The sequence below is a fragment of the Pteronotus mesoamericanus genome, unplaced genomic scaffold (assembly GCF_021234165.1).
Source record: "Pteronotus mesoamericanus isolate MK-2021 breed Mesoamerican mustached bat unplaced genomic scaffold, CSHL_Meso_final contig_73, whole genome shotgun sequence".
NCBI classification, from domain to species: Eukaryota; Metazoa; Chordata; class Mammalia; order Chiroptera; family Mormoopidae; genus Pteronotus; species Pteronotus mesoamericanus.
Window position 1 is genome coordinate 9,714,727 of NW_026555245.1, and position 288,358 is coordinate 10,003,084.

The 288,358-nt window shown below is 34.4% G+C and overlaps 1 protein-coding gene and 1 pseudogene across 3 annotated transcripts; both read right to left on the minus strand.

The window, feature by feature from the left end:
• Positions 1 to 229: 229 nt before the first annotated feature.
• Positions 230 to 218,050, minus strand: VPS13A (vacuolar protein sorting 13 homolog A). 3 transcript variants are annotated; one of them, XM_054583003.1, is made up of 72 exons: positions 217,796 to 218,050; positions 205,954 to 205,997; positions 203,882 to 203,924; positions 199,348 to 199,443; positions 198,784 to 198,885; positions 191,123 to 191,232; positions 190,411 to 190,470; positions 188,388 to 188,447; positions 188,099 to 188,179; positions 182,815 to 182,872; positions 180,013 to 180,140; positions 179,712 to 179,818; positions 177,417 to 177,588; positions 175,767 to 175,829; positions 175,141 to 175,273; positions 174,232 to 174,326; positions 173,740 to 173,882; positions 156,813 to 157,002; positions 156,611 to 156,725; positions 155,024 to 155,160; positions 152,453 to 152,585; positions 145,670 to 145,787; positions 141,157 to 141,295; positions 131,655 to 131,736; positions 130,047 to 130,201; positions 129,574 to 129,730; positions 126,603 to 126,682; positions 125,583 to 125,639; positions 125,210 to 125,363; positions 123,863 to 123,979; positions 123,457 to 123,560; positions 116,848 to 117,015; positions 115,235 to 115,536; positions 109,923 to 110,070; positions 103,591 to 103,738; positions 100,870 to 100,997; positions 100,344 to 100,513; positions 99,564 to 99,781; positions 98,359 to 98,591; positions 83,468 to 83,560; positions 82,771 to 83,127; positions 81,357 to 81,458; positions 79,928 to 80,086; positions 79,463 to 79,718; positions 77,937 to 78,097; positions 71,546 to 71,649; positions 70,929 to 71,211; positions 68,675 to 69,070; positions 68,306 to 68,410; positions 68,031 to 68,177; positions 64,359 to 64,487; positions 63,767 to 63,900; positions 58,207 to 58,336; positions 56,429 to 56,661; positions 53,268 to 53,421; positions 52,620 to 52,766; positions 52,103 to 52,184; positions 51,209 to 51,278; positions 50,065 to 50,170; positions 41,963 to 42,076; positions 40,760 to 40,905; positions 39,430 to 39,511; positions 38,453 to 38,566; positions 37,511 to 37,586; positions 37,256 to 37,419; positions 36,902 to 36,947; positions 36,671 to 36,794; positions 27,504 to 27,618; positions 10,328 to 10,413; positions 6,724 to 6,847; positions 4,346 to 4,420; positions 230 to 2,263 (listed from the first exon to the last, which is right to left on the minus strand). In XM_054583003.1, the coding sequence occupies exons 1-72, from the start codon at positions 217,893 to 217,895 to the stop codon at positions 2,213 to 2,215; spliced, it is 9,513 nt and encodes a 3,170-aa protein (XP_054438978.1). In that variant the 5' UTR covers positions 217,896 to 218,050; the 3' UTR covers positions 230 to 2,212. The 3 variants fall into 3 exon arrangements, with proteins under 3 accessions (XP_054438978.1, XP_054438980.1, XP_054438981.1); XM_054583005.1 differs by lacking the exon at positions 68,306 to 68,410; XM_054583006.1 differs by lacking the exons at positions 230 to 2,263; positions 4,346 to 4,420; positions 6,724 to 6,847; positions 10,328 to 10,413 and adding an exon at positions 24,698 to 24,960.
• A 55,585-nt stretch (positions 218,051 to 273,635) lies between these two features.
• LOC129078417 (60S ribosomal protein L6-like) lies at positions 273,636 to 274,496 on the minus strand (annotated as a pseudogene).
• Positions 274,497 to 288,358: the final 13,862 nt, after the last annotated feature.

A 288,358-nucleotide genomic window follows, 5' to 3' on the forward strand; every position in this document is an offset into this window, starting at 1 on the left:
ATAGAAAGCCATTAAATGCAGTTAAATATAATTCAGGGCAGATTGTGTTCATTATGATTATGGACTCTGGAATATTCAAGAAAAAAGAATATAGGATCAAATACATAATTGTAAAATATTAAAAAAAACCTAAAAACATGGACATGTCTGGTCTATTGATACTCTGTTTAGAAGATAAACACAATCTTCTAAAATAATTGAAAAACTACTGCTCTTGGCATTGTGGGTCTTTCTACTTTAGAAAGAGAAGAAGTGATGGGAGGTGTTGATAGGTAGATGACTGGTAGGGAAAGAATAAGAAAAGGCATTTTTAGGTTCTTATTGGTAAGGAAACAGGAAGGATAGGTATACTGGCTCTGCGTGTGAGAGTTACAAGACCCATCCCTGCTAGGCTCCAGAGATACTAGAAGAATATCCCTGCTACTTTTTAAGGCTTTTCCCCTTTACCATGGGACACCCAAGGACTTATGGGTCCTTTTTCTCTTTTTCCTGAGAACAAAACCATGAAACTGGAGTAGGTAATGAAATACTTGGCTAATGGCATTGAATGGAACTCCAGTAAAGCAACATTTTGGACGAGGGCAATCCTGTGTGATTTCTGACTATGTCTGCTCTTAGGTTTAATTCCAACGTATGCAAAACTGGGAGAGCTCAGCAACAAAGAAAATGTGAATGTGACTTTGAACAAAGTTCATCAAGGGAACGCAGAGTATCGTGTAATTTGAAATTTGTCATCTTTTGATTTAAGTTCAGCAAAGAAAAAACATTCTGGGAGAAACTACTGACAACAAACAATGTATCTTTATAATCAAAGGAAAATCAACAGTATTGAATGGCAGGATTTGGTCAGAAAGAAATATAATTACACTCTGGCATGCTGTTTATTTTAGCTTTTACAACAAAGCAAGGTTTGACGAACCTGAGGAGCATTTCACAACCATTTACTAAACAGTCTCCAATTCCAAAAACAGTTTATAATAATTTTATGGCACATACAACATGCATCAAATACTCTGTATTGTTTAATAACTAAATAAGACACTGCATCATTTTCTTCATGGTTCACAATCATATGTTCATCTCCTTTTCACTTGAGAAAGTCCATTAACATTAAGGTTTTTGAACAAAAACCAAGGAAAAGAACCCATGACCTTATTTTTATTAATGTGCCACCATGACTTTTCTTCTGATGAACTATATATTTAAAAGAATTATTCTCATTTGACTAACTATAGAGAAAGCAAACCGGAAACTTTCAATCTGTTACCAACAGGACAGGTTACTACTGGGTTAGACTTTAGGATACATATATTTATTGGGGGAGGGGCTATCTGTTCTGAAGCATAACTCCTATTTAACGTAGTGGGAATTTTGTTTATTTCATATCACCAGTGAGTGGAAAGTTGGTATTGTTAAGGCTTTGAGAATATTCCTTTAACGTTCAGCAATCTATTAAAAATATGACCTGGGTAACACGAGTAGATCCTGTGGAGATGGCTTGAGGGTGTATTTATAAGGCTTCGGAGTTCTGAAAAGGGCTTCCTCTTGTGTGGTATGACACTCATTCTTTAAGCCTTTCTTTAGAGGAGGCTTGAGAGGGTATTATTTAATTTGTATTATATTATATATAAAAAATTGTTTTTTTATCTTCATGCTATGTATTTGTAGTTCAAACCTATTCTTTATAAAAATAAGGAAAAATATCAAAATATTTATCTGTAAAAAGAACTTCATGTTTCTAAAGAAACCACCACGAAAGTTCTCTTGATACTACTGAGGCAGTGTTTGATTTGATCATTGATGTAATCACTTCCTATCACTGACTCAGGGAGTTTGAAGTAAGCATGAGAAGAGTTTAAAGTGTAAACTAGGAACATTGAACTTAGCTCCATGTGAAGGCTAAATACGAGCAATTTCTCCACCATTGCGGAGAATCATCTGGAGCAAATATTTAAGATTTATAAAATAAATATTTCTTTTATAAAGTAATTAGAATTTTACCTGATGCATGATTCAAGTTAGAAAACCAGATGGAGCCCCAAAGAGTTGAAATCTTTTAATCACATAGCTGTTTTACTTAATTCTAACTGACACATTTTTTTTTTATGTAATTGAAATTACTTCTGTACTATTCTTCCCCAACAGGTTTTGAAAGGTACAAAGTGGCCACTGTAATGATTAATCACTGTGTGTCTTCAGGCAGTGTTCTCCGTCACGGGCTTGGGGAAGGCTCTCTTGCTTCTTCTAGTTTTGATAGGATCCACTGTTGTGAGGAAATAAAGCAATACTTGCTTACTTCAATGAACTTGCAATGAAACTCAATATGTAATGAACAGAAATCTAAAAGTTGACTTCCCAGTTTAGTTAGGTGTAACTCATAGCCAATAATTAAACTCATCCTGTCTAAGAGACCATTTACTCACTTAAATGGCCCACATGGCTCAGGGTCAATGGTACTGAGTTTTATTTAACAGTAAGAATAATGTCTTTCTAAGGTCATTATTCTTAGATGTTCATCTTCAGAATAAGAAAAGTAAAATGAACTATCCTGAGAGACAGGGTAATTTGGCAACTAGACTGAATAACTCTAGCATGTGTGAAAATTACCTACATAAAATTCTTTCCAATCTGTACCAATTATGTATCACAAACTTTCATGACTCCATACATAGTATTCCCATGACTCAGTGGGAATAATTACATATTCTACCAAGGGTAGTGGTAGCACAGCAACATTCTTGAACATTTTAGTTCTCATAATAATAGTATTTTCTATTTTGAAGAGATTTGAAATTACAAACATAAAATGCAAATGTAATACAAAACTTTCTATCAGTAATGTTTATTATCATTGGGCCTATATGACAGATAAAAGCCTTGGAGGTCATACTTAGATTAGCCCATTATGATAAAACTTTGGCAGAGATACCTGTGCTTCTTTAACTTAAGGAGAACCTAGTGGGAATAGTTCTTGGTAGGATAAGGACAGAAAGAGAACTGAGCTTAGCAGCCTTCTCTGGATGTTTCTGGCAGAGCAGGAGATTAGAAACAGTCCTTCTGGGATAAAACAACACAGTGACAGAGACTAAATGGAAAACTTATTACACCGAAAGTGAAACAGGTGGTAACGTCCTTCAGTGATATGAAAGAAGACAGCCTGAAGGTCATGCCGTTATCATGCTCTAGTCTGTCTCCCTGTTCCAGGCAACACGCATGTCGAGGCCCCAGTCACTTTATTCCTCCTTTCAGTTCACTGCTGTTAGTGCGCCAGTGTTGTCTTATATCACAATGTCTGGGTAGAAACTTGCATGATACATACTAAGTGGTCCAGTGTTCCTGGTTTGGGGTCCAGATGTGACAAGGAAACTGGTAAATAGTCATGCCCAACTAGGACAACACAGTATGAGGGATTCAGTAAATATTATATGTTTCATGACACAGTGAGTAAAACTCAGTATCAGAAATAGTATCTCAGCTGTGATTAATGAGGTAGATAATCAGTTTGCAGTCTTCCTTCCCTGACAACTCACATCCTTGTAATTGCCATAACCCCAGTCCTTGTCAATTCCTATCATTCCTGTTTTAAAGAGACTAAGGTTAAATGACTTTCCCAAGCTCCTACAGTCAATAAGAAACAAAACCAATATTAAAACCCAGATTTTCTGACTATAGGCTTGGCTTATTTTGTTATGTGCCAAGCTACAGCAATTTACACACACACACACACACACACACACACACACACACACACACACACACTACCATAGCCTTGCCTAGCATGGCTCAGGTGGCTGGGCACTGTCCCACAAGGTGAAAGGTCACCAGTTCAATTCGCGACAGGACATGTGCCTGGGTTGCCGGCCTGGCCTCCCCGTTTGGGGCACATGTGAAAGGCAACCGATCGATGTTTCTCTTACACATCAATGTTTCTCTTCCTCTCTTCTTTCCTTCTCCTTTCCCCTCTCTCCAAAAATAAATACTTTAAAAAATTTAAAAATCACCATAGCTATACAGTAGAGAAATGTGGGGCCAGCCTTTCCCTGCTAGAGCTAGTAGATTAGCATTAGAATAAAATAATTTCTTTTGTTTGACTTTTACACAAAGTACTACACTTAGGGTTTGAAATAAGATGGAGCCATCTGATTTGAAAAACAAGTAGGTATGTTATATTCAATCTAATGAAAAGTAGTTTGGGGGAAATATTATCTAGTTACTATATTAAAACTGTCAAAACACAAAAACAATTAAAAACAAACAAAACTTATCTGTCTTAAAACAAACAGTCCAACTTTCATGACTTTGAAAAGCAAAGCTCCTATCTGTTTATGTAAAAAATTATATTTACCTTAGCATCCTCTGGAGTCTTAAAGTTAATTATTTTTCCAAACTCTTTGGCATGGAATACAGACTTCACTCGTTCCTATAAACAGAATAAGTGACTTCATTAATATGAAAGTCCAGCTGTAGAAACATGATAAAGAAATGGCACACAGTTTCAGAAATCAGTGCTTAAACCATCCATTTTACACTAATCATACACTTTTTAAAAAGCCAAGAATGGGAAACCAAGAAGTTTCAAACACAAATTGAAAAAAAAAAAAGACTAAATGCTAAGACATTCATTATCACTAAACCTAGGTTACAAAGCTTTAGGTGAGATTTTATTGCTAAAGCCATAAAGGGTTCATACAGAAGATGGAAAGCAGACAAATTTGGGAGAAGGGCCACTGTTCTTCCCTTTAAAAAACATCTCAGGTAGTTCTTGATATCTGGCCATAGAATTATATGATTTAAGCTAAAAAATAACATATATACGTGGGTACAAACATAAACACATGGTCAATGGGTGTGTGTACGTGTTTGTATGTATATATGTAACTTCTGACATTTTAAACTAATTATTCAATAAGAATGTAGCTTAAGGATCAAAGAAATCAGGATCAAAGAAAATATAGATTCTGTATGATTGTCTTCCGCTTTTTACACTCCCTCAGGTATTCTGTTCAGTGTTTGTGGGGAGAACTGCCTAATGTTGGATATTAAACATTAGAGGGACAAATAGAAAGAATGGGTTATTGAGGAGCAGGGTGGCATTTATTGCTATTAACTATGGGTAGGGTCACAGAAGAAGCAATATGGAGTTTATTAGTCTAACAATTCCTGTAAGTTACTCCAATCTCCATACAAATACAGATTCCAGAATCAGATTCTTTTATTAAAAAAAAAAGAATACAATGTCTTATGAATATGTAGAAGGGGAAGAAATCAAGGTGATAAGTTTATCCTTGGAGAGAGAAAAACATGAAAAAAGCCAAGGAACCAACATAGGCTAGACCAGAAGCTACTAGCCACTACCCATTATTTCCTCTGTTGGCCGCAGGGCCTTTCATTTTCTGAGTGAAATTAGAGAAATTCTCAATGGGAAAAGTTAGTCTAGCATCCCCAGGAGCTAATATCCAGTCTACTCCCCTATGTCTTTGGAATGAGGGGTAAGATTGGAAAAATGGTATTCACTGGTTAAACATAAGGCCCAGGGCAGATTTGTTCTAGAGGTTATCCCAGAAGGTATCTGTTGATTCTGCCTGCCTGTGTTCAATATCCCTTTACTTCTCACCTTTTCTCACTCTAATACCTGATGGTCCCCCAGGAACCCCCCTGACCAAAGTGACTGATTCAGAAATAAGCAAGTGACCAAAGGTGACCCAGTGAGAAGCTTTCATTCGGCTGAGCCGCCCGGCTGTGAGCCTGGAGCTTCTGCTGGCCACCGTGTCTCCAGAGGGTAGCCTGCTGGAGAAGGAAGCCAAGGCTGAGGAAAGAAGAACCCAGAGACGGGGGTGGCAAGGAGCGGGAGAAGGGCGCGGAAGGGAGAATAACCGCTGATGACATCGTCTGAGGACATCTAAGTATAAGATGTAGACCTAAGATTTTTCAGGTACATGAGTTCATTAAATCCCCCCAAATCAAAACATAACAAAAATAACAAAAAACTTACTTGGGTTGAGTCACAATATTTGCTAATACAGCCAGTGCCAAAGGGGCCCTCTATATAGGTAACTCGGCAAATATCTTGAGGCCAAATAACTTTATCCTGTATCACATATGCCTACTATATTACTATACCATATACTACTGTATCCTACAATACCTAGTGTGATCATTACAACTTAGAATGGATATTGAGTCATTTGATTTACCAAATGACTAGAAATTCACTGTATTTTATATCAACATTCAAGTACCAGGCACTGTGCTGGCTGCTGGTAATCAAAACAGAAAAATGGTCTCTGCCTTCAGAATTACAACTGAATTGGGATATCTTTAAAAAGAGAGAGAACTATCAACTATCAGCGGTCATTTTCAAGTGTTCTTTTGTGAGATTTTCAAAGAAAACCATTCTGTAGGGCACTGCTGGGAATTTTGAGATATACAAATGATTTGCTCATTTTAGTGCTTGGACAGCAAGCAGTGAAAAGGTTAGGTTCTATTACTGAATATAAAATAAGAGCCCAGGAATGTGGTAGTCAATGTAATAGCACATTAAAGTAGCATATTTTTTTTCATCCTAGCTTTTTCTTTAAACCTGAGTGAGACAGCAGGTGTAAAGAAAACCATATGAAGATAAAACAACATCTATAAAAGAGGAAACTTGGAAAAGTAAAGAAGACTATTTCAATGTGTTATTTTCAGTTTCCAATTTAAAAAAAAAAAATCTATTCAACATACCTTTGCCTCAATGCGCAATCTTCTCCCATGAACAATAAATGGCTCTTTGGTAAACTCATCAAAACTGTACTGCCACTCACAGGTAAGCTGTCCAAATGTTCCTTTTGTTACAAATAATACACCACTGCAGAAAAAAATCCACTTTAAAAACCAAGGCACTTATATCTGTAATATAATACTATCTGGATACACATTCTTCACACATGTACACAGAATGTTCACCAAGGCTATTCTGGGTCATAAAAATAAACTTAATGAATTTAAAAGAACTGAATCTTACAAAGTCTGTTCTCAGACCACAATGAAATTAAACGAGAAACTGATAACAAAAATATAAGAATATTTCTAAGTGCTTGAAAATGAGCATACTTCTAAATAATCCACGGATCAAAGAATCTTGAAATTAGAAACTATTTTGAACTGAATGAGAGTGAAAATACATCATAACCAAATCTGTAGGATGCAGCTTAAGTAATGTTAGTGGGGAATTTATAGCACAACATTTATTAGAAAAAATAAAGTAGTTATGATGTCAAATATATAAGGTACTTTATAAGAAATAGGAACAATTTGCAGTACCAATTATCAACCAATATTTTGGGGAAGTTTCATGTAATTCATACTGTAGAATAAATGCTTTTATTACTAAGACTCCATGTAATATGTTTATCAACCTACATCAGAAAGAGGTTTTTAAAATTAATTATGCCCCCCCCCCTATTTTGAGGGAAAAAATAAAGCAATGAAAATGTATTCTGTCTATAGTTATTCTATTTAATCCTCTCTTCAAAGGCCTTTTTCCTCCAAGAAAGATGTCAATTGTAAGTGCAACCAGAGGTTTCTTTAAGTAACATATACAGGGTCTGGCACAAATAATGCCCATTTTTTTGTTACAAAATATTTTATTACAAAATCATAAGGATGTAATTCTGTAACATGACAATATCACACTCAAGCACATCACATGACATTTTAGGTGAAATGTTCAAATTAAAAATATAAATTATTACACCCATATTATCACGCTATCAACCATACTCAAATAGGTGTTGCTTATGCCAGACCCTGTACATTAAGTTAAGCAATTGAGTTAAAGAAAAAGCAGGCTCCTGGCTAGAATGGAAGAGAAAACTAATCAGGATTTATATTTCTTGCCTTAGTCTTCTGTCTCTGATACCCTTTTCCGCCAATCCTGGGTCATGGGGCCATGACACAAACCCTACTGGTCCTCTGGTACATCTTGAAGCATAGGAATAATCAAAGGCAGGCTAATCCTGCAGCAGGTACCTAGGACTCCCTCTCCTTATTCAAAGGCCTTTTACTCTCAAGTCTGAAACTTGGAAAGAAGGAAATCCTAAGAATAAATATCACCTTTCAATTAATCACAACTAAGTCACTTCCCTTACTCTGTCAAGGTTTATGTAACCTCATTTAAAGAGTTCCATGTCAAAATAAGGTCATGCATTTAAAAAAGAAGAATCATATATTTAAAATATGTTGCAAGATTTATAAACTAATAAACTGACTCTTGTTTAACTCGAATGTATCATGTTTCCTTTAGCCAGTGAGAAAGAGGGTTAATAAAAACATGATTGAAAATTGCTATGAACAAAGTAACTGCTGAAGCATTGTCTGCAACTACAAAAGTCTAGAAACAATTTTTGATGTAAATTACATTACATACTAGTAAAAGAATAATACTAGGCAGTCTTTTACAAATTAAGAGATCTCCAGTTGTTGACAAAGAATAATCTCTAAGACATAGATCTAAAGTAAAAAACTAAAACAAAGTACAGAGCTGTATATATAATAGAGTCCATTTACATTAAAATATGTGGGCTTGCATAGGCATAGAGTATTTCAGGAAGGATTAAAAGGAAACTAGTAAAACTAGTTGTTTCTCACATGGGGAAAAGAGGAACTGGTATCTGGGATGGAACAAAGACTGACTTTTACATACATACTTTTAATGCTGTGTCGGTTTTTTGTATAAATAATTAAGGTAGAGATGTAAATTTTAAACTCATAAATTAAAATTAAAAATATCAAAAATAAGTTTGATAGTCAACTTGAACTAACAAGATTCTTATGTAACTTCACCTTTTCGATAATGAACAAAATCACACAGGTTTATTGACCACTCCTTTCTATATAGCCATAAGCTCTCGTCTTCTGCTACATTTTCGCTCTCTGCCACCCAGAAATCTCCATATTAAAACTGCACTTGCTCATTCTTTTTCTCAGTAGAAAATAGTGACTCCTGCAAACACCTGCCCTTCTGAGGCTCTGCCTCTGTATTTTTGCATGTGTCCTTCAGCTGTCTACGGGTCTGTTTGGAATTTGGCTGTAGCTGGGAGCATGCTCATGAACAATTGATGCATTTCCAATGTTGTATCTGAGGCAGGACTGTAAGAAGCCAGGGAAATTCCTTGGCAAGTGGAATGGGGAAACTGAGACAGAGAGCTGACTCAAACTGGCCTCATCCAGCATCCTGACTCGCCTGCCTCCTTCTCCCTTGCACAACCACTTTTTTAAGGATCAAACCCTTAGGACAATGAGGTTCCGATCAGTATGAAATAATCTTAGGAAGAAAGCTTCAGATCTGTTGACCACAGAGACAGAGTTTTGATCAAACTAGAGATAATATCAAGGCCTCAGCTGTGTTTCAGATCCAGGCTCAGCAAAGCAGCAAAACCAGACAAAGCAACGCCAGGGCTGACATGAAGACCAGAAGCAATGACCAATAACCCCCTACCCTAGCACTGACCATGAACCTGACCCTGTATGTTCATTTGATGAATTTGACCTCCCCTAAAATTCCTGCCTTTAGAAAAAGCAGACAAAAACCCTTAAGACAAAGGACCCAGTGTGCGCCCTCTCTCTAGACCATGCCTGTGCCTTCCTCCTTCAGGCATGTATCTTGGCTTTCTTTCTCCTAATCTTTAAGGAGATTTTCTTTCTTTGCCTCTGTAACTTGTTTCCTGAGTCTATGCAGCTCAGCGGGCTCACTACTTCTGCCTCTGTGACTTTCTCTCTAAAAGACCAAGGCAGCTCTCTGAGTGTTCTGCTCGAAACTTCTCTTTGAGTATATTTTCATTTTGCATGCTAAATAAACTTTCTCTTGAATAGGAGTTCTTGACTCTAAATTCTTTCTTTGCCAAACTCCAGAACTGAGAGCAGCTTCGCTGCTAACACATCTACTATGTGAGTGCATCATATGTATTCTAATGAAGAGAAACCACTAGAAGACTACTGACTCCTGGGGTAACTTGAAATTGTGTACTTTTCAGAGGGGGAGATGGAACAGTACTGCCTACTCTTGAGAGAACAGTTTTATTGAAATTTCTGTATCAGTCTGAATTGGGTGAAATGAATTCAAAATTATTTAACTTATAATTACATCTGTGCATTGCTATGTATTTACCTGGATTTGAGCACAAAGCTAAACACAAATTTATGTAAAGTCTTAGGTATGAGGGTAAGAGGACCAGAGTTAGCAGGAGACAGTGGGAGTATCTGGAACAAAAGGTGAGTAACGAGTGCTTACTTAATGAGTGGCTGTTAGTTAATCCCTTACCAAATAACATTATAGAGAGAAGGTTACCTTTTGGTTATCATTAACATATCTGTTTTATTGATCATGACATGGGTAAAATATTTGTATTTTGCAAATCTTCCATTTTCTATGACCTAAAAAAAGGTGAGAGAGAAAAAATCAGTAATTATTCCAATTGTAATGTAAGTAATCCCTTATGATCTTCTAAAACCATTTCTCAATTGGGCAAGTCATTAACATATTTATATAGCAAATATATCATCAGAAAATTGAATATTCATAAAATAATTGCTGCTTCCTTTTGAAAAGCACCTATCTGCATCGCTTTACTCAAGATTACTCAAGTGCAGCTATACCAATCTTCAATGCTGGAATTTTAGAAAATATTGTTAATACCTTAGAAAGTTTAGATTGAAACAGTAAGTTTACTATTAAACTATCACATTCACTTTATCTTGGTAAATATATTAGTATATGATCACATCTGTATACCACATGTAAACATATGTACATAAACATACATATCACATAAATTACTTAGTTTCCACTCTGCCTCTTCCCTAGAATTTCCCTATCTGCCTTACAAATATGCTTTTCTTTGTCAACCTCACAACTCATTCAAAAAAAAAGGAGCAGGGGCTTCTTAGACAAAGAAGGAACTCCAGGTCCCAGGTCCTAATTAACCTAGGCAGTAGCCTTTCAGTTCATTCTCAAGACTGATGACACATTTTCTACCTGTGACACTCTCAACAATTCTTTGTCCCAGAATATATAAAGATAACTATATAAACAGAAGAAATTTGTACATTTTAAATTCTGTCCTGAACACTACTGTTTGTTCTGAGGATGAAATTACTTTGGCTATTTAAAATACATAAAAGGCTAGACTACTATTTTGAAGAAATCCCGAAAGAGAATATAAAGATTTTATAAAATTATGTTCCTTGAGGCTATATTTAAAAAAACTAAAATTATTTAGCCTGGAAGAAAGGTAACAAGTCAACTACTTAATAATCTTGGTAAAGAAACCTGATAGGAAAAAATAGTCTTCATTTCTATTGGAGACGTAAGTTAAAAAAACAACAAAAACCCAACTATGAGGCATATAAATTAATTGCATGCAACAATTTTCTAACCTCAAAGATTATAATATTGAGCAAAGACCATCTTTACTATTTCCTGTAGTAGGTAGGGCAAGTTAACACAAATTTCTTGAATTATGAATGAAAAATGGACACAACCATGGACTCAGAAGAAATTAATAAGACTTATTAGGCTATAAATTATGTAAATAGATTTGAAAAACTAGGCAAAATAGGTCCTGTTTTGAGAAAATATACATTATTAAGAGAAAGAAGCATCAAATATTGGAGAAAAAGAGTAGAAATTATTTGCAGATGAGATCTATCTGGGAAACCCAAGTACACAATATCCAGTAACTTTATTTAATAAACACAATAATTAACTTGAAAAATGAAAGAAAAAATCCTGTTTTACAAGTGTAATAAAAAAGAAATTTATATGTAAGTTTAACAACATGGAGAATTTATGTGATAAAAGCTATAACACTCTATTGAGAATAATAAGAAAATTTGAAAATGGAAATCCATGTCTTATTCTTGGATACATAATAATAAAGACATTATCCCCTCATTTTTATTTACACACAAACTCTCCCCCGACCTGCCCAATGTGATTCCAAGATGGTGTGTGTTAGTTTGTTTTGGGGAGGGAGAGAAGTGATTTGACAAAATTATGCTACAGTTTATCTAGGAAAAAAGCAATAATATCCAGTAAGTTATTAAAGGAGAGTAAGAATTACTCTACCAGACATGAATACAATTTATAACTTGCAGAAGTGAAACAATTTGGTGCTGGTAGATGTTACATACGGACATATCATAGAAAGAATACAGATTCCAGAAATTGCCCAAAATGCACACAGGACTTTATACAACTCTATATTTACAAACACAGGGATTTATGAAATCAAAACAGCATTTCAAGTTCCTAGACAAAAGCATGTATTATCAGATAAATGGTGTTTCATGCAACTAGCTGGCTAAAGTTGGATCCCTACTTCTCTCCATATACCAAATTAATTTCACATGAATCACTTATTTAAGTATATAGAACAATACTATAGAAGCACTAAAATATTTCAATAATCTTAAAAGTGGAAAAGGCTTAAATATAAAATACAAAGTCCATAGAATTTAATGTAAAAAAATCCTAAGCACATGAAAATCAAACACTATTAAGTGGCAAAATAATAAGCAAATAGAAATAAAATAACACAAAAAATGAATAATTTTGGAAAACATTTGTCAATACAGAGATGTAGAGCTAATTTCATATACAGAGAATTCAGGGATATTGGTTTATTTATATGTGTGAAATTTATGAACAGTTCAGCAAAACACAAATAAATTTGACCAATAAACATATGAGAAAATGCTCAATTTAATTCAAAAATCAAGAAAATAAAAATCAATTAAACGTAACCTCGTAACCTTTGAGTCTGCAATTCCACTGCTAGGATTTATCTTATGCAAAAGTATCCTAAGATATACATGTAGAAATCTTCATGGTAATATTGTGTTAAAAGCAAAAAATCTAAATGTTCAGTAATAGGGGACTATTTAAATAAATTATAGTATAGCCATATGATAGGACATTATATGGTCAGGAAAAAGAAAAAGGCAGATGTGTGTAGAGATATAGAAAAATGTGCAACATATATTAAGTAAAATTACTGAGAATGAATTGAGGAGAAAAGCAGAAACAGATATATGTATACTTATTTATATATGCACAGAAAATTTTTGGAAGGGTTGGTACTAAACAATCTTCACTGCACTTATCTCTGGGCTTGGGAAGGGTAATAGAGGCAATGGAGGTGAAGCTTTATGTTTAACTTAACATCCTTTCGTTTCAGTTTTGTGGCTATCTGAAAATAAATTGGCTTAAAAGTATTTACTTTGTTTTACATGGCCAAGTTTTAAAATCAAGAATACAAATGTTGATCTCAAGAATATCATTGCTAATAAGAGTCAGGAGTCCATATGCCCCAATAGATCAAAACCTTGAAATAACTTAAAAGCTATGGTTCACCTCTAACCTTATACCTAGCTTCTATTTTAAAGATTGTTTTAAGTTTGAGCATTGCGGCTCAGCCTGCCTCTCTTCACTTTCCACTTTTCAGACCAAACTTAAGTCAAATCTAACCTGTGCACATGTGCAATTAAACCAATTTCAACAGTCACAATAGCATCTTATATAAATAAAAGCTAAAAAATCCCAAAAAGTCACTCATACAATGTTTTCTGGAGTTCATCAAAAACCTTAGCTACAACACCTGAAGAATGAACAATCCAAAATAGTCTACTATGAATAATGAACTACATTCTTTGTTATTAAAAGGATACATTTAAATTAATGTCAAAGATACCTCCATATACAGCAACATTTTTCTGGTCAGTCTCCATTATAAACATGTGAATATGGAATAAGAACAGCACGATAAGCTGAAGCTAAAACTTTGGAAATAAAACCCACAGACACATGGGAGAGAATGTGGTATATCAGCCATCGCCTTCCATCATGCAGTAAACAGAGTCTACAAATATCATGCTTTGGTAACAATTTCCTGCCTAATTACTTGACTTTATAAATTCCTTGCATATAGAGCTTTATACTTTTCAGAATGTCATTATCTTAGGGGGATAAAAACAACAGAATTTTGGACCAGAAGGAATGTTATTGTACACCCAGACCAAACTCATAGTTTTAAACATGAAGAAACTGAGGATCAGGAAAATGTCTTATCCAGCTAATCTTCAAGACAACCTTGTGTAGTTCAGTCAGACTGCAGTTAAGTAACTTGCTTGGAGTTATACTGTCAGTTGCAAAAGTGGGCTCAGCAGAGTGGTTCCTTTACTTCTAATTCCAGTGCTTTCACTATACCATGATGTTTCCTCTTACGGAGTCAGTCATCCTTTCCCACACTACTTCAAAAATAACCTCACTACTGCTGGATGCTGGGTGGTGCTGAGGCCGGCTGCTGAAACAGCTCAGGCTGGCTGTTCTTGTTTGTTTGTTAGGTTAACAGGGTCCAAATAGTTTAGTGTTAACATGCTACCTTTCTCCCTCCTAAACAGATGTTACATATGAATGTTTCTGCTAAAATAATTTGGGATACCCTTTAAAAATAAATGATCTAGCAAAACCAGGGGTTAGATAGCACTGTGTAGAGCCTTTGCATAAGGACCAAGATTTTGCTGAACTATCTAATGATTTGGTTGAAGTATCAAGTACTCCCCGGTACTTTAGAGAAGTTAGCTTGATTTAACATGCTATAATGTTAAAGGAAAAACAATTGTTTCCTTATTCATAAAAAGTATATATGAATTACCTATCATTTTTAAGAACCTCCTTCAAGAAATAAACAGAAACACAAAGGTAACCGCAGTCATTACACTGCAGTCAGAATCTGTAGATAACAAAATGTACAGTTACTGGTAAAAGGATCCCTTTTGCTTTAGGAAAGATGACTATGCAAACCTTAATTATTAGGTATAAATAAACCTAAACCAAATTTATCACAAACTTAGAAACACACAGAGAGCAGGAAGTTGAAAGACACTGGTGTCAGGATTTCCTTCTACTAGTATCCGTATTTCCTGTGAGACATGCCCCAGTGCTTTAGAAAGAGAACACTACCAAGAAACTACTGTGCAGAAAACACTGCTGACTCTCAAATCATACAAATGCAATGAAGTATCAAAGTTCTATCACAAAAAAATATTTCTGAAAAGAAACAAAGTAAAATATGAATAGATATTAGGAACAAATCACTATCAGAGAAGGCTTAAAATCTCAAACAACATCCAGTTGTTCCTCAGTCCACAGGGAATTAGTTCCAGGACATCCCTGGCCCTCAGTCCCAAATACCAAAATCTGGCAATGCTCAGGTCCCTTAGCTGGCCCTCCATAGCTCTAGGCTCGACATCCTCGGATTCAACGCAGTATGTGGTTGGTGGAGCCAGCAGATATAAGGGCTCATTTTAAAGTGCTAATATTAGTAGGAAATAAATTTAAGATAATTGGATAAAGGATAAGAACACATAGTTCGGCTAAAAACAAAAAAAATGGTGATTAATACTAATATTTTTTAAGATTATGGGGGATAAAAGGAAAATAAAATTCATCTGATGAAAGATAAAGTAAGAATGCCATCAAGCAAGAAAAGCCAACAAAATTCAGGCAGGTAATTGTAAATTAAAATGGTAAATTACCATTTCTTAATTATTTAAGACATAGACTTGTTCAAAACAATTTTATCTTTAGAAAAAAATGTAATCAATAACTTACAAAAAAATGTAATTGTTTGTAACAATAACAAAAATGTAATAAATAACCAGGAAAATTCAACCGACTCTTGATCAGCTATAGTAGAAATTCAATACCTTACCTCAAAGCTCAAAGATTTCATATATATAATAGGATAAATGTAAACAAGAGCAAAAAAGTGATGTTTAGCTTATTCTGTGAGGCAAGTTGGTTGAAAAACAAACAAATCGTATTGACTGTCATCATGAGGAGGAATTAGCCCTTAATTAACCCCTCATACCTTTGTCTCTTTCCATGCTAATGAGCTATTTCATTTGTTAGCCAAACTATAAACTATGCTTGCTGTTTACACAGGGCAGGAAAGCTCAGCATAACCCTGTGATGTAAAATCAAATATACTATCTTAAAAAAGATGAACTGTCATAAACTGTTTCAACTAAAACAGTCTAGAGAAAGGAATTATATTCATGACATAATGTGTGCATTGACAACAGACCAGTAATTAACCTAACACATTCTAGAAAAAGAGCCAGAGGGGTTGGTTAGAAATAATAATGTAATTGAATAGTTTACAAGACTCTCTCTAATGCATTCCAGCAGCACCTCTATGAGTAACGTTTATGATCCATAATAATATACATACTTGAAAACAACATTTTTTATGAAATACTATATAATTCAGAGGAGCCCAAATAACAGGTTTTATTGTTTCTACTGCTCATCAATTAGAGTATAAAAATTGCCTTGGTATTTTAACCAAAGTATTATATTATCTTCAAAGAAAAAAGATGGATAAGATTTAATGATGCTTTTATCTTGGTGAAGAGGAGACAAATGAGGAATAAAGAGTTATATAATGATGACCAAGAGCTAGCATCAACTGGTATTCGTCTGGAATAACAAAAACATAACAACAACGAGTTCTTAATAGACATTTTATTAATAATCATATACATTACTTCACTTGTTTTAATCTCTGCAACACCACCCAAGTACTCTTGGTATTATGTATCTCAACACCAAGGTACTGTTAAGTACTGTAATTATCTCTATTTTACAGTCTGAAAGCTGAGGTCAGACAAGCATGTTAAAAGACTATAAAGCTAATAAAAGGAAAGGTTGGAATTGAACTTGTTTATTTGGTTCCAGAATCCAGGCCCTGAGCAACACGGTATTACTCCATCTCAGACAATGTTATTGTCAAGATGAGCACAGAAGAACTGTATATATTCCAGTAGATGCATTGAGATTCCATTTTTACAACTCATTGGAATATGAGTTCAGATATCCCACAAGCTGTCTTATGTCTCTTGCAATGCTTCTATTTCAGGTACTACCTGGGGATCACTATCTCTTTGGAAAATTGGGCATATCTTATGTGTCTTTTGATTCTTAGAGTTCTTCAGAGCCTCACACGTAGCAACGAATCATCAACTGAGAATGAAGCTGTTCCAACATTATATGATTGGACTCGAACACAACATGTGTTTTATTCCCAATCACCAGAATAATAAAGTTCATTATTATTATTATCTTCCCATTATTATTATGGGAAGAGCAGAAACCTTGACTATTCTCTCAAGGGCTATAACCTTAAGATCTAGAAGAGTGTCTAATATATATATATATAATTAATAGGAGTTTAACAAATACTTGCAAAAAATAAATATATGACATTACATTTTTTCTTTGTATTCATATAAACTATGCTACCAAATCATCCAGCAAAAATTCAATTATAGATATATAATCATACATTTACTGTTTTGGAAATTTTAAAATTCAAAATAGCCTGGCAATTTTTTCCAGAAAGGTTAACTTTACATGAAATATCCAGTCACCTATACTTATAGCCCAAGACTGTAGCCTCATGAAATTTCTAACTAAAACAACTCTCTAGATCTGAAGTACCAAGAAATATCTAAATGTACACTTCTCCATATTGCTTCTTGTAGAGTTTTTTAGGGTTAATTTTCACTGAAAAATTGGTGCTAAGTTCATTTGTGTCATCATCAACAGTAAACTATGATAGCAATTCATCTGAATTTATAACTAAAGACTCTTAACTGACAAAAGTATACAAGGTGTTTCCTTTTGTTGATTACATTAAAATTTGCTTTTAGATGAATGAAAGAGGTCTGCAATCTAATTTTGTATGAAAATGAATTTTCATAGGACATTTGGCCAATAAACATAATAGACTTTTCACATGTAAACTAAAGTCTTCTAACAACACTATGGTAGTACTGTCATAAAAAAATCTGATTTAGCTTAATTAAACTCAATTTACACTGAAGATTTTAGTGCTTTCCAAAGTAACCAGAGAAAGTTATAAGGCAAAGCTTTAACACATCAATAGGGAAGTCATGGGTTGAGTCCCAGGCTACATTTTAGCACCATTATCTAAATAAAGGCCAAAGATCCTCAAACTAATACCTACTGCAGAGTTTCAGCTCTACTTGCATAGCTTCAGTATGAAGAAAGGAAGATTCAAGTTGAATCTACTTGAACTTCACATTTCAGGATTTCTTTTAAAACTAAATGTACTAAGTTTTCTATTTTAATAGTGTTTATCCTTCCTTAATATATTTAAGGAATGCAATGATGACAAGCTTTTGAGGGAATCAAATTAATCTCATTCAAGTTATTAAATTAAAAAAAAGAATTAAAAATTTCGTTTTACACTTAAGAGAAAATTGGAACCTCCCTTAAGTGGAACTATTGCCTCTAGAAAAAGAAGTAATTTCAAAGTCTTACTCAAAAATGTATTTTAATGTAATACTGGAGGGTTCTAAGTAGGGTGAATCACTCTATTGGGCCGAAATAAAGTTAGTGTGACCCACTACTAAATATTCAGAAGTATGGGCCTTCAAAAATGATGGTCAAAGACTCTCCAAGAGATTTCTGCTAACCTAATAAATGAGGTATAATAATTGTATCCAGGTGGCATAAGTAATCTCTATGTCCATTTGATCTCCTTTGTCTGAGACACTAAGAACTCTAATTTGCCTGGACAACAGAATTTGGCTCTCCATGTTTCTCATCCCATTCAGAAGTACGCTTCTGGAGAGGAGGAGCTCCAAAATGAAGAGTGAAATCCAATAAGTCTTTGTATCCTAGTTCTTGTGCACTTACTCAAAATTTCAGATGAAGCCACGAAGAGTTGCATCACTACTCTGGTGATCTGACTGCCTACAGTAAGCCCTTTCTCCAGATCAGCTGTTAATTCTCCTCCAGAAGTTAAGGAAAGGCCGCATCAGCTGAAGGCAGTTATTGTCCGATTGTAATTAAGGCAACATTTGAAGCTAATGATAAACATCTGTAATTTCTGAAAGAAAAGAAATATACAACAAACGAAAACAGCCTCCCTTCTACAAAAACTTACATCATGGCAACTATGATATCTTTGTAGGAGAAGTAAGAGATTCAAAAACAATATAGATAAAATTTAAAAATATCTGAAATGGATAAGAATATACCACCCTCCAACTGGACAACCCAGCTGTCAATACTCATATACAACAAAGGAAGGAGACAAGGTCGTGTCTCTCTCTCTCTCTCTCTCTCTCTCTCTCTCTCTCTCTCTCTCTCTCTCTCACACACACACACACTTTAAGGGGTAGAAGTTTTTCAAAGGTTTTATTTATTTATTTATTTGTTTGTTTGTTTATTTATTTATTTAACAGAATGGGAGGGGGAAAGGGAGAGAAACATCAATGTGTGGTTGCCTCTCGGGCACCCCAAACTAGGGACTTGGCCCACAACCCAGGCAATTGGGAATCGAACCTGCAACCCTTTGGCCTTTGGTTCACAGGCTAGCGCTCAATCCACTGAGCCACAGCGGCCAGAGTGGGTAGAAGTTTTTTTTTAAAGGTGAAAATATGTTCAATCCCAAAAGAAAAAGCTTCCGTATCAGCTATATAAATAAAGGAAAAGTTTTGCTGGCTATTTGTGCATTCCAGAAGTAAAAACCAAGCTTTCCATATTGGAGATGGGTCACTTTAAAAATCTTTACAAGTTAATAATTTTGTTTATAAAAATTCACAATAAAAATATATAACAGACATTTGTATATTTGGACCAAAATCACATAAATAAACAATTTAAAAAGGAAATGCACCCTCAATGGTGGAGAGTAAAAAATAACTTTTCTGAGCAACATTTCTTTAACAACATAGAAAATAATCTTTAATTTTTCAAAATGTGCATGTCTCCTGCAAAAGACTAAAATTGTAGATTAAGTGTATTAGCTAACTTATTCATAAGAGGAATTTAGCTTTATCCATGCAGTATGAGTCACTAAATTTTTAATTTAATAGAAACTAAATTTTTAATTTAATGTTTTACTGATATTCAGAAAATCTTTGTAGACATATGTAGTTAACAGGTTATTGATATATTACTATGGTAACAAATGCATGTCTAATTATAAAGAATACACTTAGCTTAATCTCTGATTTAAACACTACCACTGATTGTAATATTTTGAATGTGAAAATATGTATCTCTAAGATACAGAAGAATGACATAATGCAATTTAGTAAATGTCTGTTATCATTTCACTGCTTTGAATATGTATATGCAATGAAAAAGGTTACATTAAAAACAAATTTTATACAATTATTTTTTATTTTAAAACTTATCTGGAGGTATATTGTTGCAATATATATTTGGGTCAATATAAAATAACTGCTAGATAAATTTATCACACTGATAAATAATTATGGACATGAAAATGGTCTACCACATTCAAATACACCAAACCATAAATCTCTATAAATGATAATCATAAATTATTCTAATTTCCTCCCTGATACAGACCTATTTAAAATCATGCATTTTATTTTTCTTTGATTTCATACTATGTTTTGTATAGTAATACTTGTACTCACTGTACTTCATGAAAGAATCCATTCACTGAAATTAGAAATTCATGATCTAAATATTTTTAATTCGTTTCCATGTATCCCAAAGGTGCAGGGATAGAATAATGAATAATATTTATATTCTTTTATATATGCACCCCTATGTTGATTGCAGGTTATTTACAATAGCCAAGATATGGAAGTAAACCAAGTGCCCATCAAAAAACGAGTGGAAAAAAAAAGTTGTGGTACATATATGCAATGAAATTACTCAGCTATAAAAAAAAAAAAAAGAATGAAATCTTACCATTTGTGACACTATGGATGAGCCTACAGGGAGTCATGCTAAATGAAGTCAGTCAGTCAGAGAAAGGCACATACCATACTATTTCTCTTATATATGGAATCGAAAGAACAAAATAAGTGAACAAACAAAATAGAAACAGACTCATCAAGAGAACAGAATGATGGTTGCCAGAGGGAATGGGGGTTGGGGAACTGGGTAAAAAGATGAAGAGATTAAGAAGTACATATTGGCAGTTACAAAACAATTGCAGAAGCATGTAAAGTACAGCATAGGAAACATAGTAATTAATATTATAATAACTATGCATGGTGCTAGGTGGGTACTAGAAATACTGAGGGGAACACTTTGTAAAGTATATGATTGTTTAACTACTATACTGCACACCTAAAACTGATAGAAATGAATATTGAATGTAAGCTATAATTGAAAAATGGAGTAAAACAAACTGACATTCTTTTTATATACCCATCATAAGTATTACTTGATCTCAATGAATTATCTGTGTATCTTATTTAGACCCCATAGGACCTTTATTGTTTTTGGACTAAAATAAATTATACATTTGCAAGTAAATATATAAAACAAACAACAGAGGACTGAAGGGGCAGCAGAAAAAAGGTACTCAAATAAAATTTGGAATGGCTCTCTCTAGTCCTCCCATCAATACAGAAAAGTATAATGCAAAATTTCACCACAGGACTTAAAGCAGACAAAGTAGTATAGTGGCTACTACAGCAGTCATCATTCTTTAGTGTATATTACCTTTGGATGTAAATACAATAGCATGTATATCATGCTGAACATTGATGTCCTAGCCACAAATCAACAATGGCTCCATCTGCAGATTTTAATTACACGGCATAAAATCAACACTCAACATTGTATTGTAATAGGTGTTTTAACTATTTCAAAAAGTAAAATTTATAAAATCCTGGTTATTTTAAATATAGAAACAAATTGAAATTTATTCTGACTTCCTTTTCTTTAAGGAATATTAAAGTTGGCAATATTGTTCTGGATTTACATTTGTTATCTATATGCAATGTAAGCACTAATTAATTTTATTTACAGGCTCTTACAAACTTTCTATGGTGATGGCTAGCCACAATTTCAGGTAAAATTTTCTTACTGTCAGTTTTCAGTATGTTACTGAAGTGTCACACAAACACAACCAAATAGAGAGTGAGCGATTAGTTTTCCTTTGGGAAAACTCTTCTCTTTTTCTACATGTATGACATGATCACATAGAAGTTTGGAACGTAAATAAAGTTAAAAGACATGGAAAGGAATGGTATTACATACTTTCAAATACAGCTTTCTCACTTGACTTTCTTGTTAAGCAGATACTTCCATTTTAAAGTTTTAATTATTTATAGAGCCACTAATAAAAGATCTGTTTATTAAAGTCCCGAAGTTGAACTCTTTTTTTGTACATTTGCTGAGGAATAAGAAGATACAGTGGAATCTTAGCTGTCAAACTTAATTCATTCCAGAGATTGTTTGAGAAGTGATTTGTTTAGAGAACTGATTTCCTTCATTTGTCACCTTAGAGATGTGTAGCTGACCATACAGGTACCAGCATGAATGGGTTGCTGGGCAGAGAATCAAGACCTGAAATTTTGTTAGACTACCGAAACATGTTTTCTGTAAACAACCTGGTCAAGAACTGAACTGTTCGAGAGCCAAGACATTTGGGAACTGAGGTTTGATTGTATTTTTGTCCAGGCCCGATTTCTCCATCAAGAAAACTGTGGTGTAAAACAAAAAAACCCCTCATTTTCTATATATTTGATAAGAAGTAACAAAGGTATTTTGTCCAGGTCCTAAATCTCCATCAAGAACACACTCATGTAAAATGATAAAGTTATCCTTAGTCTCAAACATTTTTCTAATAAGAGGAACATAATATATTTTTTAAAAAACTGAGAAAGTAATACCTCTGGTCAAAGCAGCTTAAAAAGATATTTCTCTGTGGCAGGGAAACAGAAAGAAAAAGGGCAATTAAACTATCAAAGGACATATTTCATTTCTAAGGACTAAAAACAAGAATGGTGAATCCTTAAGACCACAAGAACAATACTAGAATATTGTTTTAAATCCTTTTATTGTTCAACGCATTTTAAATAAATGTAATCCTACTTCCAACTTTCTTTTCATTAAAATGGTAAGTCACTGATGAAATATCCAGGACTTTTCCAGGTAAATTTTTAAGGATCTTTATGAAACCTGTACCATAAAGTATCACAGGCCAACCACAGGAAAGTCATTTAACAAGTAGGTTAGCATTTTTTTCTTTTTAGAAAGGTCTTCTACCTAGCAAAGTGGGAATATAAGAAGCCAAGGAAGATATTCCTCAGGCATACACAATACATAACACGAAGCTGTATTCTTTATAGCTTCTAATGGAACCAGCAGGCTTTGATTTTGGCCAAAGGTGATAGAACAATGGGTGCCTGATAAATTGTCTCTGATACTAGTAGTGACTATTTTAATGTACAATGTTTTCATTTATTTATTTATTCCAAAAAGATAAGAAAATTATTCTGATGAAAATAATAATTAAACTATTTGTTACTCATTTATCCCTTAATCTTAATACACACAACCTTGGTTTCTATTTAATTTGAATGAAAGCTAGGCAGGTAGTAATTTCAAAAGAACTGATAATTTTTTAGTTCCCCTTTCTTAAGTTCAATTTTAAACAGTCACTTTCTAAGAAATAGAATATAGTGATTTACAAAAATAAAATCTTGATAAACTTAAGAACCTACACACATGACCCACGGACGTGAACAACGGTTGGGGGGACTGCATGAGGGAATGGAGGGTGCTGGGTGGAGAAGGGCAAAGGGGAAAAAATCAGGACACGTGTAATAGCATAATCAATAAAATATAGTAAGAAAATTAGAAGAAATTTAGAAATCATGGGCTGTATCAATTAAGTCAAAAGTTGAACAATTAAGGTAAATATTTAGTACAATCTAGCATAAGTCCATTATTAACGGAGTGATTAACGTAAGTCAAGTCAAACGTTCCTTTTTTTGATCCAAAAGCACTGCAGTCAAAAAGAATTAAATAACATACTAATAACAGTCATTGTCTTTTTAGAGGGTTTTTTTAAAAAATAGTAAATCTGATATACTAGGGAAATACGATGTACTAGTCCAGGTTCAGTAAAAAATAAAAATCCGTCAGTATACAAAATATAAAAATTTGCTCCCAGAGACATAGATAGCATTTTTCTACTATTACCAAGAAAAACTATGTCTATTATAAAAATTCTTTTGTGTTGAGTTACTTTGTATCATTTTATAGTAGGGATGTAGCATATGGATATGTAAATTAGTAAGTAAATATAATGACTGTAAAACCAACTTGGTTCATTGTTTTACATATATCATATGATATATATTACATACAAAAAAATAAAATAAAAAGTAAACAAAAGAACACTTTTTTCATTCTCAGACTATAAATTATCACTTCTGTGAAAAATTGTAAATGTTCCTTATAATAGTAGTCCAAACTATCTTTTTGGAATAGAACAACAAATTTGCATTGCTTCAAGTTATACACGTTTATTATCATTAAAAGAAATTTGACAAAAATACTTTTAAAATGCTAAAGAAAGATAAAATATTGGCTATTAGTATTCTCTCTTTTTTCACAATGGCATTACATTACAGCCCAAAACATGTACAAAGAACATTAAAAATGATGTTTTGCTAACGAACAGGTAATTTAAGATAAGGTAAAGCTAGTGAACATCAACAAAAAATTTAAGGCTAACTTTAAATCTTAAAGACAAACTATTACAAAACTACAAAATATATACAAACAAATTCTATAATATATAGTATACCATACTTTGGATGTAAAATACATTTTTCTGTGCTTAAATAATGCAATTATTTTGCTTTTTGAAAGTGTGTAGAAAAACATTTTGAAAAGGAAAAGTATTTTAACACACTGAAAATGACATAAGATTGTTATGGTAGCAGTCATACAAAACATGTTAATGAAACATTTTAAATGAAATGACAAAGAACACATAAATTTTAACATTTGAGTTCTGACTAATCATCATCATCATCATCATCATCATCATCTCTACTGCTACTGTGAGTCATAATCCATTCCCTGTAGACCTGAATTTTCTGTAAGCATGGCAAAGGGAAAAAGAAGCACAATGTTAGTTAAGAATGACACACTCCTTGGAAAACATATAAACTTATAAAATGTTCAAGGAATCAGAATAATTTTGAAGCAGACTTTTTAGCTCTGATAGGACAGTAATTATGGATATAACATTCCGTAACTTAACAGACCCAGACTAAACTCTACTGGTTGCTATATTTAATGTATAAAATAGTTTGGTGATACCAATAAGGTATTCTAGGGATAAGTTAGAATTATTCTATTTCTCTATTATGCAACTTCAGTTTACCACTAGGAAGCACTATAATAATGTGCTATTTTCTAGATAGAAAGATACACAACAAAAGTGTATTTTACATTTAATTATTATATAGGGGCATATATAATTTAGTAAACACAGAGCACTATTTTTGGGAAATTAGAAAATAAAAGGAGAAATATTTGTAAGTATTCAATGTATCTAAATTCAATTCAATTTAGATACAATATTCTAAATGTATCACTGTTAAATCACTAAGATTACCTCCTAAGCTGATGAGATTTTAAATGCTGTTTCTATGTCATCTAATACTTTACCACAGCATTCATATATTTTAGAGCATTTGTTAATAGTACAATAGAGTTTTGATTCAAAGAGGCACTGTTACCACCAAAGCAACAACCCAGTTACAGCTGTAAGAGAACGTTAACCACGAACATCCTAAGGCATCTGGTAAATTCCTATAGGTATTCCATCTAATACTGTTTAATTTTGTTGAAAAACAGTAATGGCTGAGAAGGACTATGAGTTTTTAGTCAATTAAAGAGCTCTTTTAGCAGTAAGTGCTGAGACTGGCCTACTAAAAAGAATACACACATTTTTAGATATACAATAAAAAGTCATGACCTTTAAATCCCAAAGTTTAAAGCTTCAAAAAGCAATTAATGAAGATGTAGAATAAACTGTCAGTGAAATCCAGTTATCAACCATGAGAAACGTTTGTTATCTCATGGCTTTTTTATGTATTATAACACATAATCTGTTTTCTAACAATGATGATGTATTTCTAAATTCTTATTTACTTATACTTATTTCCTATTAAGTTTATTAAAAGTTTCTTAAATATTTTTAGTTGTTTAAAAGATGACTTGCTAACTATTCAGTCTAGTAAAATGTAAGTAACCTGTTCTGTTCTAAAAAGGGAAGGCAAGGACTGAGTAGAAATATGTGTTTCAAATGTATGAACCATAGGTTAGTTCTGCAACATTTCCCTCTTCCACAGAATGACACACTGCCTCTGTAAGTGCAAAATGCCCTTGAGAGCTCAGCCTCCCACTTGATTGCCAGTTCCATCTCAACATGGAGTTATTTTGATGCTTTAAAAAGTATTTTAAAAACAATGTAAAATCACTTTACTAAGTACCACACATTAATTCAATGGTTATGCTTTACTATATTAGATGAAAGTACATTTTATGCAAAATTATATACTCTGCATGCAGTGAGCAAAATATTAAAGTTTTAAATCTTTAATCACTTCAAATATGACAATATTTAAAATTTTAAAGCTATAAAGGAAGGGTTATAGCCCCACAGTATATTATTACCCTGAATATTTTCAAGTCTATACAACGTAATGACTCCTTGTTTTCAAAAATAATTTAATTTAGCGTTCTAAATCTAAACCACACAAACTACTTTAAAATGGCATAACCTATTATGATGTATATTACCTATACCATAATCCAGATTTTTAAGAAGTCCAATTCACTAGTAATAAAGTAATCTAAACAGATATAATATTCTACCACCCAACTGTCTATTGTTCCAAAAGATAATTTTCCTTGCTAGAAGATGTTGGCTTGTGAACTACTTATCAAATTCCACAAGGTTTTAAATGGACTATATAAGCATAAAGCAGAAAGAGCGTTTTGGCCACTTGAGCATCTTCAAAAGAAAAACACACAAACTTCAAGAATTCGAATTGCAATGGTCCTGATTTTTCTCCTTATCCATGCCGAATTGGACATGAGAATTATATTTGGTAAAAAGCTCCTACTGGTTTGATAAAGAGAAGGAAGTACCCTAAAACGAAATGGTATAATTGGCTAAAATGTACCACCAACTACGAGGGTATACAGGCACAAATGGCTTTCAACAAATCTACCAAATCCAGCACAGAACTAAGAATACCCTGTGAAAGGTCAGATTCACTAAAAATCCTATACAAAAGTTACCAATACAAAAGCTTTTCTTTGTATTTAAAACACTGAAACAGCTGTACGTAGTTTGTAAATTTTAAGACTACAATCTACTGTTGGCTTTCACTTGCAAAGTCATGCATTAACTCTTTTCATATCAAACTTTTTGATGCCTGTAAAAAAGAAAAAAAATCTTATAGTAAATAAATGTATATTAAAACCTAAGCAAATATAAGTAACTTATAAATGGAATTAAGCAAATCATATAGAAATTTTAAAAATCTAATATATATTGAAGCATTATAGCGACTTTTAATAAAGCTAACTTGACCAAAGTAATTTTAACTTACAAGTTACCCACCTGTAACATTTGATTTCCAGTACCATCCCTCAGCCTATAAGGTCTGATAACTCCATCTTCATTAAAGAACCTAGGGGGTCGCAGACTCTGCACTTCATCAGAAGTATCTGTAGCCCTGGAGGGAAAAAAATGCAATTTGATTTTTAAAAATATTTGAATGTTCATAAGCAGTATTTAAAATGCAGTTACTAAAAACAATTTTCTTTTTGATAAAATAAGACTGTTATATCACTTTTCTTTCAAAATTTGTCTTTATGCCACAAATAATGTAAATTCTCTAGAAAAATGTAGAACAGTAATGAAGTTTGTTTATAGTCCCTCTTGGACTTTGTACATCAGAGAATCAGCAAATGAGTATTGCGTTATCTTTTCTGATTTAAGAACTTTAAATCCTTTTTCTTTTCCTCTGATACTACCTAGTTCCTCCAGTACAATGATAAATATAAGAGAGGTTTTCAGGCATCCCTTGTCATTCATAACATAAAAGAGAAACTCTCTAAGAGTTCTCCACGAAGTACAGATATTAGCAACATTTCTGTTTTGCTTTTTAAACACACCTTTTGTCAAGCCAAGAGAGTTCATTTCTACTTTTAGTCTGCTTATAATAATTATTTGGTTGTTACTGTTTCTGAAAATCTTGAATGGGCAATAAATTTTAAATGAGAATTTTTTTCCTGATCATTGCTGTGACCATATGGTTTATTTTCTTTAATCGAAATGCTATAAATCACATTACATGGTTTTCTAATGTTCAAATACCATCAGATCCCTCATAATTCTCCTTGGGCTTGATATGTATTGTTTGAAACACATATATGCATCACTGAATTTGGTACTTGAATATTTTATTAAATGTTCTTAACTTATGAACCTACATGAGAATGGTTCATTCATTCAACAAATATTCATGATACCTTACCACATAATGTATCTATCTATCTATCTATCTATCTATCTATCTATCTATCTATCTATCTGGACACATACGCATGGACAGTATTTATATTTCAATTAAAAGCTGAGATTGGCAAAATGGGTAAAAAATAGGGTCTGGCAGAAATAACACCTGCTTGAGTGCGGTCGGTAGGGTAATAATATGGGTGTAATAATTTACAGTTTTAATTTGAACATTCCACCCAAAATGTCATATGGTATGCTTGAGTGTGATATTGTTATGTTACAGAATTACATGCTTATGATTTTGTAATAAAAGAGTTTGTAATAAAAAAGGGGTGTTATTTGTGCTGGACCCTTGTTGGGGACCATTTTGTGTGGTATCAGAAATTGTAGCCCCGTGTGAGCCAGGCCTTTTAAAAGGGCCTGTAAGTCTCAGCGGGAAAACCGGAAATGCTGGGTGGCAGACACGACCCAATACTAGCACTGAGCGTGCCCTGGGAAATCTGGCCTAAAGAATGCATTATATTTACTGAAGCTTGCTCTCCTTTCACTGCCCTGATAAGAAAAAATCAAGTGTTTGGTCTCAAAGCAGGAGAAAAGATTCCTGAGCCCCTGAACCTTTGGCTTAATGACCATCTGATGTCAATATGTCTGACAGACCCTAACCCAAGGCTGATCTATATACCCTTGTTATTGTTATCTACAGCTCTTTGACGTGGATTGGTAAGCTTTGCACATATGCTGTATACCCCTGCACATATCATTCTCAATAAAAGGCATTTCAGAGAAGGGCTCAGGGCATTCCCCATTAGAGGGAATAGCCACTCCCTTTTCTTGACAGGCAATTAGTGTCTAGAACGACTCGTTATTTCATCCACGGCAAACTGGGGGTCCCCCACAGACTCTATTTATGCTGTTCATTAGAGACTCACTTTAGAGTCAAAGAAACAATTAAGTTGAATGTAAAAAGATAGAAAAAAGATATGCCACATGAACAATAGCCAAAGAAGAGCTGGAATAGTTATAGTAAGATAAAAAAAATTAGAGAAAAAAAATTCTTATTAGACACAAAGAAGGACAATTTTCCCATGAGAAAAGGGTCAATAATAAGTCAGAAAGATAGAAATACTGTAAACGTGTAGGTACTTAACAGTAGAGCCTCTAAATACATGAAGCAAAAACTGACAATTGAAAAGAAAAAAAGACAATTCAATAATAATACTTATTTTAATATCCAACTTTCAATAATGGATACCAAATAGACAGAAGATCAGCAAGGAAATAGAAGACTTGAAGAACATTATAACCTACTAGCCCTAACAGACATATCTAGAACACTCAATCCAGTAACAGCAAACTACATATTCTTTTTTTTGTTGTTGTTGTTATCATTGACACTATTAGAGGTGTCTTCCACTTCCCCCACTTTGCTCACCTCCGCCCAGCACTTGCACTTCTATTCAACACTGTACTCAGGGTTTTAGCAAAGGCAATTAGGCAAGAAAAAGACACAAAAGGCATGCAGATCAGAAAGAAAGAAGTAAAACCACCTGTGTATACAAATGATATAATCTTATCTATAGGAAACCCTAATGAATCCACAAAACAACTATTAGAGATAATATACAAGTTTGGTAAGGTAGCATAATACAAGCCCAATACACAAAAACCAGTTGTATTTTTATATACTAGCAATACACAATCCAAAAATGAAATTAAAACATTTATAACAGCACCTAAATAATAAAATACTTAGGAATAGAATCAAGAAGAGAAGACACACACTGAAAACTACAAAAAACTATTGAAATAAGTTAAAGATCTAAATAAATGGAAAGACATCTATTTTCATAGATTAGGTTTAATATTGTTAACATGACAATAATCTCCAAGTTGATCTACAGATTCAATTCAACACCTATCAAAGTTCCAGCTGTCCTTTTTTGCAGAAATTGACAAACTGATCCTATATAATTCATATGGAAATTCAAATGTCTCAGAAAATACCTAAACAATCTTGAAAAAGGAGAACAGAGAGGACTCACAATTTCTGATTTGAAACCTTACTACAAAGCAGCAGTAATGAAAACAGCATGTTATTGGCATAAGGATGGACATATAGAACAATGGAATAAAACTGTGCATCCAGAAATAAGCTCAAATTTATGGTTAGTTGATGTGGAAAATGGTACTAAGATCCCTCGATGGGGGAAAATACAGTCTCTTCCACAAATGGTGCTGGGACTAGATGTGCACATACAAAAGAGTAAATTTGGACCCAACCTCTCTTCATATACAAAAAATAATCAAAGTGGATCAAAGACCTGAATTTAGAAGATAAAACTGTAACTCAGCCAGAAGAAAATATAGGTGTTAATCTTCATGGCAGCTCAAGCAACCAAAGATACAGATAAACTAGATTTAATCAAAAAACACTATCAAGAAAGCTAAGACCAAACACAAATAAGAGGAAATGCCGTCTAGTTTCCAGAATATAAAGAACTCCTACTATTTAAAAAAAAAGAGACAACCACCGAATCAAAATGTGAAAGAAGCTGAGGAGACATTTTTGCAGGGAAGATATACACCTGGCCAATAAGCATGCACAAAAAAAATGCTCAATATCATTAGTCACTTGGAAATGCAAATCAAACCACAATGAGATACTTTACACTCAACAGATTAGCTACAAAAAGAAAAATGGAAAATAGCTAGTGTTAGAATGCAAAGAAATTAAAAACATTCCTTACTGGTGGGGATGTAAAACAGTGCAGCTGTGCTATTGGACACTGGTAGTTCTTCAAAGAGTTAAACACAGAGTTACCACACCATCCCAGTAATTCCCCTTCTAAACACTATAAACCCGAGGGCACTGAAAACATATGTTCAGACAAAAACTTAAACATGAATGTTCTTAGCAGCATTGTTTATAAAAGTCTGAAACTGTAAATTACCTAAATATTCATCAGCCATTGACTGGTATATCCATACAATGCAATATTACTTAGCCATAAAAATGTTCTCATTAATGCTACAATATGGATGACTTTGAAAACATCATAATGCTGGGTGAAATAATCCAGCCACAAGAGTCCACACACTGTATGATTTCTTTTATATGAAATGTCCAGAATAGGCAAATCCATAGAGACAGAAGAGCAGTAGTTGTTATTGATTGAGTGGAGTGGGAAATGGCAAGTGACTGATGACAAGCACAGGGCTTCTTTCTGGGGTGATGAAAATGTTCTGGAATTATATAGTGGTGTTGGTTGCAAAATCTTGTAAATAAATGAAAAATACCTGAAATGTACATTTAATATGGTGTGTTTGTACAATATGTAAATTATATCTCAATTTTAGATAGACTAGATATTAGGGTGTTTAAAGCAGCATTATACATTATGGGGTTATATAAGAGGGAGGTAGATGTAGCTATAAGTTATAAAAGGGCAACACAAGGTTTTTGTGGTGCTGGAGTTGTTTAGTATCTTGAGTGTGGTGGTGGGTACACAAAAATACATCTGATAAAACTGTATGGAATTAGTGTATATACAAGCAAATATGTACAAGTCAAACGGGGAAAATCTGAATAAAATCAGTGGGTTGTATCAATGTCAATATCCTGCTTGTGATTCTGTGTTATAGTTTTACAAAATATTAATCACCATTGGAGAAACTGGGCAAAGTATAGTGGTGTGAATAGTGGTTCCCAAAGACACCAGTCTTGAATCCTTGGAATCTCTGAATGTTATTTTAAATGGTCAAGTCCATGCCTATGTGATTAATTTAAGTATTTTGAGATGAGGTGATAATCTTGGGTTATCTGGGTGGGCTCTAAATGTCACCACAGGAGTCCTCCTACGAGAGGCAGGAGGAGGTCAGACATACAGAGAAGGTGATGTGAAGATGAAGGGGGATACTGAAGTGATGCAACCACATGCCAAGAAATGCCTGCAGCCACCAGCACAAGGTGTGAGGGGCAAGACGCAGATTCCTCCCTCCAGGAGCGCAGTCCTGCTGACCCCTTGATCCCTGACTTCTGGACTTCAAAGCAGTGAGAATAAATCTCTGTTGTTTAAGCCATCAAGTTGGTGATATCTGTTACAGCAGCCACAGGAAACATAATATAGTGTATGAAGAATCTCTCTGCATGTGACTCTACAATTATCTTAATTTAAAAAAAAACTACTACACCGCAAGCAATAGTATAAGTGCTGTGGAAGCACAAGAGCCACTGCATTCATAGAACTTATACAGTAGCAGGAGAGACAAATAAACAAGGGAAAATACATACTGTATTAAACAGTGGTAAGAGCAAAGAGAAAAAAATAAGAGAGGGACGAAAGATGTTAAGCATTTGAGGTGGGGGTAAGGGATACTTTGAAATTTTATGGTGGCCATGGAAGGTCTCGCTGGGAAGACAACTTTTGAATAAAGAAAGTGACCATGCTAACAAGCAGAGGGAAGAGTGTTCTGAAGAGAAAGGAATAAGTTCTGTTTTAAGTTCCATGTCAGATTTTCAAATCAATATTCTTTCATAAGATCAATAATATGGCGGGGGGTGGTTGAGATTTTGAGATTTCTCTTAATAGTATAAGAGATGGTCTGTTTCTTGGCTTTTGAACACCACTTTTTCAATTATTCCTCTTACTTTAATAACCATTCTTTTTCAGTCTCCTTTGCTGGATCCTCTTTATTTCCTCAACTACTACATGTCGATGTGACTGAGAGCCAAGTCCTTGGATCCTTTTTTTTTTGGTCTCTTTACCACTCTCTTTCCTTAGATGATCTCATCCAACATTATGGCTTTAACCACCTTAATATAGGCTCATGAAACTCAAATTTTTAACTCTAGCCAGGACCATCTCTTGAACTCCAAACTCCTCTCTCATTAACTATTTGATGTCTCCATTCAGATGTCCATTAGTTAAACTTAATACACTCAAAACAAAGGTTCTAATTCCCTAAAAGGAATAACAACCCCATCCTTCCAATAGTTCAGAAAAAATTTAGAATTATCGCTGATGATTCTCTTTCTTTCATATCCCACATCCCATTTATAAATTAATCCTGTTACCTTCAAAACACATGCAGAACATGACCCCTTGTAACAATCGCATCTGGGTTACTTCTTATCATTTCTCATCTGGGTTATTGTAAAAGCCTCTTTATTATCCCCTTGTGGTTTATTTTTAGTATAGCAACCAGTTTGCATCATTCTGCGACAGGACAGTAAGAAGCTAGGAAAAGTCCTGGGCAAGTGGAATACAGAAACTAAGACAAGAAAATCAAACAAGGCCAAACAATTTGAACAACTTATAGCCAGCTAGTGAATTGCAAGACCTATTCTTCCCTAACCAAGGACACTTGAGAGCAAATGGTTTATACCTCTCCACCCTAAAAAGAGAATACATAGCTTATATCACCCTGGTCGAGAAAATAAAGAACACAAATCCAATTAATGCCATCTGTGCCAGCTAAAACCGTGAACAGATGAAGTCAAGGGAACAAATAACAAAAACCTGCTTAGAGCCAGACAGACCCAAGATAAAAATGAAACAGTAAAGCAGACCAAAATATAATCCCAAATGCCCTACACACTCATTTTAATGCAGCAGCATATTAAAAATACACCTGGAAAGCTGGTGAATATTCTGAAACCTTCCCCTAACATTCTTGTCACAAAAAGAAAATTAAAAGCCCTCAAGGCAAAGACCCAGTGTGGCTCACTCTAGAGCACGCCCATGCCCCTTCTCAGGCATGAACTTTTTACTTTCTCCTAAACTCAAAGGGTCCCCATTAGACTTGCAAACAGGGGAGCAGTGGGCAGCAGCAGCTTATCTGAAGCTTACCCACTGATCCTGTCTCCAAAGGCTGCTTTTTTTCTTACTTTCCAGTGGTCTAACAGCACACCCATCTGAGCTCACTTCTTTCCTACCACATTTCTAGGGAGCCAAAGCAGAGCACCACCCTGGCTCTCTCCTGTTGCTTCTTCTACCTTAAGTCCTTCCTTAATTCATTGTCCCTGCATGTAATAAACATTCTCAAAATCACCTGGACTCGTGAAATGTTTCCTACATGAAGTCAAGAACCCACATACTACAGGCTAGTCTGAGGCAGACCTGCTCCAGACTGGCCATATCTGGTAACAGTTTTTCTGTTTTCCAAAATCTTTCAAAGTTTCTTCTTACTTAAACACACACACACACACACACACACACACACACACACACACTAACGCCAATGTCCTTACAGTGACTTACCATGCCCTATATAATCTAATTCCCTGCTCATCCTCTGTAGCACCTTCCCAAATTTCTTTGCTCGCTCTATTCCAGGTGTACTGGTCTAGCTGTTCCTTCAACAGGCCAAGCATACTCCTGTATCAGAATTTTCTACCTGTTGTTCCCAATACCTCCAACGTTCTTCCCACCACGGCCCACTATGGCCCACCACCTTACTTCCTTGATGTTTCTCCTCAAATTTAATCTTACTAATGAAACTTCCCTGAACGTCTCATATATAAAATAGCCACCTTCCTCCCTATCACTTTGGACCTCTTTATGCAGTTTACTTTGCTTTATTTTTCTTAATAGAATTTTTCACCATTTAGTATATCATATATTAATCGGTTTGCTTATTTTCGTCTATACTTTTCCATTAGAATATGAACTGTATGAGGACAGGGACTTGGCCAATTGTAATCATATCTAGTTCCCTGGCTGATTAAAACAGTATATAGACATATAAGATGCTCTCTTAAATGTGTTAAATCAATAAATATTTTATTTATATATGTGTTTCAGATCAAGCTTGTTAACTGTGCAAATAATTTTACTTTAATTTTGTTTTCCTGATATATCAATTATTGAGGGAAATGTTAAATCTTCCACCATTATGAAAGATTTGGAAACTTCTTGTAATTTTCTCAGTTTTTGCTGTATAAAGATTGAATATATAGTGAGTTGAGTGCAAGTTCAAAATTGTTAGTATCTTCTTGATTAGCTATTCTTTTTATCATTAGCTAATTATTTTATTTACCTAAAATGATGCTGCTTTTTTATCTTAATGTCTATTTTATCTAATATAGCAATCATCTTCAGAAATGGTATTACACTGCTTAATGCCAATCATTTCCTTTCCAATTTGTATCTTATTATTTTTAATATTTTGGTTCTAATATTGTTTCTATATAGTTCAGATTTATTCATTAAATTATACTCATACATTTGACTCTTGTAACATCTTTTTTCTTTCAATGTCCTTCACAAGTACATTTTGTGTTAGTTTTTAGTCTTATTTTTCTGAAAATGTTTTATTTTGCTTAAAGGAAATGTAGCTGGATATAGATTGTATGGTTTTAGATAAATGTAAGGTTTTCTAGCAGTCTGGGTAGACACCTGCATAGATCTGTATATATTTTGAATTCCTTATGTTTCATGGACTTTTGATCTTCTCTGAGCACTATGACTCAACACATTTGTGAAACTAAAGTTACAGGTAGAATAGACTGTGAACCCTTTTTTTTCCAATCCTACTTCTAAATTAGGAAACTTGAAACATCCACAATTATGGTAAAAGAGTATGAAATAGTGACTTAAGAGAAGCATCCAATGACAATATTTATCTCTTTAGAGCAGGAAGAAAAAGAAAAAACAAAAGGAAACAGATTAGGAGGATAGCCACCCACCTAATTTTCTAAATTAGGTCTCATAAGCATGAATTTAATCAATTGCAGTCCATGCTGCAAACTTCTAGAACAGAGGTAACAACAATGCAAACACTAAATTTCAGCCTTAAGCTAAATTTAATTTGGAGGAAAGAGGTCATATTTTAAAATTTGCACAAATGAAGAGGAATAGAGGAAGTGGATGTGATAATCTTTAACAAAATATTATGAAGGAAGGGTGAACGCAAATGGGTCTGAACTCAAAACAGAAAATGTCATTCTTTGTTCTGCCACCAAAAGAATCAATATTATATTTGCTGATTTTATAAATAACATGTAGCATTACATTACTGTAATGTATTCTGATCAAGATAACAAAGCTTGCTTGCCAAACCTTTCAGGCTGTTGGGGATGAATGATGAATAAAAGAAAACTCTATCAAGGCAACAACTTAAAAAAAAACCAGAAGGAATCAGGAAGATCATATGCAACTTGCTATATTATAGGTTTCATAAATAGATGCCTTGAGCCAAATGGCACGTTTATTTCATTTCTCAGGGTTTAAGCATTTTACTCATACCCTATATCAAAGAAAATTTACCTTTTTATTCCCTGAAATGTACTGCTAGCCATGTCTATGATGCCTCCAGTTGGCCTTGCCACTGCTCCAACTAAACCTTTGCCAACACCTTTAAGGAAACCAGCTGCTCCTCCTTTTTGAGCTCCTAGGAAGAAAAAAGACAAAGTTAGACAATTATATCAAGAATAAAAATTGAATCAATTTGTGAAAGACTTGGTAATATATATAACTCAAAGGAATTACTATACTTGCCTTTGATTGGTTTTGTAACAATTCCTGTTATGCCACTTACAAAACCCTAGAAGAAAAGCACAACTGAAAATTAGTAATACATTCACATGATGCCTTGGCAAACCAAGTCTGATTTAAAAAAATACAGAGTTCTGCTCTCTAGATACCATAAGAATTAACATATTTCCTAAGCATTTTATTTAAACAGAATGCTTTTGGAGGCTACTGACATACTTTATGTAGGCTAAACCCACTGTTCCTCCAATATCCACAAAATACTCGAAGGAGTGAAAGTTCCTCGTCTGTTTCCTTAGTCACAGAATGTGGCTTTAAAAGCTATTTACCGTGATGTTCATACATTGAGACATGTCTTACAGAAACTAAACCTTTTCCTCCACGAGTGATGCCTTCTCTAAGACCAGCTGGTTGCTTATTCATGGCTTCTCTTCTCTTCTGTTGGTAGTCTTCATCCATGGTCATAGCGGCTACCCCTTTCGCCATAGCACTGGTGATTCTGGAGGCAGCACCGGCTAATCCACCTAGCAGAAATTATCATGTATATTTTTAGTAAAGGCAAATATATCATTACTTTTTAGCATAATCATACTTGGGAAGCATTCTGTTTCTTACCAACAGCTCCACCAACTAATGCCTTCAATCCTAGTGCCACTCCCTCCATAAACTCTTCAGGACCCTGGATGGCTCCCTAAAGGGTTAAAATTTAGTAACAACAAATAAGGTTATGTTTATTTTTAAAGGTGACATAATTGATATAAATGAGGAAAATAGTAGTGACAAAAATAAAAGAGATCCCTGAGAAAGTGATACCAGCAGAAAACTTCACGTTAACAAAAGTTTCAGAGATATTTCATGACATTGCAAGTAAAAAAGATTAACTGTTGGCAGTTAATCCAAACTTAGAAAGGAGTATGACTATTCACAAAAGTGCACAAAAAAGTGTTTGTTCTGTATTGTAAGGTATGCAGTAAGAAGGTGAGCACACACTAGTCTTGATAGTTTTTTTTACAAAAAAAAAAGAACACTTTAATTGTTAATATGTCTAATGTTTTAAATTACAGTATATGAAATAAATACTAGTTTATTTTTTATTATCATCTACTCATAAGTAAAAGTAGGAGAGTTTTGAACATTCTGAAAATTTAAAGGGGCATAGGAAAGTCATTCTCTTTGCCTTTGGTTAAGACTGCCTTGCACAGTGCCAGCTTGCAGGGTTGCTTTTACTGTCCCACATGACTGCACAGCAAGACTGCCTGGCTATGATACTGTTCTTTCTTCTATAGTGTGAATTTTATCCACTTTTAGTACTCCAAGAGGACACTTAAAATTCAGTATATTTTTGTAAAGTCTTAAGTTTAAATTTTGAGGGAAAAGGTAAAAATTTCTCCCCAAATTTCTTAAAAGCTCTTACCATTATTTGTTGCAAAATAATGGCCCTTTGTAGTGTCTCCCAAAATCCATTTACATCTACCACTTAAGTTAACAACTGGAATGCATTATTTATTTAAAAGTATTAGTGTAATATGGTGTACAATGCAAGAATAACTTTTTTACCTGGTAAGGTTCATAGAAAAATGCTTCTACACCTTCAGAAAATTCTCTAATTAAGCCAAAAGGATTCCCCAAAACTTCAAGTCCAAGAACGAGTACATACATCTGCTTAATGGCCTAAAAATGAAATGTGAATATTAATCAATTTGGATAATCTCACTTAATATTTTTTCTTATAGTCAATATACACATCCAATTTTTTTAAGCTAACCCTTATCAATTTCAACACCTAAACCATGTATCTCACCTTATTCATCACTAGTCATAGTTTTTAAAAAGCAAGTTAGTGTTAGAATATTAGAAACAATATGATATTTACATAATGCTTTAGAATATTCAAAATACTTTCATTTTACAATTCTGTGTGTTTCTAATACTACCATCATTTTATAGATGGAGAAATACAGAGGTCAAATGATGCCAAGGGCCACACAGAGGTTAAATGGTAAAACTGGGATCCAAACCCAGACCTCTTGAGTCATGTTCAGTGATCTGTCCACTATACAACATCTGTCTCAGAAGTTCTATGTTACATCAAAATACCAGAGTCTTTCCAAAGGTGGGGAAAATATCCACTAAAATAAGATACATAGCAGACTCAACAACTCAGTTACATTAAAAATACCCTCTGTTCATCATTTAGTTACTAATAAATAGATTCCCTTGAACCTATGTTTTAAAGTAAGTGTGGTGAATTCCTTAATGTTTTATTTAAAGGTTTATGTCTAGTCCACACTGATCCAAAAAAGATTTCAGTATGTGACTAAAAATTAGAAGGACAGAAAAGTGAAATGGTCATTAGTCTCAATTTCTTTCTACAATTCTGAAAAACAAAACAAAACACAAAACACCAAACATGTTTTAAAATTTTCAAACTGGCTATTAACTTCCTTGCCAAATTTACATTTTATGTGTAGAGACACATTCAGTTTCACTATTTTACATCACCTTGCCCCTTTGTAAAATAATTACAGACAAACCTGTTTTGAATAGTGTCTTACTACTTCAGATTGTAGTTCAGATGTTGTATGAAATCGATAGTTGAGTTCAAAAAATGCAAGCCTGAAAAAAATATAAATATATAAATATGTATATATGTGTATATGTGCATGTGTGTGCATATGGAGAGAGGGAAGGAGGGAGAGAGGGAGGGAGGAAAAGAGGGAGGAAGAGTTTTTAATATTAAGGCTTTATTTTCATTAGAACTTTTCTACAAATCTTTCCTTTTAGTACATTTTTCCATGCCAATAAGAAAATCTACTCTTTTACACACATCTCACACATTCTGGTCAAAGAAAGCTCTAAAAATCTGAAAAAATTATGGCTCTTATCCTCAGAAAATCCACCTACATATACATATTTTCCATGTAATTAAGAGGATTCAGAGATCCTTTGGATCCCACTCAAGGACCAGAACTTATATTTGTCAATTCTGTCCTATCATGGCCCATATAGAAAATATTTGACACACTGAGATAAATGAAGGGGTTGCTCATGAATGGCCAGAATGCAGTTGCTGCAGGGTAGGGCCTGCCTGGTCAGTCAATTGTTGAGGAATCTATTAGTTTACTTATAACCTATTCCCAACAGTTACCCAATCAACTAATTGGGAAGCTCTAGGATAGCAGATAAGACAGCAGCAATATAAGAAATCTCACCTTACTCCTGTTATGATGTCTTCAAACCTGTGTTCGTTAGTTTAATTGTTACCTTTTATCCAGACTTAGAGTTACATCTTATTGGACTCTTTGATTCTTACCACTGGTCTCAGTAACAGTTCTAGGTGCTACCCGAAAAGGGCATTCTCATCTGAAGTCTCCACTCTGACTCTGAGTCTCTTTGGTCAGATATATTAATAGCTCCCATTATGACTCACATTAAAATGTCAATTCCTGACTGTAACATTTAAATTGATCCATTAATTTCTCCTATTATGACACTCATTTTTTCTATTCACATAAGCTTGAAGAGTTTTTATTCCCTAGGCCTTGAAGCCATGTCTTTTAAGCACTGCACCTTTGGGCACACACAGCTTCTTAGGAATTCTTCCCCAGGCCAGAAAGGCCGTATATAATGCACAAATATACATGACCCCATCCCTATTTCTTAAGGAAATTATTTAACAGTTCACTTGTTAATTAATAGTTAGGAGTTAGGAGGTGTACATTATCTACATTATATTCTATTTAACAGCAAACACCATATTGTGCCTAGATCTGTAAGGTACATTGCACATTTTTCACTCATAAATTTTTAGGTAAATATAAAAAGGACTTTTCCTAAATTCATAGATTTGAATATTAAACATACTTAAAAACTACATCTTGTACATTTGTGAGAGTGGCACCGATACTCTTCAGCAAAAGATTTAAAGAACGAATTGCAATAAATCCTCCACGTTGTTCTGATTCTTCAGCTGCTTCTTTACCCGAACTCAGTGAAACACTTAAATGCAACTAATGAGAAAAAGAGATAAATATCAGCATCTTCATAATGACAATATTAACTTTTAATATTTATTTTAAAGTCACTGTATAGCATTAATAAAATTTCGAAGTTATCAGTAGGAATCCACACTTAATAAGTGAACAGTTAAAAAAATTTAAATCTAATAAAGCTCTTTTTAAACTTTAAATCTAGTGATATAAGATGATATATTTTGTTAAATGCAATTCTTTTACCTGGGAAAATATATTATACATTTTTAATGACAATAATCTAGACGTTAAAGTTGCTAGGAAAAACTCAAATATCTCCATTAAGTGACTGTGTCAACTATTAGAATTAAGTTAGCAGGATGAAGTCAGCTAAAAAGCACTTATATATTGTATGCATATATAGACTATATACATAGTTTTACAATAATTTTCTTGAAGTATTCTGTAACTCATAGAAACTTTGTGTTAAGAACTTACATTTAGTTCTATTCAATCTTCAAATCTGAAATCAAGATTGCTTTATAAATTAAAACTTATATACTGTAATCATACTGTATTGCAAGTTTGAAAGCTGCAAAGAGAGTAAATCTTAGAAAGTTCTCATCACATGAAAAAAAATTTATAATATGTATAGTGACAGATGGTAACATATTGGGATGATCGTTTCACAGTGTATACAATATCAAATCCTCACATTGTACACCTGAAATGACTATAATGAATATAATCATAACTCTATTAAAACAAAAACTTACACATACATCACACAAAATTTTGAACATTGTCATTAAACACCTTATCATTAAGGTAATATAATATCAGGTCAAGACATAAACATATAAACACATACTGTGGGTGTATCCACTATTACTTCCATATGGTGAAAATGACTATAACGTAAGAATAAACATTTAAAGGGAGTATTGCTTTGTTTTTATATTTGTAATTGTGAAGTTACAAAATTTATAAAGTATTTAAGAACATAATTTAAATACTATGTCCACCCAGCAGAATCAGTAAATTTGCTATTACCTAGATTATCATGAATAATAAAAATAACTTATTTTTCCCCTACCTTGATAGGAGATATATGAAAGTACTCATAGAGACTGACTTGTGATGAATCTACTAATGACACTGTTTTATATTCTTCTTGGAAAACTTCTATATCTTTATGAAAAAGTTCAATCTATAAAGGAACATAAAAAAATAAAAAGTTAAGGGATCTATTTTCATTAAGCATTTAAGCCAATAGCTCACACACTGCAGACCACTCCTCTATAATATCCAGATTCAACAGTATTCATAATTAGAAGGATACTGCCTCAGGAGAGAAATATTTCTATTGTTAGAAAAATTCTATCACTCACAGACTGATAAGCATATCTTCTATATTTCCATCTAATCCAATGGAAGATGTTAAGCTTTTCCTCATGTGACTACAGATTTTATTCTAAAAGGTCACTAACCCAGTCCTTCAACACTTTTTTAGGAATATTTACTCTTTAAATATAATGTCCTCTTGTAGCTTTTTACTTAATGCCTTACTTACATGTACAAAGGCCATCAAAAATAGGGGAGCGCATCGAAAATAATTTTTCACAAAGTGATTAATTAGTGCTTTCATTCTTGATAATCAACAATAGTTCACTTCCAAACACTAAGTTAATTCTATGTGTTGAGAAATGGCCCAATATTCACATTTTAACCTATTAACAAAACATCAAAGTGATAGCCTTAATAATATACATATGAAAACTGACTTCTGGATGACACTGTGAGGAGCTCTTTACCAGCTCCCCAGTGAAACTGGTGAAATTTATTAAAAAAAAAAAAAAATTAAGGCTTCTGTGAATGGTCCTAAGGGTATAAGGAAATAAAACATCTATTTGAGAGCGTCTACAAAAACTTGGTTAAAAAAGTGAGCCAGCAGTATTTGTACAAGAATCATTCTCTTAGTTTCCCCTTCCAGTTCAATAAGCTAGAATTCTACTTTTAGACTGGTATACTCAAAAACACAGAGCTACCTCTCTGGCCAGACTCCCAACTGGAGGAGCTTCTTTCTGGGAAACACAGGATGTCTCACTCTGTCCCCAGCTATGAGCTGCTAAATAATGGGAGAGGGGGGAACTCCTTTCTTTTGTCCAGCTTCCATTCATGGAGTAAAGGCTCTACTTTGGTTTGACCACCATTAAGAATACTGAGGTTCTGATCACCCTTGCCCCACACCAAACTCCAAAGCTCTGGTTCAGAGATTTCACCTGGCAGAGAAATAGTGTTTAAAATATATACTTTCTAATCTTTTTGAAAAGAAGCTGACTTAATTTACAACAGTGTAAAGAGGTTCAAGCCTAAGAGTGCTGTAGCACAGCGATTTTCAAAACTTTCATCTCATGATACACATAAACTAATCACTAAAATTCTGTGGCATACCAAAAAAATATATTTCTGCCAGTCTGAAAAAAAATAGGTATAATTTTGATTCATTCACACTGAACAGGTTTTATTGCGTTAGCTGTTGTCATTTTTTAAAATTTGACAATCTAAGGGAAAAGAGGACAGTGCTCTTGACCAAATAGTCAGGTATTGTGTTTTAAAAATTCTTGTGGCACAACAGTATGCTGCAGTATACTGGTTGAAAATGCTCTAAAAAATGGTGGATGTTCCTCAACATAATAAAGGCCACACATGACAAATCCACAGTCAACCTCATATTCAATGGGCAAAAGCTAAAAGTGTTTCCTTCAAGATCAAGAACAAGACACAGGGATGTCTGCTTTGACCACTCTTATTCAACATAGTACTGGAAGTACCAGCCACAGTAATCAGACAAGGAAAAGAAATAAAAGGCATCCAAACTGGAAAGGAAGAAGGAAAACTCCCAGATAGCATGATATTGTACATAGAAAACCCTAAAGATTCCACTAAAAAAAAAACCCAAAAACAAACACAAAAAACAAAAACTACTAGATTTAATAAGTGAGTTTGGCAAAGTAGAATACAAAATTAATATTCAGAATTTGGTGGTATTTTATACACTTATAAGGAACTATGAGAAAGAGAAGTTAAGAAAACAATCCCATTTACTACAACAACAACAAAATAAGGAACCTAGGAATAAATTTAACCAAGGAGATAAAGATTTTGAAAAATTATAAGATACTAAAGGAAAACTGAGGAAGATACAAATCAGTGGAAGCACATATTGTGTTCACAGAAAGGAAAACTTAACATCATTAAAATGTCCATACTACCCAAAGCAATCTACAGATTCAATGCATTTCCTATTAAAATACCAATGGCATATTTCATAGATATAGAACAAATATTCCAAAAATTTATATGGACCTATAAAAGACCCAAACAGCCTCAGCAATCTTGAAACAAAGAAACAAAGTTGGAGGTTTCATACTACCTGATATCAAACAATTCTACAAGGCTATAGGAATCAAATCAGCATGGTATTTGGACAAGAAAAGGCATATAGATCAATGGAGCAAAAAGAAAAGCACAGAAATAAACTCACATCTTTATGGCAAACTAATATTTGACACAGGAGGCAAGTACATACAGTGGAATAAAGATAGTCTCTCTAATATATAAATGGTGCTGGGAAAATTGGATACATGCAAAAAAAATGAAACTAAACCACCAATTTACACAAGAATAAACTAAAAATGGATTAAAGACTTAAATGTATGTCATGAAACCATAAAACTCCTAGAAGAAAACATAGGCAACAAAACCTCAGACCTTTCTCATAGCAGTATTTTTTTTTTCTGATATATCACCTTGAGCAAGGGAAACAAAGGAAAAAACAAACAAACAAATGGGACTACAAACTAAAAAGCTTTTGTACAGCAAAAGAAACCAGCAACAAAATGAAAAGGGAATCCAATGAATGGGATATATTAAATATTTAATATATGTTATGTGGGTCAGAACAAATAACAAACACTAATCTTTTCAATTCATTAAAAAAAAAAAGCCCAAATTTTATTGAATTAGTATATAGAGTAATTTATGTCCTAAGGCATTTTTGAAGAAAAGCAATCAGCCAGCAATTAGTGAAGCTCAACAACAGGAAGCACAGAGAATCCTGAGTAAGTTGGACCCAGAGAGGCTCACATCAAGACACATCATAATTAAAATGCCAAAGGTTAAAGAAAGAATCTTAAAAGCAGCACAAGCAGTTACCTACAAAGGAATTCCCATAGTTTGTCAACTGACTTCTCAAAAGAAACTTTGCAGGCAAGAAGGGACTGGCAGGAAGTATTCAAAGTGATGAAAATCAAGGACCTACAACCTACATTACTGTAGTTAGCAAAGTATCATTTAGAGTGGAAGGGCAGATAAAGTGCTTTCCAGACAAGGTAAACCTATAGGAGCTCATCAGCACCAAGCCATTAGTATATGAAATGTTTAAGAAAAAGATAAAAATTATGAATACTAAAATAGCAACAAATTCACAACTATCAACAACTAAATCTTAAAGAAACAAACTAAGCAAACAACCAGAACAAAAGAATTATAAATGTGGAGATCATTTGGAGGGTTATCAGCTGAGAAGGGGAAGGAGGAGAATAGGGGAAAAGGTACAGGGGTTAAGAAGCATGATTGGTAGGTACAAAATAGACAGGGGGATATTACAAATAGTATAGGAAATGGAGAAGCCAAAGAACTTATATGCATGACCCATGGACATGAACTAATGGGGGGTACTGAGGGAGGGAATGGGAGTACCAGGCAGGGAGGTCTAAGGGGAGAAAATGGGGTAGCTGTAATAGCGTAATCAATAAAATACATTTCAAAATGAAATAAATTCATAGGTATTAAACTTATGAGAGGATATTGAATCTCACAAACAATAAAAATTATTTTGAAACTAAAATACAACTGAGTGTGGTCATGGAAATAGATGAATAAAGCCATGCTAAAACCATCATTACTCCAGGATAACTGTGGGTATCCCAAATATTTGCCTCCCTGAGGAATAACATCTAAGACTAAACACTGAAGGGAAAGGTAGGGGTGCTGGAAGGAAGTCTTCCAATAAAACAATTCAGCCAGTCACTGAATAAATAAATAAATAAACTTAATAACAATATGAGCTTTGGGGAACAGAGGTCCATACCCATAGTTTTACTGTATTTTACCTAAAATGTCCAGTTTCCTACCAAAAATTATGAGATCTGCAAAGACATAGGAATGTATCTATGACACACTCTGGAAAAAATGTAGGCAACAGAAACTGCCTGTGAGAGTGACCAGGTTGGATATAAAAGAAAGAGACATCAAAGTAACCACTATAAATATGTTCAAAGAATTAAAGAAAACCATACTTATGGAAATAAAGGAACATATGATGATAATTTCACATCAAATAGAGAATATCAGTATGGAGAGAGAAATCATATAAGGGAACCAAACAGAAACTCTGGAGTTGAAAAGTGTGACAAAAATAGAAAATTTCCTAGAAGGACTTAACAGTGTATTTGAATTGGTAAAATATCATTTAAATGCTTCATTATATGCTAAATGAAATGCTTCATTTCATTAGTGAACTCGGAGATAAATTGTTGCAGATTAAACAATCTGAGAAATAGAAAAAAGAATGAAGAAGAATGAACAGACTCAGAGAAATGTGGGACATCATTAAGCATACTAACACATGTGATATGGAAGTTATCAAAGAAGAGAGAAAAAAAGAGTATAAAGCATTTGAATAAAAGCTAAAGACTTCCCAAATTTATGAAAAAACACTAAACTAGGAAGCTCAGTGAGCTCCAAGTGCAATAAATACAAAGATGTTCACAAACAAATGCAGAAAGTCAAAGACAAGGAAAAAAATGTTACAAATAAGAAAGGAAAATGATTTCTTACATACAAGGGGACCCCAATAAGATCAACATTTGGCCTCTTGGAAAAAAAAAGGGAGCCAAGAAGATAGTGGAATAACATATTCAAAGTGCTCAAAGGAAAAAACTGTCAACAAAGAATCCTATACCCAGTGTTGCTAATTTTTCAAAATGAAGGGACATAAAGACATTCCCAAATTTAAAAAAACTAAGATAATTTGTTGCTAGTAGGTCTACCTTACAAGAAATACTAATAAGAAGTTCATTAGGCTGGAAGCAAGTGACCCCAGATGATATTCAGAATCCAAATTAAAAAACAAAAAGCACTGGTAAAGGTAATTATATAATTATAAAAGGCAGTATCAATACATAATCTTTTCCCTTTCTTCTCTTATTTAAAAAACAACTGATTAAATAATACATCAGTTGCGCCAAGTTCTTATGAATATGAACACAAAAATCCTCAACAAAATGCTAACAAACCAAACCTAGAAAAATATGCTTAAAAAATTATACACATGACTAAGTAGGACTTATCCCATGTATACAATATTGTTTTAACATGCAGTGTAATAAAATATATCACTAGGACAAAAACCAAAACCATATAATAATTCCAATAGTCACAGAAAAAGCATGGGACAAATTTGATCAAACTTGGTAAAACTGTTACACAAACTATAAATAGAAGAAAACTCAACCTGTAGAAACAGAGCATCTACAAAAAAATCCACCATCAGCATTCTAATTAATGGAGAAAGACTGAAAGCTTTCCCTCTAAGATCAGACACAGGGCAAAAATGTCTGCTCCTGGCACTTCTATTCAATGTTGTACTACAGGTTCTAACAGGACAATTAGGCAAGAAAAAGGAACAAAAGGTGTCCAAATCAGAAAGGAAGAGGTAAAACTACCTCTATTTTCTCTGATATGATCTTATATATAGAAAACCCTAAAGATTTCACAAAATAAAAATTAAGAGCTGATAAATAAGTTCAGTAAAGTTGTAGAGTACAAGATCAATGGAAAAAAAATTGTATTTCTTTACATTTCAATGAACCAAAAATGAGTAAGAAAATTTATTTCATAACACCTTAAAAACAAAAAAATACTCATAAGTAAATTTAACAGAAGAAATACAAAACTTACACTCTGCAAACTATTAAACACCACTGAAAGAAATCAAAGATCTACATAAATGGAAAACATCCATGTTTGAGGACTGAAAGGCTTGATACTGTGAAGATGGCAATATCCCTTAAATTGATCTGTAGAGTCAATGTAATCCTGGTCATACCTCCAACTTCTTTAGAAGTTGGTAAGTTGGCTCTAAAATTTACATGGAATTGCAAACTGATCCATTACAGCCAAAAGAAAGTCTCGAAAAAGAACAAAGTAGGAGAAGTCACACTTCTCAATTTTAAACTTTATCATAAAATACTAATAAAATAAAGACAGTGTAGTACCGGCACAAGGATGGACATATAGATCAGTGGAATAAAATCATATATCTATAATCAACTGATTTTTGACAAAGGTATCAAAATCATTAATGGAGAATGAATAGTGTTTTTAACAAATGGTACTGAGACAACTGGTTAGCCCAATCCTAAAGACTGATGTTATACCTGTACCTCACACCATATACAAAAATTAAAGACCTAATTCTAAGAGCTAAAATTTTAAAACTCTTAGAAGATAGAACTGAATCTTCGTAACCTTGGCTTTGACAAAGGATTCTTAGAAATGGCAGCAAAACATGAGCCACAGCAAAGAATAATTTGGATTTTACTAACATTAAAAATTTTGTGCTTTGAAAGACATTGAGAAAGTAAAACACAATACAAAGAATGATAAAAATTTAAAAACCATGTATCTGACACAAGATTTGTATTCAGAAAATATAAAGAACTTTTACAATTCAATAAAATAAGACAACACATTAAACAATAAATAAAGTAGCAAAGTATCTGAATAGATATCTCTCCAAAGAAGATATGCAAACAGTTAAATGAGACATCAAAAGATGCTCAACATCATGACTCATCAGGTAAGTGCAAATCAAAACCACAATGATATACTACTTCACACCTACAAGGATGGCTAGAGTCAAAAGGGCAGGTAATAACAAGTGTTGGTAAGGATGTTGTTTGTTGAAATCAGGATCCTCATACATTCTGGTAAGAATGTAAAGTGGTTGCTACGGAAAACTGTCGGGCAGTCCTAATATGGTTAAATAGAGTTATCATGTTCCTAGAAGTTCCACTCCTAGGTATATATCCAAAAGAAATAAAAATATATGTCCAATTAAAAATGTGTACACAAATATTCATAACAGCATTATTCATAATAGCCAAAATGTGAAAACACCTCAAATGTCCATTAACTGATGAATAGAAAAACAAAATGTGGCATTCATACAATAAAATATTACTTGGCTATAAAAAAAATGAAGTACAGATACATGCTTCAACATGGATGAACCTTATACATTATGGTAAGTAAAATAATCCCATCAAAAGGGACAATAAAGTGTATTATTACATTAGTATGAAATATCTAGAGTAGGAAAACCTATAAACAGAAAGTGCAGTAGTGGTTCTATGGACCTAGAATGGTTTCTTTCTGGGGTGATGAAAATGTTCTAGAATTGGATAGTGGGGATGATTGTTTAAGTCTGTTAATATACTAAGAACCATGGAATTCAACACTTTAAATGGGTAAAATGTATGGTATGTAAACTATATCTCAATAAACTTATTAAAAGAAAAGTTTATTTGCCCTTATTCTTTATCTTTGTAGCTTGTCATCAGAACTGTTTCTATAAAGGCAGCTGAAAAAGACAACATATCTGACCCATCCTATTACTATGAATTTTATAGCCTTCCTGTCACTCACAAATAAGATGCTATCTTTAATTTGCCTTATTCCTTCTTTCATCAAATACCCTGGTCATTTCCAAATTTCTAAATGATTAATTTAAACAAAAGTAATCTTGGACAGTAAAATAGGAAAAACTAGTAATGTGAACATGACTGATTATCCTCTTCCACCTACTATTGGCTTAAAACTTTCCTTCTGTTTGCTAACTCTAAAAAGAACTATCTTAACCTGTCTTGCTTCTATACAGTTTTGTTTAAAACTATTCTTAACTTGTCTTTCTATAATCAGAAAATGTGGTTTATACCAATGTACTCATCACAGCAGCATAATAAAAATATTTTAAAAAGTCATTTTAATACTTTTAAGAATTTATAAGGATATTTTTCTTATTCCTCTTTTCCTAATCCTTCCCATCAATGCTGTTATTGTAAGTCTTACCTCTGTTTTTTCGGTTACTTCAGCTTCTGTCATAAGATCTGATAAAGCATAGACAAACCCAAGATCTAACCTTAGATCCATTTCCTGGATCAACACTTTGAAGTACCTATATTACAAAATAGAAAACATTAAAGATCATTAATTAACTGTATTAAAATTAGATAAGAAAAATAAGAATGCATAGTTCTAGAAAGATAACTGTCATAGCAAGATTGCTCATAAATAGTAGCAAACTGAAGCATGAAAATGACTGTAGGGAGGCCATCTATAAGTAAACTGTGGTAGACAGTCACATATCATTGAGTGATTATGACTAAACTTTAGCTACGTACAACAAAATATATTTTAGTAATAAGTTTAATGAAAAAAAGCAAGTCCCAGCAGTATGTGCACAGTTAGAAATTTTTTTAATTAAGAGGAAAAAGGGAAAATTAAGGATAATGTTTAGGTACACATATGCAGTACAACTATAATTTTTAAAGCAAGGAAATAAAGACAGTGTTTGTCTTGGTGATAGGGCAGAGAAAATAAGAAAAGGGAGTAGGGCATAGATGGGTCTAAACATTTTATTTCTTGGACTGGGTGGTGACTGAATTTGAAAATATGATTTCTTTCTTGTTTCTAAAACAATAAACAGCAATTATAGAAAACTTATTAGAAAAACAAAAATAAAATGCCCATAATATCTAAAACTTTATTTGTGTTTGTTTATTTATTTATTTATGGGGAGGGGAGGGAGAAATAGAGGGAGAGAAACATCAATGTGAGAGAGAAACATCGATCAATTGATTGCCTCTCGTACACTCCCAGAGCGGGGACTGAACCTGCAACCTAGGCATGTGCCCTGGCCAAGAATCGAACCCACAACCTTTTGCTTTGCCTAACTAACTCAGCCACACAGGTCACAGCAAAATGTCCATAATTTACAAATGGCTATTGTTAATATCTAGGCATACGTCATTTGGAGACTTCTGATTCTCCACAATTATAAAATAATTGACTTTTTCTATGATTTTTATAATTTAGTATTTTACACTTAAATCTTTTACTCATCTAAAATTTATTTTTTAAAGAGTACAATTTAACTCACATATTTAAATCAAAATATTAAATAAACACACAAAAAATGTATTAAGATACTTACTTAATACGTGTTATCTGGGAGTGCCCTGCAGATCTCATGACAATACAGACATCTGTGAAAGGCTTTGGTTCTGTAAGGGTTAATAACATGATTAATCCCCTAATGCTTTAAACAAAAGCTAACGAGCATTTTCTTGCAATGCAGTGCACATCACAATGACCAAGTAAATTATTCACTAAATTATGAGTATCAATTAAAATGACTAGTATTTGCACAATCCATTACAATCTTAATTTCAGACTCCAGGACTATTTTTGTAAATTATCTACATTCACTATAAAAATTACCAATCCTTTAAATTCATAACTTTAAATTAGAAGCAAGCATTAGAAGCATCAGGGAAACTTTGTGAAAACACAGATTTCAGGATCTTGTCCCAGACTTCTAGAGGGAAGAGCTTGGGCACATATACTGGTCAAAAAGCTTCCAAACAGATTACGAGTATTCCTTTAGATGGTTTAGAGTCAGTGGTATGGAGGTGGGGGTGAATGCAAAAGGAGTGGGGAGGGAAGGAGAGTAGGGCGTTGGGAAGAGAAAGTGAGATGGACAGCAAAGAAAAAAGAAAGTGAAGGGTAAGAAGAGGATGGAAGAAAGGACCTGTCAGTCATTCTAATCTGGAGACTATAAACACTTTCCGTGCTCAGTAAACAGTCTGAATTTGAACTTCCTCATCACAGTTATTTTTAAATCAGAGATTTAAAATTTGTAATTTTAAAAAATTAACATTTCTAAATTAACATTTAAATACATATTTCTAGTTAATCTTTTCTTCAGTATTTATTCAGTTTTTTTGAAGTTAGCTGACTAAAATGGCTTCATTTCATATTTTTACAGTAAAATAAGCCAAAGAGCTAATAGAACCATCTTTATGGCACTCTAGAAATATAAACAAACCTGAATCCATGGTGACAGACTTGGGGGGCTTAACAGGGTAAAATACAAATGGAAATACAGCACCATGTATTTGGTTTTGGATCTAAGAAAATTAAAGGAAAAAAAGTCAGTATATTCATATGTTAATGATATAAAACCCTGACTAAAATAACATGATTTTTTAAAAAGATTTTTTATTGATTTATTTTTACAGAGATGGGAAGGGAGGGAGAAAGGGAAAGAAACATTAATGTGTGGTCGCCTCTTGCGCACCCCCCAACTGGGAACCTGGCCTGCAATCCAGGCATGTGCCCTGGCTGGGAATTGAATCAGTGACCCTTTGGTTCGCAGGCTGGTGCTCAATCCACTGAGCCACACCAGCCAGGGCTAGAATAATAAGATTTAAGAAGCAAAAGGAATCAAAGAGTCCAGTCCCACATTGAAATGGAAGTGCTAATAACTAAAACAGACCATGGGAATACATTAGCTTATTGCTACTTTCCTTTAGAACACAACCTGACAATCTTTTCGGACTCACCTGTATTCTATAAATTTGAATTCTAAATGATGATTGATGTGCAGATGTGTTATATTCCACTTTCAATGCTGGCAGATAATTTCTTCGTATAGCTATTTCATGTGGTTGCAGAATTTTCATGTTAATACCACTAGGTGTAAAGACAACCTGAAAAATATGCCATGCCCCCAAAACACAGAATTTTTCTTTACTCATAATTGATTAAAATTAGAAATTTGTACCAAAATAATTTAAATATTAATTAAAATAACAGGCTAAATATTTGATTAGGTTTAGATTGAGATTTATGTAACCCATATTCACACAATTCACAAAAATAGATATTCCTTACAGAGTAGTTGTATGACTTTTTGTGTAAATTTACTAAAATTTACTACAAACAAGTGATAAAAGATAAAATAATCTTAGAAATAAATAAAAAATAAAAGGTTATTGGATTGTTAACCAAGGAACAGATCATTTGCATCTCAAGATAAAGTCTGAGTTTTTAATACAAAGACAACTATTTAAAATATTTTGTAGTAAGTATGTGTTACAGCAGTCATTATTTTACAAGGAAATAAGACTTTCCTAAAAAGTATACTAGTGATTAATCTAATTACAACAGATAAAAATTGAAACTTCATATTCAATATTTAAAAATATTACCGGAGTATTAGTGTCCAACTCAATAACCTTATCTTCTGAAGGTGAAGATTCAATATATTCCTTAAATTCTTTCTCTAACTTCTCAGTGTGCTTTACACTCATTGGCTTCCATCTTGCCTTCTTCTTGGGCTTTGTCTCCCAAACCACATCAGAGCTTACATATGAAAGCAAAAGTCATGGTACTAATTTATACACATTTTCATTTTAACTGGTTTATTACATGAATTACAAAACCTTGAGTAAAAATTTTGCAATAACCTCAATAATAAGTAAGCACATCACAAATTTAAAAACAGGAATGCATTCAAACAATCTTATTAAATACCTATTTATGCACCATTATCAGTGGTAAGAATACTATCAATGAACATCTCTCCAATTCTGGAGCTTTATTTTAGCTGAGGACCTAAATATAGTAACTCAGCATAGTTTAACATATTACAAATGAAATTCTTTGGAAAGGAGAAAAAGCAGGGTAAGGTGGATATGGAATAATGAGATATGCAAAGTTGTGGGGTTGCAGTATTTAAAAAGAGTGGTCAACAGGGGTGTCACAGAAGGTTTCAAGAACCTTAAAGGAAATTTAACCAGAAGACAACAGATGAGCATTTCAAGTAGAGGGACCAGTTAGAGCCAAGGCTCCCAAGCAGAGCACACGTGTAGTGTATGAAGGGGAGGAAGGAGGCTGGCATACCTAGAACACATTAAGAGTAGAAAGAAGACAAAGTAAGACAGATTATGAGAGGCCAAATAATGGAAAGCCTTGTAGGATATTGTAAAGACTTTTGAGTTTTACTCTGAGAAGAAGATCCATTGATAGATTGTAAGAAGATCAGTAACATGATCTGACTTAACTTTAGTTAGGAATACACTGCTGGGATGGGAGAACAGATAAGAGGATAACTGCTAGAAGCAGAAAAACTTGTTAGGAGTTTAATTGTATAAGCTGGGGAGAAATGGTGATGGCTCTGCCTAGGATGATAACAGTGAGCTATTGAAAAATGTCAGATTCTACGTGTGTTTTCAAGGTAGAGCCAGCACAGAACTTCTAGATGGATTTGATGAGGAGCATGCGATAAAGAGATGAATCAAGATGATTCCAAAGTTTTTGCCCTGAGCTACTAGAAAGATGTAGTGTCATTAACTTCAATGGGGAGGCAGGTTTTGGTAAATCAGGAACTGGGTTTTAAACATATAAAGTTTAAGAAGTCTCTTAGGTATCTGAGCAGGAATTTTGTGTAGGCAGTTGGATATACAAGCCTGGAGTTAAGGGAAAACACATCTGGCTGAAGATGTACTTCTAGAAAATTCTGGCACATATGTAGTACTTGAAATCCTAAAACTGAAACAGACAACTAAGGTCTGAGAGCCTCTGGACACCCAATATTGTCTTCTCAGTGGAGAAGACAAGGAACCAACAAATGAGACTGAGAATGTTGGGATAGAAAGAAAATTCAAGATGGTGAGGAATCTCGAAATCAAGTCAAAGAAGGGATCTGTGTTAAGTGTCATGACCTTAAGCAACAGGGGAAGTGGTATAGTGCGCTGAACCCAGCAATGCACAGGTCTCTAGGGAGATCTTTACAACTCAGTTTCATGGTATGAGAGCAAAAGCTTATTTGGAGTGGTTAAAGGATAAATGGGTAAAAAAAAAGAATTGAACATAGTGAATATATTTAACTCTTCTGTAGTGGACAATACTTTTGGGCAGTTTGGCTATGAAAGGAAGCAAATAAAAAGGTAGTAGGTAGCAGGGAAATCAGGCTCAAATAATTTTTTTTAAGTTGAAATAAATAACACTGATGAGAACAATCCAATAGCGAGCCAAAAATTGTTGACATAGAAGAATAACCGGATCAGTGTCTCAAGAGGTATGAAGGAACAGAATACAGTGTAAAAGTAGAAAAATTTGTTTACATAGAAGCACATATGATGTATCTACGATAACTGTGGGGATACGTCAGCATAGTATGTAGGTAATAAATGCTGGTGAGTACGAGGTTGATATTGGGGGGCATGTCTCTGAAAGTTCCTTTTTGAATGCTACAATTTTCTCAGTGAAATGGATGCAAGGCTGTGAGATAAGCGAGGGAATTGGGGTTTAGAAAGAGACAAAGTATGAAACAATAATCTAGAAGACAGAGAGTGAAAGGAACAAATCTAATTCACTGAAAAATCCTGAAAATATTAAATATAGAATAAAAAAAATCTATCCACATTCTAAAATTACTTCATTCTTTGTTTTAGTATGTAAGTTATTTAATTTTATGTAGTATTCTATTTGTTTATTCCTTCTAAAATTTATATTAACTTAATAAAAAGAAAGGTAGGAACCATGTATTATTTATTTCCACTTGCATTCACACCACAACATAGGACATAACAGGCTTAAAGTCTGTTGCCTATTTGACATTCTTGTTTAAATAAACACATTTTTTGAGAACAATACATATTTTTAACAAAATAGTGTTTAATATTCTGTTTAAAATGGATTCCACTCAATGAGGAGCCAGGGGCATTTCTAGATGTACTTACAGTGAAAAACAAATTTAAATATGTATTATATATCTTTAATATATATATTTATTTAATAGTTTAAGTCAAAGGACTGAAACTATATTATCCTGGTTATACAGACTAGAACCCAGAAGCGCTCTCAAATTAGAAATATACATAAATTATTAATTCTACTTTGAATTTTTATGACTAGGAATAGTAAGAGTATAGGGAAAGAAAAGAGTTTTACTAGTGACTTATAGGGAAATGATAAATACAGTATTACTTTATTATGTTACAAGTACCAAGGTCAAAATAGAACATAATTGTCTTTATTCCTTGAACAACTACTTAAGAAACATCTACAATGTACCCTACATTGTGGTAGTATAACCTTATGACGTTAAATAAAGTACACTTTTGCTAAGCTGAATAAATCTAACTTTCAGAGAGCTGAGAGAATGAAAAACATAAAGAGGGATTTATAAACTTGATTTTTGATATATCTTTATCTCAAAAGGCAAAAAGACCTCAAGTATTTTTAAATTAGCATTATCAATGGCCAACCAAAACAAAGAAGTTAAATTATTTTATATTTCACAGTCACCATTCTTGATAATTAACAACAGATCATTTAAATGTATACAAATTTTAATGCATCTAACCTTGTAATGCCAATATAGGCTACTTCTTGCTTTGTGTAATTGTTGACGAGAGAAATTCCAACATCTTGTAATGCCAAAACAATTTCTTGCTCTGCTAATTCTGCTTTTTCATTTTCATATGTCACTTTAAATACCTTTGGATCTTCAGTGAATAAAATAATGCGCTGTAAGCCTTCAAAGAATGAAACTAAATAAATAGTTTTTTCCCCTGAATTTATAGCTGTCATCATATCCTAAAATAAAACCACCAAAAAATAAAAAATTAGGAATTTGACCCTAACCAACATGAAATCCAGAATTCACATTTAAAAAAATAAGCATAGTTATGGAACCTACTTCATAGAATCAAACAAACTAAATGAACTAATATTTGTATAACATTAGGAATTTACATAATTAGAATCATTTGATATGAGCTTCTGCCACTATTATAATAAAGATATTATTCAGGAAGATACATCAATTGTTCTTTTATTTAACATCTTGATAAAATTTAATTAAATAAGTCTTCCTGTGTAGACTTATCAATAACACAAAGAATTATTTTTTCTCCTTTATTCTAAGACTAACCAATGTGTTACACGTTTTCAGTCAGAAATTCTTATTTTCTTACAAAGCTGGATTAAACAGAATAAAACACGTGACATTTCAAGTGCATGCTCTACAAAATATGGATATTCGCAACAGGTGAATAATTCTGCAGGAAGTTCTTATATATAAGCATTGTGCTGATATCAATGTCTTGAGGTTCAATGACAAGATAAATATAGCAAATTCTAATAATTAACATAGCTGTCCATGAATTTCTAGTTAACTAATATTCCGATTAAGATGACATATACAGTACACATTCATGTTATCATCTGCTGAATTTAAGAACTGGAGTTGCCACCATAAAACCATTGTCTAGGAAGAGTTATATTACTTATAATTCTTTCTAAAATTAAGTACATAGCAGTAAAATTACATTGAGAAATAAAACTAACTTATTTTCAAATATTTCTAAAGGCTGGTGATTGTCAGAGGGAAGGGAGTTGCGGGGAGACAGAAGAGGGAAAGGGGAGATACATGGTGATGACAGGAGACTTGGGTGGTAAATACACAACACAACATACAGATGATACACTGTAGAAGTGTACATGTGAAGCCTATATAATTTTATTAGCCAATGTCACCTCAATAACTTCAATAAAAAAATAAAGTCTAATACTTTGTAGTCTAATACAGATTTTGCTTTTTAAAATTTAACTATCATTATGACATAAATATGCAAATTTACTAATCAAAAGATCAAGTAAATAAGACATTGGAATTGAGTCAAATGAAGACATTTTGAAAGACTAATAAAATTTTAATAAAACAATTTCTGAAAACCATTGAAAATGTTACTGGAAAATGTAACTTTCTTATTATGAAAAAACAAATCTATAATCGCTTGCTACCAGAAAAAAAATTCTTTAGTTAGTAGACCCATAGGTGTTCCTCCCAGAAGTGAAAATAACCTAGGATGACTGTCATGGAAGAGTATTATCTGTTTATGATGTGAATGCTCAAAGCACCTCTCTAAGCACAATTCACTGCAATAACGTAATGGAAGAAAATAATAATGTAGACAAAATAAGACTAGTTCCAGTTTTAAACATTTTTGGTTAAGTTAACTACTTTTACAATCTTTGGCAGTTTCTTTTACAAGTGTAGGCATAAAAGTAGCAAGGCTAAAAGAGAATACATTACAAAATAGCTACTGAGAACACCATGATAATCAGCCCAATACATACTTCCTTTTGGGTCACTTCACCATAGCATTTCCCACATTTCCACTTAAGGTTTCTAGCGCCAACTGGATCGGCCCACGTATAAAATACTGCTTTTCCAGGAGGGAGAGAATCTTCTATTTCAGTGAGAGAACTGACATAAACAATAAATATATGCATTAAAACTAGGTGTAAATATATGAATATATAAAGAACCCAAAATAGTATTTCATTAATTCCAAGTGCAATAATTAAGATTTATAATAGTTCTGATTAAGAGTAGACTGTAAGTTTTTTCTTATGCAACAGAAAGAAGTTTTCTAAGAAAATAATGAGGATGCTTCAAGGGAAATATCTGTCCTACATAGGAAATAAAGGTCTTCAAATTATTTTTTCAACCTTTGTGTTAATACAAATTAATTATGAAAGCAAATTATTCCAATTATTTTATCTTATACTAAATCCGAGAGAACTTAATTTAGTTGGTAACTCTTTCCTGGGTATTGGTCTTGGTCTGGCAAAAAACAATACAACTCCATTATTTTTAAAAACCATAAGACGCAAAATATATATCTCAGAAATTCAATCAACTCACAAAATGATTACCAGAATAAAAAAATACTGGAGAAGTTACAAACTAAAGGAATAATAAAATACAACTTTTGTGAGCTGTATAAGTTATATTCTCTAGATTAAAAGACTTCATTGGTTATGACACAAAATTAGTAACAGAATATCATCCTAGAGATATCTTTGTAAAATATTTAAATTTTAAGGAAATAAAGAGAAAACAGCCTATAAATATCTAGGAAAATTGAGGTTACACACAAAGTAATAAAAATAAAGACTGGTCTTACAATTTTCTAAAATATTGAATGACAGAAAACAGTGGAGCAATGACTACACAATTTTAATGAAAAAGCTTATGACTTAAAGTTTTTTGTCAAATTGCCATTAATTTGCTAGAATGAGATAGTTTCAAACAAGCAGTAGCATATCATATTATCCACAAAAATCTTACTGAAAAACTAACTCATAAACTTTTTTCCAACCAAGCCAGACATGACTCAAATTAAAATTTTAAGAACTGAGATGCAGAAATATTAACAACTATGCCAGTCAAAAAAATCAACTTGTCAATGTTACAAATGAACATAAATGCTAAAAATGCCTCGAATGAACATATTTTTTAGAAACTATCCATTTTCTATTAACTTGGATCAAAATCCCAAATTATACTCATAAGACACTAGGAATTTGGAAAGAAGAATTGAAGAAAATGTAAAAGTATTCCAAATCTTTCATGGGTAGTTAGCACTCTCAATATTTAAAATGCATCAAAATCTTTAAGAACAAAAAAGTAATTATCTAGACCAGAAACAGAACGCATATTTTCCAAATCGTCACTAGCAGAAAATAACCCATATTCCAAAAAAAAAAAAAAAAATGTAGCAATGGATCATAAATTAGTTATTATAGGGATTAAAAATAGGTTAAAGATCTTTAGAGGAGTATTTAATTGATAGTGATTCTATAAGATGGGATATCATGCATTCACTAAAAACTGTTTTTTGAGCCCTTGTTAGCATGGCTCAGTGGATTGAAAGGGTTGCAAGTTCCACTCCCAGTCAAGAGCATATGTCTGTGTTGTGGGCCAGGTGTCAGGTAGGGGGTGTTCAAGAGGCACCCACATATTGATGTTTCTCTCCCTCTCTCTCTTCCATTCCCCCTCTAAAAATAAATAAAATCTTTAAAATATTGTTATGTAAGCAAATTTACATGCTCACAATAGTTGTTAAAAACCATATTCAGAAAGACAGATAAAAAGAAATATTAAAATAGTGTAAAAAAATGCATCAAAATGTTGACACTGTTGGGATCCCAGGAATTATAGTTTCCTCACAGTTTTTCTATAGAATTAAAAAAAATTGGGAGCTAATATTTTTATATTCAGGAAACTATTAACAACCACAGTAACAACAAAAATGCCAAGGGAAAGAAAAGCAGAGATAAAAGCCCTATTTTTTATGAAAAAAAAAAAATCAAATGTAAATATGTTGAGCAGTTAAAATAAAAATTAACCACAGTCCTCAGAATGTTAACTATGGATATGTCTTAAACTCACAAGAAAATGACAATACAATGACAAATGCTTTAATCTACACATGCTAAGGTGCAATAAAAAACTAGGTGTACAGATTAAGGTGGTGAAGGAAGGAATCACATGGAAGTTTTTTCCTAGAAGAAATGAAAACCTATAGAGGTAAAAATACATTTTTCTAGAAGAAATGAAAACCTATAAAGGTAAAAATACATGGAAGGACCCAGAGCATTTAGGGAACAAAGACTTTGGTTGGTCTTAAGTATAGGTTAAGAGTTATGCAACAAAAAGAGAAATGTTTAGAAAGGTAGCCTAGAAACATGTTTTAAAAGAAATGAAAAGCCACTGAAGAACTTTAAACAGGAGAGAGAAATGATTATACTTAGTATTTTTGGAAACCTACCTCTAGTGGCAAATAGAGGATTTGCTAGAGAAAAGACTAGAGATAGAGATCAAAAATCTACTCCAATGGGTAAGAATATTAGGAGCTGAAATGACAGGAGAGATTAGACAACAGGAGAAGGCGTGAAAAAATAAAGTTTAACTGGTTGGTGTGCTGAGGCAGGGGAAATCTAGGAGGACAGGAGTAGATGACACTGCCATTCACAGAGAAGGATATGAAGGAGGGGAAGATTTTGCAGCACAAATGAGAAGGTCAATTTTAAATGACTTCACGTTCTTGTGTGATATTCAGCAGGTGGCAGCCTGAAACTCCAAGAGAGGTCTGCACTGGAGTAAAGATTTGGGGAGCACTGGCATCTAGGACTCTGGTTTCAATCAGGTTCTTGATTTAATAACTACTTCAAAAATTTCTAAATCCAAATCCAGTGTTTACTCTTGCAGATTGTAAAATTGCAAATTTTACAAATTTCCATTAATATTGCAATTTTGTTGTTTTAGAATGTCAACACAGGATCAGATTCTAGTTACTCCCTTATCCCTCACTTTTACAATTACAGCAATCCACTAGGTAAGATTTCTAAAAACTTGTATCTGAATTGTATTATAAAAAAATTGCAAGGTCAAGGCCAGGAAAAGACTGAGAAGTCTCTACTTCACCCTCAGTTAGGCTCATCTAGATGTCAGAGAATTCAGCTATGACGTGTTACATCATAAGTAGTATATAAAGAATTAACTCAGCTCCTATGTATCTAAAATGTCATCAGCTTTGCACCCACCTTTGAGAGCACTGACAAAACAGTCACTGAAGTCCTTTTCTATATGTCTTGATTCTGTGAACGCTATTTGGGAAAGATTACTCAAGGTACACAGATTGAAGAAAATTACTTCTACTTGCTTTTGTTAGTTTTTAAAACTTGTCACTGGAGGGTGTTTATTGACTTTATAGAGAGAGGAAGAAAGGGGGTGGTGGAGAGAGAAAGAGAGAGAAATACTGATAGGCTGGCTCTCACACAAGCTCCAACTGAGGATGGAATCTGCAACCTAGGTTTGGTCTCTGACTGGGAATCAAACCTGCAACTGTGTGTGCGTGTGTGTGTACACACACATGTATGAGGACACTCCAACCAACTGAGCCACCAGGTCAGAGCTGTTTCTGTCACTTTTAATCAATGAATTTATTATTTTTGTAATATAATCATAGAAAGTAAGCTTTCCTCTCTCTCAACATCTTCCACAGATGAGAGAGTTGATGGGCAAAGAGAGGTTCTAGGTATGTGACAGCCCAGCCTTGGGGTCCTCACTCAGTATCTATTTAATCTGAATCAATGATCAGAACTGTACATTTAGCAGTGAAAGGAAAGCATCAGTACACTGATAAATATGGGCCCACTTGTAACTGACAGATGAAAACTAACTAAAATAACCAGACAAAATAATTTCAAGACAGCCTGGGATCAATAAGTATGGGAACATAAAGTTACATAAACTATAGCACTACTACAAGGACATGATATCACAGCCAACTGAAAAAAATGATGTTAGTAGGAGTCCTGAAATAATGAAGATGTAAATACAGTCTTTAGGGAAGTTTAAAAATGTAGCAGTCCTTTCACACACAACTCAGCAAGAAGATTCCTACTGTTTGAAAAAAAACAAAACAAAACACCGAAGTCTGAATATTTATATTGTATTCATTAAAAATATAAAAAAATTTGAAAAGTCAAAATTCTTAAGATTAACCCTTACATTTTCCTCACAGCATTCCACAATAATCAAGCTTCTGCCATGCTTGCTTCAGTTTTCCTTTTTGTTTTTCTCAGGCATTTGAAAGTACATTAAAAAAGAGCATACAGATGTCCAACAGACATATGAAAAGATGCTCATCATCACTAATCATCAGGAAAATGAAAATAAAAATCATGATGAGATATCACCTCACACCTATTAGAATGGTTATTATTAAAAGAAAAAGAAAAAGATATAGTAAGTATGGGTGAGGATGTGGAGAATAGGATACCCTGTATACTGTTGGTGGGTCTATAACTTGGTATACCCACTATAAAAAACAGTCCGGCATTTCCTCAAAAAATCAAAAATAAAACTACCATATGACCCCGCAATTCTACTTCTGGATATTTAGCCAAAAACTAAAAGGAGAGAAAACACTAACTCAAAAAGAGTGACCCCAAAGTTCATTGCTGCTTTATCTACAATTGCCAAGACATGGAAACAATCTAAGTGCCCAATGATAGAAGAACAGATAAACTAAATGTGGTGATCGTATACAATGAAATACTATTCAGCCATATAAATGGAAAACTTGCCATTTGTGACAACATGGATGGTACTTAAGGGCATTATGTTAAGTAAAATAAGTCAGAGGAGACAAATACCACATGATCTCATTTATATGTGAAATAAGGGTGGGAGGCGGGGCTAGGTAGGGCAGGGGAAAGTGGTGGTGGGTAAACGGAGACAAGTGTATTCGAACAATTAAAAAAAAGAAAAAAACAATATAAAGAAGCCCAAATACATAAATACAGAAAACAGATGGGTGGCTCGCTGCCAGAGGAGGAGTTGGGGCAAAAACAAAACAGGTGAAGGTGGTCAAAAGGCACAAACTTCCAGTTACAAAATAAATGTCATGTAATGTACAATATGTAATGTACACCATTACTACTACAGTAATAATACTGTATTTTTTTTAAATAATTGAGAGTAAATCTTGAAAGATCTCATCACAAGAAAAAAATTATAACTATGTATGGTGATGGACATTAACTAGTTTTGTAGTGATCATTTTGAGACCTGTACAAGCATCAAATCATTATGTTGTATACCTGAAACTGATACAATGTTATACATCAATTATATCACAATTTAATAAAAGTATAGATATGAAATCAGTTTTACCCCTACATATTTCAGTATACAGTTTTCAAAAAATGAGAACATACATCAATATAGCTAAAATGCCATTATCAGTGTGTTTATATTTTTAAGAAATCTATTAAAGTCAGTATCTCATCACCTAGACTTTGCTCAAATCAGGGGATACTGTATTTGTGATAATCTTCTTACCTTTGCTTATATTCAATAATGTTATTCATAGTGTGATTTATTAACAGGAAAGTAGCTGCTCCATCATGATAATCTGAAAATGTAATAACTGTAGAATGCTCAGCCAAATTAACTTCAGCTATAATACCTCCTAGCTAGAAAAAAAAGGAAAAAAATATTCTCTAATGTGATCATTTTCCAAAAAATATTAACAACATTGAATAATAAAGCTGTTCAAAACTTTCTGTATTTTATAGTGCATGTTTGGAAAACCACATTCTCAATTATTATATATAGACATGTCAAATTCCAGATGTATATTCTAGGCACATCAACTAACTTTCTGTATAACAAACTGTTTTATGACTGTTTCCTTTTAGTACTTTTCTCCCTACACACACACACACACACACACACACACACACACACACACACACACACACACACACACACACACACACACACACACACACACACACCCCCCCCCCCCCCCCCCCCCGTTCATTTTTGGTGAAAGGAAAAAAATAATGAGAAAATTATTTGATACAAAAAAATTAAATGCAGGTAACATTAGCTTATTTAATCACACACACCTCCTGCAAAAAAAAATTACCTCATTATCCAGACGCAATAAAATACAATTTTCTTGCTTGTTAAAATGTATCTTTTTTGGAGGGCCTTTACTTCTTTCAACTTGAATAAGAAGTTTATTTGAAGCATCCTCAGGCCAAAAGGGGATACACTAAAACATATATATTACATACGTTTATTTTTAAAAGCAACAGATTGCATCATAAAGACCTTTATCATTTTAATAAATCCATCAGAGTAGACTTAAGATAAAATTAAAAGTAAATCTCTTCCAACACTGCTCTAGTTATTGGGCTATTTACCTAAACAGCTATAAACTGTGCACTTAGAGATGGGTTGTCACTTGTGGGCTGTGTAAATGTAAGCAGCAATTGGTAATAAGTTGAAAAGCTATGATAAGCAGAGGTTTTAATGTGGTACAGATCTAGAGAAGGGTTGAAAAATTAGCAAGGAAGCTGAGGAGAGAGCTGGGAAGCAAGCAAACAGTTTAAAACAACAGTATGTTCAGTTACAAAAAGTCATAATCAGGTTGTGTGCATCACTTGGTTGTTTAAGCAGTAGTCAAAGTACACACAAATGTTGACTCAGCATATGTATTAACTCCTGAGTCAGGAAAGTCAAATAAGGGTAAAAAAGAAAAAGAATATTCAAAGTTCAAAGGAGAAAATAGACTCAAAATCTTAAAAATAACCTGGGTATCAGTGTTCTGGAAACCAGAGTAAAAGAATAGGAGATGGTCAGTATACCCAGAAAGAAAACTGGACAACAGGAACTGGCAACAAAGAAAAGAGTTCAACCACAAGGAAAGAAGCAAACTTGTCTGAAAGCTACTTACCAGACAAGCCAAAATTAAAATGCAAAACTTTTAAACTAGCCAAGAAAAACTATCTTAAGAAAGACTGAAATTAAAAATAATAAGAAATAAAAGTTGTTATGTAGAATTGCAAGTAATGTAAATATAAATTAACTGTTGAAAGACAGGCTATAGAATAGGTTTTTAAAGAGACCCAGTAATGTTATTGACAATAGACATAAATCAAGACATAGAAAATCTATAAAGCAAAACAAAGCTGGAGTTGTAATGTTAGCAACTAGATATAGAGCTCTACATTCAACAAACCAAGAACCCATAGACTTAATGAGCACACATGGAACATCTGCAAAAATAAATCATGTATTTATTCAACAAGTATGTACTGAGAGCATATTATGTTTAATCACTATTCAAAACCCTCCAACAGTTCTCCATTTCACTCAGAGCAAAAGCTAAAATCCTTGACATGGCTCAGAAAGTTCTACATGATTACCCTTCATCACCACGATATCCTGTTCTCTGCTACTTTTCCTTCTACCAGTAATATCGGCCACTTTTGCTACCCCTCAGATACGCCATGTATTCTCTCTCCCACCTTAGGGCACCTGCCCTGGCTGATCCTTCTGTCTCTAATGCTCTTCTCCAGACATTGCTGAGGAGTCCAGTTCCTGACCAAAAAGTGGTGTAATTTTTCAGGTCAGAACATAGTCGATCACAAAGGGGATTTCATCTGGCAGGACTCACAGGGAAAAGCTGCCCTCCTCGTATCAGACTAGGTACACAGCCAGAGCACTGCATTGTCAAGGACTCGGCCCTACCTCTAGCCAAGCTCAAACATATAGCTGCATTCCTACCCCCAGGTACCTTCATACAGAGGCCTCTTTATTGGGGCCCTTGGCCTTCCTCAGGAGAGGTCTTCCTCAGGAATCTCTGCAAAGCTTCTCCATCGAGGCAAGAGGAGGAACCTTGAAGATGCTTATTCTCTACTCTGGCTCAGTGCTCAGGGCTTTTCTACTCCTAGCCTTTCCCCTTGCTCTGCCCCTTCCCCCAGGTACATAAAAAAAGCCTTTTGTGGGGGATCAGCACAAAACCTCCGTATCTATGCTGATCCACTTGACCACTGACCAATGCTGCTCCTAAGGGGAGTTGGTGCTTTCTCCAGTTTAGCTTCTTGCTTATACTATCACAGTAAATAATTTAAGTCTTGATTGTTATATTCATTTAGGTTTGTTGTCTTAATCAGCTACTCCATTACCTGGCAGCTCAGCTCCAGCTCGGCTAAACTCCTGACAACTGCCACCTCTCATATTTCCTCCAAGTCTGTTCAAATGTGACCTCAATAAGTCTTGACCACCGTATGTAAAATTATAGCTCAACCCTTGCTTGTGATAACTCTTAATAATTCTCTACCTGTCTTATTTTCTTTTCTTCCATTATATTTGTTACCTTTAAACATATACTTTATTAATTCATCATGGTATTATTTATTGTTTTCCTATACCTCCATTGAAATATAAAGTACATGAGGACAGGAACTTGTGGTTTCATTAACAGATGTATCTATCACAAGGCACATAGGAGTACACAATAAGTATTTGTTGAAAGAATGAATTAACAGGCAGACTTGAAAAAAGTAGAGCTTCTGGAAATGGGAAATAGAATTATTCAAATAAAAACTCAACTGAAGGCTTAAATAGCAGTTTAGACACAATAAAAATAAAAAAAATGGGAGATATACAAGTAGAATTTATTCAGATTGCAGCATAGAGGGTTACACAGAGGAAAAATATAAAAAATAATTAAGAGATATGGAAGATGGACTATAAAAATCTGGAATATGTTTGATTAAAGGCTCAGAAGGGGAAATGGAACACAGGAGAGACAATATTTAAAGAAACAATAGTTGCAAAAATGTTACAGAAAGTATGAAGAATCATTAATCCACAGATCGAGCAGTAAGGCATCTCAAGCAGGATATATAAAAGGAACCCACAGGTGGATAAATAGTAGTATGATTATAGAACATCGAACACAAAGAGAAGACTGAAGGCAGCTCTGGAGAAAACAAAGATAACCTTCAAAGAAGTGACAGAACCACAGCCAAATTTTCAACAGAAATGGAAGCAAAAAAACAGTGGAGTAAAATATACAACATGCTGAGAAAAAACAGAATTCATTATCAAGAAAAAATACCATAAAATAAAGATGATGATAAAAACTTTTATGGATAAACACAAATATTCTGTTTCCTTCCAACACCAGCACAAAGGAAATTCTAAAGGATGCACATCAAGAAGAATGATTCCAGAATGATGGCTTAAAAGCAAGAAGAAATAGTGAATAAAAACAGTAAATATTTCTCTTAGAATCCTAACATATTAGAATAAAATTTCTTCAAAAGTAAAATACTCTGTCAACCTACAGCAGTCCTTCAGAAAACTCTTATCTAGGGATTTATTAGCTAAAGATGGAGTAAAATAAGTATTTTCCTTTTAAGTCACTACCACCTTTCTAAAATAACTGGCTTACCATATTCTTTAAAGGCAGTCCTAACAGTTCCCTGAAGAAAATAAATCATTTCCTTCTCTTTCCTGCATTTATAACTTATTTAGTCTCCAACTGCTATATTTGACCCCATTTGATTGGTAACTGTTAAATGTCTACTTCCCTTATTAAGCAATGTATTCCTAGATGGCAAGGTTTGGATTTTCATAATTAAATATCTAGGTCTTGGTACAAATACTCAATGAATGTTTATGGAACTGAAACACACTTAGGGGAGTAGGGGATGCAGGTGGAAAGTTAAAATACTAAATAGTAATTTCAGTTATTTAACTTTAAGGAAAAATAAAAATCCAAAGATGAAATTCATCTACTCACCTGCCCCAAATCAAGAGAAAGCCATGTACCATTTCCCTCATCAGCCACTGATATACGATACTTGCTTTTGTTTTCAATCATATAAAAAGGGGTAAATGTCACAATTCTGGTGATATTAAAACTGCTAAGGTCAATAGTGACACCAACCTAAGGAAAAAAAATTAACATTTCAAAACCTGTTACCTTAAAATAGCATCCTTAAAAATCCAGTACTCAATAAAGTCTGTAGACACGGTTTAGATAAAGGTTTCTTAATGAGCACAGAATGAACTCACTTGATATTCCATTTTCAGGGCTTTACATTTAACAGCTCCATGACTACCAACAGTATCAATCGAAAACTGATCTGACAATTCACTGTCAGTTACCATAAGCTGAACCTAGGAAAAAATATTTCAAACATATTACAAGTTTGGTACCTTTAAAAATTCCTACCTAAATTAACTTTTTTTGCTTTTTAGTATAAATATTATATTGTTAGTGCACTAAACCTTTCCCAATATGAAATTCCAATCTTTATATAATCTCAAATATTTAACATATATTATTTCTACCTGTTTCATAATATTTTATTTTTCAAAATTCTAAACTAGGAAGGAGTGATAAATAGCTAAGAAAAATGAAAGATAAAAAACTTCACATACCTTATTGTTATTAAAAAAGTGCTTGGGCTGAAAAGAAAAGAGAACTGGCATTTTATAATTAGGTGGATGCTTTCGATGAATTCCATCTGCTTTATATTGTAACATTCGACCAGTTTTATTGACCATCCAATAAGGACTATGAAATGCCACAACTGTCTGGCCAGGATTATAAGTCACATGGATAGCAATATCTAAATCAGTCTTTTCTATTTCTGTAACACAGGTAAAATTGATGAAACTGATATCTTGTTGATTAGGTTTTATATGATATTCACTTTTCCAATCATGATTAAGATAGTCAAGTAATTTTAAATGTATCTTGGCTTTATCCAACTGCACAGTACAAATATGGGCAGAACATCCTTCATTTAGAGTAAAAACTCTATGTTCATTCCCCTGTAATAAAAAACATAAAATTTTTAATATTTCAGAATAATATGCTGAAAATTATATTTAATTATTCCAAATGCTATACAAAATACTTTTGAAATATACTTCTGTCAGAACAAGACAGAAGACTTATATTCAAATTCTAACCCTGCCAACTATGTGACCTTTGTAAATTATTTGAGATATGAGTTATTGTATTTGTAAAATGGTCTACGTGGATAGCATAGAACACTATAATTAGTAAAACTTTTTAAAAATCTTATCTATTAATGATTTTCGTTTTGAAAACTAAAAAATAATGAAAAATGCCTGAGAAAACTGATGGCAATCCAAAAACAATCCCTACTAACTCCCATTCTTGATCTTTAACAATCCCTCATCACCCATTTCCAATTATTGTTTTGTGTTTTACATATCTATCAAAACTGTTCATTTCTCTCCACTCATACTTCCATTACCTTAGTTCATGTCACTGTGACCCTCTCTATTTTTGTCTCCTTTAATCCCTTCTCCATACCACAGCTAATTGTCTTTTAAAAATTGATCATATGCTTTTTGGAAGCTAGCAAACAACCTATTCCCTAAAAGCATCAAATTAAAAGTTCTATGAGAACTGAACAGAGATGGTACAGCTGGATAATTCACCAATTTTTCCAGCATTTCTAACTGGGTTGCTTCCTATTGTTACAAATAAGAAAGATTTTAAAGTAGTTGAAGCAAAAATAATTTAAGTTACTGACACATGACATGTTAACGTCCACAGAAGAGAAGAGTAGTGGTGGTGGTGTTAGAGGGGCGCATAAATGGCAACCACATGCCTGCCAGACACTGTGCTAAACCCTTTACATGCGGTATTTAATTTGATTTTCCCTATATCCCAATTATGCAAGTTTGATTACTATTCCCATTTTATAAACTAGGATAAATAATTCAAAGATAATACAACCTGCCTAAAGACATACAGTTTGTAAGTAATACAGCTAGAATTAAATCTCAAATCTACCTGACAGCAAAAGTGCAAATTCTTAACCACTATACCTGCCAACCATAGGAAAAAACAGATATTCTTAAATCATAGATATGTTATCTTCACCCTCCGAAAAATTTTTATAAGTGTATACATATAGTAAACCCCAATAATTAATAGGCAACAAAAAAAATAATTAATAGATTACAATGAAGAACTCCCTTATATTTGATAAGCAAGGAAAATGTAATATGAATATCCTACAATAGAATCAGATATAATTTGTTAAAACAGAGTACTTAAAAGAAAAAGCATCTTTATAGGGGATAAAATCCTTTCAGAGAATATGAGAATAATATAATACAATGTAGCAGCATTTTTCCCATTTAAGTTTAAGTCTAGTACTTGAATATAATTTTAATAATAATTCTCATACTTGTTTCAAAAGTTAGAATCAATCTTTTTAATGTATGATTATGAAAGGTACATGCCTAGAAAAGATTGAAAAATATATATTCTAAAACTAAATTGGTATTTTCATCTGAAGTACTACCTTCAGAAAATGTAATTATAGGCATTTTTTTTAGTATTCTCTATTTTCTAAATTTTCTAATAGGAATTTATATTATTTTCATACATATTTTTAAAATGACATATCGCATTTGTGTATATAATTTATATTCAACTTAGTGACCAAATTTCAGAGGTAAATTGATGGCAAATGTTTTTTAATCCTCTTTTTATACATGATTGAAACATATCCTTTCCATTTGAAGTACTACCTATCACCAGTACTAATATTTTTATTAGAGCTGTAAAACAATTATTGTTCATACTTTTAGATAACAGAAGCTACAAAATCAAAAGCGCAAAAGCATTTAAAAAATTCCAAAATACCTCAATATAATAAGCAATTTTGTAAGGAAGAAGATTCCGGAGTAGGATAGGTGGCCACAAATGTATTAGGTATGGTAAGTCCCAACCATCTTCTGAATACACTGACAGAGATGTCAAATTATCTTTTTCTGGGACAACATTAATAATAAATGGTTTCTTAGAAGGGTTTATAGGTGTACATTTCTTCTTTATAAAAGTGCCATCATTTTTTATAATTTCTTCAAAGTCAATTCCTTCACACATTTGATAGTCCTCGTCTTCTGGCTTCAGATAAAGCAGTGATCTGCATAAAAGATTAAACAATATGCGTTGAAATGCTTTTAAAGAAGACACATTAAATTATATGATTACAGCTTTAGTACCTCCCTCCATACTGTTATAATACATTTTTATATTTTCACAGTCTTAGAGATAGGTTAAGATTGATGATAGATATCTTCATCTTTCAGGAAACTAATGAAGTTATATAGTTTTTAAGAGAAGAATAATTTTCTTATAAACTTAATGTCTTAAATGTATGTTTACAATATATGTAGATATCCCTACCAAATTGGAAACTAAAAATTCTATATGAGACCACAGAGCAAACAAAAAGAAGAAAGATAAAGAAGAATCACCGGTAAGATGCTAATGGTATGTTAAATTCATTTCCAGGTGTAGCCATTCCCAATAAAGTATCTCCTTCATAAACTGAAAGTGGGATTGAAAAATGATTTCTAATCTGGGAAAGAAAAACAAATAATATTTAGTATTATTAATCTAATAAAATAAAGACATTTAAAATATATTCAATCTAAATATCCCAACAAAAGTATTATGCAGTAATATTTACCTTGCTTACATGTTAGAAAAGAAACAAACATGCAGTTATTTATCCTAGAAATTCAAGAAAAATTGATAGTTTTATAGAAAAAGAATCTCAGAAAACAAAACTTTAAAAATTCTAGAAAGAAATAAGTAGTATCTTCTTGACTTTGAGGTAAGTAATAACTTCTTTATACAGAAATAGTAGAAAAAGTTCACAGGAAAAATTATTACATCAAAATTTTAAATATTTATATGACAAAGTAAATAACAGCCTCAAGCTGGGAAATGCTCGCCTTTTTACATCGCTCTTCTCTGTTATGCATTGGATGAGATACAGTGTATGGAGGGTATCTCATCCAATGAGCAGTGATACAACAGTGATCTAAGGTAACACAATTTTGATTACATACATATTATCTAATAAACCTACAAACAGTACAGTTACCTTTGGAAGGAAAAAACAAATTGGTTAGAAAGCTATTTTTTTATCTTTCTATATCTTACTAAAATCTTATTAATTAAAAATTCATACCAAAATATATAACACACTGAGTGAGAAATAAGATTAAATGAATAGTCTTAACTTCACTATATTTTATCTCTAGATATATTGTTTGCACCACCAATTTAAAGCCATAAAACTACATTTTGATTTCCATAAGTATCTATAAGAAACTTAAAATTAATGTTTAACTATTTAATGAAATTTTTAAAATCAACCAGAATGAAAACAGCCCAACAGTCATCTTTTAAAAGTTATAAATCATACATGAAACAAAAGGAACTTCTGTTTTTAGCCATAACGGAAAAATAGGAACCAGATACACCTCCCAAACCTAAACAACTAGACTCTGGGGGAGGGGGAATTGTATATTAAACAATAATTTTCAGATACTGGGTAATAAGCAGAACAGAAAAGAAAAAATATAAACAAAAGTGACCAATAAAAGCCCTAAAATTCTCCTAGCTTACTGCCTAGAGAGTTTATAGGCTACTGTATAGGGAAGAAGTGAAACAGAGCCAAGGCTGTCTAAATTAGAGAGATGAACATTTTGGAAAGTCAGTGTGGTTTAACCCACTGCGTGACAGAGGAGAGCACTGAAAGGAGAGGTGAAAGCTGCAGAGAGGAAATTTGTGAGATTTAAGAGTATGCCCTACTCTCAAGACTTCAGTTCAGTACTGATCAGCACGTGCACAGGAGGAACTGTCTAAAGGCTTGGTAAGATCTACCTAAAAGGGGCAGGAAGAACAATCTCTGGCGCTGAAAACAGTTCCTTTTCTCACCACCCAAAGTGGTAAAACCTTGTTTAGGATACAAAGTATTAGTTGCAGTAACTAGTGGGGCAAAATTAGCCCTGGACTGAAAGGTACTCAAGCCCCACACAAAAAGTTTAAAAATAAAGACTAAAAGGAACACCTTCTAACAAAGGTGCACTGGAGAATAAAGTTCAAGAATACATGAAGAAATACAAATATATAAAACATCCAGCAAGGTAAAATTCACAAGTTTAGGCATCCAATAAAAAAAATTACTGCACAAAATTTTTAATTACCCATAATATAATAAAAATAGAAGGAAACAAATCATACATAATACACATGACAGAATTAGTAGCAAGGACATTAAAACAACTATATTTGATATGTTCAAAGCTGGGGGAATGACTGAGGGTATTAATAAAAGACAAAGAAAATATAGATAAAATTGCAAATTGAAATTCTAGAGATAAAAATATATTGGATGGAAATAAGGAAAGACTGGACTTTGAAAAAGAAAACTGAACTTAAAGACATAACAATAGAAACTAAACAGAAACATAAGGAAGAAAAAACTGAAAGAAAAAATGAACAGAGCATTAGTAAGCTGTGGGGCAGGTTTAAAACTCTAATATATACCTAACTGTGGTTAGTAGAGAGAAGAGGGGGAAAACATTTAAAAAATTTGAAGAACAGGCAAAAACTTTCTGAAGTTAATAAAAACTGTAAATTCACAGATTAAAGAAATGTAATAAACCCAAGTACAAGAAACATGAAGTAAGCTGCATTAAGAGTCATCACAACCAAATTACTTAAAACCAGTGAAAAAGGAAAAAAAATCTTAAATGTATATAAAGAAAATATCAAACCTTTTCATGAAATAGCAAATGTAAAAATAAAATGTAAAAAAAAAATGGGAGTAAATGGGGCATTCTTCAATGTAATAAAAGCCAGATATATGAAAAACCTACAGTCAACATCATACTCAATGGACAAAAACTAAAAGCTTTCCCACTAAGATTGGGAACATCACAAGGATGTCCGCTTTCACCGCTTCTTTTCAACATCGTATTGGAAGTCCTAGCCATAGCAGTAAGACAAGAAAAATAAATGAAAGGCATCCAAATAGGAAAGGAGGAAGTAAAATTATCATTGTTTGCAGATGACATGATAGTGTACATAGAAAACCCTGTAGACTCTACCAAAAAACTCCTCAACCTAATAAGTGAATTTGGCAAAACAGCAGGATACAAAGTCAATATTCAGAAATCAAAGGCATTTTTGTACACCAGCAATGAAATAGAAGAAGAAGAAATCAGAAAAAAAAAATACCATTTGATATAGCAACAAGAAAAATAAAGTACCTAGGAATAAATTTAACCAAACGTAAAAGACCTCTATGCAGAAAACTATACAACATTGAAGAAAGAAATTAAGGAAGACACAAATAAATGGAAGCATATACCGTGCTCGTAGTTTGGAAGAATTAATATCCTCAAAATGTCGATACTACCCAAAGCAATTTATAGACTCAACGCAATCCCTATTAAGATACCAATGACGTATTTCACAGAAATAGAACAGACATTTCAAAAATTTATATGGAACCATAAACGACCCCGAATAGCCTCAGCAATTTTGAGAAAGAAACACAAAGTAGGAGGGATCACAATACTGGACATCAAACTCTACTACAAAGCCACTATACTCAAAACAATCTGGTACTGGCACAAGAACAGACCCATAGACCAGTGGAACAGAATAGAAAGCCCAGAAATAAGCCCAGGTCTCTATGGGCATCTAATATTTGACAAAGGGGGCAGGAGCATAAAATGGAGCAATAATAGCCTCTTCAACAAATGGTGTTGGGAGAGCTGGACGGCTACATGCAAAAAATTGAAATTGGATCATCAGCTGACACCACACACAAAAATAAACTCAAGATGGATAAAAGACCTAAATATAAGTCGCAGCACCATCAAAGTCCTAGAGGAGAACATTGGCAGGAAACTCTCAGATATCCCACACAGCAATTTTTTCACCGATATGTCTCCTAAAGCAAGGGACATAAAGGAAAGAATAAACAAGTGGGACCTCACCAAAATAAGAAGCTTCTGCACGGCTAAAGAAAACATCAGCAAAATGAAAAGGGAGCCAACCATATGGGAAAATATATTTGCTAATGATACATCAGATAGAGGTTTGATCTCCAAAATATATAAAGATCTCACTCGACTCCACTCCAAGAAGACAAATGATCCAGTCAAAAAATGGGCAAAGGACCTGGGCAGACGCTTTTCCAAGGAGGAGATACAGAGGGCCCAGAGGCATTTGAAAGGATGCTCAGCATCACTAGCCATCAGAGAAATGAAGATCAAAACCACCATGAGGTACCACCTCACACTGGTCAGAATGGCCATCATAAACAGATCAAGAAACAACAGGTGCTGGCGAGGCTGTGGAGAAAAGGGAACCCTAGTACACTGTTGGTGGGAATGCAGACTGGTGCAGCCACTGTGGAAAGCAGTGTGGAATTTCCTCAAAAAGCTGAAAATGGAACTGCTTTTTGATCCAGTGATTCCCCTGCTGGGACTATACCCTAAGAATCCCAAAACGCCAGTTCACAAGAACCTATGCACCCCAATGTTCATAGCAGCCCAATTTACAATAGTGTAGCGTTGGAAGCAACCAAAATGCCCATCAGTAGGTGATTGGATCAAAAAATTATGGTACATTTATACAATGGACTACTATGCAGCAGAAATAAAAAAAGTACTACACTGCAACATCATGGATGGAACTAGAGAGCATTATGCTAAGCGAAATAAGCCAGGGTGCAAAAGACAAATACCATATGATCTCACCTATAAGCGGCACCTAACCAACAAAGCAAAGATGCAAGGAAAATAAGACCAGCAACACTGAAAGGAAAAGAAACCAACAGAGACAAGAGGGAAGGAGGGAGGGGTGGGCAGGGGAAAAGGGAAAAAAAAAAAATTAAAGCAGACTCTGGTCAAAAACAATGTAATCCAGTCAACAGTGGAAAAAATTCTTCAAAAGTATGAAAAAATAGCCTATCAATTTAGATTTCTATACCCAGGGAAAATGACTTAAAACATAAAGTTGAAATAAAAATGAAAATAATTCATGGAGAAATTTCATGAAAGACTTTAAATTTCTAGAAGAGCTCACTTGAGAACAGATAGCCTGAACGGCATTTACACATAAAATGAAGTGAAACTATATTTAAAAACCCTCACAAAAAGAAAATGTTGTAAGAAAACTCTAGGTCAGTATCTCTTATGAACATAAACACTAATTCTCTGACCATAATTTTAGCAAATCAATCCAACAATGCATTGAAATGTTAATAATACTTCATGACCAACTGATATTTACACTGTCAATGCAAGGTTGACTTAACATTTAAAAATCAATCAAATCTTATTTAATAGAACAATTAAAAATCAACAGTATTAACATTTTCAAAAAAGATCCTCTCAATAAACACAAAATCATTTGACAAAATCCTGATAAAAACTATCACCAAACTAGGAACAGAAGGGAGTATTTTCAACTTGAGAAAGGGCATCTAAAAAAAAAAAACAAAACAAAACCCCCAAAACATATTTAATGGTAAAAGAGTGAAAACTTTTACACTAAAATTTAGAAGAAGGCAAAAATATCTGCTTTTATGATTCCCATTCAAATTGTACTGAAGGTTCTGGCTAGCAAAAAATAGAATAAAATAATGCGCATCCAGATTAGGAAAAAGATGTAAAAATGCCTTTATAGACAGCGTAGCTATACATAAAAAAGCACTAGAACTAAACAGTACAAATAGTAAGTTTGCAATAGTTAATATAAAAATCAACTGTACTTCCCCTAATAATGAAAAATTAGAAGTTATTATGTAAAAATGCCATTTTTGTCCAAATTTTTGAATAAAAATTGAAAACCTGAGTCAAAAATGTAAATGGAAATGACTGAGTAGTCCAAACAACCTCCAAAAAGAACAAAATTGAACAACTTGTACTATCCAATTTCAAAATTCAGGGTAAAGTATAATCAAGAGAGTGTGGTATTGGCATGAAGATAAACAGCAATAAAACATAATAGAAAGTTCAGAAAGAAATTACACAGATATGGTCATTTATGTTTGATAAAAGCATCAAGGCAATTTAACCAAACAAAAATAATCTTGTTTAGAACAACTTATTAGCCAGCCATACAGAAAAAAATGAACTTCAACCCTTTACCTCATATCATAGACAAAATGGTATGTGGTATGTATGTCCACATTACAGATTACTGTTCAACAGCCAACTGCATGTAACAACACTAATAACAAAAGCTGGTACATACAAAATTATGCCTAGTAAAAGAAGCAAGACTCCATTTTGTACTCCCATTTCCTTTATATAAAATTCTATATTGGGTAACTAATGCACAATGAGAACATGTCAGTGGATGCCTGGGAATGGGAAGCAGGGAGAAAGGAAATGTTTTGGGAAGATAAATATGTTGAGTACCTTGGCTGTGACAAAGGTTTCATAGATGTCAAACTCCTCAACTTTAAATGTATGCAACTTATTGTACACCGATTTTACCTCATTAAAGCTATAAAAATTTTCTCACCACATTCTTTAATTAAAACAAAAGGATATATACATACTACAAAACCCCAAACAAAACATTAGAATTTTTTTTAAATGCTCCAAAAAGATTTTACAAAATAGTCCTATAAAAAATTATAAGTACACTGAACAAAATCCTATGCCTGCTCATATTAAAGTATTACAATTACTAGTAATGACTCTTCTTTTTGATATTTGCTGTTTTCCTACTATAATTTGTATTCTTTTGGTAGTAATTTGCTTCAGTTTTGTTCTATTAGCACATAAATATGCATATAACCCTACAAAAAGCAGCATCATCTCGTACCTGCACAGGGGAGCGAACTGTTACCTTCTTACTTCCTTCCACTGTATCGATTTGACAAACAATAGATCTTTCCACTCCAGACTCTCTGTGTCTTACAGTGTACAGTCTGCGTCCCACTTTTGTTAAAGGAATTTTATCAGCAGTAGAGTGATTGGCAGGTGCTAAATTGAATATACATGTTTGAAAATTTTTATTATAAATCATACATTAATTTTAGATAGATGTTAAGTATCAGAAACATCAGATGATTTCTTAAAGTTACTTAAGCCTTTGGATTTAAAACTATACAAAGGGTATTTCTTTGTATAGACATAATGTATACCAAGGAATATTCTAAGAAACCACAATGCATTTCCACCACATTCATCTAAAAGTTTCAAAGCTTTTTACCAAAAACATTTTTAATTGAAAAAAGAAACTCATTCAGTAGTTGGACCTAAGACAGCAACTATGAACAAAAGTTTCTCAAAGCTTTTCAAAATAACTAATGAGAATTATTATAAAATAAAAGAAAAGTGATCTCTGGTCTGCTGTTATAATAACCAGAGCCTAATACCTTCAAGCAATTACTGGAAATTATCGGGGTGGTTGCAATTTTTTCCGTCTTTAATTTTTTCAACACATGACACTGTGATATCCAGGATTTGATGAAACAATATTTTATATACATTTATATAATATACATACATACACTGTATTGGGGTGAAGTATTATTTACATTAATCCCATCACTCCATTCCATAAGAATGTTAAGTTAAAATCAAACAGAGGTAAAACTGATGAGGACAACTCACTGACAATGCTTGGACAACACCTGAAACTTAGCCACAGTTGTGCATCATTTCTTGACTAGGAGAAAACACTAATTACCAGTTTTGGTACTCCTATCCAATGTCCAATTACCTTTCAAATACCCTTCACCTTAACTATTTAAATATCAAAACATCAGAAAGTGGTGCGGGCAAGGCTTTGGGGCTGTTTAATTTCATAATGAGTAGATATTTTATGATAACTTAAAGTTTATTTACTTTCCCTTCTCATGAAAATGAAAAACTTCTGGGAAGCAGAAAGGACAAAAAATTTTTTGCCTCAGTAGGCATAACATAAAAACCATTTACAAACTCCAAAACTATTACAATGTGCCATTTCCATAAATTCAAACCTTATTTTGAATTCATTCAGCTGCACTGGTGGAATACTACTGAGTTATACCAAAGGTGGTTAAAACAACCACCATCAGTATCTATAATCTGTAAAAGCTGAGTAACAATGATCTAATATTTTTCCTCCAAAAAATATAAAGTAATAAATTACCATGCTATAAATAAAGCAGTGAATAAAGAAAGTTAGAATTTGACATATGAAAATATAATGACAACAGAAACCAAAGACCTGCAAAGGAAGAAACAAAACTCCCTACATATTAGGAGGAGTTTAAAAAACTTGTAAGATAGTATAAATGAGTAAAATGGAATGTAAAATATAACTGAAAAGAAATTAAAGCTATAGGAAGATAATTCACTTACTAAGAAGAATGAAGAAAAGTTTGCTGCTTAGGCTGGTCATTGCATTGAAATGATCACTGTCTTTTGTTCGGACATAGTCCATACTTAAACTCTCCTCATTTTTCAATACATATGATTTTGCCATTGGAACGTTGAGTACACTAAAAGAATCACTTGGTGCAACAGAGATGGTAAGTCCAAGAGAATTTAAAATCATAAAGGGCGCTAGATCCCTTATGAAGACATCTGAAGATCCAGTGGCAGCTTCTGTAAATGCCTAATAAGGAAGAATTATTGTAAGTAAATTAAAATGAAATGTGGAAAACTAAATGACAAGCAGAACCCTAATGGGTATATGAAAAATAACTGATTTTTTTAAAAACCTAGTTGACTCAAGAAAAGAAAGGAAAAGAAAGGAAAAAAAAAAGAAAAGGGTTAACTCAGACTAGTACAGATACATTTAACGTTTCAAATGTCTTTTCTTACCTTGGCTAAATTATTTAACATTACAATACCACATTTGGATAATGTAATATTTAGTTGGTCTTTTGAATAGAAACTGATAACAGTTTTATATTCTGGCACTTTGTAATTTTCTTCTTCAGCGTCTGATTCAACAATGGCCTGTTTTGCTTTCTTTTTCATCTAAAATGACATAAGTTATAGAAATATAAGGAAAATTTGTTCTTAAGAGCACAATATAACTCATTTTGCAAAGGGCAAACTTTAGACAAATCCCAATAACATTAAAAACATCAAAATATTTTATCAGTTCCACTGCCTTACTAGAATTACTTGGCTATTGGCCAACTAAAGTCACATAGCACAGGAGCAGTATTAGAAGAAAAATTCTCATCTTCAGTGACACTAAAATGACAGTAACATTTTAGAAGAAAAAAGTGAAAATTACTAAATGCATGTGGGGTCAGAATGAAAATGAAAAGCACATACTTCACTGCACATGAAAATTCAGAGTGAGAAAAGTCTTTTGGGACTTGGTCGTGTTATAAACAAAGAACAGAAAATCAGGGACTTACAAAGTACAACAACAGCTGCAGAACAGTGCCACTAGAACCCAGAAAGAAGCAAACTAGCTCCTTCTTTTTAGGATTCACAGATCTAGTGCCCACAAATATATTCCAACCTAAAAACCACCAAATAAGTTCCTTTACCAATCCTTTATCTAAAATGTGTTAAATCAAATGTAGTGATCTGCTGCAAAAAGCTGAACGTGCCAAGCTAGTCACTTTTGTTGTTAACTTAAATGGCTTTAAACCCCTGAAAACCTGTCTGCAGGTTGCCTGAATCTTCATTACTAAAGAAACATACTAGTAATTCTGCAATCACTTACTTCAGAAGCACAATTTCTTCCACCTGAAGGTCCTGATTCTTATGCTTACATAAATGCATAACATATTTCAAACAAATAATATATTTTTTCCATATACCCATCCTTCAGAAGACAAAGGAAACATAGGATAAACAACAACCTACAAGATGCCAGTGGCATTTTAGTATGCGTGGGGACTCTAGAGCCAGAATTGCACCCCACTTCCTCCACTTTGAAAGTATGCATATCATTACTTTAGCAAAGTCCCTCTCTAGTCTCAGTCTTCTCACATTGTCATAAAGTTAAAAACTGCATATTCTTCAGATGGTTGTTCTAAGAGTGAAGACAAAAGTACTTCATTTAGACAGTGTCTAGTACATAATAAATGTTATATAATTCTTTGTATTAGAAAAGCATAGATGGGCATTGACCTCAGGTTTGAAAATTACATTCTGAGGTCAAGCAGGGAAGCACACCGCAAGGCTCATAATGAGAAAAGCTAAACTTTCTTGTGATTAAAATTAATGTGTTTTGTGTGGTATAGACATCCTCATTTTCCGAAAAATTTTTAGAATTCAAATATACCTTGATTCCAAGATTCCACGGTCTAAATTCCTCAGTCTGATCAATTTCTAAGGGTTCAAGCAAAGGTTCCCATACACCAAACATTTCATTGTAATAATGCACCTATAGAGAGAATTTTTAATTTTTTAAATTAGGCATTCTGGTATTTGTTACAATGACATTCCATGTTGTTTCTCACTACCATTCCTTTTGGCTGTGCTATTTCTCCTATATGAAAACCATCCTATGTATCGTTCATTAGTTTCCTACACACACTCACTCCCTCAGCGCTTTCCTCACCTGGTTAACTTCATAGTTGTCTTTATAATTTAATCCAGATAAAAGTCTCTTTTAGTAATCTTTCTTTGACTTGCTGGCCAGGCTAAAAATAAAAAACTGTGTTCGTTTATCATATATGATAGACTTTTTAACATGGCTGTCTACCTCCACTGACTTTTCAAAAAGCCTTCAAAGGCAAGTAACATAGATTCAATGAGTGTTTATTTATTTGAATTCTCTGAACTTCCTGGACACCTTAGATTAAATTCTCTGGAAAATATACAGAATTCTAGCTATAATTTGAACATTTGTAATCTAGCCAGTCATTTCTATCTCTATTAATATAAAACTGTATCAACAAAAATAACAGAGCAGATCTACTACTAATCTCTCCTTTTTTTGATAAAAGGTAGATTATCAGATTAGGTTCCATTAAACATAAATTTGATTAATAATTTAAACCAAAGTACCTCTGGATGATTCTATAAAGTCTAAAGCAAAATATATGTTCATTCAAGGAAATACTTCTTACATAAAGTACTCTCACAAAAATCTGTAAGATCTTAATAGATTCTCACTAGAATATAAAAATTCTGCATTATATAAGTATAAGACATATCCTTAATTCTTTATAATACTCTTTCAGAAGAGATTCAGAAATAGTTTATTTTTCTTTTAAAAAACTTTAATTCATAAATTCATTTTAAATTCAATTTACTTAAAAAAAAGAATTTTGAGTCTAATCAACAATGGTCTATAAAATCAACTGAAACATAAGCTTAATGCTTAATGTGGATAAGTAGTCTAAAAGTAATGTATAGCAGACCCTCAAATGTTTTTTGTTCAACATTGTTTTATTATAACACCAATGAGATGTTATAGAAATTTCACTCTTGTTCATACCAATTGCTTTAGTAAAACTGGTTCTGTTATTTGTCCTTCTACTTAAAGTCAAAGAACCTATCAATGACATTTAGTGATGACTTACTATATACATAAAACTATATCAAAGGCACAAATTTATAAACTTTCTTCCAAAAGTTTTGGGAGCCAACATTATATTTATAATGCTTAAGTATTTAAATAAGATTCTCAAAATACTCCATGCATAGCATTATTTGTTATAAAACATAGAAAAAATACTACATATGCTTACTTCTAGCTCTAGCTGACAGTGGAGATTTATGAGGGTACTCCAGTTTTTGCCTTCCCCTGAAAAACATGATTTTGCCAAAAGCATAGGCACTGTTCTATGACCAATTCCAGCCTCAAGAACTATAAAAATAGAATCAATGTTCATTTTTATTCTCTCTCCTTTGGGAACTAATTCAGTTGTGGGAGCTATATTTTGAACTTCATTTGGTTCTTCAAGAAACCACATTTTTAAATTCTTTATATCCTTCTTTTCCCATAAATGTGCTGTAGAAGAAGAAGTTTCTTGTGGGATAGTTTCCTTAGTTGTATAGAGTGCTGAAGTTATGGTAATCACGGTATTTATGATAACTGGTGAAACCTAAGGAGAAAAAAATTAAATCAATAAAAAATCTACTCATACCACTTATAAATATACATACTTCAAAAAAACTAAATATATTTGCTGAAAGATCATGAGTAATTAATGTTGAAATAATTCTATACTACCATTAAAACAAATACAATTCATTGCCTACAAAATTTTTTATCATAATTTCAATTAAGATATTTATGTGAATCTTATAGATATTAACATATTTTTAAAATATAGTTTTTATTTAACAGTTAAAAGACTTGCTATAATAATTGCTTGTTTCTAGCATTTATTATTTTTTTAAAGTTCACTAAAGATCTACATAACTGACTACATTTTAACTTACCTTTAGTGTCAGAGATTTTACTGATATATCAATGACTTGTGGATCTCTCCCTATCTGAGTAGCTTGGTAGAACAAGTCACAGGGCTGCAACACCTGTGAGGAAAAAAATCAATACCACTAAATTATCACTGCTCTTACAATATTTTTATTTAAATACGTTCCTAGTAATAGCTAACTATATTAAATAAACAAGTTAGTCAAAACTGTTGAAAAACAAGTGACTTAATAATATACTTAATTATCCTCTTTATTCAATCATTATTTACATTAGGAAGTATTAACAGCAGTATTAATAAAACAATAAATAGGATTTCTTAAATATCCTCAAATATATAAACATATAAATATATAAAACTTGTATTAAACATTTTATTTTACTTACTAAAATAAAAACTTTATCATGGTATTTCTTCCATTATAAAATTACAATGAAATAAATTAATCTATATAGAAAAAGCTACAAAAGATGAGATGGAAGGATTGCAAATACATTAGACTTGCTAAATAATCCTTAATGTAGTAATAAATTATGAGTTTTCCCTAACTCTGGTAAGCAGGATTCTGCTCTCTAGCACCCAGAAACTCATACTCCTCCCAAACACAAAATATATTCACCTCCTTCTAGAGTTCTTAACAGCCTCATCCCGTTATACCCCAAAGTCCAAAATCACATTATATAAGTCTGTATCTCATTATACATCTATTTCATCTGTATCTCTCATTGATTTAAAAACCCAAAATCTGGGAGTGGAAGATGGCGGAGGAGTGAATGGGAGTCACGCTGACCTCCTCCAGAGACCAAACTGGAATTGCGACTAAATAGTGGAGTAATCACCTGGAAAACAATGGAACGATAGTGGGAGAGGAGCCTTGGAGCTGCGGACAGTGGATTCGAATCTCACACATCCCAACGGGTGAGAAGTGCGGTGGAGGCTCGAGAGGGTGGGCTGGGTGCCCACGGGCACTGGCACCAGAGGGACAATTGAAACGGCGAGCTAGCTTCCCCCTGAGAAGAACGGGGTCTGAATCATAAACAGGGACCCCTAAACGACAGCAGCTAAAACCAAGAAAATACAGACAAAACGCAACCCCGAAAAGCCTAGGGGCGCTCTCTGCCAGAGACAGGTGGCTGGGGATGCAAAGAGACATTTAAAGGGCCAACGCAAAAATTGCAGAGGCAGCCACCCTCCTTGATCTCTGGGTAGAGGTGGCAGCAGGGTGGGCTGGTGCCTGGGAAAAGACTGGTGAGGAAAACTTTGTGAAGAGAACTGACACGGCAGCCAGTGGAGCCCCAGTGATGGCGCGCCTCCCACTCTGCAGCTACCATCTCGCTCAGGCATGAGGGAATCAGTTAACCTGCCTTTTGTGCGCTCTGCACACAGCTTGTGCACGTGTGAGCTGTGGGGCTAAGTGCAGACTGGCTGGGAGAGCCTTGAGGAGAGACTGGAGACGGAGGCATTGGGGAAAGAACAGGAGGAGGAACCGAGGAGTCCCGACTCCCTCCCCGTTCTGTAGTCTCCACTGTGGGCTGGAAAGGCAAACCCCCAAAGAGGCAGAAGCGGGGCGCGCATGAACCAGACTGCCTGCGATTGAAACGCAGTCCGCACAGGGGGTGGATCCTTGGCCGAAGGGGTCACGGAACTGCCCAGAGACCCCTGAGGAGAGACTAGAAACGGAGGCGTTGGGAAAAGAATGGGAGGAGGAATCGGGGAGTCCCGACTCCTTCTCCTTGCCATAGTCTCCACTATACGGGAAGAGGCCACACCCCCAAAGAGCCAAAAGCCGAAAAGCACACACAGACACCCCAAAACCAACCAGTGCAGGCGCGCACACTTGCGCCGAGTGATCGGCGACGGTTGGCGAATGGCTGCACCGGCCTGCAAGGCCCCCCACAGATTGGCACTGATATGGCCTGTAAAGGAGTGCACAGAGCGGCAAGGGCAGGCGTAAATTGACCCGCCCAGCCCGTGATTGTGGAACGGCTCACAAAATTAGTAGATCCCGGGCCGAAGGGGTCACAGAGGTGCCCAGAGTCCCTGGAGGAGAGACCGGACACAGGGTTAACTGGAGAGTCCTGGAGCTGACTTCTCCCATTTCCATAGTCCCCATTTGGCAAGGGCAAGCAACGCACCCAAAGAGCCAAATGCGTGGAAAACACACAATAGAAGACCCTAAACTGACCAGTGCCAGGGAGCTTGCCGGCCAGGGGGGCCAGACGAGTACCTGAGGTTGTGAATACGCCCCCTGGGCTGGGGAAAGCACGCGAGACCCCAGGCGGGCAGGGTATCCTGCCGGGCCGGGAGCGCGATCAAGGAGCCTGCATGAGAGTGCAAAGAGATCCCAAAAAATAGTCCATCCCTGACCGAAGGGGTCACAGAGCTGCCCCAAGCATGAGTCAGACACAGACAGTAGACCCCTGGAAGGCTCAAACAAACAACCCAAGGTCATATAGGGTCAACAACTGACATCATCAGAGGCAGGCCCAGAAAGAAAAGTAAAGTGAAAAATAAATAAATAAATAAATAAGTAAATAAAAAGACCCACCTACTACCATAGAAGTTTAATCCACAAAGTCAGGAAATCTAGACAGCCCAATTGAAGCAGAGGCAAAAATAAATAAAAAAATAAGTAAATTACTTAACAGACTCTCACAAAAATGGGAAGAAAAACAAGTTCCCCCCAAATAAGTGGAAAAGGGGACTCCCCACAGAGAGAGCTAAATGAAATAGAGTCAAGGCCACTATCAGATACTGAATTCAAAACAATGGTTCTAAGGAAGCTCAATGAGCTCAGCCAGCTCAAAGATAACTATGAGAAACTGTAGAGAAACTATCAGGATCTTACAACAAATTATATCAACCTGGAAAAGGACATAGAAACTATCAAGAAGACACAAGAGGATATGAAGAATACCATTTCTGAATTGAAGAACACAGTAGAAGGAATCCAAAGCAGGCTGGATGAAGCCAAGGATCGAATCAGTGAGATGGAGGATAAGGTAGAAAAAAGCTCTCAGAAAGAACAAGAAATGGAAAAAAGACTCAAAAAAGACTGAAGAGGCATTTAGGGAAATGCAGGACAACCTGAAACGCAATAATATCTGTATAATAGGGATACCAGAAGGAGAAGAAGAGGAGCAAGGGATAGAGAACCTCCTCGAAAAAGTAATGATGAAAAATTTCCCTACTTTGAGGAGAGAAAGGCTCTCATGGATCCAGGAGGCACAGAGGACCCCACTCAAGAGGGACTCAAAGAGGTCCACTCCAAGACACATCATCATTAAAATGGCAAATGTCAAAGACAAAGAGAGAATCCTCAAGGCAGCAAGGGAGAAGGAGAAAGTAACATACAAGGGGGCCCCGATACGCCTAGGAGCTGACTTCTCAACAGAAACACTACAAGCCAGAAGGGAATGGCAACAAATATTCCAAGTCATGAAAAGCATAACTACAGCCAAGGCTGCTCTACCCAGCAAGGCTCTCAATTAAAATAGAAGGGGAAATACGGAGTTTCCCAGACAAGAGAAGGCTAAAAGAATACATCTCTACCAAACCAGCACTCCAAGATATGCTAAGGGGACTGGTTTAAGCAGATGAAGGAAAAGAATGAGAGAGACAGGAACACAGGTACAAAGAGAAAAGATGACTAAGTTTCTATCAGTAATATCTCTCAATGTGAATGGACTAAATGCCCCAATAAAAAGACACAGGGTAGCTGAATGGATAAGAAAACATGACACACACATATGCTGCCTACAAGAGATCCACCTCAGGGCAAGAGACCTACACAGATTGAAAGTTAAGGGATGGAAAAAAATATTCCAAGCAAATGGGCATGAGAAAAAGGCCGGGGTTGCCATACTTGTATCAGACAAAGTAGATTTCAAAACAAAGGCCTTAAAAAGAGACCCAGAGGGGCATTTTATAATACTTAAAGGAAGAATCTATAAGGAAGACATAAACATTGTAAACCTATATGCTCCCAATATAGGAGCCCCAAGTTTATAAGGAAATTGTTGGATGATTTCAAAAAAGATATAGACAGCAACACACTGATAGTAGGGGATTTCAACACCCCACTGTCAAAAATGGACAGATCTTCCAAACAAAACATTAATAAACATATTGTGGCGCTGAATGACACACCGAATCAAAGAGACTTAACTGACATATATAGAACCTTACATCCCAAAGAAGAAAAATACACATTCTTTTCAAATGCTCATGGCAGGCTTTCAAAGATAGACCACATGATAGGACACAAAGCAAACCTCAGCAAATTCAGGAAAATTGAAATAATACCAAACTTTTTCTCAGACCACAAGGCCTTGAAATTGGAAATCAACCTCAAAGAGAAACTTCAAAAACTTGCAAACTCATGGAGACTGCACAGTAGACTATTAAACAATGAATGGGTCAATAATGAGATAAGAGAAGAAATCAGAACATTTCTGGAAACAAATGAAAATGAACAGACAACAGTCCAAAACCTATGGAACACAGCAAAGGCGGTCCTGAGAGGGAAGTTCATAGCAATACAGGCTTACCTAAAAAAGACAGAAACATTTCAAATAAAAGACCTAACACTACAACTTCAAGAACTGAAGAAACAACAACAAATAAATCCCAGAGCAAGTAGAAGGAAGGAAGTAGTCAAGATTAGAGCAGAACTGAATGACATACAGATGAAAAGAATAATTCAGAGGATCAACCAATCCAGAAGCTGGTTCTTGAAAAGATAAATAAAATTGACAAGGTTTTAAGCAGACTCATCAAGAATAAAAGGGAGAGGACCCAAATTAATAATATCAGAAACGAAAGAGGAGAAATAACAACTCATACCACAGAAATACAAAGGATCGTCAGACACTACTATGGGCAATTATATGCCAAGAAATTTGAAAATCTTGATGAAATGGACAAATTTTTAGAAAAGTATAATCTTCCAACACTGAAGGAGGAAGAAACAGAAAGCTTGAACAGACCGATAACAGCTGGGGAAATTGAAGCAGTAATCAAGAAACTCCCGGCACACAAAAGCCCAGGGCTGGACGGTTTCACAGGAGAATTTTACAAAACATTTAAGGAAGAGCTAACCCCTGTCCTTCTCAGACTATTCCAAAAAGTCCAAGAGGAGGGAAGACTCCCAGACTCTTTCTGTGAGGCCAGCATCACTCTGATCCCAAAACCCGATAAAGACCCTAAAAGGAAAGAAAACTACAGGCCAATTTCGCTGATGAACATAGATGCTAAAATCCTCAACAGAATATTGGCAAACTGCATCCAGCAATACATTAAAAAGATTATCCACCATGATCAAGTGGGATTCATCCCAGGCATGCAGGGATGGTTCAATATACGCAAAGCAGTAAACGTGATACATCACATAAATAAAAGAAAAGACAAAAACCACATGATCATCTCGATAGACGCAGAAAAAGCATTCGATAAGGTACAGCACCCATTTATTATCAAAACACTCAGCAAAATGGGAATAAATGGGGCGTTCCTCAACGTAATAAAGGCCATATATGAAAAACCTACAGCCAACATCATACTCAACAGGCAAAAACTGAAAGCTTTCCCACTAAGATTGGGAACACGACAAGGATGTCCGCTCTCACTGCTTCTTTTCAACATTGTATTGGAAGTCCTAGCCACAGCGGTCAGACAAGAGAAAGAGATAAAAGGCATCCAAATAGGAAAGGAGGAAGTAAAGCTATCATTGTTTGCAGATGACATGATAGTGTACATAGAGAACCCTGTAGACTCTACCAAAAAACGCCTCAACCTAATAAGTGAATTGGCAAAACAGCAGGATACAAAGTCAATATTCAGAAATCAAAGGCATTTTTGTACACCAGCAATGAAATAGAAGAAGAAATCAGAAAAAAAATACCATTCGATATAGCAAGAAGAAAAATAAAGTACCTAGGCATAAATTTAACCAAAGACGTAAAAGACCTGTATGCAGTAAACTATACAACATTGAAGAAAGAAATTAAGGAAGACACAAATAAATGGAAGCATATACTGTGCTCATGGATTGGAAGAATTAATATCGTCAAAATGTCCATACTACCCAAAGCAATTTATAGACTCAACGCAATCCCTATTAAGATACCAATGACGTATTTCACAGAAATAGAACAGACATTTCAAAAATTTATATGGAACCATAAATGACCCCGAATAGCCGCAGCAATTTTGAGAAAGAAACACAAAGTAGGAGGGATCACAATACCGGACATCAAACTCTACTACAAAGCCACTATACTCAAAACAATCTGGTACTGGCACAAGAACAGACCCATAGACCAGTGGAACAGAATAGAAAGCCCAGAAATAAGCCCAGGTCTATATGGGCATCTAATATTTGACAAAGGGGGCAGGAGCATAAAATGGAGCAATAATAGCCTCTTCAACAAATGGTGTTGGGAGAGCTGGACGGCTACATGCAAAAAATTGAAATTGGATCATCAGCTGACACCATACACAAAAATAAACTCAAGATGGATAAAAGACTTAAGTATAAGTCGCAACACCATCAAAGTCCTAGAGGAGAACATTGGCAGGAAACTCTCAGATATCCGACGCTGCAATTTTTTCACTGATATGTCTCCTAAAGCAAGGGACATAAAGGAAATAATAAACAAGTGGGACCTCACCAAAATAAGAAGCTTCTGCACGGCTAAAGAAAACATCAGCAAAATGAAAAGGGAGCCAACCATATGGGAAAATATATTTGCTAATGATGCATCAGATAGAGGTTTGATCTCCAAAATATATAAAGAACTCACTCGACTCCACTCCAAGAAGACAAACAATCCAATCAAAAAATGGGCAAAGGACCTGGGCAGACGCTTTTCCAAGGAGGAGATACAGAGGGCCCAGAGGCATTTGAAAGGATGCTCAGCATCACTAGCCATCAGAGAAATGCAGATCAAAACCACCATGAGGTACCACCTCACACTGGTCAGAATGGCCATCAGAAACAGATCAAGAAACAACAGGTGCTGGCAAGGCTGTGGAGAAAAGGGAACCCTAGTACACTGTTGGTGGGAATGCAGACTGGTGCAGCCACTGTGGAAAGCAGTGTGGAATTTCCTCAAAAAGCTGAAAATGGAACTGCCTTTTGGTCCAGTGATTCCCCTGCTGGGACTATACCCTAAGAATACCAAAACGCCATTACAAAAGAACCTATGCACCCCAATGTTCATAGCAGCACAGTTTACAACAGCCAAGTGTTGGAAGTGACCTAAATGCCCATCAGTAGGTGATTGGATCAAAAAACTATGGTACATTTACACAATGGAATACCACATAGCAGAAAGAAAAAAAGAACTACTAAACTTCGACATCATGGATGGAACTAGAGAGCATTATGCTAAGCAAAATAGCCAGGGGGTGAAAGACAAATACCATATGATCTCACCTATAAGTGGAACCTAACCAACAATACAAAGATGCAAGGTAAATAAGACCAGCAACACTGAAAGGAAAAGAAATCAACAGAGACAAGAGGGAAGGAGGGAAGGGGGGGTGGGGAAAAGGAAGGGAAGGGGAAAATCAAGGAACATATAGCAAGGACTCATGGACAAAACCAAAGGGGAAGAGCTGAGGGAGGGAAGGAGGGAGGTGGCATGGGAAAGTGGTGGAGGGTAAGCAGAGACTAATGTATTTGGGGAAAAAAAAAGAAATATTTCAATAAAACAAAAAAACTATCTTCAATGGAAAAAAATTAGAAATAAAGTTAATTTTTGAAAGATGAAAAAAAAAACAAAAAACCCCCAAAATCTGATCTATCTCTTACCAGCTCAAAGTCTAAAACTAAATCAGCTCCAGGTGCAGATGAAATTCCTGGGTGTAATCTATTAAGTATAGCTACTAGGGCACAATTTCTCTCCCTTTATAAAATTGTGAAACTGAGTTACAGTCTCCCAACATTCCCAAGACAGAATGGTGGGACAGACCAAGGGTAAGAATTACAGATATTCCTGTTCAAGTGGCGAAAATGAAAGGTTAAAAAGAAGTCACTTATCCAAAGCAAATCTGAAATCCAGCCAGGTAAATGAGTTTCTTGATTTGGTTTCAAAGCCTAATAACAATTCTCTATGCCTCTCAACTCCACCCTGCATCAACCTTCCTTCTTTACAGAAGGTAACACAAGTTTGCAGCTGAGTTTTTTCTTTTTGCAGCTTTATAGTTTTATCATACTGCCCGTAGACTGTTGGGCATTTGAATCTCTCTTCATTTAATACTCTCTGTTCCCCTTATTCCATGCTGGCAGTGTTTCTGCTAAAATAATTTTCTCACAAGATTTTACTGCATTAGGCAAAAACCACAACTACAGATCTTTTTTGGATACTTATGGCCTCCTGCTGAGATAGCTGAGAGTTAACACCCTTACCATTCCTGGAGTTCCTCTGGTTCAACTCAGAAGATAAATGAAAGAAACACACATCAATTTCTTGAAAGGGCCCTTTGTGTGACTGAACACTATGAATTTTTGATCTAGGGTTTAAGCAAAAGGTTATATAATCACACAGTCTTTTCTCTATGCTACACTTTGGCAGCCAGTTCTGACGTTCAACATCTTATGTCATTAAAAGGCTAAGAATTATCACAATTATTAAGTCTTAGTTCTTTTTGTTTTATGGTTTTTCTCACAATTTCTCTCTGCTCAAGCATTTTACTATGAAGAGTAGGACACTGGTTAACTCTTTCAAATCAGGCAGCTGGGAAATCTCCTTAGTTATATATCCATGTTAGTCACTTATGAGTTCTGCTTTACATACAACTGCAAGACAATTTTGTAAAGCTTTCTGTGACTACATATCAAGCCAATCCTCTAGCTTCCAATGACATGTCTTTTATGCAATACCTTCTTTCTGAGTCTTCATTGGCAGCATTCTCAATGACCATATATCTACCAAGAGTCTATTCAACACTATTTAGCCTTTCTCTATCATTCACCTCAAAATTCCTCAGCTTCTGCAAACCGCTGCATACTGCTCAGTTTCAAAGCTGCTCCGACATTTTAAATAACAGCTACATCTTACTTCTGGTACAAAAATCTGAATTTGTTTCCTACTGCTGCATAACAAAGTATCATAAATTTAGTGGCTTAAAACAACACAAATTTATTTATTTTTCTTCATTTTCATGGAATAGGAATCTTGCTAAAATGAGGTACCAGCTGTTTGTGTCCTTTTCTGGAGGCTTGACAAGGGAAAGGTCTGTGCACAAGTTCATTCAGGTTGTTGGCAGAATTCATTTCTTTGTGGCCCTAAAAGTGAGATCTCATCTCCATTTGCTTGCTGCTGACAGCCAGGGACAATTTTTTACTCTTGTTAGTCACTTATAGTTTCTTGCCATGTGGCCCTCCCTACAACATGGCAGCTTGCTCCTTCAAGGCCAGCATTTTTAAAATTCGTTTAGGCCCACTCAGAATCTCTCTTTAGTTAACTGAAAGTTAAGTAATTATATTTCTTGGTCCTGCCCACATTCAATGGAAGGAGACTATACTGGGCACATGCAATGGGTGGTAGAAATCTTGGGGGCCATTTCAGAATTCTGCCTACACTAACAATGAAAAATAACTTTAGAAAAAAAAATGACAACCAAAGCCATTCTTCAAAAAAATCACAACTTGTACATGACTTAAATATTCAATGTTCTTTCATGAAACTTCAAGGGTAGGAAATTATAATGACATTACAATACATTATCCAAGATTTTCAACATAAAAATCTGTGTTATATTTTCATCTTAGGGAAGGAAAAAACACAAAAACTAAAAATACTATTTTAAATACACACAAAGTTTCTAAATTGAAATTTTTATTTGGCTTTTTTGTACAGCCCCTTCCCAAAATAAATATGAAAGTATGCTTTGCTCTTTATCCATCCAACTCCTATATTTTCAAGTCTAGTTAAGGTCCCTCGATTAAAAATGCAGCTGGTCCAACATGTTAATGACAAAAAGACATTATAGTCAAGTTGTCCATAATACAGTCCATAAATCAACTTAAAGATGTAGAAATGTATCTTAGAATTGTTTTCCTACTAGTATTATTTTATTGTCTCCACCTACATCCATTGTAATTTTACTATTTTTATTTTTTTCTCCTTTCTACTCTGATTCTCACCGTATAGTTTCCATTTTATATGACTTTCATTATTGATGCATTATTTTCTTGCTGCTATTGCTTCCCCTTTAAAGAAGTGATCTTAGGCTATCTAACATCTATAGAAGCCTACAAGAACTCACTATAAATTTCCTACTCTACAACACTATCTTGGTGATGGGAAGTGTGCCCCAAGCTGAACACCACTGAATAACAAGAAAAAAAGAAAAGTATAAGAGTATAGATGCTGGTACATGGGTAGGTATGTGGTGGGAACCTGTGCTCTTCGAAACCCAGGTTCTCTGCATATGCCTACCGTTCCTCTTGAAACACACTCCTATGCCTCCCCTGTTTTAGCTCAGCTGGCTAATACCTACTCATCCTTCAGGCATCAGCATAAATGTCATTTCACCTGAGAAGACTTCACTGCTTATACTCCTCCAGAACAGTTATAGTCTTCTACTATGGAATACAACAACAAATTAAAATACACTCAGATTTAGGATTAACCCATAAATATAAGGATGGTATGCCACTGGAAAAAGCATCAATGTAATTTATCTTAAGAATAGTAAAAACTATTACAGCTTTTTAAAAAGATGGCAGTAAGCACTCAATAAAATTCCACACTTATAGTTAAAATTATTTACATTAGATATGAAAGATTTTTCAACACACTAAAGGTTTTACATAGAAATTCACAAGCAAATATTGAAATTGTACTAATATCACCTCACTTAGCAACAGGAATATAATGAGAATGAATGCTTATAGCCATTCAAGGGAAAAACAAGAATGTGACTTTTGCAGATAATTTTTAGAAAATCTAACATTAATAAAATATCAGTAGAGTTCACAAGTTTAGGAAAATTATAGAATAAATTCATGAGAAAAGCTGATAAGACACTGTTCTAATTGAAAGTGAAAACAATGCCAATTAAAGTTTCACTAATAACAACTTATCAAAACAGAAGTGGCCAAAAGTGCTAGTTAGCCATATATACTCTTCTCAAAATTCTCTATTATCATAGAAGTCTCCCTTGGTACATGACTGCCCAGCTAAAAATATCCTTCTCTAGAATTCTATTTCCATCTGTGAAGGGATCAACTCATGGCAGAGCAAAAATCCACCTACAAATTGAAATACCATATATGAAAATTCTGCTTAAAATTATAAGCAAGCTACCAAGGCCAACTTGTCAAGGGCCCAGCAAGGGGAAAAAGGAGCAGAGACATTATCTCAATACTTGGTAGTAGTTTACTTTCCAGTTATTTGTCAAATTCTTTACCTAAGTACTAAACAGAAGGAAACTGCTAAGTAGACTGGAATGGGTAGCTATTTTAGAACAGTCAACAAAATGAGGACAAGAAAACATTATTTCAGAATATGCTACAATGGACTAATAGGGCTCTCAGGACCCTAGAGAGATACTATTTAGTAATGGATATGAATCAGACGTAAACAAGGTGGCTCTGGCTAGTGTGGCTCAGCAGATTAAGTGCCAGCCTGTGAACCAAAGGGTCGCCGGTTTGATTCCCAGTCAGGGAACATGCCTAGGTTGTGGGTCAGGTCCCCAGTAGGGGGTGCTTGAGAGGCAACCACACATTCATGTTTCTCTCCCTCTCAATCTCTCTTTCTCTCTCTCTAAAAATAAATACAATTTTTTTAAAAAAAAGAAGTAAACAAGTCTTACCAACACTACAATTCAGTCTCCAATAATTTCAGTTTCTACTGCCTAAAGAGGGTACAGTGAAATCCTCTTTAGAGAAAGAAAACATCAAAAGCTTCTATAACATTTCATTATACTGACATTCAATTTTAGAATACCTGATATATGAAGGAAAAAAACAAAAGATAAAACAAAAATAAACTCAGAGATAACACAATTATTGGCATTAGCAAAAATAAACTTTAAAATAATTGTGAATAATTTTTAATAAAAATGGATAGAATCTATAAGAAGGGCTGATTATAAAACCTAAAAAGTCACAATAAAAATTAAGACCTCATTCAATAACTGATAAAACTGACAAAAAAAAAATGCTCTAAGAATAGAGATGATCTAAACAACAAGAAATAAAATCTATATAAATAAAATTCTGTTCCTCAAACAAGACATTTTTTCCAATGTATTTAAATATTCATAAAAATAAAATTAACTATATCCTGGGAAGTAAAATAAATCTCAACAAATGCCAAAGGATTAAAATCAGGGTATGTTAACAGACCACAAAGATATTAAAGTAGAAATTAATAAATAAAAGATAACCAGATTCATAAAAACCTCTCTAAGGTTAAGCTCCAAAAATTTAGTGCCTATGTTTTCTTCTATATAATTTATTGGTTCTGCCCTTATATTTAAATCTTTGATCCATTTCATGCTAAGCAAAATAAGTCAGACAGAAGAAGTCAAGAACCATATGATTTTACTCATATGTTGAATTTAAAATGGAAAACAACAAATGAAAAAAAAAAGAATCAAACTAAAAGTCAGTATGGTGGTTACCAGTGGGAAGGGGGTGGAGGGTAATAAAGGGTAAAGGGGGTCAAATATATGGTGACGAAAAATGATTTAACCTTGGATGGTGGGCATACAATGCAATACACAGATGGCATATCATAGTGTTGGGACACTTGAAACCTATGTAATTTTATTGACCAAGGTCATCCCAGTAAATTTAATTTAAAAAGATAACCAGAAAATTCCTAAATATATGTTAATTAAGCAAAACCCTTCTAAACCACACATAAAATATAAAAATGAGAATAATAAAACACAACATATCAAAAGTAGTAGATGTAGTCTAATGTTGTGCTTAGAGGAAGAAGTATAGCCTTAAAATGCACATGCTAGAAAAGAAGATGGACTATCAATTATCTAAGCATCCATCAAAAAGTTATAAAAATAAGAGGAATTTAACCAAAATAAATTATAAAGAACAACAACAATCATTAAAGGAAAACAAATGTATAATAAAGAGAATCAAGCAAATGACATTTTAGTTCTTTCGAGAGACTGCTTTTGCTGAACTTCCTAAAATCTGTGTGCTGACATATTACTAAATTCTAGCCAAAAGGACGTGATCAGAAGTAGTATGTGCAACTCCTGAGTAGTCCTCTTCGAAGAGGTGTCCCTTCATTCATTCATTTTTTTTCTCCTTACCACCACCACTCACCTCTGGGAAACTACAAGTTTGACTCATTATAAACTACTTTTGAACAAGCAGAGTAAGTTACATCCTAGGAATAGCACAACAAGATGGAAAGAGCTTAGTTCCCGTATATTAATCCACAGCCATTATATTAAGACACTGTACCATGTTCTAAGAAAGAAACATGTAGTTCTACCATGCTTTAGCTATTTTTGGGGTGGGGGGTCCCTCTTGTTATAGCAGCCTAATTAATATCCTAAATAACACAAAATTTCATACTTAGAAGTTGGTACTGCTCCAACAAAGTAAAAAAAATTGTTACTGATTTAGTAATTGGATGGACAAAGTAGATCTCAAAATACAAAGTGGATGGATGACTTTAACAATGCTATATCAAAGTATTTGGTAAAACTTCTACCGGTGGTAACTATGAAGTAAGACCACACAGTTTTTAAACAGTCAAAAACTTTAGCCAGACAGGTTTGGAGTATTTAGAATGTTGTTATATTATTAGCTCTTTCTGCTGTTTGCAAAGTCCTATGAGAGAAAGGAAAATTCTAAGGTAACTCAAGTTCTAAAGGGGAGCCTCAGCAAGATACAAGACTGTGCTTCCTATTCTTTCTCTGACAATTCTTGTTAAAATCAGACATAGGAGCCAGTCTGTGTCAACTAATCAATCAATCAGTCTGATTATAAATGTTCTCTATCTCCCCCTACCCAAAACTTTTGTTAGAGTAGTCGTTAGTAAATCAGATGAAGAGAGGGTTTACCTGGGCATGAGGTGACTCCAAAAAAAAAAAAAAGGCCACATTCTCCCAACTGTTTTTGCAGGTAAGTACGGTCGCATAGCTATGTTCAAACCAAATGATATGAACAGAACATATATACAATTTCTAAGTCATCACCTAAAAGAGAATCGGATACCCTCAGTTTTCTTAATGATGAGCCATCAGCCTTGCAACTACAGAATTATAACTTACATTTCTCTGTTGACAATTTTTAGAATATTTATGCTTCTCTTATTCCTGTAGAAGACTAAACATTTTTATAAAAGTACTAGGAGTCAGATAGTTAACTTGAAAAGATGTCTTTGAAGAAATAAGTTTTAATATTATGAAGAGAAGGAAGGCCAAGAGGTTGTTATAGTAAAATACAAATGTGAAGTATGTCAAAGCAAACGGCTGAAGTTCAAATATACTGCATGAAGAAAAGCAAAATCATACATCTGAACAAAAATGTCCAGAGGGGAAGAAAATATGAAAAAAAAAATTGCAATAACATCTCAAGCAACTGGTAGGCAGTCTTGGAGGCCTAAGAACAGTGTGGAATTGACACGGATAGAAAATCCAAGTAAAGTCTTGAGAAGTGTGAAGATGAAAACAGATTTTTAGTAAAGACTATTCCCACAAATACATAATACAATGAGGGACAACTGGAAGAATGAAAAACAGTATCAGAGCTGGTATAATAATAACCCAGATTATGTTCTCTAAGCTGAAAGAAAAGACTTTCTAGAGAAAGGTTGGAGAGTCTGTCGGTAAAATTCCTACAGCGGTATATATACTAAACCCAAACCAGTTTACAATTAAGCAGACAAATAATAAACTCACTGTAGTGATTTTGTCTTTTCTCTTGTCTGGAAGGAATGGGCATGCTCTCATTTGGAGATCTTTAATAGCAGCAGTCATTGTGTTGTTCTCAAGGTCACCCTTCCAACAAATTTCACACTGTGTTGTAATGACTAAGGCAGGAGCATCATTTCTTGTCATATCAGCCACAAACACAATTTCAGGGTTTTTAATAATAATATTAACTTCCCACTTTACTTGTTCTTGTGTAGGTGCTAAAATAGAAATAAAAATAAATGAATAATTTAAAATATTTCTAAATTTTTGTTATACATATTTTTTATAAAAATTTATAATTTATGGAAAAATGTTACTTTCATTCTAAGTAAAAATTAAAATAAAGGAATCTTAGATCCCAAAGAAATCTACAGCAACTCTCTTAGTGTAAGATTTGAAGAAGCTACTGCCATAAGTACATTTAAAAATGTGGGGAAAATCTCCACTATGTAATGGCAGAGCTGAAAACTAATCCAGTTTCTAACTTCCAATTTGATACTCTTCCACTATACCACAATAAATACAATATGAAAAAGACAGTAGAAAACTATAAATAAATTAAAATTATAGCATTTTATGTTAAAGTACTATCTTTAATAATGAAAAGAAGTGGTCAGTTCATCTTCAAACAAATTTTTTCAAATTATTTCCTGCAGAGAAACACAGGTACTTATTATAATAATAGTCTCATTAATTTTTGAACCTAATATATATTCACACCTTGAAAAATATGCAAACTGAACGTCCCAACAGAAAACACAGTTTTCCTCTTACCTCTGAAAAAAATAAAATATTTTAATTGAGTAATTCACTCAACCTCATCAACTAGAACAGCAATTTTCAACTTTTGTCACCTCATGGCACACATAAATTAATTACTAAAATTCTGCAGTACACCAAAAAAAATATTTTTCACTGAGCTGATGCAAAAAAAAAAAAAAGAAGAAGAAAAATAATTTTAATCCATTCCCACCAGATAATGAATGTTGTGTTGGCTGTTGTCGTATTTTTTATTTGACAGTCTAAGAGAAAAGAGCTCAGTGCCTCTGACTAAATAGTCAGGTATTGCATGTTTTAAAAATTTTTGTGGCACACCAGTTGAAAATCACTGATCTACAAAGCTAATCAAGGTAAGTGCTATTGTAGCACTTCAATAACACAGACATTAAATATTTTAGTTAATAACTAACCTTCTTCCTTAGCAGTCCACGCTTGAACATTGGTTTCTACAGCACTGCCTGTGGTGTAGGCCTCAAGAAAGACGTTTGCAACCGTCAGCAGAAATTCCACACTTGCACAAATATACGTTTCTTGAAGGACTAAATCAGTCACCCAACCATCTCTGACTCTCTTATATTTTACATCCATCATGTCCTTTTTGTCAAATCCAACTGTCAGTCCTATCATTCTAAAAAACACAATAATAATTCCTGTAAGTATTTTACAAATAATTAAACACACCAATAAAACTCAAAGAGCTCTTATCCCTTTCACTGACAGCCAACCAGCATCTAAAAAGCATTTCTAGTGGGAGGATCTAGAAGTACTCCAACAGACTTACAAACTTCTGGAACATAACTGTTTCATAAGTTAGGACGTGTGTCTTTAAGAAATTATCAAAATTCTGAATCTCAGCATATTTTTTCCTCTCCATTTTTCATGTATTTTCCATTACAATTTGAATAGATTGATAATAATTTAGATAACATAGGTTAATTTTTAAAAAATATAATTATACTGATTATTTCTATTTAAACAATCTATTAACCACCCAGCAAGAAGAGCATATAACTGAACCAAGAAATTTTAAATGTTGATTGAGAACCGTGACTCAACTGAATTAAAGCTCTGAAGATGTTAAGGATCTACCCAGAAAATGAACATGCAACTTTGGGAATAAAGTTCCCAAAAAATATATTTATAAAATATATCAATCATTTCTCAAGTAAAAACTCAGAGAATACCATTACCTAGGAGTTGCCTTCTTGACATGAGGCCTTTTATCATCTAAAATACAGTTTTTTAATGAGAAGGCAGAAAATGTTGAGTCATCTGTATACATTTTTAATGTGCTTATTATATTCTCCAACTTAAATTCAGCAAGTTTCAGAGCAGGATCACGAACATCTGCAAAGGAAGTCTATGGAAGAGAAAATCAATACAAATTTTACACAAAACACAAATATAAAACATTTTTTAAGATATGAACTACCACATTCTCAATCTCCAGAGGACTCACTAAGGAAATATCAAAAAATATATTGACTTTAATTTAAAAATTTATTGTTCGTATCACTGGCTATAAAAAAGATAATTCATTTTAAAAGAAAAATGTTTAAAATTATTTTATTATTAAAATGAATAGAGCATTAATTTTTTCTCACAGAAACATACTTTAAAATATACATGAATTATTAATAATTGCTATCTTAATAAACATTCCCTATATAATTTTCAGCAAGTGAAAAACATATTTTCTTTTTTCCCTTAACTTACCTTTTCAGAGCCTGGACTATACAGTACCATGGTGAGATAATCAGTTCTGAAACTCATATTTAGTGTTGTCTTAACTTGAGAGGCACGTGAATGTACTTCTACCACAGCAGCTGTCACTACAGTTGTTCCTTGGAAAAATTATCAGATAAAAAGAAAAAGGAAAGATAGAACTCATTAAAACAGGCTTGAAATAGATTCAACAGAATTATTCAATAAATGGGTATAGAAGAAAGTTATAGTAGCAATAAAAACAGCCACATGATATTAACTGTTGAAATTGGGCAATGGGTATATACATGTGGGTCCACTACTTTATTCTTTCTACTTTGGTGTATGTGTAAAAATTTCTAGAAGAAAATAATTAAAATAATAATACATTTAAATGTCTATTTTTATTTCCATCCATTTTAGACATAATTCTTGCATTTCCCACTATTTTAAGTCCTTACCATTTCCTCTATTGGTCCCTTCTTCCTTTTTCCAGCTTTGTTTAGTTATGTCTTTATCACTATGTTAATATGGCTAGTAACATTTACATTCTTATTTACAAAGTTCAGTTCTCCATGTCTGGTTTAACTAAGGCTATGTAATAGCTTTCAATAAAGAGAGCAATAATTTATTATATTATTTCCTTTCGCTACTACATTACTACTAGTGCATGTCAAAAAGAGAGAAAGAGAATCTCTTCTCACAATCTAACAATGCCTCAAAATCATGAATAATTTTCTCCACTTCTGAACCAGACTATATAGTAGAGATTTCCCCCTTCTTAGGAACAGAAAGCATATATTCCTCTCCATATCAGTTATATAATGTAGTTATAGTAATCCTTCTTATCTATGATTTCACTTTCTGCGGTTTCAGTTATCCATGGTCAGCCATGGTCTGAAAATATTAAATGAAAACTTCAAGAAATAATTCCTAAGTTTTAAACTGTGCACCATTCTGTATAGCATGATAAAATATGATGCCATCCTTGCTACATGCTGCCCAGGACTTGAAATCATCCTTTTGGCCAGTATGTCCACTTTGCTACCTGCTTGTTAGTCAATTAATGGCCCTCTTGATTATCAGATCGCCTGTCATGGTACTGCAGACTTGCATTCAGGTAACCCTATTTTACTTAATAGTGACCTCCAAGCCATTCACTTAACTTTTCCTACAATATTTTTTATAACTGTTCTATATTATTAGTGGTTGTTAATTACTTATTGTGCCTAATTTTACAAATTAAACTTTATAATAGGTCTCTATAGAGAGGAAAAATCATAATATATATAGCACTGGATACTACACAGTTTTAGGCACCCACTGGAGGGTTTTGGGAAGTATTTACCATAGAAAAAGGGGAAATTACTGAAATTAATTGTTTATTCTATATATTTCTGGAATTTAGGCCACTTTTCTTCCTTACGACATTCTTCCACTTATTTGAAATTAAACTATTCTGAATTCCTCTTGAATAAAAATGAAGTACTTTTTTACCCCAGATTCCAGTAAAAGAAAAATTTGGGATTCCTTTTCAGTGTACGCTTAGGTAGGCCCATTGCTTTTGGATCCCATCTGTTTTCTTCTTTTCTGGGTTCCTTGTTTGTTTTGCTAGAATATATTTTGAAACTAATTTATTATTAATTTATTGGGGAATGGGTATGAAAGAGGTAAACTTTGTAGGACTAAAAATCTTAGAATTATTGTGTTTTCATATTTGGATGATGATATGGCCATATATAGAAGCTTAACTTCAATCATTTTTTCTGAGAAATTTGACTGCATGGCTCTGTTGTCTCTTATCATCTATCCATTCCATCCCATCCAGTTTTGTTGATGATAAATCTGATTCCAATTACCTATTCTGTTTGTGTTGGTTTCTTTCATGCTTAGGTTCTTGTGATTTTCTTCATCTCTGTCCATGAATATTTAACAATAAAGGACTGGTTTGGTTATTCTAGAAAGTAAGAATGGAGTTTCTTGCAATGGTATAAATGTAGGGTGGTTTGTATATTAGGATTCTCTTACACTGAAAAAGCTGTGTAAAAATCTCAGGGCTTTGCGAGAGTAAATTTTATGAGCTTGTAGGCTGCACTCTAAGATAGATAGGTCTGGTGATCTCCCAAAATGCCAGAAGGAGGAGAAATTTGTTCTTGTGAAGCAAAATCATCTCAGCAGCCCTAACTGACCCAATTCTCTGTCTACACTGGTGTTAAACTTAGAACCTAGTCAGCTTCTACATAGTATATTATAACCAACACTGGATGCACAGCTTTTCTGAATTATGGTTCTCTCTGTTGTTCCTTTCATCCATCCTCCAAATATTTATAGAAGTCCATAATTTATTAATGTTCATCCTTTCTCAACCCCTTTAATTATCTGATAATCCTAATATCAATAAAAATACCCCAACTGGGTTAGATGCTGCACTAGGCATAAGGGAGAAGAGGAGGGGAGCAATGAAAAGCTGAAAAAAAAACCCCAGATCTATAGGGGAGCTGGAATAACAAGAATAAATACTAAGGAATTTTGTCACAACAGGACTAAGAATTTTGAATGAAAAGATAAAATTAACAGAACTAATAATAAACAATTTAGAGATACTTGAATGGGATTAGATAATACAAAAAGATTTATAAATAGTATTTTACCCAAAACTAGAAATAGAGAATGGAAGGAAAGAAGAATAGTGGGAAGTGTGGGAGGAGAAGGAATTCAAGGTCAAGAACATACCTCCTGAATGATGTGAAGTGTTATTTACTCCACTAGTAACACTGTTCTGATCTTTTATTCCTGCTGGTAAGACACGATCATCTTCATACCATATATTACCATATAATGTCTTAAAAATAGTTGTTATATCTTCTTGACTAAGAATAAACTGTTAAATAAATAAGATTTGCTTATTTTAACATTACTACTTCACATAGTATAAAAGTTCCCATACAATAAAAATAATTGTTTCATTGCAGTCCTCCACAAAACCCTTTTTTTACATGAGATATTTCTACTAACCAAATACTCAGTCTTAAATGACCACTAGATGTCAATACCAATTAAGCTATGAATGATGAACTATTTGTTATGATTGTACTAATTAGCCAGTAATTTTAAAACTTAAAATAAACTTAAATGTTTAAGTATTCATTTGGCTACAGCTAAATAAGTTAGTAAGCAGCTCAATTTACAAATTAGAGAAAATAATAATTTATATAATGAAAAATAGTTCACAATGTATTTTACATGAATTGCTTTATTTGAACCTCACGAGTCCTAGGTATATAGAATATATAATCCTGATTTTATAAGAAGTTGAGGCTTAAATGGTTTAGTATGCATTAGTCCACTTAACAAATTTAATAACTAAAAACCCCATGTGCTGGGAATTTAACGTAAAATCATCAGCATAGGCCCTGTCCTGAAAGATGTGATGGTTAATTATATCATTTTCGCTCGGTCACAGTATCTAGATATTCCTAGATATTTTATACACATATACAAACATACTACAGACCATCTACAAAATACCCGGCTGCCTTCTGGAGCAGACGCACTAGAATGACCCACTTAGTAGTTTGCAGCTATTGTAGCCCACTTTGGCAGACCACATATATTTGACGCTTCATGGACCTTGACCTCAGTGTCAGGAAGAGGCTAAAATCAAGTCTTCAAGAAGTCAGTGTTATACATCCGGGCCAAGTGTACACACAAACCCATACATCATATTTGTTTTATTTTTCTGGACAACTCGAATACAAAAGCCATTATGCAAAAAAAAAAAAGAAAAAAAAGATAAACACCTGTGAGTTTTAAATGGATACGTTTCATTACCTCAAGGGATAATTTTAATTTCACAAAATTAACGATGTGATTTTCATCAGGCTTCCTTTGACTGTACTGCAAGGTGATATAGGTATATCTTGTAGATATTGTGGGTGTGATTCCAGACAACCGCAATAAAGTGAATATCACAATAAAGTGAGTCACACAAATATTTTTGTTTCACATTGCATATAAAAATTATGCTTATACTATATTGTAGTCTATTAAATGTGAAACAATATTATGTCTAAATAAAACAATGTTCATAACTTTATTAAAAAATACTTTCTTGCTTAAAAGTGCTACATCTGAGCCTTCAGTGAGTCATTATTTTTTGCTGTTAGAGGGACTTGCCTTATGTTGATGGCTGCTGAATGATCAGGGTTGTGGTGGCTGAGGGTTGGGGAAACGGTGGAAATTTCTTAAACTAAGATAACAATACAAAGGATTAGAAGAAGGTACTATGAACAACTATATGCAAGAAACTTGAAAACGTGGGGGAAATGGACAAATTTCCAGAAATATATAATCTTCCAGAACTGAATCAAGAAAAAGAAGAAAGCCTCAACAGACTGATAACAGCTAGTGAAACTGAAGCAGAAATCAAAAAACTCCTGGCACACAAAAGCCCTGGACCGGTTGGTTTTACAGGAGAATTTTACAAAACATTTAAGGAAGTACCAACCACTATCCTTCTGAAACTATTCCAAAAAATCCAAGAAAAGGGAAGACTCCTAAACTCGTTTTATGAGGCCAGCATCATCCTAATCTTGAAACCAGATAAAGACACAAGAAATAAAGAAAACTACAGGACAATATCATTGATGAACACAGACACTGAAATCCTCAAAAAAAAATATTGGCAAACCGCATCCAGCAATACATTAAAAAGATCATCCACCATGATCAAGTGAGATTCATCCCAGGGATGGAAGAATGGTACAATATTTACATATCAATAAATGAAATAAATCACATAAACAAAAGGAAAGACAAAAATCACATGACCATATCAATAGATGCAGAAAAAGCATTTGATTACGTACAGTACCCATTATGATAAAATCACTCATCAAAGTGGGAGTATAAGGGAGCATACCTCAACATAATGAAGGCCATATACTAGAAACCTACAGTCAACATCATACACAATGGGAAAAAACTAAAAGCTTTCCCACTAAGACCAGGAGCAAAACAAAGGTGTCCGTTTTTCACCACTTCTATTCAACCTAGTACGAGAAGTTCTAGCCACTGCGATCAGGCAAGAAAAAGAAATAAAAGGCATCTAAATAGGAAAGAAGGAAATAAAACTGTCATTGTTTGCAGATGGCACGACAATGTACATAGAAAACCCTATAGACTCCACCAAAAAACAACTCAACCTAGTAAGCGACTTTAGCAAAACAGCGGGATACAAAGTCAATATTCAGAAATTGAAGGCATTTTTGTACACCAACAATGAAATATCAGAAACAGAAATTAGGAAAAAATACCATTCAATATAGCAACAAGAAAAATAAAGTACCTAGAATAAACTTAACCAAGGAGATAAAAGACCTGTACTCAGAAAACTACACAAAGCTGAAGAAAGAAATTAAGGAAGACACAAATAAATGGAAGCATATACCATGTTCATGGATTGGAAGAATTAACATCATCAGAATGTCCATACTACCCAAAGCAATTTATAGATTCAATGCAATCCCTATTAAAATACCAGTGACAGCCCTTGGTGGTGTTGCTCAGTGGATTGAGTGCCAGTGTGCAAACCAAAAGGTTACCAGTTTGATTCCCAGTCAGGGCACATGCCTGGATGCCAGATCCCCAGTGGGGGGCGGGGGGCAGGTATATGAGAGGCAACCACACATTTTCCTTGGGGAAGTAGGCTCCTGAGGACACTTGGCCTGTCCCCCACTAGCCGGGGCTATGCCCCTGCCTCTCTGCTTTGCCATCGAGGGCCAATGGCTAATGACGGGTAAGTTACCTCGCGCTGAGGTGAACAACCTAAGACAGGTATTAGCCAATATTGGCAGCAGATAAGAAATTGGGGGACATGGAAAAGGGGCAAAAAGGCCCCCACACATCTCGGCTTGGCTTGGACACAGCCAGAGTCCTCATTACAGCCGAGAAGCAGTCTCCTTATCTCTTGGTGGTCCCCTCCTCACACCTGGCTCAGGCTTGAAACAATGCAGGAGTGAGCTCTAAATCAGGTCTGGTGGTTGCCAAGGAAATCAGGCCTAAAAGTAATTTCTTTAAAGTGTACTTTGTTCTTTCCTCAGATCTCTGGCCTGCTCATGCTGCAAAGGACATTCACAGTATTTACACCCCTTACCTTGTTAAGACATTTGCTTTATCTACACCTTTTACCCTATATATCTATAAGGCGCCTTAAGTCTACTTTCCCCTCATCTATAGTTTCTATTGTTGATTCTAGTCTCCTCTCGGACCCATGTAAATCAGTGAATTCCTGTCACTTGTTTTCTTAAAGGTATCTATTCTCTGTGAAACTTAACTTGCTAATGTAACGAGTGTATGCATGCATTCCTGTTACTTAGCCCACTGATAAGTTTTTCAATAAAAGCCTTGGAACAAAGGGCGATGGGACCTTTTCCATTAGGGGGATGTGCCACGGCCTTCTCCAGTAAGAGGGGAAGTGCCCCCATCTGCTCTCCCAGCAAACAGAGAAGTGTTTGCAACATTTTGTGTTTGTCCCCCTCATCCATGACAACCCCGGGATGGGCTCTGCGGGTTTCAGAGCCCTGCTCCCACCTCAGCTGGCCCCAGCCGGTTTCCCTCAGGTTTCAGGGAGCACTGCATTCTCTGCGGCACTCCCCCACTGCGGCGTGCCCCTATGGCCACTGTGCAGTGTGACAAAAGCTTTCTCCATATCTGCAATAAGGCTGTTTCACTTTCTGATCATTTGTGTGTTCCCTGGAGTACACTTTTAATTTTCTTCAAGAACTTTTTCTTTACATTCACAACTTGGCTGTTTGTTGCAAGAGGTCTAGCTTTCAGCCTGTCTTGGCTTTCAACATGCCTTTCTCACTAAGCTTAATCATTTCTAGCTTTTGATTTAAATTGAAAGAGGTGGAACTTTTCCTTTTACTTGAACACTTAAGAGGCCATTGTAGGATAACTAATTAGCCAAATTTCAGTACTGTTGTGTTTCAGGGAATAGGAAGACCCAAAGAGAGGGAGAAATAAGGGAACCAGGAAGACCAGGGGCCAGTTGGTAGAGGAGCTGAAACACATACAACATTAATCTATTATGTATGCCTTCTTATATGGGTGTGGTTCTTGGTGTCACCAAAACAATTATAATAATACCATCGAAGATCATTGACCACAGTCCACCATAACGAATATAATAATGGACAAGTTTGAAATATTGCAAGAATTACTAAAATGTGATAGACAAAGTGAGCAAGCGTTGCTGGGAAAATGGTGCAAACAGACTCATTGCTCAAAGTAGGTTTGCCATTCAATTTGTAAAAAGCAATATATTTGAAGTTCAATAAAACAAAGCACAATAAAACAAGATATACCTCTATACTAATTTAGTGTTTTCAGATTAAGTTCATGTGTACCTTATTCATGCTACTTACGCTGTTTTATTTATGTATACCTACGAGTTTTTTAAAAATTATTTATTCATGACATTTATTTTGTGATTATTGTGCAGCTGGCATTCAAAAACAGTATGTTCACATAAATTTATAAACTGAAATCAAACATTATAATTTCTAAACCAACATATTTCAATTAGTACATGTGTACTGAATGCCTGTCAAATTTTGATATTCATCACTGCTCTTTAACCTTGTCAACAGCAGGAAGTTGGAAAAAATGTAATGATCCCAAGACTGTTGCTCTGTGGTTCCTATATGCCAGGACAGGCTGTGTGTGCTATTACCAAACATCTGCCAAGTCAGAAATCACAAGCTACAGTACTTAGTCTGGATGCATTAGACTAAGTGATTCCAGCTTCTCTCTGATGCAGACCATAATGTCCAGGAAGGGTCAAATATGTGGACCAAGAGGTGGGCTGCAACAACTCCTAACTATTCAGCTGACATCAGGGTGAGGGAAGATCCAATTTCATCTGCCCTAATGGGCAGCTAGGCATTTTCAAATGATCTGCAATATCACCTGAACATTTTGCATGGTTTCTCTGTGGGGGTCAGTGAAGAAAAATGGTGTCCTGCCACCCCACATAAACCTAACTACTGACTATGCCTCATGGGAGGATTTTCTTGCCATGTTACTTGTGTTTTCTATGTTTCTATCTTTTGTCTTACCAATACAAAGAGGCTTCAATTATTTATCTTAAGAGGGTACTTTCCATCTATAAGTTAAGAAGTCCATACAATCTTATACACTAAGAATTTAAATTTTTTCTTTCATTTATTTCAAATTCTAAATACACTTTTAATTTAAAAATCTTATAACTTTAAAACAATTGTTTTCTTTTTTAATACACTTTTACTAGGAAGAAACAGGAAACTGGGCATAGGGCTAGAAAGAGAAACCTTATGACACAACGCAAGTTCCTGTCACTTCAGCAGAGCATGTGATATAGTTTTGACTTCCATTAGGTAAAGAGGGAAAAATATGAACTTGTAGATAGTTACATTAGATATCTGTGAAGCAATATCAACTAATAGGGAGGTAAAGTTATGCCCAAGGCCCTGACCCATTTGCAATTTTCATCATCAACTTCTCCCTTCTTCTAGAATATTCTCTAGATTATTTCATATACTCCCATGGCTGATGATTTCCAAATTACTATTTCTAGCCTAGACATCTCCACTAAGTTCCATGTTATTATATCCAACTGACTACTTATGGTACCCTAATATTTGATTCCTTCATGGAATTTGCCACAATTTAAAACTATTTTAATAATGTATCTATTTACTTTTTTACTATCTATCATGCCTCTTGGCTACCATCACCTCCAACCCAAGCATCAGACTGGTAAGTCCACAAAGCCAGAGACAATGTCATAGCTCCTTTGCCACTGTATCACCAATATCCAGCACAGAGTCTAACAGAGTAGGCACGCAAGTATTTGTTGAATGAATGAATGGAGAACATTCAGTGAAGTCTAGGTCAATAAAGCTGCTATTTCAATTCTGACAAAGGTGATTAATAAACATGTAAATTCTACACCCAAAATGTCTTATTTTCCCAAGCAATAATTTTTAACCAAAACAGGAATTAATAAGTACCCCAAAAATTACCTCCATGGGCTTTAGTTGAGCATTTACATTAAAACAAGGAACTTCCTGGTACCACTTCCAGGATAAATTTCGTTCAACAATCACCTCAAGATTTAATGGCAGCAGTAGATCCAACACTTCCTGGTATGTATCATTAATGAATTGAGACCTGTAAGGAGAAATAAAATTTTTTGAATAGTTTCATATATATTCAGATAGTAACAAATTCATCATTTTATATATTAATAGGAGAAATCATTTTGTGTGTGTGTGTGTGTGTGTGTGTGTGTGTGAAGACAAAAATAAAATCCATTTGGCCTTCCATATCAAAAGCAGATGTGTTCCTCCATCACACTAGACACCTAGGTAACTTGCTCTTTCAGTGTTCTATGAATTTTTAAAATAGAATTTTGTAATGTGTATATGAGTGTCAAACATATACAAGTTATGTTGTTTCTAATTCTTCATTGTAATAAGCACTTGAATCATTATCTTCATAAATATCTTTGAGTAAGTTTCTTCCTCTGGACAAACTGCAGGAGTCATTAATTGCTGCGTCAAAAGATAAATTATTCTGGAAAACTTTTCCTTATCAGTACTACCCAATACTTGAGGCAGATACCTTTCCTGTGTTCTTGCACAAACAACTCAAACTTTTTCTATCATTCTATTTAATGAACTGTAGTTTAATAGTTTATTCTTTTATCTGTAGTTTCAATTAGAATGAAAGCCTCATGGAGGCAGGGCCTGTTTATCTTATTGTTTTATTGCCAATATTTGGTTCCAATGATTGCAGTATGTCATATACTATACCATTATTTGTTAAGTTTCATTCAAGAAACTGGGTTAATATGTAAACTACAACATATGAGAGCTCCATCTCCCTGTACCCCAATTAATAAATATTAATTATTAAATTTCTCACAATTTAGGGAAAACATTATTTTACTGTATTGATTTTTATTCCTTTGATTACTAATGAGATTAAACATTTCTATTAGTTGTTTATTGGCAATCGTTGCTCCTTTAAAGAATCTAGTCATGTTTTTTACCAGTTTTTCAAAATATCTTTTTCACACTGCTAAAAAACAAATTTTTAACCTTCGATAAAGATGCTAATTACCCCATATTCTATTTCCTTATAATTTTGTTTTGATAATTAATATTCACAAACATATTCTTGTAGAGTCAAAACCAATCGATATTTTTCCTTTCCTCATCCCTTTTCTTCTTTCTTCGATGCTTAAATTAGGAATTTGTGTTCTACTGTATTACTGATACTTACATGTTATTTGCCTTTAGCTTTTCTACTTTTTTTTTTGTATTTCATTTAATCTTTATTGTATTTTTTCCATTATCCTTTAGTCCCCTTATACCTCCTCTCCTCCAGGAATCCTTCCTTTTTGCTCAATTCCACCATCCCCTAACCTCCCCTAAACCGTTAGCTTTTTAAATAGTGTTATTGAGACAATTCAGATCAACACAATTCACCCACTTTTAATCATTTATGGTTATAATTGGCATTATGCTTGGCACCCATTTTGAACAGTAAAATGGCCAAAAAAAAGCAAAAAACACTGCATGTAAAAAGACACTTGTTTACACTATAACAGCTGAAATAATAATGCTGAGTGTCACCTAGGTTGACACCTCAGCCTAAAACGTACGCTTTGATGGCCCCAAATTTCTCACAGCTCTGCACATGCCCCAAAAAATGCAAAGTATTGATTCTGGGGTTACAAATAAGTTATAGCAAGTAAGATAGTTCACAAACACAAAATCTGTAAATAATGAGGATTGACTATATACACAGACACACACAAATAATGAGGAAACACCGCAACACCTGGTCAATTGCGGAGCTTCCTATTCTTTTTCACTATTTGAATTATTTTAGCTTTATAATACATTTTAGTAGTATTTGATATAATTTAATATTTTAGTAGTATCTCTAGTATTGTTATGATCTCTAGTATTATGATTCTCCCCATCAAAATTTCTTTCAAAAAGAATATTAATATATTTTGTTCCCTTTTTATATTTCCAGAAAACTTAATTTTAAAAGGCTTTAAAAAATGTGTGCTGTGATTTTTATTTAGATTGGATTAAGTACATAAATTAATTTATAAGAAACTGACATTGAGGAGGGGGAGAAAGGATTAGTCAAAGAATATGTATGAATGACTCATGGACATGGACAACGGAGAGGGGACTGACTGTGGGTAAGAGGGGTTGGCTGCCTGCAGGGAGGGGGGCAAAAGTGAAAAAAAACGGGATAACTGTAATGAGACAACAACAACCAAAAAAGGAACTGACATTGTTAATAATATTAGGTCTAGAAAAACATTCTCTACATTTATTCAAGATTTATTCCTGGCCCTTAGTTAAGTTTTGCAACTTGCCTTATGTAAGTATTATAAATTTATTTTTTAAAATTTATATTAAAATTCACATTTTTGTAATAAAATGATAATACAAATGGTAGAAAATATGAAGTATTTTTCTTTATGTGCTTTCTATGAAGCTATAACTAAGCTGAATTTTCATACTCTAGTCAAGATGGCAACCTAAGTAAACACAGCTTGCCTCCTCCCACAACATCAAAGTTACAACTAAACTCTATTACAATCATCATTCAGAACCATCAGAAATCAAGCTGAAGGGGAAGTTCTACGACTACAGAATTAAAGAAAAAACCACATTGAGACTGACAGGAGAGGCAGAGGTACAGAAGGGGCTGGTCCCACACCCACATGTGGCAGAGAGAAATCAGGAGGGATATCACAGGAATGAAGGGTCTCAGCTTCACAGCAGGCCCCCCTGACCCAAGAGTCCAGTGCAAGGAAGGTAAATCTCCATTAACTCTCGCTGTAAAAAATCAGCAGGGACTGAAGCTGTGGAAGACAGAAACTGCTGCAGTCTCAAGCAGTTCCTCTCAAAGGACCCATGAAGAGCCTTATGGGAAGGAAGTGAACTGTCCAGCATCAAGGTGAGAGCTGGGGAGCAGCTTTCTCCCAGACAGGAGTGCTGCAGAGGCCACTGTTCCTTTTCTGAGCCTTCCCCCTACAGAGCCAGCAGTGGGTGCCTTATCAGAGTCTCCATTAACCTGGCTCACACTGTTAGATTCCCCCCCTGGTGATTCCCTGAGGCCCTACCATACTCAAACTTTAGGCTTAACCAGTCTGTTTCCAGTGACTTTTCCATATGAATGGCTTGTCTTGGTCCATACTTCAGATTTTCCTAAATTCTCTCAAACAAGCAGCATCTGGCTTCAGTAGGCCTGTACTCTTGCCAACTTGCCCCAGGCCCAGCACTAGCAACAGCTGGCATTGGTTCACAGCTTGGCTTCACTTGGGCACCTCCAAGCCAAGCACAATTAGCAGCCATCTGTGAGTCACTTTGTAGCTTATGCTGTACGATTCTTGACAGAACACAGGTAGCAGCTGATCTAGGACATGCAAAATTAAGCAAGGCTCAACTACAAGAGAGTGTGTACACAGCCCATACATGGGCACACCATGGGTACCCAGCTTAGGTAAGAGCGGACACTGTATCACTGGACCCTATAGGACAACTACTACCTTAGGCCACTCTACCAAGCCTGGGAGACATAGTCGCTCTACCTAATATATAGAAACAAACACATGGAGGCTGCCAAAATGAGGAGACAAAGAAACATGGTCCAAATGAAAGAACAGATGAAAAATCCAGAAAAAGAGCTAAACAAAATGGAGACAAGCAATCTTCTAGATGCAGAGTTCAAAACACTCATTTTAAGGATGCTCAATGAATGTAGTGAGGACCTCAACGGTATAAAAAAAGATCCAGTCAGAAATGAAGGATATACTAATGTAAATAAAGAGCAATTTACAGTGAATCAACAGTAGAGTGGATGAAGCAAATAATGAAATAGTGATTTGGAATATAAGGAAGCAAAACACAACCAATCAGAAAAGCAAGAAGGAAAAAGAATATAAGAAGCCTCTGGGTAACTTTAGATGTACCAACATTCACATCATGGGCATTCTGGAAAGAGAAGAGAACAAAAACTTGGAAATCTATTAGAAAAAATAATGACAGCTTTCCTAATTTGGTGAAGGAATTAGACATACAAGTTCAGGAAGCACAGAGAGTCCCAAACAAGATGAACCCAAAGATGTCCACATCAAGACACATGATAATTAAAACGCCCAAAGTTAAAGACAAAGAAAGACTCTTGAAAGGAGCAAGAGAAAAGTAGTTAGTTACTTACAAGGGAGCTTCTGTAAGATTGTGAGCTGATTTCTCAACAGAAAGTTTGCAGGACAGAATGCATTGGCAAGAAATATTCAAAATGATGAAAACCACAGACATACAACCAAGATTATTCTACCCAGCAAAGCTACCATTTACAATCCAAGTAGAGGTAAAGAGCTTCCCAGACAATACAAAGTTAAAGGAGTTTATTACCAGTATTATATAAAATGTTAAAGAGTCGTCTTTAAGAATAAGAAGATCAAAACTGTGAACAATAAAATGGCAATAAATACATATTTATTAACAACTTAATTTAAAAAAAATAAACAAAGCAGAGTAGAAAAGAGTCAAGATAAAGAACATTCTGATGGTTGCCAGATCGGAGGGCAGTTAGGGGATGGGTGAAAAAGGTGAAGGAATTAAGAAATTCAAATAGGTAGCTACAGATTAGTCATGGGAATGTAAAATACAGCACAGAGAGTACAGTAGCCAAAGAACATACAGGCATGACCCATGGACATGGACATGGACAACAGTGTGGGGATTGCCTGAAGGAGTGGGGGAGGGCTGGGTGGAGAGAGCAAAGGGAGGAAAAACTGGGACAACTATAACAGCATAAACAATAAAATAAAAATAAACTAAATTTTCAAGCAAATATTCCCTTCATCTTAGAACCTTCATCTAAGGTAGGATAACATGAATTGGATTTATCCTCCTGACTTAAACAATTACCCACCAACATAGCCCCCCAAAAATTGTGATGTGAATGTTTTATACTAGGAATTCCTCCAATTCTTCCATAACCTTATAATTCATAAGTAACTACAAATAAGCACAAATATACTTCCTGAGATAATTTTACAGTGTTCTTAATTATCTAAGAACTAATTTTCAAAGATTTCCTCAGTTTTTAAAAACTAAATGACTGTAATTGATTTTGCCAAAAAATACTTGGGGGAGAGAGCATCACAAAGTTATGTATAGTTATAGTGAAATAAAATCTAACTGTAAACAGAAGACTCAGTATACCAAAGCCTTTAATGTAAAAAGTTAGAAAAAGACTGCATTCTATACAAATATACTTATAAAAAGCTTACCTATATAATCGCATTTCACTCAGTTTTATTGTAATCAAATCAATAATGGGTGGGGGGTTGCTCTGGCCCTTTATCATATGAAATGTATTGGTCATTGTAATTAGTCCAAAATCAGCAACAAAAACATTTTCAGAAACGGGAGACTGTGGAATGACCACAACCGGGGCTTTGATATTAACATCTAATGCCAATCTAGAACTTCTTTGTGCCAGTTCTTTTACACCAGTAGCAGCCATTCCCGCTGCCTGAACAGTTGCCTCAGCCAAGGCTTCTTTAACTGCTTGAAAATTATCTATAAATGCCTGTAAAAATAACAGAATTATATTCACAAGGTTACCATTAATGAGTAAGACTTATTAAACATATATAGAGATTTATAATTTACCTCCATAAGAAAAAAATGTTCTTGGTATAACCAAGCATTATTTATTCAAAGTCTGGCTATCTATATTAAACCTTAATTTTCTGCAATAAAAACTGAGAAACAAAAAGATACAGATACAAAGGTATAGTAAGGCAATAAAAATCTAGTACCTGAAACAAAGTAACATGTTATAATCTTTCCCCGATATCTAGTTCCTTCATTATCTCACTTTCTCTAATTGTTAAACAAGTATACTGCACAACCTCAATAGACAGAGAGGTTATTTATGTTTATAAGATAAAATAATAATAAATATGTTTCCTTAAGAATGCTAAACTTTTCTGATTTCTGAATTCTGGAAAATATACTTCAATGACCTAAAATATACCTGGAATTATACTTAATTTTCATATTTAGAAAAAACATTTCAAGTAATTTTTTAGCATAAGGATATTGCAACAGGCTCAGTGACATAATGCTTTTGAGTTCTAAAAAGAAATTAGAAAAAAATAAATTAGACAAGAAATACTTGTTCATCTTTTTGGTGTAAAAAAATTTGTATGGGTACACAAAAAACTGCATGACAATTTCAATTAAAAAGATAAAAAACAGCAACAATATTTACTTAGAATCAACCAGTTGTCTAGCTTATATACCAAAACTAAGAGACAACATTTTAAAAGAATGAATAGTGAAGGCAAAGAAACAGGTATGACAGTCTCAAGAAAAAATATCAGTTGGCAGATTGGGAAAACCACAGGAGAAAAAAACTATGAAAAGCAGCACTAATATTTAAACGCCATGTAGATACTAAATCTAAAGCCCTTAAAACCTTAGTCACAGAATTACAATGCAATAGAAACTATAATTTTTAAATAATAACCTCATAGAAAAAACAGACTTCAATTATATATTTAGTATTTTTAATTAGAGTTGGAACTTAAGTACAACAAAAATGTAAACCAATGGTGTATAAATAAAAAGCCAATTCTTATATAAATATATGCAATATATGTGATATAATGTACATATATTTAATGTTAATATATGAAATACATATTTAACTGGATACTCCCATGTGAAAATAATGCTACATATATAAAATATACATTTCAGTCATAATAAATGGTACTCAAACAATTATGAAAAATCAGAGGGAAAAAGCAAGAAATTATTTTTCATCTGTGTTTCATGCACAACCATTTCCAACTATCAGGAAAGAATTAAAATAAATGATTAACATACTTACCAGTATAGAATATAAAAATTTTGTGACAAAAACTACTTCGATGCAACCAACGGTTAAATTTACTTGAATGTCAACCACACTCATATCTGTATACGCAGAACCAGCAGTTGCATCCACGTAAGAAATAATTTTGAAGCTGAAAACTTCTTTTCCAGTGATATAAACAGCCTTAATGAGAGAAAATTCAAATGTCAAAATCTGTTTTTTAAATGATGTGTCGCTAGTACAAAAACAAAGCAATATAAATATTTGGAAAACTGTCCAAGTATTCAACCCAAGTACAAATAAGGCAGCAATTCTAACTCCTTTATTTGAACCATAGTGCTGGTTTTTTCAAATTGGTGGTGGCAGCTCCCCTTGTGCGCAATGAAATCAAGTTAGCAGGTCTAGCCCAACATTTTTATAAACTGGGAGAACAAAAGAAAAATTATCAGAATATACATTTTCATTTAGTGTATTTACTTATGTACTAAGAATTGTCATACAAATATATTTCTGGTCACTATCAAAATACTGAAAAACTCTGTACTTCCATGATTTAATGAAATGTGCTTCCGTTGATTTGAGGTACATGAATAGATTTTCCAGATTCTTCAAACAAGTCTGCTAACACTATATTTCTGTTCCTTATTAGTTTCTGAAATCCCCTCAAATGCAAACCAATAATTACTGTCAGCAGATTAAAATCACAAATTTTACCAATACCAGTTTAAAATGGTGGAACTGACTTCCAGTCAAGATGGTAGCATGGGCAAATGAAGAACTTGCATCCTTTCACAACCACATCAAAACTGCAACTACACTATAGAAAAATCATCATTCAGAACCACCTGAAATCTAGTAAAATGGATGTCCTACAACTGAGGATTTAAAGAAGAAGCCACATAAAGACTGGTAGGAGGGGCAGAGATACAGATGAGCTGGTCCTACACCCACATGTAACCAGGATAAAAACCAGGAGGGATAGCTCAGCTGCAAAAGTTCCCCCTGAAGAGGCATGGTCCCAGCCCCACACCAGGCGCCCACACCCAGGGCTCCAGGTCTGGGAAGAGAAGTCTCTATACCTTCTGTCTATAAAACCCAGCAGGGCATTGTGGCTGAGTGAGACCAAGAGCTTGTGGAGTCCCAGGCAGTTCCTCTTAAAGGGCCCACACATGGACTTACTGAAACTCACTCCCTCTGAGCTCCAGCAGTGAAGGAGCAGCCTGAAAGGCTCCAAGAACATGGGAGGTGTAACTGAATTTTCTGACATCAGGGTAAGAGCTGGAGGGGCAGCTTTCCACCAGAAAAAAACTGTCACCAGAGGCCACTGATCCTTTTCTGACTCCCCCAGCCAACACAGCCTACAGGCAAGTGCCATATCTGAGTCACTGTCACCCTGGCTCACACTAATCACCCCAACCAGATGATTCCCTGAGACTCCACCCGAGCCAACTTGGGGGCCCAAGGCTCTCCAGTGGCTTTACATATGAATGACCTGTCTTGGCTCATGCTTCAGACTTTCCTACAATTTCTCAAACATATGGCCTCTATGTGCTGTGAATCTCTTCCTAAAGGGCCCCCAGGCCCAGCAGTAGGAGCAATGAACCTTGGTTAGCTGCTTGGCTCATCTGGGCACCTCCAAGCCCACCACAATTAGCATCCATCTGCAGATAGCTCTCCAGCTCATTCCAGGAGCCCTGGGCAGAACACGTGTGGCAGCTGACCTTTGCTGGCACCTTCCATGAGACCTCAGTACCCAACTTGGGTGATACGGGAGGCTGTGCCACTGGACCCTATAGGATACTAACTATGTAAGGCCACTCTACCAAACCTGGGAGGCAGAAAAGCTCTACCTAATACAAAGAAGCAAACACAGGGAGGTTGCCAAAATGAGAAGACAAACAAATATGGCCCAAATGAAAGAACAGAACAAAACTCCAGAAAAAGAACTAGGTAAAATGGAGACAAGCAATCTACTAGATACAGAGTTCAAAATAGTCATTAAAAGGATGCTCAATAAACTTAGTGAGAACTTCAATGTCATACAAAAGGACATGGACACCATAAAAAAAGAACTAATCAGAAGTGAAGGGAACACTAACTGAAGTGAAGAATAATTTACAGGGAATCAACAGTAAAGTAGATGAAGCCAAGAATCTAATCAGCAACTTGGAATATAATGAAGCAAAAAACACCATTACAACAGCAAAAAGAATAAAGAATCCACAAAAATGAGGATAGTGTAAGGAACCTCTGGGACAACTTCGAGCATACCAATATTCATATGATGGGGGTGTCAGAAGAGAGAGTAAAAAATTGGAAACCTATTTGAAAAAAATAATAACAGAAAACACCCCTAACTTGGTGAAGGAAACAGACATCTACAAGTCAAAAAAGCACAGAGAGTCCCAAACAAGATGCACCCAAAGAGGCCCACACCAAGACACATCATAATTAAAATTTTAAAAAGACAAAGGGAGAATCTTAATAGCAGCAAGAGAAAAGCAGTTAGTCACATACATACAAGGTAGCTACCATAAGACCGTTAACTGATTTCTCAACCGAACCTTTGCAGGCCAGAAAGGACTGGGAAGAAATATTCAGTGATAAAAAGCAAGGATCTACAACCAAGATTATCCTACCCAGAAAAACTATCATTTAAGAAAAATCTAAAGGAGTTCATTACCACCAAACCAGTATTACATGAAATTTTAAAGGGTCTTCTTTAAGAAGAAGGAGGGAGAAGAGATAAAAAAAAAATATGAACAATAAAATGGTAATAAACACGTAGCTATGAACAGTGAATTTGAAAAACAAAATAAAAAAACAAACAGAGACTCATATAGATACACAGATATAGATAGCAACAGTGATCCTGAAAAAGAAGAATGAAGTTGGAGGAATCACACTACCTAATATCAAACTATACTACAAGGCCATAGTAATCAAAACAGCCTGGTATTGGCATAAAAACAGACACACAGATCAATGGAACAGAATAGAGAGCCCAGAAATAAACCCATACCTTTAAAGTCAATTAATATGCAACAGAGGAAGCAAGTACATATGGGCTAAAGAAAGTTTATTCAATAAATGGTGTTAGGAAAATTGGACAGATACATGCAGAGAAATGAAACTAGATCACCTCCCTACACCACACACAAAAATAAATTCAAAATAGATCAAAGGCATAAATGTTACACCCAAAACCATAAAAAATCCTAGAAGAAAACATAGGCAGCAAAATCTTAAACATTGCTTATAGAAATTTTTTATCGGATCACTCCAGGAAAGGGAAAGAAGAGAAAATAATAAACGAATGGGACTGTATCAAATTAAAATTTTTTGCACAGCAAAGGAAATTGTCAACAATAAAAAGACAACCCATAGAATGGGAAAACATATTTGCCTATACATCTGATAAGGGGTTAACAGCCAAAGTTGATAAAGTACTTATAAAACTCAACACCAAAAAAATGAACAACCCAATTAAAAAATGGGCAAATGACCTGAATAGACACTTCTCCAATGAGGACATATAGAAGGCCAATAGACATATGAAAAGATGCTCAATGTCACTAATCATCAGAGAAATACAAATTTATACCACAATGAGATATCACCTCATGCCTGTCAGAATGGTATCATTAATAAATCAACGAGCAAGTGCTGGCAAGGATGTGGAGAAAGGGGAATCCTTTCATATTGTGGGTGGGAATGGATATTTGGTACAGCCACTGTGGAAAGAGTTATGCAGATACCTGAAAATAATTAAACGTGGAACTGCCTTTTAACCCAGAAATTTCACTTCTGGGAATATATCCAAAGAAATCCAAAACAATAATTCAAAAGAACATAAGCACCTCTATGTTTATTGCAGCGTTATTTACCATCGCCATTATATGGAAGCAGCCCAAGTTTCCATCAGTAGATTAGTGGATAAAACAACTCTGAGACATTTACACAGTGGAGTGCTACTCAGCCATAAAAAGGAAGAAAAGTTTACCCTTTGAAACAGCATGGACGGACCTAGAAAACATTATGCTAAGTGAATAAGCCAGTCAGAGAAAGACAAATTCATATGATTTCACTTATGCGTGGAATCTAAATGAACAAACTGAACTAACAAGCAAAAGAGAAACAGATCAAGACTTACAGAGAACAGGATGACAACCAAGCATGGGGGAAGGATTATGAGGTTGATGGATTTAGCTAAAAGGAAAAAGGACTCATGGACATGAACAACAGTGTGGGGATTGCAGGGGGGAGGGGAATACAAGGGAAATAAATAGTAATGGAAAAAAACAATAAAAGTAAAAAATTGAAAAATAATAAAAAAGAAGTGTAATACTAATTAAAAGTCTTTCTCCAAAGAAAACCTGAAGGCCAAATAGCTTCACTGGTAAATTCCACCAAACACTTAAGGAAGATGTAATACCAATTCTACACAAATCTTTCAAAAAATAGAGTTTATGAAGCCAGTATTAGCCTGACACGAAAGCCAGAAAACTAGAGGATATTTAGACATATTTGTGTACCTACTACCCAGAATTAACAAGCATCAATAATTGGATTTTTTTAAAAAATTAACTTTTAAAATGCTTTTCTATAAAGAAAACGTATGAAACTAATTTATAATGGTATCTTATTTCATAAGAATGTCAGATCAACTAGAATCCTTTCTAGCTATGGCACACATCAATAATCACAGTATCTGTTCAATGGTACTAGGATAAATGGAGGATGCTGCTTCAGGGCAGTGTCATACAGTGTGAGGACTCCAGCTGTTCTCTAACTCAGAAAGCTGAGGGTCTCAACATATGATTATACCTAAACTCATTCAGGGCATTAACAGTATATCACGGCAGAATAACTAGGAAGCTGTGATCAAGCGCAAGAGGCTTATTCCTCTGTTTCCTTGACATGTGAGGCGCTACAGAACAAGGCAGACTGTTTAAAAATCATGTGCTTCAGAATCAAAGTCAAGGAATAAGGAGAGGAAAATAGAGGTGGGGCAAAAAGACAGAAGTGAGAAACTTCATTTGGCAGCTTTTTTGTAAGTAGGATTTTTAACCTTATAGATGCATTAAAAATAAAATTACAGAGAAAAAGATTAAAGGGCTTGAGTTATAATATAGGTCCCATTACTAACTAATTGTATGACTTTTAGTAGATGCATTTATTTATGTGAGCTTTACTTTCTAGATAGGGCAAATAAAATGGATATTGACTGCAGTGCTCTAACACTATGATTTTAAAAGCAAAAGCAGTAAAAGCTAACCAAACCATGGATTCAGAAAAAATTTCTCGTTCCTCACTTCTGTGAGTCATGTACCTTTGCTGCTCTGGGACTCTTGTTATCTCATGCTAGCAAGCCACAGTATGAAAACATAAGGAATGATGATTTTTATTTAATATAAAAATCAAGTCATCACGTATCTCATCAGTATTATTGGCTAAGCCTATTCATCTATTTCCTTTCTCTCTGTCGCACTCCAAATTCTGACTTCCTAACTCAAGTACCTCAGCCTTTTCTCACCCTATTTGACACTCTTCACTACATTAAACACATCGTCTTACCTAGATGCTCTACAGTACATGTCCAACTACTCAACAATATTTAGTCAAAGAACCTTACGGTCTTACACCCAATAACAAAATACCTACCTATCCTTCAACCACTGGCCATTCAGTTCAAAGGACTCTCTTAACATTGTAACAGCTACACTAGTAAGCATTGATGAAAATAAACTTATTTATTTAATCTGACTTCAGACCCTCTGCTATTGAAATCTAAAACATTATGCTAAGTGAAATAAGCCAGTCAGAGAAAGACAAATATGATTTCGCTCATATGTGGAATCTAATGAACAAACTGAACTGACAAAGAAAATGAGGGCAGGCTCATAGATGGAGAAAAGGATGACATCTTGTGGGGAGGGGATAGGGGGTGGAAGGATTGAGCAAAAAGGAAAAAGGACTCAGGGACATGCACAACAGTGTGGGCATTGCTGGGGAAAGGCGGGTATAAGGGGATTAAATGGTAATGGGAAAAAATATAATAAAAGAAAAACAAAGAAGAAAAATGAAATTTTATTTAGAAAAAGATTCCACCCTGGGAAAATCTTTCAAGAACTGTCTCTTTTGCAGAAAACTTCTGTTTTTCACCTTGATTTATAAGGTGGAAGAATTACTTCTTTCCCTTGAAACTTTAATTTGAGTAAATTATTTTTGTGATTTGAAAATAAATTCATTACAAGGTTCACAGTACTTGAAAATAAAAGAAGGGGAAAAAGTTAAAAAGGCATTTACTAGTCTCCCATCCCTCCTTGGGTCCCCAGACACCTGCAACTATGCTTCCTGGAGTGATTACTGGTATTTATCTGATTTACAAGATATTTATTTCTCATTTTACATATAAAGAAACAGAATTCAATACTAGACCACACAACTACTAAAGAGCAGAGCTAAAATATGCCTAATTCCAAAACCATAATATGCCCAATTATGCCTAACTCCAAAACCAAAAGACACAGCTAAAATCTGACAACTGTCTAATTTATGGCTATGACTAATCTTAAAGGACAATCATATTTATAAATGTATTATTAAATAATAAATTCATACCTTTTTGTATAGAGCTGTTATATCAGAATCCAACACAATTATATTCCTTAGCTTTGCATTTATTTCAGTTACTGAAGGCCTCATAATTATCTCAGAATCAAGCCCTACAGAAATGAAAAAGAATAGTTAAATTCCTTCTCTTTTCTTTTCTTTTTTAAATGCTTTTATTTATTTATTTTCAGAGAGAAGAAAGAAGGAAGAGAAACATCAGTGTGTGGTTGTCTCTTGCACATCCCCTACTGGGGGTCTGGCCTGCAACTCAGGCATGTGCCCTGACTGGGAATCAAACCAGTGATCCTTTGGTTCACAGGCCGACACTCAATCCACTGAGCCACACCAGCCTGGGCTAAATGCCTTTTCTTTCATGTAATAGTTTTGAATTTATTTTTTTCTGAAATTTTATTACCTTCAATCTTAATTTCAGAAATGGTACGTTTCTGATCTTGAATAAAAATCTGTAAACATGACAATTCTGCTAAAATCTGCAGGGTAATAATATCGTCATTCCTGGATCGTTTTGATGCTGCAAAAAAAAAAAATTATATACATATATATATACATATATACACATATATATATACACACATATATATACACAGTAAAACACAGGGAAAAACTTGTAGCTACCTCACTATGCTTATTAAGTAAATAAAATATAACAACAAATAATGGTATATTGGGTTGGCCAAAAAGTCCATATTTTTTTTCCCCATAAAATAAAAGATACATTTTTCATTTTCACCAGTAATTTTATGTTGGCTATTTCCTGTGTGGGTATTTGTTTTGATCGTTATTAACTTCAACTGGTCTACTGGACTGTGGGGCATCATCCAGTGAGAAATCTCCAGCACAGAACTTCGCAAACCACCTTCGACACATCTGTTCAGTCACAGCACCTTCTCCACACACTGCACAAATCATATTTTTGCGTTTCATTTACATTCTTCCCTTTCTTGAAATAATAAAGCATAATATATGAAAAGTGTGTATTTTCTTTCAACTTCAATATTAAAATGGCTATACAAAAGCTCACCAATTTTGATGGTTTTCTTACATGCAAGCTGAAATGACAGCTGTAACAAAACAATCTAACAAAATCGTTTCAAATGAAGTTAAAGACAACTAAGCCCTACTAGAGCCATCTTACAGAGAAAACCAGACGAACTTTTTGGCCAACTCAATACTACTAGAGAAAAACCTGATTTGCAATTCAGTCGAAAACAAGCAAGATATTCCTTAATAATTAGGAATTCTAAAAATGAATCAAGTATAATGAAAGCAAATAGCCAAAAAAAAAAAAAAAAAAAAGCAAAAAATGGTTGCTAGTTTAGGCTAACATTTGAAACTAAGACATTACTAGTGGTAAAATCATAAATCTTGAGAGTACATTATTGAACTTGGAGCTTTTCACAGCTTAAAAAGTACTCTAATTTAAAAAATACACTGCTGTTATTCTAATTTTGTTCTATTTTTCTAATCTAAAGTAATGATATTAAATTCATGAATTTTAATCTAAATCAAATACTTTTATAGTATAATCTTCAACTATAAAGAATGATATGATAAATGAAAGCCACATTTTATTTAGCAGTAATCGCTTTACTATTATTTTCCAAAATTAACCTGGAATATAATGAATTCTTCCAGATTTTAGGGTAGGCAATGAAATTCTGATATAAGTTAATAAAGTCAGAGTCAAAATTTATTAATCTCCTTGTAAAAAAATTAAAAGTTGAATTTTAAAGAAACATACATATTTTTTTAATGACCCCTCCTTTGTCTTCAGTGTCTGCAACATACACTGAGGCTGATTTTTCCTCCAATTGTGGAAGAATATTATTAAAATAATTTATTGTATTCAGAAGTGCTTCAGTATGCAAATGAATATCCAAAGAGGAAAAATTCACCTAAAAAACAAACTTGATTTTAGTAATAGATCAATAAATATTTGTTTACTTCCACTGCATAAGGCACTAAGCTTTGTATTACAAAGAATCCAATTTATAATATTCCATTTTTGTCTACAGGGATCTTATAGCATTCTGGTTATAAAATAATTTTCAAAATATCCTATTTACTTAGAAATACAGTATCTAATTAAAAACCAAATTATTATTCACTAATACCTTAATCAGTTGTGCAACATTACTATAGGTATTCAAGTTGGGTACATTATTTTCAGCCTATCCAAAGAGAAAAAAAATCTGTTAGAAAAATTTTGTTTAAATATACATAAATACAGTTATACAATGGCCCCAATAAACATGTATAGAAAATTTCCAGTTATTTATACATATAATTACCTAAATGAACTGCTTCCACAAAACAAAAGAAATCTGGCACATAGCAAGTATTCAATAAATTATCAAAAGTGGAAAATTAAATATTGTCAAATATGGAGAACTGTCAGTCATCAACAACTCTGTACGGTCCTTCCTAACTCATCCTGTATGTGAAAACAAAATTTGTGACAGCATTTTCCGCCAAGTATCTAAATAATCCATGTAATCTTCATGTCTAGAATACTTTTGTAATATTCAACTATTTAATGCACAAACAACAAAACCCTAAAATATCTACATAACAGTAAAAATGGTCTTCAAAGTGATAAAATGGTCTTTCAGCATTATTCTTACCATAAATAATTATTAAAATAAAGTGGCACTTACATGAAAATAGGTCAATGAAAGCATGGAATAAATCATAAGTATATCATAGTATATATAAAAACATAATAAATGATAAAGTGGATAATAAAACTCAATAGAGAAAAGATGACACCAGGAATCACTGACACCAGGAAAATTAGGTAACTTCAGACAATTGCAAGAAATCAAGTGAAAGTTTCATTTCACATTATAATTCACAATAAATGGAATCAAGATTAATGCATTTCTTTCTTTCTAATACCCTGATGGGGGAAAAAACCACAGGTTATTTCTACTTAGGACATAGAATTCTTATTTTGCTATATGAAATATAGCAAAAAAAAAAAACAAAAAAACAACCCAACAAAATATCTTAAAGTTTGGAGATGTAGATATCGCAACAGAATCAGAATCTAATTGAATATTACTAAATTACAAAACTTAACATTTCAGCTTACATTTACCATATAACAAGCAAATATAAATGGTACTGCTTACCTTCACATATTCCAGGGTTAACAGATCTTCCATTGTGTTATCCAGTGTTGTAATCAAATAAACTGGTTTTTTGTTTTTATCTATAAATAATTTTAAAAAATTATTCTTCCATAGTAAGTGCACGCAATATCATTAAATATAAAATTGGAAAAGAAGAATCTCCTATACCAGTTCTGAGCTTTGGATTCCAGCTTACCCAGGCCAGGTCCATCGTCCTTTATTTTAAACTCTAAAAATGTTATTTCCCCTCACAATTCCTTTCCTTTCTCTTATTCCAAATGCTAAAAACTCTTACCTTGCCAAATCTAGATAAAAGGTAAGGTTAAAAAAAAAAGTAGTGATCAGTTAAAGAAAAAACAAAATAGCTAATAGGAAAAATGGGAAGACATGAAAATAATTCTAGCCCTAAGCCATAGAAACAGCTTTAAAAAAAATCGTCAGACTCCCTGAAAACCTAGCTTTTGAGAAGAAATCAATTAGGTATGTGATGAGAAACATTTTCCTGTAAGTTAATGAGATTAAAATGAACCCTAATCCATATAATCAGTCTTTACTAGCCATATTATTGCTTCTGTTCAAAACCTAGACAAATAAATGAAAAACTGTGTAGAAGAGGATTTTATATAATGCCATTAAAGCTATTGTTACCAAATTACTTATGGATGTTTGAAATTAACATCTAGATACTAGAAGAAAAGACTAAACCAACAGTACTGCCTTTGAGGAAAAGATGCAACATATTCCACAGAATCCTCCAAATTTAAAAGCTTATTGGTACTTTAGCCAGACTTCTCCAGGTGCTACTCACATTTCAATCCTTGAGAAGGTCCCCCCACTTCTCACATTTATTCATTCACTGAACTATTTACTGATATGCTTTTGTGTAAGAAACTACTATTCACTTCTTCCCACTCTCTCTAAAAAAACAGGAGCAAAAATATTACAGAAATAGGTGCAGTGATAATTGTATATCCTGTATTTTGTGTAAAAGGTTCTCCTATCCTTTGCTTTTGGGAAAGGAAATAAAAATAAACATAAAAATTAACTGGTATAATGCTTCTGGATTATCGGAAAACACTGTCAGGTTGGTTCACCTATCTTTCCAATTACCAGAGCAAATGGTTTCTTGATGTAAGAAGCATAATAAAACAAAACTCTGTATCTGCTACATATGATGGTTTTCTAAGCAAGAGAGGATAACACAATCCACCACACTCAAGTTCTCAAGCACTACAGATAGGTGTAGAGTATGTAACTAATATATATATAACATATTATATATTTTATATATACATAGTATCCAGTAACTGAGCTTTCAAGCCACAATACTTAATTTGCTTCCCAAAACACAAATATCGTATCTAATACAGGGCTCAAAAAAGAACAAATTTTTCGTAATACAGGCTAATTGACACCTTTGCTTGAGAATGAATACCTAGATGAAATGGCTTTCTTAAATCCTTGAGATGCAGACAAGCATATTCAATACCTTTCTTAATTCCCACAGACAGAAGTTAGGATTTAAATTTTTAGTTTAAAGTTCTATAACTCCCTTATTTTCAGTATCTCAATTTACTAGGGGGAAAAATCCTAAATGAGTTGAAAGTATGTCACAATATAGCTTGAATTTAAAATCTGAATCACTTATAAACATTAAAATGTCAACCATCAAAAATATATCAAGTCCTCAGATGACCGAAAGTATTTCTATACACATGGAAACAGAATACATTTATGTGGTTTCAAAAATAAAGTGAGTACTACCTTTAATTTCCAAAAAAAAATTTAAAAGCCAACTGTACCAATAATTGCTTTAAATGTCAATGGAATAAATCCACTAATTAAGAGACAGAGATTGCCAGAGTAGATCAAAAGACCTAGCTACATGTTTTCTACAAGGAACCAACTTTATTCTTTTTTAATCTGGTCAAGTAATTTTTTAAGAGTAGTTGGTATACAATATTACAGTACTTATATTAATTTCAGATGTACAGTATAGTGATTTCACACACTTAAACACCATAGTGTGATTACTAATTATAGTCATCATCTGTCACCATGCAAACATCACAATATTTTTTAGTATATTTCCCTTCATCATTTTCATCTAGCCCCTCATCCACTTCCACTCTGGCAAACATCCCTTTGGTCTCTTTGTATGTTTTTGTTTTGTTTATTCATTTGTTTTGGTTTATTAGATTCCAAATGTAAGTGAAGCCATACAGTGTTTTTCTTTCTCTGTCTGACTTATTTCACTTAGCATAACACCTTCTAAGTCCATCCAGGTTGTCCCAAGTGGCAAGAGATTTCATTTTTTTATTCTTGCATAATATTCCATTGTGTGTATATATTATATATATCACACCTTCTTTATCTGTTCATCTATCAGTGGACGCCTAGCTTATTTCCTTAGCTTGGCTATTGTAAATAATGATGCATGAGCGTGAGGTATGTTTTCAAACTAGTGTTTTCATTTTTTTTTAGATAAATACTCAGAAATGGAATTGCTAGATCATATGGTGATGATATTTTTAAGTTTTTGAGAAATCTTCCCCTACAGGCTACAAAAAAGGATCTCCTCTCTTGACACACTGATTTATGCCTGTTAAGACTTATGTCAGGCTTCTGATCTAAAGAAATTTAAGATAATAAATTGGTATTGTTTTAAGACACTTAGTCTATGGTAAACTGTCACAATATCAATAGGAAATAAATTCAGTGTTATAGAATTCAGTTACACAGATTTAAAATTAAGTTAGACTATCTTATTTTCCATAATAAAAAAATTATCTTCATTTACTCTCTGGTGTACCTAGATTCCCAAGTATAAGATAAAAGTTAAAAAAACTCATATTCATAATATAATGTTTCTGAGAACGTTTTAGCAAATTACTTATATAATACCTAGAGAATTAAAAACTCTACAGTAGGCAAACAATAAAATTATTTATTTTAAAACGCAGGTTCTTACCAAAGTATTCTGGACATTTCAAGCAGAATTCTTTCAAAAAGGCATTGGCTTTCAAATCAAATGTTCTAAGCTCTACTTCTGTGCCCAATCCTAAGACAACAATTTCTACCACAGGGAGCTCACAGTCTTCAACAAGGTGATAAAACTGAATCGATACCTGCAGAAGAAAGAAGAAAGAAACTAATATTATCTAAATCAAAGAACTGAGTATGTGGATGACAGTTATGTATGGATAGATGAGGTATACACACAATATAAATGATATGTATTTAAAATGTAGAAAAGATTTTATAAGCACACATACAACACATACAAAGAAAAGAAAGGGAGAACAACACAACACCACCTGGATTCAGCCTAAACAGGATGAAAGTAACAGTCTGTATTAGTAATGACACTATATAAATAAGCTGTGAATAGCAGAAATAACGAACAATTTAAATAAACCGTATCAAGTTTATAATGGTACATACCTCTGGTACTTCAAATCTTATTTTATACTGAATCACATTTTTTGAATAATCCAGCTTTTGACACTCTTTTTGTTGATAACTTTTAACTTTGATTGTTGGCTGATAAGGTTCTTCCAAAGGACTACATGGCGCATCATAAAATTCCTCTTCTGATTCTAAATATCAGAGAACATTGTTTAAATCAATAACCAAAATGAGTTATTTAATAACATATCTATAATTTTTCTAAATATAAACAATAACATACCAAGAAGGGTCTCTCAAAAAATTAATGTAAAGATGAGGAAATAAATCTTAAAAAAATTTAGAGATTATGGCTGAACAAATAACATTCTTGATGACAAAAATATTAAAATTTACAAAATGCAATCTTAATGAACTTCACCTTCTAAAATCATTGGTCTATCTAAAAATAGTTAAAGAGCCCTGGCTGGTGTGGCTCAGTGGACTGAGTGCTGGACTGCGAACCAAAAGGTCATCGGTTCAATTCCCAGTCAGGGTACATGCCTGGATTTTGGCCAGGTCCCCAGCTGGGGGTGTACAAGAAGCAACTGATCCTTGTATGTCTTGCACATTGATGTTTCTCTCCCTCTTTTTCTCCCTCCATCCCCTCTCTCTAAAAATAAATATAATCTTTAAAAAAATAAAAATGGTTAAAGAAAATTTTATAGCAAATGACAATGCCAATGATTACCACATCATAAATAATCAAAGGAACACACTAATATGCTCATATCTGTAGAGCAAAAAAGACCTAGTTACAAACTCTGCAATATTAAAAGCAGGTCCTGAAGTTTGAATGAAAAAACTGAGATGGAATACTATTTCATACATACATATATAAATAGATACATGATAATAAATTTCTAGAGTTTGCTACTTTTAAAAAAAGTTAAAAACTAGTAAAATCATTAAAAGAAGGTCTAAAGGAAGCTAAAACCAGCTGAAGTATATCTCTAATAACCTAAGATTTAATTTAGGGTAGATGATCTCACAAACAACACCTTCTCTCTTCCCTCCCATCCCTACTCTGGTCACCACACACAAAGGAAAACATTCTCTAGAAAACTGAGAATCAACATGGTGATTTCTTTTATTTAATATTTAGCAATTTTAAAAGTCTTCAAAACTGAAAATTATATTTTTCTTTACAAGAAAAAGCGTCTATTAGATGTCAAAATATTTACCAGTTTTCATGTGTAAATACATATTAAGGTTTGATTTTATTCCTTTAATAATAAAAAAACAAAAAAGGAAAATACATAAAGTAAAAACAATCTTACAACAACAAAATTCTCCGAATAACTAAATATCACATGAATTAAATATCTACAAAGTTTTATGGGAACTCTTAGCTCACAGCAGGATTAAGACAAATTACTAGTGGTCCTTGTAATTGAGTCCAACTTTTATGTACCAAAAATCCCACTGCAAAAGGAACTTTAGGGAACATTCGAATTACAGGACTTTAAGGGAATGTCAGTAAAATTCCTGGAAAACATACAAATATCTGCTACTGCCTGAAATTTTTTATATGGTTTCAAAATGAAAGTTATTTCTGTAAGATTTTTATAATATGGAAAATTTTCTAAAGCAGTTTCATTTTACCTTCTTCAACACATTTAAGTTCCAATAGAGGAAGCACTTTCTGTGAAATCTGTGATGCTCCCAAAGAAGAGGATCTTTGTATCTGAAAGAAAAGTAATTCACTGTTAATTAGCACGACTTTTATTCAAGGTTCTAAGACAATTTAGACCATCCCAAAAAAGAAAAAAAATCCAGTCTGAATTACAGAAGTAAATTATAAAGTGTATATTTAAAGAAGTAATTTTTACAATTTCAGGGCTGAATATAAACTGTGGAACTATTTTAATCCTTTCTCTGCTGACAGGTTTTGAGTAGAAAATGACCTTAGATATACCTAAACTCATTACCTTGCAAAATAAGAAAGCCACCTTCATAACATCCTTGAGAAAAACCAAAAGTCTCAAGATTTAAGCCAATAGCCTTGAAGAATTTGCAGTTTTATTTTTAATTTTTATAAGATATTTCAGTAAATTTACTGTTTGCTTGTTTACTGTTCTGGGAAATATAGCATAAAAAACATGTATTACAGTTTAAAAATCATTAAAGGCACCCCTGAATCTTTCACCTAGGCCAAGAAACAAACCATGCCATATTTTACCAAGGAGCACCGTATGTGCTCCTCCTTTGATCACATTCCTATCAACGACCATGATCTTGCTTGTATTTAGTTCGTTTTTTTAAACCTATGAGTGAGTGTCTAAATAATGCATTTACCTCTGCATCTTTCTATGTTGTAGAAAAAGAAAACCCTGCATATATTTTCAGGTGATATTATTCTACAAAATAACCTTTAAATTTTATCTACATTGACAATATACTCATTCTCATTGCTACATTGTATTCCATTGATGAATAAACCACTACTTCTTTGTCCCTTACACTGTTGATAAGTATTTGTATTGTTCACAGATTTTTGCTTTTACTCACAGTGGCACTATAAGAATCTGACACAGGTGCTCATATGCAAGACTTTCCATGGTATACACATCAAAGAGTGGAAATGTACACATTCACTTTTCTAAGTACTACAAAACTGTATTCACATGCAACACATTACACTAATGTCAGCAGTAGATTAGAGAGTTTGTATGGCTCCACATCAAGAGAGCTTAATGTTTTCAGACATTTTAAATCTTGCTAATATCACTGCCAATTTCATCCTAGTTTTAATTACAATTTCACAAATACATAATAGTTACACATCATATTATAGTTTCACGGGTTATTTGTGCTTGTCCTTCTCTGAATCCTGTTCATTTTGGGAATACATTTTTTTTTTTAAATCTACTACATAGGAGTACATAACTGTAAGTATTTAGTTCAATAAATTTTCAAAGAGTAAACACACTCATACACCCAAAATCCAGATTCAGGGACAGGAAACTACCAGCAATTCAGAAGCCTCTCTCATTCTCCTCAGAATCATTACACATGCTCCCAAAAGGTAATGAGCATGCTGCCCTACATTTAATTTTTAACGTTATACATTTTTTTACATCTAAAGCCATAAAATAGTAGTTTTTGTTTTCCATTTTACTGCTGGATAATAAAGTCACATACCTAGTCATGTGTCTATTTCCTATCTGGCTGCTGGCTTCCTTATATTCAAGTATGTCGGATAAGTCTTTTTTAAGTTATATGTGTTGCAAATATTTTTCCCAATTGATAGCTTGCTTGCCTTTTTCATTTTTAAGTGTCTTTCAAAAATCAGAAAATTTTAATTTTCATGAAATATAATTTACTTTTCTTCTGTATTTGTACTCTTTAAAACTCAAGATATTTTTACTTACCACAAGGACTCATATTTTCTCTTATTTTTTTGTTAAAGAAACTTTATACCCCTGGACATTTGGATTTAGGTCTGTGTCCCACTTCAAGTTAAATTCCATTCATGGTTTAAGGTAAAGATTGATATTTTTTTTTTTAACATATTTTTTCCACATAATCTAGTTATATCATGTTGGGAAACACCCTGTCTGATTTCAGGGACTGTAGCCCCAGTGACAGGCATGAGGGCCCCCAGTCTGGAAATAATCAAGGAGGCCTTGGGAAAACAGGCCACTGAGGAGACAAAATCTGTCCCCCTGGCAGGGGCTGTGCCCTCACACCACTGTGCTTGGCCCTGTGATGGTCAGTTGTTGATGACAGGTAAGTTCTCTTGCGAGAAGGGGCGACCCAAGACAGACATTGGCCAGTATGGGCAGCAGGACAAGGACTTGGGGGGACACAGAGAAAAGGCAAAAAGGCCCGTACCCCTTGGCTTGGTTTGGGCATGGTGAGAGTCCTCATTCTACCTGAAAGAAGTCTCCTTATCTCTTGGTGGCTCTGCCCCGCCCGCCTGGCTCAGGCTTGAAAAAATACTAAGGGCAGGTACGGGCCTAAACTGGATCCGGGGGTTCTGGGGATAATCAGGCCTAGAAATAAGCTCCTCTAAGCATGCTTTGTTCTTCCCTCAAAAGCTATGATAACTGGCTCATACTGGGAAAGAGATTTACATTATTCATAGACCCTGACCTGAGGCAGATCTCTTGTGTCCCTCCAATTGTTATCTATGTTCTCTATTTGTTTTCTGTAACAAGCCTTTTGACATTGATATGGAGCTTTCCATCCATACCCCTGTGTATATGGTTCTTAATAAAAGCCTTTGGACACAGGGGTTTGGGACCTTCTCCACCATAGGGAAGTTGCCATGTTCCCTCTCCTGGCAAACAGAGAAGTGTTTGCCACGACTCATGTTTATTCCCCTCATCCATGACAACCCTGGGAGGGGCTCTGCAGGATTCAGAGCCCCGCTCCCTCCTCAGATGGCTCCGGACAGTAACTGTCTGATCCAGAAGCGCCCAAGCCCTGCGCTCCCCACAATGTATTGGCCCCTGCGACAATTTCAGAATTCGTTGTAAAAACTATTCTTCCCCTACCTAGTTGGACTGACATCTTTGTAAGAAATCAAATATATATTAACCGTATATTACAATGTGGATTTATTTCTGGACTCTATTCTACTTTACTGACTTACATGTCTATTCATATGCCACTACAAAGCTCTCTGGAGTAAAGTAGCTATAAAATAAACCCTAAAATAAAGTATCAGTTAACCTACCATATTATTCTTATCCCAAATTGTCTTGTCTAATATGTGCCCTTTGCATTACTATATGTACTTTATAATAAGCTTGTCAGTTTCCAGGAGAAAAATCTTTTGGTATTTTGATTGTAGGAAACTAGAGTTTGGTGAGAATTGCCATCTTCCTTGCCAATTGCCAAAGCAGCCGTCCAACCTTGATTATGTATATCATGCCACTTATTTAGGCCTTTAATTTTTTTCAGAAATGTTTCGTAGTTTTAAGTATATAGCTTTTGTACTTCTTTTGTTAATTTTTCCTACATATTTAATACTTTTTAATGTTATTATAAATGATATTTTTCTTAATTTCATTTTTAGAAACATTGATATGTTTCCTGCAACCTTGCTAAACTTGCTTACTATTACTATTCATATTTTTCTACATTCTTTAGAACTTTCTGCATAATGATCGTGTAATCTGCAAATAAAAATAATTTTACTTTCTTATTTCCATCCTGTCTTTATTCTTCTTGACTACTGCAAAGACTAGAACCTTCAGTATAACTCTAAATAAAAGTGGTGAGAAAAGGCATTCTTACACTATTCTTGATATTACAAGGAAAGCATTCAGTCTTTTTCAAATTAAAAATACATCAGCCATAGGGTTTTTCCTGTTTGTCCTTTACCAGGTTGAGGAAGCTATTTTTCATTCTCAGTTTGTTAACAGTTTTTACCATGAATGGCTGTTGGATTTTGTCAATGCTTTCTCCTTCTCTGTTAAGATAATCATATACTTTTCTCCTTTACTCCATGAATATGGTTAATAACAGTGATTGGTGAACCATTTTTGCTTTCATAGAGTAAATGCATTTGGTCATGGTGTATTATATTTTTTAAATACCATACTATTAGGTTGTACTAGTTGTTAAGGATTTTTACATCTATGTTAACAAACACATTGGTCTATAGTTTTCTCAATTCTTTAGTCAGGTTGCAACACAGTAATGCATGCAAAGACACAAGGAACTATGGCCCATTCACAGGGGAAAAAAATAACAGAAATAGTACAAGAGAAAGCACAAGTATTGGCCTTAACTGCAAAATGCTTTAAACTGTCTTAAATACACTCAGAGAGCTAGAAAGACTTCAAAGAAAGAGCTAAAGAAAAATAAAAGAATGAGGTCACAACAAGTGAAAATATCAGTAAGATATAAGTTATAAAAAGAAATAAAAAATTCTAGACAATGAAAATCACAATAACTAAAAGAAAAAATCATTAAAGAATTTCTAGAAGAGGTTTGAGCTAGCAGAAGAAAGAATCAGTGAAAATTAAAGATAGGTCAATCAAAATTGTCAAGGAAAAGGAATAAAGAAAAATAAACACAACCAAACAGACCCATGGGACACCATCAAGGGAGTCAATATATAAGTTATGAGAATCCCAACAGGAGAATAGAAATAATAAGGGGCAGAAAAAAAAATCTCAAAAATAATAGCCAAAAAGTGTTCCCATATCTGATAAAACACATGAATCTTAAAAAGCCAAGTTCACTAAAATCAAAGTAACATACACTCAAATAAATCAATACAAAAACATATTTAGTGAAAAGACACTCAAAGAGAGTGGAAGCTACTCGCCATATATTAGGCATCCTCATTAAATTAGCAATCAATTTCTCATCAGAATCCTTGAAAGCCAAAAAGTAATGGAATGACCTTTAAAGGGCTAAAAGAATATAAAAGTAAACCAAGGAGTCTATGTATGACAAAACTGGTCTTTAACAAACTGAAATTAAAACACTGTCAGACAAACAACATCCAAAGAAGTGTGTTAACATTAGACTCCCAATAAAAAATGCCAAACAGAGTCCTTTAGGTTGAAGTAAAAAACACTAGACAGTAACACAAAGCCACAGCTAGAATTCTGGTAAAGATAAATGCATGGACAAATACATAAGAAAGTATTATTGTATTTATAGTTCAATATTACAATTTTTATAATTTACACTTATAAGAAAAAAGTATAAAAAATTATAATGGATATTGAGCACAACTGCATAAGGATGCAATTTGTGACAACACCTTAATAACGGGAAAACAGAGCTGCATTAGCAAAGAGCTTTTGCAAGCTACTGAGGTTAAGGTGGTATCCACTTAAAACACAATATCATAAATTAAGAATGTTAAATAAAATCAACATACCAATCACAAAGAAAATATCTAAAAGTATAAAGAAAATCAGAAGGAAATCAAATAGCTCACTCCAGAAACCCACTAATCCCAAGAAGAAGGAATAATAGAGAAAATGAGTTTAAGATATACAGAAAACAAAAAGCAAAATGGCAGAAGGAAGTCTTTCGTTATCAGTAAGTATTTTAAGTATCAACAGATTGATCCATCTAATTAAAAGGCACAGACTGGCAGAATGGGTCAAAACACATATATACATATGATTCAACTACATGCTGTGTACAACAGATGGACTTTAGACCCAAAAATATAAATAGATAGCAAATGAAAGGATGAAAAAGGATACTCTAATAGCAGTCAAAGCATAGGTGGTTATCCCAATTTCAAACAAAAGGCTTTACATGAGAAACTGTAACAAAACAAAAAGTCATCATATATAATTAAAGGGGTAATTCACTAGGAAGATATGACAAGTATAAATATATACTCCAAACAAAGAGTCCCAAAATATGTGAAGAAAACATTAACAAAGTGGGGAAAATAAAAAGTCTACAAATAATTTGATACTTCAATATCCCCTTTAAATAAAGTACAGAACGTCTAGCCAAAAGATCTGTAAGGAAATGACTTGAATACTATATATCACCTAGATAGAATGGAAAAATACTGCATAATGTCACTTATATGTGAAATCTAAAACAAGGAAAAAAAAGTCAAACTTAAAGAAACAGAGAGTACAAAAGTAGATGCCGGGGCTAGGGGTTGGAGGAAATAGGAAGTTTGTTAAAGGTACAAACTTTTAGCTATAAGACGAATCTAATTTAAAATATGGTGAGTGTAGTTGATAATACTGTATTGTATAATTGAAATATGCTGAGAAAGTAGAACTTAAATTGTCCCCCCCCCCAAAAAAAGAGATAAATGACAGGTAATGAACATGTTAATTAACTAGATATGGGAAAACCTTTCACAATGTATATCAAATCACCCCAATGTACATGTTAAATATTTGAGAATTTTATTAATTGATTATACCTCAATAAAGCTGAAATAAAGCTTTTTAAAAAATCATTGCCGAAAATGAAAAGAACATCCAACTTCAAGAGACGTTTAAATGTTAAAACATTTAAGACTTGTGACTAGAAGTATGTTTCTGAGAAAGCCAAACAATCATTCATGAAAGGGTGGTTCTTTTTTAAAAAAATATTTTATTTGACCTGTAAAACCACTTCAACTTAAATCAAAACTCTTAGTAAAGATCTACTGTTTTGTACTAAACTTCCTTGGGAAACTTGGAAAAGTACAAACAGAATCCTTGCAGGTTAGGAAATCATCTATAGTTACAGAAAGCAACGGGATAACGGCAGAGAGAATATCAGCTGGAGATTTGTTTAAAGAAAGAAAGCAAAAGAAACCTGAATTCAAAATTTGATTCAGCAAGCTAAAAGCTACATGATATTAGGCAAAGTATTTAACCTCTCTTAAAAGACCATTTGTAGAGCAAAATAATGACCATAGTATGTAACTTGCTGGATTGTGATAAGGATTAAAGATAAAAATATGAACAAATATAGAAGTGTGCTAGGTGTTAAATAATAGATAGCCTTAAACAGTAATCCTTTGCCAAATGTGTGGTCTGACATGAAAGAGAAATTCAGTTAAAAAAAGATTAAATGGTTATTTCCTGCTTATTTTATGTAAGTCTTTGATTTTTACAAGAAACATGATCTAGTGTAGATCATGTGTTTGAGACTCTCAAAATCCAGGGTGAGCAAAGTAGGTTTATAGTTGTAATACAAATAAATAACACAATTAATAAATAATAATACAAGGATAAACTGTTTCATTTATTTACAACTGTAAACCTACTTTTGCCCACCCCATATAGTGCAACTAAGCTCGGGAGTAGGGTGGGGAGGGAATTCCTCTTAACCATCACTAATAACTAAGATAGAATCTAATAGTTACACAAACACTTCTAAAACTTAGAATAGCTGAAGAAGAAAAACTAATAAAAGTGTGAAAAACAATAAACAAAGCCAGAAAGGACTCAGAGGAGCAGTCAGCATAGCATAAACCTAAAGGAAGCACCAGACTCAGGAGACTGTCACAGAAATTCTCATTAAGAATTTGAAGAGGATACAGTCTTTTAAAAATTAAAAATTAGCCCTGGCTAGTGTGGCTCCTTTGGTTGGACACTGTCCCACAAACCGAAAGGTTGTAGGTTTAATTCCTGTTCACAGCACATGCCTAGGATGTGGGCTAAGTCCCCTGGTCAAGGATTGGGGCACATATGAAAGGCAACCAACTGATGTTTCTCTCTCACATGGATGTTTCTCTCCCTCTCTTTCTCCCTGTCTTCCCCTCTCACTATGTCCTCAGGTGGAGATAAAAAAATTTTTAATTAAAAAAGAGGCTTACCATGTAAGTAACTATACAGTAAATAAAATAGTATGGTATCACTGAAAGGACAGACACAGATTAAAGGAAAGGATACAGAAATCATTGTAGAAGAACACAGCAAGGAACAGATTCAACTCAATGGAGAAAGTCTTTTTAATAAATGAAACTGAAATAACTAGAAATTAGAATGTAAAAATACAATGACGACTCATTGTACTCATTGCATAGAAATATTAACAAGTAATGGATCATAGCCTTAAATATAAAATCTAAAAATATAAGATTTCTAGAATAAAATACAAGAGAAAATCCTTTTGACCATGTGTTAGGCAAAGATTTCAGATGAGGAAAAAAAGGTTTTATCCATTAAAACAATATTGTATAAATTAAATTTCATCAAAATTTAAAACACCTTTTAAAAAGAGTCTTAAAAAATAAAAAGCTCAGCAACAGACTGTGAAAAAAATACTGCAAATGTTCAGGGTAATGGTACAACACATCAGAAACTTATTCTCAAATGCTTGGAGGAAAAAACTTCTTTACACTATTTTTACAACATTGCTATAAGTTTGAAACTATTTAAAAAGGTTAAATATAAAAAAGTCAGAATTTTTTTAGAAAAGAGAAAAATGGGAATGGATATTTGTTTTGAAATTCACTTAATAAGAGGTAAGGTATATAACACAAAACCCAAAAATCACGAAGGAAAAATATAACTTTGACTACATAACTTTGGCATGGCAAAAATAAATGTACCAGAATAAAAATAACAAATATATAAAAAGTGGCTGTAAATGAAAAACAGCAAATATCCCCTTAACTGGAAACTATAACCCAACAAAAGATATAAACATCTGTTTTCAAAAACAGAAATTCAAATACTCAAACTTATGAAAGTAAGTTCCATCTTATTCATAAAGAAATGCCTATTAAAACCAAAAGATAGCATTTCTTCATTTAATACATTTTTTAATACATTTGTTAATATTCAAGATTCATGAGAACAGAGAAATAGATGCTCATTTCCTATTAGTGGGACGATAAATTAGTACTCAATTTAGAAAAGAAATTTGGCAAAGTTCATTAAATGATAAAATTCACATGGTTTTGTACTCAACAATTCTTCTAGGAATTTATGTAATGAATAAAAACATAAAAGGAAGTTCAAAGCCATACTTTCACAACTATAAACACTATGAATAGCCATCAAAAGGAAATTATGTTAGGTAAAGGATGGTGCACTCTCATAATTCAAAACTACAGGGTGAGGCAAAAGTAGGTTTATAATTGTTCATATGGAAAATAATATGATAATTAATAAGTAATAATATAAGAATAAACTCTGTGTTTAGTGTACTCACAAATGCAAACCTACTTTTTTCCCCACCCTGTATATCACAATAAAAAAATAACGTAGATCTGGGCTAAAATGAAAATATCTCAAAGGTGTTTAACACAGGTAATAATGATAAAGAATACAGGTTCAGAACAGTTTAAGTATAAATCTACCTACATAAATTTTAAGAACACGAGAATATGTATACATGTACATACACACAAGCACATATGTTTCTAGGTGTGTGTACTAGCATATGCCATAAACATTTTCAGAAAACTAGAGATGCAGTGCTTAAACTGTTACCACTGACGACAAGAACTGAAGGGTGGAGAAGTGAAGATATACTTACCATTTTACACTTGACTATAGGCACCTTTAACTACTTCATCACCTGCTCTTTTAAAATGTAACTTTTAAAGATCTATTCAGAATGAATTTTTTTTCACCCAAAATTTCTGTGGTTGTTAAAATAATATTTGTGAATTCTTTTTAATTGGTGCTTTTATTAATTTTTTAAATAGTATTACCTGAAATGGTTTGACAGGGGCATGCACTTCAGTTGCAGGTGTGGGTTTTGGAATGCTTTCAATCAATTCCAAAATCCCTTGCAGTTTTTTATCTGAAATTCTTAAAGAAATCAGTGGTAACTTTCCAAAAATCTTGAATCTGTATCAAAAAGAGAGGAATCATTATAACACAATTTCCATTCTGATTTAGGTGCATTAATGAAAAAGATGACTGTTCCCCTTAAATTATCCCAAAGTAATAAAATGTGATTTTAGCACTAAAAATTACCCACAGTCCCTTGGGCAAATTATCCCAAATTCTTCACTCAAATTTACATTTCACCTTACTGACTAGTCATTAGATAAAATAATATCATTATGTTTCAGAGGCTTGTTTTCTAATGTTATTAGGTTTATTATCCCACTACTATTTGCCAAGGACAGTTGACAATTACTATTTGTCAAGTCTTAATTACATGATAGGCATTAAGGGAAGCATTTGATATGAATCATGCTTAATAGTCCTCACAACCTAGGAGGTAGACAACTTATTTCTGTTCCCCGTTTCTTATAAATTCCCTATGCACATAGCTGCTACCAGGAAATTAAGACTTCAGCAAATTCAAATAACTTGTCTAAGAGAGTATACATCTAAAACCATGTTTAAAAATCTGATCTAACTAAACAGGAAAAACCACATGATCATATAAATAGATACATGTGACAAAATCCAACAAACATTCATAATTTTAAAAAAACCTCTCAGTAAACTACAATAAAGGGTAACTTTTCAACTTGATAAACCTACAGCTAACTTCATCCTTAGTGAAAAACTCAAGTTTTCCAACTATGATTAGGTACAAAGCAATGACACTCCAGGCACTACCCTTTTTCAAAATCATACTGACAGTCCTAGCTAATGCAATAAGGAAAGGAAAGAAAATAAAAGTCTTACAGATTGGAAAAGAAAACATAACACTGTCTTTGTTCACTGATGAAATGATCGTCTATATAGAAAACCTAAAATGAAACAACAACAACAGAAAACACCTCCTGGAACTTATAAACCATTATTGTAAGGCTGCAGGATACAAAGTTAATATATAATAGTCAATCATATTCCTATACACCAACAGTGGAAAAGTGGAATTAGAAATTAAAAACACAATACTATTTATATTAGCACTCCCTAGAAGCAATACTCAGGTATAAATCTAAGACTATATACAAGATCTACATGAGAAAAACTACAAAACTCTGAAAAGTGAAATCAAAAAAGTATATATTCCATTTTCATGAATGGGAGGAACACTCAATATTGTCAAATGCCAGTTCTTCCCAAACTGATCTACAGATTCAATGTGATCACAAAATCCCAGGAACTTATTTAATAGTTATTAACAAAATCATTCTAAAATTTATATGAAGGGGAAAAAGACTGGAAGAGCCAACACAATATTAAAAGAGAGGAACAAGGGTGGAGGACTGACACTTCCTAACTTCAAGATTTACTATAGCCCTGACTGGTGTGACTCTCTGGGTTGGGCACTGGCCTGCAGAATGAAAGGTAAACAGTTCAATTTTGGCTGGGGCACATGACTGGGTTACAGGCCAGGTCCCCATTTGGGGGCATGCAAGAAGGAACTGCTCGATGTTTTTCTTGCACATCAATGTTTCTCTCCATTTCTCCTTCCCTTCCCCTCCCTCTAAAAATAAAAATATATTAAAAATCTTAAAAAAACACCTACTATAAAACTTACAGTAAGCAAGACACTGATATTGATGAAAGAATAAATAAATAGATCAACCAGTCAGAATAGACAGCCCAAGAAAAGACCTCCATAAATAGAGTCAACTGATCTTGGACAAAGGAACAAAGGCAATACAATGGCGCAAAGACATTCTGAATCTTCAATAAATGGGACTGGAATAACAACATCCACATGCAAGAAAAAGGAATCTAGACAAAAAACTTAACCCTTCACAAAAATTGAGAATGGATCACAGATCTAAATGTAAAATGCAAATTCTATAAAACTCCAAAAAGATAAATTCAAGAAAACCTAGATGACTTTAGGTATTGGCCATGACTTTTCTATATACAAGGGCACAATCCATGAAAAAATAACTGATAAGCTGGACCTCATTAAAATTAAAACTTCAGGTCTACAAAGGACAATGTAAGAGAATTACAGGACATGCCACACATAGGGAGGGGGTAATATTTGAAAAAGATACATCTCAAAAAGAACTGTTATCCAAGAATACACAAAGGATACTTAAAACTCAGTAAGACCAATAATCCAATTGAGAAATGGAATAAAAATCTTAACAGTTATCTCATCAAAAAAGATATACAGATAAGAAGCATATGAAAAGATGCTTCACATCGTATCATCATGGAAATACAAATTAAAACAGCAATGAGATATGACAACACACTTATTAAAATGACCAAAATCTGGAAAACTGACAATATCAAATAATGACAATGGTATATAACAGCAGGGACACTCATTCATTACTGTTGGAAATGAAAAGGGGTGCAGCCACTTTGTAAGAAGTTTGGTGGTTTCTCGCAAAAGAAGCATAGTTTAACCGTATGATCCAGCAACTGAACTCTTTGGTATTTACCCAAATGATCTGAAACTTTTGTTCCCACAAAAATCTGCACACAAATGTTTATAGCATCTTCACAGTTTTATAAGAAAAAAGCTTATCCATATAAACTTTATATTCCAACTTTATAACCCAAATTTGGAAGCAACCAACATATCTGTCAGTAGGTAAATAGATAAACTGTGGTATATCAGACCATGGAATATTATTCAGCACTAAAAACGAAGGAGCTAAGAAGTCACGAAAAGACATGGGAGAAGTTTAAATGCATAGTACTGAGTAAAAGATGCCAGTCAGAAGAGGCTATATATTGTGTGATTCCAATTACATGAAATTCTGAATAAAGCAAAACTACGGACACAGTAAAAAGGTCAATGTTTGCCAAGGCTTGAGGATGGCAGAGGAATAAATAGTTGGATTGCAGATTTTTTTAGAGTAAAAAAATACTCTATGTGATACACTCTATATGACACCATAAAGATGAATACATGTCATTATTCATTTGTCCAAAACCATAGCACATACATCACCAAGACTGAATTGTAAACTGTGGACTTACAGTGATTATGATGTTTAATGTAGCTTCGTCGATTATAACAAATGTACCGTTCTGGTGGGGATATTGTTAATGGGGGAAGTTATGTATAGGTGGATATATGTGAAATCTCTCTATCGTCCTATCAGTTTTCCTGTGACTCTAAAACTGCTCAAAAAAGTCTTTAATAATAATAATAATAATAATAATAATATAAGAGACTTACATCAAAGAGAGAGTAAATATTAATTTGCTGCACTTTTTTTTTGATCTGTGCACTTTTCCTAAAACTTGCTTTTCAATTCATGCACAATGACTATTAAGGTTATCATTCAAAAAATATAACTGAATTCTGCAGAGAAAATTATAAGTTTTCTACTACTACCAACAGACTAAATATTTGCAATTAATCCCACACATACTAGTTTAACATAGGAATATATTATGGAGCAGTCTCAATATATCTAAACTTTTCAACTTCTTTAAATATGCCTATACGACCTGAAGATGATGAGTGCCAACATACTGCCTCTCAAATAGAGAACATTCTTTATTTGCCTTAAATTTTCTAAATTCAAACTTAAAAAAAAATCACATGATATTTGCAGAGTTCCAGGATTTCATATACTATCATACTGATACTACTCACGACTTACAAAATTTATTAAAAAGCTTCTCAGATTTCATCTTCTTTAATCATTATAGTTTCTACCTGTGATTATTTTTTGGTACACTAATCCTAACTTACAGCCATTTTAATATCATAGAATACTAGTTCAAATGGCTCTCCTGATGTCATTTCCCTTTTACTAATCACCTTTGGCTGTCACGCGCTGAACCAGAGTCTGGCAAATTATGGTCATGCATTAACCCAGGCTGTACCTTACTTTGGTAAATGAAGTATTATTGAAATACATCCATGCCTATTTACCATGTATTGCTGAATCAACAGATGCGAAACCTGGCTATACAGAGAAATAACTGTATGTGTATTTTTAACAAATTGCATATAATTGGACCCCAAGAGTTCAAACCCATGTTGTCCAAGGGTCAACTGTATACAGTAGTCAGAATCATAATGATATAACACAGGCATGATTGCCATAAGCTAGGATGAGGGAAGGGGAAAAGGAGGGGACATTAATGTTTAATGGGAATAGTTTCAGTTTGGGGAAAATGACAAAGTTCTAGAGATAGATAGTGGTGATGGTTGTGCAGCAATACAAATATATTTAATGTCACTGAATTATACAGTTAAAAATTGTAAATATGTTGTATATATTTTACCATACATACAAAATGAATCAATGAATATGGTATTTTCATTAGCTACCGAATTACTGAGAAAATTTATTGTTTCATGAAACAGATGATACATACTTAGGCATCCTTATATCCATGAAAACAATGGCTTTTGAGAATTCCACGTTGAAGTGCAGAGGTACCAAAATATGTTGTGTAGATTCACTGAGTTTTCGTGCTTCTTTCCAATTATCACCTAATTACAGGAAACAGGATGTTTAACATGTGTATACTTTGAAAGACACTAAACCTAAAACTAGGTTTGATACTTCATAGGCACAAACTACACTATATACATCTATGTATTCATTATATCACATGTCCAGGTACACACAATTGGCAGGTAAATTCTTTTCCCTTTCGCATTTTCCTTTTGCTGCTTCCTAAGACTCTCTCTGTTTTAATAGGGAAAATGCTTATTAAGAACAATACAATTTTAATCAAATCTGCTGTGTATTCACTGGTAATCACTTCAACCAGATACCTTACCCATAAAAACAACATGGCTTCAAGGCAATAATGAATAAGGTAAGGGAGAGCACGCCTCTTCAGTATTAACCAATAAAAACCGCCATTTACTCAAGATTTGTAACTGGCACTGTTCTAGGCAATGTTTAAATTTTTATATAATTCTCACAATATTTTATAATCATCCCATTTTAGAAAACTGAAGGAATTTATAACTTGCTTACCACCAAAAGACTAGTGAGTGGTAAAGCTGAAATTTACATCCAAGTCTGATAACATATGACCCTCTGGAAACATTCACTGAAATATTTCAAGCCTTAATGTTCAATAAGGAAATGGCTAAGTAACTGATAGCATAAGTTTAAAACATTAGATAGCCAATAAAAATCATAAATTCAAGTGCCCAAAATATTACTGCTAAGTGAAAGAAAAATCAGGATATAAAACTATAAAAGTCATGCAAAGAACGCATTCACAAATACTCCCACTCATAAACACCACACAAACATATTCCACATACTCACGGGCACATACATTGAAAAAAATACCCAAGGGTATGCACAGAAATAAATTATATACATTACCTCATTTGAACCTAATAATTCCATGAGTCAAATAAAATCCTCAGTCAAGACAAACCAAGGTAACAAAAGATTAGATTTTTAGAGATAGGTAGTAAAATTGATTTAATTACAATTTTTTAATTCTAACACATTGAGATAAAAGAAATATATCCTTCACTTCTCAATTTACAGTTAAAAAAAATAAGGTATTTAAAAACCTGGACTTCCAGTCAAGATGGAGGCATAGGTAGACACGCTTTGCCACGTTGCGCAATTACAAAAAGAATTACAACTAAATCTCAAAACAAATAACATCCAGAACTGTCAGAAAATCTAACTGTATGTAAGTTCCACAACCAAGAATTTAGAGAAGCCACATTCATCCAGTTGAGTGCCTTTATAAGGAGTCAAAGCAGTTCTACCTAATACACAGAAACAAACACAGGGAGGCTGCCAAATTGAGGAGATACAGAAATATGGCCCAAATGAAAGAACAGAAGGAAATCCCAGAAAAAGAACTAAATATAACAGAGATAGTTAACCTATCAGATGCGGAGTTCAAGACACTGGTGATTAGGATACTCAAAGAACTCATTGTGTACGGCAACAACATAAAGGAAGAAACAGTTACACCGAGTGAAATAAAGAAAAATCTACAGGGAAAAAATAATAAAGGAAAGGAAGCTGGGATTCAAATCAATGACTTGGAATATAAGGAAGAAATAAACATTCAGCCAGAAGAGAAAGAAGAAACAAGAATTCAAAAAAACAAAGACACAACTTCGAGCCAAGATGGAGCCACCGGTAGATACACTTTGCCTCCTTGTGAGGCAGGAGACAGCATCGAACTCTGAGACTACACTGCTGTTACTGGCCAGCATCTAGCATCCTGGTTACCTTTTATCACTCATGTAGAATGAATAGTAAACCAAGGCAAAGAGAAAAAGGGAGACATATCTCACTCACTAATTCAGTAGTCCTGAGCCTGGTCCAATAATATTGCCAGGTATTCCAACATCACAAGAAACCCTATGTTAGCAAGGAAGGAGAGAAATCCTTAAAATTCTACGTAGCATTTCCACTATCTGGGAAAGAGGGCCTTGAAACCATGCTTTCATCCCAAGGCCTGAAATGCGAGAGAGGGTCCATGGTGCCCAAAGCAGCAGCACATAAATAACTTAGGGTAATTGCCCCAACTTTAATTAACAGCCTCCTGACACACACCTGTTTTACAAGATGAATAAATGGAGTCTGGGGCAAGATAAGTACTTGGGCTAACAGACCCCCACACATACCTAAGTTTGGGTAGTCACATCCCCCAGGAAAAATAGCACCACACTTACTCATTAATCATTATGTAACATTTTTACTCCCATCGCACCAACTAAATAAATCCTCAGAACAAAGGACTCGCTCTCTTGGTGCGCTGGGTGCTCTTGGAACTCTGGCCTCCTGGCCTCAGGTCTCCTGGGGGCTTGCCAACCTGGCCTTAAGCTGTTCTTACTTTTGCTCCCTTGCTTTGCCCTGAACTTCTGCCTTTCACCACCCGCTCAATCTCAGCTAGGCCCATTCTCCTCCAAGGGAATGGATCACTGATGAACTCTCATGCTAACAGATTGTACGCTAATAGATTTGCTGATATGTAATTCTTTACATGCTTCAGCAAGAAGAACCAGGTCTCTCCTATCAACATTCGCACAACCAAAAGGACAACAATATATTTAAAAACAAAAAATAACCAGCACTTCCAGAAAATCGAACTGGATGGAAGTCCAACAACCAAGAAACTAAAGAAGAAATATTCACCCAGACCAGTAGTGGGGGCAATGATGAAGACCAGCCAGGGCAGAGAGGAGCTAGAGGCAGGAGCTAGAGGCAGGAGCTAGAGGACCAGGCAGTCCCACTTTTGTGTGTGGATAAACCGGGAGGAAGAGCTGGGGAGCGAGATGGACCGCATAATCCAGGGTTTCAGTGCAGGAAAAGGGAGCCTCAAAACCTCTGAAGGTAAAAAGCTGTGGAGATTGCAGTGGCAAGAGAAACTCCCAGCCACACAGAAGTTCGTTGGAGAGACCCACAGGGTCCTAGAACGTACACAAACTCACCCACCTGGGAATCAGCCCCAGAAGAGCCCAGTTTGCTTGTGGGAAGCCCAGGAAGTGAAGAAAGCCTCCTGAGAGCCAGGCAAGTGGCATTGTTCCCTCTCAGACCCCTCCCCTACATACAGTGTCACAACGCAGCAACCTGGGTTGCCCTGCTCTGGCTAATACCTAAGGTTCTACCCCTTCCAATATAACAGGCATGCTGAGACAAATAAATATGGCCCAAATGAAAGAAAAGATCAAAGCTCCAAAAACAGAACTAAGTGATGAAGAGATAGCCAACCTATCAGATGCACAATTCAAAACACTGCTTATAAGGATGCTCACAGAAATGATTGGGTATGATGCAAAATAAAGGAAGAAGTGAAGGCTACACAAAGAGAAATAAAGAAAACTATACAGGGAACCAGCAGTAAAGGGAAGGAAACTAAACTCAAATCAATGATTTGGAGCAGAAGGAAGAGATAACCATTCAACCAGAACAGAATGAAGAAACAAGAATTCAGAAAAATGCAGAGAGGCTTAGGAACTTCTGGGACAACTTTAAATGTTCCAACATCCAAATCATAGGGGTGCCAGAAGGAGAAGAAGAGCAAGAAACTGAAAACTCATTTGAAAAAATAATGAAGGAGAACTTCCCTTATCTGGTGAAGGAAACAGACTTCCAGGAGATCCAGGAAGCTCAGAGAGTCCCAAAGGAGTGGGATCCATACCAAGGCACATCATAATTACATTACAAAATAGTAAAGATAAGGAGAGAATCTTAAAAGCAGCAAGAGAAAATGAGACAGTTACTTACAAAGGAGTTCCCATAAGACTATCAGTTGATTTCTCAAAAGAAACTTTCAGGCAAGAAGGGTATGGAAAGAAGTATTATCCAAAGTCATGAAAGGCAAGGACCCACATCCAAGATCAGTCTATCCAGCAAAGCTATCATTTAGAACGGAAGAGCAGATAAAGTGCTTCCCAGATAAGGTCAAGTTAAAGGAGTTCATCATCACCAAACCTTTATTATAGGAAATGTTAAAGAGACTTATCTAAGAAAAAGAAGAAGACCAAAAACTATGTACAGTAAAATTACAGCAAACTCACAACTATCAATAACTGAACCTAAAAAACAAAAACTAAGCAAACAACTAGAACAGGAACAGAATCACAGAAATGGAGATCAGAGGGGAAGGAGAAGGGGGAGAATGGGGGAGAAGATACAGGGAATAAGAAGCATAAACAGTAGACACAAAATAGACAGGGGGAGGTTAAGGAAAGTATAGGAAATGGAGAAGGCAGAGAAGTTACATGCATGACCCATGGACATGAACTAAGGAGGGGAGGGGGAATGCCGATGGGGGTGGGTACAGGGCAGAGGGGAGTAAAGTGGAGAAAAAAAATGGGACAAATGTAATAGCATAATCAATAATATATATATATTTTTTAAAAAGACATAATTGAGAACAATTTACATAATATCACATAGGAGATAGCCAACACGTTCAAAATATCCAAATCAATTAAGTTATTGGTGAAAATGAAAAAAAAAAAGAAAAACAAGGACAGTATAAGACGACTCTGGGGCATCTCCAAACATGCCAATATCCAAATCATGGGGATGTCAGGAGAAAAGAAAAAGCAAGAAATTGAAAACTTGTTTGAAAAAATTATGAAAGAAAACCTCCCTAATTTGGCAAAGGAAATAAACATATAAGTCCAGGAAGCACAGAGTATCCCAAACAAGTTGGATCCAAACAGGACCACACCAAGACACATCATAATTAAAATGCCAAAGTTAAAGATAAAGAAAGAAACTTAAAAGCAGCAAGAGAAAAGCAGAGAGTTACTTACAAAGGAATTCTCAAAAGACTGTCAGCTGATTTGTGAAAAGAATCTTTGCAGGCAATAGGAGACTGACAGGAAGTATTCAAAGTGCTGAAAAGCAAGGCCCTACAATCTTAATTACTTTATCCAGCAAAGCTATCATTTAGAATGGAAGGACGGATAAAGTGCTTCCCAAAAAAGGTAAAGCTAAAGGAGTTCATCATCACCAAGCCATTATATGAAATGTTAAAGGGACTTACATAAGAAAAAGAAGATCAAAACTATGAATATTAAAAAGGCAGCAAATTCACAACTATCAACAACTGAAACTAAACAACAAACAAACTGAGTGAACAACCAGAACAGGAACAGAATCATTTTGAAGCGTATCAACTGGGAGGGGGAGGGGAGAGAATGGGGGAAAATGTGCAGGGATTAAAAAGTGTAATAGGTAGTACGAAATAGACAGGATGATGTTAAGTATAGAAAATGAGGAAGCCAAAAAACTTACATGCACGACCCATGGACATGAACTAAGAGGGGGATTGCTGGAAGGAAGGGGGTACCAGGCGGAGGGTGGCAACGGGGGAAAAACTGGGACAACTGTAATAATATAATAAAATATACTTAAAAAAAGATATTTAAAAATCTGTATTTTAAGTATTTATCAAGAGAATCTATGACAATTGCATAAGGTAAACCAATGTCATGAAACCTTGCTCAAAAATGATTTAATTATATAAGAATAGTTAATGCTCATCAAAAATATTCCAAGGAATTCCAATAATGTTCAGACAATAATGATATATTTAAATTTTTTTCACAAAGCACCTCAATATCTTAAATATTAAGTATAGTTAATGGACTTCAAAAACACGATCAAAATGTATCAAACATACGAAGATACAGTAATTTATCTCCTCAAAAAAATTTATGAATTTTCTACAAACAATTTACACATGTCACCCACTATACTTCTGGGATCCTTCTACACCAACTAGAATATGATAAAAACAAAAACCAATTTCATTATCCTAAAGCAAATATAGTTAAAGAAATAAAATAAAAATGTTCCAGTCCTAAGTAAACTAATATTTTTAACAACTATTACTTTGGATTCTCCATTGCTTCTCCTTTCTTTAGTTAGCTAAGTTAATTAAATTTTGACCATATATATATACACACACATAGCCATTTCTAAAACAATCACCAATCCACCTTTGTTGAATTACCTGAGTGTTCACTAACACTCCAGGGATTCGAAAGCACTATGACACAATAGAAAGAGGGTTCAAATACTCAGGGCTATCTCACTATCCTTTAGTGGCGCCTGACAAGTGAATTTCTGGCTCTGTCTACTAGTTCTGGACCAAAGACTCCCAATTAGCATAACAAAGTGAATGGGGCAAAGTTATGACTAAGAGAATGATTCTCTGCTGTCTTTGGATATTTATGGCTGGGGCTGCCAGAGTCTGTAGGCTGGTTGCCTCTACCCTTAAGCAGTCTCTTCTGCTTATCCCACTGTCTTACACAAATATTTTAAAAGTGTGTCAGTGTTCTCCAAGGTTGGGAAACAGTGGTCTAAATCAGGATTTGTAAATCTTTGCATTACTGGCATTTTTGCCAAATACATTGTGGCTCACATTCCTCTACATTGTATGTTCAGTAGCATCACTGACCCCTACCCACTAGATACTGGTAGTGCCCCCATTATCCATGTGTTACAACCAAAAATGTCTCCAGACGTTTACCTCTCTTGGGAGGTGAAAATCATTCCCAGTTGAAATATTGCTCCTATCTACATATACTTCTAATTTAAAAAAAGTTCTAACATATTTAGAACGACAGTCTTCAGAGAAACTGTCTAAAAATAATTAATCACTTCGGGAAAATAAATATATAGTGGACTGTATACTTACCAACTCTGCTGTAAAGCAGCTGTATGCTTGTAAGCTGAATATCAAAGGAATCGTAAGCTCTATCCATTATCTCTTCAAGTTTGGCCCCACCTTGTTTCATATCTGGTAATTCTGAGCGACTTTTGCTTGTCACCTTGAAGTTAATTTTAAGAGTTTAGACCTTGCAAAATTACTTAAAAGTGAAAAGATAAAGTTTTTATCTTTCAGAATATAATAAAAAAATTAATAGGAGAGGATAAACTCACAAGCTGGCATAAAGGCTATTAAGAAATGTCTTTATCCATGACATGTATAATGAGGTTAGGTATGAGGTGAATTGTTATATATTAAGTTACATTTCCTAATATTTATATTAAAAGAAGGGAACAAGCCAGGCCTAGATAATAACATCTAAAGTATTTAAACATCTGATAAGAAGCCTTTTTAATAAAAATGAGAGACAAATATAGGTTATAAAACATTTTTTTTGGCATGATAACAGGTATATAGGTAGTTTTATAATAAGAACTAAGAGTCCAGGATTATACCATATGATTTCACTCATATATGGAATCTAATGGACAAACTGAACTAGTAAGCAAAACAGAGGCAGACAGAGAGAGAGCAGGATGACAGCTAAGTGGGGGGAAGGGATCGAGCAAAAAGGAAAAAGGACTCACAGACATGGACAACAGTGTGGTGACTGTGGGGGTGAGTGGGGTATAAGGGAAATAAATGATAAGGGGAAAAATACAATAAAATTTTTTTTAATATTTTATTTATTTATTTTTAGAGAGAGGGAAAGGGAGGAAGAAAGAGAGGGAGAGAAACATCAGTGTGTGGCTGTCTCTAATGTGCCCCCTACTGGGCACCTGGCCCACAACCCAGGCATGAGTTCTGACTGGGAGTCTAACCAGTGACCCTTCAGTTCACAGGCCAGCACTCAATCCACTGAGCCACACCAGCCAGGGCCAATAAAAAAAAATTTTTTTAAATAAAATAAAATAAGTAAAAGTCCAGGATTAAATATTAGGAGCACTGAATTAGTCCCAACTCTGTCACTTATGTGACCCCAAGCAAATTATATTTGTGTCTCCTCTTTATTGATATGCTATGCACACTCCTTTTTTTCACATAAACATCCTGGAAATCTCTCCATAGCAGTATATAAAGATCTTACTTAATCATATGTATATGTATATATTTTTAACATTTCCCTTCTATTTCAAATAGCTTATGGGTATACAGTCAAAACCGATTATCTCCCTTTGAAAGATAATGAATTTTAAGCAAAAGTTAAGCAAATTGCATAACATTACAAAACTAGATCGAGACCCTTACTCCTGACATTATGGTCCTTCCACTATACCAGACTGCACTGAACCAATTTCATAATCAAATCAAAATATGAATAATTAGTTGTATAAATATTATAACTGTAAATCCAGCAGTTGCCTACAGAATTACCAATGGAAGAATAAAACAGATAAAAGGAGAATGTTAACATCAAAGAAAGGCATATATTTGTTAGGTAGCCAGAAAGGCGATTTTAATATTATCCATCCCTCTTGGATCTTTAAATTATTATAGCTACTCCTCTACATAGGGCAGTGCTATCCAACAGAACTTTCTACAATGATGAAACTGTCCTCCATTTGTGCTGTCTAATATATTACCTACTAGCCATTGGTGACTATTAAACAGTTGAATGTGGCTAATGTGACTAGGGAACTGAATTTGTATTTTACTTTATTTAAAATTTTTTTTTACTGATTTTGAGAGACACACACACACACACACACACACACACACACACACACACACACACACACACACACAAAGAAATACTGATTTGTTCTTCCACTTATTTATGCATCCCTTGGTTGCTTCTTCTATGTGTGACCTGACAGGATCAAAGCCGCAACCCTGGAGTATTGAGACAATATTCTAACCAACTAAGCTACTTGGCCAGGATTTCTTAATTTATGTTAATCAACTTAATCAACTATATGTAGTCAACAGTTACCATATGAACAGTGCAGATGTGGAAACACAAAAATACTATTCTATACTTAAAACTAAGAAAGAATAACATACGTAAGTGGATAGAAAGTGAAATGGCTTAGGTAAATGCAATATGACCATCTCTCAATTTAGGGTTATTTAATAGAAATATTAAAATATCAATATCTAAAGTTATATACACAAAAAATTTCAGGACAAAGATATATTTGATTATTTCCAAAACTCCCACACATTCTATATATTGTAATTAATCCACTAATAAACTTCCATTGAAAAGGAAATAAACTTCTTAGGCATTACTCTCAAATTCTACCTATAAATATAATTCTTAGGTTCCCTTCTGACCTGTAGAGTTCAACTGCTCATTTTGCTTTTAGAAATGTAGGAAAACAACCTAATTAAATGAAACTTCACCTTATATTCATGACAAGAAGATTTCTCAAATCCTAGTATGTACCATAAATCTAAAAACCAATATGCTAAATCAAATTGTCTAAAAAAAAATCCATTTTAGACAAAGAAATACTTTATATTCCATATTCCATGATAAATATTACTAGTATATACCTTTAAATGACCAAGGTCCAAAAGAAGCAGATTTGATGTAGGGCTAAAAACTCCATCTTGTGGGATAATAACATATGAAGCTTTCAGATTAATTTTGAGATCAAGAACTTTCTGTGTTTCAATAATATACAGCAGACCTGCAGAAAATTTAAATTGTCTCAATGAATATTCTTCACAAATTACTCAAGAAACAGAGAATTATTAAATGGATGAATGTGAAATTAGAATTCATTTTAAAATGACCTAGAGCAAAATTATTTTCAAAATAAAGTCATATTTGTTATTCAATGTGTACACTCCTAATTAACAATAACTGAGTACAAAATTAGAATGATTCCTCAAATAAATGTTCTTAACCCAGAAAACCAATTTGGGTAAAACTCAAGAGATAATATATCTAAAAAAATTAAGTTTTATGAAACATTTATTCATAACTTCTATATTAGAATCTATATAATTTTTTCCAAATCATGAACTATTTAATAGAGCTACATCTACCTTACTGAACAATCATTCTAGATCCTTATGATATCACTAGGACAAGAAAAAGCCTGAATTATTAAATCATCTTCAATAAAAGCATATGTAAACTGGAAGAGGCAACAAACCAGTGTTCTCTATTCCTTAGGTATTCCATTTACTTCAGGTGTTTTATTCTAATAAATTTAATCCATTCACTTTCATGTGATTTGTATACCAAATTAATCTATTTTATAGCCCCAAATCCAGCACTGGCTTTTAAATCTAAAATTTTTATCAATTATCAAATTATAATGACCCTATGAGATGGGAACTATTCCTCGAAAATGAAATTCTGTAAGAGGTCACTGAATCATTTTGAATCAATAAACAATGTTAATCTATAAGGTTTAATACATCTGATACGCAAACAGAAAGGTACCTTAGTTCAAAAAGACAACAGAAACAAAACCCACTCAAGAACATGTTTTAACATGAATTGTGAGAAACTAAAATTATGATAGTAACAACCTAATATGTAAAATTGCAAATAGCTAGATTGAAAAATTTAAGTGATAGAGTTTATTTAATGTGTTAACCTCATACTATATTCAAAAGCATGTGCAGTTAACTGAACATTTTGTTCAGAATAGGAGGAGGTTAGGTAAGGTAACAAGAGAACTAAATGGTAAATGGGGAGGGATTAAGCTAAAAAAAGACCATTTCAAGAAGCCCTATGATTTTTTTAAAAGAATTCAAAGGCATAACACAGAATTTGAAAAATCCTAACAAAATTTTGTAATTACCTTGAATGTGGTTAACAGGTTTTACCTTAACGTAAGAAATGATTATGTACAAAATTAGTTTCAATTAAATTGTATCTAGTCTAGATAGGAATTTAAAGAAGACATTACTCATGGACACAGACAATGGGGTGGGGATTAACTGTGGCGGGTGGGGCAGGAGAGAGTAATGGGAAAAAGGTAGGACAACTGTAACTGAACAATTAAAAAAAATAATAATAAAGTTAAAAAAAAAGAAGACATTACTAAAATCAGCTTTAAATGCCTGAATGGTTAGTATAGGATTCCGTATTTCATTCACCAAAATTAATACTAGCATTTTTACCTGTTGCTGTCTTCTCACGAAATTCTTCCAGTTTTGTCAAAGTCGCTGAAGTGAGCTGTGCTAGATTTACCTCTTTTGGAGGTCTGAAGAATTCCACTATACTATTCACTGTTCTCTGGTAAAATAAGCATCATTAAAATTAGGCACAAAAATCAAACCAAACTGAAATGTATGAAAATTTAGAAATTTAAAAAATGCTTACGGCATCATAGATCATTTCTAAAGGTTCAGCTTCTATAATACACCTTTGAGCAACAGTTTCATCTAATGGATTTGTCTCAAATGTAATCCGGAAAAGTGACGTAGCATTATCCAATGAAGACAGGAGGCGGGGTTTTGCTGAATTGTCTGGTAGGCCAGTAACATGAAAGGAATCTATTTTGGTTTCAAATCTGCATGAAAAAAGAATAGGACAAATATTAGTAATTGATCTAACTATAAAGTATAGTTATTTTCAAACTGAAAATAATAAAAATGAAAACAACTTCATTTTGCATTTCCTGCTATTCCAGCCTGCTCACATCAAACAAACTATTCACCTTTTAGATATGACTTGAAGAAGATTAATTCACTGAGAACCCTATTCACATGTTGATTTCTACATAAAAAAGCTATGAGGGTTACGGGTCCCTGGTTCCTCATGAAAGGAATTTGGAAGTCACCATTCTGCACTAACAACAATAAAAAGCTGAACACCCTGAAAAATCAACAGCTCTTATTACATACATAAAAGAGGGCGGCAGCAGGACACAGACCAAACCACCACCCCTCAAAATTAGAAAGACAGACAGGTAAATACAGGAAGGCACAGCTTACTAGAAGAGACACTCAGGAAAAGAAACTACTGTGGACACCAGCACAGAAGCTGAAAACCTGAACTGTAGTTGATGAATGCTGGGAACTCAATGTGGAGAACTCAAGAGTGTTAAAAACTCTAGGCAGAACCAGTAATAGGAAAGCCTCCACTGTACTTTGAGATATCTCCAGAAATTTGACCAGGTTCCCACAGAAAAATTCCCTCAAGCTTCAAGCAAGGGGAGGGGACAAACCATTTAAAAACATGCCAGAGTGCTCTGTTCTTCTTAACAAAGCCTGGCCTTCAGAGAAACTAGTTAACCAGAGCCTCACCTGATGGGGTATTATCAGAGCCAAAATAACATAAAGAAAGAAAAAGATGATTTATATCACATATTATCTGGGAAATACAAATTAAACAGTGAGATACACTGCACACCTATTAGAATGGCCAAAATCTGGAATACTGACCAACACCAAATAACAGCAAGGATGTGAAACAACAAAAACTAATACATTGCCGCTAGTATGCAAAATAGTATAGTTACTTTGGAAGACAGCTTGGCAGTTTCTTACAAAACTAAACATAATCTTACCATATGATCAAGTAATTACACTCCTTAGTGTTTATCCAAAGAGGCTGAAAACTTGTCTATACAAGAACCTGTACATGGATGTTTATAGCAGCTTTTTTAAAAATTGTTTTTCAGCTATAGTTGTCCTGCCTTTTTCCCCATTGCTCACCCCTACCCGGTCCCCCTACTACTCCCACAGTCAATCTGCCCCACACTGTCCATGCCCATGAGTCCTCTATTCATCTTCCTTTGCTTGCCCCCTCCCATTTCCCTTCTGGTCATTGTCAGCTTGTTCCTGATTTCCAAGTCTTAGGTTCTATTTTGCTCATTTGTTTGTTTTGTTGATTAGATTCCACTTATAGGTGAGATCATGTGGTATTTGCCTTTCACTGCCTGGCTTATTTCACTTAGCATAATGCTCTCCAGTTCCATCCATGCTGTGGCAAAGGGTAGGAGCTCCTTCGTTCTTTCTCCTGCATAGTATTCCACTGTATAAATGAACGACAGTTTTTTGATCCACTCATTTACTGAAGGGCTCTTAGGTTGCTTCCAGCACTTGGCTATTGTAAATTGTGCTGCTATGAACATTGGGGTGCATATGTTCTTTTGAATTGGTGATTCAAGATTCTTAGGGTATAGTCTCAGCAGTGAGATCACTGGCTTAAAAGGCAGTTCCATATTTAGTTTTTTGAGGAAATCCCACACTGTTTTCTACAGTGGCTGCTCCAGTCTGCATTTCCACCAACAGTGTACTAAGGTTCCCTTCTCTCCACAACTGCACCAGCAATTGCTGTTTGTTGATTTATTAATGATCACCATCCTGACTGGTATGAAGTGGTATCTCATTGTGGTTTTAATCTGCATCTCTCTAATGGCTAGAGATGTTGGCCATTTCTTCATGTGTCTATTAGTGCTCTGTATGTTCTCCTTGGAGGAGTGTCTGCTCAGGTCTTTTGCCCATTTTTTAATTGGACTATTAGTCTTCCTGGTGTGGAGTCATGTGAGTTCTTTACATATTTTGAAAATCAAACCCTTGTCTGATGTATCATTGACAAATATTTTTTCCCATATGGTTGGCTTCCTTTCCATTTTGTTGATGTTTTCTTTAGCTGTGCAGAAGCTTTTTAGTTTGATGTCATCCCATTTGTTTATTCTTTCCTTTATGTCCCTTGACTGAGGGGATGTACTGCTGAAAATATTGCTGTGCGGGTTACCTGTGATTTTCCTGCCTATGTTTTCACCGAGGACTTTTATGGTATCGCAACTTATATTTAAGTATTTTGTCCATCTTGAGTTTATTTTTGTGTATGGTGTAAGTTGGTGGTCAAGTTTCATTTTTTGCATATACTTGTCCAGATCTCCCAACACCATTTATTGAAGAGGTTGTTTTTACTCCATTTTATGTTCCTCCCCTTTTTGTCAAATAATTAACTGATTGTATTGACATGGGTTTACTTCTGGGCTCACTATTCTGTTCCACTGATCTATGTGTCTTGTCTTATGCCAATACCAGACTGTTTTGATTATAGTGGCTTTGTAATATAGTTACATATCAGGTGCTGTGATCCCTCCTACTTTGCTCTTCTTTCTCAAAATTGCTGAGGCTATTTGTGGTCATTTATGGTTCCATGTAAATTTTTGAAATATTTGTTCTATGTCTGTGAAATAAGTCATTGGTATATTAATAGGGATTGCATTGAATCTATAGATTGCTTTGGGTAGTATGGACACTTTAATGATGTTAATTCTTCCAATCCATGAACATGGTATATGCTTCCATTTATTTGTGTCTTCCTTAATTTCTTTCTTCAGTGTTGTGTAGTTTTCTGGGCAAAAGTGGAATTTTTTCCTAATTTCTATTTCTGATATTTCATTGTTAGGTACAAAAATTCCTTTGATTTCTGAATGCTGACTTTGTATCTTGCTGTTTTGCCAAATTCATTTATTAGGTTGAGTAGTTTTTTAGTGGAGTCTATAGGGTTTTCTACGTACACTATTATGTCATCTGCCAATAGTGACAACTTTACTCCCTCCTTTCCAATTTGGATGCCTTTTATTTCTTTTTCTTGTCTGACCACTGTGGCTATAACTTCCAATACTATGTTGAATAGAAGTGATGAAAGCAGACAACCTTGTCGTGTTCCCGATCTTAGTGGGAAAGCTTTTAGTTTTTGCCCATTGAGTATGATGTTGGCTGTAGGTTTCTCATATAGGGCCTTTATTATGTTGAGGTATGCTCCCTCTATTCCCACTTTGCTGAGTGTTTTCATCATAACTGTATGCTGTACTTTATCAAAATCTATGGGACACAGCGAAGGCAGTTCTGAGAAGGAAATTCACAGCAATACAGGCCTACCTAAAAAAGTTAGATGTTTATTTGAAAAAAGTTAGGTTGTTTCAAATAAACAACCTAACCCTACATCTACAAAAACTAGAGGAACAATAACAAACAAAGCCTAGAGTGGGTAGAAAGAAGGAAATAACCAAGATCAAAGCAGAATTAAATGACATAGAGACTAAAAGAATGATCCAAAGGATCAATAAATCCAGGAGCTGGTTCTTTGAAAAGATACGTGCCAAGAAATTGGACAATCTGGGTAAAATGGACAAATTTGTAGAAACTGAGTCAAGAAGAAGCAGAACACCTGAGTAGTCTCCAGAACTGGGACAAGAAGCAGCAGAACTCCTGAGCAGACTGATATCAGCTACTGAAACTGAAGCAGTAATCAAAAAGCTCCCAGCACACAAAAGCTGTGGGCTGGACAGATTCATAGGAGAATTTAACCAAACATTTAGAGAAGAGCTAACCTTGATTCTTCTCTAACTATTAGAAAAAATCCAAGAAGGGGAAATACTCCCAAATTCTTTTTACGAGGCCAGTATTATCCCAATTTCAAAATGACATAAAGACATAACAAAGAAAGAAAACTACACGCCAATGTCGCTGAAAACACAGATGCTAAAATCCTCAAAAAAATATTGGCAAACCAGATCCATCAGTATATTAAAAAGACCGTACGCCATGATCAAGTGGGATTCATCCCAGGGATGCAATGATGGTACAATATAAGCAAATTAAAAAATGTAATGTATCACATAAACAATATAAAAAGACATAAACCACATGATCATATCAACAGATGCTGAAAAAGCAGCATTCTTTATAATTGCCAAAACGTGGCAGCAACTAAGATGTCCTTCAGTGGGTGAATGGAAAAATAAACTAGTACATCTAGACAATGGAATGTTAGTAAGTGCTAAAAGAAAATGAGCTGTCAGGACATGAAAATATATGAGAGAAAACTTAAATGCATGTTACAAAGTTAAAGAAGCAAATCTGAGAAAGCTACATAATGTATGATTTCAACTATATAAGAGTCTGGAAATGGCAAAACCATGGACACAGTTAAAAAGATTATTGGTTGGGGGTGAGGGAACGTATAGGCAGAACAGAAGATTTTTAGAGCAGTGAAAATACTCTGTATGATACCACAAGACTGGTTAGATGTCATGTATTTGCCCAAACCCATAAAATGTACAATATTAAGAGTGAACTGGAATGTAAACTATGGACTTCAGGTGATCATGACATGTGAATGAGGTTCATCCTTGGTTTAAAAAAAAAAGTAACAACCTGGTGAGCGATACTGACAATGGGGGAGACTATGCATGTGCAGGGGCTGGAGCTACATGAGAAATGTCTGTACCTCCTGCCCAGTTTTGTTGTAAGTCTAAAATTGCTCTAAAAAAAAAGTCCTAAAAAATGTTAATGGAATACTGTCACTTAAAATGCTAGAGTTAGGTGCTCAAAGAATCACTCTCTCCTCTGAAATAGCTATTAAGATAGTAAAAACTTCCAGAATCAACTGTTTTACAAGTCAGGGATTTAATCAAAAACTTACAGCAAGCAAGAAAGTGCTAAATGAAGGAAAAGACAGCTGAATTTCAGAAAGAAAACACTCTACCATATTTGTTTAAATGCCTATCAACCTCTTCCTCACCGCAGCAGTGACTGTGGGGACAGTGGACAACACTCTGGGCCTGGCCTGCTAAACAAGCTATTATGGTCTGAATGTTTATGTCCCTCTGCTTTCATTTGTTGAAACCATAATCCCAATGTGATCATATTGGGGCCTTTAGGAGGTAATCAGGTCACGAGGGCAGAGTCTCTCATGGCTGGGGTTGGTGGTCTTATAAAAGAGACAAGAGAGATCCCTGCCCCTTCCACCATGTAGGGTCACAGCAAGAAGTCAGTGGTCTGAAATGTGGAAGAGGACTCTCATCAGAACCCAACAATGCTGGCACTCTGATCTTGCTTCTAGCCTTCAGAACTGTGAGAAAAAAATTTCTGTTGTTCGTAATACTAGTCTGGGAGCCCCATGTAATCAGGACATGAAGGCTAAAGCAGAGATGTAGGGAATCTGACATAGTGCTAAAGAAGTGCCACAGCTCACAGTGAAGTGCAAGGACAGACAGTATTTCTCTTTGCTTTGATTTGGCTCCAAGAATTTAAGGAAATCTCTGTCAGTTCACCGGCTAATCAATAAAAGAATGGAATAGAGACTTCATTGACCTCACAGGACAAAAATACAGTCATTTCAAAAATAGTTTGAGAAATTCACTGTTATTAGTTTGCTAGGTCTATAATACATCACAAACTGTGCACTTTAAAACAAGAATGTGTTCTCTCACCGTTCTGGAGGTCAGAATTCTGAAATTAAGGGTCAGTAAACTGATTCCTTCTGGAGGCTCTGTGAGACATCATGTTCCAAGCTTTTCTCTAAGATTCTGGTGGCTGCTGACAATCCTTAACGAGTTGGCTTGTACATGTATTATGCCAACCTCTACCTGTCATTTCATGGCATTATTTTCTGTGTCTGTCTTTAAATTGGCTTCTCCAGTCTCCCTAACTCCTTTTGTGTCTGTGTCCAAATTTCCCTCTGCGTGTAAGGACACAAGTCATATTAACCTTTTTATATTTGGAAACACACCATCTCAAAATAAGATCACATTCACAGGTAATGGAGGTTAAAACTTGACATATCTTTTGGGAGGAAACAATTCTACCCACTATTGTCCTCAACAACAGCAACAAACCAACCCAAGGGAGGAAAAGAGAATCTAATTTCTATAGAGTTACACTACATAATTCAAAATGCCAGGTTTTAAACAAAAAATTACAAAGCATACACATACACATAAAGAGAAAGCCGAGATATGGTGTTTAGGAATATAAAAGAAAAACAGAAAAACTGAGTTGATATTGTCAAGAGAGCAGTCTAAAATGAAGCCAAACGGCCTCTAGGAAGCTGAGCTAATATACACTTCCATGTGAAACTGAATTTTTGAACTGAGCTAAACTACAAAGCTACATCCTGGAACTGATTCTACATCACTGAACTCTCCATTAAAAACTATATTTTTCACCAAGCAACAGGCATAAGTAACTAATCATTTATAACAATGTAAGTCAGCTTGCCAGCACCAATCACAGTTCTTCCAAAGCAACTTGCATAACCCCTTTTGAAACCTCCTTTTTCTATCTTTATAAACTCTGTCCTTTTCTTTCCCCCTCAGAACACAGTTGGAGTACCTACCTAAATCTGTGTTTCTGAATTTCAGGTCCTTAAAAAACCACCCAATAAAGTTTTTGTATGTCTTGCAGTTTTTGGACAAAATTCATTGACACTAGAAAAGATGTTAAATTAATTCTCTTAAACATACTCAAAGAACTAAGATTAATATATAAATAAATAAACAAACTTTTTAAAAAAGGCATGGACAAAGAACTAAGAAAAGCCAGGAGAAAAAATAAACAAACGGAGGATATAGATAAGGGTAAAATCTACAAAAAGAGAATATAAATAAAGGTATATAAAGTGTAAAAACAAAACAAATAGAAATTTTGGAGGTAAAAATTATAAGTTGATATGAAAAATCACTAGAGAGGGTCAACATCAGATCTGGGCAGCCAAAAGAAAAAGGCAGAACTCAAATACAGGACAAGTGAAAATATTGAGTGGGGCAGGAAAAAAAAAGGAATGGAGGACAATGAACAGTACTGAAGGTGGGAGACCATTAAGAAGACCAACAAAAGTATTCTGCGAATCTCAGAAGACGGTAAAAAGAAAGGTACAGAAATAATATTTGAAGAAATAAGTGCCCCAAACTTGTCAAATTTGATATAAGCCATGAACCTAAACAAGGAAGATGAACAAACTCTAAGATTAATTCAAAAAGACCCAGACAGAACACATTATAATTAAACTGCCAAAAGCCAAAACAAAGCAGCACTAGGGAATCAACTTATCACATACAAAGGATACTTAATAAATTAATAACTGATTCATCATCAGAAACCACAGAGGTCAAAAGAGAGTGAGATGATACACTCAAAGTGTCAAAAGAAAAAAATGTCAACCAAGAATTCTATATCTGACAACACCATCCTTCTAAAATGAAAAGAAATTAACATTTACAAATGAACAAAGCAAACTGAATTTGCCACTAGATTTGCCCTATAAGAAATGCTAAAGGGAATCCTTCAGACTAACAGGAGGGGATAGAGTAACTTATAGACAGTAACTAGAAGCTATATTAAGAAATAAAAAACTACATAGATGAATATAAAATACAGCATTATTTTATTTTTGGTTTCTAATTCCTCTATTTCCTCTAAGGTTTAAAGATAAGTGCATAAAAACAATCATAAATCTATTCAGTTAATAGGCATGCAATGTAGTGAAAATAAATAACATAAAGAAGACAAATTTACCTATTGGGGAGAAGAGTTTTTGCGGGTTATTGAAGCTAAGTTAGTATTAATTTAAACTAGATTGTCTTAAATTTAGAAAGTTAGTTGTAATCTCCATGGTATCCACTAAGAATGTGACTAAAATATATACAGAAAAAAACAGGACAAAATTGAAACGAAATCAAACACAAAAGAAGGCAGAATTAAAGTTGAGGGGGAAGGTACAAAACATAAATTAAACATAGCAAATTGACAGAAGTCGTTCCCTACTAGTAATTACTTTAAACGTTAATAGATTAAACTTGCCTATTTAAAAACAAACTTTATCAGAATAGGTGAAAAATCATGATAAAATATACTGTCTACAGAGAAACTCACTTCACATTCAAAAACACAAATAGGTTAAACATGAAAGGATGAAAAAGGATATTCTATGCAAAGAGTACCCGAAAAAGAGCTGTATGGTTACGTTAATATCATACAAAACAGCCTTAAAGTAAAAAAGTTACAAAAGAAAGGCGATTTTATAATGATAAAAAATGTGAATTCATCAAAAATATAAAAATAAACATGTATGCAGATACCAAAAATATATGAATCACATATTGACAAAACTGAAGGTAGAAACAGACAATTCTACATCAACAGTTAAAGAGACTTCAATACCCCACCCTTAGTAAAGGCAGAAATCCAGACCAAATAACAGTGAAATAACAGGGAACTTGAACTCTATAACCAGTTAGATGTAACAGGCATATATGGAACACTCCACTCAACAACAACAGAATACATGTTCTTCTCAAATGCAAATATATGGAACATTCTCCAAAACGTCAGACTATATATTAGGCCAAGGTATGTCTTTAAAAATTTACAAGGAGTGAAATTGTACAAAGTATCTTCTCCAATCAAAATGGATTTAAGCTAGAAATCTTAGAGGTGAAATCCATAGTTTCTGGTAAATTTCCAGAAGGAAAAACCTCAAAATTCCCTGAAATACGTGGGAATTAAACAAAACATTCTTAAGCAATGAATAGGTCCAAAAATAAATCATAAGAGAAGTTTATAAATACTTTAAAATGAATGCACATGAAAAACAACATGCCCAAACCTATGGGATGTATCCAAAGCAGTGCTCATAAGGAAGTTTATATGTATAATGCCTACTTTAAATAAGAAAGATATTGAATCAATAAATATCCTCACTTCACATCTGAAAAGAACTAGAAAAAGAAAATTAAACACAAACACACAGAAGGAATAAAATAATAAACATGAGGGTGGGGAATAAATGAAATAAAGAAAAGAAAAACAAGAAAATAAAGGAAACTAAAATTGCCACTTTGAAAACATGAACAAACTGTACTTTAAAAACCTACAGCTAGATATAAAGAGAGAAGATGCAAAAAAATAAAATCAGCAATGAAAATGGAGGCCTTCTTACTGACTTTACAGAAATAAAAAGAATTACAAGTGTAAACAAATAGTATGCCAAAAAAAAAGTAACCTAAATGAAATGGACAAATTCCTAGTAACATAAATTATATTAACTACCTCAAGAGGAAACAGGAAATCAGAACAGATCTATAACTAGTAGAGAGATTCAGTCAGTAACCAAAACCTACCAGCACAGAACCATCTAGGAGCACATGTCTTTATTGGTGAATTCTACAAAATATTTAAATCATTGATACCAATCCTTCTGAAATTCTTCCAGAAAATTGAAGAAAAGGGAACACCTCCTAACTCATTTTCTCAGGCTAGTATTACCCTGATACCAAAGCCAGGCAAAGACATTATACGAAAAAATAACACTAGAGGCTCATATTCCTTATGAATACCCATGCGAAATTCCTCAAAAGCTTCTAGCAAACCAAGTTCAACAGCCTATTAAAAGAATTATACATCAAGACCAGGTAGGCTTTATCCCAGAAATCTACAAGTGATTATATATAAGGAAAATAATAAGACAATCTCGTAACAGAATGATTAAAAATACCACATGATCATCTCAAATGAAGTAGAAAAAGCATTTAACAAAACCAGAAGTCATTTCATAAGAAAAAGAACCAAAAAAATAAGGAATACAAGGGCACTTCCTCAACCTACAAAAAGGCACTTATGGAAAACCTACTGCTAAAATCAGACTTACCAGTAAAAGACTGAAAACTTTCCTCTAAAATCAGAAACAAGACATGGATGCCCACTTTTACCACTACTAGTCAACATTGTTCTGGAAGTTCTATGCAAAGCAATTAGTTGAGGAAAAAAATCATAGATCTCTAATTAGGAGAAAAAATAAAAATCTCTACTCACAGATGACATGGTTCTATATGTATAGATAATCCCACGGAATCTAAAAATAATTTACTAGAGCTATTAATTCAGCAATGTTGCAAGAGTCCAGAAAAAAAGCCATATAACTATAGCCAACTGATTTTCAACAAGGGTACCAAGGCCATTCGATGAGGGTAGAATAATTCCTTAAACAAGTGGTATTGGGACATCTGGATATTCAAATACAAATTAATCAATTTTTACCCATTCTTCACACCATACACAAAACTTAACAAAATATGAATCATAAACCTAAATGTAAAAGATAAAACTATAACAGTCTTAGAAGAAAATACAAAATTAGACTTCCACATTCTTGAGTTAGGCAAATCTTATTAGAGATACCAAAAGCATGAGCAAGGGAAGAGAAAAACAGGTAAAATGAAACACATAAAAATTAAAACCTTTGGTGTATCAAAGGAAATTACCAAGAAAGTAAAAAGACAAGCTAAATGAAAGAAAATATTTGCAAATCATTTATTTTATGGCAGTCTAATATCTAAAATCTATAAAATATTCTTACAATTCAATGACAAAAAGAATATCCATTAAAAATGGACCCGACGAAGACATATTGTACAAATGGCCAACAGCCACATGAAAAGATGCTCAACATCATTAGTCATTAAGGAAATATAAATCAGACACAAAATGTGAATTTCACTTCAATAAAGAAAAAAATGTTTTTAAAAATTAATGGATTAGTAATTGACTACGTTACAGAAAAAAAAAAAAACCCATAAAGTTACTAACCTTCCCTTTTAAAATACTTTTAAAAGGAAACAAAACCCAAGGCAAGCAGAATGAAGATGAAAATACTAAAAATTAGAGGATAAATTAAATAGATTATAAAAAATATACAGGAAAAAAAATCAACAAAACCCAAGCTGGTTTTTTAAAAAAATCAACAAACTTTAACTAGACTAAGAAATAAAATGGAAAATTAGGAATGAAAGAGGACATTACTACCAACCTCATAGAAAGAAAAAGGGATTATATGGTAATACTATGAACAACTACATGACAAATATTAGATAACTGAGATGAAATGGACAAATTCCCAGAAGTAAACAACCAAAACTGACTTAAAAAGAAATAAAAAATCTAAATAGACCTGTAACAAGTACACACTGAATTAGTAATTTCCCAGAGAAAGGCTCAGGCCTCATGATTTCATTGGTGAAGTCTATCACTAAACATTTAAACATAAATCAATACCAATTTTTCATAAACTCTTCCAAAGGAAGGGAATACTTCCTAACTCACTATATGAGGGCAGTATTATCTTAGAAAAAAACAACAACAACAACAAAAAAAAACCTGACAAAGTCATCATAAAATCAACTACAAAACAGTATTTTCTATTAATTTAGATGTAAAAATCCTCAACAAAAATAGCAAACCAAATCCAGCAACATATAAAAAGGATTATACACATGATCAAGTGAGTGTTATCCCAGGAATACACAGATATTTTAACTCACATATATAGAAATGCATTTGAGAAAATTTAATAAACTTTCATGACAAAAACAAGTTAAACAAACTAGGAATACAAGAGAACTTCTCCAACCTGATAAAAGACATCCCACACTTAGCAGCATACTTAATGGTTAAAAAACTGAGCCTTTCTTCCTGAAATCAGTAATAAGACAAGGATGCCCATCCTGACCACTTCTTTTCAACATAGTAGTAGATGTTCAAGCCATGGTAGTTAGGCAAGAAATGAAAGAAAAGTTATCCACACTGGAAAGAAAAAAGTAGAACTATCTATCTACAGATGATATGATCATATATATAGAAAACACTAAAGAATTCACTAAAAATTATTGGCACTAATTAACAAGTTTACCAAGGTTGCAGGGTACAAGATCAATATACAAAAATCAACTGTATTTTTACATACTTGTAATAAATAATCTAAAAATAAAATTAAGAAAACAATTTTACTTATAATACACTGATGAAATTGAATTCAGTACATACTACCCTAAAATACAGTACCTTGACATACTGAATATTTTAAGTTGAAGGAGTTTGAGGAAACAGCCAAAGTAGAAAGGTTACTCTGACATACCCCAACCCCTTTCCCTCAAACAGATCATAAAACCCTCATGTGTGAGGTGCCCTAACAATACCCACAGGAAAGGATAATCCTTATCTCCAAAGACAAAGGAACACTAACAAGAATCCTAACATACAGGCCTTGCTATGTTTCCCTAGTTTATGATATTTACCTCATAACCCTTTGATTTATCATATTCCTTCACAATTGTATACTCTTCTAAAAACCTATCATAAAAAAGTCAGGTCTAATAAGTCTTTGGCTTTTCATTTCCTTATGAAGGCTTGTGTGTCAATGTAAAATGTCTCATAAAGTAAATAAATCTGTATACTTTTTCTCTTGTTAATCTGTCTTTCTCAGTTAATTTTCAGACTGAGCCAAGGACCCAAAGAGAATCTAGGAAAATTTTTTCCTCCCCTATGGAAACAACAATAACTTACATGAAAAAAAAATTAATGAAAGAGGTATGAAACTTGTATCTGAAAACTTACACTACTGAAATTAATGAAGACCTAGATAAATGATAAGATATCCAATGTCTGTGGGTTGGAAGACTTAATATTGTTTAGATGTCATACTCCCCAAAATGATCTACAGATTCAACACAAACCTTAACAAATCCAAGCTGGGGTGTTTTTTTTTCCAGAAATGGACAAGATTATCCTAAAACTTACATACAAGATTATCCTAAAACTTACATAGAAATTCAAGATACTCAGGATAGCTAAAACAATCTTGAAATAGAAAAACGAAACTAGTGGGATCACACTTTCTGACTTCAAATTTTATTACAAAGGTATAGTAATCAAGACAGCGTGTACTAACCCAAGGTTAATGATATACATCAATGAGAACAGAACTAAGAGTCCAGAAATAAATCCTTACATTTATGGTAAATTCATTTTGACAAGAGTGATAAGATCATCCAAGAGGAAAAGTATGAAGAGCTCTGTCAACAAGTGGTGCTGAGGCAACTGAATAATCTCATGTGAAAGAATGAAACTGGGGGGCTTCTGGCCAAGATGGAGGTGTAGATAGATACACTTTGCCTCCTTGCACAACAAAAAGAAGGATTACAACCAATTTAACAACAAAAAACAACCAGAACTTCCAAAAAATCAAACTGTATGGAAGTCCAAAAACCAAGGAGTTAAAAAAGAAACACTGATCCAGACTGGTAGGAGGTGCAGAGACAGGCAGCTGGGGAAAGGATGTGCAGTGAGGTGGCAGCTGGCAGACTGGGCAGTCCCACATTCATGTGAGGATAAAGACCTGGAGAAACAACTGGGGAGCTAGCAATGCCAGCCCAGGATAGAACGCACAACCCAGGATTCTAGCACCAGAAAAGTAAAGCCTCATTAAGCTCTAGTTGTAAAAACCTGTGAGGGTTGCAGTGGCAGAAGAAACTGCCACTTTCTCAGGAGAGTCTGTATGAGAGGCTCACAGGGTACTAGAATATACACAAGCCCACTCACTCAGGAATCAGCACCAGGGCAATCCTAGAAAGGCACCATTTGCTTGCCAGAAGAGGAGGAAGTAAAGGAAAGTGGATGAGAGCAGAGCAAGTGGCACTGTTCCCTTTCTGACCCCTTCTCATAACTTCTGGCTGTAAAAATCTGTGGCAGTTGTTGCAGTGGGAGAAACTGCCAATCTCAGGAGAGTCCGTCTGAGGGGCCCACAAGGTCCTACAATGTACACAAACCCACCCACTCAGGGAATCAGCACCAGGGCAGCAACTGGATGGGTGCCAGTCACTTGCCAGAAGTGGGGGAAGAGTCTGAAAGCAGTGCAAGAGCAGAGTAAGCAGTATTTTTCCCTCTCTGATCCCTCCCCTACATACAGCCCCACAACACGGTAAAGCAGGTTGCCCTGACCTGGCAAACGCAATGTAACAGGTGCACCAACAAATTGAGGAGACAAAAAAATAGGGCCCAAATGAAAGAACAGATCAAAACTCCAGAAAAAGAACTAAGCGATGAGGAAATAGCCAACCTATCTGATGCAGAGTCCAAAACACTGGTAATCAGGATGCTCACAGAAATGATTGAGTATGATGCAAAATAAAGGAAGAAGTGAAGTCTACACAAGGGGAAATAAATAAAAATAACAGGGAACCTACAGTTAAGGGAAGAAAGCCAGGTCTCAAATCAACGATTTGGAATGGAAGGAAGAAATAAACATTCAACCAGAACAGAAAGAAGAAACAAGAATTCAAAAAAATGAGAAAAGGATTAGGAACCTCTGGAACAACTTTAAACGCTCCAACATCTGAATCATAGGGGTGTCAGAAGGACAAGAGGAAGAGCAAGAAATTGAAAACTTATTTGAAAAAATGATGAAAGAAAATGCCAGTCTGGTGCAGGAAACAGACACAAAAGTCCAGGAAGCTCAGAAAGTCCAAAAAAAGTAGGACCCAAAGAAGGCCATACCAAGACACATCATAATTAAAATACCAAAGGTTAAAGATAAAGAGAGAATCTTAAAAACAGCAAGAGGAAAGAAAAGAGTTACCTACAAAGAAGTTCCCATGAGACTATCAGTGATTTCTCAATAGAAACTTCGCAGGCAAGAAGGGTCTGGAAACAAATATTCAAAGTCATGAAAGGTAAGGACCTACATCCAAGATTACTCTATCCAGCAAAGTTATCATTAGAATGGAAGGGCAGATAAAGTGCTTCCCAGATAAGGTCAAGTTAAAGGAGTTCATCATCACCAAGCCCTTATTATATGAAATGTTAAAGGGACTTATCTAAGAAAAAGAAGATGATCAAAACATGAGCAGTAAAATGACAACAAACTCACAACTATCAACAATTGAACCTAAAAAACAAAAACAAACTAAGCAAACAACTAGAACAGGAAAAGAATCACAGAAATGGAGATCACAGGGAGGATTATCAGCAGGGAGGGGGAAGGGGAAGAATGGGGGAAAAGATACAGGGAAGAAGCAGCATAATTGGTAGGAACCCATGGCCATGAACAAAGATGAGGGGACTGCTGGAAGGAATGGGGGTACCAGGCGGCGGGAAGCAAAGGGGAGGGGAAAAGATGGGATAACTGTAATAGTATAACCAATAAAGTATACTTTTCAAAAAAATGAAATTGGACCCCCATCTCACCCCATACACAAATGTTAACTCAAATGGATCACAAACCTAACTATAAGGAGTAAATGTATAAAATTCTAATAGTATGTGGGGATATATCTTTATATCCTTGAGTTAGGAAAAGACCTGAGTCTTTAAAATAAAAAATAAAAAAAATATATAATGGACTTCATTGAAATTAAAAACATTTGTGCCTCAATGGATACCATTAAAAATGAAAAGAAACTAATGGGAGAAATTAATTGAAAATATTTGATCTGATAAAAGGCTTATATAAGTAATATATAAAGAACTCTTACAACTCAGTAATAATAAAGAAAATACAATTTAAAAATGGGCAAAAGAAATTAATAGACATTTATCCAAAACCTACAGCCACTAACCATATAAAAGATGCTCAACTTCATTAGCAATCAGGGAAATGCACATCAAAACCAGTGAGATACCAGTTTATACCCATTAGGATGGCTATATTCAAAAGGACAGATGAGTGTTGCCAATGATATAGATAAATTGGAAACCTAATTCACTACTGGTAGAAATGGGAAATAGAAAAGTGCCAATTTCACAAAAGGTTAAACAGAGTTACCATATGAGACAACAATTCTACTTACTGCTAGGTATAAACCCAAGATAATTTAAAACTTACTGCTCACATAAAATATTGTCTGTGACTATTCAAAGCAGTATTATGCATAACAGTCAATAAGTAAAAACAACCTATTATTCATCATCTGATGAATAAACAAACAAAATGTGGCTTATTCATGAAACACAGTATTATTGGGCAATAAAAATGAATGAAGCACTAATTCAGGTTATACCATGGATGAACCTTGAAAATATCATGCCAAATGAAAGAAGCCAGATAGAAAGGGCCATATATTGTATGATTCCGTGCATATTAAATGCCCAAAACAGACAAATTCTCAAAAATAAAGTAAATTAGTTGTTGCCAGACACAAGGGAATAGGGAATGAGGAGTGACAGATAATGGGTATTAGGATTTCTTTTTTAGAGTATAAAAATGTTCTGGAATTAGCTAGTGGTAATTGTTGCACAACCTGATAAATATACCAATGTAATTTGGTATACAATACAGTATCACGAACAAATGACCTGTACACTTTAAATGGATGAATTGTATATGTGAATTGTATCTTAGTAAAGCTATTTTTAAAAACAAAGGTAAAATAAAGACATTGCAGGATTAAGAACCAAATTGTTAATGCTGATTCTTTTTGTATAGTGTGACTGCTAAGATTTTTATGTTATTCTTTAGTGTCCTTCTATGTTTCCTGAGTATGCAGCTTCCTATTGACAATATTATTTTAATAATTATAAAAAATATGTATAACTGAAAAAAACTGTTTGTAAAAATACAAAAGGATGCATTAAACCATATTACTCTTTGAAAATACTGTAAAATTATAATCTAACTCTCGACTTCACAGTGAATTTTTTTTATATATAAAAGAAAATAAATTAATACTTACTTAATTGCTTGTGCTCCTGGTCTTTGTACAATGCAAGCACTAAATTCTTCTACTACAATATCTAAGAGCTCAGGTTTTTGTTGTTCTTCTCTTAGAACAATAGACATACTTTTCAAGTGTACATAAAACTTCATGGCTTCAAACTAGAGCATATTCAGAGGAATAAAATTAAATAAATAAGTGTGTGTATATATACACACACACACACACATAATAAAAGCAATAACCACTCTTATTCATATCCTATTCACATCATTTATTCTTTACAAAAACCAGAAAATACTTTAAAAGCAATCCTTTATATCGTAAAGAATCACCACATAATATTACAAAGTATAGGATAATATTTATCCTTATCTTAAAAATTAAAGTAAAAACAGTAATTACAAACCCAAAAAAGATCAAAGAACAAGGCAGTAACATATATTTCCTAAAGGATAAAAATAGGTATCGCTACCATTAAACTGAGATATTAGGCAAAAAACCTCTTACTGATTTTGGCAAGGTTGGATCAACTGCAGTTTCACTATAGCCAATTGCTTCATAAAGTAAAGTTTTTTCTTCAGGTGTCAAGATTTCTTCCAGACCTATAAATTATATATAAGTGTTTTGTGTTTTTAACTGTTAACAAGATAAAACTAACCCATAATTTAGTTGTCTTTAATAATTAAATGTAAATTTACTCTTTTCATAATACTTTCAAGAAATTATAGTCACAATGTTAGAATGGCATTGGTAATTTTAGGATTATTTCCAAAAATATAAAGTTCTAAATACATAAATTTAATAATATAAATTTCTAAATATTGGTATTAACCAGGAGCATACAAAATGGCTAACTGTATTCGGCATTTAATGACACTGTGCTAGGCGATACACTTAGCACACAAAGCAGTATTAATATCCTAATTTCCCCCCATCTTACACGTGTTAAAATTGAGATTCAAAGAGCTTAAATAATTTACCAGGGCCACAATGCTTGTAAGTGACAGATCCACGATATAAACATAAGCCTCTAAAGACTCCAAAGCTATAATCTTAAGCATTTGGTTAGGAAACAAAAATCCAAGAAATGATCCGATTTCAATAAAAATTTGCAATGATTTATGCACTTTTGGAATTTTTATCTTTTATTGTGCTATATGCCCATGGGCATAAAGCTCTTTTGCTAACACTAGTAAAATAAAATAATTTTATTTAATTTTTACTTTGTCTACACTTATAATGTTTTAATGGTAATTTTACCGATCAAAAGGATAAAGTATATATCGTGTATTTATACTTACAATGTCTATTTAATTAGAGAGAGAATTTTCTGCAAAACAATTTTCACACCTGATGACTAGCTACATTACCATGCCTGATGATTAACTACACTGCTATAAAGTAAAATGAACATACTTCCAGGTTTAACATCTGGCTGCTGTTCTTCAGTTTTTGATTCTGACCAAGTCCACAACCAGTTAAACCATCCTTTATTTTCCTCTGAATCTTTTGTTCCTTCTCTGTAAATCTTGTATCCTGCTTTCTTTACCTAAAATAAATAAATTTTCAAATAAATGACAAATTACCTTTATTTAACCATCTAAAGAAACAGAAGCCTGACATTTCAAAACGTGTCTACTTTTAAATAAATGTAAACAATATACAAACTGAAAATAGAATGAAATAACTGTAATATTAGCCAAACATAAGAATTTAGAATTACCAGCAGTTAACCCCACTGTCTTTTAAGCAAAGGTAACTCCAAAAACACAAACAAAACAAAAAAATTGGCTTTTCATCTCCACATGAACTGGGTATTTGGTAAGTCCAATAATTTAGAAAGAAGGTTTTTCCAATAGAACCTGATTTCAATGGATGTGGCAAAACATTAAATCAAATTTTCTTAAAACACACACACACAAAATTTGAACCCCTTTTAGGAAATATTGTAACACAGCACCATACTACTAACATCACAGCACCTATCAAATCTGTATCAATCTAGATTTATATTTACTAACTGAAAGATAATCTGAAATTACCTCAACTTCTGCTTGTTGTCTTGCTACAGTTATATTAAATACATCCAGGGTCTTTTCCAACTCCTAAAAATATAAATAAGAATGTATTTACATAAATAACTTTAGTATATATAATCTGTCAAATTGCTGCGCTAAAGATATAATAGGAAGATGAAGCAGATATCTATCAAGATAATATTCCTGTTAAGTTCTGAGAAGCAATAGTTTTATATATTTATATTCATTTATATATATCAGCTTGGAAATTAGTAATAATGAAAAACTTTCTGAACATAGAAATCTTACATCATGCATATGAGCTACAACTCTACAAGATTCACAAATACATACTAAAAGATGTCATACATGCACTGTATAAAATGACTTTTATTTGGGTTTTAACTATAGCCAAGAATAAACTGTCACTTTCAACTAAAAATACAATTATAAAACCTTCATATTGTGTGCACAGGTCATATGTCATCATTAAGATACCCCAACTAGATCTATATACACTTAAAGACTTGTTTTTAAATTTTATACTTTTCAAAGTTGTTATGGCTATTGAAATAAACTGAGACAAGCTAAATCTTTCTTTACATCTCTTTTTCTACTTTTGACTACTTTTGAGTTTCATGTGCAGACCACTTTTTCTCCCAAAGAGAAGCAAACATTTCCTACTATTTAAAAAACAATTCAGGGTTCTACCGTCCAGCAGACTTGAAGGATTCAGGTTAAGATCCAAAACTACGTAAGGAAATCTGTAACTAGCCTAATAGCCTTCTAAAAATTTAGCATTTATGTTAGTATAGTCTTCGGAAAGTCTCTTACCTTGAAAATAAAAATAAAACTCAGTCTTTAGATGCTGCTAATTGGATACTGACCTGGATTCAGAACAATTAGCTATACTTCATCCACCTGTAAAAGAGTCCCTTCTAGAATATATCATAATAATGCTAAAATATAAAATGACTAATATGTAGAAAACTCTTAAGATAAATAATTAAATGTAAAGTTGCTGGTAAAAACTAGAAATGCCACAGGAACTAAAAGGAAAAAAGCTCTATCTGGGAAGAAAATTCAGAAGAGAGATGGAACTTATGCAGAAATTGAGGGATGAGTATAACTGGGATAGGTAGAGAGATGAGGAAAGGCAGATGGAATACATAAGCATGAATTTGGCCATAAATATAAGCATAAAATGTATAGAAGACAGGAGATTTTATTTGGCCATAAGTATAAGCATAAAATGTATAGAAGACAGGAGATTTTATTTGATTGATGCACAGTTAGGTGGTGGTAACAAAGGGGAAATGCAGTAGTGATATAATGTAAAGCTTCGACCAACACAGAGAAATTGCAATCAATGTAGGAAAAACATTTTAGGCTTTTGAGGTTAAAAGTGCCTTAATAATGTAAGGTTTCAAGTTACTATTTGCATAAACCCAAATTAGAGATTGAAAATAGTCTCAAATTCCAAAAGGTCCCATGAGAGTAATACTAAAGCTTCCATCACCCAACTACTTTCATCAGGAGTAAGAAAAAAATCTAAGTAAAAGAGAGACAAAGAATGGTCAGTCAAACTTAGAACAAATAATTAGGAAGTGCTAGTCACGAAAGAGTAAGGAGTTATATAGCACGAAACAGTCAACGATTTTTTAAAATGCTAACCTCCAAAAAGCTGAGAAGTTCACCAGGTGGCTTCTTACTTGTTATTTTTTTCTTATATAGCTCTTTGTATTGCTTCATTTTTTGTCTGTGTTCTCTAACATGGTTCCATGACCACATCCGTAAGCGGGGGCAAACATTTACTTCAAGAATACCATGTATAGCATAAGCCCACCTAGTCAAAAAACAAAAACAAAAACCCTACACTTAATACCCTCAAACCAACAATATGAAATACAGCTAATATTGCTTCTACTCTAACATACATATCATTAAGAGAGTACGAAAATGGTATATAATCTGAGGACCTGCTTTTTTTCAAACATTGTATTTTCACAATAATTAATATCAACTCTTTCCTAAGTGAAAATAAGCAAAATCCTTTAATTTTGTTACAATAAATGTATTTACAGAAAAACTATTCAAGTATTAATTGGAGAACAGTATTTTAGTTCCCTGAATAGTAATTAAATAGTCAACTGAAAGAATAATTACAATTGCTAGACACTATGGAAGAGCTTAATAACTGGAATAACAAGATTTCTGAATTTCAAAAAAGGATAGTACTTTATATATTCCCATAACCTTTTCATGTTTAATAAAATGTTTAATGTGTATAATAAAGAAATTTGAAAATTTTTAAAAAGACAGTGATGGACAACAAGCTGGAATATAGTATAATAATTCCAAAAATATGGTAGATAAATTGTATTCTAGTATCTCAAGTTGTAAATCCCATTATAAAGAATGTCTTGAGTCAATAAAATGTTTAATGTGTATAATAAAGAAATTTGAAAATTTTTAAAAAGACAGTGATGGACAACAAGCTGGAATATAGTATAATAATTCCAAAAATATGGTAGATAAATTGTATTCTAGTATCTCAAGTTGTAAATCCCATTATAAAGAATGTCTTGAGTCAATTTTATTGGCATAATAAGCAAAATCAGCTACATAAATTTCTAACTGCAAATCAAACTACAATTTCTATCAGCCTTTAAAGAGAGTATCTGGACACTGGATGTGGGGAATAAGAAAAAGGGAAGCAGATATCTTAGACTTGGGGCATGGGTGATGACATGAACTGAAAGAACAATGGAGTAGGTTTGTGAAAAGAAATAAAAATTGGCACATAAAATTCTTCTGCATAGAAATAAAGTGCCTGGTGTACATTGGTCATAGTCAGAAAGAAATGACTATTCAGACCAGGGATGGAAATACCTCAAAATGACCAGTGACTTCCTCCCTCCTCTGCCAACCTTTCAGAATTTCCCAACAATTCTACCTCAACAGTCTTTCACAGCTCTTTCCTCCTCACCTGGATGATTTCAGCGGCCTCTCAGTTTCCTTTACCTCTTCTTACCCCTGCTCACTTTATACCCAATACTAGAATCACCTTACTGAAACATGCTCTGACTGTGTATGAAAGTGTTCACTGTCCCCTCCTAGTCTGTAAGCTCTGATGGGCAGGATCTGTGTCTGAGGCATCTTTGTATCTCCCATAGCACACATACCAATAAACATTTCTTGAATGAATAACAAAAGGATAAGTAAATTAAAAATAGTAAATCTTCAAAAAGCCAAGAAATTCATTTTTATGCTATATTTTTTACATCTTAAAGTTTTAGCTTGAGCAATTCCACTTATGGATATTTACCTGAAGAAAATGAAAAGACTAAATCAAAAAATATATGCACACCCAAGTTCACTGCCACATTATCTCTAATAGCCAAGGCGTAGAAACAACCTAAGTGTCCATCGATGGAAGAATGAATAAATACAATGTGGTGATATATATACAATGAAATAGTGTATTATTCAGCCTTAAGAAATAAAATCTTGCCACTTATGACAACATAAATGGACCTTGAGGGCATTTTGCTAAGTGAAGTCAGAGAAAGACAAATACTCTATACTCTCACTTATATAGAGAATCTTTAAAAATACATATATTAAAAAAATGAGCTCATAGATACAGAGAACAGATTGGTGATTGCCAGAGGTGAGGTTTGGGGTGGGCAAAATGGGTGAAGGGAGTCAAAAGGTATAAACTTTCAGTTATAAAATAAGTCATAGGGATGTAATATATAACATAGTGACTATACTTAATATTGCACTGCATATTTAAAAGTTGCTAAGAGTAGATCTTAAAAGTTCTTATCACAAGAAAAATTCTGTAGCTACGTATGGTATGAATGGTAACTAAACGTATTATCATGATCATTTGAATCATTATGCTGTACTCCTGAAGCTAATATAATGTATGTCAATTATACTTCAATCTTTAAGACATTTTACCATTCTCTGGCATGATCGTGAACAGGTACATCAGGTCTGAATTTCCTATATGGCAGATTTTGCGTCATCATATCTACTGATTCAAGAAGCTCCATAAGACTGAAATACTGAAAAGTGAAAAAATTAAAACTTTTACATGTTTCAGGTTTTTTCCAATTACTGAAGACAAAAGTTAAATTATTGACTTTTTAAAGGAATTTTTACATGTAACATTAAGAATTTTTTAAAAACATTTAAAATCTTAGTTCTATCTTTATCAAATTATAACTCACAATTTAAAATACCATTTAAAAAAAATCACCTGTGGTTTATTAAATTCAATCGCTATGTCATGTAACTCAACATCCAGGTTTATCTTGGGGGCAGAAAAGTCAAAATCAGATCGGCGATTCATCTGAAGTTTAGCATTAGCAGATATGGGGCGAAATACTGGAAAATAATACAAATTTTAATACACTGAGTTATATTTCAAGAATTTCAAAGTACCAAAGGGATCAAGTTGAAAATACTGATTTTCATCTCTTATCTATCCTTTTTACAGTCTCCATATTTCCCCAATGCTTTGATTTCGTCAGGTGAACTGTCACTTAATTGGTGAAAAAGTTTCTTTTATCTTTTTTCTACCTATAAATCACATTGTCATCTGTAAGTACGATAAAGACTAACTAAACTTCCCCCACAAGATGCTAACATAAGCTGTGAAAGCAAGAACACTCTCTGAAAGGCAAAATAGTCCAATAAAGTAGTTTTAATAACAATACACAGTTTTAAGGAATGAAGGTACATGAGAAATGCAGGAAAAGAGATTATACAAGGGTGGCGAACAATACAATAATAAATAAATAAATAAATAAATAGCTGAATAAATAAATAAATAAATAAATAAAACAAGAATAAACTGTTACATGTACTCACAACTGTAAACCTGCTTTTGCCCACCCCTGTATTTAACCACCGATTTCCATTCTATAATTATAATATCTGAATTTCTGATCAGTTTCTCTGCATCCAACTGTTTCCCCTCTTACTTGTAAAAGAAGAGGAGAAAAGATGAGTAACAATTTGCTCAAGATAATCTCCTTGGCTCAACCCATAGTCTAAGACAGATTTCTCTCAACTCTTTGTATTGAGTGCCAAAATAGAATGAGAATAACAGAGAGGGAGACAAGAAATAGCAGAATCTAGATAGAGATCAATGATTAAATTATAAGCTAATTTATATACAATGATACTCTCTCCCTCATTTTGATCATCCCTGAGACCTAGCACTTAATTTTTTACACATTAAACATTCAAACATACTTTTCAGTTGAACAGAACATTAGCATAAACAATAAAATATAAATTTAAAAAAGAGGAAAAAAAGCTATTCACTAATAGATCATCAGTTAAATTCATTATGGTACATCTATACAATAGAATATTATACAGTTAAAAATGAGAAATCTTTATATGTACGTAAATGGAAGGTACAGTAAGTCTAAAAAGTATATGTATAAAGCAAAAATATCAGTATTTAAAAAGTAAAATTATTCTTCTCCCCAGCTTTAATTCTTGAGATACACAAAAGATATACCAACCATTATACCATCCCTTGTTGCAATCAACTACCAATCTCTGTGCTTTACCTCTCTCAGACTTTAGCTCCTGCAACTCAAATTTCTAAGTGATTTCAATACAAAAATGATGTTTCCGAAATCATGGCCTCTCAGTTCCTTGGATTCCTCCACCCTTACTTCACCCTAGTAAGGTTACTAGACCTTAACAATATCCTCGACCATTCTATAAACTTGGTCTCAAGCATCAAACTTGCCTTACCACCACCACCACCACCACCACCACCTATCTCTCTAGTATTTCAATACCAAACCTTCAAGTTCTGGGGGATCTACCATTCACTGATGCTCTCTCTGTCCTTCACCTCTGCTTCATGTTCTCAGTTCCCTCCCTACCCTATTGAAAGGCCATGATCAGTTATGTCAATCATTCCAACAAGTGAGCCATGGCCATGCCCTTTCCAACACGTTCTAGATCTCAGTGCTAAGTAAGGCAACCTCTTCTCTTTGGGCACTCTATCTTAGTCACTGAGTAGGAGCTGTTTCTTCTATCTATTCTAAGTAGATTCTTTAGACTTCTCTCTACTTTTCAATAGACATTTCCTTTGTTACACCAATCCCCTATTACACAATAGTTGTAATTCTTTAAATCATCCCTACTCAAAATACTTCATGGTTTCTCTCTCTCCTCATTGGGCCCTGACTGATACAGCAGGAAATGACAGTTAAAGAGAAATAAGTCAAACCTAAAGTGACAGATTTGAGAATGATTAACACACATCATAAACAATCCCATCTGTTCTTAATGTTTCCTCTGAGGAGAGAATCAAGAAAATGAAACCAATTCAAAACAATGAAAATGATATTTTAAGAGTGAGCACAAAAAGAGTCACTTCAAAAACATTAACAAAAAATATTTATGAAAGTAGAAGTACATGGAAGCATATCACTAAAATCAAAAAAAGAAATACTTTCAAGAAGGACAGTCATGGTTAATGACATTGTGAGCCAATCCAAGAACTAAGTTACCCATCACCAATAAATATTTATTGAGTGCCTTCAGGGTAGAAGAAACAGCACTCCATTTCTCTGCATATTTTAGTACTTATTTCTGACTATTAAAATATTACATGTTCATTTAAGAAAGTTTAAAACCAGAAAAAAATATAAGGAAGAATAGTTTTAAGTTCACATTTTTTAAATAATAAGATGACACTATAGATTACAGCAGCCAGCCTTACTAAATTGTATTTGCCATGTCAAAATGTCTTTAAAAACTCTCCTAATTAAATAGTCCTTAGGGACTTCACAATTTATTAACAATCTCTCTTATTGGACAATATTCTTTCTTGGTTTTGATATATAGCCAAAAGCTCAACAACAATGAATAATACATATGTTTTGCTTTTGCATATTATTATAAATATATTTAATTACATGAGAAAACTAACATGCAATAGCACAGTAATATCAACAATGTCTGTTTAAAATTTATGCTGATTAATAAAATAAAAATTGCAATTTTTACTTTATGAAACCATACTTACCAAAATCATAACCTTCTGGAACAATATTGTCATCAACAACGCCATTCTTCAAGCTGTCCTATTAAAAAACAAGTTGCTTTTATTTATATTAATGCCAATATACCTTTACCTCACAAAATCCTAATCTATGCAAAAGAAAAAAGTTTACAGTTTTGTTTTTTTTTTTAAATTAAACTTAGGAGGACTTAAGATATAAAAAAAATTAGTGATTAGATAATGTTTCATTAAAGACAATAACTCATAAAAGAGTATCTTAGAAATATTAAGATTTATGTGTATGTTTAAACATGCTTATGTACAAGCACATACACAAAATTTAACAAATTCAATATCTACCTATGATTAAAATGCTCTATACCAAAATGGTATAGAGGTACAATTATATTTGAACACAGTAAAGGGTTTATATTACAAACCTGCAGCTAAAATCACACTTGACAGTGAAAAGTTGAAACAGGGCAAGGATGCCCACTGTCATTATTTTTATTTAACATAGTACTGGAAGCCCTAGTCAGAGCAATTAAGCAAGAAAAATAAAGAAAAGTCATCCAAATTGGAAAGTAGAAAATAATACTGTCACTATTTAGATGACATGGTATTATTTATAGCAAAATCTAAAGACTCCCCTCAAAAAAACCTGTTAGAACTAATATGCAAATTCAGTAAAGAGGCAGGACACAAGATCATTATACAGAAATATGTTGCACTTATACGCTACTATTAAACTATTAGAAAGCAAAATTAAGAAAACAATCCCATTTATAACTGCATCAAAAAGAATAAAATATCTAGGAATAAATGTACTAAGGAGGTAAAAAACCTATACACTGAAAACTAGAAAACTTTGATGAAAGAAATTGAAGACACAAATGGGAAGATATTCCACACTCATGATAGAATATTAATATTGTTAAAATAGCTGTACTATCCTAAGCAATCTACAGATTCAATGCTATCCTTATCAAATTTCCAAAGGCATTTTTCACAGAAACAAACAATCCTAAATTTTGTATGGAATCACAAAACCCCGAATAGCCAAAGCAGTCTAGAACAAAGCTAGAGGCATGCTGTTCCCTGATTTCAAACTCTACAACAATAAGCTACAGTAATCAAAGCAGTATAGTACTACAATAAAAGCAGATGCAGAGATCAATGGAACAGATTAGGGAGTCCAGAAATAAGTCCGTGCACATGCTTAATTAATTTATTACAAAGGATTAAGTTTGGGAAAACTGGACAGACACATGCAAAAGAATAAAACTGTACCACTATCTTATACCATAAAGTTAACTCAAAATGGATAAAATATTTTAATGTTATGTCTGAAACCACAAAACTTTTTATGGTAAGCTCCATAACATCTGTCTCAGTGATGATTTTTTGGATCTCACACCAAAAACAAATGCAACAAAGACAAAAATAAGTGAGACTACCTTAAAATAAAAAGCCTCTGCACAGCAAGGGAAACAGTCAGTAAAATGAAAAGGCAACTTACTGAATGGGAGAAAATATTTGCTATTCATATATGTGATAAGGGGTCAACATCAAAAATACATAAAGAACTTATACAACTTAAAAGTAAACAAAACAATCTGATTAAAAAAATGAGAAGATGTGGATAAACATTTTTCCAAAGAAAACATACAGATGGCCAAAAGGTGCATGAAAAAAGATGCTCAACCTCATTAACCAGGGAAATGCAAATCAGATGACAATATATTACCTAATTCCAGTTCAAATGACTATTATCAAAAAGACAAGAAATAGCAAGTGCTAGAAAGAATATGGAGAAAAGGAAATGTTTGTGCAATGCTGATGGAATGTAACTTGGTGCAAGCAGTATGGAAAACAGGAGATTCCTCATAAAATTAAAAATAGAACTACCAGATGACCCAGCAATTCCACCTCTGGGTACTTATCCAAATCAAACAAAAACACTACCTCAAACACATATGTGCATTCAGTTCACTGCAACATTATTTACAATTTTCATACAATATGAAAACAACTAAATATCCATCAACAAATGAATGAAGAAAATATGGCCATATATGTAATAAAATATAATTTAGCCATAGAAAAATAAGGAAATCTTGCCATTTGAGACAACAAAGGTGGGCCTTGAGAGCAGTACATTAAATAGAATATGTCAGGCAGACAAAGACAAATATTGTACGACCTCACTTATATGTGGAATCTACCAAAAAAAAGCTCATTAATACAGAGAACAAACTGGAGATTGCCAGGGGAAAGAGGTCAGTGAAAGCAAAAATCAGTGATAGGAATCAAAATGTACAATCTTCTAGCTATAAAATAAATAAGTAGCAGAGATTTAACATATAGCATGGTGACTATAGTTAATAATACTGCACTGCATATTTGAAATTTGCCAAGGGAGTCTTAAAAGTTCCCATCTCAGGAAGAGTTCTGGCCAAAATGGAGGCTTAAATAGATACCCTTCACCTCCTCACACAACCAAAAGAATGAAACAACCAATCTAAAAACAAAAAACAACCAGAACTGCCAGAAAATTAAACGGTATGGAACAGTTCACAACCAAGGAGTTAAAGACACATTCATTCAGACTGGTTGCAGAGGGGTGGAGAGGGGCAGCTGGGGCAGTGAGGATGCACAGCGAGGTGGTGGCTGGAGACCAGGTGGGCAAGGCAGCTGCTACGGCTGGTGGATGGGACAGTCCCACATTTCCAGTGGATAAACTAGGAGGAACAACTGGGGAGTGAGACAGACTGCGCAACCCAGGACAGGCAACATAAGGCCTCAGAACCTCTGGCAGAAAAATCTGTGGGGGTTGTGGCAGAGGGTGAAACTGTCAGTCTCTTGAAAGTGGGGCAAGAGCCAAGCAAGAGGCATCGTTCCTTTTCTGACCTCTCCCCAACATACAGCCCCACAACACGGTAAAGCAGGTTGCCCTGCCCTGGCAAATAATTTACATTCTACCCCTTATAACATAACAGGTGTGCCAAGACAAAGAAATAGAGCCCAAATTAAAGAACAGATCAAAACTCCAGAAAAAGAACTAAGCGATGAGGAGATAGCCAACCTATCTAATGCAGAATCCAAAACACTGGTAATCAGGATGCTCACAGAAATGATTGAGTATGATGCAAAATAAAAGAAGAAGTGAAGGCTACACAAAGGGAAATAAAGAAAAATATACAGGGAACCAATACTGAAGGGAAGGAAGCCAAGACTCAAATCAACAATTTGGAATGGATGGAGAAATAAATATTCAACCAGAACAGAAAGAAGAAACAAGAATTCAAAAAAATGAGAAAAGGATTAGGAACCTCTGGAACAACTTTAAACGCTCCAACATCTGAATCATAGGGGTGTCAGAAGAGGGAGAGCAAGAAATTGGAAACTTATCTGAAAAAATGATGAAAGAAAATTTCCCCTATCTGGTGCAGGAAATAGACACAAAAGTCCAGGAAGCTCAGAGTCCTAAAAAAGCAGGACCCAAAGAAGGCCATACCAAGACACAACATAATTAAATTACCCAAGATCAAAGATAAGGAGGGAATCTTAAAAGCAGCAGGAGAAAAGAAGAGAGTTACCTACAAAGCAGTTTCCATAAGACTATCAGCTGATTTCTCAAAAGAAATCTTGCAGGCAAGAAGGGTCTGGAAAGAAGTATTCAAAGTCATGAAAGGCAAGGACCCACATCCAAGATTACTCTATCCAGCAAAGCTATCATTCAGAATGGAAAGGCAGATAAAGTTCTTCCCAGACAAGGTAAAATTAAAGGAGTTCATCAACACTAAGCATTTATTATATGCAATGTTAAAGGGACTTATCTAAGAAAAGAAGATGATCAAAACATGAGCAGTAAAATGACAACAAACTCATAACTATCAACAACTGAACCTAAAAAAACAAAAACAAACAAAAACTAAGCAAACAACTAGAACAGGAAAAGAATCACAGAAATGAAGAGCACATGGAGGGAAGAAAAAACATAATTGGTAGGTATAAAATAGATAGGGGGAGGTTAAGAATAGTATAGGAAACGGGAAGCCAAAGAACTTATATGTGTGACCCATGGACATAAATGAAGGGCCAAGGACCGCTGGAAGGAATGGCGGTACCAGGCAGAGGAAGATAAAGGGGAGAAAAGTAGAATGGGGCAACTGTAATAGCATAATGAATAAAATACACTTAAAAAAAAATTTCCCATCTAAGGAAAAAAATTTTTTTTTATTCTTTTCTATTGTTATTCTACTACAGTTGACCCAATTTTTCCCCCTTTGCCCTCCTCCACCAGCCTAGGAGAAAAAATTTCATAATTGTGTATGGTGACAGATGTTAACTAGAATTACTGAGGTCATCATTTTGTAATACATGCAAACATCAAACCATTATGCTGAAACTAATGTAATGTTTTATGTCAATAATTAAAAACAAGGTGTATGTTTATACATGTTCATGTAGAGGTACATAAGAGGTCTCTCTGGAAAAATTCCAACCATTGTTAATATAACAAGAACAGTTTGCACAATATTGATACAACCTGGCAACCAAGGAGAGTGGACTAGAACTCACATTCGTGAACAATGATGACTTCAGTGTATGAGTCAGCGAGGGCAGTGGGCATTTAGTGAACATGTGTACTGTGTGGCCATCGCATTCAAAATGACTGAGCGAGTAGAGCAATGAATATGCATAAAATTTTGCATTAAGCTTGTACATTCTTCCACGGAAACTATTCAGATGATTTAGAAGGCTGCAGCTATGGGCAACTGGTGCTTGGGCAGCTGTATCACAATGACGTTCCCCCTCATATATCATGTCTTGTGAAGAGGTCTTTGGTGAAACATCAAATCACCCAGGTGGCTTGGCCCCCCTACAGCCCTGACCTGGTGCTCTGCAACTTCTGGCTTTTCCCAAAACTAAAATCACCTTTAAAAGGATAGAGATTTCAGACTGTTGTAAGATTCAGGAAAATATGACAGAGTAGCTGACGGTGATTGGGAGAACTGTGTAAGGTTCCAAGGTGCCTGCTTCAAAGGGGACTTAGGTGTCATTGTCCTATGTACAATATTTCTTGTATCCTGTATCTTCTTCAATATATGTCTCTATTTTTAGTTCATGGCTGGATACTTTCTGGACAGACCTCGTATGCATTCACCTATTTCTGTAAATTCTAATAGATTTTGCCTTTAAAAAAAAAAGACCACTGACTACAGTATTTTAGATAAATGACAGTGAAAAAAACTAAAATATGGCATTAACATATGTGTATACACATATAAAAATAGTTACTTACCAATGAATCATCATAATTAGTAAGGTAAAACATCTGAGACTTCACATTCCAATAGGCAAAAAGGTTATCCAATCGAATCAACTGAAAATAAATAGTTAATTATATGTCTCATTTGTTTTGAAAGATTGCTAACACATGCTATTTTCAAAAGTCCCAAATAATTCAGTCATATAACAGAGTTAAGCAAGTAAACTCATTTCACATAAATTCATGTTATGTACTACCATTAGCTTTTCTTAAAGTCTCCTTTGTCAACTCTCTGGGTTGACAAAAATAGAGTATTGATTACCTTCCGAAACAGCTTCTCAGTTTCATCCTGTAAACAAGGAACCCAGTTTTGATCAGTTGTCTGAAAAGGAAAAATGATAGTAAAACTGTCATTTCCATGTGGTATGTGGCCGAGTGATAAATCATATCTATCATGTCCTAGACCAATTTCCCATGAAAATATCCTTGAAAACATAACACTCAAAGAATATCAACTGATCACAAGAAGGTCTCTGCTTTCAAGGAGCTCCTTGTTGACTGAACAAGCAAACAAGAAGCAATTACATACAAGTAAGTGACATTACGGAGTTTAAAGATACAGTTTTGGCCTGTAAAGATACAGTAGTAGCCTCAAACTCAGGGGTGTGATGAAGAAAGTGATATCTAACCTAATATATGACATAAGAATAGAAATTACTGATTCTAAGATTGCAAGGGAATGATTCATTCTAGGAAGATATACAAATACATGACATGTTCAGAGAACTTAAGAGGCCCGATGTGGCCAGAAAACATAATGCAAAACAAAAGTGTTGGAACCAGATATATTACCTGAAATCAGATCACAAAAGGATTATAAACGACCTGAAGACAAAACTATGGCCTTTATTATAAAAGCAATAAAAAGCCACTGAGAAGAATAAAATGATCAGGTGCTCGTTTAAAAAGATGGTTTTCATTTTTTTGTAGAGAACTAAATGAATTAGAACAGTGATTCTCAAACTTTATTATGCAATAGGATTACATAGAAGGTTTTTAAAACATGGACTGCTGGAACCATACTTAGAGTTTCTAATTGAACAGGTCTGGGCTGGGGAAGTTTCCAAAGAGCTCCAAAAGTGATGGTCAAAACCACGGCTGTCACAGTCACTGATGACTTTTACAATGCCAAATCCAACAGCTAATTCTCCATGATTAATTTTTCACCATAACAGCAGCATTTGCCATTTTACCCCATTCAACTTTATTGAATAACTTCCTTTTTCTTTTCTTTTTTTCTTGTAGTGGACCCATGTTTTAAAAAGTAGTCATACATGCCCTGGCCAGGTGGCTCTGTTGGTTGGAGCATTGTCCCATACACTAAAAGGTTGCGGGTTCAATCCTTGGTTGGGGCACATATGGGAGGCAGCCAATAGATGTTTCTCTCACATTGATGTCTCTCTCTCCCTGCCCCTTTCCTCTCTCTCTAAAATCAATAAACATATCCTCATGTAAGGATTAAAAAATACTAAAAAACAAAAAAATTATACACAAAAACCCACTGGATATAACAAATAAAAGTAAGTAATAAAATACTATATGCCAGTTAAACAGAATAAATTGAATTATATGTGGCAACACAGATGTCAAAAACATTATGAAGAGAAAAAGGGAACTTATAGAAGCACATAAAATATTTATGCAATCTTTTAACCTATCAAATACCATATACAATATTAATGGCTATATTATATAAAATTTAAAAACTTAGGATGTTTATCTCTGGGGTGGGAGGAAAGTGTAGTAGTAGAGAACAAAGGCATTTAAACTTTATTCATAACAGCGTATTCTTTCAAAGTATTTTAAACTTAAACCAAATGACAAATTTAACAAGGGTTTCATTCTGGTTGCAAGTAAATGTTTCATAATCCTCTTTTTGCTCCTATACTTATAAATTCTTCAATTTGAAAAATTAGAAAGATTGTTAATATTGTTGGCGAGGACAGTGATTGGTTTCTTTACACTTTTCATGACTTAAAGTTTCTAAAATATACGTTTATTACTTTTATTTTGTATGTACTCAGAAGTGGATTCTTTTAAGGAAAAAAGTATCAAATATGATAATCAGCAAATAATAACAGGCCCTTGTATTTTAACTTGAAATTGATTATCAACCACTATTTTAAATGTGAAATATCCATATTTCTAATCTAATCTATGTACTTTGTGTACCAATTCTATATAGACACCTATTTCTGATGCTGGCATAAATGAATAGTAATTTGTAGTCTGATTAACCATACTACTCAATTAATTACAGTTAAATTTATTTTTAAATAAAGTACCTGCATGCTGAGATTTTGAAGGGAAATACCAAATGACAGTGGGTTTTCTCGATTTGTGATCTAAAGAGGAAACAGTAAATTTTACTCAGGTTTTTAGTAGTGGGACAAAATGCACATTATAAAAAAAGTTTACTTTCTGGGAAGTATGCTGTTTCAAACATTCAAAAACATTTTAATACTTTTCAGAGCAACTTTTATCATATATATACTTTTCCTAATACAGTACTAATTAGAGTATCAATGCATCAGTGCTGTACAATAATAATATACCTACATATTTCCGTTTACAAAAAAAGCTTATAAAAAATGATTGCCCCTCATAATAGTACTTTGAGAAACTAATTATTGTGTGTTTCAGAGAGAATACATGATCTATTTGAGATCAATTAGTTAAGACTTGTTCTACTGATTCCTAGAACAGTGCTCACCCCAGGAGATAAATATTGTATAATTTAAAGTATGTTAAAAATACATAAAGGTGACAAAAAAAGCATTTTCCTTCAGTATCTGATGTTTTAACATTTTACCGAAGTGTAATCAAGACAGGAAGGATTGCAAATTACAACTATAGTTACAGGAAGAAAAATCATGTCATCTTTAGCCCTGTCCCTCCACTTTCCAACATCTAATAGGCTGGCTTCTAGAAAAGGTTTTAATAAACAGTGGAATATATATAAATATAAAGACAAGTATCAGCAATTAAAATACTTACATCATCTTCATAACGAATATGGATGTTGGAAATTTTCACTTGAAGATTTTTTATGATCTGGGTAATTAATTTTTCTGTAAAAGTGTCCTGTCTCTCCACCAGCTGCTTTTCTAGAATTACAAATATTTCTTTTTTTAACTTGAATGAAAAATATACTCAATATACATCTATTGAGATAACATAACTGTTACCTCGTTAAAGGAAAAAAATCTATATTTGTAGATTTGCTTTCCAAAAGTCTTCAGTACCAAAGACTTTCAAAAGCGACTAAAAACACAGTTTTCAAAAACAAATTTCTTCTTCAATGAAACTAAAGCCAACTTTACAGAATTTATTGGTATTAAATTGTATAATTTCTCTCTGTTAACTATACCTGAGTAAATAAAAATATGAAAAACAATGAAGATTACTAGGTAAGAATCATAATAGGCTTAAATGAGAAAAGCCAGAGAAAGCAGCAAAATTAGAGATAATATCATAAGTTGTCTTGAGGGGGAGGGGCTCTGTCCTACAGATTTCTGCAAATATCACATTATTATATTGTTTGTAGTGAAAAGTCACAAGACATAGAAAGAAGTATAAAAGTATTACCCATTCAAAGAAAAAAATAAAAACTACCCCTGTAAAGACCTGCTGACAGAACTACTAGATAGCCTTTAAAACAACTCTAATATAGACACTCAAAAGACCAAAAAAAAAAAAAAAAAAAAGTGGAGAAAGAAGACAATGTATGAACAAAATGAAAATATCTATAAAGAGACAGATCACCTAAAAGAACCAAACAAAATTCTGATGCAGAAAAGTAGTAAAACAAACAAAAAATTCACCAGATGATTCAAGGCAGATTTCAGCAGGCAGAAGGCAAAATCAAAAAATTTGAATGAAGACATTGGAAATTACTACATTCAAGGAACAGAAAGAAAAAATAATAAAGAAAAGGGAACAGTGCCTAAGGAACCTGAGGGACACCACAAGTGGAGTAATATATGCATTGCAAGAGTTGCAGGAGAAAGAGAAGGGGGTAGGAAATATTTGAAGAAATAATGGCTGAAAACTTTCCAAATTTGAAAAAAGACATGATAATATACACCCAAGAAGTTCAAGGAACTCTAAGTAAGCAATACTCAAAGACACCCACATCAATATACATTATAATCAAAGGTTCTAAAATCAAAGATAAAGGGAGAATCTTGAAAGCTGCAACAGAGAACCTCATCACATATAAGGGATCCTTAAGAAGATTATGAGCAGATTTCTCATCAGAAACACTGAAGAACAAAAAGTATTGAGTAAAAATATTCAAAATGCTAAAAGAAAAATGACTTTTAACCAAGAATTCTAAACTCAGCAAAACTGTCCTTAAAGAGGAAGGGAAAAATAAAGATATTTCAAGATAATCATTCAAGATACCACTAGACCAGCCCTACAAAAAAATGATCAAGAGTCCTACAGAATGAAATAAGAAAACACACAGTAACTACAGGCCATATGAAAAAATAAAAATCCTGAGAAAAGATAGTATATGGGCTATTGTTATTATAATAGTGATTTGTAACTCCACATTGTTTTCTACATTATTTGAGAAACTAATGTATTTTAAAAATTATTAGTTTCTTTTTAGTGACACAATATTTAAAGATGTAATTCTGTGGCATCAGCACCCAAAAGGGTGGGGATAGAGATGTAAAGGAGCAGTTTTTGAATATCATTGAAGTTAAGCTGGCATAACATCAAATTAGAGTGTTACAACTTTAGGGTGTTAAATATAATTCTCAAAGTAACCACACACAAAAAAATAGCTACAGAATATACACAAAAGGAAATGAGAAAGGAATTTAAATACTGATTAAACAGGAAAAAAAAGACAATATGGAGTAAATGACAGACAAAAAAGCTATAAGGCATAAGAAAAACAAAAAACTAAAATGACAGAAGTCTTTTCTTATCAGTAATTATTTTAAATTTAAATGGATTAAACACTCAAGTCAAAAAGGAGATTGACAAATGGATAAAAACACAATTCAACTACATGCTGTCTGTAAGAGACTCATTTTAGATTCAAAGACACAACCAGGTCGAAAGTGAAAGGATGGGGGAAAAAAAAGACATTCCATGTAAATAACCAAAAGACATTAGGGAGGTTATAGCGTAATCAGACAAGCTATAAATCAAATAAGGTAATAAGAAACAAAAATAAGGACATTATACATTAATAAAAGGTTCAAAATACAAACCAGATATAACCATCATAAACAATAATGTACCTAACAACAAACCAAAAAATACATGAAGCAAAAACTGACAGAATTGAAGGGAAAAACAGACAGCTCTATAACAGTTGGAGACTTTAATACCCTGCTCTCAATAATGGATGAAACAACCAGACAGAAAATAAGTAAAGAAACAGAGGACTTAAACAACAAAATAAATCAACTGGATGTAATATACATCTACCCAGCAACAGGATGCACAGCCTTCTCAAGGGCACATGAGATATTTTCCAGAATATTTCACATTAGGACAAAAATTAAGTCAATGGTTTTGAAGAAAAGACTGATACCATGCAGTGTACCTTTTCTGGTCACAATAGGATGAAATTAGAAACCAAAAAAATAAAATTTGAAAATTCATAAATTTGTGAAAATTAAAACACTCTTCAATAACCACTGGATCAAAAAAGTCATAAAAGAAATTAGAAAATACTCACAAATGAATGCAAACATACCAAAGTGGAAATACAAGATACCAAAATTTATGGAACACAGCGATAGAAGTGCTAAGGGAAAATTTATAGCTATTAAAAAAAAAAAAAAAGAAAGAAAGATCTCAAAACAACCTAAGTTTACAACTTAAACACTAAGGAAAAAAACACACTAAAAACTAACAGATAAAAGGAAATGCAGATTAGAGCAGAAATAAACTAAATAAAAAATAGAAAACCAATAGAGAATCAATGAGACCAACAGTTAGTTTTTTAAAAACACCAAGAAAACTGAAAAATAGATGGGCTAAGAAAAAAAGATGGACTGAAATTACTAAAGTCATTAATGAGAATAAGAACATTATTACTACTGATTCTACAGAAATAAAAAGAATTATAAAATAGTACTATGAACAACTGTACACTAACAAATTTAAATAAGCAGATGAAATGAACAAATGCCTAGGAAAACAAAACCTACCAAGACAAAACCACAAAGAAATAGAAAATCTGAATAGACATATAAAAAAGGGGAGATCAAATCAGCAATCAAAAATCTCTCAACAAAAGGAAACCCTGGACATGATGGCTTCACTTGGAAATTCTACCAAACATTTAAGAGAGAACACTAATCCTCTTCAAACTCTTTCAGAAAAACCAAAGAGAAGGGAGTATTTCCTAACTCAATCTATATGAGGTCAGCCTTAAACTGATACAAAAGCAAGACAAAGGCACCAAACTACACATCAATATCCCCAATAAATACTGATGTAAATATTCTCAACAATATATTAACAAACAAAAATTAAAATCCCATTATAAGGATTACACACAATGACTCAATACAACTTACTTCTGCAATGGAGGATGGCTGTCTATATGAAAAGCAATCAATCTGATACACCATATTAACAAAAGAAAAGAAAAAAATGTGATCATCTCAATTGATTAAGAAAAAAACTTTTGAAAAAATTGAACACTTTTTCATAATAAAAACACTCAACAAATTAGCAACAGAAGGAAACTACCTTAACATAATGAAGGTCACACATGAAATCATTCGCAATGGTGGAAGTCTGAAAGCTTTACCTCTAAGTTCAGGAAAAAGATAAGGATGCCCACTTTTGCCACTTCTGTTCAAAATAGTACTAGAAATTCTAGCCAGAGTAGTTAGGCAAGAAAAAAATTAATAAAAAGCATCCAAATTGGAAAAGAAAAAATAAATTATCTCTATTCACAGACATTAGCTTATATGAAGAAAACCCCACATATTCCATAGAAAAACTGTCAGAACTAATAAACTAATTCAGCAAAGTAGTAGTCAGCACACACAAAAAAAATCACTTACATATCTATCTCCAAATATTGTACAACCTAAAAGGAAATTATAAAAACAATTCCCTTTATAATAGCATCAAAAAAATAAAATACTTAGGCAGATTTTTTTAAAGGCAGATTTTTTTAAAGACATTAATAAGAGGAAACACATCCCATGTCCATGGATTGGAAGACCTGTCATTGTGAACATGTCGATACTGCCCAAAGGAACCTACAGATTCAAAGCAATCCCTATCAAAATATCAATGACATTTTTGCAGAAATAAATGAAAAATCCATCCTAAAATTCATATGGAATCCCAAGGGATTCCCACATAATCCAAACATTCTTCCAAAAAAAGAAAACAAAGCTGAAAGATTCATACCTCCTGATTGCAAAACTTACAACAAAACTACAATAATCAAAAAAGTGTGGTAATGGCATGAAGAAAAACATGTAGACCAATGGAATAGAATAGAGATCCAAAATTAAACTCTCACATATAATACTTCTTAAGAAGGGTGCCAAGACTATTCAGTGGGAAAGAACAGTAGTTACAATAAATGATGATTGGAAAACTGTATACCTGTATACCTGCACACAAGAGAATAAAGTTGGACCCTTATCTAATAACATACAAAAACTAACTCAGGTGGATCAAAGATTTAAATGTAAGACTTAAACCTATAAAACTCTTCAAAGAAAGCACAGGACACTGGACCTGGCAATTATTTCTTAATTGTGAAACTAAAGGCACAGGCAGCAACAGAAAAGCAGACAAACTGAACTTCACGAAAACTTTAAAATTTTGTGCCTCATAGGACACTATCAAAGGAGTAAAGATGCTACCCACAGAATGGAAGAAATTTGCAAATCGTATTATCTAATAAGCGATTAACATCCAGAATATATAGAGAATATATATATATTCTCTGACCTCCCCTTCCCCCACCAAAAAAAATTAAAAGATGGGGAAAAGACTTGAATAAACATTTCTCTAAAGATAGAGAAATGGCCAATCGGCACATAAAAAGAAAGCTCAAATACTAATCTTTAGGAAAATGCAATCTAAACTACATGAGATATCACTTCATCCCCATTAAAATGCTACTATTTAAAATAATAATAATAATAATAATAATAATAATAATAAATGCTTTCAAGGATGTGAAGGACTTGGAACCCTTCTGCACTGTTGGTGGGAATATAAAATGGTATCAGTCCCTGTAGAAAACAGTATGGTGACCCCACAAAAAGTTTAAAAGATAGAATTACCATATGATCCAGAACCTCCACTTCTGGGTATATACACAAAAATATTGAAAGCAATTTCTCTAAGGGATATCTGTATACCCATGTTCAAAGCTGCATTATTCACAATAGCTAAAGCAAAAAAGCAACCCAAGTGTCCAGTGATGAAGAGATAAGCAAAATGCAGCACATACATAAAATGGAATATTCTTCAGCCTAAAAAAGGAAATTCTGACATTTGCTACAACATAGATGTACCTTGAAAAGAACATGCTAAATACTGCGTGATTCTACTTACATGAAGTACTTAGACTAGTCAAAATCATAAAGACATTAAATAGAATTGTGGCTGCCAGGGGATGGGGTGGGGAGTAAGGGGGAAAATGGGTATGAACCCATAATATAATTGTTTAATAAACAATAATAAATTATGAATTTTCAATATTACAAGATGAAAAGAGATATGAAGATGGATGTGGTGATGACTGCACATTATAAATGTATTTAATACCACTGAACTGTACATATAAAAGCAATTAAGATTATAAATTTTGTTATGTGTATGCCACAATAAAGAGTATTTTTTTAAAAAGAGGGTGGAGGGTATGTATGAGTGACTACATATGATATGAAAGAGCAATAATAGATGATTACTAGAAATGTTGCCAGGAATTATGTTAAACCTCCTTTAATATTTTTTTACGTGTTTGTCAACAAGTAAAACATTTACTATTGGGTTTTATTTTTATCTTAAAAAATTAATTTATGGAAAAAATTGATGTATGGCAAGGATAGTGAAATCACTATATGAGGTATGTCCGGAAAAAAATCCAGCCAGTGTTAACATAATGAGATTTGTGCAACATTGATGTAACCTGGCAGCCAAGGAAAATGCCAAGAACTGAAATGTGCATGTGTGAACAACAACTTCACTGTACTAGTCAGAGGGGGCAGTGACACCATTGAGTGAGCATGTGTACTGTGTGGCTGTCCAATTCAAAATGACTGAGCAAGTACAGCAAAAAATCTGCATCAAATTTTGCGTTACGCTTGAACATTCCTCCACGGAAACTATTCAGATGATTCAGAAGGCTGCAGCTATGGACAACTGATGACTGGCAGCTTCATCACAACGACATACCTACTCATGCATCACATCTCATGAAGAGGTTTTTGGTGAAACATCAAATCACCCAGGTTACTGAGCCCCCCTACAGGCCAGATTTGGCACCCTGTGGCTTCTGGCTTTTCCCAAAACTAAAATAACCTTTGAAAGGGGAAGAGAGATTTCAGATGAGACTCAGGAAAATATGACAAGGAAGCTGATGGTGACTGGGAGAACTGTGTGAGGCCCTAAAGTGCCTACTTTGAAGGGGACTGAGGCGTCATTGTCCTATGTACAATGTTTCTTGTATCTTGTATCTTCTTCAATAAATCACTATTTTTCATATTACATGGCTGGATATCTTCTGGACAGACCTTGTATATCTACTTTTCTTTTAAGATGTTTAATTTTTACAGGAATGACAGAGAAGAAGATAAACACAAGCTTAGGATAGAAAGATGATTTTATGTGAGAAGATAAGAAAGGCTACAGTATTTTTACATGCAAAGTAGAAAGATTCACTAGAGGGAGAAGTAAGAGTCTGAGTAAAAAAGGTAGCTGGTGACACTGCATGAAGTACAAACAGAAAAGGATTAAATATCTGCAGGACATCTCTTCCACCAACAAAAGAAGGGGTTAAAGTAATGGACCATTTGATCTAGCCTAAATAGGAAAGGATGTGAAGCCAGAAAGTAAATAAACAGATCTGGGAAAATATATCAAGGGACAAAGTGGATAGGTGAACTGGTCATGAGAATAAAAGAGAAAAGGCTAACTAAGCAAAGAAAAAAAAAAGACTCTGGACACAGACAAGAGTTTGGTGATGGCCTGAGGGAGGGGTGTAGGGGAGATAAAAGAGGGTAAAGGGGGGATACATGGTGATGGACTTGGGAGTATTAAACACACAATATCATATACATATGATGTATGGTAGAAATGTAATATCTGAAACCTATATAATTTTATTAACCAATGTCACCACAGTAAATTCAATTTTTAAAAACACTCTAGAAAGATAAAACAAAATTAATTAAATTGATTACTATAGTTAAAAACTAACTTTACCCTTATAGGCTAGGTCTATTATTTGCCCTAAGGTAAATATTTAAAAGGTAAAATTTCTATAAACATGGTAGAACACACTACATTAAAATGCTCCATGTAATAAAATTCTCTCATATTTGTTAAGTAATCTCAGTGCTTCCAGAGAAAAATAATATTCAAATATAATCAATATTTAGATCTTTTCCCTATTTCTTATTACTACTCTTATTTCCTTTCTTTACCTTGATCAGCTACTTTTTGTTTTGCTTCTTCTATCCTTTTTAGTTCCTGTTGCTTTGTTTCCAAGAGTTGCTTTTCTTCTTTTAAAGGATCATATTTTATTACTACAGGAAACATAAAAAGGAAGAATCTTAATTACCTTAAATTTAAATACTCATTCCAAAAAATAAACTAGAAAACAATCACTAGTTCCAAGTCTGTAAAAATTTAACATAAAAGCCAATTTAGCTCAATTACCTATTACCAAATTTAAATATTAAAAGAAAATCCCCCCAAAGTACCCTGACCATGTAGCTCAGTTGGTTGGCTGTCATTCTGCAAAGCGAAAGGTCGCTGGTTTAATGCCTGTCAGGGCACATGAGTGGGTTGTGGTTTTGTCCCTGGTCAGGGAGCATGTGAGAGGCAACCTATCCACGTTTCTCTCCCTTTCTCCCTCCCTTCCCTTTAAAAATAAATAAATAAATTCTTTTAAAAAATTTCCCAAAAGTACTCTGAATAAGTAATAAAATATAAAGACTTTCCACCCACACAAAAGAGTAATTTAAATTGTTTATAATTTGACTTACTAGAAGAAGGCACTATGAGTAAATAAATGTTTTCCAGTACAGCTACAACTGGTTGAGTATAAAGGTTTTTCCATGGAATTTTAAGATTTAGATTACCTACATTAAAAAAAAGACAAAAAATATTCATTTAACCAATACTTATTGTGAGCTTACTTTCTGTCAGACATTAGCAGAGATAAAGTGGCTTTTGACATTACAAGTTCAGTCACTTCATACAAAGCTATTTGATAACCAAAAACAAGCCTTTGTTGTGAAAATTTGAAATTATTTGTATTAGTATTGTTGGAAAATCTACTAAATGATAACTTAAATATTTACAAGTTTCTTTTTCTGGCAGTCTGTACCACAAACATTCTAATATTCTTCTATTAACCAACAATCTTTGATATTATAATTTAGAATCTCCTCATTCTTACTCTAAATCTCTGTAAGAAGTACTTTCCCTATACTTTAAAAAAGATTATATATTTTATTTTCATATATATGAGGGGGGACCCCCAAAAATATAACTTAAGAAAATTGTTTATTTTTACATGTTTAAGCTTCAATCACCTTTAAAATACTCTCCCATTTGATTTAATACACCTATCGAGATGTTTTTCCCACTGCTCAAAACAATTTTTGAACTTATCAATTTTGATACCTTTAGTGCTTCTGCCGTTTCTGTTTCACCTCTTCCACATTAGCAAAACGTTTCCCTTTAAGGTCTTTTTTCGTACTGGGAAACAAAAAAAAAAAGCCATTCTGGGCGAGATCGGGTGAATAGGGAAGAGGGGCACCAGGGTCATGCCGGTTTTTGGCCACAAGCTGCTGAACACTCAGCTCTGTGTGGGCAGGTGTGCCCGTAAATCACCCATCATGAAATGGGCAAACGCACTGAAAGTGTCTTTTAGAAAAGTTCACTGAATCTGAGCACAGCCTCTCACAATACCACCAGCTAGTACACTGATACAGATGGGTTCCTAAAACACTCACTCTACTAGGGACTTGTCCTACAAGGGGCCTGCTCTCCATAAGATAATTCTGTTTTTTTTGGGGTGGAGTCCCCCCTCCTACAGTCATGTGCAGCTTCACAATGAGGATGTGTCTGAGAAATTTGTCATTATGTGATTTTGTCATTGTACAAACATCATAAGGTGTTTACTTACAGAAACCTAGATGGTCTAGCCTAGTATGCACGTAGGCTATGTAGTATAGCCTATTGCTCCTGGGCTACAAACCTGTACAGGATATTATTGTACAAAACAATACAAAATTAAATCAAGCACAAGAGAAAATTATGCAATCAGGAGATTGAATAAGCATAAGATGTATGCGGTAGGCATAACATGGCATAATGATTCACAACCAACTTTTTAAGTAGAAAAAGTACTCTAAAATAAGAATAAAAAATATAAAGTAAATACATAAAACAGTAACAGTCATGTATTATCTTTATCAAGTATTATATACTGTACCTAAGTATATGTGCTATGCTTTTAAATTGGCATTGCAGTGGGTTTGTTTACACCAGTACTATCACAACCACATGAGTAAATGCACTGAGCTGCAATAGCTATGACACCACTAGGCAGTAGGAATTTTTTGGCTCCATTAGAATCTCACGGGACCATATAGTATGTGCAGTCTGCTGTTGACAAAAATGTTACTCTGCAGTGTATGAATGTATGTACAGCAATATACATATGTATGATTATCACTATAAAAGTATGTACACACATAGCTCTAGTGAGAATGAGGAGCATGGGAAATATTTGAAAATTATTCAAATGAGTATTTTACAATCCAATAGCAAAGATAATTAAACTTCTTTAATGAAAAAATACTATGTAACAGGTTGTGTATATCATTGATTCTAGATTTCTGTTTAGAAAATTTATATAACAAAGAGTTTCAAATATTTTTAAATTATTTAGAAAGTATAAATCTTGATTTACAAAGAATTGTCATAATTGGGAAAGGGAAAGATTATTAAATACACTATTTTCACACTGACAGGTTAGTAATTTGACAAGGGAAAAAAATCTACTTAGATTTCTTTCCATAATCTATGTTTTAAAAAAAACGAAATTGAGAAAAAGATTTCTTCACACAATGTCAATCTAGAGAAAAAGAAACTATCAGATTTCTAAGAGGAATAACTTTCTAAGTTTTGAAATCAGAGAAGTTGGTGACCATTTCAAATTTCTGTACAGTACAAAACATAACCAAAATGAGATGAGTTGTCACACATTTGACAGTTTATTTATAATTGTATCAAGCAGACTGATTATACACATACACACATATATTAGTAATCAAAAAAAGTAAATGAACTTAAGGACAGAGAACAGTGACAAAATGCCATTAAGTATTCAAGGCAAAACATATAAAATTAATAATGTAGCATTTTCACCAATCTTTTTTTTAACCAAACTTTTTTCTCTCATTATAAGATATAAACTTTTTACAGAAAATTTGGAAGCTTCGTAAAAATATAAATGAAGGTAATTCCAAAAATCTCCCACATGAAGACAAGTACTTTTAAAATATGTATGAATATTTATATTCCATCAATGAATTCTGCATCCTTACTGAGGAAAACTTTGAAAGATCACTAAGATTAACAATATACAATAATAGCAAGGGAACAACATGTTCCTATAAAACTGGTTGTACTACTGTACCACTCATTTGGAAACACGTATTTCTTTCATTCAATATACTACGTTTCTATTATATGCTAGGTATTGTGCTAAGTGCTGTGGATGCAATAAAAATTAAATCCACTTCTCAAGAAACTTATTGTCTAGCAGAGGAAAAAATGATATTAAAGAATGACACGTGTAAACAACACCTTAAATGAGTATGAAAATTATTGTATATTAGGTACTTAATGAAGTATACTTTGCACTATCTTACATTAATACTAAAAATTACCTTATTATCATTGTTAAACATAGGCAGACAAGAAATCAGAGGAAACAAAGAAGGCAGGCTCTAAATGAAATCAGATCTATCTACTCTCCTTGTACATTTTTTTTACTTTTCTTGATGTTAAATTTATTAACACTGAAATATAATGATTATAATTATAAAATTTAATTACTTCTCAAAAATTTTTAAAAGCTACACAAAAATACTTACTGTAATATTTTTTTACTTTTGAAAATACAGTATTTCTTTACAATGTCCAAATATGTATTAAATGTATTATAATATTACCGTAAAAAATAAATGAGGTCAAATCAACATGAATTATGAGAAATCGCTATTAAATGTTAGAGTATAGAATGTACACATACCATGATTACAAGTAATTAAAGGATACAAATAAAAAATTATAGAAATATGCAAAAATAAATGTTAAGTGAAAAAGTAATAGGTGACATGGTTTCCTCTCTTATTTATACTAAAATGTCTTTAAATTGGAGGGAAGGGAGATAATTTGTGTCTCAGCAATGTAAGATAATGAAAACGTTCTTGGGCAAATGGTCTAACACCAACGATAAGGACACAAAATTATGGAGATATTTATCATGTAACTTAGATGAGCTTTAAAAATACTTTGTTCACCCACTGACACCAATGTCACAATAACACTATATAAATCCTACTATACAAACTATCTGTACAACAAAATACATCTACATACTTTCAAGTCTCAAATAATGACAGTATCATCATGCACAATATTTAAAGCAATAAAGTTCAAACAGTAATTTAAACAATAAAGTTGAATCAGTAAGCCAACATAGTTTAAGAAACCAAACATCCAGGTTTTTATTACATTTTATTTTTTAAGTATATTTTATTGATTACGTTGTTACAGTTGTCCCATTTTTTATCTCCCCTTTAACCCCCTCTGCCCTGCACCCTTCCTTCCACCAGCAATCCCCCCCCCTTTAGTTCATGTCCGCAGGCCTTACATATAAGTTCTTTGTTCTCCATTTCCTATACTATTCTTAACCTCCCCCTGTCTATTTTGTTTCTACCAATTATGCTTCTTGATCCCTGTACCTTTTTATTAAACATTTTAAAACATCATATTTCAATCAGTTTTTGCTCCAGCAATACACTTAAAATGTAAAGTATCAACATATGGAAAATAATATAGAACAAGGACAAGCACAATATTCATGGAAACCTAGAAAACTTCCAAATCAGAAACTCAGTTTCTGAAAGGTCCATGGCCACACTCTGGTTGCTCTAGACTCTGCTCCTTACGTTACATATCCACGGACAATCAGAAAACAGAAATGATAACTAGTTAGAAACCTAAGAAATTGAATGGGTTATGGTCTCAAAGTTTTGGCTCTCAATTAACTCATTTTTAACACCTGATAAGATGCATAATTTCATAAGTATTGGGCAAAGAATATGTGGATCACACAATATTTTTAAGCCATACAATTAAGTTCCACCTAGATAAAAACACATGATTATTTTCAATTAATGCTCAGACACATTTTAAAAAATCGCATTACAGAAATACTAAACATATTATTCTGGTTGCATTTCCAGCAAGGAGAATATCTAAATAAACAGAGCTTACCTATATGACCAACTTTAATTTTAAATGGCACATCCAATTGACTCTACAAAAAATACATGGAAATAAAACATTAGTACACATATAGCTAAGCGAAAGAGATGAATATTTCTTTCTTCCTAGAATTATTTAAAGAGCTTAAGTTAACTTATACCTTCTCTTTACCTTCAACACATTTAAATTTATAAATACATAATTAGGTTCTTGTTCTCAAACACCTAAAATTCAAGAAGACTGATCTTTTGAAAATAAATAGGGAAAAGGTTTTACAGTAATATTGACCACCTAAGTTACCCATACCAAAATCACTACTACTTTTACTTTGGGGGGAAAAAAGTAGAAAAAGTTCCACTGTCAGCAAGTACTTATAAAGGAGATTAAAACTCCATATTGCAAAAAATATCTTCAAAAAATTTCTCCACTTTCACTGGGGGAAAGGGAAGCTTTTCCAAAAAAAGGTGCTGGGAAAACTGGATACCCACATGCAAAAGAATCCAATATACAAAGATTAACTCAAGATGGACTAAAGAAGTAAACATAAGAACGAAACTATAAAACCTTTGAAGAAAACATAAGGTAAAATTTGGCAGTAATTTCTTGGATATATCACACTAAAGGCTAAGGCAACAAAAGAAAAAAAGGACATAAAATTCAGTTTCAAGCTTGTAATCAAAATTACAAGCTTTTGCAAATGAAAGAACACCATCAACAGAGACAAAGGCCACTCACAGAATGGGGGGACATATTTACAAATCAAGTATCTGATAAAGGTAAAAATCCAGAATATATAAAGGGCGACATAACTTGACCAAAAAAAAACAATCAAAATATCGATAACAGCTTTCAGTAGTTATCTCCCCAAAGAACATACACAAATGGCTAATAAACACATTAAAAGATGCTCAACCTTCCTAGTCTTGAAAGAAATACTAAGGAAAACCAAAATGAGATACCGCTTTAAACCTATTGGGATGGGTATTATCAGATAACAGAAAATAAATGTTGCAAGGATGTGAAGAAATTGAAACCCTCATGCATTGCTAGTGAGAATATAGAATGCTTCAGCTGCTGTAGAAAACAGTTTGGTGATTCCTGAAAAGGCTAAACATAAATTTACCATATAATCCAGCAATTCAGCTCCTATGTATTTACTCACACAAATGGAAAGCAAGGACTCAAAAAGATATGTGTATGCCAACATTCATGGCAGCATTTTTCATAAGAGCCAAAAGACAGAAACAATCTGGTTGCTCAAGACACTGCTCCTTACGTTACATATCCATGGACAATCAGCATACAGAAATGATAACTAGTTAGAAACCTAAGAAATTGAATGGGTTATGGTCTCAAAGTTTTGGCTCTCAACAAAGTGTCCATCAACGCAAGAACAGATAAAGAAAATGTGCCAAATAAATGTAGTATGGTCTTATGTGGCTATAAAAAGGAAAGATGCTCTGATACACACTATAACACTGGTAAACCTTGAAGGAATACTCTAAGTAAAACAAGCCAGACAGAAAATGACAAAATAGCATTATTCTACTTGTATAAGGTACCTGGAATAGGCAAATCAATAGAAACAGAAAACAGATTAGAGGTTACCAGAGTCTATAGGGAGAAGGACTAGAAAGTTAATTTTTTTATGGTTATAGGGTTCCTTTGGCCTAATGAAAAAGTTTTAGAAACAGATACTGGTGATGATTGTACATTATAAATGTAATTAATGCCACTAAATTCTATAGTAAAAACTGGTTAAAATGGTATAAGAAACTGAAGATGACTGGGAAAATAAGTAAAAAAAATTCAGAAACTAATACAACATTGTGTCAATTATACTTTAAAATTTTTTAAAAATAAAACCATATAGAAAGAAACATTAGGTATTTTTAAATGGAGAAAATTATACTGGCAATTTGTGATTTTAGGGTGATTAAGAATCCATTTTGCAAAATTCACAGTTTACAAAATTTATTTTCAAAAAATTTTCTCCAATTTAAATGATTTAAGGGGACAAAGGAAATCAGGAAAAAGTCTACATAAATGCCCTAAGAAATTTCTTTATAGTCAAAACATACCAGGGCATTTTCTTTAATTTCCAGGTTCTTCAGGGCCACAGCTCCTAAAAATGATTTAAAAAAATAAAATTGAAATATTCAAATATTTTTCATTTTAAAAGTTAGGTATACTTCATTCCTAAAATGATGTATTAAGAAAAAATAGTTACAAATAAAATAATGGGTTGGCCAAAAAGTTCATTTAGTTTTTTCCATATGATGTTGTCTTTAACTTCATTAGAAACAATTTTGTTAGGCTGTATTGTGACGGCTGTCATATCGGCATGCATTTGAAAAAAATCAAAATTGATGAATTTTTGTGTAGCCATTTTATTATTGAAAACTTCTGGCATATTGTGCCTTATTTCAAGAAATGTGAAAACACAACTGAAACACAAGAAAAGATTTGTGCAGTGTTGGAGAAGATGCTGTGACTCACCAAACATGTCAAAAGTATTTTGTTAAGGTTCTTTGGCACTACTGATATTGTGGCCAAATAATTCTTTCCTGTGGGGCGGTCTTATATATTGGAAGATGTTTAGCAGCACCCCTGGCCTCTATCCACTAGAAGCCAATAGCAGGAGATAGGAAACATACTCAAAATATCCAAATCAATACAGTTATTGGTGAAAATGAAAAATGTGTATTTTACGGAAAAAACTGAACAAACTTTTTGGCCAATCCAATACATAACAGAAAACAGAATCCAACTATAATTTTATTAGCTCACCTTCATTCTTCAACTTAAGACTGTACATTTGACCAAACATCATTTATTGTTAAGTTATGATCTCTACAGTTGTAGCTCCATGTTTTTACATTTTAATCAGAATTACACAAATAATATGAATGAGGCAAGGTGGCATGATATAAGAACAAGATACAAAAATTAACTGTATTAAAGTATACTTGTGATAAAGAACTAGAAATTCTTCAATCCAAAATCAGCAAGATACATAAACATAAACTTCCCAAACTGAAGTGCAAAGAGAAAAATAAAAGAAAAATAATGAAACAGAATGTCCAAGAACTGTAGGACAATTGTAATAGTTGTTTTAAGATATGTATAATGGAAATGCCAGAAGGAAAAAAAGGCAAAAAGATGGATTAATAATGACAGAGAAATTTCCAAAATTAATGATAAAGACACCAAACCATGGATCCAGGAAGCTTGGAAAACGCCAAGCAGAAAAATACAAAAATAAAATAAAATAAAATTCACACTCAGGCATATCATAATCAAACTGAAGAAAACCAAAGAAAAACCTTGAATGTCATCCATAAATTCCACTTCTGGGTGTACATCCAAAGGGAAAGAAAACGGGATATCACAAAGATTTCTGCACTCCCGTGTTTACTGCAACATTATTTACAATAGCCAAGATGTGTTACCAACCTAAGTGCGTACATCAACAGAGAAGGGATAAAGATGTGACACATAAACACACAAAAAATATGAAATACTCAGTGATGAGAAAAAAAGAAAATCCTGCCACTTGCTATACCATGGATAGACATTAGGTGGCATAATGTTTAGTAAGATAAGCCAGACATATAAAGACAAATATTATTTATGTGGGATATAAAAAAGTCAAACTCAGAAACAGAGAGTAGAGTGATTGTTGCCCCAAGGTGGGATGTGCAGGAATTGGGGAGATGCTGTTAAGAGTGTGCTTGCTTGCAACCAGGAAATGAATTAACTTCTGGTGATCTAATGCACATCACAGTGCTTATAGTCAACAATATCGCATTATAAACTTCAAAAGTGCTAAGAGACTACATTTTAAATGTTCTTACCACAATAAGTAAATGATAATAATGTGGCACAGTAAAAGTGTTAGCTAAAGTTACAGTGGTACTCACAATACAACACAAGGTGAGGCAAAAGTAGGTATGGGACATAATACAATAATTAATTAATAATAACACAAGTATAAAGTCTGTTTTACGTACTCATAACTGTAAACCTACTTTTGTCCCATCTTGTAAAGAAATGTGTCAAATCAAAATGTTGTGCCCATTAAACTTACACAATGTTATATATGTTAGATTAACAAAAAATTAAAAATTTTGAACGAAAATAGAGAAACACACACACACACACACAAATAGAGGTACAAGGAATAACTGAATCGAAGAATTCACCAGAGAAAGTCAAAAGCTGACTCAAACAGACAAAAGAATGAATCAGCAAACTTGAAAACAAATTATTTAAAAATACAGAGGAAGAGAAATTTAAAATGAAGAAAAGTGAACAGAGCCTAAGGGACTCATGGGACATTGTCAAATGTATGCATTATGTAAATCCAAAAGGAGGAAAAAGAAGTGAAGAGAATTTGTTTGAAGCAATAATGACCAACACTCCCAAATTTGCGGAAAAACGTGGATATATGAATCCAAGAATCTCAATCAAGAAACATGATAATCAGAAACAAAGAAAGATTAAAGGGAGCAAGAAAAAAAATTATACACAGACTCCTCAATAAGAATCAGTAGATTTCTCCACAGAAATCTTGTAAGCCAGAACAGATTGGTGATATTTTTAAAGTACTCAGAGGCAACAACAACAACAACAACAAGGAAACAAAAAAAGCCCACTGAGAACATGAACATTATATCCAGCAAAATGTATCTACTTCACAATGAGTAAAAAATTAAGACATTATCAGATAAACAAAAGCTGAGGGGATTTATTACCAGAAGATCTGCCTTACAAGAAATTTCAAAGGGAGTCCAAGTTGAAAAAATGCTAGGCAGCAACTTAAAACCATGTAAGAAGAATATATATATGTTCTACAGAAAAGGTAAAAACATGGACAGATATAAAAAACAGTATTATTGTAATTTTACTCTGTAACTCCACTTTTTGTTCTTTTACAGTATTTAAGAGACAAAGGAATAAAAACATATCTACACTAATAGGTACATAATATATAAAAATGTCATTTGTTATGTCAACAACAAAGTTGGGGAGGCAAGCTCTAAAGGACTAAAGTTACTGATGTGATTAAAGTTAAGTTGGTATCAGTTTAAAATATGTTGTTATAAAATTAAAATATTACATGTCATCCCTGTGGAACCACAGAGGAAATATCTACAGAAAAACACAAAAGGAAATAAGGGAATAAAAACCTGTTACTAAAAAAAAACCAAAAACTGACTGGCCCTGGCTGGTGTGGCTTAGTGGACTGAGTGCCGGCCTGCAAACCACAGGGTAACCAGTTCAATTCCCAGTCAGGGCACAGGCCTGGGTTGCAGGCCAGGTCCCCAGTGGGGGGCGCACAAGAGGCAACCACACATGGATGTTTCTCTCCCTTTCTCCTTCCCTTCTCCTCTAAAATATTAAATAAAATATTTTTTAAAAAATTAACTGAATACAAAGAGAGTAAAGGGAAAAATTACACAAAAAGTTAAAAGACATATAGAAAATAATTTATAAAATGGCAATAGTATGTATTTTTCCTACTAGTAATTATTTTAAATGTAAATAAATTCCCAATCAAGACAAAAATGGGCAGAATGAATTTTTTTAAAAAATAAAATAGGATCCTACTATATGCCATCTATAAAAGATTCCTTTAGCTTTAACAACATACACAGGCTGAAAGTAAAAAAATGGAAAAAGATTTCCCAAACCAATATCCAAGAGGGCAGAGTATGTGAGTGTGTGCCCATGTGTTACATGCCACTGAGTCAGCTCCAAATCCTGGCAACCACTGAATGAGAGATGTCCACAATGTCATGTCCTCAGCAGTCCTGCTCAGGTCCTTAAGACTCCTGCCTATGGCTTCTTTATGGAGTCAATCCATCTCATGTGTGGTCTTCCTCTTCTCCTGCTGCCTTCTATCTTCCAGAACTGTCTTTTCCAAAGATCCCTGCCATTTTATGATATGATCAAAGTAGAACAGCTTCCGTTTTGCCATTTTTGCCTCCAGTAATATTTCAAGCTTAATTTGCTTAAGAACCCCCTTGTTCATCTTCCTGGTGGTTCAGGGTATCCATAGAGCTCTCCCCAAAACACCATATCTCAAATGAATCTTTTTGCCCCCATCAGCCTTCTTCATTGTCCAGCTTTCTTATCCACACATAGTAACTGAGAATACAAAGGTGCAGATGATCTTAGCCCTTGCTGCTAATGATACATCTTTGTACTTGATGACCTTTCCTATTTTTCCATTGCAGCCTTCCAAGTTTCAGCCTTCTTTTGATTTCTTGGTTGCTGTCTCCATTTGAACTGAGGACTGAACCAAGGCAAGTAAAATCTACAACAGTCCCAGTATCTTCATAGCCAATATTAAAGTTGTCTATTTTTTCTGCAGTCATGCTTTTTGTCTTCTTGGTGTTCAAATGCAATCTTGCTTTGACACCTTCTCCTTTCACTTTTGTGTCATTTCAAACCATTGCTTCTTTCTGCCAGTAAGATGATCATCTGCATATCTTAAGTTATTGACATTTCTTCTACCAATTTTCACTTCTCCTTCCTCTTGAGTCTAGTCCAGTGTTCATATAATATGTTCTAGTACAGACTTTAAAAATAAGAAGATAAAATGAGCCCTTGTTTGACACCTTTGCCTGGAAAGGCAAACTATGGGAAACTGTTCTGTCTCTCCATACTCTGTCTTGATAGTGGCTTCCTACAGGTTATGCATTAGAACAATCGAGTGCTGAGGCACAAATGTTTCTTGCAGAGATACCCACAGGTTTTCATGAGCTACAGTCAAGGGTTTCGCTGTAATCTATAAAATATAGACTAACCTTCTTCTGAAATTCTTTGGAGCTTGCCAGTGTCCAATGAACGTTCACAACTAGACCTCAACTACCTCTTCCTTTATTGAATCCAGCTTGAACATCTGGCATTTCTTGTTCTACATAAGGTAGAAGCCTTTGTTGCATCACACTGAGCATTACTTTACTTGCATGGGAAATTGAAGTAATGGTCTATACATACTGCACTCCTTGGCATCTCCTTGCTTAAAAACTGGGATGTATTTTGACCATTTTCAGTCTGTAGACCACTGTTCTCCATATTTGTTGACAGTCTTGTTAGAATTTTGACAAATTCAGTCTCTATGACTTCAAAAATTTCTATCAGAATCCCATCTAACCCTGGTAAATTTTTTTTTCCTAATACTTTCAGGGCAGTTTTCACTTCACTTTCTAGAATGGCAGGGTCTTCTGCTTAAGAATCTACTTCAAAGCTATCTGTCATACTTTTGTCTTTTCTGTATATATTTTTCAGTACACTGTTCCCACCTTCCCTTTATTTTCTCCTGGTCAGATAATGTACTTCCTTGATGGTCGTTCAGCCTTCTTATTCTAGGTGTGGATTTGCTTTTATTTTTTGAATCTTTGAGATCACTTGTTTTTCCATTTTTATTGTTCTCCTCTATTCCCTTACATTGACTGTTCTAAAAGCTCTCTTTATCTCTGCATGATAGTAATTGGAAAACTGTGTTCAAAGTTCTCACCCTGCTTTTGTTACCTTTTTACTTTTGCTTCTTGACTGTTTTTAATAATTTTTAGTGTTTCTTCATCTATCCATCTTGATTTTTCCTTCTAGCATTGTTTTTTTCTCATTCTTCCCTAATAGTAGTTCTAGTTTCAGTCCACAGCTGTTTTGGCTCTCAGTCAATCAAGCTTAAGTCTATTTTTTATGTGAACTTCAAATCCATCAGGAATGTTATTTACATTTAATTTTGGCACTAAAATTCTTTTAGTGCTCTTCTTTAGCTTTATTCTAATATTTGGTATTAGCAGTTGGTGGTCAGTGTCACAATCTGCTCCTGTTCTTGTTTTGGCAGGGAGAATACAGCCTCCCCATCTCCTGCTTTCAATTACATAGTCTCTTTGATTTATTAACCACTTGGTGATGTTCATATATACAGTCTTCTGTTCAGCTGTTTGAAGCATGTGTTTGCAATGGACAAGTTGCTGGCTTCATAGAAATCCACAAGCCAATCTTCTGCTTTATTTCTGACCCCTAATTTCCTACTTTTGCATTCCAAGCCAATCACCATTAACTGTCAGCATGTTTTGTTCTGAAGTGTGATAAAATTCTACTTCATATTTGCATTAGCTTTCAATTCCATCTTCTTCAGCCCCTGTAGTTGGGGTCACATTTTTGAGTGATGGTTATGTTAATAGGTTTTCCTAGAGGTCTCATCAATGTTACTCAGTCAGACATTGCACTGTGGCCCCTGATTGCTTGTGCTACATCTCTCCTCAATAGTGAAGCTTCTCCATTTCTTCTGAGTTTTTCATTTCCAGAGAAAAATACTTGGTAGTTGCCTGACTATAAATGTTGTATTCCAGTCTATTTGAGTTCAAACACTACAACGTGTAGCTGTTCCATTTCTTGGTATACCCTGGCTCATGTTTGTTACACTCCAATTCTAATGGCATGTACTGTGCAGCACTGTACCTTCCTTTTGCATGTGTGCATATCAGCTGCTAGATGTCCTTCTGGCTTTGATTTGGCTATGTCATTAGAAACAGCGCTATTTGAACTTGTTCTCTATTCTTGCCCACTAACTGTCTAAGTGCTTCCTGACCTGGAAGCCTTTATCTTTCAGCACTATCTGATATTTCTTTTTCAACTGTCTCATCATTGGGTTTTCAAGGTAAAATGAAATGAGAAAAATAATTTTAAAAATGCAGCAGTGGTTTACCATTGTGTTCTGCCATACAGTGTAGAGGTGCAGAACACATGAGTTTGGGTTCATGGTGTTGCAAATGCATACAAAATATAGGTGCTTCTGTGGGTAACAGAGATAGCTATACTAATATTAAACAAAATGAGCTGTAAGTCAAAGTCATTACAAAAGACAAAAAAAACTGTATGATAGTAAAAGGGTCAAGTCACTAAAAAGATATACTTGCAAACATATGTATATACACCAAACATCATAGCTCAAAAGCGTATGATGCAAACACTGACAGAATTATAAGAGAAAAATAGATAGCTCTACAATAATACTAGTAGGTTTCAATGTGACTTAATAATGGATAGAAAAAACAGACAGATTATTAACAAGGAAGTAGACTAATGGAATTTAAGAAACATATACCAAACAACAGCAGAATACATAATTTTCTCAAGTGCACATGGAACATTCTCTAGATAGGTCACATGTTAGGCAACAAAAAAATCTAAATAAATTTTAAGAGACTGAAATTATATAAACTATCTTTTCTGATAATGGAATGAACCTAGAAATCAACAGCAGAAGGAAAACTGATGCAGCAAAAGCAGTCCTGGGAAAAAAATTTATAGCTATGCATGTTTACATTAAGAAGAACACATATGCCAAATCAATAATCTAAAGCTGCATCTTAAAGAAATAGAAAAAGAGTAACTAAACCCAAAACTGCCAGAGACCAAAATAATAAAAATTAAAATAGAGATAAGCAAAATAGAGAAGAGAAAATCAATAAAGAGAAATCAATGAGAACAAAGGTTGCTTCTTCAAAAAAAAAAATCAAAATTGACAAATCTTTAGCTAGGCTAAGAAAAGAAAGAAGAATCAAGTAACTATGATCAAAAACGGAGTGGACAATACTACCAATTTTACAAGTACAAAAAGGATTAAAGAGAGTACTATGAACAACTGTGTATCAACAAATTGGATAGCCTAGATGAAATGGATACAATCCTAGAAACACAATTCTAACAACTAATGAATACTGAAAATATCGATAATCTGAACAGATCTATAATCAATAAGGGGATTTCATCAACAATCAAGGAACTCCCACCAACAACAAAAGGCCCAGGACCAGACGGAATCATTATGAATTCTACCAAACTTTTTTTTTTTAGTTTCCCTTAACCTGTTCCAAAAAACTGAAGTGCAAAGAAGGCTTCCAAACTCAATCTATGAGATCCACATTAATTTAATATGAAAGCCACATAATATATCCAAAAACTAACTCAAAATGGATCAAAGGTTTAAATGTCATATCTTAAAACTATAGAACTCTTTACAGAAAGCATAGATGAAAAGTTCCATGACATTGGATTTCGCAATGATTTCTTGGCTATGACATCAAAAGCACAGGAAACAACAAAGAGATGATTTGAACTTCATCAAAATTAAGTTTTTGTGCCTCATAGGACACTATCAACAGTGCAAAGGCAACACAAGGAATGAGAGAAGTATTTGCAACTCACTCAGAATATATAAAGAACTCCTTCAACTCAACAACAGCAACAATTAAAAGATGGCCAGAGGTCTTTAATACACATCTGTTTAAAGAAGATATACAAATGGCCAATACGCACAGGAAAACATATTCAACATCACCAGCTTTTAGGGAAATGAAAATCAAGCAACGAGGTATCATCTCACCCTCAGTAGGATGGCTTCTATTAACAAAACAGAAAATAACAAATGCCTCTGAAGATGTGGAGAAATTAGAACCTTTGTGCACTGTTGGTAGCAATGTAAAATGATTAACAATGTAACATATTAAGTCCATAATCTTAACATTTTTCCTAGGTAGTATTTATTTATAGTTTCTACTACTGAAATTTTCAAAGGATGTTTTTTTAAATCCTCTAAGTTTATATTACTTTTTAATATTTATCAAGACAAGTGTGTAATTGGTAAAAAAAATAAAAATAAAAAATGGACACACAGACCACTGAAACAGATTACAATCCAAAAGTAAATACACACAATATAAAGTATACTGATACTTACACAAGTGCAAAGATACTCAATGGAAAAGGATATTTTCAGTAAATGGTGCTAGAACAATTGGACATTTGCATCCACATGCAAACAAATGAATCTCAACCTTCAGCTATACCACACCTTGCACAAAAATAGATTAGAAATCTAATGTAAAATATTAAATTATAAATTTCTAGGAAAAAATCTTTGTGACTTCGGGTTAGGCAAAGATTTTGTAGATGTACATCAAAAGCATGACTCAAAATTTTAATCAACTGGACTTAGCCAAAAATTAAAACTTTTGCTTTGCAAAGACAAACTTGCAAAAGAGTAGGAGAATATATTTTCAAATCACATATCTGACAAAGGACTTGTATCTATAATATCTAAAGAACTCTCAACAATGGACAATAAGAAAACAAACGCTTAGGAAAAGATATTGGCAGTTCCTTAGAAAGTCATATGACTGTAATTCCACTTCTAAGTATATACCCAAGAGAATTTAAAACATGCCAACAAAAAAACTGTACATAAATGTTCACAGCAGCATTACTTATAAATGTTAAAAAGTAGGAATAACTTAAATGTTCATCAACTGAATAAAGGATAAACAAAAGGTCATGCATTCATACAATGGAATATTATTCAGTCATAAAAAGGAATGAATACTGATACATGCTACAACATGGATGAACCCAGAAAACATGTTAAGTGAAAGAAATCAGAAATGAAAGGCCACCTATATTGCATGATTCCATTTAAATGAAATGTCCAGAACCAAAGAAATATCTGAATCCACAGAAACAAACTACATTAGTGGTTGCTGAAGGTAGGGTGGAGGGATATTAAGAGAGAACTGCAGTGACTGTTAATGGTTATGATGTATATTTGAGGTTTGAAAATGTTCTAGAATTAGTGTTGACAGTCACACAACTATGTGGCTACATTAAAAAACACTTTGTATTTTAAAAGAGTGAATTTAATATGTGAATTAAATATCAATAGAAAAAATTAAATAAGCAAAAGATTTGAACAGACACATCAACGGAAATACACATGAGCAAAGAACAAGAAACTCAACATCTTTAATTAATAAGGAAATAAAAATTAAAACCATAATGTTTTACCACCATATACCTATCAGAATGGCCAAAAAGTTAAGTTTTTTAAGGGACAATACTATGTGCTAGTGAGGGTGCAGAGCAACTAAGCACTCATATAAGGGTGGTGAGGTTGCAAAATGGTAGAGCCACTTTAAAAAGCAGTTCCATCACTTCACATAAATTAAATATTCACTTACCATAATGATCTCAAAATCCCACTCTTAGGTATTCACGCAATGAAATAAAAATTTATGTTCACACAAAAACCAGTACATAAATGTTTATAGCAGTTCTTCATAATTGCCAAAAACTGAAATGTCCTTCAGCCTCTGAACAGATAAACATTTATAGCACAACCATACAACAGGAATAATATTAAAAAATATAAGAATGAAACACTGATGGCTTGCAACACATGGATGACTACCAAATTCATTTTATATAAGCTAAGTAAAAGGAGTAAAACTAAGTAAAAGATGCCAGACCCCAAAAGCTCCACACCATAATTACATGGCACTCTAGAAAAGGCAAAACTGTAGAGGTGGAAACAGATCAGCAGTTCCGAGGAGGCGGGGTAGGGACTGGGTGGGATGGACTGCCAAGGGGCAGCAGAGGGAATTTGGTTGGAACTCTCCTGTACCATGGCTGTGATAGACAGCTGTATATCACAACAGAGAATTTTATTGTATGTAAATCTTAAATAAACAAATCCTGGGATAAATCACACTCCACACAAAGCTCCACCTAGTATATGAAGCAAACTTGCTCTATAAAGCAAAGTACACCATAAAATACTTTCAAGGCTTCCTTCGGAGGTAGGTGAAGACACGTTTTGTTATTTTAACTTTGCAAATGAGAAGCCACACAGATTAAGCAATATCCAAGTTTCTGGTACTGCTCAGAGATGCTGAACTAACACTTAACGTCCTTAGCTCTTGTAGTCCCACTCCCTATCATGGTTCTAGGTACTATCATTAGTAACAAGGGGCCTTCTTAGTCTTCTTTAGCAAACTAAATTACCTATGTCATAAAAGACAAAAATCTAGAAAAACGAGTATTTTAGAAGAAGCCTGAAAGTGTGTGTATATTCAAGAAAAATTATTTTCTAAAAAATATACACTATTTACAAACACACATAAAATTAATCTAAACTTTGACCTGGGAGATTTATTTCATAAAGAAAAGGAATCTAATTTCTAACAGGTGTTTAAAATAAAAGGTACAAAAACACACAGAAGCACTAAAAATGAGGCTGCTAATAAGAGCACTAGAGTAAACAGACACAAAGTGAAGCTTCGGTCCTTCACTATCTAAGCAACGTTAAGCGCAGGTTCGTCCCTGTCTTCCAAGTACGGTATGTTGCACTCCTGCACCTCGTTTCTTTAAAAATTCCGTCATTCCCTCTGACCCACAAAACCCTAAACCCTTACAAACGTTAACACATTCCTGACTCAGGTTGTGAGCTGAAAACACACAACCCTTTAAGTTATTATACACAGGAGTTTCGCTTTTTGTTATCAGTCGAATCCAGGCGAGCAACCCGAGTCCGGGCGGTGTGGCCCGAGAAAACATCGCGGTTTGATCATACAAGGAAGCTGGGGAAGGAAAGAAGAGGGTGTCTTTGGTGACAGCGTCTTGCCTTCACGTGCAAGGCAGCGTGCGACACTCCGTGGGCTCTCCGTCATAAGCCAAGGGGGAGAAATGACAGCAACAAGACCAAGCCCATGTGCTTCTGGTCGCCTCCCCTCGCCCAACACAGCTGAAGCCTGGCAGGAATTCTACGAGGACAGGAATTTGAACTCCAGACCCTTGGAGTCCTCTACAGCACCCTCAGCCGCTCGGCTCGTAAAAAGGGGGCCTTCTCACCCAGCACCCATGATCCCATCCCATCCTGACAAAAAATAAACTCGCCGGCGGAGGCCCGGAACTGCCGCCCGCTTTACGTAATTTGACCCCGAGGAGGGCGGTGGCAGGTGTGGACGCCGGGCAAGACAGGGGCCCGAAGCCCCAAGACGGTAGGGCCCGGCTCCAGCAATACAGGGTCGTGAGGGAAGTAAGACTGAGGGACGGCGACAGTCTCGTTACCTCCCCAGATGCCCAGAGTGAGCTGGGACGTGTCCAGGTTCACCACATAGTCCCCCAAGAACCGGTTCAACACATCCACGACCACCGACTCGAACACCATTTTCCTCAGCCGCGGTGGACACGGAGGCCGGCTTCCCGCGCGCCTTCCTCTTGTGATGGCCCTCCCGTGCAGCTCCCTCGAGACCCGCTCGGTTCACCCGCTCCTGCGCGGCTGCCGACAGTAGCGTAACCCGTGGGGGACGCGCAGCCCCGCCTCCATCCGGAGGAGGCGGCCGCTCAAGCAACGCGTGCGCAGCTCGGGCTGGAGGGCGGGGGCGGAGCCAGGCTCCGATCTGGGCGCGGCAGCCAGAGAGGGAGCCTAGGCAACTGCGCCACTGGCTCTCAGACGATCGCCCCTCCTTTGCCCGACCCGACTCTTTTTCCTAATGAGCCCGCCACCTCCCCCATCGCCTGGCAACCGGGCCAGTAGTCCGAGCTGCCAGGTATTTTCCGCCCCGGCCCCGACCAGGAGACCTATGTCAAGGCCGGCACCATGAGCGGGGCGGAGCGGTTACGCCCAGCAGGGAAAGGCCCACCCCTTATCTAGAGGAAACCCCTCCCCCCAAACACGTGGGCCTAGAGTTCCAGCACTTAATAATGTAGGAGTGGAGTTTTCACTTTTAGGCGGGAGGTGTCGCGTCGTTTTTCTAGGGAGCACCTCTGCCTTTGTTACAGGTTGGGAGGCATGGGCTCCTGGCATTGCTGGCTACCTGGGTCCCGCCAACCTGTAACTGTTTTCTCCCGTTCTCCGAGGGCCTGGCTGGGACTTTACTGTGGGTCACTTAAGTTCCCGCGCTGCAAATCAAACTCGTTGCTATTCCACGCCCCCTTCCCCTTCTGAGATGACACTCGATCGAAAACGCCAAGCCGCCTTTCATGGCATAGAGGGTCTCTTCAGACTCGGAGTTAGGAAGTCAGTCCAAGAATTAGAGCTAACTGAAGTTTGTGAGCAAGGTCCCAAACTTGGTGGAGAATTGATAAAGAAATTTGTGTGAACTCTCAAAAGTTTGCCAAAAGACGTGAACAGACATTTCCTAAAAAGGGTATACACATGGCACATAAGCACCGGAAAATATGTTCATTATTAGCCAGTGAGGAAATGAAAAAAACCCACAAATAGTGCATCACTACGACTACATACCCAACAAAACGGCTAAATAGGAAAAGTGATAACACCAAATGCTAGTGAAGACACAGAGAAACTGGATCATTCATGGATTAGTGGGAGTGTGAAATGGTACAGCCACTCTGCAAAAGAGTTTGGCAATTTCTTTAAAAAAAAATGAAACACCTGTCTACCATCCACAGCAGCAATTGTATTCCTGGACATAATTCCAGAAAAATGGAAATGTGTATACACACAAAACTTGTATATAAATGTTTATAGTGACTTCATTCATAATAGGCAAAAACTGGAAACAAGCCAAAGGTTTTTGAACAGATAAATAGACAAACTATGTAGTACATCCACACCATGGAATATTACTCAACAATAAAAAGGAATCAACTATTGATACGTGCAACAACTTAAGTGAATCACAGGACATTATGCTGAGTGAAAACTGTATAATTCTATTTATAAAACATTCTTAATAACAAATTTATAGAGAGAAAACATTAGCAGTTGCCGATGGTTAAGTATGGGGAGGAGGGATGGGTGTAGCTACAAAGAGATAACAGCAAGTAACCTTGCGTTTAGGGAACATTTCTGTATCTTGATTGTGGTAGTGGTTACATAAAATTGCATAGAACTATACACATACAAAAATGAATGCACATAAAATTGGTGAAACTTGAATAAGCTCCACCAATGGCACCCGTGTTCGTATTTTCTGGCTTTGATACTGCATTATAGTTACGCAAGATGTTATAATTGGAGGAAACTCGATTAAAGATACGTGGGACCTCCCTAGAAATTTTTTGCAACTTTCTATAAATCTAGTTGGTTTGAAATAATTCCTAAATGATCTACTAACTTCGGGCTTAACAGAAAGTGCACCTGAGCATGAGATGAGCCTGAAAGTTGAGATTCTAATCTCTCTAAAGTTGAGGATGCTTTGATATCCCTGTGCACGGCACGTGGTAATATTCAAGCAGAAAAAGGATCTGTATGTGATACCTTATCAGGACATATTAAAATATCAATTACTCTGTGGTCCCCAGTAAAATATTAGGGAGAGAAAGATGTATAATAAGGGATTTTCAAGCACCTTCCTCTGGCTCGAAGTATCTAAAATGACTGAGCACTTCCCCCCATAAAGAGGAGTCCCAATGCTGATGTCCATCAGTGTTTGCTGGTCCCAGATTTTCACATGACTGCTTGCTTGTCATTCAGGTTTCTATCCAAATATCACCTAATCAAAAAGGTCCTTCCTGACCTCTCAGTCTCAACCAGCTAGCAGTCACACTGTCACATTTACCTTACGATTTTCATCTCACTTATCACTCTCTGAAATTATCTTCCATACAGGCTTTTAAAATTTCTGTCTCCCCCCGCACTGCCTCCACTAGAACAGGGAGCTAATGTGTCTAGTTGACTGTCGTATCCCCAGTACCTACTTGAGCACCTGACACATAATAGGTTTTCAGTACATATCTGTTGAAAGAATGAACAAATGTTGAATATGAAGCCACATCCAACTCTCATAAGACCAGAAACATACCACCAGAGAAGTGGATTAATATATCAAGACCCACTGGAGGAGGAACTATTCAGCAGGTACAGGAAAGCAAGCAAGAAAGAAAGAAAGCAAGAAAGCAAGGGAAAGAAACCCCAGAGGCTGTGATTGAGGAGTGAAGTTGCAGCCCCCAGGCGTAGGGACTGAGGAAGCTTGGCTGGGGCCCACAAGTGCAGTGCTGTGAGAGGCAGGTACAGAGAGAGAGAGAGATGATGCCTATGGAAGGCAAGGCTCTAGATCCAGAATTAAGGTCCATTTGGCAGGGCTGAGGGGAATCCGGGTCCGGGAAGACCAATTTACCATAATCTCAAAAGAGCACCCAGAGGGATGCTTGTAAAAAGTAAGTCTGATCACGTCGTTTATGTGCTCCAAAACTGCCCACATCACCAGGGTGACAGCAATAGCCCTTAAAACCGTTGATAAGGCCCTACCTAACCAACCTTCCTCTTTACCGTGCCCTTATCTAGAATGCTCTTTCCTCAAACATTTGCATGACTCACCCCCTCTATCTTTGCTCTCCTGTCTTTTTTTCAGCCCTTCCCTCAATAGCCAGGTTAAAATTGATACCTGCTCTTTCCTTATCCCTCAGCTCTCCTATCACCTGCCCTGCTTTATCTTTCCTCAGAGCACTTACCGCCTAACAAGCTAGGTTATTTATTTATTTATTTCTTGTCCATCTATCTTTCCCCATTATAATGTACATAATATAATGTAAGCTACTCAAAGAGAAATTAATATTGTTGTTTTACTCATCGTTCTATCCTCTGTGCCTAGGACAGGTTGAGCACTCACATATTTGTGGAAGGCAGGCAAAGCATACCTACTAGTTATTCAATTATTGCCAATCAGTGCCAAACCTACCCTTCTGTATTCTGTTCTATGATGTGGGGGCAAAACACGTTCATCCACAACTGGCTTCTAGTTGGGCTCTGCCAAGAGGGGACAGAAGAGAGACTGGAGGAGGAAGAAGGGATTTGTTTTTTTCTGTTCTTTTATGGGGCTTCCTGCCTACTTCCTTTTCTTGTGAGCATCACCCCAGCAACCCTTCTTCACCCAGACATCGGAGGTTCCTTAGCAGCGCCTGAATCCAACTTACGTTTCCCCCAACTTTCACAGTTAGCACCATTGCAACATCTCAAAGACAGCAGAATCAACCTCATCATCTCCCCTAACTGAAACACCCAGCCAAATGGCCCCCTCCTTTGACGTCTGAGCTTCAGCCCAAGGGCTCCTCTTCTAAGTTCCCAATTCTGTCCCTTTGCACATTCAACACTTTGAGTTATATTCATTTTCTGCAAAAACTACCTGGGTGACACATTAGAGCTCTTTTCTTCACTCTCTAACTATTTAACAATTTTATACCTTGTTAACACTTCTCTTGCACACATCTCTTTCTATTGGAGCAGAGTCAGGATCTGCAATTCAGTATGAGCAGTATGAGTGAGGGGAGATGTTGGGCTTAGAGAGGGAAGTAGCAGCAGCATCAAAGAGAGTAAATAAAAATTGTGGGTGAGGACAGGAGCCAGACTCAGGGCCAGAGATCAAATTAAGTGTCAGGACTGGCAGCAGCTGCCAGTCTATAAAGTAATGAGTCCAAGGATCAAGGGCTGGGATAATCAAGAACAGGTCAGGCAGTGAAGTGTGAGGTGGACCCAGTGAAGGGTTCAGGAGACAGACAACCCATATGAAGTGCTGGGGCTTTGTGCTTAATGATCCTTTGGTGCAGGGGCAGCGGTGTTAGGTGGCTCACTCTAAGCTGATATCTGCCCTTCCTTATTTCTTCAGTCCAGCTCCCAATTCCTGAGCCAATCTTCATTTAGACAAAATTTTAAGTCCTAGCAGGTATGAACTTTCTGCTTATCTGTACTTTAGGATATTGACAGTTATCTCAATTTCCTGTTTTTATTCTCTTTCCTCCATTGAGGAACCATTGACTGAACCGGAGGCTGTGTGGCTGTGTGTGTCTGTGCATGTCTTTGCACAGAGGCTGGGCTTCGAAGGCCAGCCCTTGTCATTCTGGCTTACCTACCCTGCCCGATCCATCTGTTAATGCAAATAATCTGAAACATTCAGATAGGAGGCACTGACCAGTGTGAAAGTTGACACAGGTAGAGCCATTATAAAGTGGAGCCAGAGCAGCCATTCCAGAGGAATTGTCTTGTGTGTCTTGCTCCTTGAATCTTTGGACTGTTTGAATTGGGCCAGACCTTTGGAAGAGACCAAACCAATATTGTCTTACAACAGCTGTTGTAAAGCCAGCAGGAAACAGATATCCTGACCCTAAGGACTGATGATTATGGATTCTCTATCTGAAGATAGAACCAGTAACCAACCATTCACAGGTAAAGAATAACTCAGCTTATTAGCACCAATAGGGATTCCTTTCTTCTATTGATGTAATTAGTTCTTTCCTTTACTCATAAAAACCCTTTGCCTTTACCCTAGGGCCATTCTTTGAGTTTCTACCTGAATATGTGCTTCTAGCATTGCAATTCCTTGATCCCAAATAAATGCTTATTGCCTCTTGTTTCACCTTTTTTCAGTTTTAGGTTAACACCAGGATGGAGTGGGGTGAAAAAGTTAAGAGAGCAGCAAGGAGGCTCTTATCAAGATTTAGGCAGGAGATAATTGTAGATCTCAACTAGATCATGGCAATTTAATTGGATAAAAAAGCATAAATGAAATGGAGATCATAAAGGTAGAATTTATGAGCCTTGGAAACTGATTAGGTAAATAAAATAACCCCAAGTTTGTGTCATTCATAGTAACTGGAATATAAAAACAAAGTATTGGTTTTATAGGAGGTAAAGAAGAGTTGAGATTTTGGGTAGTTCCATAAGATTTGAAATCTAGGAGAAAATATCCAGGACACAGTGTAATTTGTCTAGTGATATAAATTAAGAAACGAGGTCCCAGTGAGACTAGAGCAAGAGATGGAATCTTAAGAGCTCTCTACGAAGAAGCCATTATCCATACTCAATGTGTAGATGACAGCTGGGAGCAAAGAAATGTAGAGAAAGAAGAGCAGACCAAGGATGAACTGTGAAGAAACATTGTCATTTAGGGGAGAGTCAAACGGACGTGAGAGAGGAGGCCCTAGTACAAGAGTCAATGTACTTAAAGTAGAATGACACAGAAATCCAAAAAGGATTTCTAGGAGAAAGTGGTGGTCAACAAAATCAAAATTGTAGAAATGTCAGGAAGGATGAAAACTGAGAAAACTCAACCAAATTTAGCTACTAGGGAGTACTTGCAAAGTCTCTTTTTAAAAAAATGTTTATTTTTTTAGAGAGAGGGGAAGGGAAGGACAGAGGGAGAGAAACATCAATCAATTGCCCCTACAAGATACAAAACCTACAACCTGGGCATGTGCCCTGCCTGGGAATTAAACCGGTGATCTTTTGCCTTACAGGATGACACCCAACCAACTGAGCCATTCGTGCTAGGGCATGCTTGCAAAGTCTTTTGATTTACCAATTAAGAGACATCTAATGGAAGTCATTTTATTTTTTTAAGTATATTTTATTGATTATGCTATTAGAGTTGTCCCATTTTTTCTGCCCATAATCCAAGTCATTTTAAAGAGTAGACTTTAATATTAAAGTGTTATTAGCAAATTTAAATCTTATATTTACCAGTAGTATTTTTTTTAGAAAATTAAATTCATGTTGACACTTATCAAGTACTTACACACAAGTCCTTTCATATTAACATAGATGCTCATTTTCAATGAGGTTTCATTAACTCAATAAATGCTCACATTATTTTTATATTTTTGCAGTATTTAAGCTCTTCTTGTCCTAGTATAGCTTTTATTATCACAATATAATATCATTCCTGGTAAGAATCTTAACTGATCCAGAAATAAACTAAACAGTCACCTCCGCATATCCTATTTTCTGTCTGCTTTAATCACAGTTTGTCCCTGCATTCTTTATTTAACAACTACTTGCCTGGAAATATGCTAACCTATAAATATATATTGAAGAAGTTATATATAAAATTGTTTTCTAACTTTATGTAATTCTATAAATCTTGACAAGATATACCATTATAACACCATAAGCATGTATGTGAGGTCCTAAGAAAACAAATTCCTCGCTCCCCAGTCTTAATACACATACACACACAGATGTAATATAGAACTTATAATATGCTATAATATTTTAATAATTTTCCCATGTTATGTACAGCTTATATACTTTATATATTTAATTCACATATATATGCATATATAAAACTCACATGTAGTATCACAGGCGAAGAATGGATTTTTAATAGCAAAAAACATCATTGGCAATGTGCTTTTATTGCAAATATTTAGTTTAATTTAACAATTACTTAAGTGAAACCTGTAATGTCTAAAATTTTCTATGTTCATATTTTATAAGATTTTATTTCCCAAAGAGTATAAAGAATCTCTTCTTTGAAAATAATCATAGTATTTTTCCATTCCTAATAAAAGTAGTCTCCATCAATTAGTTATCACATTTTTAGTTTCTTAGATTATACACTGTGCTTTTTATAGTCAAGGAAATTCTGAGTCAGATGCACTAATTTGGTTTCCTTAACTTTAAATTAGCAGTCAGACATCAACTACTGATTCAAAGTTCTCCAGTTTTTCCTTTGAGGAAGTTATAAGGGCACCATCTAGTGGAATTTTGGACATAAAATTCATCCAAATTAGTCTTTCAATAAAAGTAATTAATTTTTAAATATTTTCTTTTTAAATGACAGTGATTATAAAGTAATTCTTATATATTTTCTAAAATAAATTCTAAATATATTTTCAACTAAACCTCAGATTAGGAAACCAAAATTAATAATTCACTTATGACATTTTAACCACATTTTAACTACTGAATTGATTTTTTCTCCCATTTGAGTGTTAATTATAACATATTAAAGATTTTATTACTTTTTATGCAGATTCATATTTTTTAAAAAAGATCTGATTACAATTTTATGTTATTGATTAGAAACTTGGCTTTGTTTTTCCCCCCTAACATTTATTGTTAATGGATCAGCTCCTAAACAAATGTTTAATTTTTCTCACTATGTCAGGCATTGAAACTTGTCTTTGAAGAGGTTCAAAAGATTTAGCTATAGAGTTATAATTTGCCTTTTAGTGACAACACCCAATACAACTATCTGACTTTTACCTTAACTGCATAGAATTCATCATTGCATTTGATATGAAAAGACAAACATGGTGAGTTGCCTCAGATTGAAATACTGTTTTCATGCATCAGACTAGAGGTCCTGTAAACAATGGAAGCAGCAAATGAAGTTCATGTGTCTTTTCAATACTGGAAGTGTATAAAAGTGGTCATGCAACCATATTGGCTGATGGGAAGTTTATAGCTTCCAGCTAAGTTTTCTTTTCACTTTAGATTTATTCCCTTATTTCATTAATTGTTGATGTTGTTCTTGCAGCATCTATTCCTCAAATTCCCTAAATGGTCCCTCCTCACATTAAGATCCCTCTTCAAATACCTCCTAATCAAAGAGGCTTTCCTTGACCAATTAATAAAAAATAGCACCAACCATCCCTCTACCCATACCTCACCCCTTGTTTCGGTACTTATTACTGTCTCTCAAAATACATATTATTTATTTTCTGTATCCCTTTGTAATAATTTCAACGTTGTCTCTATTATTTTACCCATCTCTAGCTTGTCATTAAAGTTTGTGTTATGGGTGATGCATCCAGCCCAAATCTTTGACTCTACGCTCAGTTGTGTGACTTGCTTAGGTCAATGAGATATTAACAGATACGATGCAAGGAGAGTCTGAAAAGCATTTCCACCATTGGGCTTGTTCTCTCCCTCATTGCCATTGCAATGAGAACACAGCCTAGGCTACTAGAGGGTGAGCAATACATGGGGCAGTGCCAAGTCACCTGAGGTGCCCCAGAAACCCCAACTGGCCTAAATAAGCTACCTTTCAGTCTTATGTTTGGAAAACTCTAATAATAATACTTGTTTTTTAAGATACCATTTAGGGTTTGTTTGTTATACAGCAATAACTAATTGGTATACCCTCCTCTAGAATGCAAACTCCCTTAATGCAGGAAACTCATGTTTTGTTCATTACCACAGCCCTAGCATCCAGCATTGTACCTGAGAAGAAAATACGTGTTGATTAAATGAATGGGTTGGAGATAGGTAGGCCATATACTACAGCTTAAGTAGTAACTTTTATTATGGTCTATCTTTAGTTTATATGGGGATAGAGTCAATAACATGGAAAGAATAAGTTACTTATCTTACAAGCAATTCTCAAAACTAGTATTTCTCTCAATCAAACTTTTGGTAAGTATTAAGGAGTAGTGAGTTCAAGGTTATGTATCTGAGTTCAAGGTTATGTATCTTATCAAATATTTTAAGTGTACAATTTTAAGTAAAATTCTATAATAACTAACTCTAATGAAGTGATGTTGTGACTGGCTTCCTTTTATAATAATTGAGTAACCTAATGACAAAATTAAAGAAAGCCATCCCACCTTCACATAGAGGTGGGCTCATAGTATAATTTCTGATAAAGGAATTGTTTTTGAGCTGGCTTTAAAAGGAAGATGATTGTGTAAGCAAGATACCCAAGTTCTGTGTCAAAGAGCATGGCTGTAATATTTTTAGCCTGAAATGTATTTTTTAAGAGGTATTACCAAACTGTCACCCAAGCTGTTTTTTAAATAATCTAACAATTAAATGTCTAATTTTAAAAATTGTTTCCCCAATCTAAGTTTTAAAAAAATGTATTGCCTTATATTACAAAATTATTAGCTCTAAGCCAACATTTTATCTAACATTAATATTAACATTTTGGGCTGGTTAATTCTTTGTTATAAGGGATTTCCAGTACATTGTAGGATGTTCAGCAGCATCCCTGGTTTTTATCCAATGCCTCGAGACATTGCTAAATGTCCCATGAGGAGCAAAAATCACTCCTGGTTGAGAAACACTTCTCTAGCTAATAATTGTTAGTGGAATAACTACCACAGATGATGTTTCATTTTTTAATGGTTTTAAAAAATCTTTTTATTTTGAGATCATTGTAGTTCACATGTAGTTAGAAGAAATAATACAGAAAATCCTGAAACAATACAGAGAATTTCCCCAATGGTGGCATCTTGCAAAACTATAGTACAATATCACAACCAGGAAATTGACATTGATACTGTCAAGATCCAGAGCATTTCCATCACCTCAACCATCACTCATGTTGTCCTCTTATAGCCACACCTACTTTCTCTCCTGCACAACTTTCTGAAACATTGGCAAATGTTAATTTGTCTTCCACTTTCTAATTTTGTCATTTTAAGAATGTTATATAAATGGAATAATACAGCATGTAACCTTCTGGGTTTAGCTTTTTTCCCCACTCAGCATGTATTCATTAATGTTGCTGCATGTATCAGTACTTTGTGTCTCTTTATTTCTGAGTAACTTGTATTTTCTGATGAAGATACACCGTAGGTTGTTGAACCAGTCATACACTGAAGAATGTATCAATTGTTTCCCATTTTTGGTCATTATAAATAAAGTTGCTATAAACAGGTTTTTCTGTGAACATAGATTTCATTTCTCTGGTACAAATGGCCATGAGTGCAGTTTCTCAGTGATGTGGCAGTCTGGTGCTTAGTTTTTTAAGAAACTGTCAGACTTTTCCAGAGTGGCTGTCCAATTGCTCCAACACGATTTGTTGAAGAGTCTATCTTTCCTCCATTGGATTGCTTTTGCACTCCTGTCAATAGCATTTGCACATATTTGTGTGGGCCTGTTTTTGGATTCTCTCACGAAAAAAAGTTAAAATACAACAACTTGACATCACAATGTCGAGCATCCAATTAAAAATTACCAAGCATGCAAAAAATCAGTAAAATGTCAGTGACAAAAGAGAAATGATCTATATAGTAGTAGATACACAAGTTAGTTCCCTAGTGTACCTGGATGTGTACAGATTGAATTACAACTCTATGTCTCTGTCTTCTTAACTGTAAAATGAGGGTAATAATAGCACCTATCTCACAGAGTTTTGCCGAGGACTTAGTTACTTAATATATAGAGCCTAACACCTAGAAAACTTTATGAAAACAATAGTTGTTATGATTATCATCAGAGTAAAATGCTATTTATAATATTGTTTCTAAGGAAAAAAATGAATTTTATTCTACCTCTCTTGATGTCAGAAACACTGCATTGAATATGAAAGATATTTTTTAGTTTCTGTGGGAGCAATGGCTATGGAATGTGGAGCAATAGAGGGTCAAATACATTTCAAAAAAGCTTAAAGTATCCATTAAAAGAATAGATAACAGAAAAAGAATATGTATCTATTAATTATGCCATAGAAAAATAAAAGGTGAAAAAATCAAATGATCAACATTTCAAAGGAAATATGATTTTTTAAAAAGAATAAAACATACTAAGCCAAAATATAAAATAACAAGACTAAAAATAACATATCAGTCATTATAGTAAGTTTAAGTTAATTCCTCCATGTTAGACTCATATTGAATCAAAGAACAAAACAGTTACACAGCATTGTAAGATAGGCCTCTAAAAGAAAAAAAGACATAAAAAGATTGTTATTAAAGAATAGCCAAAGTTAAAATAAGAAAATTCAGGAGTAGAAATGCAAGATGCTAATATTAATATAAAATAAACTAGCATTCAGATAAAAAAGAATTAATAAGACAAACAGAAATATTTTATATTGATTAGGAAGTACAACCTACAAAGAAGTTTGAGCAACTATATAGCACCAAACTATATAGGATCATAATACATAAGCTGTTTGAAATATAGGAGAAACTGCCGTTTCCATGAGTAGAAACCTTTAACACACTTCTCTTAGGTATAAAGATTCATAAGATCTATATCATAATTGAGAAAATTGATTTTATACACGCACACACACACAGATACGTAGGTGAATAACATAATCTTAGTACGTTGGAGGATTTTCTAAGCAGAACACTTAAGACAAATATTCCAAGGTAACTTAAAAGCAAATGATAAAGTGAGGAAAAGGTTTTCAAGTCATGTGTGTTAAAACACAAGATGTTCTTATAAATATAAAAGAACTCTCTAGTAGAAAAGTGCACAGGGGACTTGAATAGACAATTCATGAAAGGAGAGATATATATGCCTTATAAATATATGATATAACTGAGTTTCCAGAAAAAAAATAAATATAAATTTTTAAAACAGAAAATACTTCTTACCTACAAGATTGACAAAAATTTTTAAAGTACTGATAATACCCTCAGTTCTGAAGGAAGTAATGAATGGGTAACTTGAGACACCAGCGATGGTTGTAAAAACTTGTATAAACTTTCTGGACAGCCATTTGACAATGTACACCAAAAGCCTTTAATTTTACTAATATAGTCCACCTTTGGTAAATTATTTTTAATAAAATATACCATTTATTGAATTCTACCTCTGAGCCAGTCACTGCAGTAGGCATTTTATTAATATAAGTCTTTAATCCTTACAACAGCTTTGAAAGCAGATGGTATCATCAGCTTTTACAGATGAGGAAACTAATGCACAGAAAGTTTTAGTGACAAGCCAGAGATCAAATAGATGGCATAGCTGTTTACATATAAGTCCATAAGTTTTTTAGAAAAAAAAAACAGGGCATATATGTATATCTGTAAGAATAAGGATGTTTACTGCAAAGTTTATAGTAGAGAAAAGTAAGAAAGAGCATTTATTATCATTGGTAGGGGAATTACTATGCAAGTTGTATTTATTTTATATATATATAAATTTTGAAAGGACATGTATTTAGAATATATTGCTAAATTTAAAAGGTTGGTAGAAAAACAGAGTCGATAATAATAGCTGACCTCTTTTTTGAACACTTGCTACTTGCCAAGCACTTCACAGATATTTGTTCAGCTCCTGTAAATCTTTGCATGAAAAACAGTTTGGAAGGATTTACACTATAATGTGACAATGGTTGTCTCCAGGTGGTAAAATTAGGGGACAATTTTTGAGTGTTTGATTTGTCTGTTTTTTTCCCTAATGATTGGATTTGTTTCAATGGGCAGTATTTATTTTGTAATTAGAAATAAAAAACCTTAACTAAGAGAAAGAAATATCTTATACAATAAGAAACAAGTGAGTGGAGTATATTCATATTGTTTTGAGCCAGAAGAGTGTGCTATGCTTCCATCTCCCTAAATCTTCTACCTTTTAAAATAGAGTACTGCATTTTCAGATGATTATCATCTTTTTTGTAAATTTTTAAATCAAGTGTTTGCAGTCACGATTTCATTTTCAAAATGTTCTAAATATTTCAGAAGACCACAAAATGAAATAAAAGCAAACAGGAGGTTTCTGATTTGTCTAATAGATTTATACATGTAACTCACACATAATCATTTTTTTTCCTCTCTGAAATATGGATACAGCCCAAAGGATGCAGGTTATGATGACAATAGTCTCTTTTGAGGACTCTGCTGCTGAATCGTCATTTCCCAGTGCACCAGTACTTCCTTAGCCCTGGCAGGATCCGAGGTGGCTCAGGCCCTCTCTTCAACAGCTTGTTTGCCAAAGTCCTGGCACTAAGTAAGCCCTTGTGTCCTGCCCTTTGCTTTGCCTACCACCTGCAGGATGTAGTTTCTGGTGACAGGAAATGTCTTTGAGGTTTATGAGTGAGCCAGACAATTGGTATTTCCATGCTTGACATTGCCATTATCAATTTGGTCACTTTAGAATTGTTGACAGTTTTTCCTCAAGAGGTCCTAGCAGCGAATCTGCTGCGTTAAACACAAATGCAGGGTATTAAAAAAATTTTTTTAAATAAAGAGACCCTTGCTGCTGCTTCTTTCTTTTTTGTTCTTCCCTCCTTTCTTTTTTCTTTTTTTGCTAGTGAAGTTCACTGTAAAATAAAGTTGTCAGAAGTTATAAAATAGAAAATTGAAGTATACATACACATATATAATACTTTGGTTTTTTTATAATGTCCTACTGTCACAATATTAATTAGCTCCTATATATGTTCATGAGATTAAAAATGGTGACAGTCCTCTGACAGCATCAAGCTCCCTATCTTTTAAACAAATCCACCAAGTGATAATCTACATTTTTCTTTGTTTCAGGATATTTAACCTTCATATTTCCCCCTTGTAATCTGGAGAATCTACTGATATTTTACATGTAGGAGGAAAGCCAGAGTGATATTCCTGGTACAAAATGCTGAGGAAACCTGAGTCATATGTAAACTTTTCAGTTCTGAGAAGGTTCTATATATCAGAAGATACCAAAAGCTCACAAGATTAGGTGGTATCTCTGAGATGTTAGAGAAATATACAGGTTTCTACCTTCTCTCTCCCCTGATGCTATTAGGTTGAGCCATATGATACTGTCGAACTTCCTAGATAAATAGTTGATCATCAGTAATTTCATATGGTTCAACCTAAAGTATGAAATATGGGTTGTGTGGCAGAGTGAAGAAAAGTCATCTGGAGGGGATTAGTGAAGTGTTTCAATGGAAAATTTATTTTTGTTGACTTCTAAAGTGTTGACTAACATATATCCCCTGAGAATAGATTGGAGCATCTCTAGATTAAATGACTTCTTTTATCTTGCTTGGTGAATATGTCTCTCTCTCAGAAATATTCAAGGGACGCTTGTTTAGGGCCAGGACTATCTATCCTCGATGAAGAACACCTTCCCTCCGTCTTGCGCCTTCCTGGTGCACTTTTCAGTTCCTTGCACTTTGTGTTTGCATTAGCCACCTCATTAGCCCCCCTGGCTTCAGGCTTTCACTGCCATCCCTATGACTTGAGTCCTATGAGATGTTTTAAAGTGTTTTGGTCCTCATGTAGCTGATTTCACCACCAATCCATTATTCATTCAACAAATATTTATCACTACCTCCAGCTATGTGCCAGAAACTGTTCTGGGTGTTGAGTACACAAATCAAAGTCCCTGTTCTCAGGAAGCATTTTCACCCAATTCTATGAGGTATATCATCCTGACTTCACTTAGAGAGACAAGCAACTGACAGATTATAAAAGTAATAATCCTTACACATTTAACTCTTACACATTCCTATATATTTATAACAATATCTAAAAGGAACCAATAAAGATAAAACAGGCTGTTAAAATTATGATAATTTTAATATATCATAACCCATTTGGATATTTTTGCCTCAAGAATTTCATTCAGCACCATGTGGATCTGAGAAACTATTCACACCTGGCTGGTATAAAGGAACTTTATTGATTGAGTTTCTTTTTCCATCTTGCTAGTGCCCGATCTTTGTAAAGGATTAAATTATGTGTATCCACTGTATATATACATACTTTAATGTATGAATACTTTTGAAATTTTCCTTTTCATTATGATTTAAGAAACTGGGTACTTAATCACTATGAACTCAACCATAATTTCCTCCTCAATCTTTAAATTTCTGTTTTCCCAGGTGACCTACTTCAAAGGTTTATTTTCAGCATTACAGAAGCCATTAAACGGGTCTATGCAAGCAATTAAAAGAGCATTGCATAGGACCAGCACAAGGCAGAGATATATTCAATTGCCCTCATTTTCAATCAGCGAACTATCACAGAACTTTGATGAACACCCATATGGGTGGGCAGGCTCACCTTGATTAAAAGCAAGCTACTTCTGTTGGCTCTGACCTCTAAACTAATAAAAGTCAACAGTGATTTTTATCTTCATACCAGTATCATTAGGGCAGCAGGACATCAGAGCAGCTGAGGGTATTGCAAGGAAAGCCAGAGGGGCACCATGTCAGTCATCACCGATGGGAGGTAAGGGAAGTGTCAGGGATTAGGAAGGTCTTGTGAAAACTGCAGGGAGGCAACCGGGAGGCACCTGCCTTGAGAAAAGACCAGCCACATTGTCCCCATTTGTTTATAGGTTGTTTCCTACTCCTGGTATCTGCTTGCCCTGAACACCTGCCCCTCCAAATTCAGTGCTTAGAATGATCTTTGTTTATTCACCTTTACGGTGACCATTCTCCTCACCTAAAAGATCAGAACACATTGAACATATTACTCAGCTTGGCTGTTCACAGACACTAATCTTAGTAATGGTGTAAACCTGCACTATCTTGGATCCAAGAGCACACAAGGAAGGGCCAGGAATGTTTTTAGTTATGACTCATTGAGGAATAAAAACAGTAAGAGTAATATGTGAAGCTTAAATACATGAATTTCACCCTGATATATATACAGGAGGCTGTAGAGCACCTTCCTGTCTCCCTTTAGAACCACAGCTCATTCCCTCAGCTTCTGAGAGCTGTTGATGGTTCATAACTTAGTTCCTCTCTGAGCATTGCTCTGGGCAGGAGAATGATCTCTCCTGCAAGCTTACATCTTCTCTTCAGGGGCAGCCTACCTCCCTTGAATCATTCAAGCAGGGGTACAGGGACTCAGTTCCCTGTTTTGATAGAGAGCATCTTCTGACAGGCGGTTTCAGCTGCAGACATTTAGAATTGCCTGAGCCCTCCGTAGCAAAAGGACTCTGCTTCTCGGGTTCTCTCTGCCCAGTCCTGTTTCCTTAGCTCCCTCACAGGGGTTCTTCCCAAGAGCCTCCTTGTGAACTTTCTGCATGCAAGTCTCCACTTCCAACTCTCTTTTCCAGAACTGACCTAAGATAGTACCTGTCCAAAGGTGAAAAAGACATTCATTGAGGAGAATTCTACTGAGCTAATTTTCATGCTGTTAATAGTATAGTAAACTCTGTTGATTAGAAAACTAGGATACCAAGTGTTAAAAGATTTGATGGGAATAGAGTCCAGTGTGGTCGGATGTTCCAATTTTCCAAGAAAAGCCAGAAATCCAGATTTTAATGTGAACTTACCCATTTTAAAATCAATACCCACATTTTTATAAAATTCTATGTCTAAATTTTGTAATTTGTGTCTAGCCTCCAGTCTGTCATCTCTGACCAAGAAGAGCCATTTTTCCTGGTGGGCAACATTTTAGGAAATGTGCCCTGCAATAAGAAATGGACTACATTGCTTTGCAATCAAAGTTGAGGGAGGAGGAGTTTGAAATGAAGGTTTAAGTGATCAAATCCATAGACCGGGGCAAACAGTTATGCCCTGCAGGCAGGCAGCCGGTCAGCCACCTGACTCCCCTTTCCCCTCTGCCCTTGAGAAGGGCCTGGCTCTGAGGCCCAGGACCTGCAGTGATTTTACAAGCACAAACCACTCATTTGTCCATGTCTTGCATCTTTCTCATTTGACCAGAAGATGGCAGCAAATATTGACCAGACTTGGGCACTAATTTACACCTTCAGACTTGATGTTCTTTTTGATCCATTTTACTCGAATTGTGTCAACAAAAACAACAAGTCATTCACATTTGCCTCACCCATTACTTCTCACATTGAGAAGCAAGAAGGTTACTCTATTTTAGACCTAGTTTATCCCTTTGAAAGAGTTGTAATAAAAGTTTGACTACATGAAATAGTGGAACAAAGGTCTTTATTCCTTGATAACACAAGGATATAAAATTAAATATATAGCATCAAACAAGGATTATTTATTTAATTTTAGCTTTGAGCACTGCTCTTAGTAAAAGAATCAAATATTTTTTATGTTTCTTCAGAACGTGGACAAAATGGTAAACATTTACTATTATTATTTTATGAATAACTTTCACATATATGCAGACCCATGTCTTTTTAAATGTACTGCATCCTTTCAATCACCTGGAGGTACAAATAATGAGATATGTGTCAGGAAAAGTTACTAGGAAAATCTACATGTCATTAAATTAAACTCTTGATGATATTATCATTATAATTATTACTATTATTATTTTTGGAGAGCAGCATTGTAAATATTTTTGAGAATTTTTTTGGTCCTCAATGATTATGAAATAAATACATGTCTTTGAGGAGAAAAGAAAACCATACTCAATAAAGTAATTCAAATATCAGAGGGGATTAGGTCTACAGAACAATTATTTCCACACCTCAGGTTCAAAGTTTTATAAGACGCAAAATAATTTCTCAATAAACTAGGAAGCAAAAAAAAAAAAAAAAAGGCATGACAGATGAGCAATCAGCTACACAACAAGTTAGAAGAAGATTGGGCTGTGAGAAATAGGAATTATCAGTGCTTGAAGATGTCAACAATTTACATATAAGTTGTTGGGTTTATTAAGAAATGTAAAGACATCTAAGATGATTGTTAAAGGTAAGTAGATGGAAAGGTAAGAGACTGAGAAAGATGCTGTGATAGTTCTGAAAGAATAAAAATATTTGTAAAGTAAAAAAATTTAAAAAGAGGAAAGACAAATTTGTTACGAGTCAGATCTGAAAATTACAGAATCACAGAGCCTGAAAGAGAATGGGAATATTTCTAGGTAGTCTTCAGCCCACCCAAAATCTATGCATTTCTTTCTCTGTGTCTTTGGACATTTTTATCTGGCCTCTGCTTGATTGCTTCCACTGATCCTGAGCTCTCGACATTTTGCTGTCAAGGTTTTATTTTCAAGCAGCTCTCCTTGTTATAAATTTCTTCTTTACAGAGATCTGAAACTGGTCTCCGTGTAACATCTGCTCATTAGTTCTCCTCTGGAGAAATAGTTCTAAATATTATTATTTTGGATCAGGAGTCTTTATGAAATTTATGAAAGTTATGGACACTCATCCCAGAAAAATGCATTCCCTAGGCTCATTCATGGAGTTCAGGTTAAAGCTTCCCTACTATATGGAGGATAAAGCCTTTTCCACATGACAGTTTTCCGGTTTAAGACGTTATCATGTTCTTTTTAAACCTCACCAGTTTCTTCATTCCCTTTTTTACTTTCCTTTCTCCTTCCTCTGTCCCTTCATCCACTTTTTAAAAACAAGAATATAGCACTGGCTGGGTAGTTAAGTTGGTTGGAGCATCACCCCGTATACCAAAATGTTGAGGGTTTGATCCCTGGTCAGGACATGTTCGGCAGGCAACAGATCAATGTTTCTCACATCATTGTTTCTCTCTCTCTCTCTCTCCCTTCCCTCTCTCCATCCCTCCCTCTTCTTCTCTCTCTCCTTTCCTCTCTCACTAAAGTTACTAAAAACATATCTCCTTAGGTGAAAATTTAAAAAAAAAAGAATATATTAAGCAACTCTTCTATGCCAAACACAGTGTTAGGCACTGAGGACACAGAATGAATAAGGCACCATTCCTGTCCTTGCAGAGTTCACAGGCTATGTGGGGAGACAGATCTGTAAATGGGTGAGTTAGATCGGGAAAGTGACATTCAAATTGAGCATGGACTGCAGGGTTGGATTCTGTCTATATTGAAATCCCACCTTTGCCACTTATAAGTTTTGTCTTGTCTTGGAGTCTCATCTTGATCACAAATAAAACAGGCACTCTATATATTGCTATTGCTGTTATTATCATCATTCACTAAATAAGAGATCTGGACTTAATTATGTAAATGTCCATAAGCTACCAGTCCTTTAAATAAGGGAGTAGCAGGCATAATTTTACTTTTTTTTTAACCACTTTTACTTTAAGGCAAATCACTCTATATGGGAATATGATGAATAAACTAGGTCAGTGAGAAATAGAGGAGAGGGAGACTACATAGGACACTTGCAATATAGAGGTGAGAATAATGAGGACTTGAACTAAGGTAAGGGTCATTGGGATGGAAAGTTGTCGAAAGATATATTTGATGTACAAATGATAGGACTTGGTGCTCAGGTGACAGGAAGAAAGCAGTTTAGTGTGACTCACAAATTTCTACCTTGGGAGACAGGTTGATTGGTGATTTCATTAGCTTAGATTGTAATTATAATAGAAGTAAGGAGAGATGATAATGAGTTAGTATATTAAGTGTAAGGTTTCTTTCAAATCCCTTAAGCACTGGAAATATGGGTCTGGTTTGGGATAGAAACCTCTACTGAAAATAATAGATTTGGTGTTTCTTTTTGTCCTTGGTACCCTAAGTCATGAGCATAGATAAAATAGCCCAGGAGGCACAAAGTGCGTGAAGAAAATGGAAGGTAACCAAAGATAGAACTCAGGGAAACACTAGCATTTGAAGGTAACTGGGGAAGGAAGAAGTGAACAGCTAATGAAGGCAACTGACAGTTAGGGAAGCAGGAAAAAAAGCTATCACTTAAAAATATCCAAATGCCCAGTAAACTTCAGGCATTCTGCTAACTGTTCCCGTTAATTTTTTTCCTATATAGATAGCATATTGCCCAAGGCCATCCTTGTCTACTGCTCTAGGACCACCTGTACAATAAACCAAGACCCCACTTGTGCTTGGATATGTTGCTGGGCTCTTTATTATACTCCATTGGTCTAGATGTCTACCTGTGCACTAATGCCACACCATTTTAATTACTCAGTTAAAAAACCTTTCAAACATCTCTCTCCCTCTATTTTACTGTAAATATAAATTATTGTCATATTCCGGTTGGACAGAGTTGTTGGCACTTTTTCAGTAGTATGAGTATGTGGTGAATTACATAGACTGGTGATGTAGAAGCCCTTCCTCTGTGCAGCCTCTTCTAAAATGAAACTAAGGAAAGAGTTAACATACCATATGGTGTACTATCTCTCTTTCTACTTTTCATCTACATAAATCACATTCTCTTAGACAGTGATTCCCAAACCTGGCTGGGTGTCGGAATCACCTGGGAAGCTTCTAAAAAATGTAAATTCCAGAGCTCCATCCCAGATGTACTGGATACGATGGAGCAATAGGGGCAAAGGGATAGATGGCTCTCATGTGTTCTGTTCATGGCCTGGCATTTGGGAATCCTTGATGAGGGAGTTCTGAGAATGTTCATTAAACTCATTTTCAGTGATATTTGAGTGCTATTCTGCAATTAACTTTCGTAAAGCAAGCAATTTATTAATCTCTTATTATTTTAAAACAATGGATGTTATTAAAAACTACAAACATTGTAGAAATAAAAAGGAAATAAAAAGGAACCTCATAATTTCTTCCTTGATAAATACATGCTATGAATAATTTAGTGAATATTGTTTTTATCTCCATGATTTACCAAGTTATCTTTTCTGAAAATAAAATGGGATCATACTATATTTTGGGAGTCTAGACTAAGAGCCTGCACTTGGAAGCCAGGCTTTACTGTGTTTGAAACCCAGCTCTGAGCCTTACTTGCATCCCTGGGCCAATTATTTAAACTCTCTGAGTCTTGGGTCTTATTCACTAAATGAAGATAAAAATACTACCTACATTATAAGTTTCTTGTAAGAATTAGAGGTAATGCTTATAAAGGACTCAGAACAACATATAAAATAAGTTCTTAATAAATATTTTCTTCTCATTCCTCTTCTTCTCCTTCTTCTCCTTATTACTGCTTTTAAAACTGCTAATAGTATAGACATATCCACCCAATATATTGAACAATCTATTAATAAAATACGTTCTTAATTCTTTTACACTTATACATAGTATTTCACTATATGAATATCCACTGCTTTGTTTAGCCGATGCCTTACTTGTACACATTCAGTTTCCCCCTCAGTTTTTTATGGTCATAAACAACATTGCAGGGAATATCCTTGTGCATATATCCTTTCATACTTGCATCTGTTTCTCTCTAATAAAAGAAACTGTTGAATCAAAGCTTATGAGTATTTTAATAAAGGTTTTCCCATTAACTCCGCACTGTTTATGTACTTATAAATAAATAAAACAATAAATCAACCAATAGTGTAGGAGACTGTTTTCCAACATACGTGCCCAAATTGGATATTAGTATTTTTTAAAAACTTTCCTATGGTATAGGCAAAATGATATATCATTGAATTTATTTATTAGAGAAAAGAAGCATTTAAAATAATGTATGTCATAGTTTTTCATTTAGCTTTGTATTTTCCCATATGTCCCTGGTGTATTTTCTTTTTAAAGGGTTTCCCCCCCTCTTTTACATTATTCATTTCTTTTCCTTCCATTCACCTTCGTATTTGCTTTCTCTCCTTGATTTATCACTTGAATGATATTTTATAAGTTAATGTTATTTTTCATTCTCCCTTAATATTGTGTGGTCTCTTGATCCCCTTAATACATATTCTCTTTATTTTATTTGTCTTTTCTAACCAGAACATGTCAAATGATTCCATCCTATATTAGTCAAGTCAGTGTTTTCTCTCTCCCCAACAATTCACATTTTGTGAAAGAGGGAAGAATGAGCTTCCTCACTATGTATTTGAAGTGGAAAAGAGCAGGCTGGTTTTATATTTCCTTCTTTCCCAAATCAAGTTATGTTCTGCAGCATGTAATTGTTTCTTTGGATTTCCTAATATTACCTATTGCTGATAGAAAATGTCACAGATTGTGCAAGAGCAAGTAGCAGCTAACTATACCCTAAATGATCTGCATTGGTGTTAACAGGCTTGACAGAATGCTGTGCTTTGGTAAGATGACAATTTGCTTCAATAATTTGTGTTTGCATGGGATTTGACCTCCAACTAAATCGCACTGTTGTATGGGCTAAAACAGAAATGGCAATCAAAGTTCTAAACAACCAGGATAGCATGAATATCCAAATGGTAATTTTAGATAGATTACTATTCATAGAATATTATAAGAACATAATGGTCATGAATAGGGCTTCATGCTTTCTATTCCAAATTCACTGTATTCTAATTTTACCCAAGTTGATATCTTTCCTCATTTCCTATACAAATAATGTATAGAAATACCCCCTAAGCAGGCATGCAACATATTGACTTAAATTTTATATTAAATAAATCAAAATCACTTGGTATTTATTATAAAAGTAATTTGTACCTTCAAGGTGCATTAGCACATCTTCCAAGTTGAATTATGTTAGTTTACAATGTAGGATTATAATGTTTTCAAAAGCCTAAGTCATTAAAATAATAACTAAACAATATTTTTAGTGGCTTGTATCATATGTGTTCAAATATATGAAGTTTCCCCAAAACATTACCGTTATATTTAATCTTAAAATGATAATGTCATAATTAAAATAAAAACTACATATACTAACATAGTATGCAACCATTGAAATGTGATTAGGAAAACTATATAGGGACAAGAAAATGTTTATAGCAATATAAAGTAAATAAAACATAATATTAAAATATGACTGCAAGCCTACATATAGAATCCAATGAAAAAGGCTACCTTCTATTTTTAGGATTAAGTTTTCTTCATCTTGCTATTATATGGCCTTCTCAATAAAAAAAATTCCTGTGTAATAAATATGAACAGTAGCGAAAGTCCAAGGTTTATTCAGTAATTCAACAATTATATCTTTCATTAAACAAACATCAGTAACAGTCACTTGACTAGTATTTGTAATATGCAATTAATCTTCAGAATGTATATATTCCCTGCACTCTTAATAATCTTGGAAGGTTGGTCCTAAATAGATTTGGATAGAAACAAGGGTGATATTTAAAACATTAAACAATCCACCAGTCAGAACAGTAAATCAACAAGCAGAAGAGACACAGCCACACTCAAGGGTAGGGTCTGAATATCCATGCTGTATAGAAGTGACAGTGTGCTTCTAAAATAGGCCAAGGGAACTCTGTTTTCCTGGACATCAACATAGTTTGATGAACAATACATTAGGTTGGTATGAAAAGGCATAGCTTATAGTTCCCACTTTGCCAAATAAGCCCTTTGAGTCTTATTTTCCATATCAATAAAAATAAACAATTGAAAAGATGAGATAATAAATTTGGCAAAACATTGTAAATTTTAGAGCTTAATAGAATCCATGGTGTCTACAGTAATTAATGAAATATTAACATGTTTTATTTATTTACTTGCATATTGTAGACACAATTAGCAATCTTGTTATTCTTATATCATTTAATGAGTCCAGTAACTGAATTCTGACTAAAAAATGCAGATTTCAGATAATATATACTGATTCAATCAGAAACCTATCCTTGTGAATTATGAATAATGACTGGAACTGCCAAAGGTACAGGAGGCTGTACTTCTAGTTATAAAAACCAAGTTTTTGTTCAGTGACTTTGAGAAGTATGTGCCACAATGATCACAAAGCTCAGAGTTAACACACATGTTTCCTTTGTCAAACCCTTCTGGGGTTGGCTGTCACTTGCTGAACATTTATTGTATAAATAGTGCTGATATTTTATTGATCCTACGGAGTTTTGCTTTTCCCCCTTCAATTCCAATTCATTTTTCTTCATTATTTTCTGCCCTACTATGTTATAGTGGAGTTTCAGCTGGTTCTCCTAGTTCACTTGATGCCCCCTATGAAATTTCATCACATCATGCCAACTACAGATACCCTGTGTTTTTAAACACAGAGCAGTTTTAAACTTCTAAAACTTTTAAAACTTTTAAACTTTTTATTTACTTTCTAATGATTAAAAAGTACCATAAAGTTACGTTGTTTAAGTAAATGGTCAGTGGTTCATGTAGTCTCTGTAAAGAATTTCTGCGTTCTATTAAGTTCTGAATGTTATAAAAATTCTGAGCTTACTTTTAGAAGCTTACTCAACAAGTGCTCAGAAAGTCATACAATCCTTACCTCACTATATAAACCACTATCAGTGTCAACATTTAAAGTGTACAAGTGATAGTCATCTCTGACTAGAGTGATAAAATTATACAGGGTCCAGCACAAATAATGCCCCTTTTTTATTACAAAATCATAAGCATGAAATTACATGACATAAAAATATCACCATATAACATTTTAGGTGAAATGTTCAAATTAAAACTATAAATTATTATACCCATGTTATCACCCTACCAACAGCACTCAAGCAGGTGTTACTTCTGCCAGACCTTGTATATATAGTAATAGTACCAGGGACAGAGTAGCAGTTGTAACAATAAAGACAATTTTGAATGCCCTGGAGAGACTGAGGACCAAGAAAGTGTTTACTTGCCAAACATTAAATCAGCTCTTTCTGTAAGCATTTTACCACCAAAAAAAATATTGTCCTAAAAAACCACAACCTAAGATTTACATGTCAATTACAAGTCTTATTTATTATATTTTATATCCTCAAGGGGCTCTTCTCATAAGAATTATTTCATTTTTCTAGCATTGAACCAGTATGGCATTACAGACAGACACCTGTTATATAACCCATCTTAATACAAATACACATACAGTTCATATTTTCATGTGTTTTTTAAAATGTACTATCATTCACATAGAGACAAATAGAACAATTCAGAGGATCAACCAATCCAGAAGCTGGTTCTTTGAAAAGATAAATAAAATCGACAAGCCTTTAAGCAGACTCATCAAGAAAAAAAGGGAGAGGACCCAAATTAATAATATCAGAAACGAAAGAGGAGAAATAACAACTGATACCACAGAAATACAAATGATCATCAGAAACTATTATGAACAATTATATGCCAAGAAATTTGAAAATCTTGATGAAATGGACAAATTTTTAGAAAAGTATAATCTTCCAACACTGAAGGAGGAAGAAACAGAAAGCTTGAACAGACCGATAACAGCTGGGGAAATTGAAGCAGTCATCAAGAAACTGCCGGCACACAAAAGCCCAGGGCTGGACAGTTTCACAGGAGAATTTTACAAAACATTTAAGGAAGAGCTAACCCCTGTCCTTCTCAGACTATTCCAAAAAATCCAAGAGGAGGGAAGATTCCCAGACTCCTTCTATGAGGCCAGCATCACCCTAATCCTGAAACCAGATAAAGACCCTACAAAGAAAGAAAACTACAGGCCAATTTCGCTGATGAACATAGATGCTAAAATCCTCAACAAAATATTGGCAAATCGCATCCAGCAATACATTAAAAAGATTATCCACCATGATCAAGTGGGATTCATCCCAGGGATGCAGGGATGGTTAAATATATGCAAATCGGTAAACGTGATACATCACATAAATAAAAGAAAAGACAAAAACCACATGATCATCTCGATAGACGCAGAAAAAGGATTCGACAAGGTACAGCACCCATTTATGATCAAAACACTCAGCAAAATGGGAATAAATGGGGCATTCCTCAACGTAATAAAGGTCATATATGAAAAACCTACAGCTAATATCATACTCAATGGGCAAAAACTGAAAGCTTTCCCACTAAGATCGGGAACACGACAAGGATGTCCGCTCTCACCGCTTCTTTTCAACATCATATTGGAAGTCCTAGCCACAGCGGTCAGACAAGAGAAAGAGATAAAAGGCATCCAAATAGGAAAGGAGGAAGTGAAGCTATCATTGTTTGCAGATGACATGATAGTGTACATAGAGAACCCTGTAGACTCTACCAAAAAACTCCTCAACCTAATAAGTGAATTTGGCAAAACAGCAGGATACAAAGTCAACATTCAGAAATCAAAGGCGTTTTTGTACACCAACAATGCAATAGAAGAAGAAGAAATCAGAAAAAAAATACCATTCGATATAGCAAGAGAAAAGATAAAGTACCTAGGGATAAATTTAACCAAAGACACAAAAGACCTGTATGCAGTAAACTATACAACATTGAAAAAAGAAATTAAGGAAGACACAAATAAATGGAAGCATATACCGTGCTCATGGATTGGAAGAATTAATATCCTTAAAATGTCCATACTACCCAAAGCAATTTATAGATTCAACGCAATCCCTATTAAGATACCAATGACGTATTTCACAGAAATAGAACAGACATTTCAAAAATTTATATGGAACCATAAACGACCCCGAATAGCCGCAGCAATTTTGAGAAAGAAACACAAAGTAGGAGGGATCACAATACCGGACATCAAACTCTACTACAAAGCCACCATACTCAAAACAATCTGGTATTGGCACAAGAACAGACCCATAGACCAGTGGAACAGAATAGAAAGCCCAGAAATAAGCCCAGGTCTCTATGGACATCTAATATTTGACAAAGGGGGCAGAAGCATAAAATGGAGCAATAACAGCCTCTTCAGCAAATGGTGTTGGGAGAGCTGGACGGCTACATGCAAAAAATTGAAAGTGGATCATCAGCTGACACCATACACAAAAATAAACTCAAGATGGATAAAAGACTTAAATATAAGTCGCAACACCATCAAAGTCCTCGAGGAGAACATTGGCAGGAAACTCTCAGATATCCCACGCAGCAATTTTTTCACTGATATGTCTCCTAAAGCAAGGGACATAAAAGAAAGAATAAACAAGTGGGACCTCATCAAAATAAGAAGCTTCTGCACGGCTAAAGAAAACATCAGCAAAATGAAAAGGGAGCCAACCATATGGGAAAATATATTTGCTAATGATACACCAGATAGAGGTTTGATCTCCAAGATATATAAAGAACTCACTCGACTCCACTCCAAGAAGACAAATGATCCAATCAAAAAATGGGCAAAGGACCTGGGCAGATGCTTTTCTAAGGAGGAGATACAGAGGGCCCAGAGGCATTTGAAAGGATGCTCAGCATCACTAGCCATCAGAGAAATGCAGATCAAAACCACCATGAGGTACCACCTCACTCTGGTCAGAATGGCCATCATAAACAGATCCACAAACAACAGGTGCTGGCGAGGCTGTGGAGAAAAGGGAACCCTAGTACACTGTTGGTGGGAATGCAGACTGGTGCAGCCACTATGCAGTATGGAATTTCCTCAGAAAGTTGAAAATGGAACTGCCTTTTCATCCAGCGATTCCCCTGCTGGGACTATACCCTGAGAACACCAAAACGCCAATACAAAAGAACCTATGCACCCCAATGTTCATAGCAGCACAATTTACAATAGCCAAGTGTTGGAAGCAACCTAAATGCCCATCAGTAGATGACTGGATCAAAAAATGATGGTACATATACACAATGGAATACTACGCAGCAGAAAGAAAAAAAGAAGTACTAAACTTCGCAACAGCATGGATGGAACTGGAGAGCATCATGCTAAGCAAAATAAGCCAGGGGGCGAAAGACAAATACCATATCATCTCACCTATAAGCGGAACCTAACCAACAATGCAAAGATGCAAGGAAAATATGACCAGCAACACTGAAAGGAAAAGAAATCAACAGAGACAAGAGGGAAGGGGGGGGCAGGGAAAGGGAAGGGAAGGGGAAAGTCAAGGAACATATAGCAAGGACTCATGGACAAAACCAAAGGGGAAGAGCTGAGGGAGGGAAGGAGGGAGGGGGCAAGGGAAAGAGGTGGGGGGGAGGCAGAGACAAATGTATTTAAAAAGTAAATAAATTTTAAAAAAATAAAAAAAATAAAATGTACTGTCATTCATATGTATTCACAAATGTCATAATAATGCTGCTATAATCATACATATAATATGAAATGATTCCATTCAAAGAAATGATTGAAATGCTTGCATCGACAAGGTAGAGTTATTTTCTACTCTCCACATCTTTCCTCTTCAGGCATTTATCTCTGACATCAAATATATCAGCACTCCCTATTTCAAAAATAATTACATATTCATAAACACACCAAACACATCATTGTATCTGCATCTTCCTGTTGGTTCTTAGAGATGTTTTCATCTTCCAGGCTTGAAGTAATTGATATTTTTTTAAAACATCAGATCTCTGCTCTCTGCCCTCTTTCATGGTTTCCAAATCAGGAACCACTCGCTTCTCCTTATTTTCCTATACTTACTCTTAGTTGTAGTTAAACCAATTTCCTTAATGTTCAAAACAAACAAAAAAACCGAAACCAATCCATCTTCTTTACTTTTGCTCTGCAAACCTTGCAGCTGTTAAGTTACGTGATATTGAGCAAGCCAGCCTCTCTGGGCATCAGCTCTCTTCTGTAAAGCAAACAGCAGAAAGACCTCAACTGATTTGAAATAGTTTCACCCCATGTAGCCCCTTACCCTTGGGAGCCTGTTCTGGAGCACTAGGTAAAGCTGGGATTACTGCACCTTCAGATTTTCATGGCTTCCCTTTAAACTTATTTTAAATTGATTTGCATACCATTTCTCAAACTAATATGCTAATTCCTTTGCATTCTTTATGGTTTGTTTTATTTATGGCTTTGTCCCATGTCTCAGTCCAGAAATGCTACTTCTCTAGCTCTCACTCTTGTCTCCCTACAAATGATCACTCCTCCTCCTAACCCTTTGCTGTGGCCTCGACAACTAAGAACTTTGTCATGGTCACTCATCTGGTCTCAGACCTTGCACCTCAGACCTTTGGCAGAAGCACTCGGAGATGATGCCCCTTGCTAGCTTCACCTTGCCAGGAGTGGGAACTTGGCATTATGATTCTGTGTTTCTCTTGCCTACATATTTTCTGTTTCTTATACAAATGCTGTTCATCCTTCTAGGCTCAGGTCAAGTCCTAACCATTTTACGAAAATTCCCTATCCTTATGATATCAGCTGTCAGTCATCTTTTTATTTTAAACACTTAGAGTTATGACCTGTATTACATCTAGCACTAAATCATAAAACTAACTTTTATTAAAGTAATCTTGGAGGTCATTCATGGGACCTCTAAGGCATGTCAAAAAAAAAAAAAGTTTAAGCAGGGCAAGTCAGTCTCCTTTCCACCTCTAGTCCCCCTGTCCAAAGAGAAATAGGATCAACTGTTTCTTCGGTATCATAGAGAAATGTCCCATGTACACATATACTTACACATGTTGTATTAGTTGGCTAGGGCCACTGTAACAACACACCATAGACTGGGTGGCTTGAACAGCAGGAATTTGTGTTCCCACTGTTCTAGAAGCCAGAAGTCCAAGATCAGCATTTTATCAGGTGTGGTCTCTCCTGAGGCCTCTCTCCTTGGCTTGCAGATGGGCATCTTCTTTGTTTTCTCATGTGGTCCTTCCTCTGTGCCTGCCCATCCCTGGTGTCTCTTTGTATGTCCAAATCTCTTCTCATAAGGACATTAGACAGATTGGATTAGGGCCCACCCTAATAGCCTCATTTTGACTTAATTATTTCTTTAAAGACAGGCTCTATCTCTGAATACAGTGGTATCAGAGACATGTATGAATTTGGGGGGACACAATTCAGCCCACAACATGTACCTATATATACTTTTAGAAAAATACTAATGAATCTTACTTACTGTGCACATTGTCTTTTGCTTTTTTTATTTACTATATGTTGATGTTCTTTTCATATCAACAAACAGAGATACGTCTACCCTTTTAATGACTGCATAGTATTTTGTTGTCTGAATAGACAGAGTATGCTGTTTATCTCAAAACTCAATTGTTGAACAATTTGGCTGCTTCCAGTTTTAATTTCTTTTACAAACAATGATACTATAATATCTTCATAATTATGTTTTCTTTTATAAGTGGAGAGATAGCTAGAAGGTACATTGTTTTGAATGAAGACTGTTCAGTCGGGAGGAATGGGGAGTTACATTTGACTAGATAGCACTAATTGTCCCACAAATAGAGAGTACCTGTTTACACTCCCACCAGTACTGTCAGTGAGAATCTCCCACATGCTTGCCATGATTAGACATTATCAAATGGTTTCAACTTTGTTAATGGTATTTCAATGTAGTTTTAACTTGAATTTCTTTCATTGTGAGTGGGGGTTGAACACCTTCTCATGTTCAAGGCTGTTTGTATTTCTTGTAAACTGCCTGTTTACATTCTTTATCCACTTTTTCCTGTGAGATTATAGGCCTTTTCCTTAGTGGTTTATCTCTCATGCTCTACATGTAAGAAAGGAGTGAATGTCTTGCCTTATGTGGTTTTATAGGAGACGGGTTGCAACATTGCCCGGCACTCTTGGGTCTTAGGCAACTTCCGGGGCAAATGGTTTCTGGAACCAAAACGTCTTAGTCATGGTAATCCAGGCACAGAGAGAAAGCAAATTTCCATCTCTACACCTGACAATCTCTTGTTTTAACTAGGATAATACTAAGAAGCTCAGAAAGTTCCGATATTGAACATATTCACTGATTTTTATCAGGCACTTTCTAGAACTTTAATTTTTCTAACCACATGATTTAGTAAACCAAGTACACAATTACAAATTAAACAATTTAGCTCATAACACATCTTGTTTCTAAAAATTAAAATCTCAATTTCAATTAGTTAACTGCCAGGGAAGTGGAATCTTGTTGTTCATGTTGATGGGATCAAAATTTATGGAATACATCTCTAAATCTTAGTGACCTGGTCACTCATTTGAAAGCACCACACTCCACACTGTTGGCCATTGGGTCATGGAACATTCTTCCTGACTAGCTCCTTCTCTTCCTTCTCATCCCGGTTGAAATGCCTTGTCCTCAGAGACATCTTGCCCGATGCTTACTCAAGCCTTCGCTTAACTAAGACCATTCCCATTAAGCTCTAAAGTGCTCTGTTCCTTCTTTCAGTAGCATTGAACGTGATTGGTAGTCATATATGAATTTGTGTAAGACAATGTCTAAAACATATTAGGCACTCAATAAAGGGATGAATACAGGGTGGTGGGAAGGTAGCTTACAGTTGTTTGTATAGAGAATAATATAATAATAATAATAATACAAAAATAAACTGTATTTTGTGTACTCACAACTGTAAACCTACTTTCCCCCCACCAATTACATAGAGGAGAGGAGGCAGGAGAAATGGATGAAGGTGGTCAAAAGGTACAAATTTCTAGTTACAAAATAAATGAATGATGGTGATCTAATGTACGGCATAGTGACTATAGTTAAATAAGACTGTACTGTACATTTGAAAGTTGTTAAGAGAGTACATCTTAAATGTTTTTATCACAAAAAAAATTTTGTAACTAGGTGTGGTGATGGATGTTAACGAGACTTATTGCGGTGATCGTTTTGCAATATATGCAAATAATGAATCATTACCTTACATATCTGAAGCTAATATAATGTTATATGTCAATTATACTTCTATGTAAAAGAGATGAATGTATAAAATAAAAATTCCTTTAAGTTCTAACATTGTACAATTTTATGAAACATCACATTCCAAAGAAGCTATGGATATTTTTATATCTTTTAATTCTTGAGGTTACTATAAACACTGTGCAACAAAAGCATACATGTCTGGACAAAACTCAGCTTTCCCTCTTCATTTCCATCCATATTCTTGGGAAGACAAGTTGCCGGATACATCCCCGACTGCTGTCTTTTTCACTCCATAGTGACTTCTCTCCATTTTGAACTCTCCACAAGCCTTACCTTATAACTTAGAAGTGAAGGAAGTGTGAGAGAATGTAGTTAATATATCCAGAGCTGTGCTCCAGTGTGTAGGTAGAGGTTAAATGTCTTTTTGATTTTTATCATTACAACAGACTTTATGACTGCAATAAAGATGTGAGTGGTTTCTTCGAAGATAAACATCTGAAACAGAGAGGCAGGTTACATTCTAATAGCCTGTGGCTGCTGTCAGAAATAATTTAATGCTTAGTGCTTTGTTGGCTGACCCAAGTCCTTTGAAGAAGTGAAGCATGCTACTTACACATCATGGCTGCCCAGAATCCACTCATTTATGTGACGTGCTCTGTAGTGCTGCTCAATGAAGGCAAGAAGCCTGAACTTGGTAATTGAGAATGAATGTCAAGTAGTATCAAGACGTCTCAATTCATAAGGCTGATAACTCCTTCTGTGATTGCATTTCCATTTTTACAGCTGCTTCAGTGGCCAATTTTGCCAGACTTGTTTGGGAAAGTATATATATTACAGGACTCTTGGCACTGCCTGAGAAGAAGCTAGGTTTCTTTTTTTTCCTAAGGGCTGTGTAATTTTCCAACTCATATAAAGATCAATTTTATCTATTGATAAAGAGATAGAAGGAAAGGATAAATTCTTATAAGACATAAAATAAGGATAGAAAAGTCATTGGTCAGTGACTTTTTGTGTTACTATTCTAGCAATCACACATTTAAAGTTTTGACATTAGCAACATACTTCTTTGAGAAAAAAAAATTCCTTAAATGAAATGAAAATATACAAATAATTAAACACTGGTGAGGAATGAATTCAATTCCTAAAATGTTTTGGAACTATTGTTGTTTAAATGGTGTGATATACATATTACTCTTAGCACAGAGTCTAGCCCCTCTTTCTGTAAAAAGCTGGACAGTAAGTGTTTTAGGCTTTATAAGCCAGATAGTGCCTATAGCAACCACTCTACTCTTGGCATTGTACAAAAGCAGCCACAGACAATATGTAAACTAGTGAGTTTGGCTGTGTCCTGATAAAACTTTATTTATGGATACTTAATTAGCATTTTATATTATTTTGTGTCTTAAGTATTTTTTATTCTTTCTAACTATTCAAAAATGTAAAAATAATTCTTAGCTCATGTGATGTATAATAGATAGCGTGCCTGATTCTGCTACAGGCCGTTGTTTGCTGATTCCAAGTATAATGCATGGTAGATGCTCCATAGCTGTGCTTGAATCACGTCAAAAAGCAGTTGTGTCTCATGGATAAGACATCTTAAGAACAGGGTCTTGGCCAGTGCTTCACCATAGTCTCTGGGCTGTGTTCCACCCATGGTGATGTCTGTTTTTATCAACGATTTTTCTACGCCCACAAAGCTATCTGTGCAAAGTTAACAGATAAAGGGAAGCATGCATTGTCTCAAGGACATTCCCCCTTTCTCACCACCCCCAGTTTTCCAGAAAAACACTTGGGCTCTCTTGGACTAATCTAGAAGTCAGAGTGAAGCAGTAACCACCTGATATATAACAATATTATAACTGAATAAACATGTTTCTAGTTACCCTGAGGCCAGGGCACCTTTTTAAAGAGCTCAGATGGTGAAGATTGGAGAGCATTTTATAAAACTGCAAAACTGAAAATTTAGTTGAACATCATATCGTCTGTTTACACTTAAACTATGAGTCTACCTACAACTCTCTTTTCTCTCTAATTATACATATATAATTGATTAGCAGAGCTTTTCTTACATTGGAAGTTTTTAAAAAGACATTTTGAATATAAATGATATATATGGGAGAGTCTGTTTTTTTCCTTATTGTGATATAAATTGTCTTGGTTGGCAGACAATATGAAAATCAGCTGGAAAAAAATACGTTGACTAATTGTTTATCTTTTCCCTGAGAGCAGAAACCTAAGACTTAATTCTAGCTGTGGTGAAGTTAAAAACGGAAACAAAAACAAAACACAACATTGGAATTATTTTCACAATTTGGGCGCCCCCTTTTGACATGGAGCTGTTTTAATGGCTTCCCATCTTAAACCTCTCATTTTGTGCTGACTGGAAAACAAAGGGTAGTAATGAAGAGAATCAAATTCACTGAATTGCAAGATTGACTGTCTAGTTTGCCTAAGAAAGAGAATTAATATATAAAGCAAATACCAAATTGGATCTGATATGCAAGAGCTACTTTTACATACTGAATTGGAATAGTTCAAGGAAGCAGCTTTAGATTTGAGATGTTTAATAACTCAGAAAATGATTTTGAATAGCAGTATGTAACTTTTACAATTTTGTTGTCCTGCTATTGTTACATCTTAGAAAGCAAGTGACAAAAGTCATATTTGTTTTCATAGTATTTAATGTGCTTTGGGAGGTCCAGGTAAAACTATGCCACGGATTTAAAGTTTCAGGCGTTTATTTACATATCTCCCAATCACAGAGTCAGCTTATTATCTAGATTTTTCCCAGTAACAAATATCCTGATAATTGAGAATGTTGTTTGTATTTACTTGGATGTCAGGCATTGTCCAGGTGTCTGAGACTACTTAGCATTTCTATGCCACTTTAGAGATGCTTTCAGACTTTGGGTGGCTAACGAGCTGTGTACGACACTAAGGATCTTAATCTGATCAAATGGTGGCATTGAAAAGCTCCCTTGGTTTTTAATATGATGATCTAATGCTAGGAAATTGCAGTCCCTTGTTATCACACATAGATCAAGACATTCCATTCTGGACATCAACTGTCACCTCTGCAGACCTTATTCTGTTACTGGAGATCAGAGAATCTCGAGGCCATGGGAGCAAGCTTAAATGTCTTTATTTTGTCCACAAGTACTCCTTCCTCCCACTCCCATCCTGAATACATTTTACTCCACACCATAGCCCACATAGTAAAATGAATGGTTCATGTAGTTTCAATTACAAATCGTACTGTCAATGGACAATAAATAATTCCTTATAAATGATAAGAGGTGGATTTATTTTTAAAAGCTGTTTTGTTCATAAGCTTTCCATTTACCTCAGCCTTTTTATAGTCTTTACCTTTAGATATGGGACCAGTATAAACTGATCATAGTGGGTCTTCACAGAGTTGTACATGAGAAAATATTCATGAGTCCTCAGAATATCACATAACTTAGGTGAAATATTGAGCATTTGGTAAGTCCCTGAAGTGCGTCCTTAAGCTTCCATTCCTTTTAACTATTTTTAGTAGTTCTTGTCATCAGGCACCTTTATTTTCAGGTAGGAGCCCTACTTCTGGTCACTGGAAGAACTACTGTATTTTACCCTATCCATCATCTGGTTGATAAACACAATACCATACTTTGCTTTATCATAACAACTTTAGGTTAGTTAGTATCAAGAAAGTCCTATTCAGTTAGATGATGATCATGAATAATATCAGCCTTCCTGAAAACCAACTTACTGAGCAGCTAAGTAGGTCCTAATGAAACAATCAAATGCAAAAATTTTTACCTACATAAGCTAATAAACTGGCACCTCCCTTTCTTCAAAGCTTATTTTCTCTTTCAATGTTGTAATAGATTTGTGTGTGTGTGTGTGTGTGTGTGTGTGTGTGTGTGTGTGTGTGTGTGATACTAAAAAGCTCTCTTGGTTTGTCATGTACCAAAAAGAATTTTTATTAAAATAGAGCTTAACTTCTCTAAGAAATTAATTTCGTTTTTGCCTTCTCCTTAAATCATTAAGATGGCTCAGGATTTCTCTTTTAACCGTCATGTCCTTAGTATTTGAATGTAAACTTTCTCTTTGGCATCCCCAATGTTGCATTATAACACTGATACTGTTAATGTGAAATAAATAAACAAACTCAGTTTTGCAATGGGTTCAATCATGTAGGTAGGTCTTGGGCATCAAAGACAGGTTTTTTTTCCTTTTCCTTTTCTTAGAGGGGTTTTTTTTTTCCTGCTATTACAAAGAGAATGAGAACTTAAGTAAAAATTGGAGGTTGCTGCAGCTGTTAAAAGCTCTCTGAAGCCCATTGAGCAAGAACAGAGCTGTTGAATAATGCAGACAAGATAATGAACAGCAGACAAATGATCCCAGGAGGCTCCCCGCTGGGTAAAGGGAGTGTATACTTAGAAGCTAGATTTATTATCCTAACATCTTTTCTGGTGACCTCCAATTTATTGGAAATACCTGAGACATTTATAAACTCTGGGTTCTTCCCCTTCAACCAAAGCCAAACTTGCTCATCTTTCTACCTCAGCTACTTGAAGTCACATAACAAAGTTGCAAAACCCAGAACTCCCACTTAGAAAGAAGAAACGGACACTTAAGTAATCATGTAGAGAAAAAAAAAGACCAGGAATGCATCTTTGTGGTCGATATGTTAACTGAAGTACAAATGTGTTCCCTAAAGAAAAGCATTCTACGTAGAAGGCTTTCTTATTTACTAGGAATTGCCAGTACAGCTAAAACCCTAAGTAATTAGATTTCATAATGCAACACTTTAGAGATTACAATCTATGCCCAGCCAAATTTAGGCCATTTTCCAACAATGGCAGAATTGTGAGATATACAGTACTGTGTGATTATAAATTACTTTTGTTTTAAAACAAGCATTCCTAAGACACCTTTGGTGCATAACTTATTCTTTGAATGTAATTCATCAAATTTTATTATATACAACTTCACAGTCAAATTCAGTGAAAACTTCACTTTACTTTTGAAGACTTTATTCCATAAAAGAAAAGAATAATTTCCAAAACCATCAGTAAAAAAATTAGTTTTAGGAATTTTTAAAATCATAAGTTTCTAAGATACCTGGTCCATTTTTAAAAAATTCCATATTGCTGATTTCTCAAGTGCTTCTAAGGAAAAACAAAACCAACAAAACCATATCTAACTTTAAACTCCAATTGTTCTGACCTACTAGTCCAACTGAACTTATTGAGGTTTTTAGAGCTTAACATATGCTAATTATGCCAGTATGTTAATTTAAGATAGCAAAATTCTGAAGACCTTTGCTGTTTGAAAGTACTGCTCTAAGTGTTTATTCATAATGTATATATATCATATAAGTCATATTAAAAAATTTGGGAATTTTTGTTAGTGTTAAGTAACAATATTTAAATCATCCAAAAAAGTTTGGCATTTGTGTATGTGAATAAATGAAGTGGAAATGTTTTAATTTGCAAAGGGGATTGAATGGAATGAGATTAAATATCAATTTGGAATACTTGGAAGCTTTTCTCATCATGAGAGATAATGGAAGAAGAAAATCATAGTGGGGTGTTGCAGAAGGCTGGTGAAGGGGTTGGATTCTTAATAACAGTGAGATGAATTAACTTTAGTATAGCTGAGATAAAATGTGTTCCATTATACCACAGTAGGTGCTGAAATAGCACCTCAAGGGCTTAAGTATTTGACTTTTAAGTGCCCACCAGAACCGCAAAATTAAGACTACATCTGTGTGATGAATTTGTTTGTCCTTTCTTCTTTTTTTCCTTTTTTTGACTTCTGTAAAAATTGAATTCTGTCTTGATCAGTTGGTATCTAATTATTTGAATCATGTTAACAACCTGATTATACTGACTACTTCTGAATAGACAAACTAACAACGCACATAAATCCAATCACAGACATTGAGCAGCAAACTGCATGGAAGGATATAACTGAGCCTATAGAAGTATATTATGTGTATTGTGTATATCCCTACTAATTAAATAAAATGGTAAAATATAATAGAACAAATGAAATACATGTGCTCAAGCTTATGAAATTACATGAGTTCATTCATTCATTCTTTCATTCATCCTCCAACTCTTTTTTTTTTAGCACCTACTATTAATAGGCACTGTTTTAGACAACAGGGGTTTTATGGTCAAGAGCTACAAGATCCTTGCTTTCATGAAACTTATATTTTAGAGGAAGAAGAGGGCAATAGATATGTGCATATTAAATGTACACTAATTCATTCAATCCATAAACATTCATCATATAACAACTCTGTGCTTTACAAAGGAGACAGAAAGAAGAATAAAATACCATCCTTGCTCTTGAGGAACTCACAATCTGTTGGGGAAACAGGTGGAAAGAAAAAAACATTACAACATTTTGTTAAAAACCACGTCTAATATAGCACTTCCAGTTAAACATGGTAAATTAACCATGTATATTTATCTTATCTTAACTCCCCCTTGGAACCTCAAGAAAATGATAGTAAAGGGATGAAGGATGCATAAAGTCACAAGAACAAAGGGAAGAGAAGGAAAAAAATAGAGAAGAAATAATATATCTTTTGAATTTCAAAAAAGATAGGTAACCAGTGCTAAGAGATTTAGCTGGCCAAGGGAATGCTGAAACCTAAACCTATAGGAATGGAAACCTCCCCAAAGCAGGCCAAGCCCAGCAGAGAACTCTGAAAAGATAAGAAACTGTAGGCCGTAAGAACCTCTAATGGGATTGTTTGTCTTGTTGCATTGTACAGAGTTCTTTGTGTATTCTGGAAACAGGTCCCTTGTCAAAATGTGTGTCATGACCATTTTCTCCTAGTGGGTGGCTTGCCTTCTCATTTTTCTTACCTCCATCTTCTGAAGAGCAGAGGTTTTGATTTTTGGTGAGATCCATTTACATGTAGTGTTTTAAATTTTTTTTTTGTTCTTACTTTGTATTGCCTAAGAAATCTTTGTGTATGTTGCACTAATTTTATCCTGTTTTACACCAAAAGTTTTATAGTTTTACATCACACCTATTAGAATTGGACTGTCCATTGCAGCAGCCACTAGCTGCAAGTGGCTCTTGAACACTTGAAATGTGGCTAGTCTAAATTGAGATGTATTATAAATTCTGCAAGTATAAAATATATGAAAAAGAGAAGTTTGAATATGTAATTAACATTTTAATATTGATTATATATTAAAATGACAAATTTTATTAGGTTAAATAAAATTAATTCATTTTATTTTAAAACTTAAAAGTATAGCCAGAACCTTTGTAATTACATATGAGGCTCTCATTTGTGGTACCAATTATTTTCTATTAGACAGGGCTGATTTAGATACCCTTCCTTTCATTTACCACATCTCTTTGCCAAGTAGCATACAGTTATTCCTCCATCATACTAGCAGAAGACAGCATGTTTTATAAAGAGTTTGAGTCAGAAAAGCTCTGGATTTAGAAGCATCAAGGTCAACTGTGGGCAGGAATGAGGTGTTATAATAAAAATAAAGAGATTAAGAGAAATTTGACACATCAAACAATAAAAGCCGTTAATCCCCTTTCTCTGATAGATCTGTGAACACTGGCATACAGGTATATACCCCAGTAAAGAATGCTGAACTGAAGAACTTTTTTCTGAGGAAATAAACTTGACCACAAGAAAACTTACACAGGTTGATATATGGGAGTGCCCAAGTTTACCCAAATCCTGATCCCTGGATAGTGAAACCCATAATTGATAAGCCCTACCAATGCACCCAGAGGGTACAATTAGTATTTTAAAGCTTCAGTCTGAACAGTAGAGATAATTGAACATTTGAGGGAAATCTCAAATATGAAAGCCAGGGACCAAAATTAAAATAAAATAAAAAGAAATCAGAGGACATAAAAATGGCAGAAAAGGCACTTAAAGAAACACACAATTATTTTTCTCAGAGAAATAAGAAAATACATACCTTCTATAAAACAAGCACAGGAGCCTATAAAGGGAAAGCATTCTGTCAACAGGAATATTAAGCATACAAGGATAGGATGGATTAAAACTTGAAAAAAGAGCTTGAAGACATAGCCAAGAAAAGGAAAAACAAAGAGTATAAGTCCATATGGTAAAATATTTAAATAATTTTCAAAAACCTCTTGAAAGAACAAAGAAAGAAAATGGGATAAAGTCATCAAAGAAATATATTTTCTAAATTACTAGGACTGAAAAACATTAAGTCCAGATTCAAAAGTCAATTGGAGGTTCAGCACAGCAAAATGAAGAAAGACCCTTCAAGGACATGATTATAAAATTTCAGTACATCAGAGAAAGAAAATATCCAGAAAGCTTTTGAATGTAAACAAACAAAACACCTTGCAAAGATCAAGAATTAGAATAGCATTGAATTTCATGCCTACAACACTGGAAAGTAGAAGACAGTGGAGGCATGTCTTCAAAATTCTGAGGAAAAATCATTTCTAATTGAGATTTCTATACCCAGAAAATCTATCCATCAGATAAGAGAGTTGCAGATAGTTACTGTCTTCCAAATTTATTCTTATATGCCCTTTCTCAGAAAGCTCTTATAATGTGTATTCCACTAAAACAGGAAAGAAAAGTGAGGAAAAAGTGTTGGATCCAAAAAACAGGGGATACAAGATTTAGAAGAGTAAACAAAATCCCCAGGATGACAGTAAAAGAAGATTCCCAGGATGTCAACTCTGCAGCAGGCCCAGAAAGCAGTCCCAAGTGGAGCAGGAGGAAAGTTACCTCCAGGAGGGACATATCCCAGAAATAAAAATGATAAACTATATAGATGTGATATATTTGAACATAACCAAAGTGTTTTTTCTTGCCTTAGAGGATTTGGAGATAAATTGATGCTTGATTCATAGTAATGAATAAAATATGGACTAAAATAATGCAATCATTAAATTCAGGAGGGAAAGTCTGCAAAACAGGAAAAGTCATGAAAGTATATGATGTGCTTTACTGTGAATACTATTTATATAGTAATGATCATGTAAACACTGAAAATTTAATAAAAACAGGGTTATATATAATTTGTTTGGATAGGGGGATAAAAGTATATGTGTGTGTGGCAGTGGTCTATAAGAAAATCAAAATTTTTAAGATATCAATGGATAGCACCTAAAGACTAAAATATTAGAAAGAAGAGTTAAAGAAATTGAAATGGTTATTATCGGGAAAGGCCACAATTGCTATGGTCCGTATAGGTCAATTTCTGAAGCCCAAAACTGTAGAATGGAGAAGGATGAAAAGTGAATCTGGAAGAACAAAGAGAATATATCCAGTGTACACAGTTCCAGAAAAGAATGGGGAAAAGCATAAAGAAAAGAATCATAAAATGTTAAAATAATCTTAATTCTTAATCCTAGAGGACAAACTGATTGATAATAATTCCAGAATATGAAGTTTCTAGACTAGAAAATAGCTATTTAAATGTTTGGGTTTTTTTTCATTGCAGCACTATTTACAATAGCCAAGATTTGGAAACAGCCAAGTGCCCATCAATAGATGAGTTGATTAAAAACTGTGGTATGTTTACACAATGGGATACTGTGCAGCAGAAAAAAGGACTTCCTACTTTTTGCTACAGCATGGATGGAACTGGAAACTATTATGTTAAGTGAACAAACCAGTCGGTAAAAGACAAGTGCTTATAAGAGGAATCTAATGAACAAAACAAACTAATGAGCAAAATAAAACAGAGGCACAAAATCATGAAACAGTCTGACAGTGGTAAGAGGGGAGAGGGAGGTGGGGACTGTTTGAAAGAAGGTGAAGGGATTAGTCAAAGAACATACATGAAGGACCCATGGACACGGACAACTGTGTGGGGATCGACTATGGAAGCGAGGGGCAGGCTGGGTAGAGGGGATGAAGGGGGAAAATGCGACAACTGTACCATCATAAACAATAAAACATTAAATAAAAAATAAATAAATAAATAAATAAATAAATGTTTTTAAAAAATATATAATGAAATGGGTTTTAGTTCTGTAGATTAGGTAGTGGTGCAACAATCCGTGCCAGCAAGACACATTAAACACTTGCATGATTCCTTGGAGGTGTTGGAACTTTTCTCATGATTCTGATAAATATCTCTGAGATTTATTGACATCCTTCCTCTTTTAAAGATTATTTTTATAATATACCAAATAACTTTTCTTTTTTGCAGTTCTACTTTTTTTCGAATGTGTAGCCATATTAAGAGCCACTTTATTTTTTCAGGCATTTGTAATATCATTAGAAGTTGTATTTGTTGTCTATTGTTATGTAACAAATTGACCACAACTTTAGTGACTTAAGATAACATATTTATAAAGTCACAATTTCCACAGGTCTGGTGTATGGGCATGGCTTAGTTGGGCCCACTGTTTTTCGTTTAACAAGACTGCAATCAAGGTGTCAGATGGGCTGTATTCTCATTTTGAGCTCCACTGGAAAGAATCTGTCCCCACGCTCATTCACGTGTTACCAGAAGTTCTTTTCTGGTGGCTGTATGACTGAGGGCTCCAGCATTGTTCTAGCTGGTGGCTGGTGGTCACTCTCAGATCATAGAGGCTGAATGAAGTTCCTTGCCATGTGGACTTCCTCAACATGACTGCTTACTCCTTCAAGCCAGGAAGAAAAATCGCTCACTTCAATCAGTTAGGTTAGAGTCTTACATGAAGTAGCATAACCACAGGAGTGACAGTCCATCATCATTGCCATATCTTATTTGTAAGAAGCAAGTCACAGAGTCTGCCCACACTCACGGGAGGAGATTGTGCAATGGCATGGAAACTAGGAGGTAGAAAATCAGTGGGTATTAAAAAAAAATACAATAAAGATTAAATAAAAAAAATAAAATAACTTTGTGGGGAAAAAAAGAAAATCAGTGAGGACCACCTTAGGTCTGTTTGCTTGCTACAGAAGAGTATGTAAAATAGGAAAAGTTAACATTTGCTAAACCTTGATGTGTAAAGGCAGTTTTTAATGTACTTATTTATTTACTCGCATATATTTGAAATATTTTAAAGTTCAAAATTAGTTTATTTACAAAACAACTCATAACTCCACCGTGCTCTATTTTTGTCATCTATTTGACTTGCACTGCAATGGAACCCAGTTCACTGGTTTGTGCATACTGTTCATCTTAATTCTCATACCTACCACAGTGCCCGACTCATAGAAGCTGATCAATGAATGACTGGTGATCGAATGAATTCTCAAAAATGTTAAAAAGAAATCCAAAACTCAGTTATATATCCACAAATTTTACTCCAGCTCCACACTGTCAGGACCTGCCATGTAGTCAGTGATTGCTACTGTCACTCAGGTAGAGAATAATAATAAAAACTGAAGTTTATTGAGTGATTATTCTATCCCAGGCACTGGTTGAAGTGCTGTACACATTTGAACTACTGTTTAATTCTCACAACATCCTTAAAGAATTAATTAAGTATTTTAAGAATGGTGAACCCCTCTAAAGGTCCTATGGTGATACATTTTATAAAAAATAAAGCTGAAATTAAACCTGAGATTTCTTCCCTTACAATTTCACTATCATAAACAACTCACTCTTTTTATTTCTTTTGTAAGGTAATAGCTGCCTAAGCAAACTCTAACCTTAACATTAAAACATCTTTTTTCCTCTGACCTCAGGTGTTCAACAGGTCTTTGCCCTTTGTACAAAAGTATTCTTTCATATTTAAACCAGAGATATTATTTTATGCAGATCTTAAAATGTATTTATAAATAATCATGCATTCAAACATATTAAGTCATTTAGGACTGTAATTAGTCATTGTCAAGTCTTGGCAAACAGCAGGATTCTAATTGGAAAGCAATGTTTGCCCTACTTGTGCCTCAATGAAACTTTCAGAGACGGGCAGCATGTGCTTCTTAATCTGTTTTTCTAACAGCTAGTAGCAAATCAATGAAGATGAGGCTGGTGGGTATGATAAATTAATATGCACACTGACAACTTAGAACCATGCAATTGCTTAGGGAATTACTATGCGACCATATCCAAGTAATTATATGTTTTAAATGATTTATCTCAATTTATTAACAATACATCCCTAAAATGGAAATAAAAAGAGAGAAAATGCAAATAGCATGTTATACCAACTTTATGTTGAACTTATTAAGAGGTTGCCCTTTTAATGAAAAATTTAATAAATTAAGAGGTTTGTTATGAATAAGCATTCTTACTACTTGTTAAGTATTTGTCACCACAGACCTGTCATAGTCATTCTAATTATGATTAATACCTTATCTTGAATTCCATCTTCATTCACATTTCAGTAACAAATGTAACTTCTATTATATGATCAAGGTTCATGAAAACAGGATCATTTGCCTATGACCTTATATTTTATTCATTTTTACATTCATATTTAACAGATTTCTCTGAAAGTTAACCTTATGAATCCTTTAATTTTTAAAGTGCATTTTATCTTTGACATGCTTTTCAACCCTTTATGCTGTTTCAAATCATAGTTGTGTACTCAACATAAATGAAAAATCCTAACATTTTGATTATCCTCATATGTATCTAGAAGCTGCTACTTTGAGGTGTTGTTTTAATAAAAATTTTTGTCTGCTATGGAAAGGACTACTTTAATTCTCTCAAGCATTGCTGCTATACTCAGTATGGTAGAACCAGGTTTATGAAGTTAAAAAAATCATGTGTTAGAATGCAAGGTTGAATTTTTTCATTGTAGTCTATGTATTATAAATCGTGGTGAATATGGAGGTTTTTGTTGTTGGGTTTTTTTTCCCCCAGGGGTATAATAGAATGTACAACGCATATCAGATTATGTTAGGTTATGTTACATCGCTCTTCTTTTTTAGTTCTTTCTCTTCTTCCTTTTCTCTCTTCTACTTACTTTTCTCTCTTCAGTTTTATTCAATTTCTGTTCCCATTGTATTCTCTCTTCTTGTAATAGTTTCTCCATCTTCAATTTTTTCTCCGTGGTTCTTTGCCCCCATTCTCTACAGATATATTATTCTCACCATTTCCATCCTTTTTGTCCTGTTTCTCTCGCCCTTTCCTTTCTAGGTCCCTTCATCTCCCTCAAGGGCGTCGTATTCTCCACCTGTGCAAAAGAAAGGCTGTGAGCCATCTTTGCATTAGACTATTGTGGTTTTAAGACCTCAATTATTTACACTACTAGGTGTTAAAAGCTCCAGAAGGAAATAAGAATAAAAATATTACTTCTTTTTCTGTCCTTTTTATGAGACTACAAGAAAGTCTCTATGAGAGTATAAAGTGCCACATTAACTAATAAACTCACTGGACTCAACCAGGAAAATTAAGCCAATTAACTTTGGGCAAAAATAATAGTAACAATGGATTGTAAGGAAACCAGATCATTTATCAAACATGAAGTCTGCTCTCCTAGGGCTGGGTATCTGTGAAGGGCAGCTTCTTTAGCGGGAAGAAGCTCTCTGGTCCCCAGAGCCACTGGATCCTTCTCAATCTCTGGTGTTGATGAGGAACACTCCACACACACATCATCAAAGCATTTGTAGTAAGCCAGGTAGCATAAACGAAGTGTATGCAAATCAGAGAAATGAACCCTCTCCTGAGGTCTTCCAAATCACTCAATTCTTGAAGCAATTAGCTGATAGTCTATTTCCCCTTAAACTAGATGCATTTACATTTTCTTCATCATTTGAAGCATGTCTTCACACATTTCAGATTCTCCATTATAAGCAGAGATAAGTACCATGCACTTATTGTTGAATCCAGTGGAATAAAGTCAAACACCCGTGGTATGCAATATCTTAATGTTGTAAAGATCTGATGAGTTTCTCTTTTAAAAAATACCACAAAACAGACTACATTTTAATTACATTTTCTCAGAGGTATCTGGGAGAAAGAGGGTCATGTGTTTAAGAGTGTTTAATGTACTTAAAAATTATATCTTCTCGCAGTCTCCAGTACTGATTTAATAGGTCTGATCTTTTGAAATGAATCCTATATCATATTTATGATGTCTTATTCAAGAATGAGGGTAAATCTAATGAGAGGCAATTCCTTTGATGAGAGTGACAATTACATCACTTGAACCAACACAGCAACAGCTATCTCTTCTTACTGACAATAAACTAGTTGCCTTGGAAATAAATGTAATGTTTTAATCTCAGCATTTTGATTGTCATTTGTGAACAAGCCAGCTCTACCTTAGGTGTGCCCATAATCATGCAAAACAAAGAGGAAATAGAAAATCAAATGCCAGAGATAAGCCAGAATTTCTCATTCACCATCATTTTCAACTTCTCTAAACACCAAATCTTTCCTCAAAATTCAAGTAAGTGAACAAACTAAATATGAAGCCTCTGCTACATAGCAGACTGTGTTACAACTGACCTGCTTTGTTCAAATCCTTTTACAGGTATAACCTGGAGATATTATACATTCAGTTCCAGACCACATCAATAAAGTGAATATTGTAATAAAATGAGTCACACAAATTTTTTGGTTTCCCAGTGCATATAAAAGTTATATTAAAAAAGTTATGTTTATACTATACTGTAGTCTATTAAGTGTGCAATATATTATGTCTAAAAAGCAATGTACATACCTTAAAATGCTAATCATCATCTGAGCCTTCAGTGAGTCATAATCTTTTTGCTGGGGGAAGACCTTGCCTCAATTTGTTTCAAAAAAAGAAAGCGATGTCTGTAAAGCACAATAAAATGAAGTATGCCTATATTTCTTCTACAAGTCCTTTGTAAGTAGCTAATAAGTACTGAAATAGCTTAAGTGTCAAAGCCAGGGAAACATGGCAAAATTGTATGTGCTTCATGAGCTTCTGATTTAATGCTATGTAGTCTAAATCTTTAAAGCTTAATAACTGAAAGTATTAAAAATGTAACCCTTTTGTTGAGAAAGAGGTTAATGGTAAGTAACAATTCACAGTTTTAGCTTGGATAAGTTGACAGAGTACAAAGTCACCACAGTTGATAAAGCATGTATTAGTAAACAAACAATATTAGGCAATTGTCTAGGCAAATATAAATTTAATAAAAATCAAAATCCTTACCTAATTTCTAATATCATTATAAATTCTAGATGAACATGTTGAATCACAACAAAAATATGTTCCTTCTAGCTCTAAGGTACTTTGATGTGGAAAAAAATGGAGTTTCAAATTGTCTTTTTTAATTCTGCAAAGATTTTAATAAAATTGCAGAAAATGTTAAGTGAAAGATTGTTTTTATCTTGTCTAAACACAAACTAGACTTTACTCATCTGTCTGTATATTTGGCAGTCAGTGCAAATGTAATATTTTGGCAAATGTCACTCAATCTATAAACTTCTTACTAAAGAAAATGAATTGATCTTATTTGCTAAATGCTGCAACCTTGACACAACACCGCTCAAAAGAGGTGTGATTTGTTTACCTGCTATATTAAAGTTTTCATAATGAAAGTTTTTTCGTCACTTTCCATTTTCTTCACTTAATGAGATTTTTGAATTTACAGAAATAGGCAAAGCCAGCGGCTTCCAGAGATACATGTCTACAAGATGGCTGGCACTGGTACTGGCCAAGGAAAGATGTTAAAATGTTGGCCAAGCATAAATCCCATTTTCAAAATATGAGACAAGCAGCATGTCCTTATCTCCATTGGAAATATATTGAGAATGAACACTGAGTTAAGGATTGTAGTATAACAGAAATTTAGTTGCCATTTAGTGACTCCATGTAATACCACCCAGAACATCCAGCTAAACCCTCCCAAAAGTTAATGGTTTAATGACCTCTGCTAAGGTCTTAGAGAGCCTAGTAAAGAATGAACTGATTGAGCACTTGATTGTTTGATATTATGTGCAGGTTGCAACAAAAAGTGGTAGAGTGAAAAAAATTCTTTTTATGGAATAAGGAAAGAAAAGAAAGAAAAATGTTACCAGATAAAGGCAGCCACATTAAAGAGGACCTTTTCAATTTCTTTACTAAAACTGTAACTTATTTGGTATCTTACCTTCCATTTTCCATGTTCAAATTAGCTCTGTGCTTTAAAACCATTTGTCCTAAGGAAACGGGATTAATTAATGATCATAGTTAATGTGCTTTGGAGCATTTAAAAATGACAGACAATTTAGATGTGGAAAGCTCATAATGATGAAGTTATAGATGCAAAACACATGACTGACAATGAGTTGATCCCCAAAACAAGCCTGTAGGTACAGAATAGATATGCATTATTGGAAGCTACAAATTTAAATCCTGCTGTTGCTGGTAAGTAAAATACTAAGTATTCCATGTGCAGACACCTTTGATGGGAGATCATTTAGCTTGAATGACGTCCTGTTCAACTGATATCAGCACTGGTATAATATAGGCGTGATAAGAACAAGAACTGTAAGTCCATGTTTACCATACTTTTGACTGCATTCAATGCTGCCACCACAGAAAGGAAACAAAGGACATCCAACAGGCTGCAGGTATTTCAGAAAAGTATTACTGGAAAAGAAAACAGAAAAAGTAAAAATATCCTATGGTATCATAGGACAGAAAGAAACATCTCATCATTTTTTAAAATTAACTAAAGGTACTACCTGTTTTATTATTCCTATTGCATTTGTGTTCTCATTTTAAAAATTCTTATATTTATATATCTTAAGAACGTACAAAAATATAACCAGAAAAGCCTAAAAATCCAATAGTGTTTTAAAAAGTTCAAATAAATTGCTGTACCAAAAAATGAAAACATCATAAAATATTGTTATGTTTTCTCACTCATTACTTATTTAATGAATCTTTCTATTAATCACTCTAATTGCTATTGTTAACTAAGCTTATTGTTGTTTTCTTTAAATAATAGCTTTTATTTAACAAAAATAAAAAATACAGAATATATAATTTTAAATAAACACTGATTTTTTCCTATTTTTATGTTAAAGTAATGACATATTTGAATATACTTATTTATTACATATTATGTTATTTTGGTATTTTTGTTTTTAATCTGGTATAACTATGTCTGGGGTTGGTTGCCTAAAAAATTGTTTACCACTGTAGCCATGGTTCTTACATGTCAGTTCAAGGCTCCCAAAGTGCATGTCCCAAGGGACAAAGATCCAGGTGGGTGCTGCCTTTCTTTTTAGGACCTACCCTTGAAAATCATGGGTAGGGAGAGGATTCCAGCCTAATCCAGCTTTTCATCTACCCTCATCAAGGAACCAGGCAAGTTCTGGGTTCTATGTAACAGCCCATTCAACAGCTGACAGCCACAGAGTGATTACAGGTAATGTCACATAGAGCAGAACAATCACCCATCTGAGCCCTTCCCACACTCATGATTCACAAAATTGGTGACACTTCACTTCTAAATAATTTAGCATGGATTCTTCTTTATAATCACTATAGCATTATCACTCCCAAGATATTTAAGATTGATACAATATATTACTTAATATAAATTCTAAATTATATAGCTTTAAAAATAGAGTATCTAATCAACAATTACACATAGTGTTTCATTGTCATGTTTTATTAGTCTTCTTTTAATCAATTGCAATAAGCTTCTGCCCTTTTTGTCTTTCATGGTATTGATATTTTTGAGGAGTTCATAGCAGTTGTCTTGTAGAATTTCCCACCACCTGGATTTGTAACCTTAGTTCCTCATGATTATCTTAGGGTCAAACATTTTTGGTAAGAGTGCAACTTAGGATGATATGCACTTTTCATTGTATCATACAAGGAGACACATAATGTCAGTTTGTCCCATCATTGATAATACCAATTTAGGTCATTTGATTAAGACGACTTGCATGAGATTTTCCCATTGTCAAGATATATATACACATTATGAAGATATATATACACACACATATATACACATTGTGAAGATATGTATACACACATACATGTATATACACACATATATACATACATTAAAGATATATACACACATATAGCTTCTGGGGTGTGTGTGTATGTATATATACATTATAAAGGGGAAGATGCGTGTGTGTGTATGTGTGTGTGTATATGCTACATATTTCTTTCTACATTTGCTAGTTGGCATTCTTCCCTAAAACAGTTCTTTACCTCCCACCTCTCCTTTTTGCTTATTGTAATAGACTAAAAGATTCTTTTTCTTTTTAGCTTTTTTGAGATATAATTAACAAATATAATTGTAAGATATTTAAAGTGTGCAATATGATGACTTAAAATACATATCCATTGTGAAAGAACTCCCCACGTTGATTTCATTAACATATCATCAACTCACATATTTATCTGTTAGGTATGTGTGTGTGTGTGTGAACATTTATGTTTCACTTTGTTAACAAATTTGAATTATACTATTCAGTGTTATCAACTATAGAAATGTTATACTTTAGGTCCTCAGAACTTGTTCACCTTAAAACTGAAAGTTTGTACCCTTTACCAACCTCTTTCTACTGGCTGCAATCCTAGCCTCTGGCAACCACTTTTCTAGTCTTTGTTTCTATGAGTTTGACCTGTAGATTTTTTAATTTTTTAGATTCCACATAGAAGTGATACCATGATGCAATATTTGTCTTTCTCTATCAGGCTTATTTCACTTAGCATAATGCCCTCCAGTTTTGTCCATGTTGTTGCAAATAACAGGATTTTCTTTTTTATTTGGCTGAATAATATTGCATTATGTATATATATAATCACAATTTTCTTTGTTCATTCATCACTGATGGTCACCTAGGTGGTTTGCATATCTTGGCTATTGTGAATAATGTTGCAATGAACATGGGAGTGCAGATAACCTCTTTGAGATAATTTTGTTTCCTTTGGATATACACCCCAAAGCTTTATATATCCAAAGTGGGCATTACTGGATCATATAACAGACTTTTTAAAATTAATTAATTAATTTTGGTTTTGAATGTCAAATCATCCAAAATTTGACCAATTGGCTTCTGTATTCTCTTTGCTTGTCCCATTAACTCTTTGTGTATCTTCCTCCTTTTTGGTGTAAGATGTTCCAGGAGGCACTAAACAAAAAGTAAAAAGGACTCAGAGACAAAGCAGTGTGGTGATTGCAGGAGGAGAGGGGGAAATAAGGGGACTAAATGGTAATGGAAAAAGAATACAATAAAACATTTTCCAAAAAATAAAAATTGTTTAAAATCTTTGTAAAAAATAAAATAGGTGCAATTTAAATAAATATTATAAATAGGTCAGCACACATTCTGTCTTGGTTTCATTAGTCATATTTTTACTTGAACGTTCTTCATTTAATTATAAGTAAATATTTTTCTCCAAAGTTTAAGTGTGAGCACTAACATTTATTTTTTGTTTTTGGTTTTTTTCCTTTTGAGTATCACATGAAAATAAAATTAAAGTGATGTAAAGTTAAAAAAAAAAAAAGAATGTTGTTCCAGGTTCACGCAGATCAGGAATTGGACGTTTGGTTCCCTTTTATAAGGAAGGCAGTTAAAAGCCAAGTACTGAGTTCTAGGTGTGCTTCTTACTACTGGAACTCAATTTATACTGATACCACCAATTCAAATCCAACATTACAGGGCCCCTCATATTTCCCTATTCCATCTCTGTATCCTGCTCACAGCAAGAAACCTGGTTCCCCATAACATTTATTCATTTGTTTTATCTTATACATATGCAAAAGTTTCAAGAATGATCCTACCAATACAACATCTGAATCAAGTACAAGATTTCCTTGTAATTATTTTTGCTCTTAGAACATATTTCACTAAAGATTTTCAGCCAGAGTTTCATATATAAAAGTTGCTTGAATTAATTATTTCTTCTGTTTGGTTTTCAATTTCATAAATATGGTCAAACTGTGTTTTCAATGCCAGTAACTTCTTTTTTCATATTTTTAAATTTAATTTGATTTAAAAATAATATCTAGACCATTTACATGGTCAAAAGTCAGAAAAAGAACTCTTTCTCCTATCCCTACTTATTTTAGTCTATTTCCATTTATTACCTTTGAGTAACCAACTTCATTAATTTGTTTTATATTTTTTTCTTTTTTTTAAACTAGGAAAATATAAATATATTGACCTAGTTTTAAAATATATAATGAAAATTTTATATAGTATGTAACAAAATAAATATATATTTTTAACTCCTTTTTTTTACTTAGGGTATATCTGGTAATATCCATATCGATTAACAAATATCTTGTTCATTCTTTATGACTAGTTGCAGAATCCTGTTATAACTAAACATCATTTTAAAAAATGGTTAAAAAACAAATACTCTGGGATCAACCCCTCTGGGTTCAAAACCTGGTTTCACTCTTCTCAAGTCACTTACTTTCTCTAAGGCCTCTTCCCCGCTCGCCCCCCTTACTGGTGCCCCAAGTTTCCTTCTTTGATTTTTTTTTTTTTTGGTCTTTCTTTACAGCATTTCTTTTGAGTATAGGTTTCTGGATTGACAGTTTTCCTTTTCTTTCAGCCCTGAAAAATATTAGAACTCTTTCTTCTAACCTACATGGTTTCTGATGAAATACATACTACAATTCTAATTGTTTTTCCACTGTAGGCATGGTATTGTTTTCTCTGGCTGCTTTTAAGATTTTTTTGTTGTTAGTTTTAAGAAGTTTAATTATGATGTCTTGGTGTGGGTTTATCCTGTTTAGCCTTTACTTAATTTCTTGAATCTGAAGGTTTACATCCCTTGCCAAATTTGTGAAGCTTTCAACTATTATTTCTTCAGGTACTTTTTCAGTCCTTCCTTCTTTCCCCCTCTTCTTCAGGACCCTGATGACATGATATTAGGTTTTTTGTTCTAGTCCCACAGGTTTCAAGGGCTCTTCTTCTTTTTCTTCAGTCTATATTCTCTTTATTCTTCAGGGCAACTTCTATTGCTCTTCTTTTCAGTTGGCTGATTTTTTTCTCCTCTGTCTCCATTCTGCTACAAAGTCCACCCACTGAACTTTTTATTTCAGTTACTGTATTTTCATTGCTAAAATTTCCACTTGGTTCTTCTTTATATCTTCTGTTTCTTTGCTGAAACTTTCTATTTTTCCTTTGTTTCAAGCATGTTTATAACTGCTCATTGAAGCATTCTTATCATAGCCACTTTAAAATATTTGTCAGATAATTCCATCTTTCTTGCCATCTATTGATTGTTTCTTTCATAGTTTGTGGTCTTCTTGATTTTAGGCATGATAAGTGACATTCAGTTGAAACCTGGATATTTTTGTGTTATAAGACTCTGGATCTTTATAGTTGACTTTCTTTGACACTACTCTAACAGAGCAGAGAGGTATGCTGTCTCATTACTGTGAGACAGAGGTAGAAATCTGGTTCCATTCAGCCTCAGTTGATACCTGAGTTGGAAAGATTCCTTGTTACTGCTGGGACAGAGTAGGAGTTCCAGCTCACAAGGCCACTGTGGGGGTGGACTTATTACTACTGGGCAAAGGTGAAAGTCCCTAGTTTTTACAAGTGTCCTCTGACATCAACCCATTGAGGAGAGAAAAAAAACTCCTCATTACTGCAATGGCGGGTAGAAGTCTAGGCTCCCAACTTGGTCTCCACTGACATAGCAGAGACGTGGGGAAGGCCTTATTATCAGCAGCGGGGATGAAAAGTCCCAGCTCCGTATTTGGCCTTCTTTGATACCACCATGGAAGTGTATTCAGGTGCTTGTTACAGCCTCACAAGTGTGGAAATCTAGGCTCCCCACTCAAATCTTTGCTGGTGTGGGGAGGAATGGGTCACAGTGTTCTCTGTGATGCTTATTTATAGTGGTAATTGACTCTTAAGATTTTTTCTTTCAAGACTTCCCCTTTCCTGGTCTTTTGGGTAGAAAGATCAGGCCTCTTTGATGCTTTTTTTTCCCATCTGTGTCCATTGGTGTTTCTGGTTTACTGTGTTCTTCAGCTCTGAATCTGGAATGTATGAGGTTAACAACAAAAAACAAACACAAATTCACCACTACCTCATTCCATAGGTCCCAAGATCCTTCACCAGACTGCCTTCTTCTCTCTGTTTTTCAGAGTCCTCTTACATTTATTTAATATGTAATGTCCAGGTTTTTCAGTTGTACTTAGTGGGAAGCATAGGGAAAATGTTTACTTCACATTCCTGTAAGAAGCTCTTTTGTGTTAAATTTTATCAGGAGCTTTTTCTAAATCTATTTCTATGATCTTTCTTTTTGACTTTTTGATGTATTGATTTGACCAGTTGATGTATTATTTCTCACTAACAGACCTTGTAAAATGGCATAGTACTAGTTTTTAAAATGTAGTATAATAGATTATAAGAATATATGCAAATTAAACTTTAAAATGTAAATTTAAAAGAAAAATTATCAGTTATGTAAAGAGTAGTTACCATAAAACATTATTTTTCAGTTCTAAAGAAATAATTGCCATATATGTTAAAGAGGATTGTTTATTACCAGATTTTTGTATACAACAATGCCGATTTTTCTCCTCTTTTCCCCATCAGTTTAAAATTGAATTTAACATTGAATTTAGAAGAAGAGTGCCCAGAATATTTTAATACTTGGTTCTCATTGCTCACATACGGTCCTCATTAAAATAGCAACTTGATCCTTGCAGTTGCTCAGGCAAGAATTTTGTTTTTCTTGATCCCTCTCCCTCTTGCTCCCTGGTTCTCTCTTCAGCTATGTATCTGTGTATCCTGTTCTCACTTCCTTGAGGTCTTCTCTGCCCCCTAACACCACGCTCCCAGCCCCCCATATCAAATAGAACTCCCTCACCTGTTCTCCCTTTCTTTCTTACTTTGTTTTGTCTTTTTTCCCTTTCTGTACCATTTATCTCTACTTGACATGTTCCATGTTTGTTTATATAAACTGTAAGCTGTATCAGGGCAGGGAGTTTGTTTTGCTCCCTACTTTTTCCTAGACCCCAGAACAACATCTAGCATGTTATAGGGACTCATTGAGTGAGTTAATTGACAAGAATGTTGGAGACTATGGTGAATAAATGACTTTAGTGAAGATAGGCTGATCTTTGTACTTTTCATTCTAACTTGGCATCCATATTTCTTACATTGTTTCATCTTGATGTTCTGAAAACAAAACTTATACTTTAACATATCAAATTAAATTCCCCAATAAGAGAGTTAAACTCACATTTGTAACAAGTCATCAAGATAAAAGTCTCCACCTTGATGTGGTATATATTATAGACTGTATTTATGATACACATTATGGACAGTATGCTAATGAAGGGCATGGCAAAGGATGTATGAGGAGTTTAATTGCAAGTCACCACTGCACTTGAGTCCAACCTTTCTGCATAGAGCCATTCATCATGAGTGACAGCCAGGAGAAGGAGGAGAAGCAGCAGATTCTTCCACAGATCACTCTCCCCCCTACTCACCTCACCCTGTCATTCAGTTTACAGTCCTCTTTGTTGGCTGCAATTATTCCCAGAGGATGTATTTATCACCATGGCAAAAATACGAATGACATCAGCAGCAGCACTTACGACTCTGTGGCTGGTCCAATAAATAATGTGCGCTCAGTGTGTAGAAGTGCTGAAGTAGTCCCTTATGTTATCAAGGAACAAGCAAGGTTACCTGGGAGCTGGTTAGACAAGCAGAACTTCAGATTTCACTCCAGACATGCATTTCAACAAGAGCTCACTGATTTGTATGGAAATGGAAGTTTGAAAAACACTGGTCTAAAGAAGGTATGACTAATATCTAAAACTACCATATCTTTAGCAGATTATTTAAGACCACCATATCACAAATAGAGTTCAACTGAAGTGAGAAAACAAAGTTTTTCACTTCTCATCCAGCAGATGTAATCGAAAAAGAAACTGAATTAACACACTGAATTGACCTATGCGGGTCAATTTCAAAGCTCATATGTAAACCATTTCACTTCCTGCAAGATGGGTGTTACCATTCCTGTTTTCAGTGGAGTAAATTGATGTTCAGAAAAGTGAACTGGTGCTCCCAACGTGACATAGTAATGGAACAAAAAATTGTCATAACCAAGTAAAAACAACAAAAAATTATCATTACCAAGTTTTGGACACCACTCCAATACCAACCCAGCTCTCTTTCACCTCATCATAAAATTTTAAAAGCTTTTCTTCCTTCCTTCTTTCATTTCTTTCTTTCTTCCCCTTTCTCCCTCCCTCCCTCTCTCTCTTCCTTCCTCTTCCCTCCTTCCTTTGGTCTCTCCTTCCCTCCTTCTCTCCCATCATAAAGGATACTATATAACTAGTTAAAGCCTATTTTCCCTTCTCATAAGTGAATCCCACATTCACTTAATGTGATGCAGCCCTGAACAGATCAATTTTTGCAAATCACTTACTTGAATCTGAAAAGGCCTCTCCCTCTGGTGAATGTTCATCATTTGGTTGATGGGTGTTGTTTTTCTTTAAACAGATCAGTTATTTAATTAGGTTTTTCAAAAGAAATTTAGATCTTCATTTCAGGAGGATAAAGCCCATTTGTGAGAGCACAGAGCAGAGGTAGCTCTGGAGCTTAGGAACAGCTTTGATTTTTGGCAGAATTTGCAAGCCCATGGCTTTCTGATCGGACTTGCGCTGCTGTGTAATCTCGTATTTCTCCTCCTTGTTGAAGATCTCCCCACCCTGGTGTCTGGGCTTGGGCAGCTTCTTCTTGAAGCAAGCATCAGTGAGATGCTTGGGGATTTTCACACCACTGATAATCAGTTTGGTGGAGGTGGCAATGACAAATTCCTGGTGTGTTCTACACAGAGGAACTCGATTAAGGGCCAGAGGTCCAGTCACAGGTAGCAAGCCACTGCTCAGATGCTTCAGGAAAACCACCCTCCTGTCTCTCTCTGTGGCACAGAGTCAGGAAGACCAGAATGGTTCCAGGAGTGATGCTGGCCCGCAGTTTTCTCACATGCTGACTGAAGGGCTTCTTGCCATAGCCCAACAGCTTTCGAGGCACACCTTCAGCAGGATAGTATCGAGGCATTTTGGGAAGTTTAACCACTCAGGTACCACAATTCTTCTTGCCACCAACTGGTTTTGTGACCGGAGCCATAACTTTCTCCTTCTTTTTCTTTTCAATCCTGGATTTAGCTGAGGAATATTTCCTCTTGTACACAGTCTTTTGGGAATACATAGCCGACCAGGAATACCTGCCAATTCCTCTGACCAGGACAGGGTTTCAGCTGCAGTGGGGCTTCCTCTTCTTAGGCATCGTGGCCTTGAGGTTCCCCTTCATAACCTCGCCACCAGCATCAGCCTTCTTGGCTTCAGGTTTCTTCTCCTTAGTATCCAGCTTCTCAGTTTTTTCACCCACCATCTTGCAAGACGGGAAAAATTGGTTAATGTTATATAGATATAGATTAAGTACATATTTGGAATCAGCTAAATGAGTACTCAGCATTGTAGCAATTTGTAAAGAGATCTCTAGTTAATTGGTACCATTTAGCTTTGACTTATTTCTTAAATATGGATTACTGTTTATGAATATTCTTTCTGCTACAAAGAAAAAAATTAACATAGTTTTAGGAGGAATAAATTGCGAGGATTTGAGAAGAGTGAGGAACACAGTCAATAGTTCCCTGAAAAGATTGTTTAAACATTATCTAAAAACAAAGTATCTTTATTTGACTTAACATATATGTGATACAGCAGATCGTGCACATGCACACACATTATTTGATCCTAATACCTACTTAAACATTTTTCCTTGCAGTATTTTAGGACAGATACTGTACACTTTAGCTTTATTCTTGCAAAGTCTGTGAAACTGACAATAACAGCACTGAGTGGATTATACTTTCTGTAAACAAAATTATCAATGATTAAGACAGTATACTAAGAACCCATCAGTATATAAGTGGATTAAAAAACTGGTACATTTACACAATGGAATACTATACAACAGAAAGAAAGAAGGATCTCCTACGCTTTTGCAACAGCATGAATGGGTACTGGACAGTATTATGCTAAGTGAAATAAGCCAGGTGGTGAAAGACAAATAACATATGATCTCACCTATAAGAGGAACCTAATGAGCAAAATAAAAAAAATGAGCAAAAATGAACAATGGAAACAAGGAACAGACTGACATTTCCTTGGAAGCAGGGAGGAGGATGAGGGGACAAGGAAGAGGAAGGGTCTAGTCAAGGAACCGGTATAAATGACCCATGGACAAGGACAACAGGGTGAGGACTGACTGCGGGAGGGACGGGGTGGGCAGGGCCAGGGCGAGCAATGGGGGAAAACTGGAGCAACTGTAACAGAACAACAATTAAAAAAATAAAGGAAAAAAAAGGACTATATTTAGATGAGCTCCAGGATATCATGAAGAACGGCACTGTTAAACTCGTCCAGCTCTCTTCTGTAGATTCTTTGCTAAAAAATAATGCAAGAGCTCAAGGTTTTTAAAGCTATTTACTCCTCCACAAACCTCATATTAAATGGCTGTTGGGGAATACACAAAATATTATGTGTAATAGATTTATAGGGTTTGTTTACTTTAAGTGTCAAAACCAGCTCTCTTTGGGAATCTGAAATCCAGTTTGGAAAGAGCACAGCTTGGGTAGCCTCTATGCTCCTATCAACATACTAGAGGGCTGTAAGTTACAAAACTTGGTTGAAAAAATAATAGTTGACATTCTGTACATGCATGAGTAGGTCTCAAGGGCCTGAGCAATATGTATGGTCTATACCTTGGGTACATCATGTGAATTCTCTATTCAATCTGTTTTTCTATCAGCCATATTTCATCAGCAATCATTTAATTGAAAATTGGACCACTATAGGAGGTTCATAGCTTACTGCTATTATTTAATATTTGTTTTTATGACCAGCTAGCAAGGGGTTGTGGAAACCAGCAATTTTTCTCTTGGGGAATAGATACAATCAGAACCATCAACCCCAAGCATACATAAAACAGGATCTAAATCACATTTATCTCCCACCAGAGAACCAGTAACACAGTGACTATGTCTCCAGAATTAAAAATTAATAGCCATAAACGGGACTATAAAAGAGGTGAAAAGGATGTAGGTTTTCTAACAATATACAAGGAATACCTAGAGGACCATTTATTTGCATTTTTGGAGTTGAAGCGTTACCGAGGTGGTCAATTCTGTTTAACAATTTTTTAAATGAAAAAAGCTCATTTGCAAACACCAACTTGAACTCAGTTAAACTTTGTTTGGAAATGAAAGACTGTTCGCCTTAAATTCTAGTTTAACTGACAATAAAATGCAACCACATAATTGCAAGATGTCTTCATTTTGTAATGCTTGACTACTATTTTATTGTAATGAGATTATTTTTCATTCCAATTTTGCGGTTATTTGTAAAATCAAATATTGACTCTTTCTAAGGGGGAGATACCCTTTGATCTCAAAAATGAAAGTAATACAATCACAATATTTTCTAATTCATTGCATAATATGTTAGCATAAAGTCACTTTTTTATCAATGGAGATATTTCACTATGCTACATTTTTAAAGAAAAAAGGCTAAGAATTTTGACCATTATATTCAATAGGACAATTGCTACTTTGTCCTGGTAATAGTAAGATTAATGGTATTTCACTGAATAAAATTCCTTGAATAGCTGCATATGACAAGGATTATACTCTAATTTTACATATACTCATATTGTACATCATGCATTTTCTGAGAATTCCTACACTTCGGGATCTTGACAAGTGTTTATTGAATAACTAACCTTCATATATTACCCTCCCAGCCAAATAAGTGCAATGGAAGAACAGCATACTATTCATCCCCCTGGCAGAAGACTAGCACAAGGAAACAGGGCTTAGATGTTTGCCAACATCTGAAGTTTAAACTGCAACAAATCTTTTGGCTACTAGAAGAAACATGAGGTGAAGGAATTGAGGGGACAATCTAGAAGCTGGCTGCAGCTCATCAGCTCATCTTTACCTGCAGGAATGGGGAAGCCTCTTTTATCTCACTCAGCACAGATCTGATTGCTTCCACAGAGTGGCCATCAAGTCTCTTATAAACTGCCTTTATTTTTTTACCTTTCACTCAATATGTCAAAGTGGATTTCTTTAAAACAAATGAAAACAAACTGTTATGGATGAATCTTTCTTGCTCCACATGGAAATGTTGGTCCTTAAAGAATTGTGTAAAGATTATTTTATGAAGATCAAGAATTTACCGAGATCTAAAAGAGTTGGGTTTGAAACCTAACTACGTGATTTATCAGTTGTATATCCATCTCCCACGTGCCTCAGTTTCATCATCAGCAAAATGGCAGTAAGTAGAGGTCCTACATCAAAGGTAGTTGTGGGGATTAAATGAGCTAATTCTTATAAAGAACATAGAATAGTGGCTTTCACATAAGACACTTAATAGTATTAACTATTATTATTATTTCTCCTGACTTTGATTGGTTGTTTTTACTTTTAGCGTACTTTTTTATTTTAAAAGGAATATAATCAGACTACATTTTATTCTGCAAAGGCAACAATGTTTGAAAAAATTGTCAAAATTCCCTCCTATACTAGTACAATAACACTATTTTTGTTTGTATATATTTCCTCTCTTTTTTTGTCATATTCATGTATGTTTCTACATTGTTGAAATAAACCCACTCTTCTACCAGTACTTCCTGACATCAGAAAACATCATCTCTCACATAAACTCATTGCACTCAAACCCCTGAATCAGAGTCTGTTTCTGGGGAAGACTAAATCAAGACCTTGTTTTGTATGGTGTGAGAGACACAAAGTGCTACTTTGGTCTGAGGAGGAAAAATTACTGTCCAGCTAAATAATTGCTTTCTTGGCCCTCCAACATCTGCCAGGGTTTCCAGAAGTGAAGATTATGGAAAGGAAAGACTCTCTTGCTTAAACAAGAAGGGGGAACCGTCCAATGTGTATTTAGGAAATAGGGAGAACACTGAATGTTTCCTTTAAGTTTAAAATTCAGCTAAGTAGGTATTTTGGGGTAGTGCTCCTGGAAGTCTGGTTAATGGACTGGTGGTGTCCCTACAACTGTTACCAGTCAGTAGAAGATAAGTGTAGAAACTGAAGGTTTAGAAACTTTTATAGCAAAGCAACATTTTTATTGTATTCAACAGAAAAGTCAATTCACAGATTGGGGTTGGTGGGGGGAGCCTGGCTCTTCACTACAGAGAGTTTGAGGAGCACACCTCTACAGATGAGAAAAAAGTTATCATCTGAGAACTGAGCTCCAAAATGTTTTATATAATGGGCACTCAAATATCATCAAGAACAAAGATGTGTCATTAGAGACCAAGGCTTAAGATCATCCACACCCTCATATTTCCAGGCACCAATATACAATGCAAGAGTTGGACACAGGAGAATGCTAATAGAAAAAAATTGATTCATTTGAAATACAGTGTTGGAGGAGAACTCTACAGATAAATCTGAACTGCCAAAGAGATGAATAAGTGAGTCCTAGAGCAAATTAAACTTGAAACATCGCTGGAGGCAAAGTTGTCCGGCTTTGAGCACATCATGAGAAGGCAAGTTCTTGGTAAGAGATAACAATGCTGGGAAAGATAGACAGCAAATGGAAGGTCAGATATGACATGGATTGACTCCTTAAAGAAGCCATAGGTAGGAGTCTACAGGATATGATCAGGGCTGTTGAGGACAGGATACTGTCCTCAACATCCGTTGTTCATAGTGTTGCCAGAAGTCAGAGTGCACTTAAGGGCAAGTAACACACACACTCAGAGTGAGGGAAAGTTCCCCCAAAGAGACAGGCCTTACCAAAGTTAAGAATGTGTCCATCCTGAGAGGATTGTCAGCTACATCAGTTGAAGAAAAGGAGCCCATCTAAATTTGATCCTAGAGAAAGTCTCAGCCCTTGGGGTTTTCTCAGTCATTTTGGCAGGGATCAATCTGTGTAAAAATGTACATCTAATGCCCCCAGCTCTGAGTGCACACCTCCCAAACAACTGTGGGGCTCTAATTTGGCCTCTCATGTAGATCACCCACATGAAGCCCACGCTGGTCATGCAATATGAGTTACCTTGTCTTATCACAGTTATATTTCCTATGATTTGGTCTAATACATCAAGCTTTAGAGAACAAATAAAGTGAATTCCTCACGACAAAACACTGAAGTTTCTGAGTCTGAGTCTTGGTAAACCGCCAAAGGAAAGAATGTTAATTGTAAGGTTTCATGGCATATGACTGGCTCGTCTTCTCCTATGGGTCATCTTCCGTAATGAGCCTGTCCATCTGAAATTTCTACAGGAACACAGGGTCTTAGAGGGGACTTGGATCTTAAATCATCTTCTTTAATAAATGCATTTAGAATCTGTGGAAATCCAAGAAATAAAATACGTGTTATAATGCTTGTGTTATAAATCTTGATGATGGCTAGTCCTATGGACTGCAACTCAAGTTTTTGAACTACTTGTCTAATCGCTCTGAGGAGTCAATCAGGTTCTATGAGAGCATCTCTGCTAGCATGTATTAGAGATCAAAAATCTTTAATAATAGCTAATGATTATTAAGTGTTTATTATGCGCAGAGTACTGTACTAATTACCTTACATAGTATTATTGAATATTCCCAACAACCCTTTGAAATGAGAGCTATTCATTATTTCCATTATACAGAAAAGGGGCACTAAAGAAGTGAGAGATTAACTAATTTGCGCAAGGTCACACAAAGTTAGGCAGTACCAAGGTCAAGATTCAAACTTAGGGGTCTCTGATAGAGCCTAGCTCTTAGCTACTGTTTGGTTCTGCTCTGCTTTTTCTGTTTTTCCAATGCTGGTTTGTTCAACTGAGCAAAACAAATTGAAGATCATGAAAGCTTTTATTTTATAGAACAAATCCAGATGGCATTGGGAATATAAACTATGCCTTTTGTTTCAGAGTAAGTGAGCTTTGCCTGCTGGAATTGGAAGAATACTCTTCATGATTTTTATTCATATTCAGGCAGGTGGAGTAGTGGTTGATTAAAAATTGCCAAGTCTAGGGGACTCATCTATGCAGCTGTATCCACACTAGTGGGATTATATTGATTTTATACTCCCACTTAACTTCCCTCACCCAATTTTCTAACCTTTTAATCTTTCTTTGAATTAAGGAAATACATTCTCATAATAAAACACATTTTAAAAGAATATAAAAGGGTATAAAGTGAGAATAGGAATATCTCTTTCCCTCAGGCTCCCTCCAGTCCTGTCTCACTTCTCAGAGTTAATCACTGTTCTCAGTTGCTTCTAGGTTCCTCTATAAATGTTATTAAGTATTTACAACTATTTATGACATCCTACCTTTTAAAAAAATATATCTTACTTATCATTTTACAAATATCTATAGCTACATCAGATGCTGTATTGCTTGATGGGCACTTAGTTGGGACACTGGCAAAGCAAAGGCAGGAAGGAGGAAAGGGAAAAGAGAGGAGGAAAAGGAGGAGAAAGTAGGGGAGGAGTAGGGAGGGAAGGAAGAAGGAAGAGACCTATTTTGCTAAATTTGTACCAAGTCTGTGCAAAATATTTTCAGAATCTAAAAAATCTACAAAGAAGCTATTTTCTGCTGGCAAGGAGTTTTGAGTTTTGCGGTTTAAATTTATTCAAAATTGGAATTACATACTGAGGGAGCATCATATTTTTAATGTTTTGGACTTTAACATCCTTAAAGCCCACGCTGGTCATGCAACATCTCTGAACATAACTCATTCTTTTAATGTCCACATCCATTTCACAGAAGTGCCATATTTATTTAAGCAGCCCTATGGAGGGTCATCCACATTATTTCAAATTCATAATTACAAAAAATGCTTCAGTGAACATCTATTTCTGCATTCTTTACTCTTGTTACCTGTATGCATACATCTGTACACATGGCTATTAAATTCCTGTAAGTCCTGGTACCAGTTTTTAATTCTGAGACTTCCTTGCCAATTCAAAAATTTTCTGGGAGAAAGAAGAGAAAAAAAAATTTTGTACTAAAAAAATCACACTATTAATGAAGGCTCTGGAGAGAAGGGACAGCCTCTTCTTTTGTTCTAAAATATAACTCCAAAAATTTTGTTGGGAGAACACAACAAATCTATTTATACTTGGTAGAAAAAAATGGAGAGTCTTTTACACAGGTGTAGTTGGTGGAATTTGGGGTATTCCAGGAAATTTGACTCATTATTTTCATCAGTAGATCTATTATTACTTACTTGCCATTTGCACACTTTTATTGTGAACACACAATAGTTCATAGATATTAGGAAATTAGGAAGGGCAAGCCTCTTCATCAATTTTTATAATTACAGTGTCCTGCTGACATTGGATTTTTCACTAGAATGTAGTAGGAGCCATTAATCTGGAGCCTCAGAAATGGGAATGCCCTTAATTTATTGAGGTTCTTTTAAAAGTTCACTGAATAGGGCCCATTCTAAGACTGCTGTTTGTGCTGTCTTATGATGAATTCTACTTTAGGACAAATACTAATGATAACGTAAGATCCTATTATGTTTTATAAGCCAGCATCAATCTTTTCCTTGAAGAACATACCACAATATTAAGCAGTTTGGACACACACAGCAGAGGGCAGAGTTTTTAGTCAGCTAAAGGTATGTAAGTATGAATGCACATGTGCAAATATACTCATCTTCTAACATTTACCCCAAGTGTTCTTTGTAGATGACACTAGCTGGGTGTGTGGGGAAAAAAAAAAAGATAAACTCTTAGAATTTCCTATTGCCATTTGGGGCAACATGGATAGGCCTTGAAAATATCACGCTAGGCAAAGTAAATCAGACAGGAAAAGACAAGAACCACATGATTTCAGTCATCTGTGGGATGCAAAACAGAAAGCAACAAATGAACAAACAAAACAAACAAACAACTCAAAGACAGACAACAGTATGGTGCTTAACAGAGGGGAAGAAGATAAAAGGGGACAAAAATGATGGAAGGAGACTTGACTTTGGGTAGTGAACATAATACAATATACAGATGATGTGTTATAAAATTGTACCCTTGAAACTTATATAATCTTATTAACCGAATGCATCCCTATACATTTAAAACAATTTTTTTTAAAAACCTCTTAGAATTTTCATAGGTCACCATTTTTTTCTTGCCCTCAAAAGATTTTATTTTCAGAAATTAAATCCATTTTATAATCACTCTTATTTTGAAATTGGATAGCCATGTTGGAACCCCATGTTTCCTGGAGGATTGGCTATTTTTACAGACCAAAGGAGCCCTAGATCCCCGATTGCTTTGTAAAGAGTGAATCCCCAAGATTAGTTAGTCTTTAACACATGGAGCTTACCTGATTAGTTGCCATTAAAGCTAATGTAAGACAAATACTCACCCTGTGAGGAGAGTGCCTGTAACTTTAATAATGCCCAAGGGAGTATGTATGACCTCACAATTCCAACCCAGAGATTGTTTAGCCATACCCTACAACTTGTGAATTTCAATTATTTGTTCAGAGAGGCCATTCATAATTGCCTGATGTAAGCCTGCCTTTAGGATGCAAAGCAGAAGACAATGAAAATGCTACCCCAGCGAATTAGGGCAGCAGCACTTAAACATATAAATTAACTAGGCCTCTTTTCACATCTCCTCCTTTCTATTCTGAGAGGTTTCAGTCTGGTTGACATCAAAGACAGGATTATGGGAGAAGATAAAAACTTGATCTAATGTCCATGTTTGAAGCCATGAAAGTCCTCCTCTCTCCCTGGCAAAATAACCCTCTTCATAACACACACACAAAACCCGGGTCCAGGTGCAAAAAAGTTGGGGGTGGGGTGAGGATGAGGGGCGGCTGCAATAAGGCCCAGACTTCTGGAGGTTGTAGGAATAACTGGGTGTTAAAGCTCTACATTGCCAAATGTGCTAATGGATTGTTTGTAGGCTTGGGCTGGCTTTGTTCTGCAAATTAATATGTTAAGTCTTTCTTTTAAGCCTAGGTGATATTGGGATGGTTCTTTAATGAAATTTTAAATAGGTTTCCTTTACTATCAGCAAAACCAGAACAGAAATTTTTCTTAGGTGCAAGGAAAGTGATCTTTAACTTCAACGCCATTAACAAGTATTTCCTTTAATGTCATCTGTCAATCAAAATATTTGCCCCATAGCAAACTTCAGTATTTGTGTCCACTGCACCAATGGGATATGAAGCATCATATGTATTTACATTAAAGTTGTAGGGTTAAAAATGTTTCAATAGGTAGTTCTTTGGAGGTGAAAATTTGCTGGAGGAAAGTATACTATAATTTGAAGACATTATCTTACTTTGGAATTCACAGAAATTGATTGTGATGAATACAAACCTTGGCCCTTTTAAATATATGCAGCTGCACTGCCTGGCACTGCAGCCGGGAAGATTTATTTTCAAAACTCTGCAAGCTACAGCCCCATGACTTTTAAAGTCTTTAGTCCTTTAAGCACTAAATCAGCATTCAAGTGGCTGGTTAATCTCCCAAGGGCCAAAATGAAGTGCTCCGGCCTAGTTTATAACCCAGGCTGACTGTTAGAGAAGTCTTTCTTAGCACCAAACCTAGCGAGCCTGGAGCATAAGCACAGCCTTTGGACAAAATTGCTGTGCTGGCTTCCCTCTTCACTTTCTCCTTTTTTTATGTTTGTAGACTCATGTACACTCGAATCCCTTAAAAAAGGGGAAAAAAATCTTTTATTATGGGAAGAGAGGGAGCAGATGTTACAATTTGGTCTGACAAACTTAGTTCTTTAGGTTCAACAACCATAAAAAGCTCTCAGATCCTCTCTGCATCCCCGGCCTCCGTGGTTGGGGATCTCACAGAGTATTATTGCCTCTATATACTGCGACTGGCACACCTCCGAAGGAAGGAGGCAGCACACGGAGGGCGGTCCATCCCAATGAGGGACAAGTTCCAATCTGAACAATAGCTCTGCCTAACAGCTGGAAGTCTTTAATCTATTTCTCTAAGTTAACAGAAAAATTAAACCTCCTAATCTATTCGAAGGTTGAGTCTTTGTTATGTGTAATCGGTGGGGATCTCACCATTTTCTAGACAAGTCAGAATCTAAGAAGGAAATCTAAGGAGCCAAATGGCTTAGAAATCTGAGCAACCCCAGATAACTTTCTTCAGGCTCAGTTTTATCTGTTTACACACCCCCTCAACTTCGTTTATACATTTACCTTAAAAGTTATTTGGTTGAATGTAATGAAGGTCAATCATTTATTTATTCTGTTAAAGAAAATGTGTCAGCCTCCTGATTTTTACTTTCAAAGGGACTTAAGAAAACTAGCATATCTAAACCTTGAAAATTCAAGCAAACAAGTGACAAAAAAAGGTCTACAATGAGTTTTCAGAGTGTAAGTCACACACCAGAAACTGGTAAAATGCATTTGTCTCTGAGAAATACTCAGGCAAGAAACTTACCCTTTTGCTCAGGGTTAATATGCAGAGATTTCCAGCTTACATCTTCAAAATCCTTTCTGTTCGAAGGTACAACTAGACCTGAATAATTTCTATTCCTCTTTCTCAAAATTGTTAATGGCTGGTATAACATATGAATCACTCTGCCTTGAGTGTTGACCATCTCATGGACTCAGGTGAATTCTCAGCCTTTGTAAACAATTCTTGTAGGAACCTATTGCTATAATGTTGTCTACATGCCCCATTACCAAAGAGCAACCGTGGGTCAGGCATTCTTTCCCAGGTGACTCAGACACCAGCATGTACACTCCTGTAGTATTTTTTTTCCGTGCCTGGTACTTGGTCGTTGTTACTCAGTGAGAACATGAGAAGATGCAATATGAGTTTTATATATTTCCTATGTAACCAGAATAGCTCTGAGATATAAAAACTTGAACCAGAGTGATTTAGAGGAGAGGTTCTGGACTTCCTCATCATTATAGAGTTAGATGTCCTATTAGGGCATATTCTCCCAGTCCAGTTTCAGATAGTTGCAACTGTGTCAATTTTTGCAAGATTAACGGCAAAGGTTCTCATTTCCTGATGGGGTTCTAGAGACCTTGGTGAGTAATTTCTAGGACATTGTGGGAGGGAATGACTGACTCATTCCCAAGGACCTCGAAGGTCTCTGTAGCACAATAACTCTGGGTGGCTCTCCTGAATCTTACATAGTGGTGACAGGGATTTCTTGAAATGTTCAATCAGTGCAGTTCAAGCCTCAGTTGACAGTGACTGTTGATTGTTTACCATGATCTTCACACCATGGATTGCAGGTCATGAAGATGTTGTACTCTTATTTTTCCAAGTTTTCAACCTATCAGAAGCTGAAAGGCCACTTTAAGCACACTCCATGCTAGACATCAGAAAAGGAATAATATTAGTAGTCAAAGCAACTGGAACTTAAGTAGAGAAACAGCAAGCAGTCGTCATTAATAAGATTTGCATAGCTGGCTCCAACTCAGCTGATTCTGTATGTTTTCTCTCTACATCATCAATCACTAAGAGAAGGTTATTGAAATATACAACTATAACTGTAGAATTATCTATTGCTACTTTCAGTTTTATCATTTTTGCTTTATGTATTTTTGTGTTCTATGCATTAATTTGGAATAACAAACAGTTGTTTTCTTAAGGTTATATTATCAATGTTGTTAGAAAAGCAGGCACAGTTGTAAGGGCCTTGACAAAAAAGACTAACATCAATTAGAAAGCGATGACATTCATTAGCAAAATCTAAAATCTAGTCTCTTTATCATACTGATCATTATAGTGTATTGTGTGTGTGTGTGTGTGTGTGTGTGTGTGTGTGTGTGTTTCAGGGTGCACTGAGAGCAATCTTCTCCATTTGAGTAACAGTGCAAATAAAAGTTGCAAAAAATTCTACTGTAGAAAGTTTGTATGACTTGCATTGTTTCCACCTGCAACAGGGGACACCTTTTGTATAATATTAAACTATGAATCCATTTACTTTATTTGTATAATCTTTTTGAAAAGGAATAAAATTGGATCTACACTACACACTACATTATATTTATGTGTAAGAAAAGAGGAGGGAAAATAAGAATGTATTTCCTTTAGCTTGTAAAATAAAACTCAGAAACATAAATTAGAAACAAATAAAAACAGTTACCCATAGGAATAGAGGGGAACAGACGGAAGTGAGATTTCTCTAAGTATATTTTTTTCATATATTTTTTCTACCTTTATTGAAGAATTATTGACATTTATATATACAACTCAATAAGTTTTGGGATAAGTGTACACCTGTAAAACCATTATTGCCATCAAGGCCATATACATATCACCTCCCAAAGATTCCTCTGATGATGACAATGATGCTGCTGATGCTGATGGGTGGTAAGAACACAACACAAGATTTAGCCCCTTCCCAAATTTTAAATATACAATGCAGACTTGTTAGCTACAGGCAGTAAGCTAGGTAGTAGATCTCCTGCACTTATTTATCTTGCATAACTGAAACTTTGTACCCTTTGACCATCATCTCCCCATTTTCCCCTTCCTCACAATCACTAGTAACCATCATTCTCCTCTCTGCTTCCGTGAGTTGGACTATTGTAGACTCCACATAAAAATGAGGTTATTCTTTCCACATCTGGCTTATTTCAGGGTTTTTTTTTTCTCATTTAAGGTGGAATTATATTCCATGGTTTGTATATATACCACATTTACTTTACTTATTCATATGTCAACAGGGTTGTTTTCATGTATTGGCTATTGTGAATAATGCTGAATGAACATGGGAGTACAGATATCTCTTCAAAATTCTGATTTCATTTCCTTTGGCTAAATACCCAGGAGTGAAAATAGTGGATCACAAGGTAGTTCTACTTTTAATTTTTTTTAGGATACTCCATACTATTGTCCCTAAGGATGAATTTACATTCTCATCAACAGTGTACAAGGGTGACAATGGACATTCTCACCAACACTTGTTATCTTTTGTTTTTATGGTAACAGCCACCCTAAAAGGTGTGAGACGATATCTCGTCATGGTTTTAATTTGCATTTCCCCAATGATTAATGATATTGTACACCTTTTCATTTACCTGTTGCCTATTTCTATTGGAGAAATATCTATTCCCTATTGTTGTCTTTGGAGAAATATCTATTTAGATCCTTTGCCTATTTTTAAATTTTATTTTATTTTATTTGTTATTGAGTTGTATGGGTTCTCACTATATTTTCGATATTAAGCCCTTATCAAACATATGATTTACACATACTTTCTCCCATTTAGTAAGTTGTCTTTTTAGTTTGTTGATTGTTGCCATGCGGAAGCTTTTTAGTTTGATAGAGTTTCACTTGTTTATTTTTGCTTTTGTTGCCTGTGCTTTTGTTGTCCTATCAAAAAAAAAAAATCATTGCCAAGACCAACCTCAAGGAGCTTTTTTGCTGTTTCATTCTAGGAGTTTTACAGTTTCAGTTATTATATTTAAGTGTTTAATCCATTTTGTGTTGATTTTTGTGTATGGTGTGAGATGGCATCCATTTTGTTCTTCTGCTTGTGGTTATCCAGTTTCCCCAACCATTTATTGAAAAGACTACCCTTTCCCTATTATGCATTCTTGGTGCTCTTGTCAAAAATTAATTGGCTGTATATGTGTAGACTTACTGCTGGGCTATCTATTCTGTTCCATTGGTGTATGTGTCTATTTTTTTATTTATTTTTTTACCAAACCATACTGCTTTGATTACTATTTCTTTGTGATATTTTTTTCAGGTTTTTAAACCTTTTTGTTTGTGTATTAAAAATTGTGCACTTCAATAATTAAAATCATTCTAACCAAAAAAACCCCAACCTGGCACTCTGATTAAACTGTGTTTTACAGCCTGCAGGACACCTTGGACCAGCTTGGTTTTTATTCCAGGTTTCACTGTTGTCCCACCCAACTTCTTCCTTCACCAACACGCAAGTTCTTTTCCTTCCCTGACAACCAGAGAGGCAGATGGAAGAAGCAGGTGCAGCCTTCAATGTCAGTAGTTCTGATGTGAAAAGGGGCAGCACAGTCACTTAAACTGATCCAACCTCTTTACATCTTACAAAGTTAAACAGCTAAAAGAAGTACAATAAGAAGGCAATGCTTGTGGTATGTACATTGCCTATTGGCAGTGTGGGCCTCATTATGATTCGCCTGCTTGCCTCTCCTGTTCAATTGTTTGTTTGGAAGGCTGTGGATTTTTCTCTTGCATTTCTGTCTTCAATTTTGACACACCGAATTGCTCACTCTTGGCCATATTGGGTTTATCA

What these genes read in the sequence shown, in the direction of transcription:
- VPS13A (XM_054583003.1), bottom strand. Translation starts at nt 217,895, where the DNA reads ATGGTGTTCGAGTCGGTGGTCGTGGATGTGTTGAACCGGTTCTTGGGG. An exon ending in TAAGATTTGAAGTACCAGAG is followed by an intron (nt 129,731 to 130,046) that starts GTATGTACCATT and finishes TTTCTTCTGCAG; the next exon opens with GTATCGATTCAGTTTTATCA. An exon ending in ATGTTGCACAACTGATTAAG is followed by an intron (nt 125,364 to 125,582) that starts GTATTAGTGAAT and finishes TTTGTTTTTTAG; the next exon opens with GTGAATTTTTCCTCTTTGGA.